Genomic DNA, 210,164 nt, shown 5'->3' on the forward strand with positions numbered 1-210,164 from the left:
AGGGATTTTTTTTTATCATTCATAGGGAATTTCATTCTGAGCGAGGAACACAACAACAGAAGTTTGGCGCGTGAAACTGAATGCGTGTATTCGTTGGCTTCGTGCTGTGCTTCGTGTTTATTATTTATTTAGGTGAAAGTGTTTGTCGTGTTAGTGCTGTGTTAAATTGTAATGGATGTGATACAAGATTTGCTGGTGTAACCATTCGGAACAAGATCTTTTCAGGAGAAGTTGCAAATTGTTAATACAGGTAGGCCAGTGTCATCGCTTGAACTTATTTCTACACACAGACAAAAATCGGGAATATGTGAGGCATTTTCTCAAGCAAATTATGACAAAACAATGCTATGATTATAATCATATATAATATGGTTGACAGGAAGTATAAGTGTTAATAAGCTTTGCTTTTTTGTTGGCCGTGCTTACTTTTCGGGGCTGAAAAGAATGTATGGACGCGTGGCGGATACTGTAATCTTTGCAATGCTTGTGCCAAACATGAAAAATCCAAAAGTCACATAACTTCCTTTGTTAAGCTGCAATCTTTCGCACAGACACGTATTGACGTGCAACTGGACAAACAGCGTGCTTTGGATGTGGTACGGCACAAGTAATCGGGTCCTGGAGTAAGTTGAATTTTGCACTTAAATTAATATTGCGGGTTTGTATTTCACTAGTGCACGTCTTTCATTTTATATTTCACAGGTTGTTTTTTTATAGCTTTATAATACTGTCTTGTTTTATTGTTTGAAATTCTACACGTATATTAAACTGCAATAACGAGAATTAATAGATTGTGGTCTTAGCAATAAGACAAACATTCCCACACAATATTCCTAAATCCAATATGGATCCTGACATAAATTGCACGGAAACGTTTGGAGTTTGAGGATCAAGGGTCGGAGATTACCCAATCGTTAGAACCAGCATACGCCACTGCCTTACACTTCGGAATTTCCAAGAGAGAAGATAGTCCGCATGTTTTTGTGGGGCGGATCTGCTTTCAAGAGTAGATTGGCCAGCGAAGTCTCCCAATCGAAAACATTTGGGCGTTGATGGTGAGAGAGTGGGAACCTTGACAACTGAGAACAATGGAAGCTCTACTGGCTCACGTGTTTGAAGTTTGGGAGAGTTTAAGGAGAAGACCAAACATCTGCTCGTTGAATCCTTGCCTCGTCGACTAGATGCAGTGCTTGAATCCAACGGCGGGTGGACACAGTATTGAAACTCCGCACGGTTTAACCGATGTTCTTCGCTACATCCCAGAACAAAACTAATAATTACACACATCTCCATATGCAACTTATATTTCCAATTCTTTCTTATTGATACCTTGGTGCTCATGGTTACTTTTTCGCACACCTGCACCATTATATTATATTCTATAATATTAATATTCACATTATTGACAGATTTGATTCACATGAAATTCAAATGCGCAGCACACATGCACCCATTCCTAACACTTAACTGTTAGTTACATTACACCTATCACGTTGTCACAGTTCTAAATCAGGGGTGCCCAGGAAATTTGACTGAGTAAACAGGGCACAAGTTGAATTACGTCATCAATTACCAATTGCTGTTATACAAATAGTCATTTGTAGATTGCCAGGGAAATTGTTACGGGTAATAAGTAATATTGGTGGGGAGGCGATATCCAACTCTTACATATTAGGCCTTAGATTGATAGGGAAATTATGGTGGGTCATTAATAAAGTTAGTGGGATTTTCAGGTAGCGGGACTGATAATTATTTTTGGGGCAGGGAATCCTAACTCTTGTGTATTACAATTATGTCTTAGATTGCTTTTTTGGAGGGAGCAATATCAATAGGAAGTCTAAAATTGGCATGAAAATTTTGTTGGGAAGGTGGAGGGGAGGGGAATGAAGTTTTGATAAAGTGTTATGTCTTAGATTGTGAAGGGATTTCTGACGATTAAGAAATTGACAAAGATCCGGGCATCCGGGCGGGACTCGAACCCTGAACATTCGGTGTCTGGATCGTTAGTCCACCACTAACCGCGCTTGGCCGCAGAGCCGGTTCTCTTTGGTGGCCAAGCGCGTTAAGTGGTCCACTTCCGATACCACGAAATTTCCGGGTTCGAGCCACGGCTTCAGTATTGGTATCATGGTATAAATTTAATCCAATCGCCACTCATCCTCATTAGCCGAAAGTGACGGAAGAGCGACTTAACATAACAAAAGATACAAAAACAACTTTAACGTTCTAGTAATTTATGATCAATAGATGCGTATTAGCTTTGATTGTTGACTCTTTAATGATAAGCTTACGATTATTATTGTTAATATGAATTGCCATCCATCAACAGAAGGACGGACCAATCGATCATTTAATTCATGTCGTTTTTTTTGGTATTTGTTGTCCCTTCGGATCAGCTTCGAAACCTAAGGAAATTATTAGATGTTTGTCTGAAGTTAGTGACATTGGTTCTTTAAATTCCTGTAGCTCTTTCAGCCGGCGCGGGAACCACCTTTATGGCAGTGATCCTCTGTTGCCGCGTTTACCTACGAATGAACTCGTGGTCAATCAACTAATTAGGCCTGCCGCTTGGGCAAGAAATGATAACTTCACATAACCCTCTTCTCCGAAGCAGCCAGCGGGGAAACAGAATTTTGTCAAAATAACCCTTCTGCTCTGTGAATGAACACCGGTTCTAACAATGTTTATACTTAATTGGATATTATCCATTGTTTTTCCTTTTGATTGACCATATATTCTATCTATATATTTCGAGACATTTCAAGAGATCACCTCTTCTCTCATCTTCAGGCGAACAATTTGTCTATGTCTGTAGTGTGATTGGAACTATGACAGTCCGTGATTTTGCTCCAAATCCGGTCCGCTAAGCAACCAGTCTTAGATGCCCATTCGAAATCGACAACTATAGAGCAAAATATGTTTGAAGTGAAGAGTCTTATTGAATGAAACATAGCTCGACTCACCCTCACATTTGAATTTTTTTAGGTAACTTGCGTGCACTTCGTATAGAAGGCACCACGAGACTGAAAATTCACACTATTTGGCATGGCAAATAGACCTTATTCCAGCTTCGCTGAAAGTTCGATGTATATAATAATTGTTAGTCATTAAGTTCAACGCCCTCTGCGCGTGTGTTGTGATAGGTTACCGTGTTCCAATTTTGTTTTAATTCCATTTCATGCTCAGAAAGGCTACCCGAAGTGGGACCTACACTTGAAAGTTGGACCCGAACCACTAGACAGGTGTGTCTCCACCAGGAATCGAACCTGGGACGCCGTGATTATTGGGGGTTAACGCGTTCATGGCTTTACAGTTTCGTGAATTGAAGGAAGCCAAGGTGAGAAAAATGTGAAGAAATGTCTTCTACACGGAACTAACTATGTGTGTGTATGTATGTAAAACTTTCTAGCACATCCATTTTCTACCTTCATTTTATCATCATTACGTTGAATTTTGCACCAGTGATTTTTCACTACGTTCTAGGTCACGTCACTTTGAGTCGTAAAGTATTGTCTGTAATTCAGTTTTAGTATAGTTTGTGGCCTCTCACCCAAGAATTTTTAAGGTGGGAGAAGGGAGGTGGGTCTCAACTTCTGGAAAAAATATTGCGAGTTCAATTGAGAATACGAAAATGGAGGGGAATGATTATATTGCTACAATATCTTCAGGAAAGTAAAGCGTAAAATTGAATTCTGCCTCTGAGTGAGTCCATGATATTGTTTATGTTTGAAGGTAATATATTAAACATGACTATCAGCATAACCGAACGCATATAATGAGATGATTTATTAGTGTTACCAGGCTAAAGGTGTGGAGTGCGGCCTGTTGCCTCTTTCATTACGGAATTCCACATGTAAAAATTGATCAGCTCTTATTGCTAGTAACCATTATAGGCTTAGACCAAATTCTGGCGTTTATATTTCAATTCACTTCCTCAACAAATCCTTTCTCGATTGACTAGATTTTAAGCGGAGCGTCATTCAGTTGTTTGTGAGTGTTCTTTTTGCAGAAGCAACAGCAGCTCGCTCGCACCCACAGTGCCCCCGCCCACTCGACGAGACGCGTTGTCTGTGCAGTGCAGAACAGTGACAGTGTTGCCTCTCTATTCGATCTTTGTATTCTCCTTTGCCTGCCACTACACACACATTTCAGACAATTCTTCCCATGCAACAAATGGAAAAGCAATCAGGCAACTGTTAAATGGCTCTTTTCTGGATTTTGTATTAACACTTTCCACGGTCAAGATATGTTAACTTGGTTCTGTTTCGTATTCCCACAATTTGGCTTCGTGCAGTAGGGGTTTATATTGCAAGCTTTAAAAAAAAAACGTAGGCAGGTATTTTAACATTCTAATTTTCATCCGTTTCATGATTGTTTGAAAGAATATGGTGGAAAAATACACTACTTAAGACAATATCACTAATAATAATTGGCCGCCGCTGTGCCCGAGCGTGGTAAGCCGTCGGCTTTTGATCTCGCTGCCGAAATTCCCGGGTTCGAGTCCCGGCCTGGGTATGATTGTTTATGAGTGTTCCTTCATGAATTTTATCATACACTAATCCTCATCGTTGCGATTAACCAAAAGTAAAGTAAAAAAAGAAAGATAATAATAGTAAAAATAATAATATGAATCTAGCCCCCATGGTTTCTTTATGACTGTCCTCTTATCAATTTCATCGAGTCATCATTCATCCTCATTGTTGCGATTAGCCAATAAATGGTAGAGAAGCTGCGAAAAATAAGATGTAAAATAACAGAATTTTATCCACAGAAGGAAAAATAAATGCTCCAGAAAACATTCAATAAAGGAAAAGAGTGTCCTGTAATGTGAGTCTGTAAACCAAATGTAACTCACGAATTGAGTCTGTAAACCAAATGTAAATCACGAATGAAGAAGTTTACGTGAAGGTTTCGTCTTCTACGAAGCATTATAGGCTTGGATGGCGCAGTGGTAGCGTCGTCGCCTTGTAATCAAGAGGTCCCGGTGGAGGCACAAAGGGGTTCGGATGATCCCACTTTAAACTGTAGGTCCAGTCCCGATTAGTCATACTGTGAATTGTGGACTTAAAACACCAAATCAACAACCAACCAACCAATACAGGGTTGGAAACACTACAGTTATAGGTTTGGAAGCACTGCTCTTCTCGGGAACTACTCTACCAGGCGAAACTAGATGATATAAAATTACAGGTTGCATAACCGTAAGGGGGGGGGGGGCGTTTCTTTCGAATTCCTGTGTACAACCTTCGCAACATGTACCCATTCATTGTCCCCGACAGTTGTGCGGCGACTACCACGCATCTACCGCAGGAAAACCGTAAATTAGTAAACCCTCGTCAACGTAGATACGGATACAGAGCCAAAATAGGCTGGAACTCCACACACTACAACACGCCAGGATAGAGACGAGACGTAGTCGGGAAAAGTGGTGCAATTTTTTGGCCATGTGAAGAACTGATTGCAACAGAAACGAAACCAACTGCCCATGTAATAAAAAATGTAATGAATCCTATTTTGAAGAGTCCACCCACTCTCTGACCTGTAGGTTCAAGATGGCGCCAAAAATTCACCTGGAAAATTAGCAAAATATAATATCTTGAAAACGGTGCATTGATACACAAAAAGTGAACATAACCAAAATGAAAGAGCACATAATTTGCTAAATTATGTTTTTTGTTTGAGCTTCAAATATTTCAAATTTAGAATTAGCGTAAAAGTTGGTTTCCCTCAAAATTAATAACAAATATGTAACAAACTATGTAATTGAGGTCTTAAAGTCACTAGACCAAATTCATAGATCATGATTTCCTCTAGAGAATGATTTTCGTCTTGTGCCTGTAGTGTCAGGGGTCGAGGAGATATGTGGCTTTGAACAGAATCATGTGTTTCTCTATATTTTACGTGTTCCATTTCTTGCGATATTGGTGAGAAAGTAATTTATTTTTTCTGCAATGTTTCGTTCACTTGCGTTTTGTACATTTTGTTTTTGTTGTTTGTAAATATATGCGCATAGTCAAGCCGGGTGGGGGGAGGCCAGGATAGTTTACTTTCTCTTGGTATACAAAGCTTAGCATTAAGAGGCGATTGTGCTAGGGCAAAAAGTGGGGCGTACTCCTCCCGCATGCCGCCCCCGCACTGTCAGTTTCTTTAACTAATACGATACGGTAAAATACGGATCTATTACAAGATTAGTTGAGAGACCAGCGAAAAAACGATCTAACATAGAGTCAATTGTAGAATTTCTCGTAGATACCTGCTCATAACATGTTAAATTTCATCATTTCCTGTACATACACACTGTAAAAAAATGTTTGTGTTAAAACGACACAGAGTATGGTCCCTGGACGTCAACACCACATTTTGGTCAACATTTAACATCAACGGTGTCAAAAAGGTGTTGATTGCAACCATTTGTCTGTGTTATTTCAACACCGGTGAGGTTAAACGTTGACCAAAATGTGGTGTAGACGTCCAGGGACCATACTCTGTGTCGTTTTAACACCAACATTTTTTACAGTGCAGACGTCCCCTTATGGCACATGCGTTGCCCCTGATGCAGCAAAAGAGAGAATATGCGTAACTGATTGAAGATGTAAACTTCACTTTTAAATACGTTCGGCTATAATGAAATTCCGAATATAGAGCACCCTAATGTATTGCAACAACAGAGCAGCAGATCCTCTTATCTTTCAGATTTTTACCAAATGTGGATAAAGTTCTTTTCAGCGCCTCGGAGCTTGAACTTAGATTACCATCTACTTCTGAATTGAGTAGCCCAACGATTATTGAACGTGTCTAAGAAATATGTTCATTCGCAATGCACTTTGCTTCTTCAAGAAGCGTGCTGAAGAAGACTGCTGCATGTTCCTTGTGAGTGTTCCTTCATCACTCATCTTCATCTTCGTGATTACCCAAAAGTAGCAGAAAAGCGAAGTAAATTAAACAAAATCGATCAATCAACGCTACCTGCTCAACTTTGGCCACACTCGCTTCTATAGCTGTGTTACATGATGTACATTCCAAGCCATACACAACTTGAAATCTCCTCATGGTTTATTTGAGCAATTTCCCTTGAAGATGGAGGAGCCGTATCATGCCTTGATACTAAATTTTGTTCAACGTAGCACCTTATAAAACTCTCTTGGTTCTAACTCCAGTTTAAGTGCACTGACAAAAACAAGGCATGTTTATTCTTGAAGTACCAACCTGTAAAATTACATATCTCTATTGCACCTACAACAAGGTAAGGGTATGAACATTTACGGCCTCTCCTCGTACATATCTCTAACCTTTACTGAGAAATTCCGAAAATATATTAGAAACATTCTCACATGTGAAAACTTAACTTTAAACTTCAATTAGAAAAATGAATTTTTCATACGTATATTTTTCAAAATAAACAATCCTTGATAAGATTTATTTCTCAATTAATACAACAATTCAAAACAAAACAACGTTTAAAATGTAACTTCTCACCTTGCAAAATCATTAAATGGCATCTGAAATACAAGAATAAGTTGTGCTCATGGAGCAATCAGGGGCGAATGATGATGCTGCAATGACAATTATTAATATTTTTATGAGTCACTGTTGTGGTTTCTGATCAGAAAAACTCGTTCCATTTTTGAAATGTTGTTCGGCTTCTTGACCGGAGATAGTGACCTGTAACAATAAAATAGAAGTGTTAAAGTGCTAATAAATATCCATCATTATTCTTGCAAAACGTTGCACATACAAAACTTGGCAGTTGTGTTTTTATGAGGGGATCTATTATTTGTGTTATTTACTATCTTTTCTTACAATTAAGATGGGAATATTTATTTTTTAGCGATTGTAAAGTAATAGTTTGCTTCATTGGCACTAGCGATTACTATTAATCATAGTATAAACCTTAATGTAGTAACAGTATACAGAGAAGCTTTTCAATCGGTTATAGATTGTCTGCCTAAGTGTTCAGATTCACATTACCAAGGGAGTTTTCACACATGTTGCTGGAAAACGATCATTAGGAACATTTCATTCTTCAGCAACAAAGCTTGCACGTGATTGGTCAGTTACGAGCCACGTGACGTTTGACTTCAGCACGAAAGGTCCCTAAGCTGAAAGCTTGTTATTTTTTTATAGACCAGTCAAATTAGAGTTTAACATGGACATTTAAAAAAATGAAACGAAACTTGTTGAAGCATGTAGTACTACTTGAGGTGTATTTCTCACAAAAAGTCCCAAAGAATCATTTGATGCAAAACGAAGGTTTCATGATCTCTATTCTGGGAGAAGTTACACGCGTTTAAAGATTGCACTACAAATTTTGACGGCGGCCATATTGATGATGCCACATCTCCGAAACCCGCAACGGGATTCTTTGGGCCTTTTTGTGCGAAATACATCTGCAAAAGGCATGTCCCACGGGACGGAACTTACACCCACACTAACCTAGTTAATGAATGAATGATGACACCTCAAGTAGTACTACATGCTCCAGCAAGTTTCGTTTCATTTTTTTTAATGTCCAGGTTTGCCTCCAAAAATACCTAATTTGATTGTACTAATAGTTTATAACAGAAATCAAGTTCAGTTAGTATTCTAACGGAATAAAGGCCGTAAAAAATAGGTTAGATCGAAAACAATCAGTTTAAATATAGGAACCAGATTTGTGTTTTAATATTCTAACATTTAACCCAAAGAATAAATGTTTACCCAGCTTTCCAAGTTCCAAAAATTAAATTCCAACATAAATGCATGAGTAAAATTTTCCCCCAGAACTTTTAAAGGTCTTTCTTGATCAGGGTGGTAAAATTGATTGATTGATTTGATTTACTAACGTATTCTACTTCGCGTTTCTGCCAGTTTCTTGCTAATTGCGAAGATGAGGATGAAAGGTGAGGTGAAGTAGATGATGTGACAATCACAAACACAGATGGACGGCACATAACACAAGTCCCATGACGGATTATACTGACCATGGATCCAAACGCCAGAGTCTCGTTAGTCTGCAAAATGCAGCCAAGGTGTACTACGTGGAAGTGAGGTTGATGTTTCGGTGTACTATGTGTATGTGGAAAGGTGGTGAAAGTTAACAACAAAATATAATAATTATGCATTTCAGTACACTAACTGTGTGATACGAAAAAAAGATGAAAAACTTTTGAACTGGATAATTGCTCATTTGGCGGACAAAGTAGAAGAGTCTCCCCAAGATTTATTATTATTGTTATTCAAAATAAAATTGGTTTATTTCATTATGTTATAATAGTTATTATTGTATAATGATTATAATCATTATAATCATCATTATTTTTGTTTCTGCTATGCAAGTTTATCAATTTTTCTTTCTTTCTTCAAAGAATGTGATTCTGTCTTTTGTGAACTGCTACAAGAATTACCTTCGGCCTCTCAAGCTGAAGTAGCCTGATCTGCTTCGTGAAGGTTCCAACCCATAAGGCTATGATGAAAATATGTATCCATTCGCCTACAGCACTTACGACATGCATCTCGTACCCACCATCCTCAGGTGACCATTTCAAACGATCCTTTCGAAAATTTCCTAAAAAAAAAAAGAGACAAAAATACAGATTGGATTACAAATATTCGCTTTATTACTAATAGTTTTATGTAAAAGTAAAAATACTGGATTGTGTAAGGTTCATAATACATATTAATGTGCAGAGAACTGCGGTAAAACACTTAGAAAACATTACTAGAATAGGAAATTGTTTTCACAATATGAATCATTAATAATGCAAATAATTAGGGGAGACCAGGGTAGTTAGCTGACACACTGAAATATATTTCGTGAGGGGCCCGAACCAATGTCAGAGAAATAATAATAATAAATGTTAAAATTAATACGTTGAGATAATTTGTAGATTTATTCACAATTATTATTAAATTATGTAAATGAATTAATATTGTTTTGTTATTACAAGAATAGGTAAACATAAGATGTAAGAACAGAGATATAACAGTACGTCTTCCTTATTTAGCTTACGTATAGTTAATATTGTAAAACTTCGTATAAAAACAGCTGTCATGGCAAGGATATTTATTGAATAACGAAAAAGGATGTTAAATTCAGTTGATGAAAAGTAAAATTAATTATTAATATTTTATATGTATATTATTATAAGTAGTAATGTGAATAAATCTTCGGTAGGTACTGCCAATTTCAAAAGCAGTATGATCCCAATCTAATCTTTGACGTCGTGTAAATTCGGGGGAAATAAATAACTTGATTATACAAAAAATGTTAAACAAGTATTATTTTTGATTATTGAATTTTAGTAATTAATGTAGAAAAGTTTAAATGGGTTATCTTTTTAATACCAAAACGGTTGTTGGGTCCAGCATATAAAATGTTAAGTCCCTGATCATTATTTTAATGCGTATAATTATTTGTAGTTGTACGCATAAATTTTCGCCGACATTATTAAAACAGAGCTGTATAACTACTATCTAATCCTTGTCTTTTAGGTACGTTCTGCAAAAAAAAATCAACTTCATATTATGCAACATTAAACAAGTGTTTTGTTTATTTAATTTTGGGCTTGAGAAGTCTTTCGGGCTGGGTCCAGACCCCCTGTTCCCCCTCTAAATACGTTCTTCGTTATTCATCATGACGCGTGATGGGGCAAGTTGACACAATATGTGATATATATTATAAAATACCTTATTGTATGTGGTGAACTAGCAGTTATGGCCAATGTACATAGTCTGGGCATAGAAACGATTATGCATCTTGTTTATGTGTCTTATGGATGATTTAAGTTTTAATCATGTCATCCACCTTGTTACAAATTTGAATATATTTAATTATGAAGTTCCAATCTTAAGATGTTTATTTCTGTTTATGTCATTAATATTAGGACATAACAAAATGGCGACGAGGATGGGATTAAAGAAGATAAATAATTACTACTGTAAGTAGAATTATAGTAATTAAGTCCAAGTGAGCCAGTATGGAAAAATACATAAGTTTTATACCTGCATTTGAGGCTTATGACCCAAGCCAGGATATAAATTCGTATATTAAAAGATTCAAGGCTTTTATTGAGGCTAACGATATACAAGAAAGGAAACGAGTGTTTACTCTTATTTCTGTAATCGGTAGTTTACCATATCAAGAGCTGGAACACAGATTAAGTCCAAAGGATCCACAAGATTGGACCTTCGAGGAACTCTTTGATACATTGCGAAAAATATATGCACCACAGGTTAATAAATGGATTCAACGATTCGCTTTTATGCAAATAAAGCAAGAGCAAGATGATACAGCTACATCGTACATAAATCGTTTAGAAGTTGCTGCAACAACTTGTGAGTTTACAACAGATGAATTAGACACTCGTCTTAGAAAAAAACTCGTGTTCGGACTACCCGATAGTATACTAAAAGATAGATTACTGTCAGACATGCCCAACACATTCGAAAAGGTTTGTGATGTAGTACTCCAACATGAGATAATACGCACAAATAAAAATAAAGTAAATCAAAATGCATTTATGGTAGGTGAAAATAAACAAATACAAGGCTCACGTAGATTCGGTACAAACAATTCGTTTGCTAAAGCTCATATTATGCAACATTAAACAAGTGTTTTCTTTATTTAATTTTGGGCTTGAGAAGTCTTTCTGGCTGGGTCCAGACTCCCTGTTCCCCCTCTAAATACGTTCTTCGTTATTCATCATGACGCGTGATGGGGCAAGTTGACACAATATGTCCCCCTGTTCCCCCTCTAAATACGTTCTTCGTTATTCATCATGACGCGTGATGGGGCAAGTTGACACAATATGTCCCCCTGCTCCCCCTCTAAATACGTTCTTCGTTATTCATCATGACGCGTGATGGGGCAAGTTGACACAATATGTCCCCCTGCTCCCCCTCTAAATACAACCTTGGTGACAATGAAGTTCGACCAGAAAGGAATACGTGATTAAATGCACAGAGGCATAGGCGGTGGAATGGGTGACCCGCAGAAGTGACGCATGTGTGTAAGAGGAGGCGTGTGAGCAGGCAAGAATCGTGATCCCAGCATGTTGCACCCAAGGTCACGTAAAGAACGAAAACGGGGAACTATACACGTGACATTGAACTTCGACCAGGCACCAGACCCATACGGATAATTCCAGATAGTGGCGCATTCGACGGAAGCATGACGTCACGGACACGATAAGGGAGTCCGCCGTATATAAGCGCGTGCTGTGCACTGAGGAACCGCAGTGCATCATCACCATGGCCAGGGGCAAACCTATTGACAACACCATGAGGAGAAGAGTGGTGGAGTTGCAACGGGATGGACTCAGTGGACGGGAAATAGGGCGCCAACTGAACTTACCCAAGTCAACCGTCCACTGCATCATCAAACACCACCAAAATACGTGTACTACAGAGCCAGGTAAGGCCCCCGGTCGAAAACGCCTGCTGAGCGTGCGTGACCTACGGATATTTAGGCGCTATATCCAGACCAACAATCATGTTTCTGTGGCCGAATTACGACTGTGGACTCGAGAACGCTTTCATATTGAAGTGTCAACCAGAACCATTCGCTGTTACCTACAGCGATGCGGTTACCGAGTGTACAAGGCGAAACGTAAACCCTTCCTTTCCATGTTGAACAAAGGCAATCGACTACGGTGGTCACGATTGTACCGGGGATGGACATTTCGGAAGTGGAACAGGGTTTTGTGGACGGACGAATCCATTTTCAATGTTGTGTACGGGAAAATACGGAAAACAGTCATTTGTCGGAAGGAGGAACAGAATGAAGCAAAATGTTATGCACGTCGGGTACAGAAACCTGCGTCAGTGATGGTATGGGGATGCATGACGGCATCTGGGGTTGGCCCACTACACGTCTGTGAGGGCATTGTGAATGCACACGCCTATACACGCATACTGGAGCGGCATCTTCCCACAGTGCGAAGGCACCTGTTCCACAGGCGGCGTCTCATCTTTCAACACGACAATGCCAGGCCTCATACAGCGCGGCTGACAAGAGAATGGTTGACTCGCCATCACGTGCGAACTCTGCCATGGCCACCATCGAGTCCCGACCTCTCGCCCATTGAGAATGTGTGGCGTGTTCTTAAGCGACGTGTGCAACAGAGGGGACCCAGGAGGAATGGCACCGCATCGACGTGGAATACCTTGAACGACTCGTCCGCAGCATGCCCCGACGCATTATTCGCCGACGGGGCGGCGTCACACCATGGTAAACAGGATCCCCTCTAACAGTGGTCGAACTTCAATGTCACGTGTAGATGGACGAAAATGTTTTATTTTGTGTGGACACCATGCGTTGCAGCGGAAATTTATGTTTTCCTTTGTTCCATGTAGCCTGCTGACTAAAATATGTTCAGCATATGCATGTTTCTCCTTCTTTCACAACGCACTCCTATATTTGTGACTGGTCGAACTTCTTTGTCACTAAGGTTGTACGTTCTTCGTTATTCATCATGACGCGTGATGGGGCAAGTTGACACAATATGTCAACCTGCCCCGTGAGTAAAAATAATTATCAATTGATATGCGTCGCTGTTACGTTTCCGCAATAAGTTTATTTTAATAGTTTATTGCAACAATTTGTATTGTTCAGCTAGTGCTAGATTCATAGGCTATATGTAGCTCTGTTCTATACACATTTAAGAGAGATTGTGAAATATGATAACTCACAATCTTGAGTGAAAATTTAGATTTCAGATTAAATTCTGAATGCTGTTCTCAAATTATCGTAACATACCCTACGGTATGTGCGATCGATCACTTCGGTGATGTACCTCACTGATCATTCATCCTCTATTGTAGAGCAACTCGCTGCTCATGGTGAGCTTGAAGGTAAGGTACGAGAAACAATTACTTTACAGTTTATGGCAAAACACAACACTTGAGTTTAAACCCCTACAGACTAGATCAGCATGGTGAAAGGAAATACCCGTGTCTCACTGTGGACATAGACGTAGACGAAGATGCCTGAGGATCATTGCGGAAACTTGGAAGCGGGACGAGGTCTTCACCTAAACCAAACCAATGAATGAATGAATGAATGAATGAATGAATGAATGAATGAATTAAAATTTCTGGGTGCGTCGGCACTTAAGGCCATTTCGCACCCTTCTGTGTATACGGGGAATTGTCCCCTTATCTAAAATTCTGACTTAATTTTTAAAAAAGGGGTGTAGATAGCCCCTTGGGAAAAACTAAAAGTGCAAGGTTGTAAAGAGACCTGCACGAGACAAACACGACACAGTAAAAAGTCAGAACAAACAAACTAAAAACCTCCTTACAGACGGTGGAAGAGTCCAGCTCTTCGCAAAAAACTAAAAACATTTGTTAAAATAGTGCTGTCATCACCCAAGAGGGATGACAAACAGCCAGAAAGGTTAAAAGTCTGCCGGAGGTAAGCAAGATCGACACATTCAACGAGAATGTGTCGAATGCTTAATAAAACATTGCAAACACGACACAACGGAGGGTCCAGCCCTTGGAGCAGGTGACCATGCGTTAGACGGCTGTGTCCTACACGAATGCGGGTAAGAATAACTTCTTCTCGCCGAGAGGGACGGGACGAGGAACGCCAAGCACCTATGGTGGGCTTAACAGCGTGAAGCTTGTTCCCCGTTTCCGCATCCCACTCGGCCTGCCAAGTGTCAAGAAGGCAACAACGAAACACATTCTGCAGGTCGCTAGCTGGCAATAGGTGGACGAGAACGTCGCCATCTGCATCAGCAGACTTGGCGGCAGCATCTGCTGCTTCGTTCCCCAGGATGCCAACGTGGCTAGGGACCCAACAGAAGTGTACATCCGCACTGGCACATAAGGACACAAGTCGTCTAAATATGCGTTGCACTACCGGATGCCGGGAATACGGCGAATCCAGAAACTGCAACACGCTGGTCGAATCGCAGCACACAAGGACTTTCTTCAGCCCATTCACGTCTGCAAAGTCCAGTGCCTTTAGAATGGCGTACAACTCTGCCGTGTAGATGGAACAGGCAGGATGTAGCGAGTAACTGGAACTTTGAGAGTCTAGGACGAAGGCGCAACCAACACATTCCACTGTCTTGGACCCATCCGTGTAAAACACATTAAAATTGGGGTGCTTCGCACGAAGTTCTAAAAACCGTTGCTGGTATACAACCATTGGTATCTCTGACTTTGGAAGGGCAGTGAGAGAATAATCGATAGAAGGTGCAGGAAACTCCCAGGTAGGGAGAGGCGGAATGTGTGGAGAGACGCCAGGAAGATCACTGTCAACGCCAAGTGTTGACAGGATCTCGTCTGCACGAACACCAAATGGTCTAGTGGCACTAGGGTGGAGCCGATACCTTGCCAGCCTATTCTCGTCTGAGATGGTGTGAAATGAGGGATGTGAAGGCATCGAGCGAAGATGGAAGAAGTAGTTCACTACCAGTCGCTGTCTTCGCAGAGACAGCGACGGCTCAGATGCCTCTACGTACAAACTGGCGACTGGACTGGTCCGAAAGGCACCAGTGCACACACGTATACCAGCATGGTGGACGGTGTCTAGGATGCGAAGTCTAGATGGGCGAGCAGAAGAATACACAACACATCCATAATCTAGCTTCGACCTGATGAGTGCACGATACAAGCGAAGCAGTACCGTCCTATCAGCACCCCAGGAAGTATGGGATAAAACACGTAAAAGGTTGAGAACTCGAAGACAAGAGAACTTTAACTGGCGAAGGTGAGGAAGCCATGTTAATTTCTTATCGAAAATGAGGCCCAGGAAGCGGACCTCATTCACGAAGCACAGGGGAGACTTCCCCATGTACAGGTCAGGATCTAATTGACATGTACGCTGACGACAAAAGTGCACACACACGGATTTCTCGGATGAGAAGGTGAAACCTGTTTGGGAGGACCACTCAACCAAACGGTTTATCGTCAGTTGGAGTTGACGAGAAGCTGACGCGAGATTCCGTGAGCGACAAAAGATCGTGAGGTCGTCTACATAGAGGAGGCCATGCACAGGGGAAAGAATGTTTGCCATAACACTGTTGACTGCTATGGCAAACAGAGTCACACTTAATACGCTGCCCTGCGGGACACCGTTCTCTTGTTCGTGAAGATCCGAAAAGGAGTTCCCAACACGTACCCGGAAAAAACGATCGGATAAAAAGTTTTTAATAAAGTACGCCATATGGCCACGCACGCCCCAAGAATGGAGCTGTTTTAGGATGCCAAAGCGCCACGTTGTGTCATATGCCTTTTGGAGGTCCAAGAAAACTGCAACTAAATGTTCCTTGTTGAGGAATGCATCCTGAATGTGTGTTTCCAGCTGAACCAGATGGTCCAGTGTGGAACGGTTGGAGCGAAAACCACATTGAAAATTACTTATCAATGAGTTTTCCTCCAAAAACCAGGTGAGACGCTTGTTGATCATGCGTTCCATCAACTTGCACACACAGCTAGTTAAGGCGATAGGCCTATAACTCGAGGCTGCGGTGCGTTGTTTACCTGGTTTCAGGATGGGAACAATAATAGCTTCTTTCCAGGAAGTGGGGAAAGAGTCCTCCAACCAAAGCCTGTTGAATACCGCCAGAAGGAAATTTCTTGCTACAATGGGTAGATGACGAAGCATCTCATAGTGGATCTTGTCCACTCCAGGAGATGTATTCTTAGAATCTCGAAGTGCCTGATCGAACTCCCGTTCAGTGAATGGAGAGTTGTATGGCTCGGTGTTATGACTTCGAAAAACTAGAGGGCGTCGTTCCTGACGGTCCTTCTCGCGGCGGAAACGTGGTTCATAATTTTCCGAGCTAGAGGCATCAGAAAACTGCGTGGCCAAGATATTTGCTATGTCTCCGGAATCAGTGTACAACGTCCCGTCGTGCTCCAGAGCGCTGAGAGGAGTATATGCACCCCCCTGGATGCGACGTACTTTGGTCCAAACGGCTTTCGACGAAGCCTGCTTCGTCAGAGAAGACACGTATTGGACCCAGCACGACTTCGTACTGGCTCGGATGAGCCGACGGGCACGGGCACGCTTAATGCGGAACTGCTCGAGGTTTGCGGCAGTGTGGTTCTTATTAAATCGATCTAGGGCATGATTGCGGTCCTTGATGGCTGCACTGATCTCCGCAGTCCACCAGGGGACTGGGCGACGCCTCGCAGGTCCACTGGGATGTGGAATGGAGGTGCGTGCAGCATCATGCACTCTTGACACAAAGACATCTAATGCGTCGATTGGTGGTAAAGTCGACGCAAGATCGACTTCAAGGTCCACTGCACGCTCGAAGGCTTCCCAGTCGGCCCGACTGAGATTCCAGTGAGGGTGTTGTTGACGTGATTGCTGAAGATGTTCGAAGGAAAGAATGAGAGGGAAGTGATCACTCCCACAGAGATCAGGGTGAACGCTCCAAGATGTGGTAGGAGCAAGGCTGGGACTGCAGAAGGACAAGTCCAACGCAGAGTATGTGCCTGAGGAAGGACTGAAATATGTGGGAGTCCCATCATTCAGCAACGTTATACCTGATGCCTCACGGAATTGATCTACAATTTGACCCCGGGGCTCTGTACGAACGGAGCCCCACAAACAATGGTAGGAATTAAAATCGCCCAAAAGAATTACAGGAGACGGAAGTTGTTCGAATATAGAAAGGAGGTCCTCAGTAGAGAATCGCTCCTCCCTTGTGATGTAAACACAGCACACAGATATTGGCTGCGGTAGATGGACCCGCACGGCGACAGCTTGGAGGGGGGTGGTGAGAAAGATTGGCGTTGAGTGGATGTTATCTCGAACACCGATTGCAACACCACCGTGTGCACGACGACCCTCAGGAAGCTTGTCGGTGCGGTAAAGCGTGTATCCGTTCAGAATCACTGATTCATTTGGACGAAAATGTGTCTCTTGGAGACTTATAATGGCAGGGTCAAATTCAGATATTAGAATTTGCAGTTCCTCGAGATGTGTACGGAAACCGTTAAGGTTCCATTGGAGACAATAAGCCATAGCTGGATGTATGGTTGTTACCTTTTAAGGCGTACTTTATTTCTAGGCCCTGTCACCTTGATAAATTCTTCATCCGCGGCTTCGTCCTGTATCATGTCCTCGGGTAAGGACACAGAGGGCGAAGGGGATGAAGAAGGGGGATTGGGGGCGGGTGCTTTGAGCGCCCGCCGGGCAGCTTTCAGCTGCGCCTTAAGTTTCAGGGTGGTGGCCGCCACTCTGACTGGAGAGCTACTGGACTTGAGAAAGTAATCCTTGCTATGCACCTGCTTGAACTTCTTCTCTGTAGAGCGAGGAGTGGTTCCTGTTTTCCTCGAAGCAGGGCGGGCTACTACGGGAAGGGTTGTAGTTTGAGTGGACACGTCGCTGGTTTGTACACCTATACTTTGACGGGTAAGAGCAGCTGCAGCAACTGTAGCGAATGGCACAGGTAAAGTGGTGCGTATGCTTTCACGGAGACGTTGTTTTGCTTCGCCAGCAGAGATTTTCTCTGTGACGACCAACTCTCTGATTTTCTTCTCTTGTTGGAAAGAGGGGCAGTCACGATGCCAGACTGGGTGCTCGCCTTGGCAGTTAATGCATTTGGGACCTGAAGAACAAGGTTCGGTCCCATGATCAGGCTTACTACACTTACCACAAGGGCGGTAGTGGCCTTGCAGGAAGGCTGAGTGTGTCCAAAGTGCTGGCATTTGAAACATCGCATCGGGTTAGGGATGTATGGTCGGACTTTAAGTCTCAAATATCCAGCCCGTACAATATCTGGGAGAGTGGTCGTTTGGAACGTTAGTATAATCGAAGCAGTTGGCACAAGTTCTCCGGATTTTCGCGTCTTGATTCGCTGCACTGCGGTGACATGTTGGTCTGAGAGTGCTTCAAGGATCTCTTCCTCCTCAGCATTTAGCAGATCCCAGTGGTGAATCACACCTTTACTACTGTTAAGTTGACGATGGGGTTCAACATTAACAGTGAAGTGGCCCAAAGATCGTAACTTTAAAAGGTTGTTGGTCTGGCGATCTGTGCTGGTCTGGATGAGTAGACTCCCGTTTCACAGCTTCTTTATTTCTGGAACATCGGAACCAGCGGCGTAGTCTAGCTGTTTCTTGATAAGGAATGGTGACAAGTCCTTCAATGTAGCAGCTCCGTGTTTCTTTGTTGTTGCAGAAACATCCTTATTATCGGTCTTCTCAACAATACTGATAACAAGGTAACGTGGCACGTTACTTGTCTTTTCCACTACTTGGAGCGGGCTCGAAGGCCGCGCTCGTTTTGGGGGTTTCCCCCCGTTTGAATTGTTTTTTGTACCCATATACAAAATAAATTTATATAGGAGGGTCCATAAATTGTCGCCTCGACATGCCCTCTATGCCGAGGAAGGCCTACCCCCAAAAATGGAGGCTACTCGAGGACCAAACCGAAATCCCCGAGGCCACGTTCGCGACTGCACCTACCCCTGCAGCCAACACTGTCCCATCGGCACGTGCAACTCACACCTTGGGATAGGGGTTTTTTATCGAGGTTGTCTCCTCTAGCAGGACCCTTAGTTATAGGGAGGTCAAAATATGGAGATGAATGACGTGATGGGATGGTGAAAACATGAGATATGGAAGTGAAGAATGAGTGAAATGATGAGATGAAAATGACCTCCCTACCTTAGTTTCTTAGAGGGAGGTCAAAGATATGGAGATGAATGACGTGATGGAATGGTGAAAACGTGAGATATGGATGTGAAGAATGGGTGAAGTGATGAGATGAAAATTGACCTCCCTACTAAGCCCCCTCGCCCCGTCAAGGCAGTCCTACATGGAGGGGGAAACCAAACCAAGAGCTTTCGTGTGATCATCAGCGAGTCAGTAATAAGTCGATCCAGAGTCTTCATCCAGGGGTACCTGATTCTCACCGCTAACGAGTCTTTAGTATTTTTTTAGGATTAATCAACGAAGGAAGATCAACGCAAATCTCTTCTCGGAATAACGATATAACAAGGGCTGATGACACACTAAACCGTTTATGAAGACAGCTAAATCATCTCAGTAAATAAACAGATGATGTAAAAAACTGTTCGTGGATAGAACAAGTAAATTCCGACCTGTATAGCCGGGAACGGACTAGGTGTTACTCCTGCCTTACTGAGAGTTCGATTCAAAGGGTAACGATACCTGTGGATGTCCAAGGAAGCCGGACACTGGTACGTGACAAACTTCAAGCTGGTGGAGGCACATAATGGCTCGGATCCCAGTTTAAACTATAGATCCAGTCCCTATTAGCCTTTCTGTGTATAAAATGGAGTTAAAACCAAAACTCACACTCAAAACCAACTTCAAGGGGGTTGGGGACACAGCAGTTTATGTTGCACTAACTTTCGTAGAGTTATTTTTTAATCAACTCCACAGTAATATTTTTTTATAAAATTATTGTTTGTGTGACATTATACAGCACATGGTGGAATACACCGTGTTCAACTTGCTCACCCCGAGATACGTACTTTCGATTGGGGAATTGCTCTCTTACCTTTGAATTCTTTCAAAGAGAATACTAGGGACACCATCGTGATTACTTCTGCAACCGATCCTATTACAATAAGCGATGTTCTCAGATTAGCTATAGTTCTCGTGACGTATTCAGGACCCAACGAGTAGTCGAAAATCACCTGTAAAGAACATGAGAATTACAGAATTAACAGTAGTTAACGCTTGCGCTAAAGCACAATAAATAACTTTGATACGCACCCACTTATTGTATCATTTTAGGTGTTTAATATGTTTAAAATGTTAATTGTCTATTATGACGTAATTTGTTTTGTTCAATTGGGTAGTCTTTTATGGTTATGGACTAACCTTAAAACATTTTGATTGTGGGTTGTGAGGTGAGAGATATTATGGATGTTGCTGGAATAATGGAAGTGATTTTGGAAATGTGAATGTTTTAATTTGTGTAGTGAAGAAGTATTGTGATCTAAATACACTTTTGTTTGTAATAAGAAGTTTAATTGTGAGTTCAAGTGTAATATATTAACATTAACTGACTTCTAAATATATTTCTGTGTGCGAGAGTTAGTAAAGTTTACGTAAGCATATCCTTATCTGATTTCCCACAACCTGAGGGCTCATAGTAGGCTGATAAGTCTCAGGCTCGCCGTTGAGGAATAAACGTAAGTAGTTCCATTGAAAATAATCCGGGGAACGTAGCAACTTTAGAGCAGGCACATATCTAGAAATAAATTTCGGGGGGTGTGAACTAAGTGTCTCAATAATAATAATTATATATTTATTTATTTAAGTGATGAGCACGATTTCACAACCATGTAATGTGAAAATAGGTGATACAAAATTACAAAATTGAATATATAATTACAAAATAATACAATGGATCATTCAATTTTATTCATCATCATAAGTTCATATTGTAGCTTTCCACAAGTTCAGCAGTTTTAAACGTCTGCCCTTTTTGAGACATGTTAGAATTTAAATATTTCCCTGGGAATTTTAAAATATTCCATTATTCAAAAAGTATTCACTATCTATTTGAGAAGATAAAATCTTCTGTACCAAATTCTTTCTTTTCAATTTTCTTCTTTCTTCTAAGGTACAAATATTCAACTGGGTTAACCATTCAGAATAATGCTGTTCATAGTAATTCTTTTTAAACTTTGTGCATAATAACGTGATAAAAAATTTGAGCGGATACAACTTTTTGAAGGTAATTCTTTGCTGTTAGAAACCATAATTCATTAGCATATTCAACTATTGTTTTATACAGATATATTAAACTTTCTTTTTTAAAAACTTTCCATGAGAAAAATATACATATAACGAAGCATCTTTTTTGATCTTTTGCAAATTTCTGAAATGTGCTCATCAAATATGAGAGTACATTTTAAAACTTGACACTTTTTTAAGTTAATTTCCATTTCATTAATATTACACCAATATGTCATTCTAATAAGTCGGTCTGAAGTTGAACGACATCATTATTGTTAAAATACTCTTAAAACATTTTATATCATCTGCATATATAGCAAACATGTGCTAGATTTAAAACATAAATTAACATCATTAATAAAAACAGCAAATAGGATTGGGCCAAGTGGCACCTTTGTTTTGAGGTACACCACAAAATATTTATTTTCTGGAGGAAACTGTTTCACCTATCTTAACTGAGAAAGTCTAGAAAGTTGGAAAACCATTTCAGAAGTGTTGGTGATAATCCCATTTGGCCAAGTTTAAAAATAAATATCTGATGGTTAACACTATCAAAGGCTTTAGCTAAGTCAAATGATAAAATATCAGTCTCGGATTGCTTTCTAATGTTAGATTTAAGTGAGTCTATCAACACTATACTATGGTGCAACCTATCTTGACAGTGACGTCATAACAGCATTGCAAACCTACAGCGTTGATACTTTCACTGTCTGCACTCGGAAAAAATAAAAACAAGGGAATGAAATTCAATAGATTAAAATACAAGGGAATGAATTTCAAAATGTCACAATGCGAGGATTCTTGCAGAATATAATAACGTATAATAAATAACCATTAAAATGAGCACGAAACATAAACATAATATAATAAACTGTACGAAACTGATTTGGATTCAGATAATGAATGGAATGCGGGATGGCAACGCGCCTTCGAACGGCAAGTTCGCGAGACTTGAGCACAAAAATATAGTTCCTTACTTGAAGCACGTTGCATCGCATACAGTACATGGAAATAAATGTATTACAGATGCTAGATTCTGAAAAACCTGTTGAAATGAAGATTATCTGGTACGATTGTTTGCTGCAAGTCAAAATTTAAAAAAAAAATATGTGTGGGTTCGTTGACCCGAATCTCGGAGCAGGGTTGCAGGTCGAAATGAGGGTAAGAGCGACTCTACATTTGTCTACTGGTTGCCTCAGCGAGCGAGATCCAGGCAAGTGTTCCCCTTCAATCGCTTGCTTTAAATCGCATTGTAGAAGGAAAACTTTGAATAGTCATGTGTGTGGGGGGGGTGTAAACGTATTCGTATTACTTCTGATGAAACGCCGATTTCAATTGTCACAAAAACGTTTAGGGGCAATGGGAAAACTAAGTTTCCAACAGTGGGAAAAGTAGCTGCCGCAACTGATTGAGATCGTGATCCATAAGCACATCAACAATGAGGCGTATTTTGTACGACCTGGGTTTGTATTGAGATAACGAAGCGTTCGTAGACGACATTGTTGCTTGGCTCCACCAATATCTGTGCCAATAAAGCGATATCCGATTGCTGTGAAAGAATGCGACATGAGTTAATGTCGGATTCGACCATTCTGTAAACAAAGCTTGGGAGGGCCCATCATTAGTTTCACATTGCGAGCATTTATTTAGGGGGGTCCATGGGAATCGGACCCCCCACCCCCCGGAAGACTTAGCAAGTACTAACATTAAATATTCAAAATTGTTTAGTATTTGTTGTACAATTGATGGTTATATCCCGCTGAACTTATTGAAAGGCAAGGAATTTGGCTCATACGGCTTCCAAAGATTTATGCACACTCCTACGTATGATAATACGCATGAAATGTTAATCACGAAACTTGCTTTTCGTCAATTCCAATAGGCAATTAAAAGCGATCACAGTACAATTATTTTTGCCTATTACAATACGATCTAAGTCCTTTTTTTTTGTTATTCAATAAATATCCAATTTTATGTCTATTTGACATAAATTTCCTTGCCAGGGCTGTTGCTTTTACACAAATTTTGGCGATATTAACTACACGTTAGTTACATAATGAATAGATGTTATATATCTTTTACCATTTTTTTACCAATTCATGTAATGACAACAATGTAATATTAATTAATTTACATATTCAATTACTATTATTTTAATTCAATATAATTATTCTAATTATATTATTATTATTATTGAGAAACTTGGTCGACCCCCCCCCCCCAAAATGTATTTCTAGATACGTGCCTGTCACATTGGTATGCTTTCCGTCTAGGCTCAGAGTTCAGATCTAAGCTAAAATGGAAGGTTCGTTGTTGTGTATGTAGGAAGGGAAGATGGTTTTGTGGAAAGTATTTATTTGTTGTTTCGTTCGAGAAAAGGCGTTGAGGCAGCGTTTTGAGATGTGGTTCGTCGATATACTACTCAAACTGCAACCAAATAGCGTAATTGTCATGGATAATGGATTATCCGTATCATTCTGTTCGCAATGAGAATGTACCAAAAAATGCCTCGAGAAAAAAGTACTTCAAGAGTGGCTGTCGTGGAAGACTGCAAAGACAAAATTTACTTTATGTCAGTACTTCGTTTATTACGCGTATTCAAAACATTAAAAGGCCGTTAGTTTCTCAGTCCAAATGTATTTTTAACTTTGTAATTTGTTTATCTTTTCGTGTTCGTATTTCGTTAGCGCCAAGCATTGACATTTCTCCGCATGAAAATCAGCTGCACACAAGAACGTTCCGCTCCTTCTATGTGCTTTCTCTGCGGACTCCGAGACGCAAATGTGACGGAGAAAATGTTTCATGCTTGGCGCGGAGTGATACATCAAGTTGCACTGTGGTCCCAGCTGACGTCACTGTCAAGATAGGTTGCACCAAGGTATAATAAAATTGTAATAGTAGATCTTTTGCTAAAAAAAAACATGCTGATTTTCACCTACATATTGTTTGAAAGAGAAAGCCAAATAGTTAGCAATTATGTGTTCAAAAACCTTCGCCAAGGCATTTAATATAGTTATTGGTCTAAAATATTAATATCATTGACTTTTCATCTTTTTTTGTTACAAATACAATGAACACATTTTCCCAGATATCTGGAAATATTTCAGAGGATAGAAGTATTATTGTAAATTTTGTTTAACAACGGTATAAAAAAATCTTTGTTTGCTTTCAAAATAAATTAGGAATACCGTCAGGACCTTTTGAAGATCTGCCTTTTAGTTTGTTAATTGTATGACATACATCCTTTTCCAAGATAACAGGTATATCAATTAAACTACGTACCAGCTAACTGTAGACCAGTCGAACGAGAACAAGTCTCTGCGCAAGTAGTGACGCGAGACGGCTCCACCAATGAACAGTTAGAGAAACGGGAATGTGTAATGGGCGACAGGAGTTGCCGATTTTCTCCTTTGCTATGCAATGTTGCAAACTTTTGAAAAGGATAATACCGAACGCACATGGCAACGGACCGTATTTTTGTATCCAGGTCCGTACGATTGGTTTAGGAATTTCTTAGGGAAATATTAGGGATAAAACTGCAAGAGCAAATGTTGACAAGCCGTGCATTTAGCTTACGAACTAAGGTCTGGACCGTACGTCCGTACATGTACGGTCAGGACCATACGGTTGGCAACGCTGCGCTTTCAACACTCGATTTTCCTCCTCCTCTGTCGATATGCGAGGCCCTGCTCTACAGTTACCTGGGATATGGTATAAATTGGTGTATGAATGAAGATTAATATTTTTTTACATTTACATGACTTCTTCTTGAGAAAGATTTGTGAAAAATTTCACTGAAAGCGTTAGCAATATCATATTCATTGAGTAGTAGATTATTATCAAATAATTTCAGAGATAATATTTTCCATCTTTTTTCTATTAAAGTGAAACCAAAAAGCTATCACCATTAATTTCCAAGGAGGAATAATATTTCTTCTTTACATTTGTACATTCCTTTTTAGCATCTATCCTTAATTGGGAATAAGTAACATAATATTCACACTTATTTGTAAGTTTAAATTTATCGTGATATCTTACTTTTTAATTTCCTTGTCATCTTAGGTAATTGATAGTTTGTTCTTTTAACTTTAGAAGAAATATTGATCTATAATGTTGTGTATACATTACTAGTCAATTCCTCAATAGATTACTGTACATCAAGAGATATTTCAACGACATATGGTAACTGTAACAATGTATTACCTACGTACAATAATTATAATCATATAATGTTTATATTAAAATGATTGCATTAAATTTCATTAACACTAATTTAAATATTTTAATTAATTAATATTATTATTACATGAATAGGTAAAAACACCGAATAAGAATAGAGATATAACAGCACGAATTCATTATCTAGCTTACCTGTAGTTAAGATCGGCAGAATTTGTACAAAAACAAATGCCCTCGCAAAGAAATTAAGATCAAATAGATAATGAATTGAATATGTATTGAACAAAAAACGATGTTAGATTCAGTTGGCAAAAAGTAAAGTACATGATTAATATTTTATGCATGTTATCATAAATAGTAGTGTGCAAGCAAATATTTGATATTGTCCTTCAAAGCCTTATAAGCCTAATATAATCCTTGCCTTCCAATAAGTTCAGAGGAATTAGAACTTTGTAAGTCTTTCGAGGGAGGGTTCGGACCCCCTGGACCCTCCCTAAATACGTCCTTGTACACTCTCTCTGCTTCTACACACAGAACTGTAAAAGCATCAATTCTAGTTTATTTTTATTAAGGAAGGAAGGAAATGGATTAATATATATATATATATATATATATATATATATATATATATATATATATATATATATAACAAGATAATGCTCTGCGGCAGTGGCGGCATTTTCACTACTTTTGCCCCTGTATATGCTAAATCTTATATACAAAGGGAAATATACTGTCCTTGCCCACCCACCAGTCTTAGCACCTTGCCCCCCCCCCCCCAGGTTTTGGAACCCAATCGCCGCCACTGCTCTGAGGTGAACAATGGGGCTGTTCATGGCCAAACTTTTCCGCTAGACGCGCCACTCCTGTTGTGTCCCTAAAGAATTTCGTTCGTCATCTGATTGCCCTACGCTTTATATTGGATGGCTATTCAAACGTGATTTTCAACGAAGGTAAGAATATTTCGTGTAACAAAAATGTTTTTAGCAAAAGTTGAAGATTATGTAGCAAGTCATGCGTTTCCGAAAACTACATTCTCCTGAACTTAAGAATTAATATATTAAAGCGTAACGGCAGAGTAGCTCAGACGGGCTAAATATAGAATGTTTATGCACAAAGAACACTAAACGTGACGTAATTTTGGTCGTCCCTATGGAACGACCACAAGGAACCTTGGACGAAAAATCCCCGCGCAGCTTTCCCTTCCTCCGTTCAGCTCGGGCCATAAGGAAGCATGGTACACTCTCTCCCTTCCCTCTTCGCGGGAGTATGGTGCACAGGAGTCGCGAGAGTACGGTGCACAGGAGTCACGGGTCTGCGCAGGTTTCTTTGCTTATGGTTCCACTATAGCTGCCATGCGTCTATAATACAAAAATTTAGATTTTTCACTACGCTTTTATGTTTCCTCTTGTTGGGACTTGCAAGTACGTGTAATTCAACAGCGGGAGTAGGAATCGGAGAAACTCGTCAAATTACAAAGAAAAAATGTATTATGTAAGTGAGCGCATGATATTTATTATTATACACTATGCCCTATCCGATAACTTAATATTAATATATGTTTTATTTGTATTAAGCAGACATTTCCCCCCCTTGTATTTTCGTCCTTTTTGTTTTGGGTTACTACAATTATAAAATTACAATTCCTATAAATAAGATAGCCCTAGAGGTCGCGAATCATGTAACAGAATATAAAATATTTCTTGTAATAACTATTCTTCTCGATAAATGTGTATGTATAAAATAGAGAACCATATTTACTAACCATGAGGAAAAGTATGATATAACGTAAAAAGAGGAGTAGGTTATTAATAACAACTATAAAAATATAATTACAGTCGCGTGGAATTATTATGTATTATTCTTTACCAGATTAACAAGAATAAAGCACTTAAATTGTGAAAAATGCAAGTGGCGTAAACATGTGCTTTGCAAATTTGAAGGCTGTTTTTAGTTCCGATATCTTTTCTGTTGTTGACGATCGTCTTAATAAAATTCTTAGTTTCACAGCACTGATTATTTATCTATCATGTTCCGACATAATTTCTGAGGTTAAGATGGAATTAAACTTGCAATTTAATGTAATAGCAGCACGTTCGGCATCAAATTTCCCCATGTATTTAAATGGGAGAACAATTGCACGTCAAAAGTGTGGGGTGCTGCCACCAAGCCCATTCCTAAAGCACATAGACTCCTCTAAGGTACAGTCAGTGCTGTAATCTCAAAATATTCACAGGGTATGCACGAAGTTTCGTGAAACGTTAAATAGATACCATATTTCCACTAGCTTTGGATTGTGTCCCCATTAAATACATAAGTGAAAGAATTTAACATCTACAAGAAATACCATTCATGGTAAAATACTGATGATTTTCACAAAAGAGGTATAATACAATGCAGAAAAGGCATTTTGAAAATTAAAAAAAAATATGAAAAGCGCAGCATGTTATTGTATTTTATTTTCTCATTAATATTGCTGTTGTGAATTATAAGCTTCTATACTTTTAAAAACTAATTATTAAACTTTAAAAATTAAAACTCAGGGAAAATACTTACAAAACACCTAAAATGAACAGAAAAAGCAATTATTATTTCTTTTTTACATTCTCCCCGTGTTTAAAACTGTAATACAACAGACCTCCATTGTCACGTCTAACAAATTAGAGCATTTATACAGTATGTAACATTCTTATTCGTACACACGGATTTTCAAAGAAAATGCTTTGTAGTCTGATAGGAAATACACTCTTTTGACATTCTTTCTATACAATTCAATAACTAATATCATTAGGAACACAAAATCTTATCCAAATTCTGTATAACCAATGACAATAATACATTAAATGAAACTGAAAGAGAAACATGCCATTTTTCGTACAATTTTTCTATTCGTACACTTAATAATATAAAAGAAAAAAGTATATTCAGAGCAAATTGACAGACAGTTCTAATACTTTGATGCGTATCCTTTGGCTTTAATTACTGCTTGACACCTGTTCTTCATAGAATTAACCAGTTTCCGACACATTTTATTCCACTCGGCTTGCACAACAGTTTTCATCTCTTGTTTGGACTTGACGCCTGCTTTATGGACTCGCCTCTTCAAAATTGCCCATAACTGCTCAATGGCATTTAAGTATGGACTTTGAGCTGGTGTTTGTAGTAGTTTGGGCACATTCCATATTAGCAAATTCATGTTAACTCGCGCCTTATGCTTACTGTCATTGTCGTGTTGGAATCTGTAGATAGGCGGCACGTCCATTTTTTGGGCACTCTGCTTTACATTGTTCTTCAATATGTCCAAATAGACATATGTGTCCATGGTACCATCAATAAACTGGATGGTACCAACAACTTTGGCGACATACAGCCCCAAATCATTAATGACCCACCACCGTGTTTAACTGTTGGAACTGTGTTAATGTGATCATTGTCTTTACTTGATTTTCTCCAAACCCTATTTATCCCATCTGATCCGTATATATTAATCTTGGACTGGTCTGACCATATGACACTATCCCGAAATTCTTGGTCCTTGTGGATGTGCTCTTTCGGGAATGAAAGTCTATTCCTGCGATTCACCTTATTTACATATGGCCTCTTTCGTGGTATTCTGCCATGATATCCATGCTTCCACAAGGCACGTCGGACAGTTTGATCGGACATCATCTTGCCAGCAAGATTTTCTACTAACGGTCGTAACTCAGGAACACTTAGTCGGGGTTTTCTCACACCCTATTTAAAATAAAGCGTTCATCACGTTTATTCAACCGTCTCTCTTTTGGTTTTCTCGGCACATTCTGTGTTGAACCTTCGTCTCTAAATTTGTTTTCTATGTATTGAACTGTGGAGTGTGATTTATTGACTGTTTGTCCAATTTTTCTTAACGAATAACCTCTAAGGGTCAAATTTATAATAACATCCTTCAGATCGGAACTAAGTTCCTTCACCTTGCCCATTTCGAACACGCTGATAGATAGACCATAGGCCTACAACAATACCTTACGCCTTCAATTTCGCTTGACGGGGAGCGCGCCTGCATGTTCGAACTTGTTACGAAGTTGCAAACTGCACGAAAGCGGCCGAATAGCGGTGGCGCTGTATGCGAGGAAGATTGAAACTCTTGCCTGTACGAATAACAATGTTGCATAAAACAGCGTGTTTTTCTCTTTTCACACATATTATATGCTCTGTTTTTGAACATACATTTTTATTGACATTTTTTGATGAAACCTGCATTAACATTAATTTCCAGGTGATTACGTTTACTAGTATATATGCCATTTTTTCCTCGGAAATTCTATGTGTAGGAATAACAATGTTACATACTGTACTAGAAATGCGATGGAGAGTTGAAACCATACAGGAAATGAAAGAAGAAAGAAAGACATTAAGTTACAGAAAAGTGACAAGGGAAAAAATAAATGAAAATCGAAAATCAAGATAAACAGAAAATTTAAGAAGATAAACGAGGGAAGACAATATTGATATTATAGAATAACAACATGAAAATGGGGAAAATACAGGTAAGACAAAGATGAAACAAAGTAAGGAGTAAAGAAAGTAGATGGAAAGGGGAAAATAATAATATATACATAAGCATATGAAAAATTAGCACTTACCTGAATCCACATGTAAAAGGTGATCGCTATAAAACCAATAGAAGCACAAACCAAGTGCGTAACAAGCATTGTTGTGGACTGACAGATTCCAGCGAGATTCATTGAAAATGTGGAAATCAACCCCAGCCAGAGGCATGACCAGTTTAAAGACCTTAAGATAGGATAACGTGTAGTTCTAAGTAATATCTCCACTTGCTGGTAGTTAAGATATATCGAAATGGCACCTGGGGAAAGAAGAACAATTTCACAGTGACCTCATTTCTCGAGACCTGTCTTGAGCAAATATAAACCTGACGTAGAAATGGTATTTAGCAGTGGCGTGCGGTGGTGAATCAAACAGGGGAACAGGTCACTGCTAAACCAAATCATGCACACACACACAACACTCCCCTTCCACACACACACATAAGTGTAGATGTCTATAAATACACAAAACGTGCCAAGAGAGTCTGTAGAATTTCATTTTGAAGAGATTTCCCTACTTCCATCGCCTTATGGTTTTTTTTTATATCACCCTACCAAAGAATTAAACTTTACGGAAAGGGACACAATAATCAGCTTTGGAAATTGACCCTCATTCCAAGAAAGTTCGGAAAGTCACTTTTAAAAGTAAATGATGAGTTAGAGTTACTTGCTTCAAAAAGTAACTGACTTATACTCGTAGTTAGCAGTTACTTATTTTAGAAAGTAATTCAGTAACAATTATTCTACAGTTACTTTCTGCAGAAAACATTCCTGCAAAGAAATTACACGCCGTCAGTAACGTTGCTTCTATTGCAAAAAAGAGTAACTCGATTACAATAACAGCTATTTACTTTTAAAAGTAGCTAGTTACAGTGAGAATTTCTCCAAAAAGTAAGTGTTACCTGTACCAAGTTACTTCCAACAACATAAAACAACCCTGCATGAACTTAATCTCATTAGTCATTACTAGGCTTCGGATAGTTATGCATTTTGCATATAGCATATGCAAATTCATATTGTCAGTATCTTCAGAATATATTACATATTTTACCAATTTTTACTTAAAAAGGCATATTCTGCTGTTTCTGCCTGAAAATTTGTAGACTCCTTTTCTTTGGAGCAATTCAGAAACATGATTCATTTGTCAGGTGTTCCTCGTAGTCAAGACCGGTTTGTTATCTTTGTTCGCAGGTGAGTCACGTCTCTCTGGAAATGCCCCTGCTACAATCGTGTCGTCCTAATTGTGAACACTTCCTGCCTAAACAGGATTAACCTCGAAGGTCAGTGTCTTAATTGCGACCACAATTTCCACCTTTGGACCTACAACTTTCTCTTCCACTTCCTGTGTCTTTATAACGACTTTTTTTTTTCAGGGACTTTGAGACTGGTCAGAGCCTTGTTGGAACATAGATAATTCGGCATGATTAAAGTCGTTGCGTAGTATAAATAATTTAATAATAAAAGTGTGGCCTATTTTATATAACGACTACATACTGCACACTTCTTAACTGAAAAGAGCTTCGTTATTTAATAATATAATTATTAATATCAAATTCAAATTTGAAAACATATGACACTGTACTTAAAATGTATGTATACCATCAATCCCCGTATACCTGTTACTGCTCCTAACCACTTTTTCGTGAAAAAAAGAAAAAGAAAGAAAGAAAAATCATCCATCATGATAAGTCTATCAATGGTTGGCTATTGTTGCTAGTCAAACCAGCTGTCTCTCTGTGTCACTACCCTTATTAGTTTTTGAAAACAGGTTTTTCAATTACATGTGTTCGTAATTAGGACATGGAAGTATTTCCTCACTTTCATGTGTTCGCAATTAGAACTGTTCGCAATTAGGACACAACTGCTAGAACATGTGCTAATGCAGTGAAGTGCTAATGCACTTAATTCTAATCTTTTTCTACCGGTTGTTTTCGGGTGGGAGAATCATTAGTTTTACGGTGGCTGTGCAAGACTGCAATCCGAAGACGCTGAAGGAGATGCGAGCGATCTGTACTTTGCTCAGTATAAAAGTATTCTCGTGGATAACAAGCATATAAGTTTACTTTTGAGCATCTGAAACAATATGTAGTTATTAAGTGCAATAGTAACCTTTCATGCTGAGTAGAATGAGAGACAGCTGGTGAAATTCCACCTTCTGCTAATCGTGACGTTCAGTGAATTCAGAAACAGTTAGTGGACTTATGAAAAGATATACAAAAACCATATGTAAAATATGGTCAACTGTCAATAACGTAAGCCAAACCATGTTTATTTACTTATGTAAACAGTGGAATTAATAAATAGTTACAAGCTATGGCTAAATTTTCTGAGTTTGATGTCAATTTTTTAAATTTTAAATGCATATTTTGATCATTTAAAGAGCATATTTCGAGCATTTTAAAAGCATATTTGTATGCATATTTAAAGGTTTCTTAATGCATAACAATCCGAAGCCCATTCATTATTATTCATCCCTACCGCCGCGATTAACCTATGCGAGCGGAAAACTTCTAATTTCCGTGGCGCAGCAACCTTTAAAGTGAAATGAAATATTAACCAAGCGGCTTTTCGCTGGGTGATGGATAGTCAGTGCATCCAATCGCATGGTTGGGATTATCAGACTTCCTAGACCCGAGTCCGCTACTTCATCATTTTTCTAGTAGCTACACAAATGCTCTCACGAAGGTGGGAAGACATCGAAATGCTGAGGCTCCCACAAGTAATCTATCGCAGGATTGGATGTAAGGTGTTACATTCTGGTAAGGCATCCAAAAGTCACTGCTCACTTCCCCGTAGTACATCCTGGCAACTGCTTCTTGCAGGCCAACGAGGCCCTGGCGCCTCGATCCACGACCAGGATCTCTGTGGAGATGTGTTGTCCTGTGTTTGTCCCTGTATGTGTTGAGTGCAGTCCTCAGAGACAGCTAAAAGTTGAATTATAGGAAGTTTTAGCAGATTCCATTAATTTTCTTGTTAGGGGGGGGGGGGCATGTCCTCAATTTCGTTTGCGTTTAGAGGCTTATCGCCGTATAGTGGGACGGGAAAAATTAACCTTTGTGGTGAAATGTCCATATAAAAAATAAAAATAAAGAAAAGAAATAAAAAAAATACACATCCTACAATTTTCAACAAACGTCTCAATTTGGGACTAAATTTGCTCTTTAATCCCTATAAGACGCTATTCCTTGAATATTCTGGGAAAAACCCTGATCATCCTGGGGCACGATCAACACTGAGTTGGAGAGGTCTGACGCAAATATGGGCGTATCCAACGAGGAAAAATGGTGATAACAATTTTATTCTGTTCATTGTACCTTTTAATGCAGAAAGTAAAATTAATATTATTCCCTTTTCAAATAATTAAAAATTGACCACGCCACTTCCTGCAAAAATATTGTTTGCACCCCTGAAAATAATCTGCGTACGCCCATGGCTACGTATCCTTAGTATTCAGTTTTGACATATTAAAAATTCACGAACATTTCACTCACCTAGAGAGCAGAATAAATTCAAGGCGAATGTAAACAAACAGCTTTCTGGTGGTGTGGCACCTGCGTCGCTAACGTAAGGAAAAATTGGCTCGACATGTCCTTCAAGGACTGCAATCGTGTAACTGAAATTAAGCAACAAAAATAATTACAATCATTATGGACGTAGTGAGAAATGGGATTCAAAAAAACTGATTCTAACATACAGAAGAAACAAAGGAAAATAAATTATTCCCACATCAACAGCACCACATGTACTTTCCCATGCCGGGTCAGTAGCTGGTGTGCGTTTGAGCAACTCGCCACGAAAACAGCTCAGTCAAGATCGAAGCTTCCCCTTGCCTCCTCCACACCCCTGCCCCTCCAGGATTGCCACATTTCTTCTAAGCTGTTCAGCCAACACTTCGCGCTTTGTACGTATGCGGTCGATTTCATCGGTTGAAATTGTTGCTTATTGGCAACACTGTAGGTGGGTAGCGTGACCTTGACGGGACTGTTCTCGTGGCGAGAGCTCTAGTGACAGTCTTAGCAACTTCGGAGCACCAAATCTGATCTGCCTATCCTATCCACGTAGGCATAAAATAGCAGAAATAAGCATGTAAATAGGTTAGGCAGGTGAAGTTTTTTAAGCTATTATATGCATACGTGGATAGATTAAGTAAGCCAGATTTGTTGCTGGTAGCATATTTGCAAGTTGCTAAGACTGCCGTTGTTCGTGGTGTGCCTGAACAGACTACTACAATATTATTCCATTATAATTTATGTTAACTTACAAAAACTGTACTCAATTACATTACATTTAAATTTAAATATTTTATCATGGATTAAAATAGGTAATCTTTAAAATTACATTAGTTAAGTTGACTATGTAATGGCCGTAATACTTTAAAAACTGTCGTGGTCATTTTTTACAGTAGTTGGACATTTACAGTCTTAGACTACCGTCAACGTTTTACAGTGCAGATAAGATGAAACCTCAGGTACAGCTAAATAATCCGTCCTTGAATTGTCGTCGTTCATGTTGACTGCTTTCCTGAAACACATCCTGTGTTCGGTGATGGCCACGCTGTCCAAGCAATTCACCATCACTGATCAAATTTCAAAGAACCCACACAGGCTCTAAATTTATTTCCGTTATAGGGATCACAATCATTGGCGGACTTAGCGGGATGGGCACGGGGGGGGGGAGCACATGTTCCTACTAAAAGGTATCATTAATTATCAAGAATATTCTTTATAGTATGATACCACAAAGACTTAGATGGGCAGGCCATGTGGCACGAATGGGAGAGGAAAGAAGAGTTTACAGGTTTCTTGTTGGGAAACCTCATGCTGAGAGACCTGCAGGAAGGCCAACACGAAGATGGAGGGATAACGTTGAGATCGTCCTAAAGAAAATCGGTAAGGATGGAAAAGATTGGACTGATCTTGCCCAGGATAGGGACAGATGGAAGGCTTGTGTTGCTGCAGCCATAAATCTTCGGGTTTATGAAGGCTATAGAGTTAGTTTTAGTTGGGATTATACCACAACGGACAAGAAAGTTCGGGAAATTCTTTACCAGATAGTAAAAGAATACAACAGTGTTTGGTACAAATACATTAATCGGGAAAAGATTTACTAGACACTTAAATAAGTTGACATCTTAATTCGAATCCGGGCCCTTCTGGTAACCAGGCAATGCTGTTAACAGGTGAACATAAAGCGAATGCATTCTGCATCAAAATGTTCCCCATGTTTGCGACATTCTCGCCGGGGGAATGAATTCTCAAGTTTCTCTCTCCCTTTCTGAAATCATTGTTAATACAAATAGCGTAGATAGGGATAGCCAGCCCTTTCTGAAGATACAAAAATGTCAACTTCACTTCCAGGTAGTACACCCTGGACTGCATTTTGCAGACTAACGAAGCTCTGGCGCTTGGACCTGCAGTCAGGGTAATCCTCCGTAGGACTCGTTTTGTGTCATTTCTATGTGTTTGTGATTGTCCGTTCGTCCATCTCATGATATCAGCAATCATCCTCATCTTCGCGATTAGCCAAAAGAGGTAGAAAAGCGTGTAACATAAAGTCAAGCAATCAATAAAAATTTCGTAGAGCTACTTCTATTTCACAGCAATCTTCTTATTCTATCATCGTGTAATCAAAGGGTTATGGGTTTGTTTCCTGGTGGAGGTGTATGTTGGTGTATGTTGTATGGTATGTTGGTTCGGATCCCACTTTGAAGGTCCAGTCTTAATTAGTTATTCTGACCACAAATCTAACCTAAAACGACGTGATATGAATTATATATGTTTGTGTGTGGTGTGTGTGTGTGTGTGTGTGTGTGTGTGTGTGTGTAATGAGTTATGTTTAATATCTAGAGAACAGTGCACATTATATTTCCAGGTTTGACATCCTCACGTATTTTGGCTCTATATAAGAAGCAAACTACGTGCGAACATCGTACCACGCAATGGATAGTTTGACTGGACTCCCATTTTCCTATAGCCATACAACTATGTGCCTGTAGTGAGAGCAATAGATCTTATTAAATAATTATAAATTATAAGCAAACGTGTCTTTTCAATTTCATGTTTATTACACCCAAAGCAAATACCCAGTAAATACTACTTACTAATAACAAGAATTCTAACATCACTAAGGTTTATAGAGCATTCCCTGATATTCGCTACGAGACTCGGCGGCAAGCGGCCCGGCATTAGTGCTTGTCTTTCCCGGTGAACGGGTCCGCGACAGTCGCTAGAGTCTGCTGTTAAAATTAAGCTTTTATATTGTGTACTAACCTTGACTACAGAGGGTGTTGAAAATGATGTTCCTCTGCTGCAACACATTCCTGGCATCTCCGAAGGAAATTGGCATACGTACAAGTTCGTCTACTGTAATTCTCCAGATTTCTCGTACAATATTCTCTTTTAACTCACGGATGGTGTGCGGATTGTCTTTGTATATTTTATTTTTTACATTTCCCCATCTGTCTTTCCACTTTTATTCAGAACTGACCCTGTTACTCTAAACACATTTACGAGGTTTAATATAATGGTCCTATATGGAACAGGAACACCAGGAAATTTCTTTACAAAACGTCGTCGCACTTCTCAACAAATCCTCTTTCCGAAGTAACACTCGACAAGATAAATCCTCTGTTGTAATGTAAACTTTTGTGGTGCCATATTAAGCCACAATCTTCAACACACGGACACGACACAACACAACATCCGAGGGAGGATTATGCTGGCGTCAGTCTGCAAAGAGAGCGAAGGCAGGGAGAGCGAAAAAAACAGACTGTAGAGTGCAACTATCGCGGACCCGTTCACCGGAAGAGACAAACGCTGATGCCGGGCCGCTTGCCGCCGAGTCTCGTAGCGAATGTCAGGGAACGCTCTATAGTAACCAGTAAACAACCATTACTTCTTGGCACCTAAATTGAGTGTTCACCTCCTGTATATGTTGTATAGTCATAGGAAATATGAAATACTTAACTGAAGTAGAACTTTTCCCCAGTGTGTGTGTGTATCTTCGCTACCAGAGTCCAAGTGGGCGAGCGATTCTCCTGGCTCGCACACGAGGCCTAGATATTACGTAGCGTGACGTCAGAGCATGTGATGTAGCGTTGCCAAGTCTATCGTACAGCTATGAAATGGAGTGGTGATACAGGCTTAGATATTTCATATGTTTACAGCATGTTCTGTGCTTCTCCCAGAAAAAACTAGATCCGCCTATGGTCGCAACATTGGCGACTTGTTTCCCTGAAGGACACCTCCCTTCTTCATACTAATCCCGTCCTAAACTACTCGCAACATTAATGTATTCTTTTGTTTTTCTCTTTCAAGATTTAGATCTTGTTGTGCCCTTTTGAAAATATCTATCGAGCGTCTCAACCTTAAAAGTCAGTATAGGTTAAATGGAGCGCGGCGCTGCCAGATCAACTAACGGAGGCGCATCGAGTCGCTGTTAACCGCTAATGATTGCGACAAATTTACTTCCTTAATATTGTATAGTAAATCTTCAAAACTATGTATTTGATGCATTTTGGGAAAAACGATAGTTATCTCAAGATTTGCATGTAAATGTTTATATTTCGAAGTAACTATTTACTATTTTACATTTGCATTATACCATGTGTAATACACGCAACTATTGTTACTTCTTTCGTTGTATGTTTTATCCTTTACATAAACAGAATTAAATAAATGCAAAAACAAACATTAAGATATATTTTTTTGCGGAAAATAAAGTAGTAACAAAGTGTGCTCACGTACCTTTAAGCGCAACTACTGTTCTCGTCTGGTAATGACGTTACATCCTACAAAAAATCTGTTTCTCTTGATGGACCCGGTTCCATCGTATTTTCTCGTTCTGGCATTATTCTCTTTCCCCATTCTTGTCGACTTCATCTTTGCCGGTGTTCTGAGAGGACCTTCGCTTTCTTCCTTTCGTATTCTGTATATAAGACGTTCAGAACACTCCGTAACATCAGCCGTTATCTAACCTGCCTTGTTGATATTCATTAACTTTAAAAAGTAATTTAACACGCGCATAACTATTATGCTTTCTTTACCTCGAGGTTTACCAAAACTGCGCCTTTTTCCAACTTCTCTATCCATTATTAAACGAAATATGTAACTTACATGCAATCCACAATTGTCACACTGCACTTCCTGCGAACCGGGGCGCCTGCAACTGAATTTTAATGTAACCTCGGCGACGCGCAATGAATTTGATGCGCGAGACAGCCCGCATAAACAAACTACGATTGCCCAATAAATCACGGTGGTGTGGGGTAACAATGCATTCTAAAAATAACTTCAAACAATGGTCAACACTTTTCTCGCTTGGTCAACCAATTGGTCGCGACAAACCGAAAAGTTTCTCGCTAACCAACTTTTTCGTGTTACGGTCTGATGATTTATACAAAATATCCAATGTACATATATAACTATCCTCGTAAGTAAAATATAATTCACTCAGGCGAAGAATATCATATCAACAAACATCCTAGATCCCATAGGAAAAAAAACTCGCGAATTTGTTCAAGCGGTTTGATATTTATGGCTTTTGAAGTATTTACTAGAAAAAAATTAAGCATTTTGCAAAATTGCATAATTATGGAAATTTCAGATCACATGAATTTATAACAGGTTATATAATGCCGTCAGTAAATAAAGCATAAAAACTCTATAGGATAATGATTTCACTTTTTGAAATTTATGACTTACATTTTGTATATTTTGTAACATCTGGCAACGCAGCGGTGGTAGAGAAGAACAGAGCTATTGGCAAAACTCATGTATTAGACAGAGAGGGACGTACTCCATTTATTTCCATACTGACTTTTAAGGTTGAGACGCTCTATACAGCATATGGACTGTGTGAAATATGGGGAATATTTCTTCAGTCATTTTGCAATGCGTACGCAAATTTCGCTCACATGTAACACCAACATAGACCTCCCTTTCCTTACTACACCACTAATTACATTCTAATCTTCTTTTTACTACTCATAGATTCATATTCCACCAAGAATGTCTTAGTAATAGTGTACTGTCCTTTTCATTTGGTAAATGCAATAAAGATCCTTTTAAATGTACAACTTACATAGCGCTAAATGCAATGGGGAAAACCAGTGACTGCACCAGTGGAACAATATACAGCTTACTCCAACGCTCGTCTGCAATAAAAAGACAAACCTTTATATTAGTGCAACGAGTGTACATTTGGTTTCATTACCTCTGAGTTAATCTATAATATTGAACATTTTTTCTTAAAATTGTTTGAAGCATTACATTTGCTTATTGTTTAGATTTGTAATGTACACAGAGCTGTATCTAGGTGCTAGTGTTGTCGCCAAAGAACTTTGATCTTTATTCCTAAGTCTTTCTCGTTAGCCTTTATACGTGGTGTCTGGGCTTCAGGTAGACAAAATGAACATGCTATAACATTCGAACGAATTGATAGAAATGTGCAAGCAAATACTCATTCGATAGGAAATATGTTCAAGATTTTATAGCCAACATGGCAACACTGCAACTGCCACGTTGCGCGCTTCATGATGGGAAATAGCAAATTCGTTAGGTATCGGAGTGCGCTTCTTGCTTTGTTATTCATGATGTGGACCCCGCAGCGGAAAGTGCAGTGCGTGCTTTGGCTAGCTGAATTGAAATCCGTTACACGTGTTCAGCAGCATGTCAGAATGGAATGGAATGTGGATCCTCCCACACGCAAAACCATTTACGAGTGGGACAAGACTCTAAAGGAAACCGGCAGTTTGCTGTCTCAGACAGGGAAGTATCGGAAAGAGCGCGTAACTGAAGAGACTGTTGAACGTGTGCGGGACTCTTTCTGCAGGAGTCCACGGAAGTCGGTAAGACAGGCAAGTAGAGAACTAGGGATTCCTCGTTCAACAGTACACGATATTGTCCACAAACGTGTACGTTTGCGTGCGTACAAAGTGCAACTGCTTCAACACCTTAAGCCAGACGATCCACAGAACAGAAGAGACTTCGCTGTGATAATGCTGACCCGGATTGAAGATGGAAATTTTCTTGACAAGGTGTTTTTTTTAGTGATGAGTCACCTTCTATGTTTGTATAAGGTAAATTGGTATAATTGTAGCGTGTGGGGTAGTGAGAATCCTCACCAGCTGATGGAATATGAAAGTGATACACCGAAAGTTAATGTCTGGTTAGGACTTGAAAAGAATTGCGTGGTAGGACCTTATTTTCATAGAGCCTACAGTGACTGGACAGGTCTACCTAGACATGTTGGAGAACTTTGTACTTCCTCAGATACCTCCTGATTTTCTTTTCCAGCAGGATGGAGTCCCTCATCACTATCACAGACGTGTCACAGCGTTGCTCAATCGGACATTTCCGGAACAGTGGATTGGACGAGGTGCGCCGATACCTTGGCCCCCAAGATCCCCAGATTTGTGGCCATTAGACTTTTATTTAATTGGAGATTCATTAAGGACATTGGGTACCTAACAAAAATTCGAAATGTGGCAGATTTGAGAGAACGTATCATTAATGCAGTTCAGCTTATAACGCCCCAAATGCTTTTCAATGTGTGGCAAGAGGTAGATTATCGTTTTGGTATCTCTAGAACTACAAATGGTGCTCATATTGAGATTTATTGAAACATGAACACTTTCAGCTATTCTTCTACGATTATGAGCAGTTCATATATACATAGTTTCCTTTCGTTATTTGTAACTTCTAACGTAAAAATCATTTCATAACATGGCTGCTTAAGAAATTCTGCTCTTTTCATTTGTATACCTAACGATTTTGCGATTTTCCATCATGTAGCGCGCAGCGTGGCAGTTGCAGAGTTGCCATGTTGGCTATAAAATCTTGAAGATATTTCCTATCGAATGAGTATTTGCTTGCACATTTCGATCAATTCGTTCGAAAGTTATAGCATGTTATTTTTGTTTACCTGAAGCCCGGACACCCTGTATTTCGTTCTTTCTTTCTTGCTCTGCTTTTATTTCAATCTCTTTCTCTTCTGTTTCTTTCATTCTTTCAAACTTTTGATCTTTCTCTCCCTGCCCTCGTCTGTCATTTTCTGATTTTTACATTCTTCCCTACTTCTCATCACTTGCTCTTTCTTCTCTCTGCGATTGTGTGATTTCTTGAATTACTATTATAAATTGTTCTCAAAATTTCTAAATTGTCTATTTGAGTGGACAGAAGAGTGACCTTAGAATATATCACGGTAGGCTCCCTCCCTGTGCCCTCTAGGCCCTAGGGTCGGGGGAAGGGAAGGAGGGCATAGTCCACCCTGAATTTTCATTTAACTTTTGAAGTGAATAGTGAAGTCTATTTGGACACTGATTATGTACTATATATAATTATCTAACTACTATAAAAAAAACAGCAGAGAGAGAGAGATAGAGAACTATACAAATTATATTATAAATTGTATATTGTTTTCTAGATAGGAATCATTAATCCTTACATAATACACATATGCGTAGTTTATGTACCATATCGTTTTATTAATACATGGTAGTAATTTTAACATTTAGAGGAGTTACAACAATTAAACTACGCAACGGATTGTTAGAACTGTAACTTCAATAGAGAGAATAACAATGTAAGTTTTTATGCATGAAATGTGTCCTTCAGTAAACGGGAGCAGGCATTTTGTGTGCTCGAGTTTGCTAGAAGTTCGTACCCCCGATTTAACCCCTTCTGGCTTTCTCTTGTAGGGGTTTGTGAAGGATACTGTTTAAGTGCCCCCACTGCCCACTAATATCCAGGATCTCAGGGACCGAATCACCGATGTCGTGGCTCTTATCAACTGTGATATGCTAACATGTTTGTTACGAACAACCGAGATGTGCTTTTGCTATAAATACAACTTGCTTCTATTAAATATGTACGTTTTCAGTAATAGTAATGTATGTGTGTCCAGTGGCGGCTGGCAACTAGTGTGATGGGTATTGCCAACGTGATCATTAAATCAAATTTTTTTTGCTAGCATATGTTATAGAAATCTAACCAAAGAGGTAATTTTAATGGAACATTGTTTATTAAAATCGCAGTTCCTAAGATTGGTTTATTTTAATTCGCATTTGTACTACTTTTGGCTAATCGCGAAGATAAGGATAAGTGAACACTCACAAAGAACACCGATGCCCAGGCCGAAATTCGAACACGTGATCCCTGACGTCGTAGCATGCTGTGCACGGAGGTCGGCCAGAGTTTCTAGGAAATAAGTGCGACTATTAAAATTTCGACGCCTGTGACCTTTACCATTTTTTCAATGTAATCTCCATGAACATTTAGGCACTCGCCCCAGCGTTTCACGAGTCCCTCAAAGCCAGCAGCGAAGAAGGTTTGTGGTTGGTGTTGTAGCCAACTGGTAACCTCAGGATGGAGCTCCTCGATATCCTGGAACCGGTGACCACCCAGGTGATTCTTCAGTGGGCCGAAGAGATGAAAGTCTGTAGGAGAGTCGTTCCCAACCTAGGGACCATTTGTGAGCCACTGTGGTATTGGCACTGTGTGGATGAGCGTTTTCATCCAACAAAAGAACTCCATCTCTCAAAGCACTGGCACGTTTCTTGTGAATGAGTGACCGTAACTTCGTCAGGGTTCTGCAATACGTGGTTGCAGTGACAGTGTGACCCTGGGCAGAAATTCCACGAGTAGGATGCCTGCGTCCACAAAAATCGAATTACGGCCCGTTGCTCACCACGTGTACACTCGGCTAACATACCTGCCATCTTACCCACTTGGCACTCGATTGACTCACCGCAGCACGAGAACGTGACTACTATACCTGCCGCAAAATTAGTTTGGTATTGAGAGCTAAAGGAACACGCATCACGGTGTTGCCATATCGTGCGGTACGGTACGCAGTGCGAGGAAAACGACGGTGTGTCGAGGAAAACGTGTCATGAAAAGGAACAACAACGATGAAATGTGTTATTGTTTTCTCTCTTCATTTCCATCTCCCTAACAACATGAATTAACGAAACGAGTATTGTTTTATACTACTTTTTCAATCCACTCCGAAAATATTGACGCCGTGGTTGCGTCGTTGCCTTGTAATCAAGGGGTCCCGGGTTCGATACCTGGTGGAGGCACATAATGGTTCGGATCCCACTTTAAGCTGAAGGTCCAGTCCCGATTAGCCTTACTGTGGAGTGGACTTAAAACACCAAATCAATCAATCAATCTGAAAATATTGAATATATATACACTTGCAATAACCATTTCTTTCCGAACTCGCTGTTAAAGTCTGCCCATCTTTCAATTATACCGCAACTGAAGTGCAAAAAATTACAGTTGGTGTTGCGTCGGACTTTCAACTATCCCAAGCGGCTGCGGGGTCGACTCAGCCCGTGAGTACCTGGAGTAAAGGTGGTCGGAGAACCACATCACCTCCGTAATATGGCCTAGGTCGAGGTCGAGAATGTATGGAGGTAAGTCAGTTACGTCATATATATATATATATATATATATATATATATATATATATATATATATATATATATATATATATATGGCGACGAATAGCGTCTTGCTGAAATGGATCTAAATTAGTCACGCGTTTACTGATATTCATCTTCTTTCCTGATGTTTCCAATTTTGAAGCCTCGCATTGAGTATTGTCTCCTGTGTTTGACTTTCTTCACACAAGCACGAGACACACACACAATCAGAACACAGAAAAGTATGTATTAAAAAAATATCACACTAAAACAACACGGTATATAAAACAAAGAATACGCTAAATTCAGTAAACACTAAACAAACGGACCGGTTAAAATATCACAGCAACGCAACGCAACAAACAACATGTCCTCTCCAACAACATAAAAACTGATCGCAGGAACAATCGCCCGATAAGCGGCAACACCGTGATAAGCGTTTTCTGTTGCTAGGTAACCAGGGCTTGGGTGAAGCGCTGGATAGATTTTGATTTTTTGATTGGCTCGCATGCCAGCAACCCACCCTCCAGCAGTGACGTAGACCCGGTTTCTCCACGTGCTTCACAAGCGTCAATACCAAACTAAAGTCGGGACGAAATAAGAAGCAGCGTGCAATCAGAACGCAGAACGGCAGAACGTGACCAAATTCTGTCTCCTCGTTGGCTGTCATGTAGCTGGGGTTTTCTACGTTGACACGTTCGCACAAACAGACGGACAGGCTAATCAGCTGTTGGCAAGCTCGGGAAAAAATTAAGCGTCACGCGAAATTAAGCACGTACGTTTCAGTATGCTAATATATGTTATTTGCGTCGTAAAGTGATAATTTAACGAATCTAGAAGTTTGAATCTGAAGTTTCTTGTAGGTTAACGTTAACTTCCCGTGTGAATTTTACATTCTGGGAAGCATGAAACATTTTATCTTCCTGCTCTACACAGCAACCGAAAACCTTCACTGAAGGAACCTCTGTTGTGTTTTTATTATGGTACATTGCAAGCATCAGTTACCGTCATATTCTTACTTGTGTTATATCGTATCATAATTACCTACAAAAGAAAATGCGTTATGAATAACTGTGGCAAATCGTTCTCCTTTGATTTTATGCCGCCTCTTTTTGCCTTATTTGTCACACCGCGACACTTGTCTTTTTCGCAACTCAATACCGACCGCAGCTATGCCCAGCTATTGTTTTTGTATACGAAACTCGCCCTTTGTTTTGTAACGACATGGAATTTATACTTCTGTGACATAGTTGAAGCTTCAGAACGTACAAATGAAATGTATTTCTTGAAAATTAGGGTTAATAACGTATAAACAAATTACGTACAACTTGGTTTCGTTAACATGTTTTTTAAATTATATTTTGCGGAACCTACAAAAATTTACCTTTTATACAGAATTTTACAGAACTGAGTTACTGTATTACAGAAAAGAATTTATCAAGAACAAATCAATTGTGTGTGAATTGATTGATTGATTGAGTTGGTTTTAAAGTCCACTTTATGCACACTACGGCTAATCTGGAATGGACCTACAGTTGGAAGTGGGATCCGAACCACATGTGGGTGTGTGAAGTGAGATAATTTGGGAAGCTACAGGATAATACAGGCTCTGGCAATACAGAGTTCAATTTATTACAACGAAACGCTTGGCAATTTCTCGATTTCCTAAACATTAATGATACATTTGGTACATGTGTTATTAATGCTTCGATCTACCTGTATGTAAAAACATAAAAAATGAATGAAAGAACAGAAGTAGTAGTTAAAGAATCAGTTGTTTTTGCTGAGAATTAGAACAATGGAATTGTCCCGTTGTTGACTGTTTAACCAGATGTTTAATCCTACACGTGTTTCTGTGGACTCGCGAAAATCCTGAAGTAGGTCAATCCGGCAACTGCGCGTCGCTACCAGAGCGGGTGGTTCCACGCCGGTTGCTAGCGCGTCCCGACTGTAATTTCGCGGCAGGTATAGCGCCGTATACGATACAAGGTGGTGCCGCCACCTACACCGGTACTTGCGGAAAGGATCAGTGCAACGACTAATATTCATAAAAGAATTTCACATTGCAGCAATTAGAAGATATTTCATTTTGCAACTTGTATATTGACTTTTCCTCGTATAAAGTATTGGCTATGCCGATCTTGCCCCCCCGCAAATATCTTAAGTTGGCGCCTCTTGTGGAAATTCAAAGTTGCGGTTATGCTTACATTATGAATGTACCGTAACCAGTAATAACAAAACAATACCAATAAATTGATAAAGTAGCTTGATGCTACAATAGATATCGACTTACTATCAGGTAATGGTTTCACTGTTCCATTATTGTTGTCCACCGTTGTAGATTGGAGCATTGTCGAGCCACTTATGAACAATGCAGAACAACAGCCGACTCCGTGGGACGAAACCGCTTCGGGTTAGAAGGAACACTGATTAATGCTGTGGGACTTTCCAGAAGGGAACTGTGCAGGAGAAAGGAGGAAAACTACACATGAGAACATTTTTAATACAACGTCAAGGACATCTCGTGTTGCAGAAGAATCTCACGAAGTTGATTTCATTTATGATACTAAATTTAATTCACTCTTATGTACGAAGCAGTGATGTGACGTAGACAACAAGTCTATGTGTCTACACTTGTTGTTAATACTCCATTTAAGCCTAGGTTACTACATTGACTTATAGTAACAGTCTTCATTAACAATGGAATCTGGAAAAAAAAACTTACACGTGTCGCTTCAGGATTTCAGCAATCAAAAGAAGGCTTGCGCGGTATCTGCCATGCCGCTACTCTGTGAAAAGTTGATGTTGATTGACTTTTTCCCAAGCTACATGTATCGCTTGTCCCCTCGGTTTGAAATCTTTCTTAGAGAAGACGTTAAAGTAGTCCACACGGCCAACGAAGTCAAGCAGAAACACAGGATAATTGAAGACTAAAATTGGTAAACGCTGTAAGTGCCACAATAATTCAAACACCGTTTTCCACGTTAAACTGTGAAATGTGCCATGCTTTATTAAGTGGTAAACGTGAAAAGTGGCTGGTAGCCCTCTAAGTAGTTCAAATGGCGTGTAAAGAGGTCACTCGTGTGAACGTTTTTACGGGCTGATGTGCGGAACGATGCGATTTCCCAACACTTTCGCTTTTGGCACTTACAACGTTTACCACTTTTAATCCTCAATTCTTGGATGGGTGGCCGCTTGGAAGGGAGCGCGTAAGCTAATCCCTTCACACCAATATGAAGTACAACCATCTCACCATGTCCCCATGCATCGCCCGCGACAGTTGTAATAAGCAAGCCATCACCAACTCAGATACTGTGGTAGAGACAAAATAGGAGTTGGAAGTCCACACATTACAACCCGAGAGAATAGAGACGAGACGAGACACGAGTTGTAGGTACAGCGTGGTTACGGATGACCGGGGTACCTAAATCGACACCTGCCAGGTAGATGGTTTGGTCGTGCAACGGCCGTAGACGACACATTCTGCATATGACCACCACACCACGTTAACCGGACCTCACAGTGTGTGATTTCTTCCTGTTGGGGTTTCGTCAAGGACAATGTCTACATCCCTCGACTTCCAGCTACACTGCCAGAATTGAGAAGGCGCGTTAACAGAGTTATCGAGAACGTCACACCAGACATGCTTGAGGGGGTTTGACAAGAATGGGATCACCGCCTGGATATCTGCCGTATTACACGTGGGGCTCACATCGAGAGCATCTAAAGTCAGTATAAAAAAACCTTCAAACTTCCCTCTCTCAAATAACACTAAGATAATGTATTAATCTTCAGTATTAGTGAAAATATAGCCTTATGAAATTGTCCAATAATTTGTAACCACGCTGTATATTCTTCCCATCAATCTCATATATTTCATATATGCTGTTTGACACTTAGTACAGTCATGGACAATTCTGCGTTGTAACGATCCTATTCAAAGTCAATGGCATCGCTACAACCGAGAAGTGTAAGTGACTAAAGAAATTGTTTGTAACGGTATTTTTTATACTTCTTCCAACAATTGAAACTCAGGATAATTCTCTTTCATTTTAACAACGCCAGTCGCCATGTTGTCGACGCATATTTCGTAGTTTACATTGCCTACACGTAAATGTATACTTCCTCTTAAGGCATTACAACCTCATACTTTGAAAGTTTTGACTTCCTCTTTTTATTCTATCCTGCATGTTCAATTGTTCAAGGTATAAGTATTGGTCACGAGGCTGGCTAATTAATTGCTAAAATGTCGCTCCAAATAAATGCATGACGGATGTATACTATTCTAATAAAAACTTAGAAACTTAACGAAAATTATTGGTTTAGATAGAAATGGGAGGAACCAAAAATAAATTGCGAATTCAAATTATATTACGTAACTACAACTGCAGTTATTCCCTTGAACATTGAAACCAACCAAAATAAGAAATAATTTAATGATACAAATTTACAGTTATTCTTATAACTTATAAAAGAGAGAGAGAGAACCTGCTTGAATATGCTAACAAAAATCGGAACTACATTAAAAGGAAAGGAAGGACTGCCCCGACTAAATCGAGACCTCTGGTAACTGTGTAGTATGTATTTGTTAAAATGTTTTGTTTCCAAACCTTGTCATACTCAAATATGTTCACGTTAATTTTTCATAGTGTGAGATAGTCTGTGAAGAAATTTTTTTTGTGCAATCTTATTGTGTGGCTTCTAAGAAGAGAAAAAGGGGAGATAGTCTGTGGTGAAATATTATAGTTGCGTAATATATAGTTACAGACAAATTCAAGCTTAAATTGTAGATTTATTCATCGTTTTTATTGTAAAAGTGTTCTGTGTCATTACAAGACAGTACATTTATTGAAACGTAAGTTAATATTAAATAATCTTGTGATTTAGAAGATAAATCAGTGTTAAAATCTAGATAGCATGGAAGGCTCTGGGCCATCCAGATAAAGTTTCCTGCTTGTAATAAATTCAACAAATTTCATTCAAGTGAGGGAAATGTCTATCAAGGAAATTATTAATCAAAACAGAGAGTACGTCCAAATGGAGATGAATGAAGTAGTGGAAGTATAAAAGGATACGTCTTCAAATAAAGACGGAGAAAATATGGATGTTGAATTGGTTGCTAAGCAACCAAAAAGTCAGAACACAAAACGAAATCGAGCAAAAGTTAGTGGAAAGGAGGAATCCATAAATGCTCCAAAAATTTTCAAAGTAAACGTATTAGAGCGTACAATGCAATCAAAGGATAATGTGAATAAAAATGACTTATTCTATCCTGGGCACGATGGCCCATATATTGTTCTTGTTGAAGGCGTGGAACGCAATGTTGGTAGCTTTAGTGCTATTATGTTAGGTAGTCACTTAAGAGAAGCTAGAATTAAGGTGAATTATGTTAAGGCATCGGGTCCTAATCGTGCAAAGGTTTACTTTTTAACCTTCAATGATGCAAATTACTTTTACTTGAACAAAGAGTTTCAGAAGTATAAGGTAAATGTCAAAATCCCGAAGAGTCTTTTACACAGAATGGGACTAATATATGGGTTACCGTTACATGTAAATTTAGAAGAAGTACAAGATGAAGCAGAGGCTGAGAGAAATATTCCAATAATCAAAATGGAAAGAATGAAGAAGAAGATTTATCAAGAAAATGGAGAATTTGGGTTCAAACCGACCAAATTGATCAGCGTAACGTTTCAATCACAAAGGTTGCCCTCGAATGTAAAACTACTCAGTAACATATTGCAGGTACAACCTAAAATAAAATCTGTGATGCAGTGCAGGAATTGTTTCCGTTTCTCTCATACAAAGGATGTTTGTAAGTCCAAAGCGATATGTCCAAGGTGCGGTGATTATGAACATGATGATATATATGTGCTATGTGCTGCAGTACCTAAATGCATAAATTGCTCAGGAAATCATCTTGCAACCGAGAGGTCGTGCAGTAAGTGGGAAGAGGAAAGAGAAATTCAGAAGATGATAGCATACGAGGGCTCTCCATATCAAGAAGCAAAGAGAAAAGTTAGTTCTAGTAGTTCATTTATGACCGAAAGAGACGATTATTCTTATGCAAACATACTACAAGATTTCCCAGTGTTAAAAACAACTAAAGCAGAGTCTTCCTTTATACAAGCTCCAAGTTCAGCAATTACAACAGGTAACAGATATGAGGTGCTGGCCACTCTAAGAGATGAGGAATAAGGGACATCAAGAAACTTATATTCTTGGAAATCTTCTCAACCTCAACTTTACAACATGAACAATAATTACGTTGATCGAAGACTTGAGAAGATATTTAAAAGTAAAGAAGTTATGATAAATAAAAGTATGCAAAATCTAAAGTCGTGTGACAAACCTAAAACCCAACGAACAAGAAAGACCAGATTATATTTTACTAAATTACCAAAGCAATCCAACGTCAGTGACAACAACGAAAAAACGAAAATTACGGACTAGCATCCCACAATATGACTCTCAAAAGCAAATAATAATTAGTTTATTACAAGTTATGGTGAAACTAACGTCGAATATAATTGTGGATGATAATCTTCAGAGAATTAAAAATATTCTAGTAGATTGTGCAAATATTACTTCACAGTTATTGAAACTAATTGAAGAGCTTGAATCATATGAAGATGCCCAACATTAAATATAATAATCAGTAAGTCATCACATGAAAAATATGTTTTTGTGTGTGCAATGAAATTTTTGCTCGTTTCCTTCAAGAAAACCTGAACTCATGAAACTGATAGAAGAGCATCATCCTCTCATTATATGTGTGTGTGAAGTATGGGGGCATGGAAGAGTTTCAATTGAATTAAAAAATTATCACGCAGTACTTAATCAAAAAGGCGGAAAAGGAGTGGGTATATTTGTACATGAAAGTCTGGCATTCCAACCCATATCATTTAATCCCAATTTAGTGATTCTTCGAGAATATCGGGTGGAAGTAGTGGGAATACAAGTGCAAATTTTGAATAAAATATTTACCGTTATCTCGATCTATATACCATATTCCTATACATCGCAAAAAATTGCAGTGAAGCATTTAAGGTCTATGATTAGTTCATTCAAGACTCCATTAATCATAACTGGAGATTTCAATTGCCGCCACCCATTGTGGGGTCAACAGGCAGCAGATAAGTTGGGTCGAACTGTTGTTGAATGGATGGAGGCGGAACAGTTAACTGTAATAAATGATGGTTCACCTACTCATATGCCTAGAAATGGAAGTAATCCGTCATCTATAGACTTAACATTAATTTCAGAAAAGTATTGTGCAGACTTTACGTGGGAGGCCGATATGGACTTGAGAACAAGCGATCATTATCCATGTTATTTTTATCTGGCTTATTACCATGCAACAAACGAATGAATATTAACTATTCGTAAATGGAAAGTATTCAAAGCTAATTGGTCTAATTATACTAAACTTTTAAATATTTATTTCTCAGAGGATGATGGATTAAAACCTGATAATATTACATATGAGGAGTTTGTAAAAATCATTTCGGCTGCGATGGACTTGAGTTGTCCCAGGGTGATAAAAAGTAGTCAGCAACACTTCCCAAAGATATACTGGTGGACAGAAGAGTGTGCTGAAGCAAAACTACATAAAGTCGAATTAGCAAGAAGATACTCACGTCAACCAAATCCGGAGAACTGGATAGCATTCAGACGTTCTATGGCTAAATCAAAGAGATTATGCATAAAAGCAAAAAGAAAATCATGGAAGTTATTTTGTGAAAATTTACACCCAAGCATGAAATTAGGATATGTGTGGAAAAAGTTTAGGTCGCTCAAAAATCCTCGTACAGCAAATGTAGTCCCTTTGAAATCACATTGGAAGACTGAATTTATTCAGAAACTCATACCTACAGTGCCAGACGGAGTAATTGAAACACAAAATGAATTATGAAGTTACACATCAAAACTACGTTCTGCGAAAGGTTTTGCAACTCCAATTTCAAAAGAGGAAATTATGAAATCATCGGCAACAGTAAAGAATCTGCTCCAGGGATGGATGAAATTACTTATTCGATGATTAATCACCTTCCAGATGTAGCGTTAACGGCGATGTGCACAATTTTTAATAAATTCTTAAATAATGGAAAAGTACCAGAAGATTGGTCCAAACAGTTGATTACTCCAATTTTAAAAACAGGCAAGGACCCTCTAGTAGGTAAATCATATAGACCTATAGGTTTGACGTCAGTTATAGGAAAGATATTTGAGAAACTGATACAAAAAAGAATAGAATGGTTTTTAGAATCCAGTTATGATTAATGGAGTCTTGAATGAACTAATCATAGACCTTAAATGCTTCACTGCAATTTTTTGCGATGTAGAGGCCGCGGTGGCTCAGTCGGTAACGCGTCTGACTACCATGCTCAAGGTCCCGGGTTCGATCCCCGGCCGGTTCAAATCCGGGAACTTTTCTAACGGTGGCGCCCACCCAGCGTCGAATAACATGGGTACCTGGGGGAAACCCTGGGGGGGTAAAGGCGGTCAGGGGCGTGATGCTGATCACATCACCCCCACTCATGACCGGATCAAGAAAGTGTGGGGCGTTACCCCCACACCCCCTATACGCCTTCATGGCGTGGTGCTAAGCACAGGGGAACACTTTACCTTTTTACCTTTATGATTTTTAGAAAGCCAAAACATATTTCAGTTCGAACAAATAGGATTTCGAAAGGGATTAGGATGCCAGGACGGATTAATCACTCTTTCCTCGTATATTTTCGACTCACTGAAAAGAAACAGAATTGTATTAGCTGCATTCTTAGATGTAAGCGCAGTTTATGATAATGTAGATATTGATATCCTAATCCAAAGAATACAACAGCTGAAAATACCTCACAACTATGTTTTGATATTATGGAAGTTACTGAGTAAAAGATCTGTATATTTCCACTTTTTCAGTGAAAGTAGAGGACCGTATTCAGCCTGCAAAGGGTTACCTCAAGGAAGTCCTTTGTTATTCAACATATATATGATTGGGATGAAAAGGAAATTAATTCCAACAGTCAATTATCTTCAATATGGAGATGATATTTGTATCTATATGTCCACGACACAAATTCATACTGATTTTCCTGTTTTAGAGGAACAAATATTGGAAGTGCAGAAGTGGCTTGAAAGTAAAAAACTCTTGATTTCAATGGAAAAATCTAATATTACAATTTTTAGTAAAAAGGGAACACCTCAAATAGTTCACTCAATGTCTCGAAAAACAAGAATTCCCATTACATTCAGAGTAAAATATTTAGGTGTCATCTTGGATGAAAAACTAACTTGGAAGGATCAAATTAAAGCAATAGAAGTCAAATCAGAGAAAGTGTTTAATTTGTTCAAAGCAATAGCAAATACTCAGTGGGGATGTCATCCTCGAGTTATGCTTTTATTTTACAAGAATTATTTTCGGCCTATGATAGATTATTCTCTATTGGCAATGTGTAACTTGACAGAAGGAAAATTGAATTCCATTGATGTCATACAAAGGAAGTTCTTGAGAAGATGTTTGGGCGTTATGAACAGCACTCCAAACGTAGTAGTATACATGGAAGCGGGTGAATGTTTCATTTCATGGAGACAGAAGATGTTAGCAGCAAATATGCTCTTCAAAGTGAAATCATATTGTGAGCATCCTTTCAACAATGTATTAACAAATATAATACACTTATATGAAGCAGGAAAAATAACAAACAGAAATGCTGCTATGTGGATAGAATTGTTTAATTCGTTTTGTCAAGAATACCAGGATGTTCTACAGATGCGTTCATGACCTTTTTTCATTAGATTATCCTCAACAGTCTCTGGAAAATATTTATTTCCCTCGTTATTCGCTCATATCGGAATATTTTACTCAATCGCCAAGTTTTTATTTCATATACACAGATGGATCTAAAAGTGAGTCAGGAGTTGGATGTGCAGTGTACGATCCACAACATAAAACAGACCTATTATTTCGGCTTCCATAAGACTGTTCAATATTTACAGCAGAATCTTACGCAATTTACCAAGCTTTAATATATGTCCAAAAATTAAAGTTACGAAAGTTCTTAATACTTACTGACTCGCAAAGTGTATTACAGGCTCTTAAATCTTCTTACAAGAGTCTTTACAAATTATCCCCTTATATTATAAATTGTATACAATTAGTTCAAACAATACAAAAATATGGAAAAACCATTGAGTTTTCTTGGGTTAAAGCTCATAGCAATATTACAGGTAATTCTCATGTAGATGAATGTGCAAAGAAAGCGGTGCGTCTTCCAAATATTACGAACATATCATTATACTATACGCATCTTCTCCCTAGAATAAAGAAGAAAATTCTGAATGACTGGTTTGATTGGTGTCGAAATGAACTTACAACAGTTGGAGAATCATACAAACCATTTGCTGAATTCAAAACACAAAAAAAACATGGTTTCATCATGTAAGTGCTACAAGAAATGTCATTGTATTAATTAATAGACTGAGAAAGGTCCATTTGTGTACTAGGCAACATTTATCCAAAATTGGAATAACGAACAATAAGAAATGTGAATGTGACTGGGAAAGTGCAGATGCACAACATATAATTCTGGAATGCTCAAAATATTATAGAGAGAGAAATATCTTGTATAAAACTTTAAATAATCTAAATGTTCCGTTTTCAACAAATTTGTTAAGTTTAGTTGTTAATCCAGATGTGCGGATTGGTTATAGTTTGTTATTTTTAAGGAAGTGTAAATTTCAATTGTAAAAGGCAAAGTGTTCTTTAAAAAAATGTAATATCTCTAAAATAGGGGGATAGACTGATAATTTTATTGTAAAACAATTGTGTACATTTTATATGTGTATTGTTATGGACAAAAAACGGCACAAAAGCTGTTAGGTTCCAAATAAAGGAATGAATGAATGAATGAATAAGAAGAGAAATAAAACTTGTTATGTTCAGTTCGGCGTATTAATTATTATGCATATGCAGTTTCAGGTTTGATTAACGGCTTCAAATTTTTAACAGGAAATGGGCCCAGCACGGGTGTTCAAAAACTGTGCTGTAATGTACTTTGGAGTTGTTTCATCACAGTGGAAAATTTTATCGTAAATTTTGTGATGTACTCATGACTGATCACATGATATGATCATGCATGCAGTGCTTGTGAAGCTTTGAATCAAAATTTTGTGCTGTGTGATTTTTCTTGTACTGAAAGTACGGTGACAAGAAAATTGAAACAAATTCTATACTGCATACACTAAGAACAATGATTAATAGTGGTGGACAACCGAACATCGAGAAACTTGAAGGTGTTAAGAATTACGCCACGTGGAACTTCTTAATGAAATTAACTGATCGATTTGGTTTATGGGACTGCCACAAAGCTACTACTCTAGTGGATCCAGTTCGACACCAGAAAGCATATGCCAAGATTTGTTTGTGCATGCATTCTCCTTGCTACCCACATGTTAGAAATGCGCAAAGTGCGAAGGCAGCATGGGATAATCTGAAGGCAGCTTACGAAAACGAAGGTATAAGTAGGCGCTTAGCAATTAAAAGAAGACTGGTCAGAGTGCGTTATGAAGATTTTACTTCAATGGACTTGTACAGTGGGATCCATGAGTATTACCGTACAAATTGTCCATCGCCAGGATCGTGCACTTTATTTAACCTAATAAGAGCTTCAAGTATTAAAAGAAAACTCAAAACAAGCTGTTGACAACTTTTGAACCAGCATACATAAAAATCCATCGCTTAAGAACACATAGGATGTAAGATAAAAATTAATGAAAATAGTCATGGACAATTTGCACGGTAATACTCATGGATCGCACTGTACCTGGGTGAAATCATCTCGTTGCAACAAGAGTGAACGGACGTGGGATGCTGTATCGATGATGAAGAAAGCGCCGAAATTATGTTGATTGGATTGCCTGAAGAGTTTAATCCTTTGGTAATGGGTATTGGAAAGAACTCAGACGAAACTTACAAGCGAGTTTGTGAAGTCACGGTTCATGCAGGGTGATTTTCGACGAAGTGAAACTGTTTCCAAAGATCCTGCATATTTAGCATAGATAAGAAGAAGGGTCCATTTGTGTCTATTTGCCATCATTGCAAGAAGGAGGTCCACATAAAGCCAAGATGTTCTCAACTACAGAAGTCTAAGAAGCGGATGAAGAAACGTGCTACAGTTACGTAGCAAGGACCAAGTTCTTTGCAACACAATAGTTCATTGTTGTTGACTACCCACAGTGCTTATGCCAGTAAAATGTTTAATGATAATGACCGGTTACTAGATTCAGGGTGCACTTCACACATAAGTACAAATAAAGATTGGTTTGTTAATTATTCAAATTCTAAATCATCTGAAATTACCATTGCAAATAATCAAAAGTTGATAAGTAATGGAATTGGTGATGTGAAAGTAAATCTCAAAAATAATGTGCAGAAGTAAATATCTGAACTGATGTATGTTCCAGATAGTACAGCTAATTTGTTGTCTGTTAACAAAGTTACTGTAAAATGTTATGTTATCCTTTTTGATAACAAAAGGTGTAGTGGTTACAATGTATCTGATATTGAGATTGACTACTCCAAAATTTACAGCAACAAAGGTAGGTGGTATTTATAAGTTAGACCAGGATGAAAATTTGTCCATGATGAATTTAAACAACCCTACTGTAAATTCTCTTGAAAATTGTGAAGAGACAGTAGCTATGTTGTCAGTTAATGCTTCACAAGATGCATGGCCTAAACGTTTAGGTCATTTGAGTCTAATAGGAATGATATCATTGAGAGATAATTTAACTGATGGAATATATTTTCAGGATGACACCCCAAAACCATGTATTCCTTGCATTGGGGGGAAGCAGAAAACTGCATCTTTTCTTCCTCAGGGAATGGCAAAAAGAGCTAAACAAAAACTAGAGCTAATACATTCTAATGTTTGTGGACCAATGTCCGAATCAAGTTGGGGTGGTGCACGATATTTTGTTACTTTTACTGATGATGATTATACTCGCAAGAGTTTTGTATGTTTTCTTAAATTTAAGCATGAAGGTATTTGAAAAAATTGTAGAGTTCAAACCTCTTGTAGAAAATCAGTGTAATTTAAAAATCAAGAAATTTAGATCAGATAATGGTACAGAATATTGTAACAAAAAAATTTCTGCATATCTCAGTGAACATGGGGTAAGACTGCAGAATATGGGCTGCTTAGGAGGAACGCGTTTTATAATTTTTGGTAATGTTTTGTAGTTAGTAATCGGGAAAAGTAAGTTTGAAGGTGAGGATTTTTTTTTCTTTAAAAATAACGAGAAATACGTATCCAGGTTGGGCGCTCTTGGAAGGAAAAAGTGACATGGTGGCGCACATTCCTCCTCAAATCTAGTGAAAGCAAAAAATGCCTACGTTGTTAGGTAGCTAGGTTTAGTTCTCTTAGCCTCAATAATAATTTGTCATTGTATTTATGCTACTGAAACCTAATCTAACAGGCCTAACCTAACCTTGTAAACATTCCTCGTCTGAAATAATGAAAGAAACTGTGCGTGTGTGGGTGGAATCCGGAGCGACAAATCAACTAGAATTCCGCGAAACGAAGGGTCTCACTTATCGCACAACACTTGAGCAACCTTGTGTTCTGACGTCACGAGAAAAAACATTTTTATTAAAGGCAAGCTTGGTTTAGTTTTCTTAGCCCAAAGAATATTTTTTTATTGTATTTATGCTAATGGAACCTAACCTAACAGGCCTAACCTAACGTCGTAGGCATTCCTCGTCTGACGTCGGAACACAAGGTAGCAAAACTCTTGTGCGGAGAGCCCGAGCCTGTGGCCGAGTGGTTAGCCCATCGCGCTGCGACGCCAAGGGTCCCGGGTTCGAATCCCGGTCGGGCTTGGTTGTTTGTGAATGTCCATTCATCATTCATCCTTTCATCACTCATCCCCATCTTCGCAAATTAGCCAAGAGGCACAAAACGCGAAGTAAAATAAACTAAATCAAATCAAATCAAAATCAAATCTTGTGCGGAGAGGAAGACCCCGAAACAAATGAAAGTAACTGTGCGTAAACAATGTAGACGCAAACGAATGGAGAAGTACATTGCTTTTAGTAGCAGGAAAAACATTTTTTACGCGAAATAATATAATAGTAATCGGAAAAGTAACACCGGAAAATGGAAGTAGAAGGTACGTACTTTCAGGGGATATAAATTTTGTTTGTCTATTTAGAGGAAAAAAGCAGCCCATGTTCTGCAGTGAGACCAAACAGGGTATAATCCATGAGACAAGTGTTCCATATACTCCGCAACAAAATGGAGTTGCTGAGAGACTAAACAGAACAATTGTAGAAAAAGCTAGAACCATGCTTCATGATGGGGTCATTCCATGTGATATCATCCAGAATTTTGTGAAAATGTCACCCACCATCCCCGATTTTGATTAAATTCGGTATGCTTATAGAACTTTTGATGCTGATTACAAAAATGACAACTTTTTAAAAATTGGTCAAGGGGTTCAGAAGTTACACGCTTTTTAAGATCTCCGTGTACGCCACATGCGGCTCCACTTTGAATGACACGCATTAGGTTATAAACGATCGTATCTTCCCTCGCGTTTGCCGTAGAAACTTCAAGTTTGTTTTCTTTTGTTCAGAATAGTATAAGCTTTCATTTAAATAACGTTTCAGATGAATGCATCAGTAAACATGTATTTTTATATATAGTTTTATGTATTTTTTTTAAAAAAATAAATGACTAACTTCAAGAGCGAATTTCATGCAATGCCCCCCCTTCAATTTTCCCCCAATTTTATATGTAGGTAGCTCAGAGTGTGTACTAATGCCTGATGGAAAAATTGGGATGGGCGGTTCAGAGACAGGGTGATAAAAAAATAATTTGCATAAAATGACATTAAAAGTAAATCTTATTAAAAATACTTATGTATTTAGCACAAAGCCTGAAGTACAATATGTTTCAAGTTACAATATTCAAAATTTATGTTCACTATGTGTGAATGTAAGCATAGGCGTAACCTGGCGGGGGCAAAGGGAAGCACTTGCCCCCTCCAAAATTTATAAGTTAAATATATTTTGTGATCCTCCTGGCACTTGAGGAACAAACGAATAAAGAGTAATAATTGTGATTTTTCAAATAATCCTGGACACTATTTTTATGCGATGGAAAACTTTGTGATTATCTCAGTTCAAAGATAGTTTCCAAGTTACGTTCATGAAGATAGTACCTAAAAATTGTACTCTATGCATTGCCAAAATTTCATGTACTATAAATTGTGCTGTTCACATTTTAGATGGATATTTTGACCATTTCAAACACACTAAAGTATTTGACTTATCAATAAGTACATATGTCCATCCATTTGTGTTGTTAATGTCCACTGGACACAGCATACTTTTTGGCCAGTAGTGGGAAGTTGATGGACCAAGTGGTTGCAAGAATTTAATAACTGCATCGCCATTTTCAAGTGGACTTTTGAAGCAATCCTACAAACAAGTTTGAGTCACGCACACACATGCTACTACATAACTGTTTACTGTTGGAATTCGGAAAGCCACTTCTTCACAAAAGTCAAACCATACAGTTATACAAAACATATTACATCAGCACTTACTATTTTTGCTCTGACTGTTAAACAACTAGTGTTTCGAAGTAAATATACAAAGTTACAAGTACAGTTACTTTTTATTTAGGAATTCTGACTGTAACTAGCTACTTTTAAAAGTAAGTACCTGTAACGTTAACAACGGTAACAGAGTTACTTTTTGCAGTAGGGAAATAGCTAAATTGGACAATTCTGTTCCAGACTATAAAAATAAAATATGTACCTTCTCCGGATGCTACGTGAAAGGATTTTCTTGCAATTGCTGGCAATGAAGCTATGCTTGGTTGCATTCTAAATTTAGAACATCCACGCTTTACTGTAATTCATTTCTAATTGTATGTGAAAACTCCATTGTTTTTGGTAGACTGCTGCGTTCATTTGGAATGTTGTTGTCCAGCTAGGAAAAAGTCATTGTCGAGGGAATGCATCTTCGGATATTGTTGAACTTGGAATGGAGGAGAAAGAAATAGGTGCAAGTGGAATCAATGCCACCATATTCAAACTAGCGTGGTCAGCATACAAATGATTTTTAATTATAATCGTTCAAGCAAAGCTGACTGTGTTTTCCATAATTTATTAGCAGTAATAATGTAAATATATGAATAGATATTATGTACTAGAAACATAAGTAAAACACAGAAGTCTTTATGAAATATTCAAAATAAGAACAAAAATAATAAGGGGTAGCCCTAATATTATCATGTTTATTTATGTTAATATGATTTTTTGTAACGTTTACACAAATCAATGATCATTAACAGTATGTTACTGTTACAGTAACTGTAAAAGAAACTCGGTTACTTTCAAAGTACCAGTAACAATAACTGAGTAACTTTTTTAATGATTGACTGTAACTCAGTTACTTGTAAAAAGAAACTTACGGAACCTGTAAGTTCAAAATAGTGCATACTTCCTGGTACTGTTGTAGTACTTTGAAATCGCTGACACATTGTACTGTGGGTTGTTACTAAGAAATTTATGCCTTGAATACTATTTCTACATAATTGCCGTACTTGTTACTTTATACTGTAGAAGTCTTTACAAGTATTTTTACTGTTCCAACCATCCCGTCAGAAGGATATTTTTTGTGATATGTGGCGAAAAAGCTCCATTTGAAAAAACTTCAATCAGCACAAATGTGTAGTATTAATTCTTACTTCATATTACGTATCCCCATGAAGAGTAGCCAAGAATAAACTTCCATATTGAGATAAAATGCACAAAAAGAATGTTCTAGAAGATAAATTTGCTAAACTTGGGAATGTTAGTAATAATTATATATATAATTATATAATATATAAAATTTTTAAAAATGAAGACTGTTGAAACTAACTTATATACAGTCGAACCTCAATTTTACGTTATCCAGGAGACCAAACTGAAAAAACTTAATGCGGGAAAATGTAAAATCTTGGAAAATTCTAACCAGACCATCAAGATTGAATGCAAAATGAAGGAAAATGTTAAAACGAGGAACTTAAATCGGGGTTCCACTGTAATTATTACTTGCAAATTTTAAATTAATCTATAAATTTGGGAGAGGGCAAGAGCTTACCTTTGCCCCCGCCAGGTTACGCCTATGCTTAGTGAACATAAATTTTGAATATTGTAACTTGATACATATTGTACTTCAGGCTTTGTGCTAAATACATAAGTATTTTTAATAAGATTTACTTTTAATGTCATTTTATGCAAATGATTTTTTATCACCCTGTCTCTGAACCGCCCATCCCAATTTTTCCATCAGGCATTAGTACACACTCTGAGCTACCTACATATAAAATTGGGGGAAAATTGAAGGGGGGGCATTGCATGAAATTCGCTCTTGAAGTTAGTCATTTATTTTTTTAAAAAAAATACATAAAACTATATATAAAAATACATGTTTACTGATGCATTCATCTGAAACGTTATTTAAATGAAAGCTTATACTATTCTGAACAAAAGAAAACAAACTTGAAGTTTCTACGGCAAACGCGAGGGAAGATACGATCATTTATAACCTAATGCGTGTCATTCAAAGTGGAGCCGCATGTGGCGTACACGGAGATCTTAAAAAGCGTGTAACTTCTGAACCCCTTGACCAATTTTTAAAAAGTTGTCATTTTTGTAATCAGCATCAAAAGTTCTATAAGCATACCGAATTTCATCAAAATCGAGGATGGTGGGTGACATGGCCTGGATGAATTGGCGTGGAATGACCCGATGCTAATCTCAGTAAGATATATTGGGCTGAAACAATTTCAACAGGTGTGTACCTGAAGAATGTTTGTCCTACAGTTGCAATTAAAGACGCTACTGCAGAGGAAATGTGGACAGGACATAAAGTTAATCTAAGTCATCTGCGTGTATTTGGTTGTACAGCATATGTTTTGACACCAGACCATCAACGAAAGAAGATGGATAGTAAGTCGAAACCAAACATTATGGTAGGTTACTGTGAGTTTACAAAAGGTTATAGATTAGCCGATGCTTCAAATCCTGGTAAGGTTATTAAAGCAAGAAGTGTTTTATTCCTGGAAAATGTTGCAGAATCATGTTTCGATGGGACAGATGTCAACACTGACATGTCTTCCATGTAATTTTACCTCTGACTGAACAGATACCATTTAATGGATCACAAGTTAAAATCAATGACAGTCAAAATGTTGTAGATAGTAATGTCAGTGAATTATCAGAAGTAACAGATTCAGAAACTACTGAATGTTCAAATGTAGATAGTAATTTATTTCAAAATGTAGAACAAGAAAATGGTAGACCTGTTAGAAATAAGCTATTACCAATTTGGACAGGCGATTATGATTTATCAGACACATCTTTTATGAGTTTTGAAGAACCTGTAAGTTTTGAAGATGCCACAACATACAAAGAAAATTCCAAATGGAAGAAAGCGATGGATGATGAATATAAATCACTCTTAAAAAATGATGTTTGGGAATTAGTAGATCGTCCAAAGGACCAGAGTGTAGTTAAATGTAAATGGGTATATAAAGTAAAAACAGATGTAAATGAAGATGTAAATAGGTACAAAGCTCGATTAGTAGCACGGAGCTTTACTCAACGATACGGTATCGATTATGAAGAGACGTTTGCACCTGTTGTAAGACACTCTACTCTCAGACTTTTGTTTGCTATTGGTGTAGAATACAATATGGACATAGAGCATATAGATATAAGTACTACGTTCCTGAATGGTAATTTAAATGAGACAATTTAAATGGAACAACCTAAGGCTATCATGCTGATAATAAAGTATGTCTACTCAAAAAGAGTTTGTATGGTCTAAAACAAGCAAGTCGAGCTTGGAATCAGAAAATACATGATGTGTTAATCAAAATGAAATACAATCAATCAAAATTTGAACCTTGTGTGTATACAAAATGTATAAAGGGTAAAAAGATGATTGTAGTATTATATGTTGATGATATTTTTGTATTTAGTGAAAATGCATATGAAAAACGAATGTTGATCAATGTACTGAAATAAAATTTTGATGTTAAACTATTTGGACCAGTAAGATATTGTCTAGGAATGGAGGTTGACAGGAATAAGACTTTATCTCAGAAGAAGTATACTAAACAGTTACTTACACGTTTTGGTATGAATAATTGCAAAACTCTTTCAACTCCCATGGAGCTAAATATAAAGTTAGAAAAAGCTGAGAAATGTGAAACCAAATTTCCCTATCAGCAATTGGTAAGTAGTCTCATGTATCTGGCAGTTTGTACGCGACCAGATATTGCTTTTGCTTGTAGTAAACTCAGTCAATTCAATAATTGTTATGATGTAAGACGTTGGGTTGCAGCAAAATTAGTTTTGAGATATTTGGCAGGTACACTAGATTATAAACTTAAGTTTCAAACAGTTTGAAATGAAGTAAAAGTGTACACAGGGGCTGACTAGGCTAATGATTTGGTAGATCGTAAATCATACAGTGGTTTTGTAAAATTTGGATGTTCAGTTGTAAATTGGGAACCGAGGAAACAACTAACTGTTGCTTACTCAAGTACCGAGGCAGAGTATTATAGAGCGACCACAAGGGAAAAAAACCTTGGACGAAAGTCCGCGCGCCGCTTTCCCTTCTTCCGTTCAGCTCGGGCCATAAGGAAGCATGGTCCACTTTCCCCCTCCCCTCCTCGCGGGAGTACGGTGCACAGAAGTCGCGGGTCTGCGTAGGTTGCTTTGCTTATGGTTCCACTATATAGTTTGGGTGATGCCGCTAAAGAGGCACAATTCATGAAAAATTTGTTATTAGAGATAATTGATATTAAGGTGCCAATTACAATTTTTAATGATAATGAAAATTCTCAGCACCATGGGCGTACAAAACACATTGATGTACGACATCATTATATTAGCGATGTTGTTCAACAATGGGATTTTCAATTGGTTTATCAACCAACGAATGGTATGATTGCAGATTTATTAACAAAAGCTGTATCTAAAATTGTGCATGACAATTATGTATCACAGTTAGGTTTAAAATAATTATGGTCATATGCATGTATGCATATTTGAGTAAGAGGAAGTGTTTTGTTTCCAAACATTGTCATACTCAAATATGTTCACGTTAATTTTTCATAGTGTAAGATAGTCTGTGAAGCAGCTTAATTTTTTATTATTTTTGTTTAATCTTATTGTGTAGCTGCTAAGAAGAGAAATAAAATTTGTTATGTTCAGTTTGGCGTATTAATCATTATGCATATGCAGTAACAGATTTGATTAATGGCTTCAAATTTTTAACAGTATTCAACTTCCACATTGATACTATAACACGGACTACCTTTCTTGTTTGTTTGTAATACTGCCTTCTTCGCTGCTCATCGAAATATTGGAACAGAATTGCTCCGCGTTTTGCATATAAATATCACCTAGGGTACACCTGGTCAGCACGTCATATTTGTGGAAGACGTGTATCCTCGTATCCACGTGTGGACTGCTGAGCGACCAGTGGTACTGACGCGTTTTAAGAGGGAGGGGGCGATAGCGAGAGGGTTCGTCGTTCACGGGAGCGCTCGTTGGCCTTGGCTCGTTGGTTTAAACAAGGTCAGCCTTGAGCTAGGGGACTGTTGCTCTTCCCAGACCGAAATTGTTCACATCGAAGTGCGAACCACTTCTTGCATCGACGTAAGAATGAATCATGGTCATACATCAAATCCAGAGCTACTAAAATGTTGGCAGATCTGTGCTTAAATGAATTTGATATGGAAACAGCGTACATTTTTCTAATTTAATTTGGTCTTCAGTGATATTTTATACAAATTAAAACTTCGCGCGTTGCGCACGGACAAATAGGGGAACCGTCAAGTCCAATTCTGTCTCTCGTACTAAACTTCTGGTGGCGTGTCTATGCTAGTTTTCTGCCAAATCATCTGTAAAAGAAATCAATGATAACTTAATAATTATACCAATGTGTCGAGTTCCAAACGCCCCCTAGATATAAGGACATCAACTGACAAATGTTCTTATCAGACTTGTCAATTTTTTCAGTGTTACATACCGATACATTAAAAAAATATAAACGTAGAATGATAAAGGACCGACAAAGTCCGATCTTATTACAATATAAATGAGTCTCCCAGCACTACAAAACTAAACACACAGCCATGACAATAACACGGCTGGGCAGAATTGCGCTGGTGCCACATATGATAAAGCAAAGCAAGAGCGGGACAAAAGTCGCTGGTTCCCGCGCACTGTGTGGCAACGTCAACCGGGCAGTGTTGTCTAGTTCGAGTTCTCTCCGGGGCATTTTCGAGTCCCATTTTCGTGATCGTGTGAATTTGAAGTTCCTTACAAGCCCCAGAAATGTAGTCCCATATCTACACGTCTAACTGCTCTTAAACCTCCGAACACACGAGATTGTGCTCCGACTGGCAACAGCGCAAAATTCTGCCACCCGCCTAATTTCATGACCGTGCGTTTAGGTTTTTAAATCATAGTTTTGACCTAGGTTTTTCAGAGAAGGGATGACGTCTTATTTTGGGGTTAAAATTTATGGTCACCCTATATAGAAGTTGAATTTAGACAGCCGCATTTGTGAAACAGCACTCTCGCATGCAGAGCGAGCAGCGGTACTGTAGCGTTGTAAGAAGGGATGAGAGAAGGGAGTGAAGGAGGCAGGGGACTTCGTCGGTCGCGTTCGTGAAGTCAGAAACCTCCACTCCTGCTCTACTGCTTACTGGCCTTGAGTTGAAGTGTTCAGGCGGGAACTCGCACTGCATGATCGCACGCCGTCCTCCACAAGTGCGAGTTGCTGATTTAGACGTTCAGTAAGCTTCTGTATCCATCCGTAAATTTAACGAGTGAAGGAATATTCACGTGCTATGACCAAGGTCACTTCCATTTTATTTTCCAAAATACACCTTCCACGTGTCTTGTGATCAACCAGAATATGTATTACAGGAATTTTAAAGAAGAAAGTATTATTTCCTGCACTCTAAAGGAAGGGGAATTGTGTTCCAAAAGACTCACATATTGGGTTGGTGCGAATGAAATGTCCGGCCCAGGTGCGTCATTGACAAAGGCCAAAAAAATCAAAACTACAATACCTGGTTAATTAAAATAGTCGCCGTCTGCAGCCACACACTTTTGTCATCGCTCAGCCAACAATTGGATTCCATGGCGAAAGAAGTCTGGAGTCTGCGACGCAAAGATCTCCTCAACGGCATGTTGCACCGCCCGATCATCAGCGAAGGTCTTCCCTGTCAGGAAGTGATCGAGATGCCGGAAGTGATGGTAGTCAATGGAAGAGAGGTCGGGAGAATATGCGGGATGAGGAAGGGTTTCATATTGCAACTCATGGAGAGCCTGCACCGTCCTTTGCGCGACATGTGGGCGAGAATTGTCGTGCAACACAAGGACACCATGTCTGTGGACCATTGCTGGATGCTTGTGGAGAAGTTTGTGGTGCATTTCATGGAGTTCAGCACTGTAACAATTTGCATTGATGGTTTCACCTCGCCTGAGAAAGACATTATGGATCACACCCACCATAGACCACCATACCAGCAACAACACCTTCCGTGGGTAGAGAGGTGGTTTCGGAAACCGCCCTGGACGTTGATCACGATCCAACCGTTGTCCTGATCATTTATGATTGTCATAGCAGATCCATTTTTCATCTGAAGTGACAATCCGATGCAGGAAACCATCCAGGTTATTCCTTACACTCAGAGAACTGCACACCTCCAGACGGCGAGTCTTGTTGACCGGTGTCAAATCATGTGCTACCCATGAGTCCAACTTTTTCATTTTACTGATCGCAGGGAGCCGCCAAACGACAGTGGTATGGTGTATGCCTAACTCGTCTGCAATGGCACGAACACTTTTCCGAGGGTCCGCTTCCACGGGGTTCCTGAGGAGCGCATCCGAACATGATGTTGGTCGATGGCCACTGGGTTCATTTTGCAATGCTGTGTCACCGGAACGAAATTTGACAAACCAACGGCGAATGGTGCGTTCATTTACCATTCCTGGCCCAAATGCACTGTTAGTGTCTTTGGCGGCTTGCTGAGCAGAATGTCCAAGTTTGAATTCATAAAGACAAATCACTCGCAATTGTGTGTTCTCCATGGTGCACTTTCAGATGACCCTGTTCAGCAACACACTGCCTCCTGACTGTCTGGGTGCTCCAGCCTGTTTGCTGGACGTATACAGAGTTTATGACGTTAGACCTGTGACCTCAGTCAATCCCTGTGTTGTGTGGTTGAGCTGAGTTTCCGACCAGACGTCAAAGCGGACATTTCATTCGCACCAACCCAATATTTCTGAGGCGCTGACGAACAACGCTAAGCAATGCAAGGTGACCGCAGGTGAAGGGCATACGTTTCCACACGTGATTATTTACGTAATCGTGTAGATAAAAAACGGGCCACGTTTAATTTTTACGTGTTAGTTGGGGAACAATAGAGTGGTAGAATGCCATATTCACAAGCACAGTCAAGAGTTTGTGGTGGTTTATCTGTGTAGTCTATCCTTATGTAAAAATAGTTTTCTCGTTGTAACTTCATATCTCTCGATTCTTGGCCTTCAATTAGTTTGTGAAATTGAAGGCTTCGTTAACGATATAGGATGGGTAAAATCAGGGTCAGTGTTGCAAACTATGCTCAGTTCATTCTTTCCGTCTTTCCAGGAATTCACTAAACGATTTACCTTTATGTAATTCTGTTGCCAACACGGATTATATAGCATTTAAGAACCTATATTTTGATGTGCCCTGTGATATTCAAGAAGTCGTATGACTGCCATTCATATATTTGCATTTCTCTTACCTTAAGTCTATTTCCTGCTTCTTTTGGCTAATCGAAACTATGAAGACGAAATGAACTCTTGTGGTACACGTTGATACATACAAGAAGGAAAGTTAAGAACAAAGCGAATTTGCCGCCTCGGCGGACTAGCGCGTTGGGTGGTCGACTCGCCGTTTATCCACAGAAACTTATCCATAGAAAATGCTTTATTATTTAACTTTCTAAACTTTTCTGGTACATATTTGTTTTATAAGGAACTAGCTCATTGCCCGGCGTTGCCCGGGTATTTATATTTATCCCAATCCTCTATTAAAGTTGTCCGTGGAAGAAACATGGCGATATTAAAATCCACTCCGCATTACTTAGTAGACTGCCTCTGTGACTTGTTGACCGTGATCTAGAAAGCAAGTCTCCGTCTCGCTCTCTCTCTCTCTCTCTCTCTCTCTCTGTCTCTCAAATGTCACCGTGAATGTCACCAATTAGCTTAGCGACTCCGAAAACTATGGATTCCACACTAATATCGGTCGTTTTACATGTCACCCACTTCTCACCCCTAGGGGTGCCAGGGGTGACTTGGAGTTGAACGACTTTGGGAGTGTTACTATTCATCTTAGCGACACCGAAAACCATAGGTTCCACAATAATATCGATCGTTTTACCTGTCACCTCCTTCCCACCCCCACCCTTAGGGGTGCCAGAGGTGTCTTGGAGTTGAACGACATTGGGAGTGTCATCATCTTAGCGACCCCGAAAACAATGGATATAACGCTAATATCGGTCGTTATACATGTCACCCCCTTCCCACCCCCACCTCTAGGGGTGTTAAAGGTGTTTTGGATTTGAACGGCATTGGGAGTCTCACTATTCATCTTAGCGACCCCGAAAATTATTGATTTCACACTAATATCGGTCTTTTCGATTATTTTTAACATTCCGCACTAATATAGGTCGTTTTACATGTCACCCCCTTCCCACACCCACCCCAGGGGTGCAAGAGGTGCCTTGGAGTTGGAAGGCATTGGGAGTCTCACTATTCATCTTAGCGACCCCGAAAACTATGGGTTCCACAATAATGTCTGTCGTTTCACATGTCACCCCCTTCCCACCCCACCCCTATGGGTGACAGATGTGTTTTGGAGTTGAACGGCATTGGGAGTGTCACAATTCATCTTAGCGTTCTTAGGGGGGGGCAAGGGTGTCTCACCCCCACAGTATTTCTTTCCAGATTGCAAGTGATATGTGTACCAAGTTTGGTTAAAATCGCTGCAGGCGATCGAGAGTTATGCCGGAACAAACACACACACACACACACACACACACACACACACACACACACATATATATATATATATATATATATATATATATATATATATATATATATATATATATATATACAGGGTGTTGCAAAATACCTGTTACAACGCTTGGGAGGTGATTCGACAAGTAAAAACAAGGAAAAAATGCCATGTGAAAAAATTTCGAAATCGGCACCGTTTGAGAGTGACAGGCGTGCGAAAATCGCCTCACACCATCTTTAAAGCACAATAACTCAATAAGGAAGAAAGATATCAATGTCGGATTAAAATAATACAAAGAAAGTCATACATGACGAATACAATGGGCCAGCAATTGAGGCCCAGTGTAAATTGCGCAAGGGGACTCTCAAAGAAAGTGGGGAATCCCCTGATGGAAAATAGAGGAAATTTACTACTATTTTTGTATATAATGTTGAGATCGGAATGTAGGCAGTAAAAAATGACGACGTATGTCCACATGTCCCACTACTGCTGGGACACCTTCCCACACCCGGGAAATAGGAAATTCACCCGAAAATGACGCTATGCCGTCAGATTACGCTGAGATTGATTTCAGCTAATTGATACAGAAAGCCCCACTAGAGGCGCTGGGAGTGTAGGTCACCTGTTACGTATTAGCGTTGGTGGATACTACGTAGAGTGTGTAGTCGACCGTTGTTCTTCCTGTCTGTTCTGCGTGTCGCAGCGTGGAGTTTAGTCTGGCGTTCGTATCACTAACGTTTTCTCAATAGGCGGTTACCAGCACATGCACTCTTTCAAAGACTTGATGCTCGACTGCGTGAAACTGGATCTCTACAACCCCGTAGTTGGGATTGTGGAAGACCCCGCACTGTGCGCACTGTGCAATTGGAAGAGGACGTGTTGGACGCGATACGAGACCGCCCTGGCACCAGAACACGTGTCATTACTCGTACGCGACAAACGCATCATAGCAATGTGTTCCGCGTTCTTCAGGAGGAGGTATTGCCCCCATACAAAGTGCATAAGGTGCACTACATACTGCCCACGGACCTTCCCCTACGCATGGATTTCTACCAATAGTACGTGCAACGAACTCTTGCCATTCCAAATTCCCAACAATAGTTTTGTGTACCGATGAGGCAATGTTCACCAGGGACGGCATGTTCAATAGCCACAACAGCCACGTCTGGGATATGGAGAATCCACATGCAATCATTGTGCGCCATCATCAACATAGGTTCGCAGTGAATGTGTGGTGTGGTGTAGTAGGTGACCACTTGATAGGCCCGTACATTTTGCCCTCTATTTTGTGTGGTGGGAATTATCGGGTGTTTCTACATGACGTACGAACTTTTGGAAACCGTGCCACTGTCAGGTAGACAACGTATCTGGTTTCAATACGACGGCACCCCCGCGCACTTCTACCGGGGAGCCAGGGTCTTGCTCAACGATATTTTTGGCGATCGTTAGATTGGAAGGGGTGGAACTTTACCGTGGCCACCACGTTCCTCCGACTTCACACCACTGGATTTCCTTGTGTGGGGAGAAATGAAAAGGCTCGTGTATGAAATCCCTGTGGAAAGTGCTGAGGACTTCGTTGCTCGTATTAATGCCGCTGCTGGGACAATTGGTGACATGCCAGAGGTATTTGCGCGTACCAGACAATCAGTGCTTCGCCGATGCCATCTTTGTGTTGAAGTCAATGGCGGACATTTTCAACAACCTCTCTGAGTATATCGGTGTTTGTGAGTCCCTATCAGCACAGCATAGTGTCCTTTAGTGAAAGGTGCAAGTGGAGATGCTGAAGATCGCTGTACTTCATACCATTGATCTGCATGTGCGGAGGTTGTGCGCTTCTCAGTGGAATCCCTTCAAGATGTGCTGTGCCTGGAAATGTTACATGCCATTGTGTGCGTTTTCTCGCCATTCTCAGTCTTCATTTCTTCGAGGATTACCCACTTTCTTTGGGGAGCTCTCTTGTAGTATGTACAGAGTGACGACATGTGGCCATTGTTTAACTTTTGTTTTTCGTACTGCAAAGTAGTGTGTCAACATTAAGGGATTGAAAACACTTTTTTATGGTTTTCCCGTATTTGGGATGGTGTCCCAGCAGTAGTGGGACATGCGACAAATTGGTTCCTTTTCTTCTTCGTACCGCAATGTGAACCGTGTACAACAGGAGATTTGCAGTAATTTTCCTATTTCCCGGGTGTGGGAAGGTGTCCCAGCAGTAGTGGGACATGTGGACATACGTCGTCATTTTTTACTGCCTACATTCCGATCTCAACATTATATACAAAATAGTAGTAAATTTCCTATATTTTCCATCAGGGGATTCCCCTTGCGCAATTTACACTGGGCCTCAATTGCTGGCCCATTGTATTCGTCATGTATGACTTTCTTTGTATTATTTTAATCCGACATTGATATCTTTCTTCCTTATTGAGTTATTGTGCTTTAAAGACGGTGTGAGGCGATTTTCGCACGCCTGTCACTCTCAAACGGTGCCGATTTCGAAATTTTTTCACATGGCATTTTTTCCTTGTTTTTACTTGTCGAATCACCTCCCAAGCGTTGTAACAGGTATTTTGCAACACCCTGTATATACACACATACATATATATACATACATACATTTTTATATATTAGATTAGAAGAGAAGATTAGAAGATGTATAAACTATTTCAGTTTTCGTCAGGGAGTGATCACAAAGATTATGTTTCAATAAATGAAATGATATTGTTTGTGTTGCGTGACTCGCATAAAGAGCAAAGGGGGCAAACATTAACGGCCAAGGGCAACTGCAGGGAGCACAGAGGGGCAATTGTACCCCTCCAAACTTGCTTCGCTCGCAATACCTACTTTTCTTAGTCTAAAGCATATGTATTTTCTGTTTTTTCGTCGCTCCATGTTTCGTATGTGTAAAATATATGTTGTACAGTCACGGTTACTGGCGGGTTGTAATGAATACATTGACTTTCAACAGAATCGTTACAACCCGGCAGTGTCCGTGACTATACATGAAAGTTATACATGTTCTATGTAAAAATATATATTTGGAATGCATTAATCATGCATTTTCTGTCTTAAAAAATACAGTTTGGTGCTTGTTTTCTATTATTAATGTGAAATTGAACGTTTTAAAAAATATAGATAATACTACTACTAATAATAATAACATTGTTGTGGTTATTATTATATCATTAGTATTACTATTATTATTAATAATAATAATAACAATACTATTGGCATGTTTATCCTGATACTTGCTTGGCCCCCAGACAAAAATTTGTGGTTGCGCCTCTGATGAAGACTGCAACAGTTAAAAATTCCTTACAAAACTATGTGCCAGAAAATATGCATAAAACTAAGAAAATGACTATGATTTAACATAAAGCATCATTTAACTTTCCGCCTAACTTTCAAGATTGAGAAGGGTAAAGATTGAAGCAGTGACTTGCAACAATTATGACGTATTTCAATGTAGGGAGTGCAGTTGTGCTACTTTCTTGCTCATCTGGATGCAGTCTCCCCATAAGCTTAGCAAATTATTATTGTTGAAATAGTAAAAATACTCACGGGCGGCCTTGTAATGCTAACAGTCATAAACTCCTTCGTGAAGGTGGCGTTGAATACCAACAGACTAACCATAACTGACCACTGCATGGCGCTGATGAAGGTGGTATTCTCAGCATGGTCCGGCTCCCATTTGAACGTGTTTGCCGAGTATCCTAGAACATAGCAACTTATGTATTGGATACATAACTTGTTCAAAATATGCATGAATTCGTTTTCCCTCACTTTTACTAGCGACATTACAGGTAAATTATTATTGTCAATCTACTATTGCGGAAAAAATGTTTTCTCTTAATTATTTATATATGATATTACACAAAAGGCAAGAGCTCTGATATACGTACATATTTGGCTAATTCAGTTACAAAGATTTAAGGGATAATCGACACTTATCTGCGTGGGGACGGTTTTCACAGGCCCGGAATTATAGGTCGGGGGTATAATCTCATACAGTTCCGCCTGCAGTAGGTCTATTGTCTGCTGAAGGACTTTGGTGGCAGTCGTCACGTGATTGCTTGCATCCACTAACAGGAGCGCTGGAGCACGTGATTTGTTCTCCGCCAGCCAGAACTCGCCGTTTGCTTTGCGAGGGAAATATGAACATTTGGTTGCCACATTCAAAGAAGGCCCAAGTTCGAAATGGCATGGGGAAAACAATTGTCCCTACAAGGGCTTCTTGCCTACCCTTTCAAACGACTCGTACAACAGCACGGTCGGTTGCCATATTTGCACGAAACATACGTTTGGCAACAAGAGCCAGCAGATTACAAGACGTGGCGAAAATTTTACAAGGACAAGCTTTCTGACCTGCAGAGGGGGCTTGGGGGCACTACAGCTTCGATCCTCCATCTGCATAAGGGCCTCCACTGGGAAAATACTTTGAAAAGGGCCAGAAAGTTTTTAAAAAACACATCGGAAATGTGGTAAAAATATAACAAACCACATGACATATCTATCTTACTTGGCTCAAAAGTTACACCTGAAATTGTATATATGGATTCCTCAGCCCTTACCTCCGCACATATACCATAAATCCGGATCTGTTTTTTAGTATGTTTACCACACACAATTGAGTTACGTATGTACACCGTCGCGATTACTCCAGAGCGGTAGTCGAGAACTAAACTGAACTTTTGCAAGACTTCATTACATTTTCATATATTTTACACTGTTGTTACTATTTAAACACTTGAGAGAAGATCGAAAAGGAGACAGACTTCCTCATACACAAGACGACATTGTGCCAGTCGCGGCTTCCTACCTTACCTTGATGATTGCTTGTTTTATCTTGCTTCGCTTTTCTGTCATTTCCTGTTATTTATTTATCTATTTATTGAAATTTCCAGTATAGCATAAGCCATTTTAAACCGGAAAGAAATTAATAACAAAACTAACTAACTAAACAAAGTGTTCTAAACATGTTTTTCAGACTTGTTTAAAACACAGTTTGATACATGATGTTTCATAGTTTGTGGTTATTTGCATGTTTTTTTTTTTTGAAAATGTATGTTTAAATTTGTTTTAATTTTTTTTCTGTTCTTCATAGCATCAAAAGACAAATAAATGTGCAATATTATTTGTTATTTGTGTAAAACAATACACTGGCCATTGTTAAGAATAAAAGAAGAAATTGACAGCAGAAAGCGTTTTGCTTTACGGCCGTTACACCGCGCAGCACTTCGTTGCTTTCATCCGGCACCCTTCCCCGCCCTTCCCCACCTACTCTGGCCCCGCCCACAAGCTTTCCCTTTCTGCGCGTCGCTACTCCAGAGAATCCGGAAAAGCAGTATAGCTGCGTATCCAGGCAGAGCCTCGTTAATACACAAAATGCAATCCGCGTATACTAAGTGAAAGAGATTGAGTATTTAAGTCCACTTTATGCACAGATGGGCCAACCGGGACTAGACCTACAGTTTTAAGTGGCATCCGAACCACTATGTGCCTTACACTGGGTATCGAACCTGGGACCCCTTGATTACGAGACGACGGTGTTACCACTAAGCCAGCGAGGAGGCCTACGTGGAAGACTCTAACACCTCCGTTAGCTACCATATATGTAGAAAAGGTAACCGATATAGTCTCGGTTTTAATTCAGATATGTGTATATACATATTTTGTAGCTATTAGGAGGCGTAACCTTCCCCTCTCCTCTCTTCCAACGCCTTGGATATATCCTAGCTTAACACTTACACGGTCACTGTCTAAAGGTTAGTACTCCTACTTTCAAAATGTCCTAGAATCACATCTAGTACAAAGTAATGAGGTCATGATTATAGCCACAATGCTCTTTGCATCGTAACTGACAGGGTCACTGATACGTTTCCGCTTATCAAGAACCTCGATATCGTAACGCCAATTTTTGTTCCGTTACACAAATGTTCACAACACTAAAAATCACACTAGACACAATGCAAAAATTATGAATTTAGGCTAAAATATATTTATTTACTTGCTTTTGCATGCTTTTTGTGCGGGGGAGGCATGAGGCCACATTTTGGTGTCGTGACTGGTAAGTCGACCATGCAACATGCTGAACCTCTAATTTAGTGAAGATTAAATAAGCTCAGTGTGGTATTTGTACATGGGATTATGGGTTATCCCCACCCACTTCTCTGGGGATACTTATTTAATATTTCGATTCTTCAAAAGAAACTTTCCCAAATATTCAATTTGCCTCCAGTCTTGATGCGTTGGTATGCCTTAGAATGAAACGCCATTCCCGTGTATCCGTAATTCCCATAAGTAAACGAAACAATTTACCTTTGCTATCGACACCGCGTTTGATGCCGGCGGAAGCCAACGCACACAAACACACGGTTCCAATCGTGGACAGTAGACACCGCGCACGCGCCATTCGAGTGGTGCACCCTCCCGGGCGAATCTTGTAGCTGACGAACACCTGAAATTTAAGATATACGTGGCTATTTATATGCACAAGCTAATTCAGTCTTTCATTTTAAAGTCACTTGGCCTCATACCAAAGAAACGCGTGTCACTTGGGCCATGGGCTGCAGTGTGAAACGTTGCAAGTGATTGGTTCGTTCTCAAGTGACGTTATTACCGCGTCTGTCCCTCCGCCGTGGCCTGTGCTGTAGTGGACTACCAAAGCTATAATAGTGCCGCCGTACGAACCGGTCCCCAATCACAACACAGAACGGCTATTTTGACAAAATCCTGTCTCCCTGCTGGCTGCTTCGGGGAGGAGTGTTTGAAATGTTGCCGCTTGTTGCCCAAAGCAGGGGCAGCAGTACGTCTAATTGGTTGTTTGACCGCAAGTTCCTTCGTAGGTAAATGCAGCAACAGAGGGTCACTGCCATAAAGGCGATCCCCGCGCCAGCTATAACGGCGGCGCAGCTATAGTTGTCCAAGCTGCTTCCGAGCTAGTAGGGAGGCAAGAATTTCTAGCCTGGTAGCGTTCTAGCGGGAAAACTAGCTCTAACCTACGGAGTGGTCACCGTAACGCGTTACGAATAGGGCTTTACGATATTTCAATATGTAGATAGAACCAATATTTTAAATATATCGTTACATCTAAAGCGTAAAAATATCGACCTCGACATATCAACAATGGCGATGGTACCGACATTATTGAGATCAACGATGGGTCTCTTAAAGAAGTTTGTGCTTGACTTAACTTGGTACACATGCCGATTCCAACAGCGCCATTCAATCTTGTTATTGCATTCCTTTTACTCTCCCCAGATAGGAGGGGCTTCTTGAGATCGACAGCCGAACGGCTCCGTTCCTCCTAGGGCTATCCAAAGAACATGATTCTCGACTTCCAGTTAAAACTACAATTCAGTCTTCAAACTGAAAGATATTTAGTTATATTGGTTTGGTCGATATCAATATCGACGTCGATTTTCCCGATACTCGATATCGATATTCAATCGATATCTCGAATCCCAGATTGTGCATGGGTGATCTTTGTGACTGTTCATCAGTTTCATCCTGTCATCATATTCATCTTTGCAATTGACCAAAAGGGTCAGAAAAGTATTGGGTATAATAAACTTAACCAATGAAACGATATCCCGAGAGACGAGTTCACAGTAAACTCACCTGTAGCCACGCGTACATCAACCCTCCCAAGAACGCAAACATGACTCCCATATGATGCATGGGGAATTGATTGGTCAGCTGGAAATTCCCGAACATGGAGAGTCCAGTTGCGTGCACGAGGCCGCACAAAAGTGACGCTTCATTCATGGAGTGAGTACCCGATGGGTTCTCGCCTATGTAGCACTCGACATACCGGTACCTCACGTAGACCACCACAAAGTCTGAAAGAAATAATGAAATCAATGTACTGAGTGAACATATGTGTTATTCTGAACTGAGTACAAGTTTCTTATTAAAAAAATTCTCTTCAGCGTTATGCTTCCCTCCAAACGTAAACAAGAATACAGTTGCCAGTAACTTTTGAATAACCGCTACTATAAATGGGTGTTGTAAGAGTTTCTAATACTATTTTGATTATTTTGTCGCCATACTCCTACGCCAATCGTGACGATAAGGATCTTCATGTGGATTCGAACTTAGAACCCATAGTATGAGAACGTAATATACTAACGATACCATCACTGATGCAGGCTGTGTTTTCAACAGCATGTTTATAACTTGAGTCAATAAGATCAGATTCGTATAAGATAAGATACTGAAATGGCAGGACTTTACCCGATGGCGTAGTAGTAACACTATCGCATTGCAATCAAAATACCCACTTTAAATGGTAGGTCCAGTCCCTATTAACCTATCGGAACATAAAGTGAATTTAAAACTCTATCTTAAATACTCATTTGTCATAATCTTGTAAGAAGTATTTGGCTTGCTTTATTGGTTACTGCACAATTTTACCATCTTGTTCGTGTGACCTTTACGAAAGTTTGTGAGCTTAAATCCCGCTTCAGCACAGGATTGGAATTTATCAGATAAGATTAATGAAACTGCCCCAGAGCAAAAAAAAATTCAAAGTTATTCCCTGTGCATCACCATATACGGCGGTGGTAGAAGTTGCCTTTGAAAATTTGCTATTTCAATCCACCTATTCCGTAGAGTTAGGGAATACGCATAACGCCTTGAAAGGAAGTGAGTATTTCAGGATCTAGATGTCCCATTTTTATTGCCGTTGACTGGGTATATAACTGTATTTCAATCACATTGTGTGATCAGCACCATATGTCGACCACCTTCCTTCAGCTGACTGAGCAAAGCAAGTAAATTGCCCATCATTAAATGCAAGCGCTTCATTTTATACAATCTGAGAATTAAAGAAAAACTATCGAAGAAGAAGTGGACAGTCTCCTCTTTGGGCCCTTCCCAAAGGAAGCTTTCCCCCCAATGGATGGGAGGCCAGGGACTGTAGCCTCTCCAAGCCCTCCTTAATTCCGTACCTGGTAGAGGGCGACGTCTACCTTATGTATGAATAAAAAAAAATCAGAATGGACAATTCGCCTACCATTATCCTTGCACATCAACTGCACGTTCTTAGAAAAAAACATCTCGAACACTCACTCAGTAGAGCTCCCAAATTGGTCAACTGCGTGAACAGGCAACTCTCAGGCACGCGTGTCCCCGACCTGCCGATGGGCGATAATTCCACCGGTATGTGATTGAGCAACACTGCAATTGTGAACCTGTAAGAAACACACATATATGTTAAGAGCAGTGCTGAAGTCCAGAAATTTTCACAGGGTATTCGCTAAATTTCGTAAGGTAAGAATCATGTTTGCATTATCTTTGTATTATGTTTCCATTAAATACATGGATGAAGTCATTTAACTTCTAGAAAACATGTCACTGATGATATAATAGTAATGATGATAATTATGATACCCATACTTGGCATAACAGAGGTTAGCGAAGGTATTCTTAAAAAATTATACACCTCAAAAAAAGTATGAAAGTATGTAATGTTAGGCATTAGTTGATAGGCTCAGTCTTGGAATGTAACAACACATGGTATCTGTCTCTGCTAAGCGTTCTTGTGTTTTCGCCGACATATGCTACAGTGCCTATCACCTATTGCCTAATATAACAATATTCCAAACTTGTTCCTAATATATTCCAAACTTTTTTTGAGGACTGTATATATGAAACAAGTATTTTAATGATTGCATTTAGACATTAAAGCTACAGTAATCGAAAGTAGAAGGTATGCGCATTGGAGCAGAAGCTATACGCTATTGGATAAGGTTTATACCGCCGTATACCGTGAACTATAGCCGTGGTTAATGGTGAAAAGAAGAAAACAAAGCTTATGGTATTACGGAACATAGTATTTTTATTCTCAGTTGAGAGTATTTACCTTGCCCAGTTTCGTGTTACTTGACAGTAAGTGTACATTATTTTATCACACATAACAAAAGTGGAATATTGTTCAAATATAGTCCGTCTGCGTCAGCCGAGACCATGGATGCAAATGCGCATGCCCTAACTGGACGAATTCAATGAAAAAAGGGGGTGTCAGCTTCAAGTGAATCGAATATGGGAACCAGGTTCAGAGAATATCGTCTGTTCTGAAACAGCATTGAGGTTTCATACATAGTAACGTTGCTGGCAAAATACATCAAGAGTTGTAACAGCCATCGCAAAAACAAAACAACCCAACGCATGCAAACGAAATACTGGAATTGAAACCTACAGCGTTGTTTTGCCACTTACCCACCCTTTCGCGTGTAGTCTCGTCTTCTCCATATAGGCTAGTCTTCCGCAGTCGGTAAGTATGTCTAGCGTACACTATTCTAAATACATTCTTATCAAAAATAATCAGTGTTTTGTGCACTTTTTAACTTTACCAACAGCAATGTCTGCTAAAGGAATGGAAAATATTAAACATAGCATGTTTTGATTAGTCACAGCAATAATTTTAATTGAATTTTTAAAAATATTGTTGCGGTACGTTATAAAGTGTGCCTTATTGAAATGTGTGAGCTTACAGCATGGCCGTATTAGAGGGGGGGTTTCTAGGGTTCAACCCCCCCCCGAAACATCTGACATGTTGGATTAATGGAAGTTCAGAAACCAAAATCTGTAACTATTTTCAAATTTTTTTCGAAGCATCACACAAATACAAGGAGACAATGTTGAAACGATAGAGCTAGAATTTTCATACATTTGGAATTCTGAAAGTTGAGTGAAACAGGATATATTCTCGGAATTGCAGCCCACCCGTGACCCCTCCATTTTCATTTATGCTGTCCTCTTTCCAGTTTAGTTCCTGCGTCACAAGGAATATACACTGAAAATTCCCTTATGATTGTCCCAAAATTCTCTTTCCAGCTTTTAAATTCCCTGTCCGATAAAGTTGAAAAAACCCCTTGATAGGAGTTCAAACCTAGGATCTCCAGTTTCGTAGCGCATTACGCGATTGAGGTTACAATCCATGCACCAGGCTAAGTTTTTAAAGAGAGTAACTGGTTCCACACTTTTCAAAATTCCAAAAATTAAGTTATAAGGTCAAACAACAAAAACTTTATGACTAAAATTTCTATCTAAATTTTAGAGCTTTTTCTTGAAGGTATCTTAAAATTTGATAACAAAGTATAATAATTGTGCATTTCAGTACACACTGTACGAAACGTAAAAAAAAAAAAAACAAAAAAAAAAAAAACAACTTGTGCTCGATATTCACTCATCTGCTGAATTGAGTAAGCCCCCTTTAGGATATAATTTATTATTTTGGAATAAAATTGTTTTATTATTATGAAATTTTAATTATTATTGTATAATTATTGTTATTATTTCTATTATTCAAATTTCTGGCGACGCCCATGGGAACAATTATGAATGAACCCCCCCCCCCCCGAAAATTTTTCTTGCCTACGGCCATGGCTTACAGTTCAGTAACTCTCATTTACCGAATTGTAAAAGAATCGTGTGAAGCAGGGAAAAATGAATCCGCCATATTAAAAATTTAAAATCAGGTGTTTAGAGCTGTAATTTTTGTTTATATAGTAAAGAGCTCTAACGCCAGTAGTCGCAACATTGGCGGCTTAATTTACTTTCACCCCTGTTTACATACACACCCTACAAAAGCTACTCACTATATTCTGAAGTTTCTATTACGAAATTTTCTAACAAATGCTCCCGTGAAAAATTAGCGTACAACCACGGACATTTTTTGTTTGAAATTATCCAGTTGACTACGTAATATCTACACAATCCAGAATTGTCAGTGACTGTACAAATATATGGTCTACCTGCACGGTTCTGAAAACATCAACAGAATTCAGAATGCGCAAAAATCGAATTCTCGTCCCCATCTCGAAACGTGTTGACCGATCTCACTTAAATGTAACACCAGATTTTTAGCTGATGTAGAAATTTTAACTCAAAATCTAAAACTTTATGTCAGTTATCGTAATCAAAAAAATTGAAATTTAACACTTTTACCCTTATCAACTGTGAACATATTAACGATTTTATCATCAAGTTGTAGGTCAAGTGATACAATGCTCCCCAAGATTCTTGGAAAATTATGTGATTTCCAACAAACCTCTTTTGCCTTACATCATGTTTAAACTCTACGAGAGAGATTTAGAGCGTATAGAAAGCACTGCATTCCATATCGCCTTTCTGCGATGAAAAAAAGCTTTATTAGATAATGTTTCAGTAAAAAAATGATAATTAATTGATTGAATTGGTGTTTTAAGTCCACTTTGTGAAGGCTAATCGAGACTGGACCTACAGTTTAAAGTGGAATCCGAACCACTATGTGCCTCCACCAGCTATCGAACCCGGGACCCCTTGATAACAAGGCAATGACGAATAAAAATGATAAAGAAACAACTTCATACTTACGTAGTCAAGAATGTTACAGGAAAGTACACGAGGGCCAACAATGGAAGAATCCAAGGCTTAATGAACCAACACATTTTTTGATGCTATGGAGATAAGAAAAAGTAATAAAATTAGAACATTTATATCGAATTTACATTATAATATGTAATAGTTCGTTGCTAAACAGAAGTTAATTATTAGAAACAAAAAGTGTGGTTGGTTTACTCGTCACTTTTTCTACCATTAGGCCACATGTACGTAACAGGGAGGTCGCCTTCGTTAAACGTATTATCTTAGTATTCAATTGCAGTGGTTAAGTAAAACCACAGGGAAACCTTAAGCTAGATAGCTTCTTAGCCTGTGTGCACATAGACGAGTTTGAATGCCAAAACTAATCAGATATATTCATGAACATAACTTTTGTAGATATAAATCTCGAATCTCTTTTGTATGTCGAAAATGGTATTCAATTAAATATGTTACACTTGCCTTAGGTTCACCGGGGCAAACATTGTGTATTTAGGATTTGTTCTTGGAGTGCTGCATTGATTTGTCTCTCCAGTGTATCCAACTAGTCTACGTATTAGAGTGTAATAAATGATAATGTCAATTACTCTCCTCCTTAATATCAATACTTCATTACTTTATGGACAAATCAACATAAACTTATTTTTATAATGCTTAGTATTATTTCCCATTCACTTCTCTTTCACACTTGCAAAAGTCGATGCATTTATATACAATTATAATACACCCAAAACTGTATATGAACTTATCGTACCACTTATTCGCTAACTGTACTGCCTTCTATATCGATCAATATATCGCAGCATAAAATGCACAGTCCATTTCTATAACAACGCAATTGTTAATAACAATTATTAATATTTTAGGGAAGGAGGAGTAATTTTTATTTTAAATGTAAGGCGAGGGCTATGTTAAAAGAAGTTAGAACACTGATATTAGCACTAAATACCGACGCAATGACTATTTGTAGTTCTTTTGCACGGAATCGTTCCTAAACTCTAGCAGTGTTTCGCCGTGATGGAATCGTACAGTCAAGTCTTCTATTCTTCACGGCAATTCCTTCCACCATAGGCGTAACTTGGGAGAGAACAAAAGGGTTTACTAGCCCCCCAATTTTGAAGTTTATTAAAATTTGCATGTTCAGGGAATTTATTAAAATCCTGGAATTGAGGTACATATTCTGTTCCCCTAAAGTTAGGTCTCAAGATACGCTAGTGCCTCCCACCATACGAAAATTGTGGGCACATTACTGGAGTTGCCACGTTGCAATGAGAATACCACTAAGACGCAGTATTGCCAGGTTCCTCCTGCTAGGTCGAGTTTAGTTCTTCGTCTCAAACTTACTCCAACTTCAAAATAAAATCTGTTTGAAATAATATACAAATACTTCTGCTTTTTCACTTTTTTATTGTCCCCTATGCGTTTTCAGATCTCTTCCGCGAAGGAAAAACTGTTTTCTAGGTCCTGGACAGGTGAAGACATTGGCAAGTCCGGAATGTTATTAGATTCGACGTTTTCGTCCAAAGATCGTGCTGTAGGTATGTTCTCCTCTCCGGTTTGTGACGTCAGTATGGTGACCTGAAAAGGGAAAACCCTGGACTTATTTGAATAATATACACTGTTGCTTTCTGCGGTGTAGAGGGCGACCTTATCTGGAAGCCTCAAATGTCAATCTTTTTTCCACGCAGTGCACTCGAAACTGCATTTTTGCAGGCAAACAAGATTGTGGCACCTCGACCCACCTCCAGTATAATCTGTACGTCTGTGTGACGAGTATGATTTAAATCTAAGCTTTTATCAGCAATATCAGTTCTTAAATTTTGTATTTGTTCTTGACGAAAAGTTCATCTCCTTAATATTTGATTTAATCAACATATTTTTTTTTCGAATCCACTGATTTAAATTTGTTATGTTAATGCTAAGGTGCTTTGTGCATCCTTTATAAATTTTAATAATCAAGAAAGGCCTTGTTAAGCAATATTAATTGGACATTATTCCTTGAATGTTTTCTTTCCTATCCTAACATCATGTTTATCACGTCTTCAGACGAACCTTTATTTTTATCCAGATGTTGAGCGTCGAACCCATGACGGATCACTATTCTATCAACGTTATCTATATTTTTAATTTGCATTTGCTTATTTATTATCGCTTTTTACATTATATTAGTATTAGTTTAATCATGACGAAGAAGGATGGATAAAATAACAAACAATGAAAAATTCAGGATTTGTCCTGGATTCTAACCCAAAACCTTCAGGGGCTTAGCAGCAACGTCAACTTGTAATCAAGGGGTACTGGGATCGATCCCCGATAGAGGGATATTGAACTGTGGTTAGGATCGCACTTGAATATCCAGACCCGATTAGCTTATTGAGTAGGGGCTAGGATGTTGATGACAAATCATCTTCGGGGGGGGGGGGGGCTTTGAAGACAATGCTAATCCTGATAGTGGTCCGTTTCACTTCAGTTACAACCAGAAAACATGGTTTATATTTTGCAATTTTTGTTTACATTGCCAGGCCTTTTTTTTGTTTTTACGTAATTTTCCAGAATTTTTTGCAGTTTACATTGCAATTTTTTATCATTTTTGAAGTTTCTTTTTCTCCTTCCCACTTATTTCATGAATTTTAAATTCATTTGCTAGGATAACTTACATATTTAAATTCCCTAACATGGCCCTCTTAGCAAGTAAGCCATTAATCATAAATATGATCAGTGTAAAAGCACAATATTATTTTTGACTTTGTACAATGAATTGTGGTACATTTACTTTTTTTCTAGCAAACTTAAAATACTTTGGGTGAAGCCTACCTTGAGTGTTGGCCGCTTTAACCTGTGATTTTAAAGTAAAATTACTCGCATTAAAAATATATAATCTGATGCGCATGAAACAATACTGTGTTTTCAGATGCTCACCGACTACTGTATCGTGCAAGGCCAATTCTGAAAGAGGGTGAATGGCTTGCACAGAAAAACCTTGCGGCCTATTTTATGTAACCTTGAAGTAATATAGAAAACTACATTAGCACTTTATTGCTTCTCTTTCCTTTACTTCGATAGTTTAAGCAACCCAAAGAAACGTATTTTATCAAGTTATTCAAGTAGTCTCTTGTAATTTATGAAAAATCAAGCACTCATTTTAAGGGCGGAAATTATTTTAAAGTCATTTTTGAAATGTTTAGTTATTTTTTAATAATTTTAAGGTAAGTAATTTATTGAGATTTTTTAGGTCATTAACTTCCGAGCCCTTCCGAGCATAAAGTGAATTCAAAGATTCACAAAGGCGGCAGCATTAATGAATCTACGAGGGTAGTTTGAAAAGTAAGGTAAACCAAGCAGAGATGGCAGCACCATAATAGAAATCGATCCACGGTCGATAAGGTTGATCCTTCAAACGAGCCCTTGCAGAGTTTCAGCCCGGTGCGTTCTGAGGTTATTGTTTATAAAATGATTTCTCCTTGTCTGCAAAATAGCCTTTCGCATCAAGAATTACAATACTTCATCGTTATCGGAAAATCGTTGTTCTCCAAGCCATCTTTGAGGTTAGGGAACAAATGGAAATCAGACGGAGCTAGATCGGGCTAATATGGCGGATGATACAACAATTCGAACTTAAGTTCATGGATTTTTCGCAACCATTGACTTGTGAACATGTGCATGATCCAAGTGGTTGTGCCCATTATTTTTTAAAACGCTTGCACGTTCACTTACTTTGCGTGATCAAACAATAACCTCACAACGCGTTTGGCTGAAACTCTGCATGGGCTCGTTTGAAGATGGAGGCTCGTCTGCATCGTTTACCTTACTTTTCAAACTACCCTCGTACCCTTGTGCATAATTCGAGGACTGACCTGCGGTGGTAGAACAGTGACGAACCTGAACTCAATTGCAAAAGTGGCCGTCAATAGCAACGCCGCGTACACGCCTATCCACTCCATGAAGCAGCTGATCACCCACGGAACGTACCCTCCGTCACTCGGCTTCCAAAACATATAGTCCTTGCCTAAATAAGAGGGAAAACATAATGAGTATCGTACAGCTAAATGCACACTTGAAGCAAGTCCTCAAAAACTTGACGAGTCGTATGGCCACCATCAAGTATCCCTTCGAAGTTGCCAATTCTTGTAAGAACAGTGGTGGTCAGTGTACTGATTTGTTTGGCTTATTTTACTTCGCTTTTCTGCCATTTTTGGCTAATCGCGATGAGAATGAGTGATTATATGATGAAATTGGAGGTCGGCTGCTGGTCAGTGAATAATTCACTTTTGTACGGAACGCCATAAATTTAAAGCGCAGCTATGTTGGTTGTTTTTTTCTGTTTTAAGTCCACTTTATGCACATTAAGGCTAATCGGGACTGGACATACAGTTTAAAGTGGGATGTGAACCACTGTGCGATGTGCCTCTACCCCGGATATCGAACCCGTGACTTCTTGATTACAAGGCGACGACGTTACCATTATGCTATCGGGGAGGCTCGAACCCGAGCTATGTAGGGAGATTGGTACTTTTGACAGATATTTCAAGGGGGGCGGGTGATATAAGTTTTACTGGAACTTCATGTATGCACGTTTTGGAGATATGAAAGAATTGTGTTTTTGCAACGAAGTGAAGAGTCATGTGACCTAACTTAGGACACTATAGAGCCTAACAGATTGAATTTTGATCAATTCATTTTCGATCTTTATTTTTTAGTTTAGTTGTTAATATGGCACTACATCATGGAATAAAAGCTCCAAGTACAGTATCATCCAATTATATCCTTCCATTTAATGTAAATATGGAAATTAGCCCTGGTCCCAAGTAAGGACAAAGTGATCCTAACATGGGTCGTGAAAACAATTATTATTCATGTATTAAGATAAATTGTCCCTGGTCTGCTTCTAACATCCTTAAAATCATAATAAAAAAACATCCTTAAAATCACACAGTATTTTAATTCCATCGCGATTAACACTGAAAATATTGATTGATTGATTTTGTGTTTTAAGTCCACTTTATTCACAGTAAGGCTAATTGGGATTGGACCTACAGTTTAATGTGGGATCCGAACCACTATGTGGGACCCCTTGATTACAAGACAACGACACTATCACTGCGCCATCGGGGAGGCCCATCACTGAAAATAATCTTACATGAGCGCAAAGTAATTAAAGAAAATGAAATTCTTCCAAAAAGCATTTTCTGCTTTAACAGTAAGGGCAAAAATGAGTACTGGTTCTCCTAGGCCTTCTTCAGACTTTTCAAGAAGTTTAAAACATTAAAGAAAGGTTACTGTCATTCTTCTGCTTTCCTGCTTTATTCTTTGAACACTTTTGCCTTTTGACTAACATTTCAAACTTCATGGAAAGCCTGAAGAAGGACTAGAAAACAGGGCCACAAAGCTATTAATGAGACAGAACCAACTGTAAGTACTTTTTAAATATTTTAGACTGAGATGTCTAATAAGGAAAGGAATCAAAAGGTACTAGAATCTTCAGTTGTTTTTTCCAGCACGATGTTTTCTTTTCAACAATCGTCTTATCTCTTATAGGTTGAAAAATAAAAGTGTACCTAGACCTTTTTAAGCACTGTCGCAAGTTTGGAACTTCATGTACTTCTCTTCGAAACAGTAAAATTTTAAAAGCGGGGGTTGGCATCGTTGCAACATCTTTACGTTATTTGAGCTTACATGACAGTGCGAAGAGAAGTTCCAAATAACATTTTTTTTAATAATTAGTTGCTCATTTCATTAAAGAATATGTAATACTTAAAATTTGCGGATGGTTTAAAAATCTGACATCCTACCAACGATATGCACATGCAGAAGTCTCTCCGACTCAGTAAAGAACTGCTTTTGTCCCATGTTGGGATAGTGCCTCTTCTAATCCCTCGACTAATTAAGTAACGTTTGTCGAAAGTTAATACAGAATATTGTTGGTCCCGGTTTAGACGAAAGCATTTCCTTTAACATTCTTTGCTAGCATAATTATATTCTAATTATAATAAAAATTATAATAAATATAATTTTGCTAGCATAATTGCTATATAAATGCTTCCAAAAATCTCATAGCAGGTAGTACTTTACACGAAAGCATTTAATGGAACATTTCTGTTAGCTTTTGCGATTACAATGTATAATATATACAGCACGAAAGGCACGTCTAGTTACACCATCTATGGTGGGTGCACGGTGCTTACAATTGAAACAAATAAAATATTCTTCCATATGTGTACTGTATACGTACTGTATCGTAAAATAGGTTCTAAAAATCCTAAAAATCCTAAAATAGGTCTTAAATATCTTAAGTTAGACTTGAAAAATCTTGAAGTAGGTTCAAAAAAACTTAAAATTGTTCAAAATTCCTGAAAAATGCTGATTAGGTATAGTCACCGGAAATGAAAATGAGACACCTATATCTTGCATAACGTTATGTGTGTTGCCTAACCCTTCGGCGATGGCAGAACTTACCATTGGAAATTTGCTATTAAAATCCACTCTTCGCCGTATACTTAGGCAACAATCTTTTTTCATGTTAATCACAGTCAAACTCCGTCTGTGAGGATCATCTTATATTACAACAGAAACATAGTCAGTGCTGCAAACTTCAATGCTGAAATGTTATTTTGCAACGCGTGAATGCCACAAAGCACCGAAATGACGCGAAAAGTGAGTAAGACCACACAGATCAGACCACTTTGGACTATACAGGTAACAGTGGCTCCAGATATTTGAGGTTTTAAAAGTCGCCATGGACTTGGAGGAAGGGAAATCGACAGAGAGTACGTTTCAAACACGTACGTCATTGAATTTGTTCGTGACCAAACAAAGAAAATGCCTCTGTGTGACATAAAAATCCTGTAAAAACCTTTAAAAATATATAAAAACCTAAAAAGATGTTTGATTTAGGCGCATAAACCTAAAATAGGATATAAAAAGCAAAAAAGGTTTTTTTTTGGTCCTATAAAACTTCACCAGTTGTTGCATTTTTTAACGAAACGCTGACATAACTTATTATTTCTTACATACCTGTAAAGGAAGAAAATAGGTTAAGAACCTAAAATCCCAGATAGTCTTTTAAAAATGTGAAGCATACATTGTTTACATCTCACGCGACCGCCATTACAACTGCACTCGTGACCTAGAGGTCGCTTCTGATTGGTATGCTTCGAAAAGTGCTAAGGAAATAGGACCGATCCTATCTTTGAGAAAAGTCATGAAATATGTCATGGCATCTGGAAGTTCATAAAAATTTTCACTTTACACTGTAGCGTTTCGGTCATGGCATAAATGTTAAGAAAAATGCTAAGCAAAATGTTTTCGTCTAAAGTTGGCCTGACCCTAAACATTTTTGTGTAAACCCCTGTCATTCTGTGCCCTCCCTCCCCCTTCTAACATTTTAATGGTATCTCTACTCACGACTAAAAATAAATTTCCAAAATAAAATCGAAACTACGCCATTCGAGTAAAAGTTTTCCTAATTAAGTGGCTTCAGTAACCTAACTGATGTATGGAACTTATAAATGCACATATAATTACCTTTAAAATTTTCGTAGGCAAAGAACGACGTCACTGACAAGACTGTTAAGGCTACGTTATTTATACTGATCAAGAGTAAACGGAAGACTGCAATGCAGGTGGTACACCCTAGCGGGCGCATTCGGAAGCAAACTACTACCTGCGAAGAAAGAAAATGACAACGCTACATGTAATTATTTAACTTTATAATTATCATAGGCAATCATCGTCGACACTGACCCGACCGTAAAGGCTAAGGTAGTTATGCTAATCAGTTGTAAACGGAAGACTGTAATGTAGGTGGTACATCCTAGCGGGTGCATTCGGAAGCAAACTACTGTCTGTAGAGGAAGAAAAAGACACTGCTAAAACTACAGGTAACTATGGATATCATAAACAGTGAACATGGAAAACTGTACAATCTCAGTTGTCTGACATGAGTAGTGGTATACGTTCTGTTCTAGGCCACATTTCGAAAATGTTGATATTGCCATGAATTTTCATTGTCTTGAGACCCTAACATCTCGAAACAGGCATTTTTCTATCTGTGATTACGACAACATTTTTTTTAAAAAAAGTTTAGCTTCTTTTGAGGAAACGAGCATTTTTATAGCTGTGTCCCAACACTCCCTCCCATTTTGGCATTTTGTGACTTTTTCCGTCGCTATCATCGCGATCATCCAGAAGTTGAGGCGAGCGACGAGCCTGTTCTAAAAAAAAAGTGTTTATGCAATATGCCTATGGGGTCATTCCACGTCAAATCATCCAGGCCATGTCACCCACCATCCCCGATTTTGATGAAATTCGGTATGCTTATAGAACTTTTGATGCTGATTACAAAAATGACAACTTTTTTTAAATTGGTCAAAGGGTTCAGAAGTTACGCGCTTTTTAAGATCTCCGTGTACGCCACATGCGGCTCCACTTTGAATGTCACACATTAGGTTATACATGATTGTATCTTCCCTCGGGTTTGCCGTAGAAACTTCAAGTTTGTTTTCTCTTGTTCAGAATAGTATAAGCTTTCATTTAAATAACGTTTCAGATGAATGCATCAATAAACATGTATTTTTATATATAGTTTTATGTATTTTTTTAGAAAAATAAATGACTAACTTCAAGAGCGAATTTCATGCAATGCCCCCCCTTCAATTTCCCCCCAATTTTATATGTAGGTAGCTCAGAGTGTGTACTAATGCCTGATGAAAAAATTGGGATGGGCGGTTCAGAGACAGGGTGATTAAAAAATCATTTGCACAAAATGACATTAAAAGTAAATCTTCTTAAAAATTAGCACAAAACCTGAAGTACAATATGTTTCAAGCTACAATATTCAAAATTTATGTTCACTGTGTGTGAATGTGAGCATAGGCGTAACCTGGCGGGGGCAAAGGGAAACACTTGCCCTCTCCCAAATTTATAGATTAATTTAAAATTTGCAAGTAATAATTACAGTGGAACTCATATTGAAGTTCCTCGATTTTACATTTTCCTGCGTATTAATTGTTTTCAGCTTGGTCTCCTGGATAACGTAAAATCGAGGTTCCACTGTATCTAAGTTAGTTTCAACAGTCTTCATTTTTTTAAAAAAAATTATATATTATATAATTATATATATATAATCATTATTAACATTCTCAAGTTTAGCAAATTTATCTTCGAGAACATTCTTTTTGTGCATTTTATCTCAATATGGAAGTTCTCTTTTGGCTACTCTTCATGGGGATACGTAATATGAAGTAAGAATTAATACTACACATTTGTGCTGAGTGAAGTTTTTTTTTCAAATTGAGCTTTTTTGCCACATACCACAGAAAATATCCTTGTGACGGGATGTTTGGAACAGAAAAAAATACTTGTATAGACTTCTATAGTATAAAGCAACAAGTACGGCAATTATGTACCAATTCCGTAGAAACAGTATTCAAGGCATAAATTTCTTAGTAATCATCTAGGGTGAAATGACAACCCACAGTACAATGTGTCAGCGATTGCAAAGTACTACAACAGTACCAGAAAGTATGCACTATTTTGAACTTACAGGTTCCGTAAGTTACTTTTTACAAGTAACTGGGTTTCTTTTACGCACTGTTAATGATCATTGATTTGTGTAAAAGTTACACAAAATCAATGATCATGAAGACGTCCGTGTTTTACTTATGTTTCTAGTACATAATATGTATTCATATATTAACATTATTACTGCTAATAAATGATGGAAAACACAGTCAGCTTTGCTTGAACGATTATAATTAAAAAAAATCATTTGTATGCTGACCATGGTGTTTTGAATATGGTGTCATTGATTCCACTTGCACCTAATTCTTTCTCCCCCATTCCAAGTTCAACAAGATCCAAAGATCCACTCCCTCGACAATGACTTTTTCCTAGCTGGACAACAACATTCCAAACGAACACAGCAGTCTACCAAAAACAATGGAGTTTTCACATGCAATTAGAAATGAATTACAGTAAAGCGTGGATGTTCTAAATTTAGCATGCAACAAAGCATAGCTTCCTTGCCAGCAATTCCAAGAAAATCCTTTCACGTAGCATCCGGAGAAGGTACATATTTTATTTTTATAGTCTTGAACAGAATAGTCCAATTTAGCTATTTCCCTACTGCAAAAAGTAACTCTGTTACCGTTGTTAACGTTACAGGTACTTACTTTTAAAAGTAGCTAGTTACAGTTAGAATTCCTAAATAAAAAGTAACTGTACTTGTAACTTTGTAACTATTTACTTCGAAACACTAGTTGTTTAACAGTCAGAGCAAAATAGTATGTGCTGATGTAATATGTTTTGTATAACTGTATGGTTTGACTTTTATGAAGAAGTGGCTTCCCGAATTCCAACTGTAAACAGTTATGTAGTAGCATGTGTGTGCGTGACTCAAACTTGTTTGTAGGATTGCTTCAAAAGTACACGTGAAAATGGAGATGCAGCTATTAAATTCTCGCATCCACTTGATCCATCAACTTCCTACTACTGGCCACAAAATATTCTGTGTCCAGTGGACATTAACAATACAAATGTATGGACATATGTACTTATTGATAAGTCAAATACTTTAGTGTGTTTGGAATGGTCAAAATATCCATGTAAAATGTGAACGGCACAATTTATAGTACATGAAATTTTGGCAATGCATAGAGTACAATTTTTAGGTACTATCTTAATGGGTGTCACTTGGAAACTATCTTCGGGTTGAGACAATCACAAAGTTTTCCATCGCATAAAAATAGTGTCCAGGATTATTTGATAAATACATTTGAAAAACCACAATTATTACTCTTTATTCGTTTGTTCCTCAAGTGCCAGGAGGATCACAAAATATATTTAACTTGTAAATTTTAATAAATATATAAATTCAGTAGTGGCAAGTGTTTCCCTTTGCCCCCGCCAGGTTACGCCTATGCTCACATTCACACATAGTGAACATAAATTTTGAATATTGTAGCTTGAAACATATTGTACTTCAGGTTTTGTGCTAATTTTTAAGAAGATTTACTTTTAATGTCATTTTGTGCAAATGATTTTTTAATCACCCTGTCTCTAAACCGCCCATCCCAATTTTTTCATCAGGCATTAGTACACACTCTGAGCTACCTACATATAAAATTGGGGGGAAATTGAAGGGGGGGCATTGCATGAAATTCGCTCTTGAAGTTAGTCATTTATTTTTCTAAAAAAATACATAAAACTATATATAAAAATACATGTTTATTGATGCATTCATCTGAAACGTTATTTAAATGAAAGCTTATACTATTCTGAACAAGAGAAAACAAACTTGAAGTTTCTACGGCAAACCCGAGGGAAGATACAATCGTGTATAACCTAATGCGTGACATTCAAAGTGGAGCCGCATGTGGCGTACACGGAGATCTTAAAAAGCGCGTAACTTCTGAACCCCTTGACCAATTTAAAAAAAGTTGTCATTTTTGTAATCAGCATCAAAAGTTCTATAAGCATACCGAATTTCATCAAAATCGGGGATGGTGGGTGACATTTTCACAAAATTCTGGATGATTTGACATAGAATGACCCTATGAGAATATAAGAAGCATAACATTCTTGATCCGGTGGAAACTTCAGTGAACATGGATGTGATTAGAGAAATGCGTCATCAACTGAATGGCTTGATCATTGTGCATTTGAACAGCATCTGGTAGCAAGTAGATGACTATACAGATAAGAAATTATATGGTATTTAATAACATTGAAAATTACTACAAATTTCCTGTCGGAGGAAAGCTGCAGATTAGCGTGTCCCCTTCGGATGCGGCGATCGTTCACGTGGGTCGAAGTTTGTACAGAATCTAACATTCTGACATCAGTTCTAACACCACGTACAACGTGGAAGCAGGTGAATTCTTGTTTGCCGAAATGATGGGTGAATATAACAAACTACTTCGTCTTTTCGTCGAATTACGAATTGTTTATTCTCTTGTGAGTCTCACGTAAGTACATAGAAGTACCCAGCCATCATATTGCCTAACGACATCTTCGGAAATACACGGCGTCGAGAGATGCCAGACAATAGCGGAGAACTCGTCAGATTGGACGAACATGTGAGGAAACTTCGCATGGATTTGGAAACTTTGCAGAATACGTTAAAATAGAGTATACAGACTAAGATTACCAACCTTCAAACCCAATTGATTGACCCCATATTGAAAATTGATGCCGAACTTAAATCTTTATTACAGAATTACGTTAATTTAGCTTCTATAGAAAGCGTGGAAGATATTCAATTGAGTGTAGGCTAGCTACAGAGCGAAATAGTGAAACTACAGTAGCTTCAAACTAAAGATATCGAACAATTGAAACTTGAATTTCAAGAGCAAACTTCTAACATACAGATTAACTTGACGGAACTGCAAAATTTAATACAAAATATAAAAATGATTTTAATGTCCAACAGATGAATAATGCTATCGCTAATTTACGCGAGGAACTTCCATCTTACCAAAAAAGCACATTGACGTTAGAAAAACAGAAGTTTACAGTACTCTCTCAGAAATTAAAAATAAATTACAAATTTTTAATGACACCATTACCAACTTACCCTCCTCTGAAAAATTAAAAGTGATCAGTAAGAGTATGTCAAATATAAAACTGCAATTGGAGACGTTCAAGGATTTCGGACGTGTCCAAGCAACAATTGCAAATATTCAATCAGCTTTGGAGTCGATGAATGATGAAATTTAAAATATTCATGCTTTGATCGAAACCTTTCAAAATCAGTCGTCTCTGTTGACCAGTATTCAAGGAACATTAGGAACTGTTCAGCAAAAAATTGTGTATTTAGAAAATTTGAATGTGGAAACAAACCTCACTCATTTTCATCATATTTTAGATAATATACAGCGTGATCTTGAGACTTTGCAAACATCTGTCCCATCCCAGGATGATTTAGCACAATTGAAAGCAGCTGTGGCGTCATTATTCGAGGCTAGCGATGTAGAAAGTATCAAATCTTCCTTGACCACACTCGAGACCACAGTAGCCGGTCTTCCTACCTTCCAAGAACTACAGACTATCAAAACGAATATTGCACACATACTGAAGCAACTAGAATCAGAAGCGACGAACACAGAAGCAATTCAAAATGAAATTGCTACGCTTCGAAACAAGGTGTCCACTTTTCCTACGACACAAAGCGTGACCGAACTCCATGCCCAATTTACGGAATTGCGAACCCTGGTGAATAATCTCACCGAGAAAAGTTCTAAACTGAATATTGTGGAAAATCTTCAGCAAATGATTGCCAGTGTCAGAGAACAGGTTGGTACTCTCGAATGCTGCCTGGCATGAATCGACGCCGGCTGCTTTCAGTGCTAATTACAAGAACTCGGCAAGAAAAACAATTGAATGTGGAAATAAAGATCAAGCCATCGTATTCAAACGTATCTGATCATATAGTTGAACAGCTGCTACCCATATAAACTTGGGCGAAGTCATAGTAATCTTGTCGGCATCGATACCAAAGTTTCTAAATTGTTTTCTATACAAGCAATTGAAATTAATTGCATACCAAACCAGCAACGAAGCTCCACACTTATTAAGGGGGCCAAATTATATATACTCCACGTCCATAAGCCCTATTACAGATTCTTACTCGATAGTACTATTCAATTTCATGAATTTTCGTATTTAGCTCATGGGAAACAAATCACGACTCCCAACGATGAGTTTAATTAGCAAGCGTGGTTTGATGAAAGCCCAGAACACACCGTTGGCACTTTGGAACGAGACTCATTATGTGTATCAAATAGCCGACGATGAAGACTTGTCTGTTTTTGATGTGCACGAAGGGGATCGTATGTTCGTACATAATAGTAACGAGGGGCCTCCTTCTAAGCATCCATTTACACTAGTTATTCTGTTCAAACGTAAACTATCACAAAATGTCTAGGCAAGGTATCGTCAACGAACTTCACAGGCCGGCTCGTCGACACTACAAACGTATTCCAGTTGTAACGAAAGGTATCGACGATCTATGGAAAAGTGTCGAAATAAATAGTGGAAATCTAAAAGGTTTGTATAAAATAAATCAAGGTTTTTAAGTATATTCCTACTGTAATTGATAGTTTTAGTAAATATGCTTGGGTCGTTCCTTTGAAAGGAAAATATGCTGTTCATATCGTAGATGCATTCGAACATATATTCAGTACAGGCACACAGACAGAGGAAAAGAATTTTTCAATCCCATGTTCAGTAAGCTAATGCAACAACATGGTATCAAACGTTATTCTACATACAGCGACTTGAAAGCCAGCATCATCGAGCACTTTAATAGAACATTAAGAAACCACACGTGGGAACAATTCACGTTGCAAGGTAATTATAGATGGGTTAATATTTTGCCCGATATTGTCCATCGTTACAATAATACAATACACAGTACCATACACATAAAACCCTCCCAAGTAAATAAAAGCAACGAAAAGCATTTAATTTCTATTGTCTACTGTCCCAAATATTAACCTACATCCAAGAAATCAAAATATAAAATAGGTGATCAGGTAAGAATCAGTAAATTTAAACGTACGTTCGAGAAAGAATTCACTAAAAATTGCAGTACGGAATTTTTCACTGTAGCTGAAATTTTACCAGGTACCAGGCATACGCACATGATCAAAGATAAACAGGGGAGATTTTGAAAGGATGAAAGGATGTTTCTACGAAGAAGAGCTGAGTAAAACCAAATACCCAGACACGTATCTTATTGAGGAAATAATACGTAAAAATAAAGATAAGTTACTTGTTAAATGGCTTGGCCTCCCCGGAACCGAATGGATCGAGGCAAGCAAGGTGATCGTGTAGTGTGGGATGTGGTGAAATTTCTCCCGGATCAAGAACAAAATACGAATCGTAATGGGGAATTATTGCGACCATCTTCGTTGTCTCATCGTAGGTCCCTCTGGTTGTGGTAAAGCTATCTTACTCGTAGATAATTTCATAATTGCACCAGGTTGGTTGGATTAGAAGAATAGATACTTGTATGTGTTCTCCAAAAGTCTAGAGCAACCTAACGTCAGTACTGTATGATGTTGGGCTGTTCATTCTCACAACGAAAACCCCTGCCAAGGAACTCTCAATGTGTGTGACAAAGAACTTCTTGAGAGTTAAGCGTTCTTTAGCAGGAGTTTTCATTGTGAGCGTGAGTCATAGAGTACTAACGTTACACATTCATTGGCATAAAAAGCCTTCATTCTCTGATGAATGTCAATTGGGGGACACATTTTCTGCAGTTTGAAACTCGGTCACCACACCCAGTTTCAGGTTCACCGACATAGTATAGTTAAATGTAGCCATTTTCCTCGCTCTAGTTCAGCAACCCCTGGTGATAGAAGTTTGAAACTTGGAATGGAGAAGGGGGAAAGTCTGAAGAGTACAACGCATGGTTGCTCAAAATCCAAAATGTACTTACACAGTCACAAAAAAATAGCAGGCATTACTTATCAGCCCGCCCTCGTATGTTGGTTTGAAGAAGGCATTGTTCTCTGCTTATTTACGTCTTTATTTCAATTTATTGTCATCACATTGTGTAATTCAGACCGAATGAAAATGGTGGTGGACAATTTACCTACTGTTTCTTTCGCCGTTGGGTGTACATGATGATTATGTGGGAGGTGACATGTGATATCAAGAATTTCAAAATTTCTGTGCACGTTGCTGGAAAAATGATTTTGGATTTGCTACTATCGACATGACAAGAAAACCTAACGATGGGAAAATAGAAATAAAATTATTGAATTTTTCTAAAAAATACCAAACAATATAATGTAACAAAATAATATAAAAAATGACGAAACGAAAAATTGATGATAACTTAAAATTTCGCGAATATTTAGCAAAACGTTTTCGATGTTGAAAAAATTAAAATCGCGGCTTCTACGAACAACACAAGCGTAAAGAGCAACCTATTATCGATGCTATTGCTAATCTTGGTAAATAAATTAAAACTGTCACAGAACAAAATAAGGATCTGATCACAGAACTCGCTTGCTGCTCGAAATATTCCGGATTATCTTCCTACATCATTATCTAGCATTTACACTCAAACGCCCTTCAGGCAGCCACCACAAAAACGTCGACCGATCACAAGTACCTCCTCGGAACCAATTGAAATAGGTCGCATAGCACAAAAATATTTTAGCTCCAATATAGATGACAAGAATGAGGTGTTTGGTTTGTATTCGAGCACCGAACTTGACGGAAGTATAATTTACAAAATTGGCAAATTAAGAGACAGTTTTACAAATGATGATATTGTGATTAACATAGGAGGAAAAGATAATTGGGTGAGGTACTCACGAACCACCGGATTATGGGAATTTATTACTCAGAAGCGTCGTAAAAATTATACTAATGAAGATTATGAAATATATGCAGAAATTTTAAAATGGTCAGATGCATTGTATCAAAATTACGATCCCACACAGAATAGAGTGAAATCGAGCAGTGGTGAAAAATATAGAAATCTCATCAAACCTATTTGGAATTAATTGAAAGTTGGCAGTGACATTAAACAGTATACCACTTTACCAGAACAGTATGTTTGGGTAGACAATGTGAGGAAGCTTGTAGATCGTTTGTTGGTCATAGCCGGAGAAGAAAATGCAGGTAACAAAAATTATTACAAGGAAAAAATATCTATCAATGACGTGATCAGCACAAAGCTTACTAATTTTATTGTGAACGATACAAAAGGCATCGGATATTTTATTAAAATTATCAATACGCTCCCACCGAAATTCTGGAACGTGGCTCAAGGTAGAGGTCTTGTCAATGATATTATCAATACATTGCCATTCGAATTACATATCCCAGGATATCAGTATTGCGGTCCTGGCACCAAACTCGATAAAATATTAGAGATAAGATCAAGGTGTGAATCCACTGGATGCAGCATGCAAACAACATGACATCGCTTATAATAAGAACACAGATCTCGATACTAGACACGAAGCAGATAAAATTAGAACACGCAGCTTTCGGTCGTCTTGTCAGTGGAAATGCATCGTTACGTGAACGTGTAGCAGCTCTGGGGACCACCATTGCAATGAATACGAAAAGAAAATTAGGATGAGGCTTATAATAATAAATACCCTCTAAAAAAATATGAAACCGAAAGGTATTGTTTATCAAGCGCCTTATCAAAATCTGAAACATTTAAATTCCTTGAATTCTGTTCTAACAAAAAAGCAGCGAGAGAAAAAGCAACAATGTCTGTACAAAGGACATGGAATGAAGTTACTATTAAGCACATCCCAATTAAAACGCTTGAAGAAAATAAGAAAAAGTCACATAGTGGAGGATTTATGTTTACTATTCCGCCTATATTAGCAACTTTGGGTCCTGTGGGAAGTTTAGCAGAAGGTAGTGCTGCGATTGACAGAACAGTCATAAATGCAAAGAAAAATAAAGCTGAATTGGCAGAACAGAAACGTCATAACATGGCCATGGAGAGAAAAAAAGTCGTGGCATGAAATAAAAGACATTGAGAAAATTTTAAAAAAGAAGAACCGCTTACGAACCAAGACATTGAAACTTTAGTTAAAATATTTAAGATTCGATATTTTAGAGGCGTCTTCATGTCTGATTCTCTGCCTAGAAATGGTCCCTTGTAGAAAGCATGTGGTGTGATGAATCTGGATGTGTCTAAAAATGTCGATACGCACTGGATCTGCTATTACAAGCAAAACGATTTTGCTTTTATTTTTTATCCTTTCGGTGGGAGGCCAAAGTTAGAATTAGTAAATTATCTATCTCATTCTAGCATTTATTACAACGACGAACGCATTCAAGGTTTTGACCAAGTTACATACTGTCACACCTGCGTTTTGATGCTTGCATTGTTATCTAAAATACACCACATCACATATCAAGATTTTCAAAAAGCACTGTGGGAGTTTTTCATCTCTCCAGCGAGACTTCGGTCTTTAGACTGCAACTCTACAATTATATTATTTATCCGCAATCTGTCGCTTTTGAGAGCTTTCTACAGCATGTACCTCATTCCGAATGTAACTTCGTACAATAATACCATCATTGTGGGCAACGAGAAAATTATCATTCTCCCGGGTAATATAATTTATCCACTTTGCAAGCTGAAATCCGAATAACATATTGCTTTCACAAAATTCAGTAACGCACAGAGTAGAGATTGTATCTACGAACGAAACGGTGGATCTATCTACGATGGGACAACTTCTAGGATTCCGAACAATACCAAATAAGATGCAGGCATCAGGCACATCGGCACTTTCATTCCCTAAAATTTCTAGCTATCGAAACATTAAATATTCACTGTAACGTAGCGAAAGGTATGATCGTCAAAGCGGAAGAAAATGAAATTGGCAGTCACAAGGAAACTGGCATCTTTGCTACATTGAAACCGAGTTCCGAGTTTATGGAACCGATCAGCTATTGTCCTGCTCCACCAGTTTATTTTCCTGTTTCGCACGATAAAATTAATCACATAGAGATAACAGTCACCAACAAGAAAAATGAAGTTGTCGATTTTGCTGGTGCCACTACCACAGCTGTGATAGAAATCAACGTATAAAAATAACCATGGAACATATTGAAAGTAACGAGTTGCAGTCCTTCCCACCGAATCGGGGGACGTTTGCTAATCTTAATGAACCGAACAAAGACATCGAATTAGATATTGACGTTGGAGATGCTTTTATTCAACCACACAGAGAAGATCTTTACATAAAATTTGATGTATACTCTGTCCCAGCTAACTGTAGAGCAGGCAAACGAAATCAAGTCTCTGGACGGGAGACGGCTCCACCAATGAACACGTGAGAGGAACGGAATTGCGTGGAGTGGGGGAAAGCGACTGCCCTCCCAGCAGCGTGTACACCTTCGCTCTGGCCACTCAATTTCCCTCGCTTCTCTGACGCTATGCGAGGCCTAGCTCCACAGTTAGCTCGGACAGGGTATAGTGAAAAAAACAAAGTGGCAAAGAATATCCTCCCAACGCAAATTTGAAACTCATCGAAAATCTTGTACCTTTTCTCTTCTCACAAATTGAAATCAAAGAGCATGGCACGGTCATCAACCGTATTGACTATCCTGGCATCACTTCGACTACGGTGGGGACATTGAAAATATCCAAAGCAGACAGTACTTACTATCAAGCAGGTGGATTCGAATCCGGGACGAAAATTAGAACAAAAAGCCACACTGTACTGTTCCCCATGCGACTGTTATTTGGCTTTTTCTGCGATTACAAGGAAATCATATGGAAAGGTGGCTTGCGCGTTACTTTTCGCAGAGCACCTAACGATAACAATGTTCTCAAAATATACAAAACATTGAATGCAGATGAAACAGTCAACGATGCTACGTTACCCGAAGCAGCAAAATGTGCGATCAAATTTATGGAATTATGCCTGTGGTAGAATATGAATCGAACTATGCTCTCAAATACAAAGCTAACATTTTGAAAAATCCTCAAATTCCTTTGCTGTTTTACACTTACCAATGCATACAGAAACCAGCCGAAGGGAAATACTTTGAATTTGACGTGACTACGCAATTTCAGAGTATACAGTACGATGTGCCTGAGTTTCTAGCTGTGCTGTTTCAAATAGGAAGAGACAACGATCAGGAAAAAGACAGTAGTCAATTTGATAATTGCAAGATTAAAAATATTTATCTTAAGAACAGGCGTAATGAGGTTTTCCCGCAAGAGAATTATATTTTAAACATAACAAATCAAGATAATTATGCGAGGCATACACTGCATACAAGCGAATGACAGAGGGGAGCATTAATATGTATTATAATCCAGACGAGTTTATGTTACGCAGACCGATATTCTTAATTAATACATCGAAAAGAAAGCAGGTGGTTGTGAATGATCGAACGAGTATTAAACTGATATCTGAATTTTATGATGTGTTATCTGAAAATACAATATGTACCGTGATTTTGATTGTGGGGAAATCATTTTGAGTACGATGTGAAAAATGAACGTATTATAGAACAATTTTAAAAATTACTTAATGCATGAATTGCATTGATTACTTGAAATATAATGTCCGTATTCTAAAGTGTGAATATTGCAATCTAGTATTCTACATTTATTATCTTTTCTGTCGAGTGCCAACTTATCCATCGCTGTTGTATGAACACAGTCCAACTTGCTGGTAATGGGACATTCAGTCATCATTTTTTATTCATCTTCAAAGAGGCATTGGGCCTCCCCCATGGCGCAGTGGTAGCGTCAGTGCCTTGTAATCAAGGGGTCCCGGGTTCGATACCCGGTGGAGGCACAAGTGGTTCCGATCCCACTTTAAACTGTAGGTCCAGTCCCGATTAGCCTTACTGTGCATAAAGTGGACTTAAAACAACAAATCAATCCAATCCAATCAATCAAAGAGGCATTGTTTGTAATCTTCTATTGTAAGTTTACTAGTAGATACACGATTGACTCCCTTTGCATTTTTAATTTCTTTCTCATCAAGTATTTTCATGCAGTACATTTTAGCTCTGAGTCCGCCAAATTCTGTTATGATTTGACCTTCTGCCTCATCTTTCAGTTTACCTAATTTCATCATGTTTTCAGTATTCGATAATGGATTATTTGCAGGATAATTGCTGAAGTCATAATTCTCCTTCATAGTTTTGAGATCATCATATAAATCATCTGTTTTTATCACGTAGACAAAAGAGTTTGTATCCATGTATGCAATCTCAATGTTCTTTTTATATTTTGGTTTCATGATATCATAATGAAATTGATACATCGCAAGCTTCGATAATTCAAGAACAGTAACAACCACAGCAATAGGTGTATCACATCTTACAGATGCATTGCTTCTTTTGATAAAGAGCTAGATTTTCAGTGAATTTCAGCAATTAGTTTCAGAAGCCTTCTTTGATCGGACACCAAACTGCATCTTATTCTGTTTCGCTTATTTTCCAATGTTTTACCATATACTGAATTACTCAGTAATTTATAAAAAATCTTATCTACTTTTGAATTTGCTTGTATGCGACATTCTGTGTTTTTCATAACATAAGAGGCTAACCATTTGCTTTGCCAGAATTTTAATCCTTGGTGTCTTTTTGTTAGTATTAAACCTTGCTTCCGATAATATTGAAGAAGACGATAATGCACAACATATTTTTTTTTCTATTTTCGAAAGTGAGCATCAATTTTCTTTCCTCAGTACCTGGAACATGTTGAAAAACGGGTGCCATAGCAAAGTCGTGATGCTTATCGTGAAGATCGGATGGATACTCTAGATCAACTTTAAAGCAAACAGCCTTGCAAAGATCTTCTGACCACGTCAAGAATTCTTTTCTTTCGAGTTCTTCGGAAGTCATCCATTCGTAATTGCCGATAGGAAGTGCTTTTGTCATGACATAACCATAATGATTATTCATATCGATGTAAAATAGGTATTGAGAAAGTTTGCTATCATCGTAATTTGGTACATAAGGAATGTTCGCTTTTACATATCGAAGGGGACATTTTAACAATTCTACCTCGCTTTCCATTTTCGATAAACATGAACTGTTCGATTTCAGTCACAAGTTCAATTTCAGTCAAAAGTTTAATTTGAGCTTCAGTAAATTTCAACATGACTTGCCAAGATAAGATAGGTGTTGTGTACATGTATGCAGGATCTAATTGATGTACTGTATGTTGAAACAACGATTTCGGAAAGCTTTAAAAACATCTCCTAACAAGGTAGAATCCAGAATTAAATATATATCGTGATAATCACCCATGGTTTTACAATTTGATGTGTTCCAAATTGGTAAGAATCCAGAAACCTGAGAGTAACGTTTTTCCTTATACAATTTTAGATTTTTTCTTTGAAAATATATTTATCTTTGCTGCCTGGTATGATGTTAATATTTCCTTTATCGTATCCAAGTTCTTCGATGAACAGATGTGCATCGAAATTTTGTAAATTATGAATAAATACTGGAATGAAATTAGTTTTTTTTTTATTTTCAAGTTACATGCATCGCAAAGCGTAGCAATAAAATCTCCTCTGTAATGACTATGATGACGATTTTTGTTGCAATTTGAAACAAACCGCTTCTTAAAAAATTCACAATATGTTGCTTTATTATGCTTCCATTGCTGTTCTAGTGCAAGTTTCTTCATTGGTTATTCTCTATGTAAGATCGGAGCGAGAACTTTCGCCCACTTACAAAGTTCTTTGACAAATTCTTGGGAAGCATCTTCTCCTCGATACAAATATACAAATATGGCTCTGGACTCTTTTTTCATAGGTACATACTAATTTCAAAGCAAAACTGCAAGCTATGTGTTTAGAAATATACGTTGAATTAGACTTTTTTGGATCTGGAAGGCAGGAGGCAGACTTTGTATAGTTTCGAAATCGGTATAGATCACAAATGGATGCTGCACCAATGCTGAATTATTATTAAATTTTATAGTTTGAGATGGAAACTTATAAGTTACATGTCGATAACAGTTGTTAATATGTTCCTCTAATTGCTCCTCGCATGATTTTATGCCTCTTCCATGAAATATTGAAAGGCATCGATCGCATATTGTGATTTTGGTGCACTGTGAGCTAATTTGTTTCTTTACCAATCGTGGAAGATTTTTTATAAGACAATAATGCTTTTCGTTTTGATTTTTAACATATAGCAACCTAATGATGTGTGCATTAGCCGGTGGTGGATGATGTCTAACTAGATTGATCTTAAGATATTCATCGTAGCCGTTCACATGAACGGCGATGGGTTGTTCTTTGGCCTGCTGGTATTGCTTTTCGAACTTGCCAATAGCTGAAAGATCTACCGGATATATATGATACGAGACATCGCCTTTTCAAACTCGGAAATATATTCAGGGTGATCATAGTGAGAAACACGATGTATATGATTTGTGAAAAATGTGATGAAATTGTGCAAAGATGCACAAGAGACAACATTTGTTGTCGGCATTTTATATATTAAATATTGCTTTCTTCTTCTTGATTTCTTGAGGTAATTCGATGTAACTGTTTCCACGAAATAGCACATATTTGGCTATTTTTACACGAAGTTCATGATTGGTGCCGCAGAGGGTCCATCCCGATCCTTTACCTTCAAAATGTTGATGCTTTTGTTCGAGTGCTCGGCAAACATTGTGTAACCGGATACAGGCACAAACACATTTGATATTCAATCAAACCTTACCGGATTTGTTTTACCTCGGAACAGCGAGTAGGAGGTAAATGGCGAAAGTACAACTCACACGTGGACAGGCAAAATACTAGTCAAGTCACAAGAAACAACAGTTAGTTTTATAGAATAATAATGTATTAATGTACTAAACACATAAAAACAACAGCCAACTTACACAGAAGATCGCACATTCCAGATAACTATTTATCATGAAAGTCCGCGACACTAAAAACTTCGCGCAACCGTTTCTGATTCGTCTTCCATTAGCACTCTCCAGTGTTGCCAGATCCTAATCCAATTTCTTTTCTCTCTTTACAACTACGATATTACTAAAACAAAAAGTAGTATAACCTATCTGGTTATAATTGTCGTAAATCGTATTCACTTGCGAGATGCTATCGCGATGTAAAGAGATTACTGTGATATGATGGTAGTATTTTTCTTTTTCATTGCGATGGTTTTCATACAACGATGATAAATTAAAAATATTTTTATGGAATGTTGTAAAAGCACAGATAGAATTCTATCTGTGATTTTTTTGTTTCAGGCTTGCAAGAAAATTCACAATATCCGATACTTGATTTAGTATATCTGATGATGTATACACATAATCAAACAAGATTTCTTGATGAACATGTGGTCTTTTCTTGGATGTCGAAGCATTTGTGCTGTTCATTTTGTATAATGTATACAAAAAGTATCTAAGTATAATTAATAAGAGGTATTGTATTTATATACACACATGAAAACTTTGTTTTGATAACAAAACACTTAACTGGAAGTAGCTTCATATTCTTACAAGACAAGTTGTTAAATATCCTCTAAGTTCATACTGTGCAATTTCCGGCATTTTGGCATCCTAACCTCAAAAAAAGAATTAGCGTTCCCAGACAAGGACCAGCAAAACTTACATACTATCACAGTGGATGATACGCTGAGTACAACGCAAAAAAACCGAGCTCTCTGCGACCATTCGTTCAGAAGTTATAAGCAATCTGTTAATTTTGGGAGTGGGCCAAATTGGTTCCTCTCCAGTGAAACATATATTATTATAGTGGATGATACGCTGAGTACAACGCAAAAAAACCGAGCTCTCTATGACCATTTGTTCAGAAGTTATAAGCGATCAAACATTTTTTCGCAGGTATGAAAAGGCTCAGATTCGAATATGATCGTGAAAAATGTCTCAAAGAGAACTTAGACTTCGAACATGAAATGTTGTCATGATCACAGCTACAGAGCATTCCCTGAAATTCGCTACGAGACTCGGCGGCAAACTGCCCGGCATCAGCGCTTGTCTTTCCCGGTGAACGGGTAGCCACAGTCGCTAGAGTCGGCTATTAAAATTACAGTTTTCATATTGTGTACTAACCTTGACTACAGAAGGTGTTGAAAATGATGTCCCTCTGCTGCAACACATTCCTGGCATCTCCGAAGGAAATTGGCATTTACACGTGCAAGTTCGTCTACTGTAATTCTCCTGATTTCACGTACAATACTCTCTTTTAACTCACGGATGGTGTGCGGATTGTCTTTGTATACTTTATTTCCCCATTTTTCTTTCCACTTTTATTCAGAACTGACCCTGTTACTATAAACATTTCTTACGAGGTTTAATATAAGCGACTGTTGCGGACCCGTTCATCCGGGCCGCTTGCCGCCGAGTCTCGTAGCGAATGTCAGGGAATGCTCTGTAGAAAAATGCCTGTTTCGAGATGTTAGGGTCTCAAAACCATGAAAATTCATGGCAATATCAAAATTTTCGAAATGTGGCCTAGAACATGCCATCTGGAAAAAGTATTTAGAACTACACGTAGTGAGAACATGAGCGGCTAGCGACAGCTGTAGCAACTTTGAAATATACTGTCAGCAGTGGCTGTTATGGCGTCACGTATTTATTATCTGCTGTGCAAAAAATGCTAACAGCCCTAAACCTAACCTACATACCCTATTGCTTATTTCTGCTATTACATGCATACTTGAGTAGGTTAGGCAGGCCAGGTTTGGTGCTGCTGGAATCGTTTTTCACCTATATCCAAGTTGTTATAGTTGATTTGGCCGCTCGAACTAAATAACTTGCTTTGGCATAGGGCCAATGCGGAGAAAGGGTAATATGCTGACGCATTTAGCACTGTTTATACCTAGGGAAGCTTGAAACCAACGAGTTAACGCCTTGAACTCCCTCTTCTAAATTTATCATTTGTCTGTTGTACTCGCAGTATATAAAGAAATGCATTCCAAAATATACCATGCAGGAACCTGCTGTAATCTTCCACTCTACAACACATCAGTGACGTCGTAACGTAAGAGAATATGTTGCGGGTGACTGTAAGAGTGGACGAAATATTTCAGTTGGGTTCTGCATCGGTGGTCAAGAATGCTAAGATCTCTTTCACTTTCCTCTTTCCTCCTTCTTTCACCCTTTTTTATTTCCACATTTATTTCTTTTCCTTTCTCTCCATGTTTCTCTCTACATCTCTCTATCTTCATCCACTTCTTTATAATATATACAGGGTGTCATTTTAATTGCGCCCACGGACCACAGATTCGTATAGAGGACTTCAAAACAAACAACTTTTCTCAGTAACATTTTTCTCGTTGGTGCGTCGATTCGACGCTACAGCCGTTCAAAAAAGACCGCTTTTCTGCCTGGATGCTGGCAACTCAACACAATATTTGATCGTATCTGTGACGTCATTTCCTGCGGCAAAACAGCGCACGGCAGGATTGCAAGAAACACACAAATTTTGTGAAAAATGACAAACTACCAACCACATTATTAGCTGTAAAAGGAAGCGAGAAACGCGTCCAGCAGACCGAACATCATAGCCTACCAGCCAGTAGATCAGCAGTCATCTCAGGGGAAGAGGGAGTGAACCAACGATATGAGAAATGGTAAAAAAAACGTATTCAAAATGAAGAGTCAATATCGGATTTTGTCTCAGCCTACATATCAAATGTCAACAACAATAATTTTTATTGGACTTGCAGCTTACACGTGGCTGTTTACGCCCAACTACATGTCAAATATTTGCAAATATCGTTGCAAGGTTGATATCTTCAGGTTTGTGTCCAGATGCTTTGTGGTACTTTTGTGCTGATAACGGAAATATCCGAGGTTCACGTTGTTACATTACGGCTAAAACACGTACAACCACAGTAACAACCTAATAATGAATCAACAGCGAATATACTGCCCTGTTCACAGTTGCAAACTATTACATGTGTATCCGGTGCGTAGATAAACACTGTCGTCGGAGAGCTTATATTACTAATACTTATATCCCTGTATTTTCAACCATTTTTGCCCCTTGCCTCATAATGCCCTGAATATACGTTAGCCTATATTATGTGTTGCTTACCTTCGAAATTTTGAGTTCTTTCATTTCTATTTTGGCATCTGTTCAGTGTGTCACAGACAACTAGTATCAGAAGGACGAAGTGGATAGACTAAATTGTAGATGCCAACTTGGGAACTAGATTTGCAAATATTTGACATGAAAGCTGAGACAAAATTCGATATGACAACTTCTACTTGAATTCTATTTTCTTACTACCCTTTTTCGTATCGTTTGTTTACTTCCTGTTACGTTACAGAATGTGTTTTCTCGTTTTGTTTTATGGTACATAATGTGGCTGATTGTAGCTATATCATTTTTCACATAATATGTGTGTTCCTGGAAACCCTGTAACGCATCGCTTCACAACGAGATATGACGTCACAAATGCTATCAAATGTTGTGTTGGGTTGCCAGCATTCAGGCGGCTAAACGGGCTTTTTTGAACGACTGTAGCGCCAAAACGACTCTCCAACGAGAAAAATGTTACTGAAAAAAGTTGTTTGTTTTGATGTCCTTTATACGTTTCCGTGGTCCGTGGGCGCCATTAAAATGACACCCTGTGTATATCTCTCTCTCGCGCTCCGTTTCTTTCTACATATATTTCTGTATCATTTCTCTCTCTCCCTCTTTCTCTCTCTCTCTCTGTTTCTCTCCTCATCCATTTCTGTATCATTTTTCTCTCTTTTTCTCTACTTTTCAATCATTTATCTTTCTCTCTGGTTCTTTCCCTATCTTCCTTTTTATTTCATTATCTTGCATGTGATTCTTGCTCTACTCTGAATGATTCTGACTCTCAACAGATGGCATCGCTACTGCAACACACAAAACTCCACAATATTAAAATCGTAAAATTACCTATAAAGTAGTTTCATGCAGTACACTTTAATGTTGTAGTTTCTCGCCACTTTTCTGTTTACGTAAGTCAGATACTACATATTACGTGTCACATTTCCCTTGCTAGAGCTTTGTATATTCAAGATATAACGTTGCAAGTCGTCTCGAACAGGTCCCTATTTTACAATTAACGTATGTGCATTTATTCTGACAGCCACTGTGCGAATTAAGCTTTTTTTGTTTTGGGAGGGGGGATTCTAACACAGTGGCATATTTGTTATTATATTTAGGGAGGTTTTTTTTCGGTATTCAAATTTGTATATGTTACCAGTCTAGTTAGTTAGAACCAGCCTTACGGTTCTAAGTTCATTACAACATTGACTCTAATCTAGGTATTAAAAATTATGATAACATTTAAACGTAATTTAGAAACAGTAATTTACGTTCTAAGAAAGTCCAAATATAAAGCATAACCCTCTAACAACTGAAATTCCTAAGTACACCACTAATACTTAGGCACATGTTGCCTGCGTCTGTTGACAAAATTTCGACCTGCTAGTGTTGCCAGCTAAGGTGATATGCTCCTAAAATGGCACTTTGCCACTTGACCAATATAATCTCCAGTCCCAAGCCCATCAAACGCTGCACGTGACTCCTATTGGTCGAAAATGACATATTAACATTCCATCGGTCATCAGACGTCTAATTATGATCCTTCGATAACTTCTTACACATGTTTCTCACCCAAAAATGGCATTCTGGAAAAATATTAACTCTACTTCTGCCATTGATTAATTTATAGAATTTCCTGTGTGAAGAGAACTGAAAAATATCTTAATGGATGAGGCTTTGTAATGCACAAAACCCGATGTAAATGCTGATTACGGTTTTCATGCTATAAGCAATCAACATTCGGGTTACATGACTTTTGAAACACACTGTAGTGAGCAGTGTTGCATAGTCTTGAACGTACCTGCAACCAGCAGAATATGGACCCACTGAAGAAACACGAATAGGATCCAATCTCATGGACGGTGTTTACGTAGTTCACTTGGAAGTTGCCGAGGAGATCGAAGCCCATACAGTGTATAAAGCCGAACCAAATGCTGACAGCATTGCACCTGGCACTTATGGTGTCAGGATACTCCGCCAAGTAGCACTCGACGTACCGGAACCTCAGATAGAAAATATACCAGACTGGAAGGGAAGAAAGCAATAACGTCAGCTATGTCCATTCACCTATCGATTCAATGATTTCGTCATCCACCGAAAGATGCAAGATTAGGTAAATCGGTGACTCTGTTTGAATTTGGTGGCCGCGGTGGCTCAGTCGGTAGTCGACCTCCGTGGCGGAGTGGTTACCAGAGCGCGCTGCAACGCCAGGGGTTCCGGGTTCGAGTCCCGGGTAAGGCATGGGTATTTGTGTTTGTCCAAAAACGTGAAAAACTGAGAATACTGTAAAAATTGAAAAAGTGTAAAAGTTGAAAAAGTGTGAATGACGGGGGATACCACCGAGTAGGGGTATTCCTTTTATGAAAAAAAAAGTCGGTAACGCGTCTGACTACCATGCTAAAGGTCCCGGGTTCGATCCCCGGCCGGTTCAAATCCGGGAACTTTTCTAACGATGGAAGCGGCCCCGGCGCTCACCCAGCGTCGAATAACATGGGTACCTGTGGGGTAAAGGCGGTCAGGGGCGTGTTGCTGATCACATCACCCCCACTCACGACCGGATCAAGAAAGTGTGGGGCGTTACCCCTATACGCCTTCATGGCGTGGTGCTATGCACAGGGGAGCACTTCACTTTTTTTTTTTACCTGTTTGAATTTGGAATCTAAAGAGTAGAGTGCTGTATAGCGGGCTTTATGCTCAAGAATCTAATAGTTCGCACAGATGACGCTAGATGGCTTACGGAATTGACAGCTTCTTTGCTCGAGCGAATAACGCTCGAATAGGCAAAACGATCGGTATACGCTCGAAGCCCAGTAGTTCACGTACAACCGTAATTTGCCTGTGTTAATTGGCCCTCAAATATGGATCGTTAAGTGAAAGATTGATTTGATTGATTGATTTAGTTTATTTTACTTCGCGTTTTGTGCCTCTTGGCTAATTTGCGAAGATGGGGATGAGTGATCAAATGATGAAATTGATGAATGGACATTCACAAACAACCAAGCCCGAGCGGAATTCGAACCTGGGACCCTTGGCGTCGCAGCGCGATGGGCTAACCACTTTTTTTTTTATTTATTTATTTTTATAAAGGAAAGCCCCCTAAGCGGAAGCTTCCCCCATCACATTCACTCATATCATTTCATTCACATTTCTATTTCAGGACTTTTTCAGGACAGACAATCACAAATACCCATGCCTTACCCGGGACTCGAACCCGGAACCCCTGGTGTTGTAGCGTGCTCTGCTAAACACTTCGCCACAGAGGTCGACACCACTCGGCCACAAGGTCCGGCATGTTAAGTGAAAGACGCAGTGAAATTGAAACTTAAGTGAACATAGTTAGCATCTCCATGTTAAGATGTAGTTTAGGCTATCTTACCAATGCATGGCGATATATGAAAATGAATAGATGATTATGGGCTGAAACTACCGGAGCGAATTTTTACACATATTTCTATGAATATTGTCGCATTGAAATCATACTTGATTCTATACAGTCAAGCGTGGGAGACTCCAACGAGTATGATCAAGCAAAAGTGGTCCCATACATTACTCTACTATAGACCCATCCAACGTCTTCTACATATATCTACGTCAGTGGCGGCGATTGGGTCGCAAAACTGGGGCAGCAAGGTGCCAAAACTAGGAGGGCAAAGACAGTATATTTCCCTTTGTAGATAAGATTTAGCATGGTGAGGGCAAAAGTGGCGAAAATTTGGGGGGCAACTGCCCCCCTCGCCTCCCCTAATCGCCGCCACTGTCTACGTGTAACGACAAGCAGTGGCGAAGCAAGGGGCAGGCGAATTGGGCTACCGCCCGGGGCCTCGCGCCTGAAAGGGTCTCGTACGAAAAATGTAATAAATAGAAGTGAGAAAAAAGATGGAAAAGGCTGTTTTTGTTTTTTTCTGGCCAATAACATTACAACATTATGTTTTTTATCTGGCTTTAAATTCTAGTTAAACGTTATATACGTCAAATCAGGGGCGTAACATACACTTTATAGGGGCCCCAAAAGTAAAAATTATTGTCGTATTTCTCATGTGAAACATTTACGCAAAAATTCACGTCAACTTCCTTGGATGTTTTTACTCATTTATTATTTTTTTAAATAAAAAGCACTTTGTCTTTTCTTTTCTTCTTTCCCTTCACCTTTCACTCCCTATCTTAATATTTTAACAATAAAGCACCTCCAATTGCCAGGAAGCAAGTGTGAGTTGCTTGCGTTGCTTCCAACCCAAGGAGGACATGTGTAATATTAGCAGTTCTTCCTTCCTACAGCTTCAGATTTCAGCTTCCGGAAAACAGATAAATACATTTTCAGGGTGAATGAAATTATTAAATATCATTCTTGTCAGTAATTTATTACTATTATTTGAATATGATACTTTGCTGACGTATCTGTGAAGATTTTGTATCGATTCACATTGAGATTTCAAATTCAAAGAACGCATGGGGGGGCTCGCATTCTAATCTCGCCGAGGGCCTCGCGATATGTTGCTACGCCACTGACGACGAGAAATGTGTGAATCTTTCAGAAGTAGTAAAGTAAAAATGAGTGAAAATTGTAATTCAATCAGATTTTGTAATCAAACATTCCCGATTCGGTTCCAGGTTTTTGAGAAAAATAATACCGAAAAGAGAAAAATAACATTGAGTTTTGTAAAAAGTAACAAGGAAAAATTCAGGTCTCATCAATCAAACACACAAACTCACCAACAGGGGTAAGACAGTTGATGAACTGAGAAAACCAGCCGCATTCTGGAGGTTCTGCACCTGTCATGCTAATCCTTGGGAACACAGCTTCGACATGCTTCATTAACACAGAGATTACATAACTACAAGAGAGAAAGAGGATTATTACAAGTATTTAAAGTTTGGAAAATACTTTTAAATCCTAGTTTTCGAACATAGATCTACAGTTTACATAGAGATCAGCAGCCTTTAAAATGCAGCGAATCTGAAATTGAACTCTAAACCCCTTGACGGCACTTACAGTGAATACAATAATTAGTAGCCTGTCAGATTTGACAAATACTTTCTTTTGCATTTGATTAACTATTTCAAAATTTTGAAAGTGAACATTTTTCTAATATTCGTTCAAATGTGTGTATTTTCTTCTTCAGATTTAACTCCTACAAGTTGTATTTACTCTATGTTTTAGATTCCAAAATATTTAATTTCGTCGCGTTCTAATGTATGAAGAAACATACAGTAAGTTGTAACTTGCCAAACCATAACAATGTCTTGTTAGCATAAAAGTCTTGTTCTTTTCTTTCATGAATAGCATATATACTTTCTACGTTCTTGAACTTTTTTTGTTTACGTAACATTGAAGCACCATATACAGTCTTATATTTCAAATCAATATAACTTGTGCATATATTTGCGACATGTGCAAAATACAGGAATAATATTATTTTCTGCAATGTTTAAAATAATAAACATATACAATACAAACAATAATAAAAAAATAATACAATCTCATTTTCTTTAGTGCATGATAAAGGTGTAGGACGATTAAAATTTAGTGATAGCAGTTAACATTTCTTTAAATTTTCTACTTGTCATACAGCGTAAACAATATATTGTTAATAGGAAAGTAAATATACAAAGCACGTGCTTTTGTGAAATAAGTACCAGAAAAATATAATAATGAATAGCTACTGTTGGTGTGTCTATTATAATGAAAGTAACTTATCTAATATATATAAGAAATTAGGTGATACTTACGTAATTATGAACGATAGACTGTATAAGGTACATGTCACTATTGTAAATATCCAGGGCTTCTCAAAACAATGCATCAGAGTACTGAAAATATAGGAAAAAGTAGTTTGAGGACCATTTAGAAACGCGAAACTTAACGAGTGCAACTTGAGAATAACACAATGGCTGATTAGTCTTTCCTCGAGGTGGAAAGGTTCCTAGCCTTTCTTTAGTTGTCAATCATGATTATGATGTTATGTAACTCATCTGACTGCAGAAGGTTGTTGGGAGATATATCCGAACGACTTTCAAGATGTTCTGCCCTCATGAAATGTCATGTGTTCTATTGGACCACCAGCTTTTTGGATTATCGCACTACATCGTAATTTCCATTGTAGGAAACTACGTTGGAGAACGGACATTGGAATCCTATCCAATTCCTCTCTGAAGGCTTTCCAATAACCTGGGAGGGTGCATGGGCGGCCATGTTTCAGACGTCGTTTTAAGAGTCCAAATGTACATAAATCCATGGGACTGGCATGAGAGTTTTTCACTAGAAAGTACTGAAATGGGATAACACAGATCCCTGTTTCCCGTTCCATCTCCTGATAAAAGCGGTGAGATGTTAGAGCGGTATGGCTCGAGGGCTTGTCCATATGAATGCGTACAGATTGATTGTTCTCTCCGTGTAAACGATGGATGTTTGTACCTGGTCTGTATGAAAGATGGATGACTGAAAATAAACTGTATTCACCTTCAGATTTCTGTCCAACTTACATATCGGCAACTTCTCCACATAAACGAATTCGGTAACAACCATGAAGCCCCTTGGAAAAGGGTCCCGACAGTAGCGAACAAAGTTGCTGCGCCCCTTGCCATCAGCCGAATGTTACCGCTACCAATGAGGTAAGCTTTGTCCATTGTGACAGCAGTCCTCCATTTGAATCCCGCCAGGTGTTTTTCATAAGAGTTTTCTGTGCTTGGAAATGAGAATTTCCGTGGCACCAATGTGCTTTGCCCCCTCCTTCATTTCCCCTCTCTGTGATTCAGAGACTAATTTACATGTTAAAATGGTTTCGTACCACAGATTCAAAACAACTAAACCTACTTTATTCTTTTTCATCAGTGACGGTTATTAGGGGCATCATTTATTTATTTCGTCTTGTTTTACATGGCGTAGCTAAGGCTGTGGAGCCTTTTCTTTCATTTGAACCACTGCCGTACGCAGGAATTTTTTCGGAAGGGGGTACAAAATTCGTCCTCCATACATACATACACACACACGCACACATATATATGTATAGCCTATCTATCTATCTATCTATATATATCTATCTATATATATATATATATATATACACACACATACATACATACATACGGGCCTCCCCCGTGGCGCAGTGGTAGCGTCATTGCCTTGTAATCAAGGGGTCCCGGGTTCGATACCCGGTGGAGGCACAAGTGGTTCGGATCCCACTTTAAACTGTAGGTCCAGTCCCGATTAGCCTTACTGTGCATAAAGTGGACTTAAAACAGCAACTCAAACCAAACTCAAACCAAACATACACATAAACACACACACACGTAGGACTATACATAAATGGGGGCAGGGAAAATTTCATTTTGGAAGAGCTCAGATGGATTTCCCGTTTTTAATGGAAAGTTTACTTAAATACATCTTATTTCTTTAGTTTTTAAAATTTATGGTTATTTTAAAAACAGGTAATTCCTAAACACATAAAGCTCTAGACCTCGTTTTGGGCTCGTCTCGAATGTGATGGAACGGAAAATCAGAAGTTTGGCATTTGAAAGTAGCTAACAAACATGCATCTCTTCATTTTAATGCAGGGTGCAATTTGAAGGGGATTGGAAGGATTACCCTTTGTTTTGAACTATCAAACCTCTGGTTATGAATTACACATCTCAACCAGCGATCATTATTTCCAACTCACTTGTAAACTATATGGTGTTCCAGTTCTGTTGTATTAAGTTTAATGCACCATACCTACATACAAAAATTTCGTTGCCCAATTTATGGTGGCTGCGTACATACGGGTCAGAACCAACACAATAATTTATGTGATTTTTTAAAAAAATATATAATTCAAGCGTTTGAGCCCACCTAACGTTTTTGAAAAATTGGCGCCTTGGTTGTGTCTTTTTTAGATGCCATGTATTCGGCATTTTTTCAGACTTCTGATGTTTCACAAGTACTTTTGTATCGAATACTAAAAGTGGGTTGTGTTTTTTTTTTTTGTATTTTGGGTCGCTTCGTCGTTTAATCCTGTTCGAACGCTTGTTGAGATCTCTAGCGGTTTATTTGTGTCTTAAAAATAAGTCGAGATGGTCCCCGATCGACTCGGAAGAGCTCCAACTATTTGACAAAATAGTCATTTATAATAGAATTTGCTACAAGTGCTGAAAGTACTATCATTGTACATGTAAAACCGAAAGTATTCAGTTCTTAGAGCAAAACAAGAAAATGACGGCTCTTCTTGAAATGTTTGCCGGCCCCTTTGGCTGAGTGGTTAGAACATTGCGCTACGACGCCAGAGGTCCCGGGTTGAAATCCCGACCTACGCATGGATGTTTGTGAGTGTCCATTCATCAATTTTATCATATCATCACCCATCCCCATCTTCGCAATTAGCCAAAAGTGGCACAAAAGGGAAGTAAAATGAAGCAAATCAATCAATCAATCTTGAAATGTTGAAAACGATTGATCAAAGGTGTAGGAGGACGGTAGTTCAGGAGTTAAGAGGAACACCATGCGTTACAAGCAATTTTTTTTAAACCTTTGGTGGACAATAAAAATAGCCGGCAATTACATGGGAAATTATTTGACATCGGTGATAAGATTCATCTTCACACAATTTCGAAGTAAGTGTATTAGGGGAAGGGGGGTGGGGACCCCGAGCGCACGCCTATGGTTCCTTGCCATTGCCGATATCACTTGCAAAAGTTAAAACAAACTCTTCACCAGAACCATCCATCGTAAGTTGGATGGCAGACGACAGAACTACGCGGGAATGGGCCGGAAGTGCAGACGACAGAATCGCGCGGGAAACAGATCCTCGCATCTGATTGGATAATTCTCTAGATATGGCATAGCTGTTTGTAGAAAAAATCTCGCGGCCTAGAAATGGGCCATGACGTGCTTTTGACGCCATTTTGATAGCTACGCGCAAGACACTAAGGCACCTGCAAGCTGCGGTACACGACTGATAACAGCAGCTGCATCCTCACGCCAGCTCAACCCTACAAATGGCAATGGCGTCGCATTGTCGTTCGGATATATCCCAAACAACCTTCTGTATAAGCCACATGATATATTAACACACCCATATTAAAATTCACAATCAGCCTACATTTTCTGTTGATATTAGATCGCAAGGAGAAGTGCTACCCACTTATTACGTCGACAAAATACCTTGTAAATATAGCCTGAAAAGTAGCTACTACTACATTCAAAGAATATTTAAACTGGGAAAAATATTTGCATTTTGATCATAATGAAGTAGTGCTTTTACTCAGGTGTGAAGGGTTTGCAGTTCAAAACTGATTGAACGAGATGTTTATCCTCCAATGAATTAATAGTAGGTAAATTATTTTACGAAGCTCTAGCTCTAGAATGCAATAAAATCTGTTAAATAATAATAATACAATTGAAGGATTCGGGTGTAAAACATCGTAAGTGACATTTTGGTCATTTTTTAGTTACAAAGTAAAATGTACCATCCTTCAATTTCCGAGTGAAGTTGCCATGTCATACAATTTGCATTGGGCTCAGTGAAGCCTTCTGAAATTCGTAAACACAACACGGAAACAATTTATCTACAGTATAGATTCTAATAACCCTTTTTCTTAATGAACTCAGAAATGACCAAAATGTCACCATGTTTTACGCCCGAGTTTTTCAATAAATGCACAACAGAGAATTTGGCAGTTGGACTCAAGGACGGACGAAATATTTTCATTTCCATCAGTGATCATGGCTCATTCTTTCCCCGTTTCATTCTCTCTCTGTCTCTTTCCTCTTTCTTTCTTCATCTGTTTCTGGATTGCTTTCTCTTTCGTCTTCTCTTTCTCTCTCTCTCTCCAGTTTTTCTTTCATTCTTTCCATATCTTTCTTGTACTGTTTCTCTTTCTTCCTCTACTCTTTCACTCTCTCTTTATTACTCTGCTTCTTGATTGATTTATTTATTTTGGTTTACTTCGCATTTCTGCCACTTTGGCTAATTGCGAAGATGGGGATGAGTGATGATATGATGAAATTGAATAATGGACACTCAGAAATATCCATGCCTAATCCCGGATTCGAACCCGGAACCCCTGGCGTCGTAGCGCGATGCACTAACCACTCCGCCACAGTCCTCTACTCCTTCATTCTTTCTTCCTCTGTTTTTTCATTATATCTTTCTTCCTGTGACTTTTCATTCTATTTTTCTTCCTGTACCTTTTCATTCTCTGTTTCTGCTTCTTTAATTGTACTATATGCCATTAGCACATAGTGAAAAACCACACCCTTTGGTTCATTAACCTATCAGAATGAAATATTTATAGCACTCCCCCGAGAGAAGTTCAATAAAAATTAAATTTTGATGGCATTTCATCGTATCGAATTTATTTTCTTCAGCTGTTTACGTGTGTTTTGCTGAAACGCCCTTTTTTTTAGAAGAAAGGGCCAAAATTCGTAGAAATTAAGGGTGGACGGAAGTATCTCGATAAGAAAATTGTTATAAAACTGATTTTCTCATCTTAAAATCGTTGTCCGTGTTGAATATAAAAACAAATGTTTAGCTGAAAATGTGGTAGTTTAATGTATCGCACAGTCTCCACGTTTTTATTCGGGATATGAAATCTGAGCCACTAGTGTTGCAGCGTGTCAAGTTAACCCCTAAAGAATTATCGTTATGCTTTCTCACCTTTACTAACTTTCCCAAGAACTTTATATTTAAACGAAACGTAGTATTGTTACCATAACAATTAACAATGAGAAACTGTTAGCCAACAATCAGGAGCTTCTTTTAAGTTCTAAAGGGGTGATCTACTTACTTTAGACGCATAACAAAGTCGGTTGTATTCATGTGCATAAGCATAAGGTAATTACATGCAATGAACTTATTTTCTCATCTTTCCTCATATATATGAATGATTTGGAACCAACTTCCCGCAATAAGTGCTGGATATGTCCAACTTGAACATGAATACAAGTAAGAGCATGTTTCGTGAATTGCATAGGCGGAGTGCTGGAGGAGCCAGGGGGGGCCTGGCCCCCCCAACTTAAAAAAGACTAAAAAAAATAACACATGATTAAGTTCAGTTACTACATTTTTTATGAAGTCATGTCGTAAATCTTGACGTTTGACATGATGGCATGTGCGGTAATTGCGCCGCAATAGCGGGTCTTAGACGATTTGATTGATGTGTACAGTTTGAAGAAAGAAAAACGTAAAATGACTTTGTGTTGAGTGAACAGTTACTGCTGAGGCATCAAAAGAACTTTTCAATTTAATTTTTCTAAAATTTCTGAAGCTTACTATTGTACCGTAACTTTCTTAAAGTAATACGAGTATTGTATCAATAAAAAAATAATGAAATGCAAAATGCAATAATCTTCCCTTTTTGCTTTTTTTTTAAAACTGACAACCAATATACTAATTAATATTTGTTTACTTAAGCGAGGAAATTTCACATTTTCAAATCTAAAATGCCTAAGACTAAGTGTTTTTAAGTTGTTGTTTTTTTGTTTTTTTTAATTTCCGGGGGAAGGCCTCCGAACCCCTTATAAACTAGGGGATATTCAATAACCCTCAGATACATCATATGCTTCTCCAGAGTCTGGCCCAGGGACGGCGACAGGGGTGGGCACGGGTGGGCAATTGCCCACCCAAAAATTGCTGTGCCCACCCGTTTGCCCACCCAATCAAATTCAATAAATATATACACTTGGGAAAATGCGAATGGTTCAATAAATAAATAAGTTTATTATGGTGTTCACTCCATGTATATTTTACTTGTGAATATTATCTATATTTCAGACAAGTTTACATATTATCATTCAATAGAAAGCTTTGTTGTCCTTTGCCGAAACATTGATTTAGTGAATAGGTTTACGAAAGTCAGAGTAAATAATAAGTTGAATGGAATTAATTTAAGCTTTTTCTTTCAACTTCCTTTCAACAGGATTATGGGCCAGGGGCTGCAGCTCCTGGCTTCACAGGGACGATGCATCAAATTGCTTTGAAAATGTACTACGTAATGAAAATAAATAGATACTTGAAATGTGGCAAAAATATAGAAATATAATACATAAAATGTTATTTATTTATTTATTACTTTTCGGTGATATTTTGCCAAAATGTCCTTCTTTAGCCTAAGTAAATATTATGCAGAATGAACTAAGAATTTGATTTATAACCAGGTTCTTGCTTTTTTTAAATTTTGCTAATAAGACATTATCCATACTTACGTCAAACGCTGAGCTGTATTGGGCGCTCGGAATGCACACGTGATGTAGTGACACCTTTACCTAGGTCTGATTGACTTTAGTTATTATGTATTAGTTTTAATGTGTGAATTAATTAATGTTTAAACAATGTTTTTCAATTTAGTGCAAGAGCTTTTACTATTCATTCTTTTAGTAAGGGGTTTACCCCCGTATTATGTGAGGGACTCGATTAGCATTTTAGAAATAAATAAATAACTGTCTGCGTGTGAAGCAAGGTGGCGAACACACTATGTTTGCATTTCTCAGTTCGTCGATTTCATCAACATGTCGTACGTGAATCTCACGATTCACGATTATTGGTACTGCAAAACACGAAATACGATGGGGACATTTTAGAATGAAGAGACTTGAATTTCAGTCCGCATTTGTTGGAAATTCTTTGTCTTGGCCAGTTTGTAAATGCTCTAAATACTTCTTACAGCCATAGGTGTGCGCACGGGTGTGCCAAAGGTATCTGACTACCCCAAATGTCTTCTAAAAAAATAAAAATAAAATATTTTGAACTACCACTAAAATAATGAAAATAATATCCGTGGTAAAAATGTAAGGAATTTCATTTCATTTGAGATGCCACGCTCTCTTTCTCCCTCTCTACAAAACAATGTGATATTCCTTTACTATAGTAGACAGTAATCACGTAGTAAAGAAATTATTTTTACCTTTATAAATCGCAGAGCCTCTTCACATATCGGCCCGTACTTATTATTTTCCCGAGGACCGACTTGTTTGTTAATGCAGCCTTCCAACATTTCCAATAAGACTTTTATGTTCAAAGACTTTCATGAATGCTCTCTTTCCCTTCTCTTTCAATGACAAGCGTATCAAATTTCAGATTTTTGCTTGCATCTGAATTCTACGGTTTAAAATGATATAGGAACACACGGCATTAACTATCGAGTTACCAGGTACAGCAATATGAAGTAATGTGCATTATAAAACATGGTAGAACTGAACCTACAGATGTATTTCATGATAGTGATTCAGCTGATAGTACCTGTAGAAATATAGCCTTGTATTTATCACTTCAATTGTTTACTTTAATTACTTAAAATATCGACACAGTGATAGTAAAACTGTGCTAAAGTGATAACAAATGCTCATTCTATAATAACTTTCATGTTCATATACCTAATAGTTTCTGCGAAAAGGAACGTGAAGTTACGACAATTAGGTTCGCCTTGTCCAGATAGGTAACTGAAACGTCCCTTAAGGCACCCCAAAATAAATTAGTCTGCGCACACCTATGCTTACAACATAGCAAGTTGTTTAATTATTATTTTGTATTATGCCAGATAAGACTCCCAAGTTGTTGTTTTCAATTCAAGTCCTTGCTACGCGTCCCTGGAAGTTTCGTCAGAGCGATCGTTTGGTGAGTTTATGTATATACAGGTTTGATTTTCAGTGCTCATAGATCAGAAACTAAGCACTTTCGAGGTTATGTGTATGAAAAAAAGTTCCTTGTTTTTTTTTATATATCTATCAGCATCCAACCATTGTTGAAGTTGTTTTAGGACAGACACCCTGTATATGTTGGAGGGGGATGGGCATAAGTCCATGTAAAACTCATATAAGATCTTACATGCCCACCGTAATTTATGAATATACAGCTTCTGCCCACCCGGTCGAAAATTTCTGGCGCCGCCCCTGGTCTGGCCCCCCAAAGCAAAAGCTCAAACTCCGCCAATGGTGAATTGGAACGCATTTTGCAGACTAACGAGGCTCTGACGTCTGGGCTCTCAGCCAGTACAATCCTCTGTGGGATGTGTGTTGTATGCTGTCTATTTGTGTTTGTGATTGTTCCTTCGTATATATTTCATCTTACCGCCATTCATAGTCATCTTCGCGATTAGCGAGAAGTGATAGAAAAGCGAAATGAAATAAACCAACTCAATCAATCAATGAAGTGAAGTGAAGCGTAGAAGCTATAGGTTACAACAATGCAGGCAATGGCTGTCGTAATATTTTAGATTTCTTTGTAAATCACCTCCCACCCCATCCCGCCGGCTCTTGAGCAAAAAACCGCGCAACTTCAACGCATAACAATCACACTACAGCGGTTGGGCAGGCGTGACATCCACGCCACGGTACCCGGTTCAGGATAGTCCCCCTCGATGATGACTGACGTCATAGTCATATATCCAGGGACTCAAATTCGGGGATTAGGTGTGACACCTGGTGGCATGTTTCGGAACGTTCTTTTGTTATTGTTGTTGGTTGAAACATTACTAAAATGCTTAGTATATTTGCTCAGAAAATTCGTGCCACACTCCCCATCATATTTTCTAACAACACCACTTATTTCCTTCACTATCATCGAACTTACAAATTGGTCAGCTAATTTTACTTCACACCAGCTAAAATGTAGTTAAATAGCTAGAAATTGAATCTATTTAATACTAATAACGTTTACAAGTTAAAATTAGCACTGCCACACCAACGTGTACAACAACGTGTAGCAATTAGTGGCATCTTCAACGGATTTAAATGACAATCCGAATGCTTTACAGGATCCTTTATTATAATTCATACAGGTGGCGACTGAAGCGAGATATCAGCAAGCGAGGTTTGAGGGTCATGCCACAACACCTGCAACAAAAAATCATATTACCCTTAAATTCAATACCTTGCAACACTGACAAAGTTTTGCAAATTTGTAAATACATATTTTCATCAATTCATGAATTTATAACACCTTTGACCCGCATGGCATAAGTTTTGATCTATCAGTGGCATGCCTAGGGACCCTAGGTGAGGTTCACAATCTTCCCTCGTCATAGATTTCCCTTATAAATACACTCTGTAAAAAAAAATTAGCATTACTGTATTCTTATTACAGATGTTGACAATTTTGAGTTTCTCATGCATGCATCTTTCCTGCACAACTTGAAATCAATTGATTGAAGTATTGGTCTGGTATCACTGCGTAGTGTGGTGTTATTCTTTTGTTGATTTAGTGTTTGGAGTGTCCGCTAGAGGGTGTTGCAACCAGTTACTGCTGCAAGGCTTTGTAATCAATTGTCAGGAATCTGTAAAACGATTGTTAGTAGTGCAACTTGTGACGTGTTTTATGTTGTAACTACATGTTCATTATTGACAGTTTGCATACGTTATCATATTTGTGAAGTGTTCTGGTGGTGTGTAGTGTATTTGAGCGTGTTTTCTCGAAAAAATGGGCAGAAAGTGTGACATTTCACCACGTAAGCAAGGAATGGTTCTTGCTTTGCATATGGATGGTCATTCTCAGAGAGAAATTGGTCGACAACTTCAAATACATCAATCCACAGTTAGCCGCTGCCTGCAAAAGTAACAAGAACATGGAAAATCATCACTGAGAAGTCACTGTGGCAGAAAGAAAAAGACATCACCTTGACTGGATCCTATGATAAAGGACATGGCACTGAAGAACAGAGGAATGAGTTCACGCCAAAAAATTGCATATAAACTACAAAATAAGGTGGGAGTTAATCTTACTCATGCTACTGTAGTATCCCGACTAAAGAAACAGGGTGTTTCTAAACACGTCCCACGTAAAAAACCCAGACTAACTGATGCACATGCAAAAGCTAGACATGAGTTTGTCACACGTTATGGCGCATGGAATGATACAGATTGGGAACATGTGATATTTTCTGACGAAAAACGATTTAAATTGCTGGGGAATGACAGCTCAGTTAAACTGTGGATGCGGAAGGGAGAAGAACTTGCAAAATCTTGTATTTTAGAAACTCAAAAGTTTTATGGCAGTGTTATGATTTGGGCATGTTTCTCTGCAAAAGGGATTGGCAGGATGCATATTTGCTCAGGGACAGTTAAGGCTGATCAATATCGGGAAATCCTGAATCGGAAAGTTCTACAAAGTACAGGAAATAATTTTTTTGGACAGAATTTGGACTACTTTATTTTTCAAGACGATAATGCAAACTGTCACCGTGCTCAGGTGGTGAATAACTGGTTTCATGATATGAATATTGAAAGACTTTGGTGGCCGCCCAACTCTCCAGACATGAATCCTATAGAAAACCTGTGGGCTATGATGTGCAAAAAACTTGGTAATCAGACGTACAGGTCAAAAGAGGAACTTATGGCAGCAATTGTACATGTTTGGAATGAAATTGAGGTCGAATATTGTCAAAATCTCATTCATAGCATGCCTCGAAGGTTGGAAGCACTTAGGAAGGCCAGGGATGGCCACACTAAGTAATAGTCAATGTATTTACTTATTATCATTTCAAATTAACATATCATGATGCATTTAAAACCTTTGTTCAATCTTTTTACTTGTAAAAATTGTCTTTGTGGGAAAACGTTCCACAAGCTATATTTGCAATAATTTTGTTATTAGTTCTGTCAAGTTCATTATGTACGTAACTATGACTTAAATAATAAAAATATATTGTACAGATATAGTGTTTTATATAATTGTTAGGAAAACAAATCGACAAGTGGAATTAAATCAATAAAACAACTGATAATTCACGAGCGAAATGCTGACGACCAAAAATAATGAAGTGATGCTATTTTTTTTTTTACAGAGTAGTACAGAGCATTCCCTGACATTCGTTACGAGACTCGGCGGCAAGCGGCCCGCATCAGCGCTTGTCTTTCCCGATGAACGGGTCCGCGACAGTCGCACGCTACAGTCTGTTTTTCTCGCTCAAACTGCCTTCGCTCTCTTTCCCTTTCTGTTGACGTTGCGGACTGACGCCAGTATAATCTTCCCTCGGAAGTTGTGTTGTGTCGTGTCGTGTCCGTGTGTTGAAGATTGTGGCTTAATATGGCACCACAAAATTTTACATTACAACAAAGGATTTATCTTGTCGAGTGTTACTTCGGAAAGAGGAATTGTGGAGAAGTTCGACGACGTTTTGCAACGAAATTTCCTGGTGTTCCCGTTCCACATAGGACCACTATATTAAACCTCGTAAAAAAGTTTAGAGTAACAGGGTCAGTTCTGAATAAAAGTGGAAAGAAAAATGGGGAAATCTAGAAAATAAAGTATACAAAGACAATCCGCACACCATCCGTGAGTTAAAAGAGAGTATTGTACGAGAAATCTGGAGAATTACAGTAGACGAACTTGCACGTGTAAATGCCAATTTCCTTCGGAGATGCTAGGAATGTGTTGCAGCAGAGGGACATCATTTTCAACACCTTCTGTAGTCAAGGTTAGTACACAATATGAAAATTGTAATTTTAATAGCCGACTCTACCGACTGTCGCGGACCCGTTCACCGGGAAAGACAAGCACTGATGCCGGGCCGCTTGCCGCCGAGTCTCGTAACGAATGTCAGGGAATGTTCTGTATATTGCAATTGCAATGTTATGTCACAAACTATTAACTTCAAGTATCATCAATTAACAATTTGCACAGAAATAAGTTTGCATTGCGAGAAAACTAAACAGATAGTTAAATAACTTTACTGTTGAGCCAAAGTATTAGACTAATTTCAATGACATTTGGATGCAAATTACCAATCTTACGTCCCGTGCTCGATCTCAGGTGGAGGCATTGCACAGTGGTTCGTATCCCACTTTCCAGTCTGTCTCAGAAAGTGGACTAAAGTTTTGACTTGTGCTCTTTTCCTAGCGGTTTGCTTCAACATTAAAGAGTAACATACATTGCCTTCTCGATTAGTTTGTTAATACGACACATTCGTAATACTGCGTAAAGGAGGGGCAGAGGATAGTCCCCTTCTCCCCACCACACCCATGACGCCATGAGACGCCTAAAAGTATGTTGATCTCCTAGTTTCGTCATCTAAAATATCCGGCCTCCTTCCATTGACAGCTACTGTAAAAATATACGATAATTCCCCCAGAAATCCGAAGCTCATTTTTTTTATTCTTCTCAAGTTGTATTTTTTTACCAGCTATGATGAAAATTAAAGGTAATTATCAGAGCTAGGAATTTTAGGTGCTGCACCTTAAATTTTTTTGTGTGAAAACTGGTAAAAAAGTGACTCATCCCCAAAATAAGCACGTATTGAACTCTACTCATGGTGTTTCGGTTGCACCTTTTTGCACCTTTTTCACAATTTCAGAACTTTTTCCACCTTTTTCACAATCTCAGAACCTTTTGCACCTTTTCGCCCATTTTGCATCTTTATCATATTTCTTAATACAACTCGCGGCTGTTTAACCCCACCCACATTCGAGGCACGGCTTCTTGGCAAGCGATTCTTGTTTACCGCACAACAATGAATCTGCTTTCTTCAGTTCTTGGACGTTAATGTAGTAAGCACGGACTTTAAACAGTGCCAACAATGACGCGTTACAATTGCTAGAAGTTGTGCTCTTTTTGTCCTATGCTGTATTGTTTACGAATTGTTGTAGGAAAGCTGTTTTGTTTTTGTTTCCTTCTCCAGTCTCAGCGGGCAAGGTAACTGCAGTCTGTGATCGACTGATCGATGCATCGGATTTGCTTGTTCACCATGCCAAAACATAAAGTAAATGTTGGAAAACTGCGGGACATTGTTAAACAGTTTAGCGGTGACGGCATTCAGAGTGATGGATCTGTTCTGAGGTGTGATGTGTGTGATATTTCTATTGCTGTTGATGACACCGACGCACTCGGGTTGTGCAGCATCTACAAAGTGGGAAGCACGTCAGGAATAAAGAACTACTAGATGGTAAAGGTGGGAAGTAACAACAATTCATTGGTGAGGCGCTTGTATCTTGAGTTCCAGAAATACAAATGAATTTTTCAGTGAGACAGCAAGGACATTTATAGCGTGTGGAATACCTCTTTCGAAACTTAACAATCCTGTCATGAAATCATATTTGCAAAAATATACTGGGAAGTCAGTTCCAGATGAGAGCAACTTAAGGAAATCTTACCTTCAACCTCTTTATGAAGCTAAAATCTCGAAGATCAGGCAAGTAGTAGCTGACCATCCAGTCTATTTCATACTAGATGAAACCACAGATAGGCAAAACAGGTACGTTTTGAACATTTTAGTAGCACCTCTCAATGGACATCAAGTGTAACCCATGGTTTTAAAAACTTATTTTCTTGGAAAAACAGATAATGCAAGTGTAATGCAAAGTTTCAATGATGCATGTTTTGTATTGTGGCCGGAGGGTGTAAAATATGATAGTGTGTGGTTAGTTCTTACAGACCAAGTATCTTACATGTTAGCTGCAATTTCTAATCTGAAGAAATCTGAAGAATATGTATCCTAACTTAAAACATGTGACCTGCATTGTTCATGCTTTGCATCGAGTTTGTGAAGCTCTTAAAGATGAATATACATATGTGAACGAATTTGTTTATAGCATTAAGAAAATACTGAAAAAGGCTCCTTCTAGAATACAGAAGTACGTAGAAATTACGAAACTTCCACTACCACCCTCTCCCATCCTCACTAGATGGGGTACATGGTTAAAATCTGCGGTGTTTATTTGCAATCATTTCCATACAATATCGAAATTTTTAGATGCTTTGCCTAGTGATTCCTCAGCTGTAGAAAATGCCAAAAAACTTGCACTTAAACAGGAATTGCAATATGAACTCTATATTGTACATGGCTTCTCTTTCCTTACTACTGCAATCACAAAACTGGAGGAGCAGTGTCCTGAAAAGGAAGCACAGTGGGCTGTTTTGATGGATGTGCAACGAGAGCTGCAAGGGCTCGGGAAAGAGAAGTTAGAACAAAGTTTAGCCAAAAACCTTGATGTTCAAGAAGTCGCAACCAACAAGGATGTGGATTACCGGTTGAAAACAAAATACGCACCACTTGGGTCTGTTGATTTTGAACGTTCTTTTTCAACTTACAAGTATCTGCTTAGTGACCGCAGATGTAGAAATTTTGAATGTAATCTCTTTTAACAGTTTTCTAGATGACTAATTCTAAGCAAGTAAGAAGAAGCATGTTTTCCTTTATGTCGCTTTCTAATGTATCAGAGAATTTTCTTTGCTTAGTTATATTAAACGATTTAAAACCAGAGAATACTCTATGTGTTTATCCAGACAAGTTGAATCATATATGTATGCACTGCTCACAATAAATTTTACATCTGAAAATTAGCACCTATTTTAGCACCTTTTTTGTACAAAAATTGGCACCTTTTTTGCACCTTTATTTGCAAATTTTTGCACCTAAAATTCCTAGCTCTAATAATTATATCAAATTGATGAAGATACACAAAGAAACAATTCCCAGACAGGTAAACCGTACGGTGTTCAGTGATGAATAGAAGTTACACGCTACCCTCGGATTGACGTATGACGCAAAATTTCCCCCACACACGTGTGACATATGAAAATTTTCGTGTGATACGTGTTATACAAACTTCTTTAGAATGTACACGCACATCAACTTTACATATTCGTAGGAAAAGCTGATATATATATATATATATATATATATATATATATATATATATATATATATATATATATATATATACACACACACACACACACAGGGTGAGTCAAATGTCCCTGACCACCCCTTATAAAATGAAAGGGAGTGTAGATTGCAGCAATTGGTCATGGTAGTAATATGTTACGCCTTGGGGGAAACTTTTTGGTGCATGTCATAATAACATCCGCCATCTTGGTGACCGCCATCTTGGATCCAACTTTATTTCTTTAATTGGGAAGGGGGCATCTGAGGTATAGTTTTGGGCTAGAATTTCACCAGGAATTCAGTGATGAAGTCAGATATATATGAAAACTTTAATGATAAGGAAGTTATGGGCATTTTTCCGGTGCTGAACCATGCCATTAACCAAGGCCGAACGAATCCAGATCATCAAGCTGTTGTGGGGGAGGCAGAAGTGCCCGTGCTGTAGCTCGTGATTTCAACGAACGGAACCCATTGTCGCACTTGACAGTGTCCCAATTGCTGACCAGGTTCAAAGAAAGCGGTGCAGTCCAGGACAGGCCACGATCTGGTAGGCTATCTCGGCCAGGAGTCAAAACGAACGCACTGTATATTGTATTTAGTTCAAAGTTTCTTATAATTTATGCGAATATGATTTTCTTTTAACACCACCCACTCTCAAACGTAAGGCCAGAAAAGCGACGTAAAATAACATAATTAAATTGATCAATCAAACGTAAGGCAAACCAACTGTTCTTTGTAGAAGTAAACGAGAACCACAATTTGCTATTTTAAATAAAAATATTTTGTCTATCTTTCATATTACTTGTGTTTTACATTATCGCATTACTCTTGCCAATTTGCTTTCATTTTAGTTACCTTTGTACAGTCAAGGACACTCGTGGGTTGTAATGATCCCATTGAAAATTAAAGGGATCGTTACAACCCAGAAGTGTCCGTGACTATACGTACTATTGAACATTTCGTAGAACATGAACATGTAAAACTACATATGTAAATGCCTAGCTACAATAATCAAATCACCACACACTACATACTTGTATATATGTATAATCGGAAACTTACAACTGGCTCGCTAAGGTCTACGTAAGCAAAGTCGTGGGAGAAGGTTCCAATGAAAACTGAGAAAGAGATCATCACACACCATTGGAGCACGTTTCCACCAAAGAAGAACCCGTATCCTCCATCCTGAGGTTTCCAATGCATCTTATCCTCTCCTGAAAATATGAAAATTATGACATGAAGGACTGCATTTAAGGGGGTTCTAAAGCCATGCTAAAGCATAGACCCAAATTTCTAAGGATAGCCATACAACTAATATAGATTGGGTACGGAAGAAATTTTCCGACATAAAAGATTGTTTTATTCACTAGAACATGTGAACCTTATAATTTTGTTACGATTGAAGGGATTTAAGTAAATAACAGAAAATAAAAGGTCTCCGTCATGTTCAAACTGCTGCATACAGATGGCGCTGAAGTGGTAGTTTTTGTTAATACTGGTGCATTATTTTAAAGTTGCCAGTCTATTAAGGATGATTTTTACGAAACGGTCTTCACAAGTTTCTTGTTTCAAGTATTAGGAGCACTGTGTGTAAATATAAACTCAGTTTGTGCGTCCATAAACTAGTTCTTATATTAATAATTTTTGAAGTGGCGTTTCATCCTCAAGATATTTATATGAAACGCTGTTGCCAAGTTTACATTCCGTATGTTATTACAATACATTGATTGTCATGTTTGATTGATCGTGTGTGGAAAATGGGGAAAGTGAGACAAAAGTATGGAAGTAAAAGACACCCATTTCGCTCTAGAAAAGCATGGACCCAAAGAATACGTCGTGAACGTGAAAAGCAAGAAAGAACTAAAAGGTAAGTCTTGTTTATATTTAATTGCTTGCTCGTATCTGTTACAGATATCAAGTGTGCTACAAATTCAGTATGCAAATACAGATGGACATTTCTCACACAGTATACATATTTGTTATTATGTTTCTTTACACATTTTTTTTTCAATCAAAATGAACGTATTGTCTGCATGCGAGGTGTAAAAGATACATACACAAGAAAAAAACGTTTACAGTTTTCCTTGTGAGTGAAGTTTATTCATACGATTTCTGTTCGCTTATTTCGCACAAACAGAACGCGAGGTCAAGGACAATTGTTGATTATTTGAGGTACACTGATATCTGCTTGCAAACTCTTAGTAGCCAGTCACTTTACTAATTCACTTTGCCCTTGCACCATCTTCAATACCGGAGTTCCATTATTTGTGACTAATAATAAATCGATTATTGTTTTGTTCATACAATGTGATATAGTATACCTAATTATTTGAACAAGTTAACATTCATTGGTTAGGTTGCTCATGATCCACTATTACATTACGATAGATTTGGCTAAAATAAGCTGGTTAGGTTAGCACTGGTCAGATTGAGTAACTTCTTCACAACGCCCTACATCTTACAGTTTACTTCGAGCTTCGAATTAGCACAAAAACAGTATTCCTGTAACGCTTTTAACTCCAACCTCCTCTCATAACTTTCAACTAATCGTGACCCATTTCCTCCTAACGGTAATACTTTATATATTTAACATAAATAAATTTGTAAAATTCGACTGAATCCAAGAAACTTTGATGTCAATAGCTTACATGGCTGATACTGTACATAACAGTAACCAGATTTTAAGCGTTCTGCGCTAGGTGCAAGGGCAATTCAACAGTAGACAGGATAGAATTTACAATAAATATATCTCTTTCATGTACAAATGTTTTCTTCGTTTGTGAAGAAAAAAATGTTTTGTGTTAAACAAAATGCATACTACACCAGTAATTAGTCAAGAATAAGAGGCACGATCACGTTACAAATGTAGTTGTATTTGTTTTGTATAACTCGTACAATTCATAAATTGCTTTGTTCCAAACTGAAAAGATTTATTGATATATGAGATATAATTGTGTGAATCATATTGCAATGATTCACAAAACAAGGTCTGAAGATCAATACAAATAATAAATAGCTGTGAGGATGATACATTTCTCTGCCAACATGCAAAACTGTTCAGTATTTGAGGATGATAAAAATTAGAGATCAGAGAACGAAAATTGTACATAGAAATGACTGGATGAGAGAAGAGAAAGAGAGAAAGGGGGGGTATAAATGCCCAGGTACTAGGATAATTGATTTATATATTAGTTTGAATTATGGTTGTCATTTACACTTATCGCTTTCGGCACTTAACGCGAAAAAGGAGGAGCCAGTACATATAGGCTTATGTAAAAATAAACATTGATCCACAGAGGAATTTCCCGGTTGTTTATATTGTACAGACGCCATAGCCCAATGAACCTACATCACTGCAGTTTACAGGGTCTGCTGTGTACAAAAAAATGTGATTGACAGTAAACATTTTTTTTTCGAGAAGGCCACACCTAATATCCCAGGTAGCAATATTAAATGAGACATCCTAAGAAATCGGAAAAGAAAATTTACCAAAAATTCCACGTTTTTCTGTTACGATAAAAGTTACATCGTAGTGGGAATGATAATTACATTGTAAAAATAATAAAATTCCAATTACATTCCAATCTAACACGTTCAAGCCTGACCAATATAAATATCTGAATACTTACCAAGAAATTTTAAGTCTGCTTGTCTCAGCAGTAGCTCTGAAAGCAAGAACCACGAGGATTCTAACCCACACAAAAGGTAGCGTGCATGTGCCATGGCACTGTGGCATCCTATGGGGACCATCCGGTAGCTAATGAACACCTATGGCAAAGAATGGCATTATTCACTATTACAAATATGATTTTTACTAATTACAATTTTAAAAAATTACCACAGTCACAACCAGAATGAGGACATTTAAAAATAACATATCTTCAATGTTCAGCAGAAGGCAAAGATAATAGTGGGCAAAATATTCATTCACGCTGTTTTTATAATTCAAGTACTGAATAATAAGCATAACTCTTGTTACATCATAAGTAAATATTCAATTCCTTAAAAATATGAGGGGAAATGTCTCGATTAATATCAAATAAAATATACAAAATAGTAATTATGCCTGAAGTTTCGCATGGATGTGTAATGGAGTCGCTTACACTAACAGGGTAAAATAAAGAGTTTTTGAACATTAAAAATCTATATTTCGACCCAAAAGAAATAAACTGCAGGAGGTTAGATAGTAATGAACAGCATTAGATTCCTCCCCTGATATTATAATAACTAAATCAAAAAGACTTCGGTAGACGGCCATGTAGAGAGCATGGGAGAGAACAGATTTGATTTGATTTGATTTGAATTTAAAATTTTGGGAGCGTCATCACTTAGGCTATTTTGCTCCCGTCACATTATACGGGGGCCAGCCCCTTATCATTACAAATAACAACTCTAACGTTGCATAACTAAAAAAATTAAAATCTTCTGACTTCTGTTAAAAGCTGAGGCTGTAAATGGGCACTCAGCACACACAAGGACAAAAAACAGGACAACACGCACAAAATTATAATTACCATAGTGCCAGTCGCCAGAGCCTCGTTAGTCTTTAGTCCAGGGTGCACTACGTGGAAGTGAGGTTGACTTTTGGGCGCCTACGTTGAAGGTACCCCTTACACCCCGGGAGAGAACAGAAAGACAGGGTTCTTGTTGGGAAACTTGGTGGTAAGAAACCTGTGCGAAGGCCAAGACGAAGATGGAATGACAGTATTAAACTTGCATCCAAGGAAGTCAACATTTCATATTTTTGTTAGGATATTTTGAGATGCTAAATCTCTAATAAAAAGTGTTGAATAAATATAACCAGGATTATTTCTGCATAATTTTCGCCTTGCGGTTAACCCTGGTTGTTGTTTGATTGATTGAATTAAAATTGTTGGGTGCGTCGATTTGCACCCTTCAATGCATACGGGGAAAATATCCCCTTATCTCAAATTCTTACTTAAAAATTTAAAGCACGGGGTATAAAAAGCCCCTTGGGGAAAATTAATAGTGCAAGGTTGTAAAAGGACCTGCACAAGACAAACACAACACATTATAAAGTAAGAAGAAAATACAAGCTTCCTACAGACAATAAAAGAGACCAGCTATTCTCAAAAAGCTAAAAACATTTGATAAAACTCTGTCGTCATCTCCCAACAGGGATGACAAACAGTTGGGAAGATCAAATGTTTGCCTGACGAAAGCACAATAGGCACATTCAACAAGAATATGCCGAATACTTAAAACGACGTTACAAACACGACACATCGGAGGGTCCTTGCCTTGCAGCAGGTGACCATGCGTTAGATGGCTGTGTCCAATACGCAGCCGAGTAAGAAGAACGTCTTGACGGTAGGGGCGGGACGAGGGACGCCATGCACTTATGGTGGGCTTGTTGAAACAAATGACGTGAAACAATCAACTAAACACACAAATATCTCAGTCGTAGGGAAGTATACTAACCTGGAACCACAGGTAAACAGTTCCGCAGACTAGCGTCATGTAGAACCCGCACAAATGCAGCACACGTACGTTGGTGAACTGGAAGTTGGCGAACAGCGTGTAACCGAAACAATGTAGCTCTCCAGAGACAAAACTCATGATGTTTATATTGGTCATCTTTGGATAAGGGAGTTCCCGCCCGTAGAATTCACCATACCTGTATCGTAGGTAAACGACCATACACTCTGAAAGTAAAATTGTTGGTGCCATTTCTTACTAAAACATTTCCTGTTTGTTATTTTTCCATATCTTGTATAATACAAGTAAGATAATCTTACTCAGATTATATACAATGCAGCACACTTCCAGACAAAACAATCTTGTAATCTTGTTTTTATGATCAAGCCAGTCAACAGACTTAAAGACTCAGTTTGAAAAATTAGCAAGATTTGAGCATGAGCACACGTTTTTTTGCATTGTGTAGTACTGTGGTTTCAATTAGGTCAGTAAATTGCAACGTCCGCGCACTGCACACCACACCACGGAGCGGTGCAAAAGTGTACCCATATATGCTAGCTTGTAGCCAGCCGAAGACATGGACTCAAAGTACCTCAGGGCTTGCGGGGTTTATTAGGGAAAGGTCAACTTGTAAAAGTTTATTTATATTTATACACGCATGTAAATAACCTGTTTAGCACATACGCTCTAAAATCTTCCTCAGTGAGGTACCTGGGCAGTATTAGTATTCTTATCTAATTTAGGGGGAACCAACTAGTACAGGTAACCAATAGGAACCTTGGTAGTCGTCACGTGCCACGCCGTCTGGGGACAACATGCGAAAGCGTCCAATCAATAGCGAGGGACGGGCCAAGGGGCCCGCGGTTTCACAAAGGTGTTGGTATGAAAGGACGCCGCAAGGTCAATCCAGCTACGACATGGGAACGGTTCGGTCCCTTGGTATGTCCAGTCAGTAGCAAGAGACGGCAAGGTACAAAGGGAAGGTCTGGAAGCACCCAAGAGACTTGAGCTTGGGCCGCCACGACCCAGGGGTAGCACACCAAGCTCTTATGGAGCAGACCAGGTAGGTAGGGAATCTGCTTTTCTTATTCTCCTCCTTCCTTCTCAAGGAAGCTATTGGATCCTGGTAGGGGAAACATCCAGACTAGATCCGGGAACCAGGTCTTTCGCAGTCGGCATCTGGCAGTCGACTGAGCTCCGGGCCTCGCTGCTTTGTTTATATACTGTTTGGTGGCAGCACTGAGGCGGGTGGAGAAGATCGGAACTAAGCCGGCTGCAGCGTTGCAAACTCCCTTCAATTCACGAGATGCAACTCGTGCGTTATAAAATATCAAGTTTAGCATTGTAAAAACCACTAGCATGTGGCGATATAAACTTAACACTTGTGTGCTGAACTGAACACGTTACATTAAAGAAATTACAAGATAAAGAGATTCGACAATGCAAGTTACAAATTAAACAACAATTACTGCACAAAAGATAACTGAATGCGTAAACCACGCAGGGTATTTAGCATGCTTTCTTTAACCAAAACGTGTGTGCCATAGCAATATATGCTTAACAACAATGCACTCAAAATTAGATAAAAGATAAATCAAAAGCGTAAGCCTCGCAGGGCATTTCTCAAGCATTAATAATTATATATTAAAGAATATGGCTATCACGCAGGATACCTAAATGTGATGACCACAGTGTCGTTACATATGCCCCTCTCTCGGGCAAAAATTTTGAGGAAAATTAAAAAGTTTAAATTTTCAGAAAATTTTTTGGTAAACCAGAGTCCATATCTCTTTCACTCTTCAATCACTAAGTCTTTTCTTCATTCACTATTTGTCTTCTCCGTTCGGGGGAACACCTGAAGAGACGAAGGTTGTCAAAATTCACTCGGTCGACTGGGTTCTTGGTCGTCGGGTTCAACAGAAGGGCAGTGTTGCTTCGAACATCCGAGGCGACACAAGGGCCAATATACCTCAAACAATTTGGCGATAGTCCTATTCTTTCGGGAACTTACTTGTGATTCCTGACAAAAACCAAGTCACCTTCTTCTAATTAAAGAGAGTTTTTTTCTTTCATTCTTCTGTATCAACAATTGTTGAGCCTTGCTAGAGGGTTTAGATAAGGCTTCGTCGTAGAGATGGTGAAGTAGTCCAGAACTTCATTAGACAGGGATACACGGAATAGCAACCCAAGAGGAAAACACTTCGAAACATCTGAGACAGGGTGCATGGCAAGTTAATCAGCGAACTCATAACCAATAAATTCATAATGAGACACAATATTAGCTGGACGAAGTTCCAAATCTTCCAATCTTCATTCTCCAGTAAAGCCATCAGGAAAAACGGTAAAGAATGCGACTCGTAAAGAACTGTCTCGGCACACTGCTTATATCCAACATCCTTCAATGGTACTAGCTTCTCAAGAATAATCTCCAATTGGCCTCCCCGATGGCGCAGTGGTAGCGTCGTCGCCTTGTAATCAAGGGGTCCCGGGTTCGATACCCGGTGGAGGCACAAGTGGTTCGGATCCCACTTTAAACTGTAGGTCCAGTCCCGATTAGCCTTACTGTGCATAAAGTGGACTTAAAACAACATATCAATCAATCAATCAATCAATAATCTCCAAATTGCGTCTCAGCACATTTAGGAACTCCTGCTTATGGGAATCAGTCAAAATATCTAATACCTCTACCTTCCTTGAGAGGTCAGCGGATTTATACATCTCAGCCTTCTCTACCTGGGCTACGTGGATGTACCGCACAGCTTCAATATCCAGAGGATTCCCTTCCTCATGTTCAGGAGTCTTCACGAAAACCAACTCTGCTGAGTGCTGTCTGAAGCATGACATGACTTCAAGAAGATTCGCAACATATTTCTTCAACATAAAAACTGCAGTACTAAAAGATATTCCGCCGAATTCTATCTCTACTCACCAACTTCCAAAAACTCGCTTTCTGTGGGTACCAGAGAAATCAACTAATCTTATTTCTGGAACCTCTTGTACCTGAATGCCTGGTATTTGATCCTTTAGTTTAGTCCAGACCTTATGACTTAGAATTGAACATTCGCTTCCGGTATCAATTATACAGTTTATCGGTATTTCCATTAATTTTGCAGACACTGCTGGTGATTTGTAACTGGTCTTCGATGCTCGTGCAGATTTCAGATCACTTTGCACATTTATTTCCTCTGTTTCGGACAATTGAAAATTTACTTTTAGTTCCTGGATAGATCTTAGTGGTCGCTCCTCCGAGGCCCCTTGCCTAAATGGGAACGAAGCACCTAGACAAGGCTCTAGTTTGTTTGACTAGACTGAGACCTTTGGTTATGCAGGAAGTCCCGGGTTGTCTCTAGGGCTTCCTCCTGCTCAGAGGTCAAGTCTTCTCTGGTTGGTGACTGCCTTTTAGTCTGTTCTGCATCCCGAGGTGAGTATCGTCTAGGGGAACTCCCATCCTGATAATTCCTCATATCAGGGAAGCTTCGACCTCTTTCTGGATAAGGTCGATTAAAGTTCCTCTGACCATCCTGTTGACTGCGGTCCGCTCCTCTCCAGCCTTGTCTTCTATAAAACTTTGGAGTCCTCGCAGCATTCCTTTCTCTACCGCTGGTTCTGGTCTCGATGTTGCGGACTTTGAAGCTCTTATTATTGATTCCAGGCTCTTTACTCTTGGGGTCTTCCTTATTTCTCCAGGCATCGGGATCGTCATAGATGTCGAAGTCCTTGAGAAAACTGGTCAATTCATCAACTGATCTCGGAGCATGCGCAAGGCAGAGGTTCCGGATACGATACGGCAGCTGTCCTATTATTAGATTCAGCACTTCACTTTCGCTGAAATTGTCACTCAAGTTTCGATAGGCAGCGTAGATGCTCCAAGCGAAGCTCTCCATATTCTCGTGGACTGGGCGAAAATGTCGTCGATTTCTCACAGCAGTTAACTGTCTCTGTTTGGCTTTCTCAGAGGCAAACTCCTCCTTAAATCTTAGGCAAAAGTCGGCATAATTGACAAAACTATCTATGTTTCCCGCCAGCCAATGTTCAGCCTTGCCTGCAAATACTCTAGGAAGTAACTCAAGTCTATAGTGCTCAGGTATCTGCATAAGCTCGAAACTGACATTGAGCTCTCTAAGGTACTTCTCTGCCGATTGGGCCTCGATATCGCCTTTGAATTTTGGTATGTGGGCGATATCAGCCATCCTAGGCATCTTGAAATTGGCTCTACGTCGAGGAGGAGATCCATCAGAACTGTCTCCCTCTCTAGGTCGCTTACCTCTATCTGTTCGAACTGTTCTTTCGACGCAGTAGGAACTTTGCCCTACTCTAGGAGGTTCAAAGGTGACCGCTTCCGGGTTTAAGCTTCCACCCCGTTCAATAGAATCCGGGAGTACATCTGAAGTGGCTTCGGTTTGTCACTGCAGTCTTTGAAACTTATCCAGCAGCTCACCTACTCTTCTAATTATAGTTCCAGTTTGTTCATGGATCTCTCTTCAAAGGGACACTTCCAGTCTCTTGGTCTCTTCACGGAGAGAGCTCACTTTTTCTCCAGCAGTTGTTACAACTTCTTCCCGGAGATTCCGCGTCAATGCGTCGGCAGCCTCCTTCTGCTCTCGTACAGTTTTTTCCATCTGCTCGGTCCTTTCACCAAGGGTTTTTACCACTGAACTCATTGCTTCAACAGAGACCTCTATCTGTTTAACCCTCTAGAGATCTTCATTAGTAGCTTCCCCTCTAGACTGGACCAGTTCTAAGCAGGTATCTAGATTCCTCTTCATCTGCTCATGCTCTCTTTCTATCTCTCCACGCCACTCAGCTAAGGGCTCTAGTTGTTGTTCTACTACCCTTACTACCTCCTGCTGGCAAGAGATCCGGATTTTCTCCAACTCTTCTCTAACACTATCTCGTTGGTCAACCTTAAGCTGAGAGAAAAGCGTTCGCATCTCCTCTCTACCTTTCTCGGCTTCTAGCTGCCTTCTTTCATTCTCTGCCTCTTTTTCTTTGTTTCTCTTTTCTTCCTCTTCTTCCTTTTCTTTCTTTCTCTTTTCTTCCTCTTCTTCCTTTTCTTTCTTTCTCTTTTCTTCTTGACTTTCCACCAGGACACGGAAAACTTCTAACTCCCTTTCTCTTTTCTCTTCGGCTTCTTGCTTTTCAATATCTCTTTTCTCTTCAGCTTCTCTCTTCTCCACCTCTCTTTTCTCTTCAAGAGACTTTATCAGAGTCCTAAACTCCTGTACCTCTTCTTTTCTTTTAGCTTCTTCTTCTGCTTTCTCTCTCTGGCCCTTTTAGCTTCTTCTTCTGCTTTCTCTCTGGCCCTTTTAGCTTCTTCTTATGCTTTCTCTTCTTTAATACGGGCTATCTCCTCTTCCTTCTCAAGGAGTCTCCTCTCCTCCATGGATTCGACCACCTGTCTCAGCTCTATCAACTCTTTCTTCCGAGTTTTCTCTAATTGAGCAGTTTCCCTTTTCCTTGGCTTTTCATCAATCTGTCTACGCTCTTCTTCTTCTTTCTTTTCTTTCTTACGTTCCTCTTTATCTTTCATCAACCACTCCAGCAGCCAATGGTCTGATTGGGTCTTACTTGGAAGACTTGGTTCAAGCAGGGACGCTACCAAGGGTGCTGATAAGCATGTTTTACACCTAGCCTCTGCAACAGTCTCTGAGGTCTCTTCTTGCCCCTCGCATCTCCAATGGAAATTCTTGAGACACTGGAAACACTGGAAAGACTCCATCTCGGCTCCAGGATCATCACAGCATGCGAACCCAGTCTCACCTTCCACGGTTTTTCTCCCTCTGCTCCGTAGACTCATTCCGGACGTTTATTTTTCCATTTTGTCACACTCGAATATGTCACAACACTTTACCTTCGTGAATTCTGTATGGTTAACCACTTCTAGTCCATATACGGCTTCACTATGTAACCAATCCGACCCCACGTTTTACAAGTCGAGCCCTGTGTTTTTGTAAATTCGGGCCCCACGTTGGGCGCCAAAAACTTTTGCAACGTCCGCGCACTGCACACCACACCACGGAGCGGTGCAAAAGTGTACCCATATATGCTAGCTTGTAGCCAGCCGAAGACATGGACTCAAAGTACCTCAGGGCTTGCGGGGTTTATTAGGGAAAGGTCAACTTGTAAAAGTTTATTTATATTTATACACGCATGTAAATAACCTGTTTAGCACATACGCTCTAAAATCTTCCTCAGTGAGGTACCTGGGCAGTATTAGTATTCTTATCTAATTTAGGGGGAACCAACTAGTACAGGTAACCAATAGGAACCTTGGTAGTCGTCACGTGCCACGCCGTCTGGGGACAACATGCGAAAGCGTCCAATCAATAGCGAGGGACGGGCCAAGGGGCCCGCGGTTTCACAAAGGTGTTGGTATGAAAGGACGCCGCAAAGTCAATCCAGCTACGACATGGGAACGGTTCGGTCCCTTGGTATGTCCAGTCAGTAGCAAGAGACGGCAAGGTACAAAGGGAAGGTCTGGAAGCACCCAAGAGACTTGGGCTTGGGCCGCCACGACCCAGGGGTAGCACACCAAGCTCTTATGGAGCAGACCAGGTAGGTAGGGAATCTGCTTTTCTTATTCTCCTCCTTCCTTCTCAAGGAAGCTATTGGATCCTGGTAGGGGAAACATCCAGACTAGATCCGGGAACCAGGTCTTTCGCAGTCGGCATCTGGCAGTCGACTGAGCTCCGGGCCTCGCTGCTTTGTTTATATACTGTTTGGTGGCAGCACTGAGGCGGGTGGAGAAGATCGGAACTAAGCCGGCTGCAGCGTTGCAAACTCCCTTCAATTCACGAGATGCAACTCGTGCGTTATAAAATATCAAGTTTAGCATTGTAAAAACCACTAGCATGTGGCGATATAAACTTAACACTTGTGTGCTGAACTGAACACGTTACATTAAAGAAATTACAAGATAAAGAGATTCGACAATGCAAGTTACAAATTAAACAACAAGTACTGCACAAAAGATAACTGAATGCGTAAACCACGCAGGGTATTTAGCATGCTTTCTTTAACCAAAACGAGGGCCTCCCCGATGGCGCAGTGGTAGCGTCGTCGCCTTGTAATCAAGGGGTCCCGGGTTCGATACCCGGTGGAGGCACAAGTGGTTCGGATCCCACTTTAAACTGTAGGTCCAGTCCCGATTAGCCTTACTGTGCATAAAGTGGACTTAAAACAACATATCAATCAATTTAACCAAAACGTGTGTGCCATAGCAATATATGCTTAACAACAATGCACTCAAAATTAGATAAAAGATAAATCAAAAGCGTAAGCCTCGCAGGGCATTTCTCAAGCATTAATAATTATATATTAAAGAATATGGCTATGACGCAGGATACCTAAATGTGATGACCACGCAGGGTCGTTACAAAATAATGCATACTTTGAAAAATCTTAAAATATTTGAATGTTTCGATGAAAAATTTAATGAAATAAATATTTAATGATTGTGCCATTACTATGGCTATTTCTACATGTCACATATCTTTCAAAAAATTAATGGTGGAGATCATAATGCCCACAAAATAAATACGTATTCTAAAATTAAGAATGCTTTGAATGATGTCTTACAATACTCTTTTCAATAATAGTGTTTATCGTTATTATGAGTTCCATATGTTATCTTAATTTTTCTAGTATGTAAGGATTCATGCTTATTTCACATTTTCCAAGTATTTTATTAAATATTTTATAAATATATTTAATACGTTTAAAAAAAAATATAAAGGGCGATAAGATGCAGACTTCATTTATTACTCTTTGTATTTTTATTGTAGTGGCCAATTCTTCCTCTCCCGATATATTTCGGTTATAATTTATCTATCGCATTATATATGAATGTATATACAGGGTGAGTCATAAGTCTCCATACAAATGGTGAAAACGATGACTAATGTTTATTTTTCCTTTTCAGGCAGGTGAACCAATGAAAAAGAGATGCCACTAACGAAGGAAGAACGCATTGTCATCATTCTATTGGCTGGGAATGGTACCACCCGTCATGTAGCACGTACATTCAATGCAACCCACACAACGCAGATAACCCATGACACCGTGGCCAAACTTCGTCGCCGAGGAAGGCAGGCCTGGAAGATCAAAGACAGCAACAGATGAACCTGTCCTTCTGAATTTCTTGATAAGTTTGGCCACGGTGTCATGGGTTATCTGCGTTCCGTGTGTTGCATTGCATGTACGTGCTACATGACGGTGGTACCACTCCTAGCCAACAGAACGATGTCAATCCGTTCTTCCTTATTAGTGGCATCTCTTTTTCATTGGTTCACCTGCCTGAAAAGGAAAAATAAACATTAGTCATCGTTTTCACCATTTGTATGGAGACTTATGACTCACCCTGTATATATATGTGTGTGTGTGCGTGTGTAAATCTATTATGCGAACTTCTATTTCCGAAACATCCGCGTCGAAAAAAATGTTATAAACCAAAATTTAGATTCAGGCTAAGCGGGACTGCACCTACAGTTTAGAGTGTAAACTAAAACACTGAAATATGCTCCCATCGGCAATCCGACAAGCGAGCCGTTGATTACAAGAACATCCACTCGGAGTAAGTTATTTATTTATTTAGTTTCAATATTCTTTTATGGAAAATATGTTACTTACGAAGCAACGCTCCTATGTTCACAAACTCTCCGAAAACGCAACTCTCTGGCACGTATGACGTCATGACGCTAATGGAAGGAGAAATGGTCTCACTTGTAACGTGTTCCATGATCACAGAGGTGATGCAGCTGAAATAAAAAAAATATAGTCGCCACAATATAATGATTATATGATAGAAACCTTGTTTTTTTTAACATTTTAGAATTGATATTGTGGTGGAAGATGTGGTGGAAGGGGAGAGAAAGTGTTATTTTCCATATTTCTTTAAGTTTCCAACCAAGTTGCTTCTGGTCAGTGGTCAACCTGACATTTCCGGCAAGGAAAGTAACTTTTCTAGTGGTCTTTTTGCAAGATGTGTCTTGGTGCTATCGTTAAATATTTTGCATAACTCCATAACGAAACCTCACCGACGTATACAATGTGGCAATTCTCTAAAAAGTGTTATGGTAGGTGCAAGGTTCGCCATCTTAAAACGTGGACCAATTTTGCTCAAATACAACTAAACCAGTCCTTAAGGGTACTGTAAGATTTTGTGATAAAATTGGCGACTATCTCCCTGCGCCCCGCATTTGTTCTAAAACATTCTATGCAATTGAAGGATTTGTTGTTATTTCCTGATAATCCTGTTAGTTTATTTTCTCAGTTTTCAAAATATCAGAAAAGGTAGATATGTAATTATTATACATCGTTACCGAGGACATTTTGAACATCATTTATATATTCATGCGCCACATCTCAGGATCCATGGTCACAGTCTAAAGATTCCCCCATGAGGGTATCCAAAGGAAAATACACTAACTACAGATACATAAGAAACCGCGGTGGTCTAATCGGTATGGCGTCTGACTGCCACGCGAGAAACCCAGGTTTGATTCCCGGGATGAATAATCTAAGATCGGAATTTTTCCGGCCTTCTCTCTGCATAAAGCGGCTATGGGGTTCACCAGTCTCAAATAAATGGATATCTGTGGGAGAGCGAGTGTAAAGAAGACCGGAGCGTAAGGCTTACCACATCACCTTTAAAAAATGTGCGAGTTCAAGAATCTTGGGTGTAGAGCTCTTAGAATTTAGTTTTGGGGATTTGTTGCACGCTGGGTGTGCCCCGCACTAGACACAAGAGTGTGCAGGACCCTACTTCCACATACCCCAATATGTGGCTTCATGACACCCTAAAATGTAAACAAGGAACATTGCCTACATATACCTTTACAGGTACACACGGAAAAATGTTCTTACTGTTATTGAAGAATTTTATAGCAGATTAAGTTGTTACATGTTGGTACGATCGTTTACATAATCTAATGTCAATGAACTTGATCAATACCAACCATGAGGGTCGGGAGAGGGGTCGAACAGGTCGGTGGACCCCCCTGAAAATTGGCATCGTTTGTTTAAAAGTACAAGAAAGTCGAAAGTGTGTTACTCTTACACTACTACTTACGTTACCATGAAAGCAAATGGCATCATGGCGGACGCCACAAGGGTGAATATGATGCTGCAGTTACACTTCATTGGTGCATCTGAAAGAGAAACAGTGTATGTTAGACTAAAGTAATATAAAGTATAATTATTGGATGAGAAATAATAACAATGTAATGTATACTGTGTGAGAGACTGCAGTTATATTAAAACAAGCGATTAGACAACTGATGGAAATGGGGAGCACTAAATTTGTTCCTCTCGAAAGACTGTATAGGCAGTTATTTCCATTTTCTATTTATATTGAGGATGAGGATCAATGTGAACGTTATAAAATAGACAATGGGAAACAATAATGCACCCATACTTAAATCTCTGCAGATCGTCCCTGTTACCACAGACAGTTATACACACACACACACACACAGAGAGAGAGAGAGAGAGAGAGAGAGAGAGAGAGAGGGAGGGAGAGAGAGGTTTGCTCGATGATTTGATGCACTACATATGCACCGAGTTTTTCATAAATTCCTAAAAAATTGCAATTTTATTCTGCCTGTACATTATGAGAAGTTTATTTTCTGAACGAATAACATGAAACCATACGATCCAAACCAATTCTTATAGTCGGCATGAACAATGTTATCAAACGAACTGCATGTACTCGTAAGTATCTTGCATATTTAGATTAAAGTCATTCGGTGATAGAATGGCATCCTTGGATCCCCTTCTCAATACTTTATTGACTGTAGATTCAGTCTCGATTACCCTCTGTGTACAAATAACATGTTAAACAACTTGTGACCCGAATAGCTTATGCTGTTCGTAAAATAGTATGGCGTTATTTCTTGATATTCGTCCTGGGGGTACGTACGTCACACTCTATTTTACATTGGCCAACAGAATGCGTTTCGTACCTCTTAGGAGGCTGATCACAAAGGCGGAAATCAAGTTAAATTTTCTCTTCCCTTTTGTAGAATAAAGCACCTTATACTACAATTTACGTTGCCACGTCAACGCAAAACAGCAACAACAATTCTATTACGAGGTTAATCTCAGACTTAGGTGTTTATGGAAAAGAATATCACCATTAAGTTTGTCTGTGGTTTCAAATTTATAATTAATTGCTTATACGATCCACAAAATTAGTTAGTTTAAAGGTCACTTTGCATATATAGTGGCAACTGAACTACTCAAAGTCTTCCCAATCGAACTCTGAACTCCTTGATTATAAGAGGATCAACTTAAACATATTGAAATGACTATGACGTACAATGTCTCAAAACTGACCTACAAAATGACCATTAAAATAATTTTAAAGAATCCATGTTGTTTGCCTCATGAGTTGATTGTTAAATAGACGTTGCGGGGCAACTCATGCAATTTTTTAATAATTAAGTTATCTGCTCATTCGACCAAAGAATGGCAATTGAGGACTGCAGTACTGTACTTTCTATCTACAGCTGCAGGGAATGTTAGTCTTGGAATAATTTCTATCTCTGTCGTTTTCTGCTAGCAAGTGCAAAGAAGCACAAAATTGATTGCCTGCTGCAGAGTGCTGAAACAAACACACTCAAATGCAAGCAACGACCATCAATAAGCAAAATGCAGTCAGATTACCTAATAATTTATTTAAAAACTTGCAAAAATGCTAAGTGGCATACAACCCCCAAAAGGTAAAAAAGTGGAAAATAAAATCAGTATTTTCTGGTTCTTACTGAAGGGAAACTGACTACTACGCTGTATAGCTGTATGGCCGAGATTGAGAATGATGACTTCCAGACTCGCTAGATGCCTTCGTACACCGATGTAATACAGTTTTTCATTTTTGTGTCTGATAAACTTACATGTCACCATCGATCTGAGATGTTGCCATGACAGTGGAAAGTAGAGGAGCATGGTAAGTGACAATTAAGACATTTCGAATTACACAAATTCCTCAAAAGTGTCAACATGTCTCCTTGAATTCTCATCAAAATATGAGGATCCGAGCACCTCATGCATTTCCGGAGATGATTCAGATCCATGATTACCACAGCATAAGCCCCATATTTCAAAATTGTCCATATGGCAGGTGGTTAAGGTCAAGTAACATTGGTGTGTATTCCACAGAGTTCCTTCTTCCACAACCGCCATTAGTTCAACACTTTATGACTACCTTGTAGAAAACACTGCTAATAAGTGGCGGTAAGTAGGAAGGGGCATGGGTGGGGCAGTTACCATCACTTTTTGCCACTTTCACCTCCGCACTATGGTCTCTTAATGCTAAGCCTTGCCTACCAATAAAAAGTAACCTGTCCATTGACAGATGGATGATTTAAAGTAAAATATCCAACAAGGACTTTGCACAATAATTCTTATTCTACTTTTCATGGTAGATAGATTCCTGTACATTACAGTATTTTGTGCAACATGGAAAATAATTGCACAAGTTCAAGAGTGAGTGAAAATGAGTGTGTGGTTGATATGAACAAGTGTGAGTGCGTAGTTGAATCTGTTTTAAAACAACCCTTTTCGTCTTTGACATTCGCGTGTAAACAAGACATCCTCAACAGAGGTAGGCCGACACCAGAACTGAAAGATTTGAAAAAGGAGATAAAAGGAAAAGGTATGTACACATTTCAAACATCGTGGTACGATCGGAACAAATAGCTTTGTGATTGCGCAGGAACGAAAAAGTTATATTGTTTCCCGTGCCTTTTATTTTCAAAGGAAAAGAATGTGTGGAGTAATTTTGGTGTTACGGATATCTGCAATTTTTCTTTATTGAAAAAGCGGCATGTTGAATCGAAATCTCATATTTATGCATTGTCAAGTATTATTAAATTTGGCCAAACGAGAATAGAAACTTCCCTGAGTGAAGCATTCAAACAATCCGTGAAACAATATAATGAAAAAGTGACAAACAATCGCTACATTATGCATCGCCTTATCGATATCGTTTGTTTTCTGGGGAGGCAGGAACAAGCATTTAGAGGACATGATGAATCGAGTCAGTCACAGAATAGAGGAAACTACTTAGAGCTATTGAATTTCATGGCAAAAACTGATGAAATATTAGCTCATCATTTGCGTACAGCTACTGTATTTTCCGGTACTTCTCCAGAGATTCAAAATGACCTCATACAGTCAGTGGCTCAAGTGATGACCAGTGAAATAAAAAAGGAAATTAAAGAATCCAATTACATTGCCGTAATAATGGACGAGACGACAGACATCTCTCACAAATCCCAACTTTCAACTGTATTTAGATTCGTTTCTTCAGGCGGTGAGGTTCAAGAGAGATTTCTGCGAATTGATGACGTAAGCAGTGATCGTACTGCCAGCAACTTAGCAGAACACTTGTTTAGTTATTTGATTGAATTCGAGTGCAGTGATAAATTAGTTTGTCAAACATATGATGGGGCAAGTGTTATGGCAGGAGCACACAATGGTTTACAACAGAGAGTTAGGGAAAAATTCCAACAGGCGATATTTGTTCACTGTTACGCCCATAAATTCAACCTAGTTTTACAACAGGCAACAGACAGTATTAAAGAGTGCAAGATTTTTTTTTCAGACATGTTCTGGCTTTTCTTCATTTTTTTCGAAATCAACAAAAAGAATGAATGCTCTTGAGAAAATTGTTAATAGGCGGTTTCCCACAGTTTCACCCACAAGGTGGATTTACAGCACGAGGCTCGTACATGTAATTTATTCTGTTAAAGATGAGCTGGAGGAACTATTGAAGAATATGATGGAAGATGATGAAGAGTGGGACGTGGAATCAAGAATGGCTGCTAGGGGATTTTATCACACTATCCAAGAGTTTGAATTTTGTTTTCTCCTCAGTATTTTTTCTTCAGTGTTTCCTAAGGCCGAAGTGCTTTTTAATATCTTGCAAAAGAAAATTTCTGACATTGGATTTTGTCTAAAAAAGGTTGAGCAATTCAAAACCGATTTGCAAGCACTGCGTGAACAGTTTGAGGTCATTTGGTCAAAAACAAATTAACACAAACAGTGCAATTCGAAGGTCAAGAGATCGAGGCTCGAGTTTGATGCTAAAACATCGTTTCGTGTGTTATTTTATGAAATATTGGACACACTGATGGTAAAAACGACCGAGAGATTTGGAAGCATGGAGGAGTTAAAGTTTCTGGCTTTGTTGGATTTTGATAAATTTCCCGATTACGTAGAAACCTTTCCAGAAGAAGAGTTTGTGTCCTTAACTAAGCTGTATGCGAAATTTTTCAATTGCTACCAGTTGAAAGTTGAGCTACAGGTAATTTATTCTGAAGCCGAATATCGAGTAAACAGTGTGTTTGAACTTCATGAGTACTTGCGTACTACCCATTTGAATGAAGCTGTTGAACAAGTGTACAAACTAACAGAATTGTTCCTCACTATTCCTGCTTCAAGCTCGTCGGTGGAAAGGTCGTTCTCTGCACTGAAGAGGATTCATACGTTTCAACGCAGCACACAGACTCAGGCAAGGAAATCTGACTTGGGACTTATATCCATTGAAAAGGAGCTACTAAAGACATTGACCAGAAACCCCCGATTCTACGACGACGTGATTGAGGTGTTCAGATTAAAGGATCGTCGGATTGAGTTACAGTATAAATGAGAATTTTCAGTAAGTAATACATATGCTATTATTGTTAACATAGAGTGTGTGCATTTTGTGTTTGAAATTGAGTATGCCCATGCATGACTTAGATTCAAATAGATTCTATTTAGTTAAAATATCTTTGAGTTTTCTTTATCCAATATTCAGGTCAGATTTTTTTTGGAAGCCTTACACCTTTCATACAATCACGCTACGCCACTGAGATAAACAGTTCTAAAAATATTTGTTATACATTTACCCTTAAAAATTTCGCTATCCATTCGCTATTCGTTGTTTGATATAGTTTTATTTTAGAACAAATTTACAGAAACACAAGAACATCGCCCCAAGCTTTTCCAGCCCGTCTCGTAAATTTTAACCTCTGCTAACTATGCAAGAAGTTGTCAACAATGCGGTCTTGCATTTAAAAAACGACGAAATCTGTCTGGGTCCACGTAGCTATAGGCGTCATCGTGACGTAACACTAGTGATCAGCCGAATGATAAATTGTTTTCAGTCGTTCTTTTGAGCCGTTGCAGTCAGAATCCCAATTTATCTGCAAATACAAGTTGTAAATCCCATTATTTTAAAACACATGCCATGTAGGTACAAACAATCAATGTATATGCGTATTCAACATTTTCAGTGTAACTTTAAAATGTCACAGGGTGAGAGTCGAAACTGCATTTGTGCATTTTTTTCAAAGAAAAGTACATATTACTTTGATATGAGTTCCGGATCATGTGACGTGAATCAAGTTGAAGCTGCCTTCTAAATGACAGCAACCGTGATATGTATTTCCACCCTTTGTGACAACGTTTTGATTTTCAAGAGACTACATTTTTTGACCTTGGGGGTTACCTAATTAACACTTGGGCTACAGTCTGGCAATAAATCTTTAAGTGTGGCGCGTGAAAGGAAGCGTGTATAAGGCGGCAACCGAATTCAATACATACGTAAGTATTGAGTGTAAATTTGCATATTTGTGGGAAAATGTCATCTAATTAATACGTTTCCTCGTCGAAGGTGTTTTTTGTTAACTGGAAATGTGTAGCCTATGTATGTTATATACACATACAACAAGTCTGATCCCCAGACTTAGTGAAATGAATGCTGAAAATCGTGATAAATTAGGCACAGGATTATGATATAGCTATGCTCTGCTACAACTCTGTATGTGCTGTTTTTTACGAATAGTATTATCTTTTATTTTTTTTATTTATATATCTATAGATGACGCTTGACAGTTAAGTAGGAGAAAGGGCATTACAGTTAATAAATAAATGACAAGAACAGGATTTGATATCACGTGGTACCATTGCCGAAACACAGCAAGTGAACATGGACAATTTTACTAATTTGTCATTGGCTGTACAGTAGTTCAGATCCTATTTTAAAATGTAGGTCCAGTCCTGGTTAGTCTGAGGATAAAATTTAATTTAATTTTTGTTATTTAACGTCGCTTTTCTGCGACTTTTGGCTAGGACGAGGAATGATAATACACAAAGAAAGAACATCTGCTGGGATTCGAATGCTGTACCCCCCAGAGTCGAGAAGCGCTGTGCTAACAACTCCGCCACAGAGGTCGGCTGAGCATAAAGCCAAAACTTATTTTCCCATTTTCTAGATATTGGGAAAAAAAACAGCCCGGATCATGTGTATTAGAGAGATCTCACTTACTTCTCCAAATTTCACCTCCAGGCACTTGAATTCTGAGACATACGTACTCACGAAGATTGCTATGGACAAAATGGCCACCCACTGCGTGGAACTGCCCACGATGTAGGACGGATACGCGTCGCATTCAGGACTGATCCACTCCATCTTGTGTCCTGTAATGAAGATTGATCATGTCGGTACTTGTCTATTTGCATTTTGCTTACTTCACGTCCTCTTTTCTACCTACTCGTGTTAATCGCGGCGATGAAGAGTACTGATGATTATATTACATTGATGGAACAAACAATGTCCTGGCCGAGACTCGAACCCTGAGCTTTCGGAGGAGAGATTGAGAGTCGAACACTCGACGAGCTCTGTCACCGAGGTGGCAGGTTTTTGGAAGTGGCGGCATGTCAAATTCAAGTTCAAGTAGGAAATGTGAATTGGGGATGAAATGCGCACACGCAAGGCACCCGCGCTGCACGTAGTTCGTTATTTTGCCGTAGATGTCCCCACAGCTGCTGACTAGTAGCGTCCTCTCACGGCATCTGCTTAAACTACTTCAAGTCTATTAACCTGAGAGCACAGAAATACATTTTCAAGACTTTTATAAATACCCAGATTTTCAAACATAGTGAAGAAATATGAAGAAAAGGATTGCAGAGGATTTCGATTTTTAAATATTTTCTAAGAATGGATGCTCGATTGCTCACAAATGTCTTAATTTGTACACACACAAACTCTCCCCCCCCCCCCTCTGCACCCTTAGCAACCACGAGAGAACTGGAAATGAAAAGTTAGGACAGTGATAAGTAGAGTAATGTAAAAAAAAACAATATGTAAAATTACAGTATTGGAATAATGATGTAATATTAGTCTTGAGAGAAATGCAAACACGTCATATGAACTTACCTGCATATATTCCATATGCGACTGATGCAGATATGAAAGAGATGGTGGAAAATACTGTGAACATCCCTGCAACAATGAGACGTAACCCTGCTCTCAGATTCGTGCACCCAACAGGACGTATACTGTAGCTTATTTTCACCTGGAAAAATGTACAGTACATTATAAACATATAGAGGAAGGGGGACAAATATGGAATACCATTTTGTTTTTGACCATTCAATGGCACATTTTTTGAAGAATGTATGTGAGAAACTACCCTCTTCTTCCTTAATTAGTTCTTTAATAGAATATAAGGTTTAGACTACATAACATTATAGTAAGTATTTGCAAATAACATTTTCCTAAAGGTTGACATGATTGCTCCAAAAGAAAATGGGGTACAAATATGGAATACTGGCAACACTGTGCAGAAAATGAACACATAAACACAATAAACACAATTGTAGTGAAAACATGAAATAAATGAACACTGTAAAGTCACAAATATGAGAAAGTTTCTGAACTGTACATGTCTGTATTACTATGATTATGAGGGCACTATTTACCTACTTACAAAAATTGCAAATGTAAAGTCCATTATCATATCCTGCACATTCAGTATGAGCCCACATATCACACATTTCGCACTTAACCCATTCTTCTCCACGTTTATCATCAGAAAATTGTCTAGAACAGAAGAGACATTCAGCAGCATCATCACTACTTGGTGTTCTGGCATCGGACATACTGAGATCAGAAGAGTCATCTCGCACGCTGAATATGCCGTCGCTGTCCGAGTCTGATGATTCGCAGTCTTTTGGTAATGGCGATTTCCCTTCTTTCCAATTGTTTTTAAAAAGACTGTTTCTTAACAGCAGTGGACATTTCAATGGAAGTCTTATATGGAGATGAAGTCAGAATATGAGAGGTCCCTGGTTTCCTCCCCCTACTCCCTTGCCTCTTCTTAATTGCAGGAACAGGTGAGGTGGCCACTTCACTTCTAGCAGAAGGTCCTGCTCCATCCTCGGGTTTGGATCCAGATGCAAGTCCAGGTTAATAATTTTTGTACATAAATGGGGTATAAATATGGAATACTACTATTCCATATTTGAGCCACTGTTACCTTCGAGTATCGAGGGCCAAAAGTGTATTCAAACTTACCTCAACAATATACGCAAAATACCAGAATAAAGCCTGATTGATATGCTACAAAACTGTATACCATGTATTTTCATTCTGTGTACTAATAAGAAGCATAAGGCAAAAAGGTACTTACCTCCAAACGTTTCACTTTGGGTGGGAACCACAACAATTGTTCTAACGCGCCCTGTTCAACCTCGAGATGCAAACTAACTGCTTCCTGTGGTGGTGAGCGACACTGCTCAGCTTTTCACGTAGTTCTTGTTACAGCGCAGCACTTACCAGGTGAGATATAATGGTATTCCATATTTGTACCCCAATTTCATATTTGTCCCTCTTCCCCTATAAAGTAAAAATGGATGGTCTCTTATCTATGTTAAACTACTATTGCATATTTTTATTGTACGTCACTAATACCAACGATAAGGATGAAAAGCGAAGTGACGAAATAGATAGCATTGCACGAACACTTACATGCCTCCCTCGACCAAATTATAGAGTTAGCTACTGCAATTACGGCGGGCCCAGTACAATCACAACCCTTATCACCGGCCCCCTCCCCTCCACTAACACGGTTAAGATCTGCTAACAGAAACTACCCCCAATTCTTATTAGGATTAGAAACACCCAGCAGAACCCGACACCAACCCTTAGCAAGCACCCCAACTAACGTTCCTACTACCTCTAACAATACTAATAGCCCTGATAACGTTACTGTAGAAATTCCCACCACTAACATGGCCACTCCAATCCCAACTGCGTTATATCCGACACCTTTCAGCGGAAATGACCCCAAAGAAGTCGAACCCTTCTTCCTGAGAATTGCGAATGTACCGCACGCCGCAGGATGGTCGGAAGCTAAGCGAAAAGAGATGTTGCCTTTATTTTTAACTGACACAGCTTTGACTTACTTTCACGATATACAGAAAAGACCTAACTTCACAGACCTGACATATAGCCAAATCAAAAATGAGCTAACTGCCTTGTTCAAAGGAGCATTTATCCCTGCTGAGCCCGTCCAAATAGTTCTAGCGAGAAAGCAACTAATTACAGAACCAATTCACGCATATGTTATTGCTAAGAAGGCATTGGTCCAACAGTATTTCCCCAACGCCACTGAAGAACAGACTTTATCCTATATAATCACGGGACTGCGAACTAAATACATAGGTTGCTTAACTAACAAACACTTTGCCAAAACAGAGGAATTAATAGCCAACCTACAAAATTTCGAACGCCAACAGTTATTGATTAATTCCCGTATGATGGAGAAGAAGTATGAAATTGATCAGGCTATAGTGCAAGGAAGCTTGCATCAGGCATTGACCTCCGCGCCACTTCACAGCTGTTTTCATGCACAGGTTTACTCCCCCCTCCCAAGTAATACGCCAACTCCGCCTCAGCAATTTGTAGCGTATAACCAGAATCCAACTCCCCCCACACCCCGCTTATCAAGTCCAAAGTTTGCAGTCAACTCCTGTTTTTCCCTCGCAGACAGTTAATCAAGGACACAATTTCTCCTCTCAATTATCCGTTCCACAGCCTGTTACGTCTTCCCAACCAAGTTCCCAAATTCCACACTACGCGGCGCCACCAGCTGTGACCAGCGCGGAACCCACTCACAACACCGCCTCTGGTGGCGATGTAAATAAGCTTTCGACGCAGCTTGCAAACATGTCTTTGCATTCTCGCGAAGAAACACTGAATCCGTCCTCCCTCCTTAATTTCTGTGCAAATGTCTTTGAATTCGCAAAAAATGCAAATCAAAGCACATATAATAGAGGTAATAGAGTTCAAAACAAAAGGAATAATAACTGCCCTTCCTACAGAGGTAATTATAGGGCTAATCAAAGAGGAAACTATAGGTCGAACTCTCGAGGCCAATTTAGGGGAAATAATAGGTTTCAACGTAGAGATCAGAATCGAAATATGGGTAATCGCGACGATACAAATACATCGGCCTGTACTTTCTGTGGTCGATGTAATCACTTCAGTAGTAACTGCTATTACAAACCACAAAGAGATAATAGTTTAAACTAGAATCATCTTCGACTTGCAGGAACGAAATCGAAGATAATGGTAGAATAGACAAAGTTCCCATCATTGAGAAAAATGGTTTGTATTACATCAAGAGTAGCATACAAGGGAAAGAAATGGATTTACTTATTGATGTGGGTTCGCAGATATCAATTTACTCCCCCCACATCCTCCCTTCCAAAAGAAAAACCTACAATGTAAAGTCCACAATCCAAGGTGTGTCTGGAACAAAACTGAGTGTGTCTGAAATTGTAGTACTTCCTATTATAATTGGAAATTATAAATAATCGCACCCTTTCAGAAATATAGATTCTACAACTGTCCCTCCACTTTTAGGAAATGACTTTTTGCGAACACAGAGGTGTAAGATGTCGTTAAAAGAAAATACAATAACTCTTCATCATTTAGGACATACTCCAAATTACAGTATTCTGAGGTCAGAGTACAAAACTCACCAGGTGTCGCATGACATATTCAACCAAATTGAAAATGCAAATGTGTATACGGGGAAAGCTACCCTTTCAAAAACAATTCAGTTAAATCCACGATCCAAAACTTATATCAATTTGAAACTTACCACTACGACACCTAACACTCCTAAGCCTGTACTTTTTACCCCATCTGCCTCTCTTATGACTCAGCATGCAGTAGTCCTTCCCAATGCTACAGTAAACCCTCAATCACCTGTCATTCACATACACAACCCTACTGAAAGCACAATCACTTTGGAAACAGACACGATATTAGGCGAAATATCGACATGTGAAATTTTAAATGAAGTCACTTCCATTTGGGAAAATAAAAGCGAAGATGTCACATTTTCATTCGCTTGTAATGAAAATAGCACAGTAAAACAACATATCAGTGAAAGCCAACCGAAATTTGATCCCTCCCTGCTCAACGTTAAAACTGGAAAAAATCCTAAACTCGCATACACGTATGCAGATATTTTTCTCTGGCCAGGGGATAAATTAACTAAAACTAACGTTTTGGAATATGACATCAATCTTACAGATGACACCCCAGTGTATGCCAAGACCTACCCTATACCCTTTCATTACAGAAAACCCATGAAACAGGAAATTCAGAAATTATTAGACCAAGGTGTTATAGAACGCTGTGAAGGGAGTCCCTATCGACACCCAGTCCTATTAATCAAGAAACTTATCGTTTTATTTCAGATTTTCGGGCTCTAAACCTTTTAATAGCTCCGATATCTTTACAAACCCCTCATATCTCCACTATTATGGCAGAGATGGCTGGTAAGAAATTCTACTCAATTTTGGATATGTCCAGCGCATTTTTTCAGGTTTCATTAACAGAGCGTTCTAAGGACATTACCGCCTTCTCCATTAACGATCTTGGTAGTTTTAGATATGCTCGGAAATGAAATACCTACTCTCTCTTTCCATGAACTTTTATAAATCTATTAGTTATTCTCTTTCACTTATTTTTTTTTTTTTTTTTGGTTAGCAGCGAATCGAAGGCGCTTAATCCTTTGCTCACTATACATGTAAAATTCCTGCAATTATTTTCTATACGACATTTACACATATTACAGATGGAAATGTCTCGTAATCACTTAGTTCGTTCTATTATCACTGAACTCCCCTTTCTTTTCACATTTCAGACTCCTACCACAAGATGTCTCCCGATCATTATGCTATTATCGCGACCATCGTGATAACTCTTATCGGCATTCTTATTTTATTGGTATTATTGATTACATCTTGCTGTTGTTCCCCCAAATCACGTGTCACAACACCCCAAAAATGATTAAAGAAACCTTCTATAAGTTCCCCAATTGCTTTACAATTACTTTCACATGCCCCGGAGACAACAGTTATTCCAAAACCACCCCCTCTTCCCCGCCCCCTTTCTCCTTTGGTACGAAACAACAAACAACTATTCCTAACCGATGTACCACCACTTTTCTGAAAGGACGTCGACTTGCGGTACCTCCAGTGGGGCCCCCGCCGCCACCGCCCCTTCTCCCGGCTTGTCCGGGTATTCCCCCAGCCCCCTTGTTGCCCCCCGGCGAAATTTCCCCCTGTAAACCTGTCATTCATACACAGGTCCTCTTATAAACTCTGCATAATATAAGTAACCCCCGCCCCTTCGCCGTCACTTCGATCAGATACTACCTCCCCTCCCCCTCGAAATTCTCCTCCAGTTTCATTTGAAAGTCCTTTTTCTGTTGACTTTATTACTCGCCAACATTTATTATAACACTGCTCCGGTCCCTTTTCATTTTTCCTAATTTTTCCTTTTCGCTTGTTTCAATATCATCACCACGATTGCTGCTGGATCATTCACCATGAGGATCTGCTGCCTGTGCTTCCGAGAGAGAGATCTTGGCTCTTTGAAGTGAACGGATGACAATCTTGTGGACTTCCAGCACCGAAAGACCCAATCCCGTCTGGACCGATCGGCTGATTTTTTCATCATCCCGGACGCGCTGCAGTACTGGAACGTTTTACACCCATCCACCTCAGGACGTCTCCCGCAGCAGCGACATCGTACGCTCGAGATTCATCTTCGTCTGAATGCCATTCCTATGACGTCACGGAGAACTCCCTCGGCGAAGCTCCTCCCACCCAGTGCTTGAAGACATCGCTTGCATCGTATCCCGTGTTGAGCGCAGTTCCTTTTGGCCGCAAGTCTGTTCCAGTGTTACGGCCTCGCTCAAATGACGTTACGCTCACATATTTCGTATGCGAACATTTCGTGTACATCACCAGGTTTGTGCCCATGGATGCTGCTGTCTATTTTAGTGTATTTACATTTTCAAGCCCTGTGTGAGGTATGCTGCTACGACTCTTCATTATGATATGTCATTTTTCGTCTGCTGCCGAGTAAGCTACGCCTATGGCGACTTGCAGTCTCTGGCGTTGCCATAGTGACGATTGCTCAATGCTCCGCCCAACCATATGCTTGCCTTCCAGCGTGTACTTTGGACTATGCAAACAATCAACAGCCCCACGTGTGTTGTGCTAGGTTCTTTCGCTGTGTGATGACCTGTGTTTTCCAGCTGTTATAGTGTCGTCGTGTTTTATTCGAAACTAGTTATGTGTCAATACTACACGATTCTTTTTTATGCCTCAAGACTTCGTTTGTTAGTGCTCCAACTCTTTGAGTACACAAGAGGCTTTGACCTACAGTTTAATTTTTTTTTTCTCTACGTGTTTTGTTCAACGGTGCTTGGTGATATGAATATTTTGGTGATGTGAATATTTTGGTGAATAATTTGGTGTATTTGTGTTCTACGGTTTTGGAATTTTAATAAATGATAATTTTAAATCTAACCTCCTCACAGAATGGATCGATTGACTTAACAAGGGGAATGTAGAGATATGGTGATTACAAATACGAGAAAACCTCGTCAAGAGAATATTTACGCTTCTTTATTCACTGGAATTGTCCGACCAGCGAGCGATCCCAAGAATGCGCAAACTTCGTAACTTCCGTGAAGCAATGACTGAAAGGCAAATACGTGGATCTAAAATGATCCAGCGTGTTCGAAAGGTGTAATAACCTTTCGAAGCCAAAGACTATAAAAGGAAGCTCGCCCCAGAGCTCGCTCTCATTGGACTCTCATTAGTCTCTCATTACTCTTGTATTACTCTGCTACACATTACAACTAACTTAACTACGACGACGGTACACGAAGTTTACGGCTGCATAAGCATGCATCCAGTCGCGCGGGATTGCTCGGAACAGTGAGTCAAGGGTCACAGTATCGAACCTTGACATCAGTCACAATTCGGTCTGCAAGAAGCATCTGGACAAGAACATCATTCGCCTACCAGGTATGAACAAGCGTAAATAACCTTTAAATTCAACCTTCCATATCTCATTCCTCTTATACGGCGCACGCTTTTAGAAGGAACATGAGTTCACCCAATACCCAGCCAGTGCTACTGCGCTGTTGCCAAACTAACTGCTAGCGCAAGGGAAGGACAGAAGATTCGCGATATGTCCATTATTTTGATAATGCATGCACAGGATATGAGTAACGTGAAATAACATAGTGAATATTTCTACACAGGATTATAATATCATATCACTGTAGCATATACGAGAAACCCATACCTGAAAGAAGCTTGAAGGTATTTACTCATCACCGCTCTCGTTGTCTTCCTAGGTCTCCGTGTCACTGATTTCACTCATTTCCGAGTCACTCTCCTGGAGGTTAATGATTAGATTTTGTACCCCTGGTGCTTGTACTACTGGTGCTAAGTTTTGAGAGTGACATTATTTAAAATAAAAAGAACACACGGAACACACACTATCGCACGAAAGGGCTGTATTTAATATTTTCACAAACTGTTCTTTGTGGCGCACGAGGGGACGATAAGCGAATAATTTTACACCAGCCTTGCTACGGAAATGCTGAACTCAAACTGACCCAGACTTTCAATGTTCGAGAACGCCCAGAACAAGGAAGGGTCATTGTTTATATCGAGGCGAATTTAACACCCACAGTTTTCCCTAGACACAACAACTCAGCTGCGTCAACACGATGGGAACGAAAAAAAACAAGCGGAAGGAAATGAAAGGTGATGTTTCCCTTGTTTCTTCAAGGAACGATAACTCCGGCTGTAAGCGACGGAAATTCATGGGACTTGGACAGTCAGGTTCAAAATGTCTTTCCCCATCTTATGATGAACCTTAAAGTGGCGAATTTTATGAAAACTTCTTGCGCGCAAGAAAAATACAGAACACGGCTTTTAACTTCCGCGCCGCAGTCTCCTAACTGTACAACGTTGCGCTCCTGCCATTGGCTGATCGCCACGCACACCCTCTGCGTGGCCCCGCCCGATATCGCTTCTAAAAGCGTGCGTCGTATAGTCGGAGCAGGTTCAACTCGCAAGTACATTTAAGCTCTACCTAAATGTATTATTAAAGCATCCCTGTGACCTCAGATCCCTGGTAACACGGGATTACAACAATATAAACGATTAAAGAGAATGAGAGCTTCGAACGCAATCCCCGCTCAGCTCTGCAATGCGCTACTCTATCATTCCGCAAGTGTGTTGTAAAATATGTAATAATCGTTTCAGAAGTGTATAGGACTATTGGCTATGAACACAGTTAGGCAGATATACACATACACACGTAGCTATATTGCAACTGCGTAGCCTATGTATATATTGCAAGTAATTAAAATTTTAAAATGTGTGTTATATACCGGCTCGCTGGGTGAGTGCATTGAGTGATCGATTTACGATCTTGCTACCTCGAAAGTTCCAGATTCGAGTCCCTGTCTGGGAGTAGGTGTTATTTTGCGAGTGTCCGTTCGTCAATTCCTTCTAATCATCGTTGTCACGATTAGTCAAAATCGGAAGACTAGCGACGCTAATTAACGAATGTCAGGATTGCAGAAAAATTCCTAAAAGGTCTGGTCAACCCGCCGTTTTGTGGAAGAACGTTCTCGTATGCATGTGTCAGCAGTGGCGGCAATTGGGTTCCAAAACCGGGGGACAAGGTGTTCAAACTGGGGGTTCAAAGACAGTATATTTCTCTTTGTAGATAAGATTTACCATAGTGCGGGGGCAAAAGTGGCTAAATTGTGGGGCATCTGCCCCCCTCGCCTCCCTAATCGCCGCCATTGCACGTGTGGACTCCAGAGCGAGCAGCAGAGGTAGGGGCTTCGTCGGTCGCGTTCGTGCAGTGTGAAGCTTCTTGTCTGATTCGTGAGTAACGGTGCAGTGTGGTAATGTAATGACAGCAAAGAAGCACGAAAGCTGAGAAAATGTTACGAGTATTTATACAGAGTATCAATTAAATAAACAAATTAAATTAAGTATGCTCCGTGGCTTGGTAGAGGTATAAACGACATTTTTGTTTACCCTTTGTATTAAGTCTTCATAATACAAAACTTTTTAACTATGAAAACCCTTACTTCCAAGCCGTCAATAAACCAACATAAATTTATAATTATTTCACTAAAATATTGTATTGTAATAAATTGTATTGTATAATTGAGGACTAAAAGTGGTAAACGTTGTAAGTGCCAAAAGCGAAAGTGTTGGGAAATCGCATCGTTCAGCACATCAGCCCGTAAGAACGTTCACACTAGTGACCTCTTTACACGCCCTTTAAACTACTTAGAGGGCTACCAGCCACATTTCACGTTTACCACATTATAAAGCATGGCACATTTCACAGTTTAACGTGGAAAACGGTGTTTGAATTATTGTGGCACTTACAGCGTTTACCAATTTTAGTCTTCAATTATAGATGTCCAGATATTATTAAAATAATTAAATCAAGAAGACTTAGGTGGGCAGGCCATGTGGTACGAATGGGAGAGGAAAGAAGAGTTTACAGGATTCTTGTTTGGAAATCTGGTGGTAAGACACCTATAGGAAGGTCAAAACGAAGATGGAGGTATAACATTGAGATGGACTTAAAGGAAATCGATAAGGATGGAAAAGATTGGATTGATCTTGGCCAGGATAGGGACAGATGGAAGGCTTTGGTTGCTGCAACCATAAACCTTCGGGTTTAAGAAGGCTAGAGAGTTTGTTAGTATAATTGCAATAAAGAGACCCTTTATGAATAATTTTAAAAATAGCATCTTGTGACCTGAAATAGTGAGTTTCGTTCTGGAGGTCCACTGTAACAAAACGGTCAGTGGAAAATAAAAGATTAAGAAATACTACACTAAAACAAGAAAATACATTCTCGTAATGCATTACACACACACACATTAAAACCATATAAAATATAAACTGTTACAAGACATCAAAATGAGATTGTGAAATGCAGGATAGTCGGCAACCTTGCACCTACCTGAAACCAGTACAAGAAGTTGCCGGAGAAGATGATGAGGGCAATTCCCAGCAAGTGAAGCGGCTTTACGTTTGACGTTTGGAAGTTGGCGACCATGGTGAAGCCGAGGCAGTGGAAGAGCCCAGCCCACAGGGAGTACACGTTCAAGTCCTCCACGCTCTCGTCAGGAAAATCTTCCAGGTAGCGCAGGACGTATCTGTACCGAAAGTAGAACACAAAGGCCACTGGGAAGAAGGGCATGCTGGGATTAATATCTAGTATTGACATTTGCATTAACTTCCATTGAATGTTAATACAACTCAGGGAGACAAAAGGCAATTTTGCAGTAACTTTTTGATAACAGATGGCAGCACCGTTTGTCATGGCAACCGAGTTCCATGTTGCCAGATTTATGCGTGAATCAAGGGTAGGTACTATTTGCCTAGAAATTATAAACTTGGTTGATGGTGGGCGTTTCAAGCAAAACTTCAAATATTAAACAATTTAAGGTGAAATGTGTGACCGAACACACCATTCCCACCTCAATTTCTTTGAATCTAAGATATTCTCTTTCTAGGAGTTGCTTGTTTGAGTTGCTGTTTTAAGTCCACTTTATGCACAGTAAGGCTAATCGGGACTGGACCTACAGTTTAAGGTGGGATCCGAACCACTTGTGCCTCCACCGGGTATCGAACCCGGGACCCCTTGATTACAAGGCAATGACGCCATGGGGGAGGCACTTCTCTTTCTAGGAGTTGCGTCAAAATAATGTATTGCAGAAAGATTTATATGGGTGGCAGGAGGTTAAAATTTGTTGATGCAAGCAAAATCTGATTTATATTGGTCATAGCTGTAAAACCAGGGCTCGAAATGGAAAATTTCACGAAACTGAACGTTTTAGCTTCGTTGACATGGTGTTGTCCTTATTTTTTCATTTGTCTCTGACTACTGCAGTGACGAAATTAACGACTATACCGCGTTTGTTACAACCTGTCCCGGTTCCCGCGCTAGCTGGTCGCTGGCTTTTCTCCGTGCTGGGGAAAGTCAAAGCCAGGCAGCCAATTAAAATGCGCAACGTCGCAACAGCGTCTACGTAAGCGCCTCTCTTCTGGCTTCCATTCGCTCCTCGCGCCCAGCAGACGATTTTTTCCTCGTTTCTCATTGGCACCGAAACTGTCGAGCGATCGCTAGCGCGGGAAACGGGACAGGTTCTAACAAACGCGGTATAGTGAAATGATGTGCTGTATTGCAGTTAATAATAGGTAGGTTTCATGTGACGTCAGGATGCGCACAGCCGCTATGTTTTCGGTCAAATTTATTTGACGTTTGCAAAGAAATATCCACCACGTAGCGTTTGTTACATCTGAACCAACTCGGCGTTTGTTTCATATCACGAATGCCTGTGTTAGTATCTCCCGCCCGACCGTTTGAATTCCTTACGCTTACAAGAACTGGTCTCAATGATGGCTGCCCGAAGCCACAATGCAACAGTTTGTGACGTAGGTGAAAGAAACACACCTATAGTAAATATTAAAATATTTACATAAATATAAAATAATTTAAGTCCGATCCGAAGTCAATGCAAAGTACATCAAACAGGAGTCTTCTGAAATTTTCTTTCCTTTTTAAAATTTAAACAGACGGAAAGCGTGAATAGTAGTCAGCTCACACAACCGGGATTTTTAAAATTCAGTGCACATATTCTGAATACTTGATTCTTTTAATAAGCATTGTGAAGACAATTTACGGCAGTGAAATATATTTCCATATTGTTATTTTGCGTATGATCAAGGATTCGATTTATTTTTCAGAACGTCAACAATATATCTGCTCAACTTAAGACAAATAAGTGACCATAAAAAGAGATCTTGTGAAAGAGGATATCCCTGTAAAAACAATCGAATCCACAAGACACGACAAATAATCATAATAAATAAAAATTGAAAGGAGAACCACAAGATACTGTCCGTTGCCATTTCTGACGAGAAGGAACGGGAAGGTTACAGATATTCACGAACCATAACGGCGTTCCGGTCCCCTCCGGTACATTTAGAGTCCTGTGTACAGATCATAATATAATGTCCCACATCTTCAATGTAGCAGCTACTTGAATGGCATGGCTTCATCACACGCACAATATTACTACTATTTCTGCACAGCTGACATTCGAATAACCAATAGGATCTCTCGCAAGCCACGTGTATTTGTTTACATTGACTTCGTTCTTACAGCGAACAGAGAACAGTAAGTATCACATGGCATAATGTCAATGATAGGTGAAATTAATGAAATTTAAAACCTCATTAACTTCCGCAAGAAGTGATAGGTTTAAAATCTGAAAACAATCTCTAATTCGACGCCATTTTTCTGATGGGAGTATGGTACCATAATTAAAAGTTTAGTAGTTAACCTCTGGAAAGTTACATTAGTAAATATAAATTGTCTGTCTGCAGAAACTAGGTGATTATTGCAAATCGAAGCCATTCTCTATTGTTTTCGCTTTGAACTCCCACACATTTTTGCTAGTGATTCAAGCATTCTCACTGCCTATAAAATACTCGTGACTTTCCACTTATTAAATGAAACTTATCATTATATACTCACTCACTGCCGCAACGAAGTTCAAGCACTGTGCTAGAATACAGCTCTCTGGTGCAACGTCAGCTGCTTCGCTGAATGCAGGTAAGTACGATTTGACGTGACCCAGAGCTATAGAAGTGGCCCACCTGAAAGATAGATATTTTCAGAAAGAGAACCACATTTCTATATTGTCGAATTTAAATAATTTTATCATACTGTAAAAAGAGTGTAATTATCACTAGATACTACTTATAATAATTTACATAACATGTTATTTATTATATTTATGTTGGTGTATAATTTGTAAGGTATAATTATAAAGTATATACATATTGGGATTCAAAGTACTATGCAACGTTCGCGCCGTAGCACTGCACACTACACCATGAAGAGATGCAAAAGTGTACACATATACGCTAGCTTGTAGCCAGCCGAAGACATGAACTCAAAGTATCTCAGGGCTTGTGGGGTTTAGTATGGAAAGGTCAAAAGTCAACTAGTAAAAGTTTATTTATATTTATACACGCATGTAAATAACCGGTTTAGCACATACGCTCTTAATTCCTCTCAGTGAGGTACCTGGGCAGTATTGGTATCCTTATCTAATTTAGGGGGAACCAACTAGTGCAGGTAACCAATAGGAACCTTGGTAGTCGTCACATGCACGCCGTCTGGGGACAACATGCGAAAGCGTCCAATCAATTGCGAGGGCACGGTATGTCACAGTATGTCAGAAGAACCGGGTTCGAGTTCTGGTTGAGCATGCACTTCTCGCTTAAATGTCTACGTAGTACATATGATCAAAAGTTAGAATGAATATGAAAGAAGGGAACGAGTTACAAACAATAGGGAGAAGAAAAAAGTAAATAGATCATTTTCCCCTATTCAGGGCACTCATAGGCAGGAAGAGTATATCGGTGTAGGCTCATAGTGGTATCGGTTAAATTCTTGGTAAGAGACCTGTAGGAAGGCCAAGACGAAGATGGAGGGACAACGTTGAGATGGACCTAAAGGAAATCGGTAGGGATGGAAAAGAGTATATAGATCTTGCTCAAGATAGGGACAGATGGAAGGCCTGTGTTGCTGCAGCCATGAACCTTCGGGTTTAAGAAGGCTAGAGAGTTAGTTAGTTTTAGTTAGTTAGTCCTCTCACATATGGAGAAGTAACAAACAATGTAACATAATGTAAACCAGGACCTTTGTCAGGTAAATCCGCCTCTATCTGTGCTTCACCTAACACCACCTAACCTTGTATAACATGAACATTAAAAATAAAAGACGTTTAAGTGAACTCACGTGATCATAAACACCATGGGAATCGCCACTGACACTGCCAAGGCCAGCAGCCATGGTTCTAAACTGCCGTCGATGAAGACGTAATAAATGTTGGAAAACTGGGACAGGTAATGCTTCAATTCTTCTGGAAGAGATAAAAGAAAACCCTGGAGATTACATTTTTCATCGTAGCCAGATGAGTGTGTTGTGTACAGTGCTGCGCAGAAGGAAGGTAGGAAGAGATTGCTGTCAACCCTTCCCTTTTCGGCCTATCGAATGCAGGAGAGTAGGGATGGACGATATCGGAAATTTGATATCGCGATATTTCGTCAAGAAAATATCGTCACAGACATGTACGCAGATAGATGGTTGTAACCCAAGAAGAATTAATGTATGCAGATAAAGGGTTGTAATCCCAGAAGAATAAATGTATGCAGATAAAGAGTTGTAATCCCAGAAGAATAAATGTATGCAGATAAAGGGTTGTAATCCCAGAAGAATAAATGTATGCAAATAAAGGGTTGTAATCCCAGAAGTATATGTAGACAAAGGGTTGTAATCTGAGAAGAATACACGCATGCAGATGTAAGCAGAAAATCTTCAGAATAAGAAGCCTCTAGAAGAAGAAGCCGAGCAATCCATAGAAGAAGAAGACTAGAAGAAGAAGCCGAGTAGTCCATAGAAGTAGAAGCTTGGGGAATTCCGTATAGAAGAAGAAGCCTGGGGAATTTCAGATAAGAAGATGAAACCTATTATTACATAGAAGAAGAAGACCATCAGTCCATTCCATAGAAAAAGAACATAGGAGAAGTTGTATAGAAGAAAAAGCCTGTGGAAATATATATATATATATATATATATATATATATATATATATATATATTCTTCTTCCATTAGCATCACAACCCTTTGTGGGTTTTAGCTTTCTCAGACAAATCATTCCAATCTTTCCTCTTCTTTGCCATTTCTTTCCAATTTCTAACTTTGAGAATCTTTAAATCTTCGCATACATCTTCAATCCATCTCATCCTAGGTCTTCCAATTGGTCGCCTTCCCATAGTTTTCCATTCTAGTATACGTTTTATAGTTCTCATGTTATCCATTCTTTTTATGTGGCCTAACCATTTAATTCTTTGACTTTTAATATTTCGTATAATGTCTGCACCATTGATTAATTTTTCTAGTTCCACATTATTTCTTATTCTCCATATATCATGTTCTATCTGTACCGGGCCAAAGATCTTCCTTAAAATTTGTCTCTCAAATATACTTAGTTTGTTTCTATCTTTCTGTGTTAGGGTCCAGGTTTCAGCAGCATATGTAACCACTGGTCTTATCATAGTAAGATATATCTTCATTTTTGTATTTCGTTTCAGAAGTTTCGATTTTAACAGGGATACATTTGCATAATAGGCCTTATTACCTTTCCTTATTCTTTCATCTATTTCAGATTCTATTTTATTGTTTTCATTAAGTATAGATCCAAGGTATGTAAAATTACTAACACATTCAAAGGAGTAATTATTTATTAATATTGATCTATTATTATTCATGTTAGTTCTATTAATATTCATGTATTTAGTTTTCTTTTCATTAATTTGGAGTCCTACTCTTGCAGCTTCCTCTACTAGGCTTATAAACGTTTCTGAAAGAGCTTTCTTAGTTCTTTCTACAATAGCTACATCATCAGCATATGCTGTGACTTGTTTTAGTCTCGTACTGATGTCTCCTCTCACATCTAATTTTTTAATCACCGAGTCCAAAACTAAATTAAATAATGTTGCTGAAAGAGGATCTCCTTGGCGCACTCCTGTCATGACATCGAAAAAGTCCGATCTTTCATTTTCAATTTTAACTGAGGCTCTAGTGTTTTGAATTGTCATTCGAATTAATCTTACTAATTTATTTGGTATTCCAATTTCTTGTAGCCTTTGTAGTGTTGTTGGTCTATATATTGAATCGAAAGCTTGTTTGAAATCAATAAACAAGACATGCAAATCTATATCATATTCATAGCATTTCTCAAAAATCAAACGCATCATCAGGATGTTATCTGTAGTACTTCTGTTGTTCCTAAATCCACTTTGATACTCTCCTATAATGTCTTCAGCATAATCAGTTAGTCTGATGTTAATTATTGCTGCAAGTATTTTATATAGGTTGTTTAATAGTGATATGCCTCTATAATTTTCACAGACTGTTTTATCTCCTTTTTTAAGTATAGGGCATACTAGTGCTATGTTCCAATCATTTGGCATTTGTTCTCGATTCCATATATTAATTATAAGTTTATGTATTCGACGATACATTTCTTTTCCAGCTGCTTGTATAAGTTCACTATTCATATTGTCAATTCCTGGTGCTTTCATCTTTTTAAAGTTTTTAATTACTGTCTCCACTTCTTCGTATGTTGGTGCATCAACTAATATGTTTTCATTATCCTGCTGATTCATCGTATTCCTATAGGGCACTTCTAAATCCTGGTTGTGTTGAACTCCCTGGAAGTGTTCTTTCCATCTATTCATTATTTCTGCTTGTTCAGTTAGGATTTGACCATCTTTGGATTTTAGGTTTCTAGTTCTTGGTTTATACTGTTGTGTTATAACTTTCTGGGTTCGATAGAATTTTCTATATTCTTTTTTGGTGTTTAGTTCTTGTAACATTTCTATTTGTGTTTTTACTGCTTGGCGTTTCTTTTCTCTACACATTTTCTTAGCATGCTTTTTCAGATTTTCATATTTTTCTCTATTTGCTCTTGTAGTTCTATTAAGACATCTATTTCTAGCTTCATTTTTTGCTTTAACCACCTTTTTACATTCTTCATCATACCAATCTTCATTTTTTTCATATGCTTTGGTTCCTAAAACCTGATTAGCAGTACTTATATATATATATATATATATATATATATATATATATATATATATATATATATATATATATACATACATACATACATACATAAAGATGTTAACCTACAGAAGAATTCCATAGGAGAAGAAAGTGGAAGAATTAAAAAGCAAACATTTTTATATGAAATTGTATAAAGCAATTTAATCAAGTATCTGAAATGTATTATGCCAAACGTTTTCAGAATATATGTCGGTTCATACCTTCTGTAGTGGGTTAAACAAGTTGTTTCCTTTAATTCCTTGTTATCATTCAGTTTTAGTTGCCCTGAGTATCTCACGTTTTACTCTGGCCTAAGCCGGACTGGTGCTATCCTCTCCGGAACGTGGCACGCCACTGAGCACTGGCATCTGTGGCTTAATAGTAATCTTAAATTGCAATCGCCCTCACGATGTCTAACAAGGTCTATCCCCCCTCCCGAGAATTAAGCAGCCCCTCTCAACTAAAATAGGGCAGAAAAGCAACGTAAAATGATAAAGGAATGTTTAAACTCATTAATAAATTCGGCAAATAAACCATACGCTCTGTAGCAGGCGAACGAAAACGAAAGTCTCTGCGCAAGTAGTGACGCGAGACGGCTCCACAAATGAACCCGCGAGAGGGAACGGTATTGAGTGGAGGGGGAAAAGCGACTGCAGTTACTAGACTTCGAGCAGCATGTACTGCTTCGCTCTGCTCACTAGATTCCATCCGCTTCTGTGACGCAATGCGCGGCCTTGCTCCAAAGATGGTTGGGACAGAGTGTAGGTTTCTATTTAATGATGCCAGTGCCACTGTAGCTACAATAAATGGCACTAAATCTTGCCGATATTATTAATCATTACTGAATATTAGTACTAAATAATCATATATCGTGTAGCTATTGATCTGACATCTGGTGTCGAGTTGCAAACGAAAAGTTGGTGAAACCTATGTAACCTCAAGTTTTACATCCATTGTAATCCACATCCTAAATGCTGCTGCTGATTTTGTAACTGACTGGGCGTTTGAGCAATTTTCCTCATATACGGTATGTTCAATCTGGATGATGAAAAGACGTTTTTAAGGGGTGCCAAGGAATGTTTTTATGCCAAAATGACCATAAATTAGGCCTATGAAAATTTTGTAACGTGTGAACAAATCACTGGCGAAAGGCTTACGTTGCAATTTGAACTTTGCTTACTTGGTTTGTCGGGAATCGTGGGAATCTCTTTCTCGGTCTGGGTCGTTCTGCTGCTTGTCACTGGTTTGAGCAATCTTGTCACGCTTCCAGCAGGTGTTGTCTCACTCTCAGAGTCGCGATTTCCACCCTCGAGGATTGTAAACGTTTTGTCTGTTGCATGCTGCATGCTCACTGGAGTTGCAGCACTTACTGTTTCTTGCTGCTTTCTGAACTGTTTGCGTGCAATAATCGAGCTTTATGTCGTCTCTATGACAGTGGATAATGTCAACCGCTCGACAATGAGATAAAGCAAACAAAAGGTTATGCCACTGTAACACTCCAAGAGAACAACTGGCACGATAATGTTGAAATGGATGCTATTATGTATGATTAACCATTTTTCTATTCTCTTAAAGAAAAGTGATAACCTAAATTTTTACTTTCCGTTGAAAATAAGACTTGAAATTATGTACGAAATTGCTTAATTACTATGCGTCAGAACCATCCCGATTTTACATGAATGTTCAGGGGAGTACAAGATTAAGATAAAAGTTATTTTAGGCTATATGTAAGATTTATTTTTTTCACTCTTTAAAGAGGGATATTGAAAAAGTTTTTAAAAACTGGGGGAATGACTCAAAATGTTGATTAAACTTCTTATGCTAATTTACTTTGTATAAATGAATATTCTTGAATTCAGTGAGGAAATACTCAGGTTTAGCACTGATCAAGGGATCATATCTTCAGCAGTGTTTATTCGTACATACAGACTAACTTTTCCCTACTTGTTCATTAAGTTATAGTTTAATATTTTGTGAGAAGAAATCACTAAACCCTATTCTACCCGTCGTTCCTAGTATTTTTTTACCAATCCTTCGTAGTATTTTTTTACCAATCCTCGTAGTGGATACCGACGTATTGATATTGAAAATTTGTTCTCCAGAATCTATTTTAAAAATATACACTTGTATAAATTCCAACTTGAGCTATTGCGCCACACTACATGTAGTACGTATATAAGTAAAGCATTCAGTTCAATACATAATTATTGATAATTATGATGCACCCGAACTGATATACTCTGGAATTACGTGAAGTTTTTCCCAATAAAAACAACCGTCATAGTAAAAAAGTGAAAATATATTACCAAGGACTGAGGTACACAAATAATATCAGAGGTATTTTAGTCATGTTAATACCCTCTCTACTGAACATTGTACACTAGATCCAACTGTTTAGTATAAGTTTAACACGCATTTATTATATTCGCACAAACATATTTTATATCTTGACCTTTGTCCTAATTCCCTCAATCTAAAATATTTAAATGTTTTCAGAAATAAATTTATTAATCAAATATTTACAATAAGAAAATGCTTGAAACTAATATTTTCATGTATAGACGTGTAACTACGCATTTCAAATAAATCTTAATGTTACTTGTTGTTGACGTCAATCCGTTGAAGGTTTGAAGTGTTGAATAGCTGAGAGAGCTCTAACATTTCGGCGTGTAATTTTCGTCTTGAGGAATTGGATTCACTCCAAGTTATCTGCAATATAAATATGATGATTTTGTTTGATTCGCTTAAAATTGTTTGTACGTACCAACCAAGACATATTCGTTATGCTGAGATATATTAAAAGCTAGAAACAAGATTTTTCATAATTAAAACAAACTTTAGACTTAAATTAAATTAAATCTCGAATTTCTTGTCCTACAATTTGTGTAAACAAGTGTGCCTCTACATGTATATTTACACCGTTAAGGGTAAGATACGAAATCACTTTCAGTAATCGCGTTTGATCCAACAGTTATACGTATTTCACGCACTAGCGATCGCTCGACGTTTCCTACGCCAATCACAAACCACAATGTCTTCTGCCGGGCAGCGAGGAGCGAATGGAAAGCAGAGAAGCAGCGCATACGTACACGGTGATGCCATTTGGAAGTTTAATCCTCATTTTGTCAAGTTGTATTAATAAAGCTCGTTTTGCCCAGTCTTCATGGTAGTGGGTAACGTGCTACACGTACGTTTGTATATGCTCGTGATCTGACTTCTCCCGACGTGAGGTTTCCAGTCGACAGGAACAACGCCGCGTGGTTTCTACTAGAAAGGTCAGCGTCCGGAACAGGAACAGCTGAGGCCAAACGCGGTTTAATTGCAATCAAGAAAAATGCAATTGTTATGAAATCATTAAAACAAGTCCTAAAATTCCTGGACAAAAAAATCAACAGGCAATTCACGATGATTGTTTGATTTTCAGAATAGCTTGTAATTTTCAGGAATATCCTCCGGACCGTACAACACACTTTTTATATAGGAATTCGAGACGAGACTGGACACAGTTTCGCTTTGTCTGCTGAATGAGGAAACCTGTCTCATCTTAGTTTCGAGTATCGAAACATATATACAAAAATTTAAAAAGTGTAATAAAACCAACTATAAACGTAAGTCTCTGAGTACTCATATAAATCTATCTATAATCAAGCCCCCTCCCCCAGATTTTAATGGTCTCTTGGCATGAATAGGCTTCTTTCTACAGTGCGTCCATTTCGATCTTCAGCCGAGAGATCGGGAGAAGCGTGGCGGGCGGCGCTGGCGGAGATGCCGACATTTGCGGCCTGTAACGCCCGCTTATTTTTATGGACATATGCAGATATTTCTATAAATATTGCAAAACGAGCACTAACCTGTGTTATAATTTATCATCTGTAATTCATCCAAGTTCTGCCCTTATATACACAAAAAAATACGCTTTAAAGAGCCACAGATAATAAAACATTTTAATCATAGTTTTGACCAGTAACGTCCTGCTTAAGTTTATATCCTTGAAAGAGTTGTGTGTCGATGGGGATCGTTTGGAGGTTTCGAATGTGCAACACTGTATCAAGATTACACTGTAGACGAAACCGTTAAAAGTCAATGGTGTTCGTGAGCTTCCTTGCAATCCGAAATCTCCGAGCTCGAGTTTTTTTGTTCCTTCGCGACAGAGCTGTGAATATAGTGGCGAGCAAATGTAAACTAAGAGCGTGTTAATTTCGTACTGTGCGCAAGAGTGTTATTATTGGTTACTTTCCGTTACTTGTTTGTGTTATTGCAGTGTGTATGTGTGTTGTGTCAGTAAGAGGATTGGAATGCCCGCCGCAAGGTTCACGTTACGAGGGGACTGATAAGTACTCGGCCCGACCTAGAAGGACTTTAGCTACAGGCACGAAAGTTTCAGGCTATTCAACGTATTCTTCCAGAAAGTCTACACACTTGGCACTTGGTGGATATCAGTTTGAACAACTCTTATAACACAGGTTAGTGCTCGTTTTGCAATATTTATATAAATGTCTGCATATGTCCATAAAAATAAGCGGGCATTACAGGCAACAAATGTCGGCATCTCCGTCAGCGCCGCCCGCCACGCTTCTCCCGATCTCTCGGCTGAAGATCGAAATGGATGCACGGTACTTTCCCATAATAATATAAGAACTGAAACATGTCAGACAACCCGCCAAGATACTGATTTGACTTGACCTCCATTGTGGAGTTGTTAACGTAACGTGCTAGGAATCAGGGATCCTAGGTTCGAATCCAGGTTAATGGCTGGAAGTTTCATTGTGTTACGTCATCCATTTCAGCAATTTACCATCCATGGTCCCGATTAACCAACAGAAGTAGAAAGGCGGCATTTATCACATTATAAGGATTAGAAACTATCTTTTCAAAATGGAGTTTGCACGAATACTAGCAAAGCATGGTATTTGTAATTACGTTTATGAGCGAAATGTACTGAGCACACTACAAGACCTATTAAGCGGCTTTTCACTGGGCGAAATTCGTTCACCGCATCACGTTCTTTCGCCGGTGTTTTTTGGCTTTGTAGATCGCAGTCCGATGGTGCTGATCCAACAGACATTTTTTACGAACACGTGTAATTCTTTTTAACAACAGAGATTAATTTATGTGTGTAACCAGGTGACCGCAATGGGATTTTTCGTGTAAACAAACTGTACATGGACGTTTGTGAATTATGCCTCTATAATCCTAAAAATAACAAAATAGAGTTTTGTATATATTTATAGTAGGCTACTATCAAATCGGTAAGAATTATCGGCAATGTTACCGATGAACTAATGCACGGATGTGCCTACTTCGACTGATTCCAATACGATATACTTAATCTACTATAAACCAAACTGTATAACAGTGTCCGTTTCTATAAAACAACTTTCTACCCAACTTACTGATGTTCTCTGCACAGGAATTCTATAACTGCAGGTTTCAAAATAATGTGTCCATAGTGCATGTTGTTATCGGACATGGTCAGAATTAGTCCTACACGACCCGCAGGCAAGACCTACGCCATGCACATGGACTGTTCTATCCTCCTGACGGGTCTCAATTATCGCACACCGTATTCAACACCGTCGTCTACTTACGTCAACTAGGAATGCCTTCGTTCCTAGGTTTTTGGGGCTAAACCAAAAAGGCATTATTTATGCTAACATCGAGAACATTTATCGTGACGTCAGTAGACGACGATGATCAATGCGGTGCCCGATAAGTGAGACTCCCTACTGACAGTGAAGGGCATGATGTATTGGAAAATTTAGAGGTTTCGCAAAACCAGCACAAACCCCGCCTTTCAATGCATCACGTCACAAAAAAACAATAAATAACACCAAATCTGAGATGCTTGTCATTGATGGCTAAAAAGTTTGGCATGGTTTGTTTCAAGTTCAGTTAACGCACATTAGGCTAATTAGAACTTGACCCCGGGCAGAATTTGAAGGGGCAAGAGGAAGAATTCCACCCCTCTCCATCCCCTCTGGTCTCTGTGTCTATTTCTCTTTGCCAATTTTGGGCACTTGGGGCGGCACTATATATCGTATATTATACAGGTGCTTCAAGGGCGGTTGTTAGAATCCCCACAATGAAAATCTTTCAAATGCCATACGCAACTGGGCCTATAATTTTCAACGAGATCTGAAGTACAGAAATGAGCGTCTAGTAGGAATCGAACGCGGTCTCTCTTGATTGTAAGGTGTTAGAGTAATTGACTAGTGTCGATTGATTGATTGATATGGTTTATTTTACTTCGCTTTTCTGCCACTTTTGGCTAATCGCGAAGATGAGGCTGAGTAACGATATGAAGAAACTGATGAAGGGACACTCACAAAGAACACCCATGCCCAGGTCGGGATTCGAACCCGGAACCCCTGGCGTCGTGGGCGCTGTGCTAACCACTCCGCCACGAAGGTCTGCGAAATGGTTTCGAGTTTGAGTTTTTGTTTTGAGTCTACTTTATGCACAGTTAGACTTATCAGGACTGGACCTATAGTTTAAAGTGGGATTCGAACCCCTATGTGCCTCCACCGGGTATCGAACTCAGGACCTTTGATTACACGACGTTCCCACTGCGCCATCGGGTAGGTCAAGACTGTTTTCGAAATTAATATATAGGCGATGAGGAGCAGTCGAAGGTGTTTTCTAAATGCAGCTGGAATCGCTAGGGTGTTGACTGGCAAGACGCTGATAATTTTTAAATGAAAATTGCAGTCTGTGCATTTGCGTTTTATAATTGTTTTGTCGTTCCTATTTGGGTGATAGAATCACGTTCTCGCTACCAACCTTTTGTGTTCAAGTTCTGCCATCATGCATCATGGCGACTTTATGTCGCGATTGATCCGTTAAGGTATTGAAATCAACGTTAAATAACCAAATGCAAAGACTGCATCCCCTATCTGCACCTACCGATGGCCACCTCACAGTAGCAAACTTGAACTCGGTGGCGAAAGTAGCTACATAGAGCGCGATGGTGACCACGGACAACCACTGCAAGACGCTGCTGAACACGTACAACTCGTATCCTCCGTCTCCCTTCTTCCACTTCATCTTGTTCTTTCCTGAAAACATTTCACGATGAAATTACTACGAATTTTTAACTTACTTGCTCTGTTAGATGCTGCATTAAAATATGGCACGATTTGATTTGATTTGCTTTATTTCACTTCGCCTTTTTTTGTGCCACTGTTGGCTAATTTGCGAAGATGGGGATGAGTGATAATAATATGATGAAACTGATGAATGGACGCTCACAAACATCCATGCCCAGGCCGGGATTCGAACCCGGGACCCCCTGGCGTCGTGGCGCGATGTGCTAACCACTCCGCCGGCAAAATATGGCACAAAACTGAAAACAAGACCATTGTTTGAGAATCAGTACGATTTATTTATTGGAATTAAATTTGTGGGTACTTCAGCACGTAGGCTATTTTGCATCCGTCAAATTATACGGGGCGCAGCCCCTTACTGTAGCTACAATTAACGCTTGTTTCTGAGGAATAAAATATCCTTACCTAGTTACAAGCTGAGGCTGTAAAGGGGCACTAAGCACACATAAGAACAAGAAAACAGGACAACACATGTCCCTACAGAGGATTATACTGTCCATAGGTTCAGACGCAGAGCATTGTTGGCCTGCAACATTGTAGTTACAGCGTTGTGCTACGTGGAAGTGAGGTTGACATGTAGGTGTCTTCTCACAGAATCAGTACGAGATGATTAATTGATCCTATTTTATGTATACTGAATACATATATTGTATTACATTCACGTATTAAAATTTATTACTTTAATTAGACCGGTCGGTTTTTAGGTTGGTAAGTTTTGGTAATATGTACACGTAAATGTGTGTTTTTATGAATGCGCAATTTCTTCTCTATATTCTATGTATGTTTTATGTACAATTCTTTGTTGGGATTCTTGAATTCTTGGCCGTTGCGGCAGTGATGTGCCGTAGACTATAAGTTTACGTCTACATGCGTTGTCTACACGTAATCTACGCGTAGAGTACATTGGGTTGTAGTTTACGTAGACAATCTAAAGTGCATTAAAATTAATTTTCAAGGGTTTCATGAAAGGAAAGTGACATTTTCAACTGTATTGGTTCCTAACAAAATTAAAAGAATCCTATTTACAACAAAATGTCTCTTCTCTTCTATTATCAACTATGGAGGAAGATAAATAGTATGCAAAAACCAACAACAGATGGCAGTCGTGAGGCAAGAGTAGTCTTTTTTTTCCCATAAAACACTAGAATATTTCCTATATTAGGTTTCTTCCTAGGTGAGAAATTGTTCGAATTTGGAAGATAGAGTATGAAAAGTTCTCTTCACACATCAGCAACTGATACGGAGTATAATTTTGTTTTACTTCCACGGCGCCCTTTGCTAAGTTATCACCTTTCGCCATGTTGTTTACATAGATTACGTCATCTACGTGTATAAAATAGTCTACGTGTAGAATGTAGACTATCGTTGTTTACGCGTAGACGCACATCACTGCGTTGCGGTAGACAGATAAGTTGCTGGAGAGTGGACCGGCAGAATTTTCTGTAATGTTTCTCGTGAAATTCTAGCCTGATTTGTTATATAGCCTCATCCTCTTCCCACTCAATACTTTTTTTTAGTTGAATTTAATATAGATGCCAACAATATGGCGGATCTCCGCTTGCCACGCACAACTATGGTTCCCCTTGGACCTAACCTAGTTCTATCATAATCAATTGCACCAGAATAACTCCTTTATATTATATACAGAGGGTTAAGGGACTTTTAACTCACCCTAAATTTATTTTCTCGTTAAGTCGCCCTGGCCTAAATTTTGTTCCTGTTGGAGGCTTGTCCTGTATTATGTAACGGGTGTAAACCAGGGACCACATGATTTCAAGACGACAGCGTTGCCATTACGTCATCCCTTAAGCTGGGTTCATGGCTGGGTCCTATTAGCCCCGTCTATAGTTCGCTGCACTTCTTGACTCTCTTTACACTCTCACGTCTAGTTGGTTACAAAGTGCAACACCAAGCAGTCTACTTCGTCGATTTGGTGTCACGTAGCGTATTTGGTGTCTGCGCCGTTTAGACTACGTTCTGGAGTGGTGTACGGTGTGGTGTTGCATGCTAACCAATGAAAGGTACGTTTAAATCAGCAGACAGACATTTGTTCAATCTCCACCGTTATTCTTGCGTACACCATCTATTTGATTGAATTCAATATCCTTGCACCAGCCGCCTGATGCACTGGGATGCACGTCCACTACATCAGGAGTCAAAGTACGTATGTAGCGAACTTATTATGTGTTTTAAAATGGCCAGAGTGCTTGAATTACTTTTGTCGCTTCCAGCATGTTGATCGACAGTGAAGCACAAACTCACCTTTGAAATAATAGTGGCTCAAACCGCCTGTGATTGCTCCTAGCGTTGTGCAAAAAGTGAAGAAGGCAGACAGCAAGAAGCGCACATGAGCAACCCAATTTGTGCACCAGGCAGGCCGCATCTTGAAGCTGATGTAAGTCTGAAAAGAAAGGAACAAGCAGGATTACATAATATATTTCTTTTATATATAATGGGGTGGGATAAAAATGACTTTTATATACTCTTTCCCGGGAGCCTGTGGGGCAAGCGAACGAAAACAAGTCCTCTGCGCAAGAAGTGGCTCGGAGGTCTCGACCAATAAACGTGAGAGGGGAACTGAGCGCACCAAGGGGAAAACACCAGCTAGCAGCAGTTTGCATTAGAATCAGCGCACATTTCTTCGCAACGCCCACTCGCTTTCTCCCCTTCTCTGCCGTTAAGCGTGGCGTTGCTCCACAGACTCCTGTGACGGAGTATAGTTAGAATCGACGATCTCACCTGGCTCCAGTATAACACAAGACCCGACGTGAACGCCAAGAAGACTCCCAGATTATGGGTCAGTCTCTCCAAGGTCACCTGGAAGTTCGCCACCGTCAAGAATCCGAAGCAGTGGCCGACACTGCACCATAACCCAATCCTGTTCCACTTCGATACTCTCTCGGAAGGGAAGGACTGCAAGTAGCACTCGATGTATTTGTACCTCACGTACAGAACAACCGTGCCTGCGAATAGATTACACAACTATACCTCACGTTTCAAAATTGTGAAATGTACAGCGTGTAGGATAGGGACGGTACAAAGGCGAAGATTAAGGGAGCTTTCAAACCGAAGCGACAAGATACAAGATTTCATACAGAAGCAATTTAATTAATTTTTAAAAAGGCTGTATTCCGGGAACTTTTCTAACGATGGAAGCTTCCCCGGCGCCCACCCAGCGTCGAATAACATGGGTACCTGGGGGAAACCCTGGGGGGTAAAGGCGGTCATGTGATGCTGATCACATCACCCCCACTCACGACCGGATCAAGAAAGTGTGGGGCGTTACCCCCACACCCCCTATACGCCTTCATGGCGTGGTGCTAAGCACAGGGGAACACTTTACCTTTACTTTTTTATTCCATAGGAAATGTTTCTTTCAGCAGGGTGCGAAATGAAATCATTGAAGAGTGGTGGGAGATAAGGATCTTAATCTACACACATATAGCGCGGGTCCGCGCTTTAAATATAGGTGTGTGTGTGTGTGTATATATATATATATATATATATATATATATATATATATATATATTATATACATACAGTGGTCCCTCTATAATCCGGCACTTCGCCAATCCGGGCCCTCCAGTAGTCCGGCATTGAGCCAGTGGGGAGCGTGAAAGGGAAAACAAGTTACTGCATGTCGGTTTCAGAGACCTTGGCACGAGGTAAACACTATACTGCAAAAGGTTTAATCCGGCACGGCTCCCGTCAAAACCTTCTCCGTCGTCTGCGGCCAAACGGATCCGGATCCAAAATTTACGGATCTGGATCCGGATCTGGATCCGGGTCTGGGTCTGAAAGTTTCGGATCCGGATCCGGGTCTAAAAGTTTGGGATCTGGATCCGGATCCGAAAGTTTCGTATCTCAATCCGATTATAATATTACCACACCTTAAAAGGTATTATGATCTTCGATTACAAAGAAATTTTTCATTAGTTAGTCCTACAAGAATTTTTTTCAAGTGTTGTTCCTAAAATACTTTGCTACGCATCGGCTAACACACTCGTACACAAAAATAAACTTACTTGTTTAACATAAAATGTCAGAGGTGATTTTGTAAATGCCATTGAAGCGAATATGTATTGATTCGAATGTATTGGAAATGGAAACATACATAAATGTGAGACATTCCATTGCAGGATGAAACCTTTAACACATTTAACAAGATAGAAATGTTATACAAAAATTATACAATTGTTCTACAGTTACAGTTTTACAAATTAAAATAAAACATTATAATATATGCAGTGTTATATAATTACAAAGTGTAACACTAACAAGGGAGGTTATCTAAGTGTCCCCCTCCGATTTCCATGAAACTTGGCAGGCGTATAGTAGGGCCCAAAGGAAGAAATACGTGTTTTTTTGTTTCAGCTAAAGAACGGTTTTAAGGGTCAAAACCCCCTCAAATGTCAAGATGAGGACAAATTGAAGTGAGGATCTGACCCCTGTGTCCCTCCGATTTCCATGAAACTTGGCAAATGTATAGTGGGGCCCAATGGAAGAAATACATGTTTTTTTTGTTTCAGCTAAAAAAACGGTTTTAGGGGGCAAAACCCCCTCAAATGTCAAGATGAGGACAAATTGAAGTGAGGATCTGACCCCTGTGTCCCCCTCCGATTTCCATGAAACTTGGCAGGTGTATAATGGGGCCCAATGGAAGGAAAACATGTCTTTTTGTTTCTGCAAAAAAACGGTTTGGGGGCAAAGCCCCCTCAAATGTCAAGATGAGGACAAATTGAAGTGAGTATCTGACCCCTGTGTCCCCCTCCGTTTCCATGATACTTGGCAGGTGTGTGTATAACGGGCCCAAAAAAGAAATACGTCTTTTTCTTGTTTCAGCTAAAAAACTGTTTTAGGGGGCAAAACCCCCTCAAATGTCAAGATGAGGACAAATTGAAGTGAGGATCTGACCCCTGTGTCCCTCCGATTTCAATGAAACTTGGCAGCTGTATAGTGGGGCCCAATGGAAGAAATACATGTTTTTTTGTTTCGGCTAAAAAAAACTGTTTTAGGGGGCAAAACCCCCTCAAATGTCAAGATGAGGACAAATTGAAGTGAGGATCTGACCCCTGTGTCCCCATCCGATTTCCATGATACTTGGCAGGTGTGTGTATAAACGGGCCCAAATGAAGAAATACGTGTTTTTTTGTTTCGGCTAAAAAACTGTTTTAGGGGGCAACCCCCCTCAAATGTCAATATGAGGACAAATTTAAGTGTGCATTTGACGTATGTGTCCCCCTCCGATTTCCATGAAACTTGGCAGCTGTATAGTGGGGCCCAATGGAAGAAATACGTGTTTTTTTGTTTCAGCTAAAAAACGGTTTTACCGGGCAAAATCCACTCAATTGTCAAGATGAGGACAAATTGAAGTGGGGATCTGACCCCTGTGGCCCCCTCCGATTTCCATGAAACTTGGCAGGTGTGTGTATAAACGGGCCCAAATGAAGAAATACGTGTTTTTTTGTTTCGGCTAAAAATCTGTTCTAGGGGGCAACCTGCCCTCAAATGTCAAAATGAGGACAAATTGAAGTGGGGATCTGACCCCTGTGTTCCCCTCCGATTTCCATGAAACGTGGTAGGTGTATAGAGGGGCCCAAAGGAAGAAATACGTGTTTTTTTTTTGTTTCGGCTAAAAAAAACTGTTTTAGGGGGCAAAACCCGTCTCAAATGTCAAAATGAGGACAAATTGACGTGGGGATCATCTGACCCCTGTGTCCCCCTCCGATTACCATGAAATTTGACAGGTGTATAGAGAGGCCCTATGCCCCCTGTTTCTTTCTATGCCCTATTTACGTGGTTTCGGGGTCAGATACCTACTTCAATTTCTCCTCATCTTGACATTTGGGGGGGGGGCTTATATACACCTGCCAAGTTTCATGGAAATCGGAGGGGGAGACTTAGACCTCCCTTGTAAGTGTATTAATTAATTACAAATCGCGCACGCGCGCACACACACTATATATATATATGTATGTATGTATATTAGCAGGTAACAATATGTTATAAGCACATTCTTACCTTCCAAAGAAGCGCATGTGGGATGGCAAAACGGATCCGGATCCGAAAATCCCGAATCCGGATTCAAAAGCACCGGATCCGGATCCGAAAATTCTGGATCCGGATCCGAAAGTACCGGATCCGGATCCGGATCTGAAAATTCCGGATCCGCGGATCCGGATCCGAAAAATTTTAGGATCCGGAACCATAGGATCCGGAACCAACCGGATCCGGATTTCGGATCCGCCAGGATCCGGATCTGGCCATCCCTAGTCTGCAGGACGTTGTTGCCACTGGTTTCGGCGCAAGCGAGCAAACATGGCGAACAGACCAGACTGCGAGCGGTCATTTGGGGGTGCAAGCACAGATGTCTCCGCCACCAGAACATTCACGTCCTTGACAACGTGGCAACAAAGGACACGCGAAGGCACCGGCGACCCCTGGTAGCAGTGGCGTCTCGTGGCCTCAAATTTGGACGGGGCTTATTTTTTAAAGAATTTAAAATATAATGACAATTCACATGAATTACAAAAAATAAATATTTTTTCTTCTAGACTACAAAACTGGACTTACTTTTTTGAAAGAATTTAAAATGTAATGACAAATTACATGAATTACAAAAAAAATGGGTATTTATCTTCTAAGCTACAAAACTGGACTTATTTTTTTAAAAGAATTTAAAATATAATGACAATTCACATGGTTACAAAAGAAACCGGTATTGTTGTGAAACATACCTTTCTACGAACGTTGACTCCTGTTCTCTGCTCAGCAAATTTTGTTACTACTTTTTCGTTGAAGCCCTCTATGTTTGAAATGTATTCTATCTCTATTGTAAGCAAGTGCCAAGACATTTGGTCTGTCTTGTCCCATTGCATTTCTTAAGCAGGTTTTAATACGCTTCAATGTGCTGAAACATCGTTCAGATTCAGCTGTTGCCACTGGAGTTATTAAAACTATGTTTGTCATTTTTACTGTTTTTGAAAAGGTACCCTCTAAATAATTTTAAATAAAAAATGAATGCAATCTACTGATAAAGTTTATGTTTTTCAACTCTTCACTCCAATAAAGAACACGAAGTTACCTCTTCTATGAAGGGATAATAAATCTGGGAAGATCCCTCTGTTTAAAGAGTGTTCTCTTTCATTATGTCCTCGCAGAGCAAGTTCATGTCGACCACAGAATTTTAAGCAATCGATAATTCTATTTAATATATGCCTATTTTTCCGGACAAATTCATTGTGTCTTGTAATTGACAGTCTATGTCCTTCATCAATTTGTGTTCGAACATCAACCCTGCCAACTCACTCAAACATAGCGAATGAAAGCCACCAAAACACTACAGAACAACACGCGAGATCGAACGCGACGCAACGGAGCTAGCCCCGAATCAGCACTCAAATCCATTGCACTCTTTCCTCCTCTCTCTGCTAGCATGTGACCTTCACTGTAGCGTAGGTGGGTGTAGGCCACGCCTTCCTTTGCGACGTGCCCCGGGAAACGATAATTGACATCAATGCCGCTAGGAGCGCTGTCGTATCCATTGCAACAGACGATGAATTTGCGTGGATAAAAATCGCCTTTTAAAAGACTGGTTGAAAACACTCACGTGACGCCCGGGAAAGTCGGCTAGCATAAGGAAATCTACGGTTTGGCGAGAACTGTGCCAGTTTAAACCTTCTGCAGTATAGGCTCAGTATAGCGATCTGTACCAGGGGGTGCTCGTTCGGCGGCGCAGATCGTATGCGCAGTTGTCCGTGGATGCATGACGTCATCATCGAAACACTCGACAAGGAAAAGGCTGGTTCCTTATGCAAATATTGAGATATTTGACAACGAATATCTTCTAAAATATAGTAGCAGGGGAAAAGTTACAACTTTTACTGTTAAGATTCATCCTTTCTAATCAATTTATCACAAAGTTGATTCAAATGTGCAAAATGGTTTTCAAGAAATCGTGTTACGAAGGAACCCCTGTTTTGCTCTCTCCAGGCTTCCAATGTAAGGGAGTTTGGATTTCTTTTTGCTCTATGTTTTGTAATAAGATTATTTTGTTCTTGTCAACTGAAATCATGCCTAAATGCTATGGAAAGCTGTGACAACTATTATCAGAAAAATAACGGAATAAATCTAAAATATCACAGCTTGACTGATATAAAAAAATGCGAGATTGCCCATTTTTGTGAAAAAGGCATTGTGCGAGATCTAAAAGCAGAACTTTTTAATATTGTATATAAATGTAAGTGTGTAATAAACGTGACTGCTTCCGAAGCACATATCCAAGGGGGGGCTTAGGGGGCTCGAGCCCCCCCCCCCTTAGTTTACACTAGATAAAATTAGATGTTTTTGTTTCTTGTGGTGTCAAATAAAATAATGTGACGTTAATTTAAGGAGAGAAATAATTATCGAGGCAAGACGGAGAATATTCCATAACCCCGTTATTGGTAACAGCTCGTATCCAAGGTGAGAATCAGGGGGCTCAACCCCCCCCCCCCCTTAGAAAATTTTCAGTTTACGCTTGATAAAATTAGTTTTTGCCTTCTTGAATAATATGGTGATAATTTGAGAGATAATTATCTAAGCAAGACGAAGAATGTTCTATAAGCCTGTTATTGTTAATAACGCGTATCCAAGGTAGGGATCAGGTGGCTCGAGGCCCCCCGCTCCCCAAGGAAATTTTTCAGTTTACACTGATAAAATTAGGTTTTTGACTTCTTGAATAATGTGACGATAATTTAAGGAGAGGAATAATTATCGAGACAAGACGGAGAATGTTCTATAACCCTATTATTGTTAATAGCACGTATCCAAGGTGGGGATCAGGGGTTCGAGCCCTCCCCCCTTAGGAAAGTGTTTTGTTTACACTAGATAACATTACGTAGGTTTTTGGCTTCTTGAATAATGTGATAATAATTTGAGATATATAATTATCGACGCGAGACGCAGAATGTTCTATAACCCTGTTATTGTTAATAGTACGTATCCAAGGTGGGCATCAGGTGTCTCAAGCCCCCTCCCCCAGGAAATTTTTCAGTTTACATGAGATAAAATTAGGTTTTTGTCTTCTTCAATAATGTGACTATAATTTAAGGAGATAAATAATTATCGAGGCAAGACGGAGAATGTTCTATAACCCTGTTATTGTTTATAGCGCGTATCCAAAGTGGGGATCGTAACTCGTGTCCCCCCGTCCCCCCACCAGGAATTTTTTCAGTTTACGCTAGATAAAATTAGGTTGTTGCCTTCTTGAATAATGTGACGATAATTTTAGGAGAGAAATACTTATCAAGGCTAGACGGAGAATGTTCTATAACCCTGCTGTTGATAATATTGCACGTAAACTTTTCTTACGCTTTCGGTGTTGTCGTAGCGAACTTGAACTCTATGTAGAGACTTGTCAGCATTTGCAAGCTGCACAACAAAGGTAGCGCCACACGTAGGGCGATTCGGATTCATTGTAATTTTTTAATCTCTGGAAAGCGCGAGGGGGAACGTTCTTGAAAAAGAGAAGGAGTCGAACTACTGGCAATATTTACGAATCGTTTTATCTGCGGAACGTTCTCGAATATAATGAGGATATTAATACGCGGCTTCAATTTCCCGGTTGATCTGTACAACAGAATAGGTGGAGACTTCAGAGGTAAGTATGACAAGTCGATTAGTGATCAGTCAGTGTCCATTGGTTGCTTTATAAGTTCTAGTGATTCGAAAATGAAATGAACTAAATACCGTAAAGTAACGAAGTCTACCACTAGTTCCAGTTCGGTCCCAAAGCTAAAGACATTGACGACAGCGGAACTTCGAGTAGTGCTACGAGTAGTTCGGGTCGAAAGACGAAGAGATAGAAGGTCTCTCTCTCTAAAGTGAATATTTCGGCAGTATTGGGCTGGGCATTGGAGCGATTTATTAAAAAAGAAATAAGCTGCACAGATCAACTGAAAATCAAAGTTTTGAGTGATGCTTTGGTTGTGCCAGGACCAAATTTTGTGTATGCAGTCCGAGAATTTCATGGCATAAAAAATACTTTTGTTTAAGGCTACTGGGTTCGACACACACTCAACAGACAATTTTGAACACTTGCGAGTGCTTAGGCCTGAATATGAACAATTTGGTGGGTTTCGGCTTTTATAAGAGCTTCAAACATGGGAGGACAAGACACATTAGTAGTGTTCAGGCTCGAATGAGAGAGAAATATTCGTGAACTGTCTGCGTCCAGTTCCCAGCACACAGTTTGAATCTCGCGTTGTCGAGTGGATTGTGCATTCCGTGCATGTGTAACACCTTCGTAAAAATACTTCTGGTACATAGATGTTTTGATGCCTGATGAGAAGAAATGGGCAAACACACATACTGAGATGGTTCCGGCACACAATGTTAATGAATGGAAACAGGAGTTGAGTGGTAGAAAATGTCCCGATTTCACGTTCTGACACGTTCAACAATACTTCTGGTACATAGATGTTTTGATGCCTGATGAGAAGAAATGGGCAAACACACATACTGAGATGGTTCCGGCACACAATGTTAATGAATGGAAACAGGAGTTGAGTGGTAGAAAATGTCCCGATTTCACGTTCTGATTAAAATGACAGCCTTAAACAGTGGCGACGATTTAGGAGATAGTTGCTCCCCATTCTTTTGCCTCCACACTATCACACTATGGCCTCTTAATGCTTGTCTTCTTGTCCACCTCCCCCCCTCACATTTTGGAACCCAATTGCCACCACTGGCCTTAAACATACAATTGTGATACCCCTTTAAAAAATGGTGTTCAGCCCCCTCCCTCCTAAAGGAATTCCTGGATACGTGCCTGCTGCTTCCCGTAAAATATCACTGCACTCTCCACGTTTCTCTTCTGTCTTTTCTTTGGCGCCGTCAATAGCTTCAACACGTTGTTGTTTTTTTATATATTTGTCACATTTTGTTTTAATTAGTATTCTGCTCGTTCCGCCACCTGAACGCAGCAGATAGGGCAGTGCAGTTACACCGGAAGAAGGCTCGGAAATGGCAGGCTTCAGAAGTTAATTCATCCAAATTAAATGTGCTCTCTCTAAATTTAAATCATAGTTCACAAATAATTTGATTAAAAGTTTTAAAAGTATCTGTTTTATTTAATAGTGTACTAATTGGTGCATTCTTCTCCAGTATAGCTATAGGCAATGAACACACTACAGGGGGGGAGGCAGGAACGCCCCCCTATTCTCGTTCGACAATTTCTCTCTCTCTCTCTCTCTCTCTCTCTCTCTCTCTCTCTCTCTCTCTCTCTCTCTCTCTCTCTCTCTCTCTCTCTCTCTTATCTGCCCCCAGTAAAACGACAAAAATAAATAAATGAATGAATGCTCTTTTAGCCAAAATATGCATTTTTGTGTCGTATGTAACGGAATAATAAAGATGATTGCCCTGGGAAAATATGATTTACCCCTCCATCTTTACTATTGCGCTGTCACTAGCTACAACATATTTTGATTTCTATTGTTCCGACATATTTATTTTAATTTTAGTATTGTGAATCATATTCCACTGTGTTACCTCACGTTGCCCCCCCCCCCCACACACACACACGTACGATATCAGTTGTAAGTTTTAGACTAAGCTTGCCAAATGTCCACTTATATCTTTGTATTCTTGAGCCATTTTAAAAAAATCATTTCGCCCCTTCTTCTGGACTATTTCATAGCAATATTTTCCCACTGGAAGCCCCTTTGCAGATCGAGATCCGGGGCTATAGCCTTCCCAAGCCACCGTCCCCTCCAAATACTCTCTTGGCTTCATGAAATACAAATATATGTATTTCTACGAAATATTAATTTGACTTGGCAGTTTCTTTTTTCGAACAGGAATAAGTTTTAAATTTTAATAGCTTATAAATTTAAACTAGCAATTTTGAGTAAAGGTTTTGCGTAACCCTAAATGTACATTTAGAGACTGCAAGGTCAACTCTCAACATTTCAGATATATTAATAATTTTCATCACAACGTCTTGTATCTTCAATAACCTCCTCGCAAATGTTTCTCGCATATTAAAACATATATGCCATTTTCTGTTTATTTCCTTGTAATGCTGACCTCCGTGGCGAAGTGGTTCGCACAACGATTTACGATGCAAAGGGCCCCCAGGGCATGGGTCTACTTTCCTTTCTTCAATTACATTATATCATCACGCATCCTCGTCTTTGCGATTAGCCATATGTGACAGATAAGCGAAGTGAAATAAACTAAGTCTATTAATCAATTATTTTTTTAAACTCTTTAATTCTTCTTTAGCATCCAACGTTTTTGTTAAAATTATATTACAATTTGTAAAATGACGAAATTCTAAAGGAGAACATGCAACTTTCTTTGTAGCGCATCGGTCAGCAAGTTTCAGGAATATGGATTTTCAAAATACATTTTTTCACATATACTTTGCCCCCTTTTAAAAGTAGCGTGTTTTCAATTGTGTTACTAATCATTAAAAGGATGCCTCAATACCATCTTGGAGGATGACAATTAATATTTTCCCCCTCCTAAAAGTAATAATATACTTTCGCTCTCTGAATCTCCCATATAAATGCTAGGGGCCGTCTGCTTCAGCCGAGCTCACTGCTTCTCCGGTGACTTCACGCGTTCGTGCAAGATCGGCAATCTTCGGATGGCTTTACCTAATCTCTATGTACCTTGGATCTGTACGTGTCATTGTTGCACACGCAACTCCACGTGCACCGTTCTTCCATTTAAATATATGTACATACGTACATATTTTGTAATATTTTGTGCAATAAACATAGATTTTGCTATTAAAATGCGTTTTTAATGAACCTCCACTAATCCGGCGTTTTCGTTAATCCGGCAGTCGTCTGGTCTGATATCTGCCGGATTACTGAGGGATTACTGTATTTATAATGTCATTAAATATAAAAATTACTAAACATTTAAAAATATTTTTTTATTCAATGCGTTTAATGGAATTAATTTGTTACTTTTTATATATATACATATATCAGTTATATATAATGTAGCAAACTAATTCTTTTACTGACTGGTTAAAGATATCAATAAATTACAAAATAGTTGAAGTTTCATTGTGTAATAATTGAAATTAAATAGTTTTTAAGTAGTTTTTGCTTTCTATTAATATAAATCAATTAGATTTCATATTTATATGTGCTTTGCATTCTTGTCTTACTTTTAGAAAGTCTGTTTTCGATATTATCCTTACTTAAGCATATTTGAAGTCAAAACCAATTGCTTATATTTTGTTATAACTCCCTGACTTTCAGGAAGGATTAACATCTAGGATTAAAAACAATTAAGTATTTACCAAAAGCGCTTCCAAGATTAAGGAGTTCGGAGAACACACAACTCTCAGGCGGTTTGGTCCCTGTCTGGCTGATTTTAGGGAGAAAAGGTGTCACATGGTGTAAGCTCACAGAAATAATGTACCTGAAACGCACGTAATTATTATAAAATTCTGTGTTTAATTAATGGGAAAATAAAACACTTTGTGAAAATGGATCTGTTTATATCAAGTAGGATGTTAGTTCTTTCTTCATTTTTAAAATAAGGAATGGAACATTACGTTTTCAGAAATTTAATATGTACTCGAACTCGAAGGTTTTGCGTGCAAAGAAATTCAAAATTATTTTTGCAATATCCGTGACCTGAAATTTTCAAATCGGAAACAACGTATTAAAACTGCCCACAGTAACTCATAAAGTTTTATTTGGCAATGCTGTACTCGCTTCATTGATGTCTGGAGATGATGAGGTCATACTTCAAAATGAAGGCCATTCAAGAAAAATCGTGTGCACTTTTTTTGCTAAAATATCCACACAGCAGGACTAAGGATTTTTCAATTCTAAGATTTCATTCCTAAAACTTACATTTAGCTCCTGCAATGCATGTTTAGAATTAATTTCCACTGCTTTTTCATTCTCATGTTTGGTCATTTGTCAACGACAGTATCTGGTTTCAGGTCTTGCTGTTCTTGTACAAGCTATAGCTAAAATTTAAAACGACACTTACGTGCAAATAAAAGTTAGTGGAATCCAGAAAGTAGCAGCCAGTGTCAATACATGGAGACCAATGTGACGTCTCAGGAAACTTCCTGCCAAAGAATCCAACATTGCACATGGATATAATCTTACTGTTAGGGATGACTTGCGGTTGCTCAACTTACATGTAAAGAGTTCTCTCGCTCTACACCTTCATTATTAATATTATTAATTGCAACAGAGTTCAAACTACGAGTCTCATCCATTCGACACCCCTCACCAGCGGGATCACACGGTTTTCGATTGCACTCAATGTTCCTGGCATCGCACACACAACTATACGACGCACGGTTTTAGAAGCGATATCGGGCGGAGTTACGGAGAGAGTGTCCTTGGCGACCAGCCAATAGCAGGAGTGCAACGTTGTACAGTTAGGAAACGGCGGCGAGCAAGTTAAGCGCCGTGTTCTGTAACTTTTTTTGCGCGCAAGAAGTTCTTTATAAAACTCGCCTCTTTAAGGTTCATCATTGCATGGGACACGACATTATGAACCTCACTGTCTGAGTCCCATGCATTTCCGTCACCTACAGCCGGAGATATCGTTTCTCGAAGAAACAAGGGAAACAGCGCGTCTCTACACACACACAATGACCCTTCGTTTTCCTTCAGTGTTCCGTATGTTTTTTTTATTTTTATTTGCCACCGTGTTGACCCCGACGAGTTGTGTCTTGGTAAAGCTATGGGTGTCAAATTCGGCTGAATATGAACAATGGCCCTTCATTGTCGTGCACGTTTACGAACATTGCGAGTGTGAGTCACTTTCAGTTCAGCGTTTTCGTAAGAAGAGCGGTGTAAGATAATTGTACTCGTACGCCACGAAGAACAGTTGTGAGCGTGATTCAATATGGCCCTTATTGATTGATTAAATGTTGGTTTATTTTATTTCGCTTTTCTGCTACCTTTGGCTAATCGCAAAGATGAGGATGGATGATGATATGATGAAATTGATGAAGAGACACTTACAAACACCTATGCCCGGGCCGGGATTCGAACCCGGGCCCCTGGCGTCGTAGCGCGCTGTTAAGTCTAGCCCTTATGTTCGATAGTTATGCAATAGTGTGTGTTCCGCGAGTGTTACTTAATAATTTCGCGCCGGCCCCCATGGTGGAGTGGTTAGCATATCGCGCTACGACGCCAGGGATCCCGGGTTCAAATCCCGGCCTGGACATGGATTTTGTCAATGTCCATCCATCAATTTCATCATATCATCACTCATTCCCATCTTCGCAATTAGCCAAAAAGTGACAGAAAAGTTAAATAAAATAAAGTAAAGCAAATCAAATTAATAATTTCGCTCTCGGAACCTATTACAAGTAGTACAGGCACCAAGGGTAAAATATTACGTTCACAAGACAGAAATCTTAGTTTTAAAGTGTATTCTTGCTTCGAGGAATTGGCGTCGGAAGAAGTGAGTGCTCAAACAGTGTTTTCTCAGAGTCGAGAACTTACGGCTAAAGCGTGTGGTGTCTGTGTGCATACTGTGTTACGTATTATAAAACAGGGTAACGTATCTACCACAGAAATCGGTAAACTCCTATTCAAATCTTCTGGGAAACATGCCAGAAAACAGAAACGAGAGTGATGATGATGGTCTTGCAGTTCTCTATAATAAATACCTTCAAACTTCATTCAGGTACGAGTTTCTCTTACATGCTGCAGTGATATGATATAATCCTGTGTAGAATTCTATACTGTATATTTCATTGTACTCAAATATCACGTGCATGCATTATATATAAAAAGCTGAATATTGGACACGGCGAAATCTCGGCGTTTCCTTTCCGCTAGCAGTTGGTTTGGCAGCAGCGCGACAGCACTGGCTGGGTATTGGCTGAACTCATGTTCCTTCTAAAAGCGTACGTCGTATAAATATGACTGTGCAATTTGCACTACGGCAAAGTTCTGCACACCTAATTATTTTCCTACTCTTTGTTTACAAGTTAGCTCGCGAACATTGCATCGCCGCATGATGTGAAACTCACCTACAGTTTATAGTTCCAATAGAAATCACGTTACTAACATATTGCGCTTACCAGAAGAGTTCATAGACAAACTGAAGACATATTTCTTCTTGTATTTAGAAGAAAAATAAGATAAAATGAAAAAGTGAATTTTGACAAAAGTACTAACGAAGAGTGAAAATAACAGATAAATATATTTACTGCAACTTATTACGGACCACTTTATTTTTTTCATTATCTTCTCTGGAGTGTTGGTTATTGTAACATTTGATATAGAACTTACTCATTTTCCCGAGAAGCATTATTCCGTTGCAAGGTTGCAGATGTTGAAAGTCGGGAGAGTCGAGAACTTCTGAACGCCTCAAACCTATTCATTGACGCCTTGCTATGCGAGGAGGGACCAAATTATACAGTGAATGAAGTAATCATTACCATAACAGCCAACAACTGTTCACGCTTAACAATTGTTTGGACCTGGATCGTATTTACGCATAGGCAGTGTGGTATTTGTAGGAGGGATGGGAGGGAATTCCCCTTCTAGATACTTGTGTCCCCTCCCTCTGCTTGGTAAATTTTATCCCTGGGGGGGATGATATTTGGAGGGGGAAACATTAAATTATTATTGGCAATTTAGTTACTTTTCCCCACTTCGCCATTCAATTGCAACATTTTCTGTCAGACAACTGGAAGCAATTTAGCAACAGTACGCAGTAATATAGCAAAGTAGTCTTGGGCGCTATTTTTATTTGGTAGAAAACTTTTTGATTCTGCCTCCCCCCAAAAGTTATGTCCAAGTTAGATTCAGATCCCCAAAAGTTAGGTCCCAGACTAGATTTCTGGGAGTGAGTGTCAAAATCTCACTTTTACAACTGTAGGCAAAGTCCCGATTAGCTGCTCTGATCATAAAGAGGATTTGGCCATTTCTTTGTCAAGATACAAATTTAAATAGGTACTTTTTTATCAATTATTAAAAATGTTTTGTTCAAAGCTGTTTTTAAAAACAAGTTGAGTGACAAAACGAAGTGTGGAGTGACCCCATTTACCAATTAAAATTGTCAACCCCCTGCAACCCCTTTCCTCTAGCGGCTACAAAGGTAGGTAGGTAGGCACGCACACATACACACATATATAGGGGCTCCACGATGGTGCAGTGGTAGAGTAGTCACCTTGTAATCAAGGGGTCCCGGTTTTGATACCTGGTGGAGGCATAGAGTGGTTCGTTCCAACTTTAAAACTGTAGGTCCAGTCCCCATTAGCCTTACTGTGCAAAAAGTGAACTTAAAACACCAAATCAACCAACCATATAATATATATATATATATATATATATTTATATATACATATGTAATATATATACATACACATCAGTGGCGTATGTTGGGTTCAAAACATGGGCTATCTCACAATACCGTAGTGTTCAAATGGAGAAAAATGTGGTGGGGAGAAGAGTTGGGCTTTCACTTGTTTCTTGGGATTTTGAAACAATGATAAATAGTTCCCTTTTCGACCATAAAATTACCTGTTTCTCATGCATTTACTCAACTATTGGAAAAGACTGCCTCTTTCTATTCTATCTATCAACGAACTATTGTAACTGGACACAGTAATATTTTGGTTCTAAAATTCCCCGTTCCTGAGAAAATTCTACGCTGGTATCAAAGACAGACGAAGTCTAGCGCTCGGCCTAATAGTAGAACTTGCGGTTTTGGCGACTTCTCGATGAAGCCTGGACAGGTTGCCAACTCCTAAGAAATAATGTTTCCAACTCCGAAAACAACAACGCCTTCTTATTGAAAGGAACAGATTATGCACATTTTCTTGTCGATTTTTCTTGTATATTTCAGTGTACATGCTTTTGGCTTCGCAGATAGCGTAGCTAGCCTAGAATATACGCCCCTGATACATACATATTATATTACTATATATATATTTATGTATATATTTAATCGTGTCACGCAACAATATATAAGCCTTATCTCATGCTGTCTCTAGACAGTCGGTAGAATTTCCCCCCTCTGGATATTTCTTAAATACCACACTGCGCATAGGTTAACCTCGACCATGGCTCAGGCAGTGGCGTGCCCAAGGGGGTGGGGGCATAGCCGTCCCTTAAGTCCTGTATTTCTAAAAAAGAACGTCAAAGGCAGCCAAAGAAGGCAAAATAATGGCTTACTACCCAAAATAGTATACATAACCCTCCCCCCTTTTTATAAAATCCTGGGCATGCTTCTGCGCTCACGCTCTTTATGTCTCACACTCAGCTGTAGCCATCGCAATCAAAGGTGTCCAGCGACGAGGCTAGATGAAGGGGACAGTGGAGAACTGTGCCTTGATCGACAGGCACGTATCTAGAAATATATTTCGTGGGGGCTCTGGACCAAGTGTCTTGGGAATAATAATAATAAGAAGAAGAATTATATTATATTAAATTAAAATAACATTAATTAAATATGTAAATTAATTAATATTGTATTGATATTCTTACATGAATACGTAAAACGGTGATGGCATACGAACAGTAATACAACAGCACGTATTCATTATCTAGCTTACGTGTAGTTAAGATCGGCAAAATTTGAATAAAAACAACTGCTCTGGCTAGGATATTAACGTCAATTAGATAAAGAATTGAATATTTATTGAATAACAAAAAAGGATGTTAGATCCAGTAGATGGAAAGAAAAGTTGTTGATTAAATATATCCATATTGTTACAAATAGTAGTGTGCATAAATCTTTTTCGATACTGCCCTTCCATCCAAACCGTATGTTCCCAACATAAGCCTTGCTTTCCAATAAGTTGAGCAGAAATAAATAGCTATCGACAACAAATGTTAAAAAATATTATTATCAATATTTAATTTAAATACTTGGTAAGTCTTTCGGGAGGGGCCGGACCCCCCTAAACACATCATTGTTGATCGACCAGTCCACCCGCTCCCCCAAGTACACATGAAATACTATGCTCTCAGAGCCGTAGCTGCCAGGGGATTGAGGGGAGGGGGAGGGCAGAACTTCAAAACAGACAAATGTGAACAAATGCTGTACCCCAGTGCCCAGGATCATGGTGACAGGGATACTAGCTCCAAAGTGGGTAATTTCAATTGCGAATACGCACTTGCATATTCCTGTGTTTGATAAACACAGAATATTTAATAATAACCCCTACTAAGTTACCCAATACGACGTGATCGTGTTGCGTACGTGTAAATGCGGCTGCAAATGTAATAGTAGACAAATTATCCATAAGCACATTCGTTTTGTTCTATAATGGAAATTTGCCTACTATTTTATTTTTCATCTGCTTGATTGATTGGGTTTATTTTACTTTGCTTTTCTGCCACTTATGGCTAATTGCGAAGATGAGGATGAGTGACCGTATGATGAAATTGATGCAAGAACACTCACAAAGAACAGTCATGCCCAGGCAGGGATTCGAACCCGGGACCCCTGGCGTCATAGCACGTTGTGCTAACCACTCCTCCACGGAGGTCGACCTATTTACCATCGGCTGTACAGTCACGCAGGGGTATTATGGCGCAGGTTGCGCCATCGAGATTTTTTGGGGGGATTTTTTCCTTTCAAATAATATAAAATTCAACATTTATATTTTTTTCAAAATATATATACACATTTTACACCTCAAATGCACCATATTTAATCCATTAGATGAAGAAAAGAAAGTGTTTAAGGGTGTTATCAAAGGGGGGAGGGAGAAATATCAAACTCTTACATATTAGGCCTTAATTGACGCGTAGGTTCTAGGGGGGCGGGGTCGCAATTAAACGTTGGGGGGACAGTATCCAACTCTAGGTCTTAAATTGTGGCGGTATTTTAGTTAGAGGGGGATTGAGCATTAAATTGACGGGGGTTTCCAATTCTTGTGCATTACTTATTGTCTTAGACTGTTGCGGAAATTCTGGTGTGGAGACTGAAAAATTGAGAATTTTTTTTTTGGAGGAGATCCACTCTTCAATATCAACAGTAAATCTAAAATTGGCATGGAAATTTTGGTGGTAGGATTGAGTATTAAATTTAAAGGGGGAGATAGAAAGCTCTTGATAAAGTTTTAAATCTTAGGTTGTCAAGGGATTTCTGCACTGGAGAGAGAGTTCGAACGTTAAATTTTGGAGACTGTATTTAGCGATATGGAATCCACACGTTTTCGACCCCGAACGTGCCAAAGGAGAAGCTGGAAAAGACTAAATATCTCTGGATCTTAAGAAACTACTGACTCCCCATTGAATTAATATTCTTGAAAGCGTGCAAAGAAATGGATGTAAAAATGTTCTTACTTGCTTCGCTCGCAATAATGTGTTGCTAGGATGCGTGTTTGCGGATTCGGTTTTCGGCGTTCACAGTGATAGGATCAAATAGTGATCGAGTGCGCTGAAACTGTAGCTTTGTGTGTGAGATAGGAACAATACTATTACTATAAGTCATATCCCGTTGATACGTGTTTCAGTGTTATTTCTGTGCATCTTGCGGGAATTTAAATTCGTGTCGTGAGGAAGCCGGCAATTGCCGGCCTCATTTAACTACCAACCATGATGGACGAACAGGAACGGTCTGCGGCTGCCGGACTTGTAGAATTGGCACAAGTCGGCCACACCAACCCCCACCTCGACACAGAAGATATATCCATGCTTGAACTAACAAAAGGCCCAGGTAAACGGACACATGAGGAAAGTGAGGAGCCTACAGTGCACGAAAAAATTTCGCGGCCCACACAGGATCCACGCAGTCCCTTAGTTTACTGGTACTCTTCAGATATCCCTGGACCCTATGTCGTGTTATTAGAGGGATTGAATCGAAATATTGGCAAACTTTCTGCCGGCAGTCTCGGCAATAGGCTGAGAAAGGCCGATATTCCTGTCTATTTGATAGAACAAAGTGGAAAAAACCGAGTACGTGTGACATTTAATTCCGCAGAACATGCCAACGCTTTTGTCAAAAATGCCCCCTTCCTCGACCTTCTTGAAGTCCGGGCAAAAATTCCTCAAAGTTTAGTTCAACGAGAAGGTTTAGTTTATGGCATAGAGTTGGATGTAACAGAACAGGATGTCCTTGACGGAATAGCTTCACCCTTTCCAGTTATCAGTGCGAAACGTCTTAAGAAAAAACTTTGGAATGACGATGGAACAGCTAGATTAGTTGATACCAAATTAGTTTGTCTCACCTTCCATGGAAAATTTCTTCCGGAAAAGGTGCTTATCAACAGTGAAGTCTTGGTAGTCAAACCCCGTGTCAGGGCAGTGTTGCAGTGTTCCGTTTGTATGAGATACTCGCACGGCAGGGCCCAATGCAGGTCAAAACCTATCTGCAGTAATTGCGGATCTGAAAGCCATGATACCCCTTGTAACAAGCCCCCCTTTTGTATTAACTGTAAGCAAGGTCATGGTGCCCTTGATCGCACCTGTGAAATTTGGCGCCAGGAATCACAAATCCAAAATAAAATGGCCATGGAAAATTTATCCTACCATGTCGCAAGACAAAAAATCTTGGGAACATATTCGGCCCCTCCTTCCAGGGAAGCGATCCTAAACCCGATTTATAATAAACGGGACTTTCCACCCCTCAAACCTAGCAAACTCAATACGACTCCTAGTCAACTTGGGCCACTCTGTAGCGCTTGGGAAAATCCTTTCACAGCGTTGACAACAGAAGAACCTAGTCTTTTACACCCGGAAGCAGGCCCCAGTGTCACCGACACCTCGGTGGGTCTCGCCAACCACAACAAATTTTCCAGACCCCGCCATCGGCCACACAGAAGTTTGATAACAAAGGTTAGGCGTCCGGGTGCTGAACACTTGGATTGTCGGCATGCCTCCAGTTCCAGTTCGGACACTGATAACGACATAACTGTGGTAGCACATCCCTCTCAATCGATAGGAAAGGATGAAATTTGTCCTTCCTTACCCGTAGGAAAACGGGCAATTCCCCCGGTATCTCCACGGCCGCGGAACCTTCAGCTTCCGCTAAAAAACGCTATGCCAGGAACAAGCCTCCAGTCTCAAGACGTCCATCGCAGTCGTTCTGACTATCAGACATTATCTAGCGACCACCAATCTCTATATCACTCTCTCCTGGACCTTATCCCGCACCTTTGGAATTCGGCTATTAAACTTCACGATTTCACAGAACAAGAACAATTAATTCGCAAAATTCAAGATCTTACGACACATTTACTTTCTATTATATCGGGCCGTTAGAATGTCCCGGTATAGACCGCCTTTATGTGTTCTTTTTGTTCTCTCTCTCTCTCTCTCTTTCCTCCCCCCATGTTATTTCCTGTCATTTTTCAATGGAACGTCCGCAGTTTTTCGGCCAGAAAATGTGAATTACAGCGACTTATGGCGGATTATAAACCCCACATTCTTAGCCTACAAGAGGTGAAAGGCACACGATATGAGAACTACAGATTACCACATTTTCTTTCCTACGGTCCTCCTTTCCCCCCAACACAACGAGGTGTTGCTATCTACGTACATGAAAATATTCCACACTCTCTTCTTTCTCTCCCCCCCCCTCTCTCCCTTTGGTTCAATATTATAACGTAGAAATTGATGCTGTCCGCATTCAATTCCATCATCACTTATTCACACTCATATCCCTTTATATTCCTCCCCACCACTTTTCGCAGACCATCCCGTTATCCACCTTCAATGAACTTCTTACTTTCCTCCCAGGACCCTATTTAATAACCGGTGATTTTAACAGCCATCACCAGCTGTGGGGCAATGTCCTGACAGATCGATTAGGTTACACCATTGAAAACTGGATCATTGAGAATGATTTTATTATCATGAATGACGGTACCCCCACCCACTATCCACACAATGGTTCCCGCCCGACCAGTATCGATCTCACATTAGTATCCCCTAACCTTTTCTCTCATATCAATTGGATCAACGATTTTGACTTACGAGGGAGTGATCACACTCCGATCTTTCTTTGTTTACCGAATAATTTCTCGAATACAGGCGTGACTGACATTCCTGTCCGTCGATGGACACGTAACTCTATTAACTGGACCACCTTCCGATCTTATTTTCTTAAATTATATTATACGGATACTATACCCTCCCAACGGACTATGACATATACCAAATTCCTCCACATGATTACGTTAGCTCTTGATCGGAGCGGCACTCGCCAAAAATTTTTTACCATCGATCGATTTCCCAAGATTCATTGGTGGAACACTCAATGTGCCGCCATCAAAAACAGAAAAAAAGCACTCACAAAACTTTATGCCAAACACCCCACGCCCGAAACCTGGCTAGTACTACACAACATTCAGACTATCGCAAAAAATACATATACCAAAGCAAAACGACAGGCATGGAAACTCTTCTGTCAGTCCCTTGATGTGAATCTCCCAATCGGAGTCATTTGGCGCAAATTCAACTCTTTACGACACCCCATGTTCCTCGTCCCCGACCGATTAATACTGCCTGGGAAGTTGAATTTATGGATCTCCTCACACCTCCTACAGTCACCTTACCTCCCCCCTTTATAGACCAGACAAACATTACATTCACAGCAGATTTCCCTGCTGTTACAATACCGGAACTTCAACATATTCTAGAGAACATCCCATCTACTGCCCCAGGATATGATGGTATCACTTATGACATCCTCAAACATTTACCAGAACAAGGACTTAATATTCTCACTGCGATTTTTAACTCTGTTTATCGTAGGGGTAAAATCCCGCGAGGTTGGACCCAACATGTTGTTATTCCGATATTAAAACCAAATAAACCAGCTATACATGCTACGTCTTACCGCCCTATTGTTCTCATACCAGTTATGGCTAAACTATTTGAAAGAACTTTACAACACCGAATATCTTGGAATTTAGAGAAACGCAATTTTTTTCCTCCCTCCCAAATGGGTTTTCGCACCGGGCTTGGCAGTCAAGATGCTATATGTACCCTTACAGTGGCACTTCAGAATAGCCAAATATTGCGACAATATTGCTTTAGTTTATTCATAGATGTTGCTCATGCCTACGATTCGGTTCAAATTCCAATATTATACCAAATTCTTGATACTCTTCATATTCATCCGGTGGTAGCACAATTAATATGGCATTTATATCAAGAACGCATACTGTTTTTTTGGTTTCCCCATAATGTCACGGGACCACGATTAATCCGGAGTGGTGTCCCACAAGGCTCCCCACTCAGTCCAATTCTTTTTAATATATATACACAATACTTACATCAAACACTAAATTCTAATCATCATATCCTTCAATATGCTGACGATTTTTGTTTCTATAATAGTACATCAGATGCCACTCGAGGCATCTTAGACTTACGCAACTTTATCATTCAATTACGAGATCAATTATCGCTACGCGGTTTATCATTTTCCCCGGAGAAATCTCAGATCATTATTTTCAATCAGTATATGCTTACTCGTTATCCTAACAATTTAACTCATTTACATCAAATTCCGGTGGTTCAAACCTGTAAATACTTAGGGATTCATTTTGACCGTAAATTAACTTGGCAACCACATCTTACATATTTGCTCACAAGAGGGAAAAAATTGTTAAACATTTTGAAAGGGCTTGCCACTACCAAATGGGGGGGGCCACCCCTCCATTATGTTATTGTTTTATAAGAATTGTTTTCGTTCACTTTTTGATTATTCGGCTCCCGTATTGGGCGGGATGTCTGATCGCTGGCTACAAAAAATGGATATTTTACAACGTCAGGCACTCCGCCTTTGCCTCGGCTTAATGGCCTCTAGTCCCAATGTTAGCGTTTATGGAGAGAGTACTGAACCGCCTCTCTCCTTCAGATACCAATACTCTACCATGAAATACATATTGAAAACATGGGAACGACACCCTCACCCCTTCAATACCGTATTCGCTATTCAACGACAACTGAACGAAACTTTAACCCTCGATCGCTTTCGCCCTCGGCTTTTCTTTTTGTCTTGTTATAATATTGATCGAGACGCCTACCATCTCAGCTTCACATTTACATCTCCTTTGATTTACACTTTACCGATACTCACCGCCCCTCTCCCTAATATTAATTATACCGATTTCGGTCGACACGAATACTACAAAGAATTATGGCCCGACTACACTTTTATTTACACAGACGGTTCCAAAGATGCCGACCGCGTTGGATGTGCCTTTTATGTCCCTCGATACAATGTTGTACGTCAATTTTCCTTATCGTCAGAAGCGTCTATTTACTCGGCAGAGTGCTATGCCATTTATCAGGCTTTGCTCCACGCTCGTGAAGCACACTACACGCAAACTTTAATTCTCACAGATGCCCTCAGTGTATTATTTACGATCGCTCGTTGTGGTAAGGCAGCTTATCGTTTGCAATTCTTTCCCATCTTAATTTTACAGGAGTACTTTCACCTCCACCACAACGACCAACGCGTACAGTTCACTTATGTCAAAGCGCATAGCAATCTTAATCCTTATCAAGACCTAGTGGATCTTTATGCCAAAACAGCTGTGGACGTTCCTTCCCCCTCTCCTATCCGACTTGCCTATACTGATCTTTTACCTCGGGTCAAAAAAAAAATTCATTCCCAGTGGGAAAATTGGGCTCATGCCGCAGTGGCAAAAACCACTACTTATAAATGGTTCAACAATAAACTCCCTATTCGACCCTGGTTTCATCACCTAAAAATGCCTCGTGAAGTGATCACTTGTATCCTACGCCTTAGAACGGGACACGTGACCACAAACGATCATCTGGCAAGAATTCACCAAACTCCCTCTCCCAATTGTACCTGTGGAGAACATAAACAAACCCCCACCCATTTATTTTTTCAATGCCCGCTATGGAATACACAACGTCAGGCACTCTTTCACAGACTCCTTCGAAAAAAGGTTCCATTTCCTCTCTCCTTGCCCTCTTTACTTTCATCACCTTCCCCCTCTACTATGTGGATTCTCTATGGATTTGCTCGACAGTGTGAACTTCGCTTTTGATATCATCCCTCATCATTGCAGTATTATAGTGACAGTGAATTGAAGTGGAACAAAATATTGTGCTGTTTATACTAGTGCGCGAATTTCCAGCCCTCAATGTTTTCAGACCGTTGCCCAAGACTGCTACCATACAAGCGGTGAGGGGCATGAAGAAGAAGAAGAAGAAGAATGTCAAGTTTATATACTATAGCTGCATTACAAGACAAACGATATTCTCGATTATGATGAACGATTTTAGGGGTGGTCTTTAGTGATGGCATACCTGTTTAGGGAGGAGGGGTAGATCAAGTATAGTGTTCAGTAATGCTAAGAAAAAGTTACTTTCGGTAGACACGCCGTCATAATTAAATACTTTTTGGGGATTACGATATAGTTTGAGGGCGCGAATGATATGATTTTGCTGGGGCGCATGACATGATTTGGGGGGGATGCGCCATTGGCTTTGGGGGGATGAGCACTCCTGCAGTCACGGACATTTCTGGGTTCTAACAGTCGCATTATTTTCAATGGAATCATTGCAACCCAGAAGTGTCCGTGCGTTACTGTACCATAATACATGCATGACGTTCACTACAGTACATAAGAAAATAGTACACCCTATTTTCATTCCATGTGGCGTCGTTTTGCGAATCATTAATAAAGCCGTTTGTTCGAATTTCACATAAGACGTATGTTTTTATCTCTTCCAGACTCTCTGCTTCCACGTTTAGCAGTGAAAAAACTGCGTAACGTAAAATTTCTCAATGAACAAACAAGCAAGATAACATAAGCCAGTGCTCGAAGTGAAAATTCCTAGCTGCGGGATGGATGCTTGGTCGAGTCGGGATAGACGGGTGAATGCTTGTAAAAGGCGTTGATTTAAAATCGGAGACAATGCAGTAGGTGTGTAGATATCTGTGAAAATTATCAAAGATGGGGAAATGGTTTTTGAAAATTTTCTTAACTGAGGGGTTTAGCATCCCTCTAAGGGCTAAATAGCAAATAAAAAGAAAATAGGAAGCACTCACCAGACACTGGAGAATTTTAAAAATTAAATGGCGGAAACGGAAGTGAGTATTAGACCAGCAAAGTTGCCAGGTCCAGAACGAAGATATAGTAGTTGGTACAGAAAAAACTTGGTACTCTCGCCAGGTTTGTCGAAAACTGTGATTTGTAGGGTGTAGGGAAGGAGTGTGTGGGAGTTGTAATATGAGGGGAAAGGAGGGCTGGGTGGAGATGTGTTTGTTTGAGAATGTTACTGGGTGGGGTGGTTACAAAACACAAAAACGTTATATCTTGATGCTGTGGCAGTAAACTTTGGCTGTGTCCAAAAGGTACAAAGTACATACTTGAAGTACAGTCTTGACGGAAGTGACGTCACCTAGTGCAGTTCGAAAGCGCCAAGCAAACGAGTGTACAAGACCAGAGGACGCAGCATACGAGCGGTGCACACTTGCGATCTGTGCTTGCTTTTCATTTGTTAAAAAAATGGACGTCTGAAGTCAATCAGCTGGTAGTTGTAGTTCTTCCATTGTGTGGAAATGTAAGTAAACAAGTTTTTAAAATACTATGTAATTTTATTTATTGGTTTTATTCATATATGCGTGGTTTCTTTCTTCTATAGTGAGAAGGTGTTTAAAAGTGAGAAAACAATTTTTTTCCCCGCGATCGTAAACCATGTTGCGGAATGTGTGAAAATTAATTTGAAAGAGCAAATTTCTTTCATATTTGTATAATAAATAACGTGCTGTGTTATATAAACTGCACGCCGAGTCATGTGTGTGTTGTTCACGGAAAACAAGAGTGGCACATACAGTCGATGTTTGATAATTTTAGTTTCGAAGCAACTTTTGTTGCATTCCTCACTTGTGTTGGCGCTGCACTCGAAGTGCAGTTCGAAAGCTTTCCGCTTCCAGGCTTCAAGACCACACTGCGAGTATGCTCTCGAAGTATGCTCGCTTCAAGTATGGTCTTGCAGCTTTCGGACACAGCCTCAGTTTAGGAATGACACAAAGTTAGTTAAATAGTTAGTGTGCTATCTTTTGTATTTTGCAAAATGTTTATAATAAATAATTTCAGCTTGTTTTCTATGTTGAATATGAAATTTTGTGTTTACTTTAGATAGAATATACTTTGATCACAACCAAAGAAGTGGCTACCCTTTTCGTCTTAGGCCTTATCAGCACAAATAATCAGATTGATCAACTCTAGCCAATTTTAAAAGATACAGGAATTTTCGTCTCATCTTTTCCTGCTGCAAGACTGGCAAAGGGTGAATTAATCTCTCAAGGAAAATTATTAGCCGAAATTACCTGGGATAACTATTTCATCTGAATAAGACAAAAAATAATACCTGCAATGTATGCAAATTTGAACAGCAAATTTAGTTACAAAATTATGGATCTAAAATCAGACATTTCTTCATTTCAATTCCCTGCGCGGGAAAGTCTTTTAAATATTAAAACATGAAATAAGGCAACTACCCAGCAGCTGCGCCAGGATTAATCATCTACGAGTGCTGAGGGGGTGTGGAAAGAAATTTAGGGAATGCGATACTGAAAATAAAGAAAACATGAGACATGCATGCAACCTTTCAAAACTGGGGAAGCAAGGGGACAAAACTAGGGGGGGGGGGTTGTGCCCTCATTGCTTGCCCTCCCCCTGGACGTCCATCATGATATGTATTAAGTCTTATACTCCAAGAAAGTGGTTGTACATTGTAAACATTCAAATACACGTTGCAGTCTTATTGAACTATGTAGTGAAATGCAAAATGAAATTACCAATGGAGGTACAAAATACAAAGTACATGGAATGTGCGTGTGCACGAAGGAAAGGGCAATGGACACCCGCAGATTTTTCCCACAGAGGAGAACCACAAAGTTTTTTTGATTTTTTTCGGAGAGGTAAACAAGACATATTACCCCGATAATAGTAATGTTCCCTAATAAAACACCACTTGAATTTGTAATTATTGTGTTCATGCATTCTCATTATAATAATTAATGTAAATTATTGTGCCTGAAATCAAATTACACGTGAGAAATATGTACTTTTACGTTGGCATTCATTTTCTAAAAGAAAGGTGTGGCCGTCCTTGCCCCATAACAGCCCCTATATTATTATGCTTTCTCCTAGAAACTTAGTATAGAGAAATTTTATCATTGAAATTAAACGATATTTTGCTCTTAAAGAAAGTGAAGCATTTTCAATCTGATAAAAGTTCAAAGGAACTAAAGGGGGGGGGGGGGGGTTATTATTTCCTATGAAACTAAAGTACTATCCCGCTTCGTGGGGCACACACGTGGACCCCTGGTTCATACCCGTCGATACAATAAAATAGTGAGATGAAAAGAGGTTTTCTTACCCAACTGAACTTTCATGAAGACCCCCTCCTTTCCCTAATCAGAATGTCTGCGCACGCCTATGATACATAGTAAGTACATAATATGTAGGCTACCTTCCGTCTGCCACTTCAGAACAAAACGTGAAATGCACAGGAAGTTCGCCTTCGTTAAAATCCCTTCTGCCGCACTATCCCATACCCCAACAACGACCTGCAAAATTTATTCGTGAACACTGGGCCTCTTCCTAACAGTTTTTGAAAAATCTTGAAATGGTTCGTTTACCAGACACGTTACAAGGAACAAATACATAGAACATATTAACAAGAAAACTTCTCTTTAATACAACTTGCATTAAATAATTTCCTGAGCACGACTTGGTGATACCTTAAGAGCAGCTGCAATTTTTGCTCCAGTGTGAGGAAGAACAAGTAGGTGGAAAATAAAGCCGTTTATCAACAATGCAAAAAAGAAAAAGACAATTATCGAAAACCGCAAACAGACCACTTGAAGAAATAAAAGAAGAAAAAAGCATAACAACAATGCTGACGAAAGAAAAAAAAACGGCTGTTGATTTTTAGAGGCTTCCGCTAGTACAGAAAAGTATGTACAGGGTGGCTCAATAAGTCACTTAACACCCCCAGTACAAGGCCACTGCGGCATGGGACGTGAAAATGGCGATGACCAATCGTTATCAGGCCAAGGGGGAACCACATCAAAATGGGCTAGAATTTCACCAGGAAAACAACTGTGACATTTGTTTTCACCTAACTTTAAATTTAAGGGCGATTTCCGCATGGGAGAGTGACACGTCCTTTCCTTTTTGCTTAAATGTTTATTGTTCAAATAATTGTTAGTATGTGATTATGTGGTATTTATTGTTAGACCAATCACTGAAAATGTCCGGATATTGACTTACCGGTATGTACATATCTTGTAGTATTGGTTGGTATGGGAATTACGATTGTGTTTTGTCTTTACATAAAAGTTTAAAAGAGTGATGATGTGAATTGATCGTGTCAAGAGTAGCATATTTCCTTTTTCACTGATCTGAACGAAAATGCCACTAACACGTGAGGAACGGATTGCCATCATATTGATGTCAGGGGAGAGAAGTACGCGTGACATTGCCGCAGACTTCAATAACCGCAATCCTGCAGGACAACCGGTGTCACATGTGGCCGTCAGCCAGTTGCTGGCAAAGTTCCAAGATACTGGATCTGTGGATGACAAGCCGCGACATGGACGTCCGAAAACAGTCACGGATGAGGGTACTGCTGTAGCGGTGTTGGCATCATTTGCAAAGTCCCCAACCCGTAGCACACGGAGACTGGTGCTGGAAAGCGGTGTCAGCAGGGGTTCAATTCAAAGGATTGTATGTGAGCACCACTGGCATCCGTATAAGATACAGCTGCAGCAGCACCTTAGTGAGGACGATCCAGACAGGCGTTTGCAGTTTTGTGAGTGGGCTATAGCACAACTGCAACGTGACCCTGCCGTCGGTAGCAAGATTCTGTTCAGTGATGAGGCTAATTTTTATGTGTCGGGAGAGGTAAATAAGCAAAATCTGCGGTACTGGTCACCCGAAAATCCACATTGGACAGATCCCAGCAAGGTGACGGGAGGCGGGAAGCTAATGGTGTGGTGTGGTACTTGGGGTTCCCGACTTGTTGGTCCATTTTTCATTGAGGGCAACTTAAATGCAGAGGGCTACTTGCTTCTGCTACGGGAGCAGATCTTACCATCCTTACTGTCCGAGGATGGGAGCTATCCTGAATGGTTCCAGCAAGATGGTGCTCCACCGCACTACAGGATGATAGTCTGTCAGTACCTGGATCAACAATTCCCTCACCACTGGATTGGTCGCCGAGGGACTGTGGAATGGCCTGCACGCTCAACTGACCTGATACCATTGGACTTTTACCTCTGGGGACACCTGAAACCCATGGTGTATGCTACGAAAATCAGGGATCTGGCCCACTTGCGCACACGCATTGTGGTTGCCTGTACTGCAATAACTCCTGAGGTTCTTCAGAATGTGGTAAGGTCATGGGAGAGACGATTACACGTGTGTGTTGCACAAGAGGGACGTCATATTGAGCATGTGTTATAACTTTGTGGTATATTTAACTCTGCAACAATTAAAGTTAGGTGAAAACAAATGTCACAGTTGTTTTCCTGGTGAAATTCTAGCCCATTTTGATATGTCGCACGACCCCCTTCCCATTTAAATTTCTGAAGTTGAATTCAAGATGGCGGACATCAAGATGCAGAGGGCTATGCTGCCGACCATGCGGGTGACGTCAATGTGGTTCCCCCTTGGCCTGATAACGATTGGTCATCACCATTTGCACGTCCCATGCCGCAGTGGCCTTGTACTGGGGGTGTTAAGTGACTTATTGAGCCACCCTGTATATCGTATTGGCATCTCTTTCAGTACTTGCCTGTTGCATACAATAATAACGGTCTTACTTCAGTACCTAACATTCGACGCTCAATTGTTTTCAGTTGAACATAGGGGTGCTGAAGGGGGTGCGCAATACACGGTTGCCATGATTTTGCGATGTGATGGTGTTTGCTTGAATTTCTTCAGTTTTGGTGAACCGGAGTGACACCATTGCATGGATTGCTGCTTCGCCTCAACAGTGATGTACGATATCCAGGTTTCGTCTCCAGTCACTATATGAGAAAACAAGTCATCCCCATCCTTCTCCCAGGAGGCCAAAAAATCACGTGCTGATTTCATTCTTTCATCTTTGTGAGTTCTTTCTCAACATTTTTGGCACCCACCTCCCACAGAGTTTGTGATAACCCAGATTGTCTGTTACAATTCGGTGCAATGTTTTATCAGACACTTCAGGAAACTCCTTGCATAGATCAGTAATGGTGAAACGGCGATTGGATCGCACTTTCTCATCAACATGTTGCACAAGGTCGTCCGTCTGAACACTAGGCCTGCCGGTCCACTCGTCATCATGAACATTTGAACATCCTTCCCGGAAAGCACGGCACCATTGTCTTCCCTTTCCTTCACTCACTCATTACTGTTGGTCCTTAAATGGCACACAATTCCCGATGAATGTCAGCTGCACTCAGTCCTTTTGCGTTGAGAAATCTAATTACCGACCTCACCTCGCATTTGGCGGGATTTTCTATTACAGCAGCCATTTCAACTTCCTGCTACTCCCACGTACGCACCTCCACACTGAGAAATATACCTCTGTTGCAAGCACAGAATACTAAAGCATGCTTCCATGCACATGCTCTTCGTCAGCGTTGCCAGTGCCAAGTAAAAAAAATGTCTGCCCTTTTTTTTGACATGTGCCTCATATTACCAAGCAAAATGTCCATCACCACACTCATGATCTTTGTTATATCCAATAAGATTTTCAAGAATTGAAACAAAACACCAACCGAGATGCTTACAGCCTCTGCATCAACATACTTAAAAATCTATTTGTTAAATATACATATGATGCAAGAGAAAAATTAACGAAAATGGTCATGGACAATTTGGTGCAATACAGTGAAACCCCAATTTTACGTTCCCGGATTTTACATTTTCCCACATTATACAGGGTGATTACAAATGATTCATCAGGTTTTGACGTCTTATAGCTTCAAATATATAATGCCCACCCGTTTGTACTAATAACCAATGAAAAGAGCATATTTTAACGTTTTGTTTATGTCATTGCAGGTTTAATTGCGATACACCAGGCGGCAGGGTGATAACAGTTTGCAAAATGGCGACTAATCAACAGAAAGCATTTTGCGTGTTGGAATATGAGAAGACTGAATCCGTCACTATAGTGCAGCATGCGTTCCGAAGACAGTACAGCATATAGCCACCAACCCACCAAAGCATTCTGCGGTGGTATCGACAGTTCAAGGACACAGGTTGCCTCTGTAAAGGAAAAAGCTCCGGACGACCAGGTGTTGCAGTTGAAACAGTGGAGAGTGTCCGAGAGGCGTTGCTTCGTAGCCCAAAGAAATCTACATGCCGTGCAAGTTGGAACATTTCCAGTTTGTTTTATTTATTTAATTTCATGCACAAGAAATAGGATTTTTTTGGTACAATGATATTTTTAAAAAGCACAAATTTCAATATTCTACTAGAAGTGAATTGTTTCCTTACAAAAACCACAGGGGGTGTATTCAGAAGGTGAAGGATAGTGGAAAAAATAAGAAGACAACGCTATTTTACTGACCTCTTTATTAAATATATCATATTTCATCGCAAACAGATACGCTAGGTGATATTTTTCTCCATGCATGAGGGTGGGTGCATATCTTACATGCACACACACACACACACACATTTACAAAATAAAAGCGACTATTCTGACACTATTTGTCCAATCTCTTAGAACTATATAATTAAAACATGTAACATACATGTTACTACACACTCAAATTTCACTGTTTCTGAACTTTCACTACTTTCCTCTGGGATGTTGCTCTACTACCATTTGGTAAAAACAACATTTAAAAAATGCAAAATGTTCAGAAACACTGTACAATACAACAGCATACAAAATAACATGTATATTACATCGTAATATGTGGCTATAACCAGTTTCTTTATATATTATTTATATATGTAAATATATATTACATTCTTACATCTGATATCACTGGTGGTGATTCACCAACTGGCACACTTCATTTCTTTCACACAACAGAAACTACCATAAATTGTCATCGGTTTCCATATTACATGAGTGTCAATAAGCAATGTAACAACCAGAACTTTTGGGGTGTAGTTACTGCCTCCCACTTGTGAAAAAATATAAATTCTCAACAAATCTAACTCCTAAGTACATTGTACAAAATATACAGGATTCTTTTTGTGACTGTACATTCTAAGTTTTCAATTTACGTACATATTGTTCGATATGCAAAGTGCCTTATGAGTGCACCCCTCATTTGCATTAGTCATTTCAAATCAGGGTTATCACAACTATTGCTGACATATGTAGTAGAAAAGTATGCCAGTTGAATATATGCTCAAATTCTGCGAGAATGAAATGTGAACAGTTAAACTGCACATAAAGAAATAGTTCTTTTTGGCTACGTATTAACACAACATGGTTAGAAGCAGAATTAACTTACAAAATTTAATATAGATTTCTACATTTCAAAATATTGGTATGGTACATTTTTTGTACCATAGATGTAATTTAATATGCCACTCAGGTAAGATTCATGTTTGCATCATTGCATGATCTTTAATGTTGTGCAGTAGTAATGATGTAATAGTATGTTGGGAAAGTGCCAAACATTTACATTTGCAATTTTTCAAATGCTTTTACCTTCACAGAAGTTTGTAACTGAAAGGGCATTGTGTTCATTTTAACATAAAACCAATATGATGATTCACATTTCTACATAAATGGTGACAGGTTTTTTAAATTTCCGAAATGCCGAAAACAGTTCCAGTGCTGTCACTGAAATAGCACTAGAGTAAAGCATGATTCTCTAGAAGAACTTTCCTGAAATGATTGTTTGTAACAAATTAGAACATTTTGATTCTACGCCACTAGTCAGATAAAAAGTTGAGCATTACAGTTCAAAACCCAAGAAAAAATTAAGCATAAATGTACAGCTGAAGATTTCTTGTGTGCGTAATTTTGTTTTAATTTTCGCATATAATATGGTGGTTGATTAATGCACACTATTCAACAAGAATAGTAAAACAGTAATGATCGTGTTAGATGGCTCATAGTAAACCACAAAAAGAAGTAATAGAAACTGTAATTTGATTGTATTTATTTATTTATTTATTTATTAAAGTGCATGTTAAGATTTTTGAACCAAAATGCAAGTAAATATTTGTGCTATTAACTAAATCACCTAATATAATAAACGCAGAGATGATTTGTGTGACTACAGTGGCATTTCTGATGTGCACAATACAGAGTGATTTTACTCATCTTGTGTAGTAAATTACTACACCAAATTTTATG

At 39.1% G+C, this 210,164-nt stretch overlaps 4 protein-coding genes across 6 annotated transcripts; all 4 read right to left on the reverse strand.

Moving 5' to 3' along the window:
* Window positions 1-7,386: 7,386 nt before the first annotated feature.
* On the reverse strand, window positions 7,387-46,311 carry LOC145985964 (DNA damage-regulated autophagy modulator protein 1-like). The gene is made up of 7 exons (XM_083120112.1): window positions 46,151-46,311; window positions 39,510-39,582; window positions 33,920-34,041; window positions 30,465-30,688; window positions 20,474-20,612; window positions 9,384-9,544; window positions 7,387-7,662 (listed from the first exon to the last, which is right to left on the reverse strand). The coding sequence occupies exons 1-7, from the start codon at window positions 46,206-46,208 to the stop codon at window positions 7,585-7,587; spliced, it is 855 nt and encodes a 284-aa protein (XP_082976238.1). The 5' UTR covers window positions 46,209-46,311; the 3' UTR covers window positions 7,387-7,584.
* Window positions 46,312-64,695: 18,384 nt separating this feature from the next.
* Window positions 64,696-112,720, reverse strand: LOC145985644 (DNA damage-regulated autophagy modulator protein 2-like). The gene is made up of 10 exons (XM_083119713.1): window positions 112,618-112,720; window positions 109,709-109,932; window positions 88,895-89,033; window positions 85,228-85,379; window positions 81,368-81,450; window positions 78,080-78,201; window positions 76,628-76,848; window positions 75,326-75,464; window positions 72,569-72,720; window positions 64,696-64,829 (listed from the first exon to the last, which is right to left on the reverse strand). Exons 1-10 carry the CDS (start codon window positions 112,718-112,720, stop codon window positions 64,785-64,787), a joined length of 1,380 nt encoding a protein of 459 aa, XP_082975839.1. The 3' UTR covers window positions 64,696-64,784.
* Window positions 112,721-113,637: 917 nt separating this feature from the next.
* On the reverse strand, window positions 113,638-169,164 carry LOC145985963 (DNA damage-regulated autophagy modulator protein 2-like). 3 transcript variants are annotated; one of them, XM_083120110.1, is made up of 9 exons: window positions 168,975-169,164; window positions 164,924-165,047; window positions 163,652-163,773; window positions 143,981-144,059; window positions 142,540-142,667; window positions 133,915-134,138; window positions 132,102-132,240; window positions 129,535-129,686; window positions 113,638-113,715 (listed from the first exon to the last, which is right to left on the reverse strand). In XM_083120110.1, the coding sequence occupies exons 1-9, from the start codon at window positions 169,138-169,140 to the stop codon at window positions 113,695-113,697; spliced, it is 1,155 nt and encodes a 384-aa protein (XP_082976236.1). In that variant the 5' UTR covers window positions 169,141-169,164; the 3' UTR covers window positions 113,638-113,694. The 3 variants fall into 3 exon arrangements, with proteins under 3 accessions (XP_082976236.1, XP_082976235.1, XP_082976237.1); XM_083120109.1 differs by lacking the exon at window positions 113,638-113,715 and adding an exon at window positions 122,619-122,707; XM_083120111.1 differs by lacking the exons at window positions 113,638-113,715; window positions 129,535-129,686; window positions 132,102-132,240; ... (1 more) ...; window positions 142,540-142,667; window positions 143,981-144,059 and adding exons at window positions 148,831-149,099; window positions 150,224-150,375; window positions 151,115-151,253; window positions 161,069-161,292.
* A 1,225-nt stretch (window positions 169,165-170,389) lies between these two features.
* LOC145985645 (DNA damage-regulated autophagy modulator protein 1-like) lies at window positions 170,390-191,299 on the reverse strand. Its single transcript, XM_083119714.1, has 7 exons — window positions 191,175-191,299; window positions 188,902-188,983; window positions 188,198-188,319; window positions 177,637-177,860; window positions 177,160-177,298; window positions 174,698-174,849; window positions 170,390-170,503 (listed from the first exon to the last, which is right to left on the reverse strand). The coding sequence occupies exons 1-7, from the start codon at window positions 191,191-191,193 to the stop codon at window positions 170,390-170,392; spliced, it is 852 nt and encodes a 283-aa protein (XP_082975840.1). The 5' UTR covers window positions 191,194-191,299.
* Window positions 191,300-210,164: the final 18,865 nt, after the last annotated feature.

The sequence above is a fragment of the Lepisma saccharinum genome, chromosome 3 (genome assembly GCF_977018435.1).
Source record: "Lepisma saccharinum chromosome 3, izLepSacc3.1, whole genome shotgun sequence".
NCBI classification, from domain to species: domain Eukaryota; kingdom Metazoa; phylum Arthropoda; class Insecta; order Zygentoma; family Lepismatidae; genus Lepisma; species Lepisma saccharinum.

What these genes read in the sequence shown, in the direction of transcription:
- LOC145985964 (XM_083120112.1), bottom strand. Translation starts at nt 46,208, where the DNA reads ATGCTCCAATCTACAACGGTGGACAACAATAATGGAACAGTGAAACCA. An exon ending in CCCATTGCATTTAGCGCTAT is followed by an intron (nt 34,042 to 39,509) that starts GTAAGTTGTACA and finishes GCTTAATTTCAG; the next exon opens with TTACACGATTGCAGTCCTTG. An exon ending in TTCAGCTTGAGAGGCCGAAG is followed by an intron (nt 7,663 to 9,383) that starts GTAATTCTTGTA and finishes TTATTGTTACAG; the next exon opens with GTCACTATCTCCGGTCAAGA.
- LOC145985644 (XM_083119713.1), bottom strand. Translation starts at nt 112,720, where the DNA reads ATGAAGCATGTCGAAGCTGTGTTCCCAAGGATTAGCATGACAGGTGCA. An exon ending in CCTGTAACATTCTTGACTAC is followed by an intron (nt 78,202 to 81,367) that starts GTAAGTATGAAG and finishes TGTTTCTTACAG; the next exon opens with GTTCACAATTGCAGTGTTGC. An exon ending in CAATTTGGGAGCTCTACTGA is followed by an intron (nt 76,849 to 78,079) that starts GTGAGTGTTCGA and finishes TATTTCTTTCAG; the next exon opens with ACTTTGTGGTGGTCTACGTG.
- LOC145985963 (XM_083120109.1), bottom strand. Translation starts at nt 169,140, where the DNA reads ATGCAGCATGCAACAGACAAAACGTTTACAATCCTCGAGGGTGGAAAT. An exon ending in GAACTTCGTTGCGGCAGTGA is followed by an intron (nt 144,060 to 163,651) that starts GTGAGTATATAA and finishes TTTCTCTTTCAG; the next exon opens with ATGCACCAATGAAGTGTAAC. An exon ending in TAGACCTTAGCGAGCCAGTT is followed by an intron (nt 122,708 to 129,534) that starts GTAAGTTTCCGA and finishes TTTTTGTTGCAG; the next exon opens with GTGTTGTGGCATGACCCTCA.
- LOC145985645 (XM_083119714.1), bottom strand. An exon ending in CCACTAACTTTTATTTGCAC is followed by an intron (nt 188,320 to 188,901) that starts GTAAGTGTCGTT and finishes CGTGCGTTTCAG; the next exon opens with GTACATTATTTCTGTGAGCT. An exon ending in GAGCCACTATTATTTCAAAG is followed by an intron (nt 174,850 to 177,159) that starts GTGAGTTTGTGC and finishes AAATGTTTTCAG; the next exon opens with GAAAGAACAAGATGAAGTGG.